Below are 232,274 nucleotides of genomic sequence, written 5' to 3' on the forward strand. Positions count from 1 at the left end.
TGTCAAAACGATAGGGTGAGAATTGTAATGCTAATTGTGTCCAGGAGGTGTCAGACAAATACCGTTTTATTGAATGGCAGAAGGGGAGGAAGACAGACAGTACTGCGTGTGTGTGTGTGTGTGTGTGTGTGTGTGTGTGTGTGTGTGTGTGTGTGTGTCACTGTGTGTGTGTGTGTGTGTGTGTGTGTGTGTGTGTGTGTGTGTGTGTGTTTGTGTGTGTGTGTGTGTGCGTGTGTGCGGCGTGCGTGCGTGTGTGCGCGCGCGAAAGGGTCCGAAATTGAGCCCCGGACCCATTGATTGGGAAACACTGACTGGAGAGGGCGTGCCACCTGTGTGACGGTGAGGATCCGAGAGAGAGAGAGAGAGAGAGAGAGAGAGAGAGAGTGTGTGTTTGTGAGTCAGTCACACAGTCAGAGACAGAGACTGTAGTGTAGATATCTGGGTCTGTCTGTAGGTATCGGGTTCGGTACGGGGGGTTTAAAGTCCACCGGGATTATTATCTGGACTGGACTGGAGCTGATCTCTCACCAGACCACGCACCGTTGTGTCAACTGCAGCTGTGTGTGCTTCTAAAGCTAAAGGAATCCCTCCAAAACATCACAATCCAGGTATTGTCAAATGTGTCATATCACCTGTCTTTATGTTGTTTATCGTGTCTTAAAGACAACGGAATATATAGCCAGTCAGTGGCAGCAGTATAGCCACTGTCACTGATCAGTGACTTGACTTAAAACAAATTTGAAACTCTATACGATACGATCATGATACCGTATCTCTGCTGTGGATAGGTCTGTCGCTAATGATGTCCTTTATTATGCACATAAGAATATTTGCACAGTAATTATATAAGCTTATATCATGCACTATGTAGTAGCCTAGTCAATGTAGTCATACTGACTGTACTGTGTGTGCTGCCTGTCACACAACCTACCAGCCTATTCACTTATTGTCTTGGATAAGACGAAAACTGTCGAAAGACGAGACAGTTTTCGTCTTATTCAAGCGTGTCGTTAGGTGGCTTATCTTATTCTTAATAATCATAATCAGTGCTTTGATGTTTCACGTGCGTGTTGCTTCATTGTAACGTTTCCTACGCAGGAGGGTTCATTGTCTATGATGATCGCCTGCATGGCTTTTATTCCCTCCTCCCATGTTGCAAACTGAGCTACTATAGTTCTGACGTTCTGTCGTGCACACTGTAGCCTACTACTAGACTGTTACTGTACTTTGTGCGGGGTAAGTTGGGTAACTGTAGGCTATTGTATTGCAACACACCGAATTTAAGTTCCAACTGCCATTTCAAGTGGCAACTGTCATTTCTAGACGAGTTTTTTTGACGGGTATATTCATTAGTAGGAGGGTGGTCGACGACATTTTTGATGAATTGAACAAGGTGGACCCTCTTGTAAACTAGTGTAATGCTTAATTGGGTCGTCCACTGCAGTTAACAGTCTTTGCATTGAGTTTGTGCTTGAAATGTACTGTATCTCTGCAAACTGTTAATAAATATTTAAATCAATCAATCAAACATGAAAAGGTTTGAGAACCACTGCTCTATTCTATTTCTATCCTATCCTATTCTGTGCTGGTCAGCCCTATCATTTCATATGGATAACCCCCCCCCTCCGTGGATGTAAATGTATGAATACACTCAGTCAGCTAAGTACCTCATTAGTTAACTTGAGTTAATGTTTTCTATTGAAAACATATTAAAACTGTGGGGCCTATTAGAACATAGACCTGTAGGGTCTATTTGGCTCCATTTGTAGGCCTATTAAACTAAATTGTTCAGGGGGCCGCATTGTCAGAAACTCAACGGGCCGGGGGCCCCTTGTTTTTATTTTAGAACTCTTCCGTGGGCCGGTCCAACTTCATTGGCGGGCCGGATTTGGCCATGACTTGAATAGCCCTGGCCTACACTCTCAAGAGTTACATACCCCCATAAGGGTCCACCTGTGTTCAGTGTTGGTCACTTTCATGTTGTAGCCCCTTTCCTTTCGGGACCATTGGTTACCTTTTATAAATACAGAAAAGGTAACTAAGGGTCCCGAAAGGGCCTGCACTTTCATGGACCCTTCATGCATGCTGAAATCCTCATTGTTCTCTTCTCATTCTAAAGAGCATTTGAACCACCACCACCACTATACTACTGACAATTCATCTTTTACTTTCACCAGTTTCCCTTTAACGATCCATCGGAGGAGTCGTTTATTGTTTGTTGTTTGCTTGGATGCCCATTAGCCACAGTATACTCCCTTAGCAGCGAGCGGCTACTCTCCCTGGGGTCCACTGAGGTGAAGGGTCAGTTTAAATTAAAACACAGTCCCCAAAATGATTATTTCTTTCAATCAATTACAGAGACTTGACTTGAATTCAGAGATTCCTGAATCCCCTGAATTCCCATTCAGCAGGTCGCTCTTAATCCAGACTGACCTATAGTAAGCAACACAAGGTAATGCATCAAATGCATAGAAATGGTCATTTAGGATCATAAGTAGACTAAGAACAGTAACATTATGTAACTTTGCCTTGTGTTTCTGCTCACATAGCAGAACAATACACGATTGTTTTGTCTCTCTGTATGTTTCACTCTTGAGTCTTGACCCATCATTTCCCTCTATAGACGAATCCACAGAGGGGTACGTGCCCTGGGCCGCCATAGCTGATATTTGAACTGGTGACCCCCCCCAAAATAATCATATTTGAGCTGGGGACCCCCCAAAATAATTATACTTGAACTGGGGTCCCCCCAAAAAAATCATATTTGAGCTGGGGACCCTCCAAAATAATTAAACTTAAACTGAATTATACTCTCACCCTGACAAGCACTTGGAATTGCACATTGGAATGGAGGTGTTGCCGTTTTGTAGGCGACATTTACGCAGTTTGTCGTTTGTAGTTAAATCGGCACAATTGTTTACCTCTTTCTATCTGTCTATTGTCTATTTGACAATTTGGCCAATGTTTGACCAGGTTTTATAGTAGGCTGCCTATACTAGTGTGTTGTTGCTAGAGATGTTGTTACTTTTCCGATACTGTATCGGTATCGGAAAAGTATCTGATCTGCCCTTATTTGGTCATATTGGGTCATATTGGTATCGGCAAATATGCCAGTCTAACCACAGATCCGACACAGGGGTAAAGGGTTGACACTATGGAAGGTAAATAAAATGTTGGGGCATGTGGAGTTTGCTTTCGAGTTGCCCAAACTGCTTGTGCACATTTGAGTGAGGAGTCTGCTATAAACACAACACAAGATATATAGCTATAAACACAATTCCCGGTTAGTGGACTTCAAAATAAGATATTTTTTCTTTTTGTATTATTATAAATATTATTCTCTGGTATCGGTATCCGGTATCGGCTAACACAGAAATTGTGGGATCGGAAAGGAAAAACTAGGGACATCCCTAGTTGTTACTTTTGATGCAGTAATGCGCTCAGTCAATAGTATTATGGTGCGACAGTGTCAGAATATGACAGTGGTCTTTTTATATAACACAGATGCGGTTCATTCAGGCTCTGTTTGTCCGTCATACACAGTGTGTGTGTGTCAATGGAAGCACAGTTCAATGCCTTCGACTGGCCCCTTTTCTACCATTTATTGTTAGTTTCTCTCTCACACGCGCACTCTTTGTCTCCTTTCAGCTTGAATGGATTTTTTTATTTCATATCTTCTCAGGGGGTCTCAAGCAGGACTACCGTACCGTGATATGCTGTCAAGCCTATAGGCAGCTGACCAACATTCATTGATTGATTGACAGACTGACATCTGTGACTGATGACTGACTCTGACTGACTTGCTGATTGAAAGTGTAGTCTGACTGACTGACTGACTGACTGATTCATTGACTGCTGGACTGACAGGGTCTACTGGTGGCCCGCGGGCATGCTTCACTTAATGTGGCCCTCGGGTTAATTTCGCAATATTGATATGTTATTGATTTCAGCTGTTACAATTCCAAACATGCAAACATGACCCGCTTTAATTACTTAGTCTAAATTAGTAGCTTGCTGAGTAGTATTACAAATAATTTGTAATACAGGCGGGAAACTCAGTCCGCTGCCCCAGAAAGAAAACCTTATATTTTGAAGACAAAGCAATACTGCCTCATCAAAGTTGGTGTTGTGATAGTAAGAGGTGAGAGGAATTATGTCTAAATCTACGGCTGTCTGTCTGTGTACTGCTGTTGTGCGGGTTGCAAGGGTAGGCAGTAAGTAAGTACAAGTACTTAAGTACAATTTTGAGGTATTACTGGAGTATTTCCAATATCCAATTATTAGTGTGGTTGCCTATAGGCAAGCAGATTGTTTTTGCACTCTCATCGTTGTTTAAAAAACGTTTAAATCGTGCAATAACTCTCTATTCTCCCCTCCGATTGGCCAGCGATTCGGTTCTCTTCCCAAGGCTTTTGTGCACTTTGCCCTCATCTGATTGGACAGTATACAGTGACATACCCAAATCAGTGAAACTCTTCTCACTTTTGCCTCTAATAGTGCGATTTCCTATAGAGATAAGCAAGCACAGTCGCAATTCCGCAGGATACAGAATTTTCTGAATGCGTATATGCCATATCACAATATTCCAAATCACAGACAATATCCAGTGTAATATTAACCCATTCAGGCCTAAATCCGCCTAGAAAAAAGCCTTAAGATGGATATAATATTGATACTTTGGATGTCCCGATCGGGATTTTTTGCTCCTTCCGATTCAGGTCGTTTAAAAATGACGTGATCATTCTGCCCCGATCACGTGCTCGGGACAACCCTAGTACTCGAGGTACCGGTAATTGTTTTCCCCCCAAAACCACGAAGGCTAATTTGACCTTTGGGAGATACACAAATAAGTTGGTGTGTTACTGCACGTTGGCCTTTTAGGGCAGCATAGTCTGCTATTGGATTTGTGTTAACATGGTAAACATTGTGACTCTACTGGCTCGCAGACTGATACTGTTGAATTGGAAGCAACTCACACTACACTTATGAAAGATGTTATGCACTATTTGCAATTGGAAAAGATAAAGTTTGAATTGAGAGGGAGTGAAGATATAGATTTCTTTACTTTTTTTTTCATTTAAAAAGAAAAATGTCTGTAATTCAGTTGATTTACAACAACTTGTTGGGGAAGTTTGAGAGCAAGAGTGTCTGTCCTGTTGTCTTTGTTTTGTTTGTTTGATAAATGAGTACTTCTACCAGCACAGCTGTTGTCATGGTCCTACAGCTGTGACTCTGTGTGCCAGCGCAGGGCCCTGGGCCACTCTGTGTGCCATGGCAGGGCCCTGGGCCACACAGGGCCCTGGGCCACACAGGGCCCTGCAGGGTCACACAGGCTTATGTTACATTAGGACACTTTCACCCAGAAATAGCCGATCTGCAGAGATTGGTTCTTTTTTAAATAGCTGAGTTATGAAGTATCATATCATGGCTTAAGTGCTTAATGGCCTCATTCGTCTTAGACACGCATGCAACCAACCACACGTAACGGGCACACACGTTGGCATCAGCATGCGTGTATATGTGTAGTATGCACTGTGTGTGTGTGTGTGTGTGTGTGTGTGTGTGTGTGTGTGTGTGTTCGGGGTGTGTGGAGCAGGCTGTCTTCTCTCTTGGTTTGTTTAACTCGGAGAGAGAGAGAGCACCAACTGTGTTTACACTGAGAGAGAGAAACAGAGAGAGAGAGAGACAGGCAGGCAGGCAGACAGACAGACAGACAGACAGACAGACAGACAGACAGACAGACAAAGCACCAAATGTGTTTACACAGAGAGAGAGAGACAGAGAGAGAGAGAGTCAGGTAGACAGACAGTGAGAGAGAGAGCACCAAATGTGTTTACACTGTGAGAGAGAGACAGACAGCAGACGTCAACATCTGCATTAGGAGGGACAAGGTCAATGATATTCAACGTGTGTGTGTGTGTGTGTGTGTGTGTGTGTGTGTGTGCGCGCCCAAGCGTGCGCGCATGCATGCGTGGGCACTGATGCAAGTGATGACCGTCTCTGTCTTTGTCTCATATTAGCTTTCTGTCTCTCTTTCTATTTCACACACACGTACACACGCGCGCACACACACACACACACGTCAAGTTCAACTCCGTCTTCTCTTGCTGGAACACTATTAGTATTCAAAGCACCATATTGCACCACGCAGATCCCAAATACCATTCCGTACACCCCCCCAAACACCCCCCCACACACACACACTCGCCCCTGTGTGTGTGTGTGTGTGTGTGTGTGTGTGTGTGTTCGGAGTGTGTGTGGCTCCTTATTGTTATGTGATGTTTGAAGTGAGTGCGTGTCATGTTTGACATTCATGTCAAACAGTGGTGGAAAGTAACTTAAGTACATTTACTAAAATAATAAATACTGTACTTGAGTGCAATTTTGACTGGAGTATTAACAGTTTTAACAATACTTTTACTTTATCTACTCCACTACATCTTCTGTTTAGTAAAGAGATGGAGAGACGGTTAGACGAAAGTATAGCCTTGGTACCCACAGGCTTTTAGGTAGATGGTAGGGCTCGGTACACAGGCTTTTAGGTAGACAGTAGAACTCGGTACACAGGCTTTTAGGTAGACAGTAGAACTCGGTACACAGGCTTTTAAGTAGACGGTAGGGCTCAGTACCCAGGCTTTATGGTAGACAGGACTCGGTACACAGGCTTTTAGGTAGACTGTAGGGCTCAGTACCCAGGCTTTTAGGTAGACTGTAGGGCTCAGTACCCAGGCTTTTAGGTAGACTGTAGGGCTCAGTACACAGGCTTTTAGGTAGACTGTAGGGCTCAGTACACAGGCTTTTAGGTAGACTGTAGGGCTCAGTACCCAGGCTTTTAGGTAGACTGTAGGGCTCAGTACCCAGGCTTTTAGGTAGACAGTAGGGCTCAGTACCCAGGCTTTTAGGTAGACTGTAGGGCTCAGTACCCAGGCTTTTAGGTAGACGGTAGGGCTCAGTACCCAGGCTTTATGGTAGACTGTAGGGCTCAGTACCCAGGCTTTTAGGTAGACAGTAGGGCTCAGTACCCAGGCTTTTAGGTAGACTGTAGGGCTCAGTACCCAGGCTTTTAGGTAGACGGTAGGGCTCAGTACCCAGGCTTTATGGTAGACAGGACTCGGTACACAGGCTTTTAGGTAGACAGTAGGGCTCAGTACCCAGGCTTTTAGGTAGACGGTAGGGCTCAGTACCCAGGCTTTTAGGTAGACTGTAGGGCTCAGTACCCAGGCTTTTAGGTAGATTGTAAGGCTCAGTACCCAGGCTTTTAGGTAGACGGTAGGGCTCATTACACAGGCTTTTAGGTAGACGGTAGGACTCGGTACACAGGCTTTTAGGTAGACGGTAGGGATCGGTACACAGGCTTTTAGGTAGACGACTAGACTCTCTAGATACTCTAGCAATGATCTTCTCACACACACAAAAGAAGAAAAAACCTTTTCAACCAAATAAGTTCACAAACTAAACCTTTACTTGGACTAGAAGTGTTGTCTTCATTCGCTCTTCCATGCCTGTTTTCTCTGTGTGATATCTCTCTGCATATCAATCAGCTGGTCTCTCTTCAGTCAGCTGATTCTCTGTGATATCCTGCATATCAATCAGCTGGTCTCTCTTCAGTCAGCTGATTCTCTGTGATATCCTGCATATCAATCAGCTGGTCTCTCTTCAGTCAGCTGATTCTCTGTGCAATAGATCTCTGTGATATCCTGCATATCAATCAGCGGATCTCTCTTCAGTCAGCTGATTTGCTGTAGGTCTCTCCCTCTCTGAGCCCCAGGGGACCCAGAGGACCTGGGGAGCCCCAGGGGACCCAGAGGACCTGGGGAGCCCCAGGGGACCCAGAGGACCTGGGGAGCCCCAGGGGACCCAGAGGGAAACTTTATGGGTCTGTAACTCTTAGAGTGTACAAATGGAACTCACGGGTCCATTTGGTTCCATTTGTACACTCTCTGTGTTAAATAACATGCTGAGGATTTTACAGTGTAGCTTGAAGTGAGGGGTGCTAATATATTAAAGTCTAACTCATGTTGATTTGGTGATGTAATGGTGATGTAAAACAAATGGTGCCAACACAAACATTAAATGCCAACAATAATGAGGGACACTATGATGTAAAGTTTCCTTTCATTGTCAATGGTGTTTTTAAAACAAACATTGAACCTGTATAATTTATAGGAGGGGCTAGCGCCCCTCAAAAATAAATTGTATCAAATAGGGGTCCATGGCCTTAGAAGGCATAATTATCAAACTGGGGGTCTTTGAAATGAAAAAGATAATTGGTGGGTGCACGTTTTCTGAAATAGAATAGAATAGAATACTTTATTGGCAGCAATTAAAAGAACGGTGTCACCAATTACAAGCGCCAAATGCATTAAACACCAATAATAGAAGAAAAGTATGATTTATTGGTTCGTGCACATACAGTACTACTGTATAGGACAAGCAATGAGGCATGGGCTAGTCAGTCCAGCCAGGTACGTTTGTATACAGTAAGTCCAATTAGTTCCACCACATAATCCCCACTGCTGTCCCTCACTGTTGCTGCGTTATGTGAATGCATTTTATATAGTATTATAACCCATTTAGACCTGAGGACGATTCTACAAAAATGTCTTCTAAATCCTGACAGTTTTCTGAAAAACCCATGTTTCCATGTCAGTGGTTCTCAATCATTTTCTTGTCAAGGACCCCCAAAACTATCTGTAATTTGCCGCTGACAATATGTTGTCACAGGGACCCCCCCAGAGGCAAAGATTTGAGTTAAAAACGTTTGCTCTGAAAGAATATATATTCAAAGATTTGCAACACTTTTTCACAATTTTTCAAAAATAGCAGAAACTATACAAGCTCGTAGCGCGGCACCGAGATCTGCTATTTTAGTAATCCTGGTCTCTAAACTGCCTCCCCCTGGCCAGCTGGGGCGCCTGATGGAGGAACTGGTTGGAAAAACGTGTTCCTTCCACAATCCACACGCTCCAACCAGGAAAACTCCCCCATGTCAGGTGTAAAGGAGCGACTTGGACACTCATGCATGAAGGAAGCATGAGTTCAAGTCCGTTGCTCTCCCCAGGTTGGCGGAGGATGATTAGATAATTGACACAGGGGTGAAAAATGGGTTACATCGTGGGATAAAAAATATATTAAAGAAAAATAAACACCAAAAGGGGTTCCCGTCCAGAATGGGTTAATGCATCTGTGTATTTATATAATGTTTTATTGTTGTGAACTGACTGCCGGTGTGCTAAAGACCATTTAATGGACAATAAAGTTTTCTTTATCTTAATTAAGATTTCAATTAAGCCATGGGGTGTTTTTTATTGGCGTTACCTTGTTGTGACAGTCTTCCGCAACAGTGGTTCTCAAACATTTTGTCATATTAACGGTACGCAAATATGTAAATCTTTCCCCCAAAGTTAGTTTGTCACGAGGAATAACTGGATAGAATATTTCGTTTTCATTAGGACAGACTGAAAATAACTTTTATATTGGTGTTTTGCATTCCTCTTCGGGGGAGAACATTCACCAAAAATAGCCGATCTACTGTACAACGCGTTGTGAGGTTGTAGATCAGCTATTTCTGTTTAAGACTTGGTGTACTGTAGGCTGATAAAGAACGCACCAAGTACAGTTTAACTCTGGCCCGTTTTAAAATATCGGGTCTACTCTGAAGTGATATTGACAAATTATAAAAGTATTCTGAGGCATCCGTGCCGTGACTTGCGTCAAGACAGCCTAAGGTGCCATGAGAAGTCCTAGCTGGACTACGAGACTTAACTGTGTTGTGTTTGTGTTTCTCTTGCAGACCTCAGCAGCCCTCCATCCGTGTGTGTGTGTGTGTGTGTGCGTGTGCGTAAACATGATTGCGTGAACATGTTTGCGTGAACGTCTTCGGACGTGTGTTTGCACCCGGGTGGAGGTGGGCGGGGCGGTGATCGATGCGTGCGGCCAGGCGCCCCCCCGCGAGGGGCGTAGCCTCCTCGCTGTGGACGGTCCTCTGCTGTGTGGGCGTGGCTGGCGGCTATCTGTTCAGAACGCCCCAGGACCTTGACGTCACGCCGCGCATCACCGTGCCTACCACAGGTCTGTACTCTACTGTATGTTAACATCACCGTGCCTACCACAGGTCTGTACTCTACTGTATGTTAACATCACCGTGCCTACCACAGGTCTGTACTCTACTGTATGTTAACATCACCGTGCCTACCACAGGTCTGTACTCTACTGTATGTTAACATCACCGTGCCTACCACAGGTCTGTACTCTACTGTATGTTAACATCACCGTGCCTACCACAGGTCTGTACTCTACTGTATGTTAACATCACCGTGCCTACCACAGGTCTGTACTCTACTGTATGTTAACATCACCGTGCCTACCACAGGTCTGTACTCTACTGTATGTTAACATCACCGTGCCTACCACAGGTCTGTACTCTACTGTATGTTAACATCACCGTGCCTACCACAGGTCTGTACTCTACTGTATGTTAACATCACCGTGCCTACCACAGGTCTGTACTCTACTGTATGTTAACATCACCGTGCCTACCACAGGTCTGTACTCTACTGTATGTTAACATCACCGTGCCTACCACAGGTCTGTACTCTACTGTATGTTAACATCACCGTGCCTACCACAGGTCTGTACTCTACTGTATGTTAACATCACCGTGCCTACCACAGGTCTGTACTCTACTGTATGTTAACATCACCGTGCCTACCACAGGTCTGTACTCTACTGTATGTTAACATCACCGTGCCTACCACAGGTCTGTACTCTACTGTATGTTAACATCACCGTGCCTACCACAGGTCTGTACTCTACTGTATGTTAACATCACCGTGCCTACCACAGGTCTGTACTCTACTGTATGTTAACATCACCGTGCCTACCACAGGTCTGTACTCTACTGTATGTTAACATCACCGTGCCTACCACAGGTCTGTACTCTACTGTATGTTAACATCACCGTGCCTACCACAGGTCTGTACTCTACTGTATGTTAACATCACCGTGCCTACCACAGGTCTGTACTCTACTGTATGTTAACATCACCGTGCCTACCACAGGTCTGTACTCTACTGTATGTTAACATCACCGTGCCGACCACAGGTCTGTACTCTACTGTATGTTAACATCACCGTGCCTACCACAGGTCTGTACTCAAAGTAACGCAAAGGAGTTCATCGCGCTAAGAAAGTTAATCCATCGCGTGTCGTCACACAGCCTAGAATGAGGATGTGGCTCAAATATGGAGGGCTATTACTTCCGGGTCGGGCGGAAGTGGTCTCTTCTCATGCGTTGTTTGCCTTTTTGCCTGGCACTGGCCTCATGATCCCACCTATAGTAATGGGAGGGAATGTGTTAATTAGAATAGACTTAATTTTGCCATTTTCACAAGTGCTTAGGAAGTCTTGGAGCACAGCTCCAAGGATCAGCATTAAAAGAAAGACACATACAATCCTGGAATACTAAATAAGTACTTCACAGTAATTCAGTTCCTCTATGATGATTCAGTTCATCTGATATATTGACTACCGTCCTTAATGTCCTTGGCTACTAATCGCACAGTGGCAGGGAGAAAAGTGTTAGATAAGCGTGTTGTGTGAATGTGTGGGTGGAGAAGAGATGCTCTCCGGCCTGTGGTGTCTCAGGTCGTGTCCTGAGTCCCTCCACACAAACAGGATGGTGTGGAATCCTTAACCCATTCTGACCTGAGATCAGATTCTAAAAATGTCTGTTTGAAAATGACAGTTTTCTGAAAAAGCTATGTTTCTATGTCAGTCGTTCTTAGATTTTTCAAAAATAGCAGACCTACAAGCTCGTAGCGCGCCACTCGGTGGTGCAATTTGAGCTTGTAGATCTGTTATTTTTAAATAACTAAAGCATAACGTAATGCAAACACCAAAAGGGGTTCCCGCCTAAAATTGGTTAAAGATACTCTGGGCTCTCCTCCTACAGCGCTGTGTGTAGATTGTGTCCTATCATTCTTTCTACTATTCTTATTCAAGTTATATATCGTTTGCAGAGGTGGACAGTAACTGAGTAAATGTAGTTGAGTACTGTACTTATGTGCAGATTCTGATGGTCTGTACTTAACTTGAGTATAAGAATTTTTTATACTCTTACTTTAGTACATTTCCAAGACAAATATTTTACTTTTACTCGAGTAGATTTCTAGGAATGCTGTAAAGTACTAAGTACTTTTAGTTTGGTTTTTTTACTTCTGTGCTCACACTATCCATGTCTGTGGCTTCCCCTCCACTCGCCAGTGGCAGCAGGGCTACTCTTGCTCGGTGTTGTTCAAACTGTTGTTGTTAACACCCCGAACGCCCGAGGTTATTTCATTAATAAAATCATAGCAGCACATTTAGCGACGGACCGGATGCTCTCCCGGATGTGGCTGAAGTAGTTTGATGTAGCCAAAAGACTCTCGATGCGATCGACAACAACGGGAGGTATGATTAATTCTACCGCGACTATAGCGACGCGACCGCGGTGGGCTGTCTAATCTTTTCTTAGAATTGGACGGAATGTTTTAAATCAAGCGTTATTAACGTTTTAAGATTTTCGATCTCGTCGGCTAAAATAGGGGGGAACATTATTTATGACGTCCCACCGGGAAAACAACATCGAATGTTGTGCAACAGACGCTGCCATCTGGTGACTAAAATGTGACTAACACTAAAGGAAAGACTATGACTAAAACTAAAATAGAAATGTGCTGCCAAAGACGACACTGATTGTAGCATCACCACCGTATCTACCACTGTCTGCCTACCTTACACTGCTCTCTTTGCCCTTACTAGGATTTCATTTCTGACGGGCGTCCTTGGTCTTATACTGACACTCACACTCACACACACACACACACACACACACACACACACACACACACACACACACACACACACACACTCGGTAGATATTGGGGGGGATCCGTAACCATGACAACTGTTTCGCAAGGCATGCAGTTGTTTTCCTTCTTGCTCTTATCAGTAGATACAGTTCAGTTGTGTGTGTGTGTGTGTGTGTGTGTGTGTGTGTGTGTGTGTGTGCGCGCGCGCGTGTGTGTGCGCATTGATTTACATCAATTCTGAACAAAATGTTCTAATCTTTGCAATTAGGGCTACAACTATCAATAACTTTTTGGACTAATCAATTTTATACTTTATCGCAAAACATTTTGAAACTTTCCTTTAATGACTTATATCTGTGACATATATTTTTATCAGCCCTACATGACACTGGCCAGTGGCCACCACTGACCACCACCAGGGTGGCCCGTTGTCCAGGGTGAATGTGGAAAGTGTGAAGCAATTTGCGTCACAGCAAATTGTTGCGCAATAACAGTGTGGCAAACAAAAGCAATATTTGTACAGTAAATATGACAGTTGCGTGGATGCAAGGTAGTGCGTTATGTCTGGACAGGCATGCAGTACAGTATGTGTTATGCATTGCATGGAGAGATGTGTACAAACGGAGTGGTTTGGTAGGAGAAGGCGGACGGATAAACGCGGACAAATGTTAAGACGCCCTTTCAATTAGTGTGGCAAGATGGCCTATCTCAAGAGTGTGACTTATTAGGCAATTATTTTGTCTATTTGCTATTTTCAAAATAGTATAACATAGTTTTCAAATGTATACATTTGAAAACTTGTGAAATGAGACACCCGCACATTTTAATACCAATACTTTTGTACTTTTACTCAAGTACATTTTGAATTCCAGACTTTTACTTGTAACAGAGTACTTCTATATAGCAGTAATGAAGTAAAAAAAATATATATATGCGTATATATGAGTACCTTTTCCTTTTTCTACCCATCTGTTCCTCCCCAGTCAACAGCACCTGCTGGTACCTTTATCTCTGCATGTCTACATCAACACTTTGTCCTGCTGTCAACGTACCAGTCCTATCAGCACGCATTCACCTCCTCCACTGTTCCTCATGATCACTCACGCCCCTCTCACACTCCCCCCACTAACCTCACTCACACCCTGTCACACTCCCCCCACTAACCTCACTCACGCCCCTGTCACACTCCCCCCACTAACCTCACTCACGCCCCTTTCACACTCCCCCCACTAACCTCACTCACGCCCCTGTCACACTCCCCCCACTAACCTCACTCACGCCCCTGTCACACTCCCCCCACTAACCTCACTCACGCACCTGTCACACTCCCCCCACTAACCTCACTCACGCCCCTTTCACACTCCCCCCACTAACCTCACTCACGCCCCTGTCACACTCCCCCCACTAACCTCACTCACGCCCCTGTCACACTCCCCCCACTAACCTCACTCACGCCCCTGTCACACTCCCCCCACTAACCTCACTCACACCCCTGTCACACTCCCCCCACTAACCTCACTCACGCCCCTGTCACACTCCCCCCACTAACCTCACTCACGCCCTGTCACACTCCCCCACTAACCTCACTCACGCCCCTGTCACACTCCCCCACTAACCTCACTCACGCCCCTGTCACACTCCCCCCACTAACCTCACTCACGCCCCTGTCACACTCCCCCCACTAACCTCACTCACACCCCTGTCACACTCCCCCCACTAACCTCACTCACGCCCCTGTCACACTCCCCCCACAAACCTCACTCATGCCCCTGTCACACTCCCCCACTAACCTCACTCACGCCCCTGTCACACTCCCCCCACTAACCTCACTCACACCCCTGTCACACTCCCCCCACTAACCTCACTCACGCACCTGTCAAACTCCCCCCACTAACCTCACTCACGCCCCTGTCACACTCCCCCCACTAACCTCACTCACGCCCCTGTCACACTCCCCCCACTAACCTCACTCACGCACCTGTCAAACTCCCCCCACTAACCTCACTCACGCCCCTGTCACACTCCCCCCACTAACCTCACTCACGCCCCTGTCACACTCCCCCCACTAACCTCACTCACGCACCTGTCACACTCCCCCCACTAACCTCACTCACGCCCCTGTCACACTCCCCCCACTAACCTCACTCACGCCCCTGTCACACTCCCCCACTAACTGCGTTATGTGCTCTCCCGGATGTGGCTGAAGTACCTTGATGTAGCCAAAACACTCTCGATGCGATTGACAACAACGGGAGGTATGATTAATTCTACCGCGACTAGCGACGGGACCGCGGTGGGTCGAATGTTGCGCTAAACCTATAACCTCACAGGAAGCCACGCCCACAGGTTAGTTTGAACCTGTCACACATGTCGGGAGCCATGGGTTAGTTTCAACCCGTCCCACGGGCAATGCGACACACTGTGAGCTTGTAGATCGGCTATTTTCAAAAGGTCTTTCGAATTTTGGAAACTTGTGAAATATGGGACATTTATGCACAATGAGTACTGGCACTTTAACAATAGCATGTCTGAGAGGTCATTTTGACAGGTTCTTTTTTAGATTGTATTGATTATTTGGCCCATGAAGCTTTCAGAAGGTTCCCCTTCCATGACTATCAGCATCCATCATCATTCCATCATCTCAGACATTTTTTACATCTGAAACATTTCTCACACATTTTGATATCAATACTTTTGTACTTTATTTAATCAAGCACATTTTGAATTCCGGACTTTTACTTATAACAGACATTGATACTTTTACTTAAGTAAAACATGTGAGTACTTTTTCCCCCCCACTGCTGATGATTAGTCATAGTCCTCTATACTCTCCCCACCTTCCTCCTCCTCCTCCTCCTCCTCCTCCTCCTCCTCCTCCTCTTCCTCCTCCTCTTCCTCTTCCTCTTCCTCTTCCTCTTCCTCCTCCTCCTCCTCCTCCTCCTCCTCTTCCTCTTCCTCTTCCTCTTCCTCCTCCTCCTCCTCCTCCTCCTCCTCCTCCTCCTCTCAAACTACACACTAATCCCTTTAATCTCAGTGTTTCACTTCACACACATCATCCTACGAACCTGCATGAGCTGCACTGCACCACTGTTGATTTTGACAGCACATTTTGATTTAGTTTTAGTCATAGTCATTTTGAATACATTTTCATGTAGTTTTAGTCACATACTATGGTCAACTGAAATATTGTAGTGTTGGTCTAGTTTTAGTCCACTAAATATAAATTTAATAAATATTTTATTTGACTAAATCTACAGTTGATTTAGTCGACTACAACCGTGAACATTCAGCCAAAATGGCAGATCTGCGTGCTCGGATCACATGCTTGTAGATCTGCTATTTGGGCACCATTTGACAAAGGTGCTACAGTTTAAAACCGCTGTGGCGATCAAGGCAGGGTCCGTCCGTCATCCGTCCACCCTCACGAGGCGGTCCAAATCACTAACCCATTTAGGCCTGACTTCGAAATTTATAAAATGTCTTCAAAATCCTGAAAGTTTTCTGAAATACCTATGTTTCTATATCAGTGGTTCTCAATATTTCATGTCAAGGACCCCAATATGTAATACGCCTCGAAATGTGAATATTTTGGAAACATTTTAATGACACAAATCTTGTGTGTGGGGGGTCCCTGGTGGCACAACATATTTTCCAATATAGGTCCGCGTCCAAATATTACGTATTTTCATTTGGGAATCCTTTCATTTGGGCATCATTCCTTGAAGAAGACCTGCTAGGTCGAAACGTTGGATAGTAATAAATATACAGCATCGTGGCTACGTGTGTGCAGCCCTTTTCTCATTTTTACTTATTTACTGCCTTAGGCCAGCACCTCACCAACACTGGTGTGCGCCCTTTCCTGTTTTGTCCATTTGGGCATCCTTGACATGATAAACACTGAGAACCACTGCTATATGTGGCACGTTTTTAAATCCATTTCCACGTGCGCACATGCACACACATACACATATACTGTAGTACACACACACACCGGTACATACACGCACACAGAGGTTTCTTTGCACCAGCCGTTGTGTGTGTGATGGTTCTGCTCTTGACTCTGCTCCCATTCCCAAGGTCCCAATTATAAGTGCGTGTGCGTGCGTGCGTGTGTGCATGTGTGTATGTGTGCATATGACGTGTGTTAAGGGGTCTTTAAGCTTGTAGATTTCAGCTCTCCGTTTTGAGCAGCTAAAGAGATTAAACATTCAGACAGGCAGAGGAGAGAGAGGAAGTTCATCCTACTAACAGTACATCCAAAACGGGGTGGGGGAAAAAGAAACTGTACCCGCTGGATCCAATGTAGTTATTCTTTTACGCAGTGTGAGCTTGTAGATCTGCTATTTTCTGATGCTTGTGTGCGACACTGTAATGTGACTGACCAAAGCAGGGGCCAGGGCATTAATTTATGGTAACAACATATAAGTTTAAATATTACAAGGTATATCTGCACCGACAGCAACAGCAGTTGTGTGACGAATAGCCCATCTACAGTCAGGCTCACAAGGTGTCATGTTCACTACTTTTGAAATGTTTTGACGTTTTCTTTTTGTGTGCGACAGTTTGTGCCTGCTGTAAATTGATATGGTTGAACGTGTTGAGTGAAATGGCATGGCCAGTGTTGTATAATGGAACTCTTCTATGCAACGCGGTAGAGTCTGTCCTCCTGTACGCCAGTGAATGCTGGACCCGGCCTGAAGCCAACCCTGCAGAAGTCCCTCTAGACGGGGTGCTACACCAGGATGCTGGTACTTAACGTCAGCAAGAGTACACATGTTACCAACGACTGTCTGTATGATGGAATGCCAAGGGTGAGCCCGGAAATAGCAGCCAGGAGCATGAGACTATATAGCAGGACACTAGTGCCAAATTATATGAATGATGACACCAAGAGCTGCCAGCCAGCAAATTAGTGCTGTGGGATCAAACAACACACAGTCAGGCATCATCGGTCACAAGGACGACCCCACACTAACATACGTGTCCTCAAGGAAGACACAGGAGCACAAAGCAACGGACTGGCCACAAGTACTGTATTGAGAACCGGGATGACTGTCTGAGGACAACCTATAGAGATTTAAGAGCCACAATGGCTTCCTTTTAATCACGAATCTCAGAGGAAACCTAAACAAACACCTCATTAAGAAATGTCTTTGATATCTCTGTGACACAGAGATATAAAAGATACTGTATATGTCTCTCGTCAGTATGGTTGGTTGGTGTGTTTTATTTCTCTCTTTGATCAGGAAAATATCTTTGTTTTCTTCTACTCCAGTTCATCTCACATCAGCCTTCTGTTGTTGGAACCGGGCTTTCTGATTAACCACCAGTGGTGGAAACTAACTAACCAAGTACATTTACTTAACGTATTGTACTTAAAATGTGAAAATAGCCGATCTACAATCACACTAGAGTATGTGCGTGTGTGTGTGTGTGTGTGTGTGTGCGTGCGTGCATGACTGGAAGATGCTGTTGATTTTAGCTCATGTGGTTGGCGCCGCTGTCATCTGGAAACCTTGTATGTCCGTTGTAACTGTAATTTATAAAACCCACAAACACGCTATGTTGAGCTTTCAAGTTAAGAATAATTATTATTTTGTCTCTCTCTCTCAATGGTCACTCTGGGGCTTCATCCTTAATCACTTTCTCTTTGACTTAAAACTCATTTAACCCATTTAGACCTAAGTTCGATTCTACAAATATCTTCTAAAACATGACTGAAAAACCCATGTTTCTATGTCAGTTGTGCTCAAACTATTTCATTTCAATGTTATCTGTATTTGGTCGACGACCCCCATCTGAGAATATGTTGTTCCAGGAATCCCCCCAGAAGCAAGTTAAAGAAACGTTCGCTCTGAAAATATATATTTAAAGATTTGAATTACATTTTCACGATTTAAAAGAAATAGCAGACCTAAACAAGCTAGTAGGACAGCACTCGGTGCCGCGCTATGAGCTTGTAGATCTGTTATTTTTCAACAGCTAAAGCATAACATAATGCTTAAAACACCAAAAGGGGTTCCCGCCAAAAATGGATTAAATAGCAGATCTACAGTAACGTGTACAAGCTCACAACGCTCCGCGATGCTTTTGAGAGAGCTTGTAGATTGGCTGTTTTTTGGGCTATACTGCTGTTGTGTGTTGTGTGGTGTGATGGAGAGAGGAGTATAGCTGGGCATTCATTTACAAAATCAATCAAAAATACATAAACAAGTAGAAATAATGGATGTGCCAGCCTGCCAGGTTTCTGCCCGACCGCAACGATTTGTCAGTCCTCCGCAGAGCAAACACACCTGACATCTGTGAAGCTGAACAAACACACACACACACACACACACACACACACACACACACGTACACACGCACACACACGCACACAGTTGGAGAGCATCCAAGCACTCTGCTCCAGAGTGCGTGTGTGCGTGTGTGTGTCTAACGGCGTGTTCTGCCCTGCGGTGCTACAGTCTAAGGCCAAGTTGACAACGACAGGCAGTGACACTAGTCACACCCAGCGGTGGCAGAAGTACTGCTGTTTTGTCTTTAAGGTTAGGGTCACCAGGAAGTGCAAAATGATTATAGAAATAACTGACACTGTCCCCACCCGGTCTGGTGACTCAGGTCCATCCCTGGGGGGGGCCTGTCAGTCAGTCCCCCATGGCATGCACACACACACACACACACAAACATCCTCCTCCTCATTCGATTGACCTGTCCATAATACCTCATTATTTAAACCGTCAGGAGAGTCAATAATAACCTCAGGCTTTCTGCGTCTCCTTCGCAAACAAACAAAACAAACATAATTAATGGGACCCATAGAAATGTGTCCGCGGCCCACCGATGGGTCCCGAGCCACTGTTTGGGAAGCAGCAGCGGTGGAAGTGGTGAAGTGGTTAATGGAATGTTCTTTTTTTCTAGAAGCACTGAGGCGTTTATCAGCAGGAGTGTTATTTAATCGCATAATCCTATCCTCACCTGCTGTTCCCCTCTGTCCAAAGTTACACCCCCCTGCCCCCCCCCCTACACACACACACGCACACACACACACACATTGAAACATTGAGAAATGTACACTGTACTTCCACCACTGCTCATCCCCTCACTTCACTTCACTGTGCGTGCGTGCGTGCGTGCGTGCGTGCGTGCGTGCGTGCGTGCGTGCGTGCGTGCGTGCGTGCGTGCGTGGATCACAGGCCGGGGGCACCGACAGGAAGCGCAGGGGGCCATTGTCTTCGCCCCGGAAGCCTTTTGTTCTTCAGACACAAACCCATTGTCCTGACTCAACAATGCAGAGCTCCTGGTGCCGGGATGGGCGTGCGCTCACCCCGCGCACCGCCAAGGAGCTTTTCCTCCCCGAAATTACACGAGGTAGGGGTGGGGGTCGAGTAGTGCCTTGAAGGGCTACTTCAACCCTATTCCAACCATATCTTATTTTAAAGATGTTTAGGACACAAACACTTTCCTTGGTTTTTTTTTAATGTTTTCTATGTGTGTACTTTGTGTTTTTAGATATTTGAGTTGTGGCGTTCATGACAAAAAATTGTCATGAAAATATAAGTAACCGTGCCATGAGGCGCAGGAGCGGAGGAGCCTATCTCCTGTTTCTGTAGCGTGAGTCACTGTCAGCTTGATGTACAAGTACACCCCCTGCCTGCAGGACATGACGCTAGTACGTTGCAGGGATTTACCCCTAATCCAAACCTTGATGCTGAGTGCCAAGCAGGGAGGCATTGGGTCCCGTTTTGGTATGACCCGTCCGGGGATCGAACCCCGACCTCCCAGTCTCAGACACTCCAACCACAAGGCCACCGAGCTGGTGTGAAAAGGTGGCCTCAATTAATTCCTAGTAGTAGTAGTAGTACAATTTACAATTCAGGCATTTAGCAGATGCTCTTAATCCAGAGCGATTTACAGTAGGCAACGACATCACAAGGTAATACATGTACTAGTAGTAGTAGTAGTTGTGAATTAGCAAACTGGACATTTGGACTGAATGTTTCCTTTATCCTCATGTTTATCCTCATGTTATCCTCATGTCAGGGAGGAAAAGCTACACTCAACCGCTATGGTTGTGTGTCTGCTAAACCGCAGAGAGGGAGGGGACAGGTGGACACCTGATCTCATGGAAAGGGCAGACGGGAGGGGTTTGTTGTGGGAAGGAACGGAACGGGCTCATCCAGGTGGAACGATGCCAGTGGGATTAGATGGGGTGGTTGTATTTTGGGTAGGAATCCAATAACACCCTGCAATATATATGCTTTGAGAAAGCCGTACGACAAATACTGTGTAGCACATCTGCAAGTTCTATATCCGTTACACCTATAATGGCGGAAAATAGCGATGCATGGTTGAAAGTTAAATGGATAACATTCGTGTGTGTGTGTGTGTGTGTGTGTGTGTGTGTGTGTGTGTGTGTGTGTGTGTGTGTGAGAAGGTACTATTAAATATTTGTAATGGTTTGTACTGACAGTGGCGGCATGTTTATATAAGCTAAGTGGAGTCTTGGTGCTCAGAGCTTGTATAATCCTAGTAAAGGTGTGTGTGTGTGTGTGTGTGTGTGTGTGTGTGTGTGTGTGTGTGTGTGTGTGTGTGTCTGCGCGCGCGCGCATGTGCATGCGTGTGTGAGAGTAGAAGTCGTCATTATCTCAGCCTGTCAAACAGCTGCATCCCAATATAGCCTGGACACATAAACAGTCATCCAACCGAACATCCAACACAGATCCATGGACACCTTACTAAACACAACCACATCCAACCACATCCAACCGCATCCAACTATAAGCTGTTCTGTTCTTCATGTTTCGTCCTGATACTGCCTACGGTTGCTGTCGGGCAGAAGTCCTGATACTGCCGCTGGTTGCTGTCAGTCAGAAGCCTCTATTTTAACATTTTATGCTTGTTCTTTTTTCTCGTAAATGTATGCACTACTTTGTCACACTACAGTGTCCTGCAATAGAAGCTAAAACAGCTGATCTATACAAGATTGTCTATTTATTTTTGCTATTAATTTGAATCCTGAAAAGCTAACCTTTAACAGTTTTGGACAACAATGTCCAGTCTGTCGACCTTGAATATGATAAACAAATAATTGTTTTTCTCAAATGTTGGGTTAGTTAACGCTCAGGTTCTGTGCAGCAGGATTGAGTCTAATTGGAGGAAAGTGGCCAGGATGGACTTTTTATGTCTTAAAAGGAAGATAGTTAGTACAGATGTTCAAATCTGATCAGCATAAACATATGCAAAACAATTCTGCATAGACTAGACATAAAATAGACCAAGGTTGGAGGAATCACATCGACTCGCCTCGGGATCCCCCAGGAGGAAGTTACTAATGTTGCTCTGGAGAGGGAAGTTTGGAGCTCTCTGGTGGAGCTGTTGCCCCTATTACCAGACTACGGATAAGCGGTTGAAGATGGATGGATGGATGGATGGAAGTGGATAGCCTAGATGCAAAGACAAAAAAAGCCCCCACTACAGATCTAAGATATAGGAGATGGTGGAGGTAAGATTGTGGCTTTATCCAATCCAAGGCTTTCAATCGGTTGAAGAGAATGTCAAGATGGATGGTGCCAAATGTCACGCTTTAATCCTGTGAGCACAGACACATGACCAGCGGTGGCATTTTGATAGTAGGCCACTGACAACTATCTGGGACCAGGACTGTCTCTGCAGTACCGCATAAATAGCCCAGCGTCCACGCGCGAAAATCGTGCACTTTACGATAAAAGCGTGACATGTGGCACGGCATGGCATAAGGAAGATCTTTGGCTATAGGGCCATTACAAATTTGTCCCGTGGTAACCATGGCAGCCATTTTCTAAAATGGCCGCCACCTGCTGCTATTTTACCAATTCAGTGTCTACACCACCCGGATTTTGATTCTGGTGACTAATGCTACATTTTCAAGGAATTTTATTCAAAAGACTATGACTAAAACGAAAAGAAAAAAATCAGCACCTCCAATGTGTGGCCTTTTCATCAAGTCTATGGATGGGATTTGTAATGTTTATTTAGAGCACTTATGTCGTAAATCGTTTGCCAGCCATATGGACTTTAAGGATTTCACGATGTTCGTTTAGACTAGAGCACCTTAGCGAGCACTTTATAGAGCCAGCCAAGTCTATAGACCTTAATGTTTGTTGAGAACACTAAATGACGACGTATAAGATGTCATGTGGTCGGTAATAAACACAGTGGGCGCCCCTCACTTCACACAAGTGTGATTCTTAATCTGCGGAAAAATATACTATGAATTCCTGTCACCTTTTAGCCCATGGCTGCTCCAGTGAAGGTAGACCATGCTGTCAATCAGATAACCATGGTCTCTCCTCTCCTCTAGGTCTGCTGGGCTGTAAGCGCTTCCAGTCCTTGGCAGTGAACTACGGCCCCCTGCTGCTGTCAGCTGACGGCGCCCGTCTCCATGTCGGGGCCCGCGGGGCTGCGTTCAGCCTCAACGCCTCCGACATCTCTCACAGCTCCGCCTTGACGGTGAGTGGCTTTTGTGTGTGTGTGTGTGTGCGTGTGTGCGTGCGTGTGTGTGTACGTGTGCGACTGTACACACCTATTTGTAAGCCAGTCACAGTGCAATTACAGTAGCATGTTTACAATGCATGCGGTGGTGCGTGAGTACAATTGTCTTATGCCCATTATACAGCAGCAGTGGCAACATTCAGTGGTGGAAAGTAACTGCCGGTATGTTCTCTAAGGAGGCCTACTTAAGTACAGTTTTGAGGTATTTTTGAGGGGCACCAGCCCCTCCTATGCCCAGCTTTGTGTGTGCGATGATGATTTGGTTGACTGAGGACATATAATGCGAGGATAAAAATGGAGGACAGAAAAGTGAGGATTTGCCGTAGTGTGATGATGTAATAATATTATAAATCATGACATGCAATTTCTGGTTTTCTTTCCTTTTTCTTTCCTTTTTTACTGTAGTAAAACAGTAGAATGATATATTTACAGCGAAAAAAGGAGCGGTGGGGGCGTGGGTCAGAGGAGTTGTTCATCTTCCATTCTTGAGTATTGCTCCAGGTCATCAATGCTCCGCTCCAAGCCCACCATCTTTTCATCCTTCTCTTTAACCATCAGGTCCAGCAGCACGGTTTGCATGCTTAGCTACACCGCGCTGAGCTCGCCTGACATGAAGTTTAGAGATTTCTGGATCTCCTCCAACAACGCTTTCTCCACTCCAGTTTTCTTTGACATTTTCACTTCTTTATCTTCGTTTGACTCTGTAGTATTTCTCAGTTTCCAGACTTTTGTTTCTTTCTGTTTTGCATCCGCTCACACAGGCACCTCCGATGAATATTGACATGCATTTTGAGAGGTACTTTTGAACTATGGTGACATGCATTTTGAGGACAGGGATTCTTTTAAACTATGGTGACATGCATTTTGAGGACAGGGATTCTTTTGAACTATGGTGACATGCATTTTGAGAGGGACAGGGATTCTTTTGGGTTAGTGTTGCCTTTGGGTAGGCAGGTCAGATGATGTTCTGGTGGTATGCCCATGGGCGTCACAAGTTAACACATGATAAGAATAAGTATATAACTAGAAAAACGCAATTCTGGGAAATTGCAAGTGGTTGCACCGACACTTTCAGGCTCTTGAGTCTTGCATAAGTACAGCACTGGAACATATGGAACAATGTTGTACTTTTGCTCCACTGCATTTATTATTTGTCACTATTTACTTTATTTCTATTATTAATACAAAACATGCATTAACCACTTAAGTGTGTGTGTGTGTGTGTGTGTGTGTGTGTGTGTGTGTGTGTGTGTGTGTGTGTTCATTAGATTGAGTGGGATGCCTCCGTGGAGCAGAAGCAGCTGTGTCTTAGTAAAGGGAGAGACAACAAGGTAAACACAATGACTGCGTGCGTGCGCCGTGCGTGAGTGAGTGAGTGTGCGTGCTTGCGTGCGTGAGTGAGTGTGCGTGCTTGCGTGCGTGAGTGCGTGAGTGAGTGTGCGTGCTTGCGTGAGTGAGTGTGCGTGCTTGCGTGCGTGAGTGAGTGAGTGTGCGTGCTTGCGTGTGTGAGTGAGTGAGTGTGCGTGCTTGCGTGCGTGCGTGAGTGAGTGTGCGTGCTTGCGTGAGTGAGTGTGCGTGCTTGCGTGCACCAGCATTTCGATGCTCCTGGTATAGCAGGCATTGGCAATTGTACTTAAGTACTGTGCTTAAGTACAATTTTGAGGTATTTAATACTTTACTAGTATTTCCAATGTCCAGTACTGTTACTTCTACTCTAGTTATTTTGTAGATTTTTGATTATTAATACAAAACATGCATTAACCCTATACCTCTACATTTTGCCCATTTGTTTATACATTTGAAAACTTGAAATGGGCCATTCAGCCTAATAAGTACTACTACTTTTGTACATTTACTCAAGTAAAATTTTAATTCTGGGACTTTTACTTCTTGTAACTTGTATTTGTCTGTCTCTCTCTCTCTGTGTCTCTCTCTCTCTGTCTCTCTCTCTCTCTCTCTCTCTCTCTCTCTCTCTCTCTCTCTCTCTCTCTCTCTCTCTCTCTCTGTGTCTCTCTCTCTCTCTCTCTCGCTCGCTCAGACCGAGTGTTTCAACCACATCCGCTTCCTCCAGAGATACAACTCCACGCACCTCTACATGTGTGGAACACACGCCTTCAGACCGCTCTGCACATACATAGTAAGACACTGTACTGTACTGTACTGTACTGTACTGTACTGTACTGTACTGTACTGTACTGTACTGTACTGTACTGTACTGTACTGTACTGTACTGTACTGTACTGTACTGTACTGTACTGTACTGTACTGTACTGTACTGTACTGTACTGGTTGCCCATCAAGGCCATAGTAGATTTTAAATCCTGTTAACCACTTTTAAGGCACTTCATGGACTGGCCCCACTTTATATCCTCGACCTTTTAACCCCTAAGGAGATGATGATGTATGATGATGTACGATGATAAGAGCGCCCCTCACTTCACACGGGTGTGATTTCTTTTAGAAATATTTGGGAAGATCCGCCGATCCGAAGTCAGTTGGAAAGTGCTCGACATTAGGAGATACGTGAACTAATGACACAGACACGCGTACACATGTCTGTCTGTGTGCCTGCTTTGGCCCATATATGGAGATCCCTGATCAAATTCCCGGATTAAATGTGTCGCTTGTGTGTCCTCCTTTACGTTGCCGCTTCCCTTACCTGTCCCGTTGTTTGGTAGGACGAGGAGCGGTTTGTGATGTCCCCTCGGACCGAAGAAGGTCGAGACAAATGTCCATACAGCCCGGCAACTGGCTACACCGGCCTCATCGTTGGTAAGACACACCACAACTTAAAACTCACCTTTTCTGTTTGGCTTTTAATAACATCCCATGATAATGTTTTTCTGCTTGCAGTGAACCTACACGCTGCTCAATGCATTACCATAGTTGTAATACATCATAATACTTTACAGTATATTGTATTATAATTACAGTTATGTGGGGTACTTTATTTGAATGGAAACAGTAGATATTTTGATGCGGTGTGGTGTAGTGTGGTGTGGTGTAGTGTGGTGTGGTGTGGTGCTAAAGCTGCAGTCGGAACTCGGGCTAAAGTTAATCCTTGTACTAAAAAGCGTATAGCAACATACGTTTTTTTTTCAGAAAGTCCCACCTATAGTGATATGCTCTAAATTTAGCCCTTGACCCAAATCTACAAGCTCACGGCGTGGCGCGTATTGTCACTACTTCTCATCATAAACATTTTGTTCTAATTTACGGAATATCTTAGATTTTTGGAAAATTGAAAAAATTACTGGGAAAAATCTTTGAATTAATGGGAAAAATTCTTTTTTGGGAATGTTTTCTTTGTAATGTTTTTTGACACTGGGGGCTTGTTCCCTCCTCTGCGTCATCAACCCGAGGTGGGTTTGGTGAAAGGGCCTTTCTGTGTGGAGTTTGCATGTTCTCCCCGTGTCCCCTAGGGTAGGTACCCTCACAAAAAACATGCAGTAATGCTGGTCTCTAAAACCTCCCCCTGGCCAGCCGGGGTGCCTGATGGAGGGGAAAGGAACTGGTCGGAATAACGTGTTCCTTCCACCCGCTACGTCCGGCCGGGGAAACTCCCCCCTGTCAGGTGAAAAGAATCAGCTTGGACTCCTCATGCATAGAAGGAAGCATGACGTCCGTCCACTGCCCCCCCCAGGTTGGCAGAGGAAGTGTAGCGCCCAGGATTACATTAGATAATTGACACTGGGTGAACAAATGTATTGTTGTCATCTCAGACCCAGCAGATGTACTGTTTTTCCTCTCAGACCAGCAGATGTACTGTTTTTTCCTCTCAGACCAGCAGATGTTCTGTTTTTCCTCTCAGACCCAGCAGATGTACTGTTTTTCCTCTCAGACCAGCAGATGTACTGTTTTTTCCTCTCAGACCAGCAGATGTACTGTTTTTTCCTCTCAGACCCAGCAGATGTACTGTTTTTTCCTCTCAGACCCAGCAGATGTACTGTTTTTTCCTCTCAGACCAGCAGATGTTCTGTTTTTCCTCTCAGACCCAGCAGATGTACTGTTTTTTCCTCTCAGACCAGCAGATGTACTGTTTTTCCTCTCAGACCAGCAGATGTACTGTTTTTTCCTCTCAGACCAGCAGATGTACACGGCCTCTCAGTACGAGTTCCGGAGCTTCCCAGACATCCGCCGCCACTCGCCGCCTCCCGCGCTGAAGACGGAGGACGCGCCCACGCGCTGGCTGACCGGTGAGCAACGCTGTCAAGTACATTTACTCAAGTACTGTAACTTATAGGGCCACTTCATCGCTTTTGCAACCAGATCTTATTGTAATGATGTTTGGCAGACAAGAAGACTTTCCTGGGTTTCTATGTGGGTAATATGTGTTTTTACTAATATTTTAGTATTTCAAAGTTCTGTGTGATGTCACTTCCTTCCTGGACTACATGTTGTCTCCGTAAAACAGCCCTCTCCCTCTCCACAAGGTGGGGAGAGTGCAGCAAAGCAACACAGACTACATAATGTTTCTGGCCATAGAGTGCAACATTTCAAATTGTGCTACTGTTATCTACTACAAATACAAATATAAATATAGGCCTAAGGTTTTCTGCAATTGTCCTGAAAATGTAATATTTTAAATATCCTGAAAAACATTTTGGAGTTGGCTGGTTTCTGCCCGACAGAAGAGATATATATGATTCGGGGCCGATCACGTCATTTTAAAATGATCAAAACCGGTTCGGGAGAACAAAAACGTGATAAGGACATCCCTAGTATCAATATATCATGATATTAGTGTTCTATAAAAATATAAATATCGGATCGGGAGAAATCGGTATTGGCAGATACTCAAAAACGTGATCGGACCAGTCTGGCTTTCGGGCATTTCATTTCATTAGTCAAATGGCAACCAAATCTATGGACATTTTTGTTTAGAGAACGATGTTTGTTTAAAGGAGTGTGTGTGTGTGTGTGTGTGTGTGTGTGTGTGTTTTTTCTGTGTCCAGAGGCAGACTTTGTGGGCTCGGCGCTGCTGGAGGCCAGCGGCTCCGGAGACGACGACAAGATCTACTGGTTCTTCACCGAGAGGAGCCAAGAGCAGACGCCCGGTGCCACCCTGACACGGGTGGCACGGGTGGCACGCATCTGCAGGGTGAGAGAGAGAAAGAGAGACAGAAACACCCACCTACACTCTGAGTAGGGTGGCATGGGTCTGAAGGGTGAGAGAGAGAGAGAGAGAGAGAAAGACACCCAGCTACACTCGGAGTAGGGTGGCACAGGTCTGAAGGGTAAGAGAGAGAGAGAGACATGTGTCTGAAGGGTGAGAGAGAGAGACACCCAGCAACACTCTGAGTAGGGTGGCATGGGTCTGAAGGGTGAGAGAGAGAGAGAGAGAGAGACATGGGTCTGAAGGGTGAGAGAGAGAGAGAGAGAGAGAGAAAGACACCCAGCTACACTCGGAGTAGGGTGGCACAGGTCTGAAGGGTAAGAGAGAGAGAGAGACATGTGTCTGAAGGGTGAGAGAGAGAGACACCCAGCAACACTCTGAGTAGGGTGGCATGGGTCTGAAGGGTGAGAGAGAGAGAGAGAGAGAGAGAGAGAAAGACACCCAGCTACACTCTGAGTAGGGTGGCACAGGTCTGAAGGGTGAGAGAGAGAGAGAAAGACACCCAGCTACACTCTGAGTAGGGTGGCACAGGTCTGAAGGGTGAGAGAGAGAGAGAGAGAGAGACACAGGTCTGAAGGGTGAGAGAGAGAGAGAGATCAGTGTGTCCTACAGGCATCACCCCACGGCCGCTGTGTTGGCCTGCTGCATGCTTTGTGACCGCATGACAATCCACTGACATTTTGCACAGAGGCAGAGTCTGCGTGTGTGTGTACGTTGTGTAATGTGCGTGCTTGCGTTCTAAAGGCACTTGGACAATAAATGTGACAGTCATGTCTTTGATTCCCAATCTCTCTCCTCTCCTCACCTCTCCTCACCTCTCCTCTCCTCTCCTCTCCTCTCCTCTCCTCTCCTCTCCTCTCCTCTCCTCTCCTCTCCTCTCCTCTCCTCTCCTCTCCTCTCCTCTCCTCTCCTCTCCTCCAGGGGGACAGAGGAGGTCGCCTGACCCTCCAGAAGAGGTGGACATCGTTCCTGAAGGCCAGGCTGCTGTGTTCTCTGCCTGAGTACGACTTCCACTTCAACATGCTGCGCAGCGCCTTCGTCCTGCACGGACGCACGCCCGCCGACACACTCTTCTACGGCGTCTTCGGCCTGGAGTGGTGAGCATGCATAGCGTTGTTTTCGTCGACTAAAACTAAGACCAAAAATGTTCGTCGACTACCTTTTTTCACTGAGGAAAACTAAATGGAAACTAAATGAAAACTATATGCTCTGGTGACTAAAACTAAGACTAAGAAATAAGAAATATATTGACACTTTCGTCAACAAATAAAAACTAGACAAAAATGTTTCCACTATAGTGGACAAGAGATCCAGTATAAGTCATTTTACACTTGGTTTGCGTGACGCGTTGTGTGCTTGTAGATCTGCTATTTTCAGCAAGTGTAAAATCTGTCATTACAATGGCATCAAGGCCCGCCAAAATACATTTTAGTCGACTAAATCAACTGTAGATTTAGTCGACTAAAATCGCATGACACTTAGTGGACTAAAACTAGACTAACGCTAAGACATTCCAGATGACTAAAACTAAATTAAGTTTCAGTCCAAAGACTATGACTAAACTAAAATTGAAATTTGCTGCCAAAAACAACACTGGTTGGACAAAAAAGTGAAATCAGCCCTCAACGGCTTCTGCCAGAAATATCGGGAAGGGATACGTGCAGGCTTCTGGCAGGGTTCCGTTCTTTTTACATGAGTTGTCATATTCTAAAAACAGCCAGCTCGGTATCATGGCAAAATTATTCTGGGCGACGGTGGCTCAGGGGTAGAGTGGCTGGATGGTAACCGCAAGGTTGCCAGTTCGATCCCGGGCTCCCCCAGAGCTAGTGTCGAAGTCTCCTTGAGCAAGACACTGAACCCCAAATTGCTCCTGATGTGCAGGTCGGTGCCTTGCATCGGTGTGTGAATGTGTGTGTGTGAATGTGTGTGTGTGTGTGTGTGTGTGAATGGGTGAATGCAATGCACAATCTATGTAAAGCGACCTTGGATAAAGGCTCTACTGTATACAAATGCACCATTTACCATTTAGCGAAACTTCTGGAAAATAATTGATCTTTCATCATTGTATCGTAGTAAATACACAATTTATAATAATAACACGCACAACTCAGCTTTTATGTTCCCCTCTGAAGGTTCTTTGAGGGTGTGAATTTAAATCAGCCAAGAGAGATCGATGGAGTCCACATTATTCAGAAAAGACTAGAGGAGATGAAAGACAGGAGGAGATAGAGAGGAACGTTTTACACATCCCTCCCCCCAAAACAAACATTTCGGGGAAGGGCGGAGAGTGAATACAAATTGACAATTTAGATTCCGTTGCACGTGTTTGAGTCTAAAGGGCTTTTGAGTTTCTCAATAGGGTTCATGGCCTGAATGTTAAACAGTGTCACCCAGTCCGCTTATTAAGCAACTTTGGGCTTGCATGGTTTTTTCTGTAGCCTAAAAGTACATGCGGTCATGTGTGTGTGACTCTTCCACTAGGCTCATAGCTTCTTCTCTGTTTGCATTCTGCAGTGCTCGGCCTGAACCGCACACGCACACGCGCACACACACACACACACACACACACACACACACACACACATACCCACACACACCCACACACACATCATAGATATGTGAGCTGTGACTAATTTAGCATCCTTCGCTCCTTACCTCCCATCTCTCGTCCTTTGCTTCCTTTCCTCTCTCCTCCTGTGTTGCCGCTCCACTTCCATCCCTGTCCTTCCTTTAAACCCACGTGTGTGCATGTGTGTGTGTGTGTGTGTGCGTGTGTGTGTGTGTGCGCGTGTGCACATCACCACCACCGTCTCTATGGAAACTGGAGGTGTACTGTTGTGTTACCAGGCTTGTGATCTGCTCTTTCTCACTGTGTGTGTGTGTGTGTGTGTGTGTGTGTGTGTGTGTGTGTGTGTGTGTGTGTGTGTGTGTGTGTGTGTGTGTGTGTGTGTGTGTGTGTGTGTGTGTGTGTGTGTGTGTGTGTGTGTGTGTGTGTGTGTGTGTGTGTGTGTGTGTGTGTGTGTGTGTGTGTGTGTGTGTGTGTGTGTGTGTTTTCAGGAAGAATGTGAAGGCGTCTGCAGTGTGTCGGTTCTCTCTGCCTGAGGTGGAGCAGGTCTTCCAGGGTCCCTACATGGAGAGCCACAACTCTGGCTCCAAATGGCAGGAATACACAGGCAAGATCCCTGAGCCACGGCCTGGGATGGTGAGACACACACACACACACACACACACACACATACATCCCACACACATCGACAGACGTATAGACCAATGGTTTTAAACCAGTGGTCCGGGGACCACCAGTGGATTGAGGGGGTTCCAGGTGGTCCCCAGCTAAAGGTGTTTGAGAGTTGGTTACCAAATGGACCCTTATTGTCTCCACCAGGCCGAAGGCATGGGGAGAGAGTATGTTTTGCACTCCGTGCGTGCGTGCGTCCGTCTGTGTACAGCTAATCTTCTTGGCTGATGCCAAACTTTGCACACACACTCCCTGGATGCCAACTGAACCTCTGACCCAATTTCTTTAACAGCCTGTTATAGCGCCACCATGAGGCTGACTTTTGCAAAACACATTTCTTCATATTACTCGTACACATTTTCTCCATACACCATGCAACTCGGTATACACCATCTCTATAGTCATGTGATCACCACGGACCACTCCGCATCCCCATATTCCATCCCCACTGGCTCAGATTGCCTTCTAAAGTTCTGCAGATGTGTCTGTTTTGAACAAAATACTTAAAATCATGAACACAGTGTGCGATTTCCGTGACATTATGCACACACATTACCACTCGGCAGAGGAAAAAATGGCACTTGAAAAAAAGCGGACTCATGGTGGCGCTATAACAGGAAAATTCATGTTCTTACCTATACTTTCACCGATCTGTGTACAACTTTGCATGCTCACTCCCCCTAGAGGCCAAGACAAAACCTTTGCCCTGCATTCTCCACATTGCGCCACCATGGCGCCAATTTCTGCAGAACTTAAACGCTTACTGTAAATCGCTCAGGATTAAGAGCGTCTGCTAAATTGTAAATTGCTATTATCCTGGTGGAGACCTGTCCCACTGGGCACTTTTTCTAGTTAGATCTTTAACTCTCGAGACTTGAGTGGAAAACTATGTAAAAATAATGTTTAATGTTGCGCCCTCAAGAGTTAAATTATTGTTAAACATCTCCATTACTTAATTTCTACACAATTAGAGAATGTAGAAAGATTGATTGTTCTCCAAAGGAAGCTACACAGACGCACACACAGATATCGGAGATATCCACACAAACACATTTCGATTTCTTTATTTGAGTCCACATTTATAAAATACATTATCAAGGACACAAATATTTTCAGTTGCTTCTGATATACTGCGCACTCGAAACATCACATGTCTCAGTGCTTGAGTCCAAACAAGCCCTAAATGTACAGAATATAGGCAGCACATGAACTTATTCACAGCCAACATTGGTCACTTCAGTCTGTCATATTACCAACACCGAAAGTAAATCATGGGTACAAAAAGCACCTTCTCCTCCAAATAGACCGACTGCCTATAATGGAGAATATTGAACAGTATGTTGCAAGCTGCTTTGCCTTACACTTGGACAACCCTATAATCCTCAAGCCTCTGACCACTAGCCTGTGGACATGGCCCAGGCTGCCAAATATAATGCACACACAGAGACAGACGTATACATACAGACAGTATACACACCCACACACGTTGGTATGTCTATAATAACATACAGTAGGATAGCAGTTTTATAAATGCCATTTTTATAATTTTTCTTTTGCCATTTGTAATGCTAGCTTACCTATGTAGTTGCATAGGTAAGCTAGCATTATAAATCAAGCATATTAACTCCAAACCCAACCCGTGAAACTGACTTAACAACTCATTCTAACCCTAACCTGAAAAACAACCATTTATCTTGTGAGGCGCAGAAAAGGTTTGCGCTTGTGCACGCACGCACGCACAAACGCGCACGCACGCACGCACACACGTTTGGTATTAATGTCCTCTCTAATAGCAATAGGCAAGCGCAGCCACAGTCAGCGCTTGTGAGATGAAGCACAAGAAGAATTGCTTCTAAATCTTCCTGTCCAGTCCTATCTGCTCCGGAGCGCACGGAGCGGCACAGAGAAGGAGTGAGAGAGAGAGAGAGAGAGAGAGAGAGAGAGAGAGAGAGAGAGAGAGAACAACCTTACGACAGCAGCTCTTATCGGAATCGTGTATGCCATTTGAAACCCATTTCCGTTGTGATAAAAACGCCAGGCTACTTTACTGTATAGAAGCTACTTGTGATGATAGCAGACAGCAGCCGCCATCCAGCCTCAACACTTCATAGAGCTTAAGTTAAACTCGGTGGGCAGCTGGAAGGGTATTTAAACGTGGGGAGTGTGGAAGCCTCTTAAGAGAGGGTGTGTGGTAAAGTCTAAGTTTAAAAGGAAAACGTATTCCCTTCTCCGGGCTCATACAGAGCCCCTCGACATGTCAGCACTCAGTGGGGCCGCTGGACTGGTCTCCCCTGAGGTGCAGACAGTAACACGGGAGAATAATCACCTTTTCGCCACGGATGTACAGTTGCAATTTTTATGTTTAGTTGAGCTTGGGTGTTGCACTGTGAAAATAGCAGAGTGAGCGAGCTTGTAGATTTTTCAGCCACAACCAAATGGCTGTAAAATCAGGCATTACAACAATGCTATCAAGGCCTGCCAAAATACATGAAGTCAACTAATGACGTTTAGACATCTAAAACTAGACTAAAACTAAAATATTTCAGATGACTAAAATATGACAAAAACTAATTTAAGTTGTATTCAAAAGAAAGACTAAAACAAAATAAAAAAAATTGCTGTCAAAATCAACACTGAATGGAACGCACACGCTCGCAAATTCACACGCACGTTGAATAACCTTTTTACTTACGGTTTGGTAGGCCTATTTACCCCATATATGAATAACCTTTTTACTTACTGTTTGGTAGGCCTATTTACCCAATATATCCATATGTCAATAATGTTTTTCTTACTTACTCCGATCGCCTCGGCTACTTTATATTGTTGTCACCTACAATTTTATGCCAATGTGTGTACTGCAGAGCTGCAAACGCTCATATCTGTGGACTGCTTCAGAAAATGGGGGACCACTATGCCGGGAACCCCTTTTGGCGTTTTAAGCGTTGCGTTACACTTTCGCTATTGAAAAATAGCAGATCTACAAGCTCGTAAGCGGGGCACTCGAGCTTGTAGATCTGCTATTTTTGAAAAATCGTGACAATGTGGCGCAAATCTTTGAATATATATTCTTTCAGAGCGAACGTTCTTAACTCAAATCTTTGCTTCCTGGAACAACATATTTTCAGATGGCCAAATTCATATAATTTTTGGGATGCTTGACATGAAAAACCTTGAAAACCACTGACATAGAAACATGGGTTTCTCAGAAAACTATCAGGATTTAGAAGGCATTTGTAGAATCATCCTCACGTCCGGTCTAAATGGGTTAAAAGTCCATGGCCTACACCTCAGTACTTTAGGTCACACAATGGATCACTGAAATACATGCAGCCTTTAGCGAGTCATTCCTCAGTCTCTCTCTGTGTCTCTCTCTCTCTCTCTCTGCAGTGCATAACAGACGCGTTGAGGTCACGGGGCATCAACTTCTCCACCTCGCTGCCGGACGACGTGCTGGACTTCGTCAGGAGGCACCCGCAGATGTCCCAGCAGGTCCGTCCCGCAGACAGACGCCCCCTGCTGTTCAGGAGGACCACGGACTACACCCAGATGGCGGTGCACGCGGTCCAGGCCCTGGACGGACACACGTACCATGTTTTGTTCCTGGGTACAGGTGCGCTCTTCTGACTATAAGTACATTTACTTAACACGCAGCCCGACCAGAACCGTTGAAAACGGTGTTAAATTAATCGTCTAAGCCTGCCAGACACGTTATCCAGGGGTTTATATTCTTTAATCCATGTTTTGATCCGATCGTATCGTTAGCCATCGTTCGTTAGCACACAGTTACTAAAATCTGAGTACTTTTTCAACCACTATGGCCCCTGGTTCCGGAACTTTAAAAAAAAAAAGGGAAAGCAGCAATAAGGTTCCAATAATCTAGAAGGGAACCAGTTCCTAGAACCAAAGTTATTTTGGTGGAACAGGGGCCAGAGAACCAGAAATGTTGTTTTTGTGGATATAGTTCCCATTGTGTTATTTTTCCAAAGAAAGGGAAGAAGAGAGGGGGCTGGGTTTAGGATATGAAGGCAAGAAAGAAACATTTGAAATTTGAAACGCATGCACGCGTCACACACACACAGCACACTCGTAGGGTCTCTCTCAGCTATACTTTACAAACGGCTCAGACGTCGTCTCTTCTCTTATTTACGATACAAATAAGGGGTTTTAAAGTAAATGTACTTTCCTTGGCTGCGCACGCACAGATGAGGGCTGGCTGCACCGGGCCGTGGCGCTGGAGGGCCAGCTGCACATCGTGGAGGAGCTGCAGCTGTTTGAGGACGCTCAGCCCGTCACCGGCCTGCTCATCTCCCCCACACAGGTAAGATCCCTTATGTGTGTCTGTGTACACTCTCAGAGTTAAATTAACATTGATTTTTACAATATAAATTGAGGTCCCAGAGATATAAATCTCCACCACACAGGTAAGATAGCCTGCTCATCACAGGCAACCAACCCATTAAGACCTGGAACCCATCTGCGTCACGATATAGCTTTCAACCACTTTAACCATAATTTTAAACTTTAGCTGTTGAAAAATAGCAGATCTACAAGCTTGTGTAGATCTGCTATTTTGGAAAAAATCATGAAAATGTGGCTCAAATCTTTGAATGTTCATATCCTTTCACAGCAAACATTTTGAACTCTTATCTTTGATTCTTGGGTGGGTCCCTGGAAGAACATATTTTCAGGGTTAACAGCCAAATATATATATAATTTTGGGGGTCCTTGACATAAAATGGTTTTGATCACGACTGATATAGAAAGATACATAAGGTAGACAGGGCATGCGCCCAGCAGGCAATGTGTCAAGTTACCTATTTAGGTTTTAAAGGAAAAAACAAATAGCGTGTGTGTGTGTGTGTGTGTGTGTGTGTGTGTGTGTGTGTGTGTGTGTGTGTGTGTGTAGATGAGCGTGTACGTGGCCTCTCCAGTGGGACTGGTACAGCTTCCACTGTCCACCTGCCACAGGTACGCCTCCTGCCATGAGTGTGTGTTCGCCAGGGACCCTTACTGTGGCTGGAGCGGAGCCCAGTGTGTGGACGTGACCTCACACGCAGACAGGTGGGTGGGTGTGTGTGTGTGTGTGTGTGTGTGTGTGTGTGTTCGTGTATAGCCAGACAACTATTCCACAATCTCCGAATGCTATATATAAAGTCTGGAACTACCTATGTCTCCCAAAATTCGAGCTGTTTGTCATTTCCGTTCACAAACCTATATTTTATGTTTTTATATCCATTTCTGCTAAGCAGCAAGATATATACGCTTGGATCATTTATATTTATATTAGGATACATTTGTGCGACTGTAAAGACGAAACGGAAGTGGGGAGGAGGCTTCACTTCTTCTTTATATTTTACTCATGATCAGAGCTAGATCACCCAGCGGTATTGCAGCTGTTCGTGCGACAGACAGACAGACAGACAGACAGACAGGGCCAGTTATTGGAGCGGTTAGGCACCACTCAAAAATCTGAAATAATAAAAACTGTATAAAACAATAAAAAAGTTAATACATTAATAAATACATATAAAGACAGGCTACAAAACATGTGACAATTTTAATATACAATGTATATATCCAAAGAGATAAAATAAGTGCAAGAATAGCATATTAAGGCACGTTGGCTATCCGAAACTATCAGGGTGGATTAAAAGTCACGTGAGCAGGCCTGGGCTGTGGCTCAGCGGTCCAGGCACCTTGGACCCTGCCAGACTTAGTCCAAGTCTGGCAGTGTGCCGTGGGAACAGGAGTTGAGGCATTCAATTTATAGTTTGTTCCACAGATAAATATTGTGAAAATAGCAGGTCTGATCTACAAGCTCACTAAGTGTATTCCAGTAGTCGAGGCTGGGTTGACATAAAAGCGCGTGCGTGTGTGTGTGTGCGTGCGTGCGTGCGTGTGGGTGGCCGCTTGTCCAATCAACCATGCATGATTGGATCAGCTGATTGTGTGCTGGTGCCCGTGTGTCTGTGTGGTGTGATGCGATGCGATGTGACTCACCTTCTGAGGTGTGTGTGTGTGTGTGTGTGTGTGTGTGTGTGTGTGTGTGTGTGTGTGTGTGTGTGTGTGTGTGTGTGTGTGTGTGTGTGTGTGTGTGTGTGTGTGTGTGTGTGTGTGTGTGTGTGTGTGTGTGTGTGTGTGTGTGTGTGTGTGTGTGTGTGTGTGTGTGTGTGTGTGTGTGTGTGTGTGTGTGTGTGTGTGTGTGTGTGTGTGTGTGTGTGTGTGTGTGTGTGTGCGCGCGCGCGCGTGTGACTCACCTCCTGGGTTGTGCGTGTCACTGCCCCCTGTGACTGTCACACTGTCATGACAACTGTTGCATAATGAGGAGCCGAAAACAGGACGCCTGTCGACTGGAACCATAAACCATGGTTATGCAAATATGTACACTGAAATATCAACAAGCAGGTCCCTAATGGAAACGGTGCCATACATTTAAAGATATCTCCATACAGTACATACAACATTATGTAATATTCTACTGAATAAAATAGGATAGAATGCACTACAGCAGTGAGCAGTGTTTCCCAAACGTTTGAGCTCAACACCCTAAAGAGAAATTAGACGTTGGCCTGGCCGTGACCCAAACTACCGAAAATAGCAGATCTACAAGCTGCTATTTTTTAGTACTTCTTAAGTTGGGTGGTCATAATTTATTTAAAAAAACAACAATCAAAACCCTTAAAGGGACATTTCACCGCAGGAAGAAAATACATTCACTCAATGTTAATAGTATTTGTAGTAGATAAAAGTAACACAATTTGAAACTTGCATCGTTGCATGCTTGTAGACCGGCTATCTCCGAATAGCTTTGTAGTGATCTAAATATGCAAAGTAACTAGTAACGGAAGCTGTTAAAGGATTGTAGTGAAATAAAAAGTACAATGTTTGCCACTGAGATGTTGTGGAGCATTATAAAGTCTTATTATAAAGTATTATATAGTGTTGAACAAAGGTGTAGACTAGAGTAAAGTAAAAGTACCTCAAAATCGTACTCCAGTTACAGTACTTGAGTGAATGTACTTGCAGGCTAGGGCTTCAAGATCGCTTGTTCCTGTATAGGACGCATGAACAAGCAGGCCCCATCTCAGTTCTGTGCATAAAATGTAATGCAATGCTATGCTTCTTGGAACTATGACTGCATGGTAGCCTTTCGTTAGCATTTTGTTTCATTTTTTATTGTCAATGTATTGTGTGATCTGTTTGTATTGTGTATGTCAGGGGTGCCCAAAAGGTAGATTGTGATCTACCAGCAGTAGATCATAAAGACCACATGACATGCCCCTAAAAATATCTTATTTAAATTAATTATCTGCCACTGTGTTAAGGTGACTTGATTGACATCAAAAAGGGCCTGTTATACATGCAAGAAAAGCATACCAATGCTAAATGTTCCCTCTGTATTTCCCATTCCAAGTGCGTTAGTCTTATACAGTATGTAACACCATCGCTATCACTATTCCAAAGCCCACTCAAGGACATTGTTTAACTATTTTCAGCAATTGGATAACTGGTATAACTGATAATTGATATTTTCTGCATATCTTCACAGAGCCAGTTTGATCCAGGACGTTCAGCATGGGAACAGAGGATGTGAGAACAGCACCGCAGACGGTAGGCACACCACACACTGTCACACATCATAGAATCCTCACTTAATAAATACCAAGTATCAAGCATAAGCTTGATACTTATGCTTTCATCCAAGTGTTTTCAAACTAAAGAGCTCATCCTTCTTTCCTTTGGGACCAACCAAATAAGTGGTCTGTCTTGCCTCATTACAATTTTAGAACGGTATAAGCGAAGCGTACTCAAGTTCCCTCAACCCATTTTATGTCCTTAATTATTCCATTGTTTCAGACCTGCTATGTAGTCTCATGTCGGGTGTTGCCATGTTGTTTCAGAGCTAGCCTCTTGTCTGGTATTGCCTTGTTGCTTCAGAGTTAATGTCCTTTCAGATGAGCAGCGATTAACGTGGCCAGTAATTCATTTTCAATGAGACCTGCGTTTTGCAAGCGTATTTACGTGGGCGCGGTCCTGTAAAATTGTTGTGCTCTTTTCATGCACACGCCCGCGACTGACTAGACCTGGATTCTGAGATAGTCTCATGTCTGGTAGTGTTATCATGTTGCTTCAGAGTTGAGGTACTTGTAGATGGGCAACGCATCGATTAACGCAGACGTTGTCGCGTGGATGAACAACAGGTGTGCTCCTGAGGGGGCGCGACAATGCAAGCATAAGAAAAAAGTTATTCGCGGGCACGTGCACGAAATGAGCACCCACACTGCAATTTCACGCTTGCGTACACGCCCCTCGACTTCTCTGTGCGTATTTTTTTTTTAAAAGGCAGGTCTCATTGAAAATGAATTACTTTGCGTAATGGGGCGGGAACCCCTTTTGGGATTTTAAGCATTATGTCATGCTTTAGCTGTTGAAAAATTGCAGATGGCACCGGGTGAGCTTGTAGATCTGCTATTTTTGAAAAAGCAAATCTTTGAATATATTCTTTCAGAGCGAACGTTTTCTCAAATCTTTGCTTCTGAGGGGTTCCTGGAATAACATATTTTCAGATGGGAGTCGGCCGCCAATTACATATAATTCTGGGGCTCCTTGACATAAAACATGAGGTTTTTCATGTGTGGTGTTGCCATGATGATGATGTTGTTGTTGTTTCAGAGCCGGCGGCCCAGCGGAGCCGCTCTGTGATGGCGGGCGATGACGTTCTGCTGCAGTGCGAGCTCAGCTCCAACCTGGCAACCCCCGTGTGGACGCTGGACGGCGTTGAGCTGCAGGGCTACGGCCTGGACTCGGGCTTCAGGACGGGCACGGACGGCCTTCTGCTCATCGGCGCCCGGCCCGACCAGGCCGGACGCTACACCTGCTACGCCCTGGAGAACAGCGTCAAGGTACCAAGAAGACTCTAGGCACGCACCTCAGGTCAACGGACCTGGAGCTATTGGATGTCCCAACAACCAAATTGAGGCTTAGAGGGGAACCGTGCCTTCTCTGTCGCAGCCCCTAGGCTGTGGAACATCATCCCCTACTCCATTAGAACTCCCCACCTCGATTTAAGTTTTAAAATCCAGGCTAAAAAACTTGCAAGTGTTTAAATGCTCCGGATATGTTGTTGTTGCTGTTGTTGCTCTTACTCCATTGTTTTTATGATGACTTTAGTATGCTCTTACTGTTTTTGTTTGAAATGAAAATGATGCAATGTTCTGTAACGGCACTTTTGCTACAATGATTGTGATTGTTTTTTTAAATGTGCTTTATAAAACAAACGTGATTTGATTTGATTTGAAGGTGGCCATAGTGGTCTACGACGTGAGCGTGCGCCTGGACGCTCCCGGCCCGCCGCCACCCCCTCCCCGTCCCCCGCAGCAAGTCCACCCCACCCAAGGTCACGTCGACCCCACCCAAGGTCTCGGGGTCAGCAGCGGCCCTTCTTCCTCGCCGCCTCAGAACACCAACGCCACCGCCGCCACCACCACTGAGACCACGGAGCCCCCCCTCCTCGCCACCTCCTCCTCGGAGAGACCGCCCCCACCACCGTGGTCGCCGGCTCCTCTCCTGCCCCGGTCGGAGTTCCTCTCGCCAAGGTTGTTATAGTTTTTGCGTTTTTTTTTTTTCATTCTTTTCTTTTTGACCTTTTGTCCTCAATTAATTTGATTGATTTGTTCCCTGGCATATAAGCCGTATATGCCTTAATACATTATAATTGCCCTCTATAACTAAAATATTAAATGGAAGCGCTCCCTAGGAAATTGTCTCCTACGGACACAGTATTAGCGTAGCTGACCCTCATAACCCTGCCTCTCTCTCTCTCTCTCTCTCAGGAACATGGAGGCCATGTACCTGTCTCTCATCACCATCCTGGGCGGGCTGTGCGTGGTGCTGACGGTGGTGCTGCTGTACGTGGGGTTCTGCCTGCAGGCGGGCAACCGCGGGAAGTACTCTCTGCGCGCCGCTGCGGCCGCCGCGTACCCAGCGGACCACCGCAGGAAACACAACAGGAAGAAGGCGATGCACCGCAGCTCCTCCTCCTCCAACATGGAGCTGAAGACCATCTCCAACGGCAGCGTCTGCTGTAACGGAGGGTCCAAGCAGCACCACGACGACGACGCGCAGGTACGTACGGCAGAGTACCACGGGTGTCCCAGTTAGGTACGCACGGCAGAGTACCGCGGGTGTCCCAGTTAGGTACGTACAGCAGAGTACCACGGGTGTCCCAGTTAGGTACGTACAGCAGAGTACCACGGGTGTCCCAGTTAGGTACGTACAGCAGAGTACCACGGGTGTCCCAGTTAGGTACATACGGCAGAGTACCACGGGTGTCCCAGTTAGGTACGTACAGCAGAGTACCACGGGTGTCCCAGTTAGGTACATACGGCAGAGTACCACGGGTGTCCCAGTTAGGTACATACAGCAGAGTACCACGGGTGTCCCAGTTAGGTACGTACAGCAGAGTACCACGGGTGTCCCAGTTAGGTACGTACAGCAGAGTACCACGGGTGTCCCAGTTAGGTACATACAGCAGAGTACCACGGGTGTCCCAGTTAGGTACATACAGCAGAGTACCACGGGTGTCCCAGTTAGGTACATACAGCAGAGTACGTGGGTGTCCCAGTTAGGTACGTACAGCAGAGTACCACGGGTGTCCCAGTTAGGTACATACAGCAGAGTACGTGGGTGTCCCAGTTAGGTACGTACAGCAGAGTACCACGGGTGTCCCAGTTAGGTACGTACAGCAGAGTACCGCGGGTGTCCCAGTTAGGTACGTACAGCAGAGTACCACGGGTGTCCCAGTTAGGTACATACAGCAGAGTACCACGGGTGTCCCAGTTAGGTACGTACAGCAGAGTACCACGGGTGTCCCAGTTAGGTACGTACAGCAGAGTACCACGGGTGTCCCAGTTAGGTACATACAGCAGAGTACGTGGGTGTCCCAGTTAGGTACGTACAGCAGAGTACCACGGGTGTCCCAGTTAGGTACATACAGCAGAGTACGTGGGTGTCCCAGTTAGGTACGTACAGCAGAGTACCACGGGTGTCCCAGTTAGGTACGTACAGCAGAGTACCGCGGGTGTCCCAGTTCGACGGGTGAAAAATATACTTTATAAGTTCACGGTTACGGTCGGGGACAGGCGGTACTGAACTAAACGCGGGCGGGTAACACTTTATTATGAAAAGCAGAGCGCACTGCAGGAGGTTATAAACTAGCAGACTATTGCAGCAATAGAGCGTCACCAGGAAATTATCCCACATTAATTTTCACCATAGAGGTTTCAAAAAGTATTTTGGTTCGGCCCAAAAATGTGTTTATTCTCATGATTTGTCAACTCGGCTGTTGGCTTTGTTCGAGGCTTTTAACTCTTTTATTGCGGCTAGCTGTTAGCATAAATCCCAGTTCCAGGTGCCACCATACGCGTTCACTTTAAGAGTCGGAGTTTGACCGCCCTCCCGCCCCCCACACACACTTGCCACACACGTTAGTATCATTGGCACAAGCACACACTGTTTACCTTTCGTCAGAAGCTTTAACATGGCGGGAGCGTCACGGTACAAAGGCACAAATTAAATCAGAAATTTGGATGGCAGAAGATCCACCCAGCATATGGACCTGGGATATGGCGTCCCCTGGTGTCGGGGTCTGGACATGGGAAAGAAAGAATTACGGTCTTTAAATAAATACTTTTTGAAATGTCTATGGGGAACATGAATGGGTAATTATTTCCTGGTGCCCTCGTCGTTCTGAAAGGGGGCGGGACTTGCGACGCTCTATAAACTGCAGCTGGGTGCTTCTCAACAGTGAAGTTAAGTCCGTCACATGCCCAAGGAATCGCCAGTGATGTCACATCACTGACGAACGTTCTTTCTGCTGCTGTACTAGGCTATACTTCCGTGTTGCACAGCATTTGCATAACGGCCGAATCCTTGCATCCTTCTGGTTATTGACGGGCGCCGTGGGTTGTCAAAATATAATTACGTATGGTCATTTTAGGCCTGTCAGGATTGTTACGTAATCGTCTGATCGCAATTATTTTCACGATTTAAAAAAAATAGCTAAAAGTATAACATAAATTATGCTTAAAAAACCAACAGGGGTTCCCGCCCAAAATGGGTTAAAGACCTGAGGCCGATTCTACAAAATGCCTCCTTTCAAACATAAATAAACACTCTAGCCCATCTTATTATGGCCTGTTTTGGCCTAAAAAAACCATTATGTAATATAAATACATTCCAGTATCCCCCCCCAACAAAAACGAACAAATTAAATCGTTAAGCCCTTTGTTTGTCGCTGCAGGACGGAGGCTTACTGCAGATCGTGCCGGGCGAGGGACACGTGGACACGCCTCCTCCCCCGGCCCCGCCTCTCCCTCCGCCCCAACAACAACAAGAGCTCCTCCTCCTCTCCGGCTCCTCCTCCCCGTCGGAGTGTGATTCCTTCTTCCCCAACGGCCTGACGACGACGCCTAGGGCGCCGCCCAGCGGCCTGTCGGCCACGCTGCCCAGCGTCCTGCGCCGAATGCACGGCAACAGCTACGTGCTTCTGAGGCAGTGCGACGCGGACGTCACCGCCGCCGACGGCGGCAGCCCCACCGACACCGGTACCGCCGTCCCTCTCGGACACTCGTTCACCGACGAACTCAACCGCATCCTGGAGAAGAGGAAAACCACCACGCAGCTGCTGCTCCCCCGGCCCGACGAGAGCTCTGTGTAGGAGCATGATGGAGGAGGTTCTAAGCTGGCCAGATCCATCGCCCCCCTGTGGTGGGAGGACTAAAACATTGTGCCTGTCAGGGCGGGGGGGAGGACAATCTATTAATTGATGACAAAAACAAAAGTCCAGCGATTGAGTTTCGTCCTGTTAACATCATTGACTGAACTTTTGAAAAAGAGGGATTCGATTCCATATTTTGCCAATCCTTTAATAGCGTTTAAATTAGATTTATGGACCCATGCAGGCTTCAATTCTCAAAACTTTTCCATTCCAAAAAAATAAAACGCACGAGTGCCCTCACAGTGAAGAGAATGGAATGGCAATGTGGATCAACCTCAGCTCAGCAGAGCTTAGCACGCCATCTCCCCCCCTCGCCCACGGACGTGCAGAGAATGTTAAAGTTGGCAGGGGGCTGAAATTGATAAAAAGGGCACTTTGGGCCTTAAATAGCAAATCTACGAGCTTGTAGATTGCCTGTTTTTGGTATGCGACACCACGTTCAACTAAGTAAGCCTTTTTCCGGAGACGTGGCATATGCCATGGATTTAAACACAGAGCGCAATTCTTTCGACATAAAACGCTGCATTCAACATCAGGAGAGTTCGGAAAAGGCAATTGGAGGCGATGGAAAGGACAGGGCCGTTTGCATTTCTTTCACCATGATTAAATGCTGCATTCATGGATCTGGAGAGGGCCCTTTTTTACAGACGGGTAAAAGGGCAGGGGCGCCCTTTGTTGTCAATGTGTGCCCGCGCTGAGTGACCCCGCCAAACCCACTTTCTGATTCAACCGTCCACATGTCAGCCGGGCCCGGACAGGGTGCCTGGGCGGGCCGGGCCCAGACAGGGTGCCTGGGCGGGCCGGGCCCAGACAGGGTGCCTGCCTGGGCGGGCCCGGACAGGGTGCCTGCCTGGGCGGGCCCGGACAGGGTGCCTGGCCGGGCCCAGACAGGGTCCCTGGGCGGGCCGGGCCCGGACAGGGTGCCTGGGCGGGCCGGGCCCCACGCCCCGGGCCTACTGCACCCCAGAGACCGGTGCGGGGGGCTGACAGGGGCTGACAGGAACATGAGTTCAACATGTGAACATGGCCGCTGTGAGGACAAGCCGTGTTTTGGCTCCTTTCAAAACGCAACGGGCAGCTAGCCACTATTTTGTTTGCATTTGTAAGTGGTGCACAGATGGCTGGTGCTTTATTTAAAAAAACATATTTCCTATGAACATACCGAGAGAAGTGGCGCTGGTGTTAAGGTCGGAGATGACGGTGATGATTAGCCTTTTATTTTAATTTATTTTTCAGGTTTTTTTTACAATATAACGGGACTAACCAACAGCAAGATAACACGTGAACTCAAAGCAACAAAAGGAAATCTTAACAGTATTAATGATTCTGAAAGCACTTTAAAATGTGAATGAGACTTTTGGGGACACTGCAAGAAATGAGAAGCACAAGGGAAACCTTCAAGACACTTGAAACCCGGCGGCATTAGGCCCCCGAAAATAGCAGATCTACAAGCTCACTTGAGCTTGTAGATCAGCCATTTTTGGGGGGTAGACTGTGTAAATAAGCGGTCCATGTACAGTTGCAACTCAGGTCGGCTTCTCTAAGACTAGATGGGTTTAGTTTAGAAGAGTTAAGACGTGGCATGGTGTTCAGAACCTACGTACCAGAAGCAGGGAGTCTTCGTTTGACCGAAAGCTGCTCTGCCTGAATGGAGAGTGGCAGCAGGTGTGATGGTACAGCACACCTACATGGTACTGTACTGTACTGTACTGTACTGTACTGTACTGTACTGTACTGTACTGTACTGTACTGTACTGTACACTGAAGACAAGCAAGGAGAAATAACCCAAACACCATGACACATGCGGGTCCAAATGTGCTGCTCGCTTCCCATCCGGATAACCTGCCAAGGTGTCCAAGGTACGTAGTAGTGATTGAATGATTGACTGATTGATTGAATACTTTATTAGCAAGTTTGGAAATGGCAGCACAGACCCGGGTAAAAGCCCCCCGGGAGCGTGCTTCCATCCGTTGTGGTCCATTATACTCAATTCATCAACACAATACTTTACATATCAGCACTAAAAGCAGAACTAGATATATTCAAAGAAAAAGAGGACGTGGCAGAGAATGAGTACTTTGCTAGTGCACAGAGTACTACACTCAACAAAGTACTCAACTCCAGTAGTCCAGTAGTCAAAGTTAAAGTGTAACGGGCCTGCTGCCAAACAAGCACTTAATGAAATGGACCTAGATACTGTAGGGGCTGGGATGCAGCCATTATTTTTAGGAAGCGACAGTATTCTTCGATTTTTGCGAAGGCAAGTGAAAGCACCATTATTATTTTATTGCTCATCTGTGTTTCGCTGTTCAGCTCTTTTTTTTCCTAAGCTGAACTGATTTTTTTTAGCACTTGTAGAAAGGTAGAGTTTGAATGATGCAAAAAGCTACAGCACAATTTACGATTTACATTTTACTAATTAATCCAGAGTGAGAAAAAAAATAATATTTTTAGTTACTCCACTGCGCTACCGATATTGCCAAGAGAATAGAGACATTTTTTCTTCGGGTGAAAATAAATCCCCTTTCTAGCCAAAAAGTGCATTTATACGTGTGGTGGGGGGCTCAAAAACTTGCGACTGAGGTGTACAACAGACCTTATGTTAGAGCAAAAAATAAATAAACACTACAATTTGCCGTCTTCATTTTCCTGCACCGATGCCAGAATAAAGCTCCAAAGAGAGCACAAATGTGAGGCGACCTCAGAAGACATCACAACACTGATTGGATCTATAAACCTGTCAGGACGCGCCTGTGATGTCGAAGCCTGCCGCGGCTGCACTTCTGAAAGCGAGAACCAAAGCATTATGGGAAGTGGCGCTGATCAAAGGCATGAAAAGGGATGGAGGCAGCCAGGCAACGCAGCCTTGTATGTCCGTAAAACTAAACTAAACTTTTATAATGGTAAAAAAATTGCAGATACGTGTGCACAATGAGGCACACCGTGACACATTGTGCACTTGTAGATCTGCTATTTTCACTGGATTTGTGCAGCACTCATTGTATGATGGAAACATGGGAGATAGGAGGTTTCTGCCTGGGCAGCGATGACAAGCGGCCTCATTAAGGCCCATTCAAACCACCTCCAAAGCATGGCATGACAGCAAATGACAAGTTTACTTTGACATCTTTCTCCTTGTTATTATCCCCATGGTGACATTTTAGAAATCAATGTCTATAAATGATTCAGACACATTATATAAAAAATTAAAAAACGAACAAGAAAACAACAACCAGCACCGCATGGAAGATGGGTTGCTGCTGGCTCTGATGCTAACTATAGCATCACCATCATCACTCCTTTTGATCTCGGTGCTGCTGTCTTGCCCTAGGAAAGAGAAATATATATAACCAGAATGGGGGAGGAGAGTCCAAGACAGTTTGATGAATTAATGTTCTCTCCTCGCTTTTGTTTCCAGGGTTGATGAGGATGACGATCGCATCATATCGGAGTGGATCTGTTCTTCTTAACTGCGGTTTCCATCTTGATCCGTCCATCGATTCCCGCGCAACGTTGACAGGCCCGGTTGGCTGTAAGGATCTTCCCCTAACGAGGGAGTGAAATGGAATTTCAACAAAAAAAATTTAAACAAAAAAAAACACTTAAAACCAAGCATTCCTATTCGGGTCGGGGAACATTCACCCCAAAATAGCATTTCTTCACAGATGCAACTCATGTCCAGTTTACTATAGAGTGGTTAAGTGGACACACTGAAGCTGACAGACAGAACTGGGATGAACACGGCAGAATAACAGCTGCTGTGTTCCACAGGAGCACAGTTACAACTGTTAGTTGTTCACATACTGTACTATATGATACAGTATAGTAATATAATATAGCCTACTACACCCCCTGTGTAGTCTGCGCCTGAGCCTGTCAGAAATTACATGAGCACAACATAAGATATAAGGCATGCAGCTCCCATGTGGATCAGGACCCACTCGAAAATGCGTTTGCATCTTCCTCGCCACCTCTGTCGTTCCACAGACAAACAAACAAGACCAAAAACCAAGTCGATCATTAACACCCCCTCTGGATGAATTATGCTGCAACACTGCTCTTTTTAATTAACGACAACTACCACTAAATCGAGTGACTCTTCAACAATGACTAATGTTGACAAAAAGAAATGCCATGGTTGCCAACTTGAAAAAAACAAATGCTGTGTGCTTTTGTATTGCAACACCTGTTCTCTCTAAACAAAGCAACAGGGAGATGAGACATATTTATTTTTGAATTGTTTTGTATATTATTAAGAGTTCTGTGATTGATGTTGTCATTTCAATGCCACTTGTCGTGAGTCTAATGATCACGAATAAAATCACTTAAAACCCCGTATGCATCCGTATGCTGGGGGGGGGGGGGGAGCTTCACAGAAAATAGCAGATCTCCAAGCTCACAATACGTCGCAGTGTGACAGTACGAGCTAACAGCGGGCGACAGCCCGGTGTATTTCCTCATTTTTCTGGAAGTGCGTTATTTGTCTATGGGACCTGGCAACTACTGGTGATAGCAGGCGAAGAGGCGATAGTCGAAAAGTGGGCGGAGGAACCTTGTTCAAAAACACTTTTTGACGGCATCGTCCGTTGATAGCCAATCAAATGTATGTGTTGCTTTGTTTACCCTCCATGCAGAACGGTGATACGTTTACATTACATACAGTGATGACAGCAGGCACGCCACGCCCACTAGGAGAGTTCTATCGCCCAGAGTCGCCGCTGTTCGCTCGCTGTTAAAACGTAGGATGACACGTTTATATTTTGGTGCTCAGTTAAGTGTAATACAGGCAATTATGGACGAAGAGAGAGGAGTATTGGAGTCAATTCACCTCTCCTCTCCTAGCCTTTTAATTAAGATCATAGCTTAGCTGAGCATTTCTGTCAGCTTGTTTGGTAAATTCCACAGTGTCACGTTCGATTCAATCTCTATATGCATGTGACATCAAGCTTGTTTGTGCACACACAGCAAATTAACATGTTTTATCACGCTAACAGAACGAATAGAATTACAACAGGTTCCTTCACATTTCTAATAAAGCTTTATACTTCAACCCATACCTTTATTGTTGCTTGTCTGTGTATTTACAGTTTTTGAGTGGTGCAACCACTCCAAGGAACAGCAATGTCCCTATATGTCCCAACCTACTTTATGTCCTAATGTGACTATGTCCGTTTAGAGTACCAGTAGGGGCAAAAGTGGCGCTGTTGTGCCAGAAACAGATTGAGAGATAGTGTTGCACTGTTGCCTACTCATTACACAGAGAGAGAGAGAGAGAGAGAGACAGGGGGAGAGGGGAGTTGCACCACTCAGTTCACACAGGTGTGATTTTTTACAAAATTGCAGACATTGCATTACATCTCATCAGTGAGATAAGGCAGAGGGAAGAATAATGAATCAAAGCAACTTGTCAAAGTGCTGGAACAGAGCCATGTGGGTGTAATCTGGAGCAGAGCCATGTGTTGTAATCTATTCTAGATAAACCAGACAGCTCACAATGACAGATTAGCAGGGAAGGAAGCATCTTGGAACCATGCCTGAGTTGCTGAAATATGGCCTTAGGAAAAGATGCGTAATTCAGCAAGATATCCCTGGCCAACCCCGTATGCTTTGCCACCATGTAAGAAATGGTACACAAATGGTCTGCTAAGTGTCTGACGGCAGATCTCACGTATGTCCTATGAGGACGTACGTTAATGAGGACAATTTGTTGCTGGGACAAACAAAGGTGAGAAAGGTCGACAACAACGTTGATTTTTCTCCCGATTTGTCTCTGTGGAGAAAATAAAGCATTTTCAGAGGGAAAACATTCTGAATATTGTGTGACAGTGACGTGTGCGATTTTGGCTCGTGAACATCGATGGGGCTGAAGAATCGTTCCGAAGCTGTGCTGTGCTGTGCATGTCACAATCACTTCTGTCATTGGAATGATAGACACCTACTGTATGTCGCGCAGTAACGCAAAGGAAAAGCAATTGGGCTGTCATGGCCTTAGGATATCTGTCTACTCTATTCCATCCATCCATCTTATTTATCTGCTGCTCGCATTCTCTTGTGCTTGGTTGGCTCACTTGGCTGGTGGAAGGGGTTTACTTTAACAAAGTGATGCACATCATTGGAAGCACCTGTTCACCCACTGCCTATCTCTGACAAGCAGAAGAAGACTGTAATGTAGCTTTTCCTCATTTGGAGTTTTCTTTCACTTTGATAAATTGCCACAAATCGGTGGACCTTTTCGCAGCCCTGTCGTTCTAAATGGTCAGATGGGTGGGCTGCTGCATGGATTTTCAGAGCATGTTTTTGAGCGGTGGCACACCATCTCCAATGTGTCTGTGTGTGTCTGTCTGTCTGGGGATAGGACCTAGACCAGTGATACTCAACCTCAGGCCCGCGGGCCACATCAGGCCCGCGGGACCATTATGACTGGCCCACCAATGAAAATCTAAAAAAAAGAAGAAAAAAAAATCTGGAAAATGAAATAAAAATAAATAAATTTGAATGAAGTTATCTTTAATTACATTATTATAAGTAATACTATTAGAGTTTTACTATTACTCGAACGAAAATAAAATGGGGAGATGCAATGCAAATGAAAGACATATACTGTGTATCCCTATTCCCTGACATAATTTTATAGCTAAACAGACAGAATTCTATTTTATTTGAATGATGAAACCCAGCTGCCATTAATAGTTGGAAATGGAAATGGAAATTGCGGAAATTGCGGAAATGGAAATTGCGGAAATTGTAATTGCGGAAATTGCGGAAATGGTGGAAATGGAAATTGCGGAAATGGTAATTGCGGAAATGGTGGAAATGTAAATTGCGGAAATTGCGGAAATGGAAATTGAGGAAATTGCGGAAATGGAAATTGCGGAAATGGTATTGCGGAAATTGCTCTTCAGTTATAGCTATCTATTTTCAGGTAGATTGTTTTATTTTACTCAGTCAGCCATATCACTACTCATTTTTTTTCATGAAAAAGGTCATAGCTGGGTAATCTATTTTCAGGCAAATTGTGTTTATTGTATTTTATTTTACTCAGCCATAACAATTTATTTTCTGTTTAAACTTGCTGGCTGGCAGGCAGGCAGACAGCTACTCATAGACAGACAGACAGACAGCTACTCATGGAGAATTGGACAGGCAGGCAGTCAGACAGCTACTCATAGACAGGCATTGTTCTCCACAATTTAGTCCTTCCTCCTGCCTACACACATGTGTTCTCACTGCTGTTGTATCCTATTGGCTCAAGTCAACGACAGGTGAGGACAGCCTCTGTCCTAATCCTCTGGGCCAACACTCCCTGCTGACAGCTGCCGCCACCAGCCCAAAGCTATGTATGTATGCAGTGACAATTATCAACCTCCCCGGCCGGCTTCCCTCACCAAAACACAGGACAATTGTGTTCATATAGAGGCCGTCTGCACCCCGTCCCCCAGCTAAGACTATGCTTTCTAAGATGTAAATATACGTTAAAAAAGAAACAAGAGGAATAATTATTATTAAAGGTGCTGCTGAAGTGCAGCACCTTCAATACTTTAGTACATACAGAGCCATCTAATAGAAGAGTTACGAAGAGTTATATTGTGCGTTCAATTCTTATTTTAAACTTGGTCTCAGTAAAAAGGAACAACACAGATGCAGCATGGTGACAGGGCATATCATGTTTTTTTTTGTTTTTCTTTTCAAAAAAGATGTTTTAGCAAATTCAACATAAACAAGGCAGAAGAGCCTGCTGTTTTTAAAGTATTGTACAGTTACAATTAAAGTCTCTGTAATGTTTATGTTGTACGAATACTACAAAACAATCTAAAATAATGGGATTTAAGATCATTAAAGCTGGGCTGTTGCCTGGGTCCAATGCCTTTCTGCCTACTTCCGGTAGTGAACAGAGTTTTCGTAACTCTGTCTTACTCTAATGGCTCTGATGCACACATACAGTTACTTTCCACCATTGTGCGGCCACTTGCTTGGCAGTGACAGAAACACCTACACAGCTGTTGGCACTTGAACAATAAGTCATTTGTCTGAAATTAGTGTATAGAAGACATGTAGCGGGATAATAATGCCAGGACGGCAAGCAGACAGAAGCACAGGCAATGTATGAATGTGTCAGTGTTTAGTGATTGTTTATTATGTAGTATTACAGTTATGTAGTATTACAGTCATTCAAGTGTGTTTTTTGCAGCCAACAGGAATAGCCTGTTTTTCACTTGGGCTACATATTAGGCATGTACACAGCAGGAGTGGACCTTGTATCCTGGATGGCGCGTTGCGAGGCGTGTGCTTGTACTGTAGATCTGCTATTTTCAAAAAAATTGCCACTTTCTTATATTATTTGTCAATTTGGCCAATGTTTGACCAGTTTTTAGAATATAGTTTGTTGATTACTGTTTAAGCAGTAATGGTCTTATTCTTTTCTTTGCAAATAATTGTGGGTCCACTAACTATATCGTTATGGTTAATCTATATTATTCCCAGCCGGGGCCAAAGTCAAAGTCGTACACGTTAGTCACACAGCGGCATTAGTTGATTTGACCCCCCCAATCCAACCCATTGATGCTGAGTGCCAAGCAGGGAGGCATTGGGTCCCATTTTTCACAGTCTTTGGTATGACCCAGCCAGGGATGGGATGGAACCCCCGACCTCCCAGTTTCAGACACTCTAACCACAAGGCCACTGTCTGGTTTGCCCCCTGCAGGGCTGTGATGTCATGTGGGTCAACCAATAGGAAGACCCACTTTGAGAACCCCTGCAGCAGCCTATAGTATCAGGGTATCAAATGTGTTTTCATAAGCAGAGACCAATGACTTAATGAGATGAGATGGTAAGAAGGAGGCCCTCCCTCTCCTCTCACTGGTGTGTGTGTGTGTGTGTGTGTGTGTGTGTGTGTGTGCATGTGTGCGTGCGTGCGTGCGTGGGTGCGTGGGTGTGTTTTAATCTCCTCAGTTTTAATGTATTGTTCTGAACTCTCATCCAGGGTCATCAGGCCCAGAAAACTCAGCAATGTTGTTCCTTGGAGAGGACTTAATTGGTAAACAGCACGCATGTACTTTCACCACCACTGCTTTTGTTGTTGTGGTGGTGGTGGTGAGGACCAATGGACCGTCCAAATCGTTCTCGCATGTCTTTTCCCTCACGTTCTAATCTACTGTACATGCACGCATGCACACACACACACACACACACACACACACACACACACACACACACACACACACACACACACACACACACACACACACAGAGATCATCATTAATGCACAGTCACACAGATGGCTGATCCTCAGCCCGTTATCATTAGAGCTTCTCTGAGCCAGAGGACTTTTGTGGGGTAACAGTGGGGTTCTGTTTACATGTGAGCCTGCTTCTCCATCCCATTCTGCCCATTATTCCCATCTGCACGTCTGTGTTCAGCATGTCTTGGCGCTGCAGTATTCCAGCACACGCACGCGAACACGCACGCACACGCACACTGCACGTCACTCACTGTTTGGTGTCTAAATCTGGTTTGTGACTCATTTGTCCATGAGGCACTAAGCAGCGTGTGTGTGTGTGTGTGTGTGTGTGTGTGTGTGTGTGTGTGTGTGTGTGTGCGCGTGTGCGTGCGCAAATTACTATTTCTGTGAGGGCCAAATGTATGCACCAGTATACAGTATCATTTGAGACAAAGACAATGTGAGGAAAATGTTCAGCTTCACCCAGCTGGTGGCTGCTCATGTACAGTCGTTGTATACTTGTAGTGAGTGCTCGGGGGGTTAAGAAGAGTCTTGCTCATGGATACCTCGACACACAACCAGGGCCGGGACTTAAACCTGGGGCTTTCTGTGGCCTCTTTATGGCCGCTCTCCTGCATGGTGCCACACCAGAAAGGAGACAAACGGACATTCATTCAGATCCCTAATTGAATTAAACAGAATATATTCTGATTCTGTTTCTGTACTGCACTGTGTCTGTAATCTCTTTGTAGAGTTAACGAAGGCTCTTTATAAACAGAATACTTGTTGCTCATCTCAGACAACGATCAGTGTTGCTGTCACAATGACCACAGTAGGAAGTGTCCTCCTATTGAACTGAATCTGTGGCTGCGACAAAAAGGGGGATGCACGCGTGTCACATTGCAACCATATCTCCTCTCAAAACAAACACGTCGCTGTTGCTGTTGTTTCTGCATGCAAACAGGCAGCTCCCTCTTGTCTTCCCGGACCGGTTTTTGACGCCGAAAAAGCCACGCGTTGCTGCTGTCACACGTGCCATATACTCCTATCAATCAGCCCCTTGTGTGTGTTTCCATCACTGACTGGCTGACTGACTGACTTAACCACGCTGCCTCTGCAGACAACACACACAATGCCGATTATTACCCAGACAGACAGACACTGTGTAGACCAAGAAAGGAATCCTGCCAGGGAGCATTTCGGTTCTGTCCAACTGGAAGCGATCACTTTGACAAATTAGGCTCTTACAATGTGCAAGATCACAGTACGAGACAGGATATCGGCCTAAATGGAGTCTAGGATCAGTGATCCTCTGATCTGTAAGTGAAGGGAAAGTACACAGGTGTCATGACCTTGATTGACCTTGTAGGTCATCACCATGTTTGGAATTGGCTGCAGCCAGCAACCAGAAGCCATGATGTGACCGGAATGCTGAACGATTGTACACCTTGAGGTCCATCTGAAGTGCCTCAGTTTCTAATCCTCATCAACATCATCAACATCATCATTCATTATTAACAAACCCTGTGGGGTTGGTTACAGAGAAGAAATGGGAGGATTTGTCCTTTGAATATGGACTTGCGGCTGAAATAAGGCCTGTACATATAATCAGTGTCTGTCACAACACAAACTTTCTTTAGAGACTGCAGTTTTCCCCAGACACGGAAAAACACGGCAACAACCCTGTGTTGTTCCGAGTATGAAATCAACACGGAGCCCCGCATTCTCTTCTCCCTCAGAGACGACAGACACACCTGTAGGGAACGTCTCCTAGAGACGTGTCACCTAGACAAGTCATCCTGACAACCGCAGTGACAACACACACACATACACGCACACACACACGGCACGCACGTACGCGCACACACACATGACACACACGTACGCACTTGCTTCGCCAGATTAGGTGTTTTGATAGAGGCCCTACTGCAGTTTCAGTCGAAACTCACTTATAGCACTGAAACATGCTGTAGTGTTGAAACTTAACATGACTCCCACATGTGGATTGTTCTGAGCTCATTACCATGAATACGTTCTACAGCAGCTTGGTTCCCAAACTTGGCCCGTGACCCATAAGAGAAATTAGATGTTTTCAGTGGAAACACTAGTCTGAACTGGTTCAATATTAATAGGGAAAAAGTAGTAAACGGAACTGAACCGGTTGAACCAGTTCGGTTCTTTTCTCCCGCCTAATATTGAACCAGTTCAGACTAGTGTTTCCACTGAAAATAAATTGGTTCAGATTGGTTTGGAACTGGAACCAAAAAAATGTCCACCGGTTCCATGAAAGCACCAGGTTCCAAGAATCTAGAACTGAACCAGTTCTAGTAGTGAGTATACAAGTGGATCATTGAACACTGTATAGCAGTGGTTCCCAAACGTTCTCATGTCAAGGACCTCCCAAATTACTGAAATTAGCCCGCAGACCCCCATTGGAAAAGATATGCCAGGGACCCCCATAAGAGAAGATTTTTACGGCTCTAGCAGAGATTCTCAACCCGTTTAATTTCAAGGACCCCCAGTTTGACATGCATTAGTCTACGGACCCCCATTTAATGGCATTTCTATCTCTGGGACCAGCTCAGTGGCTTTGTGGTTAGAGTGTCCGCCCTGAGTCTGGTAGGTCGGGGTTCGATCCCCGGCCGGGTCATACCAAAGACTATAAAAATGGGACCCAATGCATCCCTGCTTGGCACTAAGCATCAAGGGTTGGATTGGGGGTAAGTCCCTGTGACATATAGCGTCATGTCCAGGGGGTGTACTTGTACATCAAGCTGCCTCACGCTAAAGAAACAGGAGATAAGCTCCTGCCCTATGGGCCTCATTGCTCTGCAAGGCTTACTTATCTCTGGGACCCCCCTCTGAGAGTGTACATTTGTACACTCTCAGAGTTACAGAACCATAATCCATAAGGGTCCATTTGTCATCATTTAGCTGGGGACCCCCTGGAACTCCCTCAAGGACCCCTGGGGGTCACCGGACCCCACTTTGTTAACCACTGCTGTATAGGATCTGACTGTGTAATACACTGTTTCCTGGAAGCAGCAGAGACACGGACAACCTTATTATTGTGACCTTTGGATCTTAAACATTTCTACAGAGTAAACATGAACTGATGAACAACCCCCGGCCTGCTGCTGAGGAGGACGACCTTTGAAGTGTGGAACTGCAGACAGTATAACTGGCTCAGTGGATCACAAGTTTGAAAGTTTGAAACCAACCTGGTGCATTCCCATGGTGCAGTTCTGGCGCCACCTACTGCATATAATTATATAATGCTTCTGTTTATTTTCAGATTATGACAGTAAAACGTAATTTTGCAATTTTGCACATCTATAGAGGTCAAATAACCGCGTGAAGGAGAGACACCACAATAATGCCATAATTTAATTTCCAAATAGTTTTCTACTGGCACAAGCCGCACAACGACAAACGCAACTGAATTTGTATTTTATTTTATTGTATTATTTTCCGACTTTGCCTCAACTTCAAGGATTTCAACCAAGATTTCATCCGAAGGAAGGAACCACATAACTTTGTAAATGTTTTGTCGGACTGTGATTGGTGTTACACCGCTACAAATCAACAGCCCTGTCTGTAGCGTAAAATTCTTGATAGATTCAGTCAACAACTTTAAAAAGATGTAAATGAATGAATGAACGCCTCGATCTAATGGTTCTATGATCAGCAGCCCAGTCTTGCCCTGAGTCCAGAGTGCAGCATCATGGCTGCCGCAGACACTGCAGTGTTCCTGGGGTTGGATTTCAGCACCCAGCAGGTATAACGCTTCAATATTATGATTACGGTATTATTATTGTCATAAACGCGTCGCTAATTAATCACAGATGGGTTATTTTTTTTAGAAGGCGCGTCACGCGCGTAAAGGCGCGCGCACGACGCACACCAAGGGTGAAGAAAGGTCCTGCAACGTGAAGAAGAGTTTGATTGATTGATTGATTAGAATTTTTTATTCACAGTATGTAGAATGGGTACATTTCAATTTTCAACGAAAATACAGGTCATTATAAACTTGTGAAGAAAACACAAGTTTATAATGTTGACATACACGTTCATAATGTTTATTACTGTTGTAATGTTAACATGTTGGTTACAATCAATTTGTTGTTTACAAGCTGCAGCTTTAACAGCTTTGTGTGAATCAATAGGGCCTATAATAACACTTTCACTTTTTCATGTATACCACGTTCAACTGTTGTTGTGTGAAGGTTATATTTTGTGTTGTGTAGATGGTTTATTGTATTGTGTTGTTTAACAAAGGTTTGTGTGTGTGTGTGTGTGTGTGTGTGTGTGTGTGTGTGTGTGTGTGTGTGTGTGTGTGTGTGTGCGATGTGCGTGTGTGACATGCTTGTGTGACATGCTTGTGTGTGTGTGTGTGTGTGTGTGTGTGTGTGTGTGTGTGTGTGTGTGTGTGCGCGCGTACATGTTGCAGTTAAAGGTGGTGGCCATGGATGGAAACCTCAATGTGATTCATCAGAACAATGTCCACTTTGACAGCGAACTGCCCGAGTTCAGGTAACATACTAGTATCTTATCTTATCTTATTATTATTATTATATGGGCCCAAGCAGGATGTGGGTAGACACCCTATTATATTTGTTTTTGTTTTGTATTCTTCTTTTGAGGTTTTGTCGTTCTGGCATAACTGTCTGTCTGTCTCTCTAGGACTGAGGGAGGAGTTCATATTCATGATGACAGACTAACAGTCACCTCTCCTGTACTGATGTGGGTTAAGGTAACACACGCGCGCACAAACACAGTGCTATAGTCACAGTGAATCAGTAGACAGACAGTTTAACCTTTTGACCTCCACGTCCTGTTTGTCTGATCTCTGATTGGTCTGCTTGTGTGTGTCGTCAGGCCCTGGACCTGCTATTGGACAAGATGAAGGGGGTGGGGTTTGACTTCTCACGTGTCAGGGCTCTCTCAGGAAGTGGACAGGTGGGAGACACCCCCCCCCCCCCCCCTTCAAGCACATAATTTTAATAAGCCATTAGCTACAACTTTATTTCTTTATTTCACTGTGTGTGCGTGCGTGTGTGCGTGCTTGCGTGTGTGTGTGTGTGTGTGTGTGTGCGTGCAGCAACACGGTAGTGTGTATTGGAGGAGAGGCGCTTGTGAGACCCTCAGACAACTGGATCCAGAGAAACCCCTGCATGAAATACTACAGGTAGTTATACTGTTGTTGGTTCCTTCCTTTAATGTAAAGCAACCTTGGCTATACAGGCTGAGGGGCCATTCTGAAAATTCCTCCTGACATAAGTTTTCTGGAAAAACTTCAAATATGTATTAAAACATTTCCTCACAAGTATAGTAATACAAACTGTGTGTGTGTGTGTGTGTGTGTGTGTGTGTGTGTGTGTGTGTGTGTGTGTGTGTGTGTGTGTGTGTGTGTGTGTGTGTGTGTTAGTCTAGCTTCTCTGTCTCTGACAGTCCAGTATGGATGGACTCCAGTACAACTCAGCAGTGTCAGTACTTAGAGTCGTCAGTAGGAGGAGCTCAGAGACTCGCTGACGTCACAGGATCCAGAGCTTATGAGGTGACATGTCATTCTCTATCTCTCTCTCTCTCTCTCTCTATCTATGAAGATGGTGCTGGCTGGCGTTTAGCTTTTACTCCCTCAAATTCTGCCCAAACCCGACCTGACCTGACGTTTTAGGGCTGGGCCAGGCCTAAAATGTATGCTAATTAGTCGGGCCGTACAACTTTGGGCCGGGCCTTCATTTTCAGGCCCGTTGAGAACTCTGTATGACTCTCTCTCTTTCTCTCTCTCTCTCTCTCTCTCTCTCTCTCTCTCTCTCTCCAGCGTTTTACAGGGAACCAGATCTCTAAGTTCTACCAGACCAGACCACAGCAGTATGAAGACACTGAGGTGTGTGTGTGTGTGTGTGTGTGTGTGTGTGTGTGTGTGTGTGTGTGTGTGTGTATGTGCTGTGTACTGTAAAGTGTAAAGTACATGCATACAGACACTGTCACCATGCAGTCTCATCTCACACGCAAGTATAGTAGAATGTGAGAAGTAGACATTGCGAGAACAATAATTTCCTGTTCCTCACAGGAGAAATTGCCCTGTGATCCATTCAATCATTCTTTCTCAAAATTAGTCACTGCGTCCGTCTAAAAGGTGATTTGTCTTAGTCAGCGTTAATGTTGTAACCTCGACACAGCATGACATCAGAAATGACCCCAGAACGGCTGCGTTGTGTTCAATTACTGCGGACGCCGCCTCGATTCAGAGAAAACAGCCTTTTAAAACGGCCCAGAAGCAGGAACTCGTGTCGACGCAGTGCAAGGCCTGCTGGGTCACAGGTGCATATGATTGGAAGCCGTTTTTTTTTAATACAAACGTGTGTTTGTGTTTTCAGAGGATTTCATTGGTCAGCAGTTTTGCTGCATCTCTCTTCCTGGGTGAATATGCGGCTATCGACTACAGTGATGGTAAAGTCTGTCTTGTCTGGTCTTGTCTGTCTGTCTGACACTCTATCAGACAATCTGTTTTTGGTCGTTAAATTGTGAAAATAGTGACAAATGTTAGTTAATTAACTAACTAATCAGCTAACAAGTCATCTTTCTATAATGGATAATTATCAATATTTACACTCTGACTTGTGACTTGGCAACAGTATATAGACGTGTGTGTGTGTGTGTGTGTGTGTGTGTGTGTGTGTGTGTGTGTGTGTGTGTGTGTGTGTGTGTGTGTGTGTGTGTGTGTGTGTGTGTGTGTGTGTGCGTGCGTGCGTGTGTTCAGGTTCAGGCATGAATCTGTTGGACATTCACAGTCTGAGCTGGTCTGAAGTGTGTATGGAGAACACGTCTCCTCACCTCCAAACACTGCTGGGAAAGCCTCAGCCATCCACTGCAGTGCTCGTAAGTACTGTGTGTGTGCGTGCACCTCTCAAAAAAGAAATCTTATCACACAAAGATTTGGATCCCCTGTTGAAGACCCCTGATATAGAAAATGCAATGGCTTAATAAACTGTGATGCAGTGTGTTGTTTTGTCCACAGGGTGGAGTCTCATCCTATTTGGTTTCTCGGTATGGTTTCCATGAAGACTGTCAGGTTGTGGCCTTCACTGGAGACAATCCAGGTAAGGAACAACAGGGGGTCGCTGTGTGTGTATTTTCTTTTCTTTTAATGATTTGGTACCATTTATCTGTGTGTGTGTGTGTGTGCGCGCGCGTGTGTGTGTGTGTGTGTGTGTGTGTGCGCGTGTGTGTGTGTCAGCATCTCTAGCAGGTATGAGACTACAGGAAGGAGACATTGCCGTGAGTGAAAACTCTCAAGTCTACCTCGTGATGTTTACATTTCTGACTCATATTCAATTCAATATTCAAGTGTGTGTGTGTGTGTGTGTGTGTGTGTGTGTGTGTGTGTGTGCGCGTGCAGGTGTCTCTAGGAACCAGTGACACAGTCTTCCTGTGGGTTGAGGATCCGTGTCCGTCTCTTGAAGGACACGTCTTCACCAACCCAGTGGACTGTCACAAATACATGGCTTTACTGTGGTATGCGCACGCATGCACGCACCTATGCACGCACGCACGCATGCACGCACACCCAGTGGACTGTCAGTCTGTCACAAATACATGGCTTTAGTGTGGCACGTGCACACACACACACACACACACACACAGTGGACTGTCACAAATACATGCCGCACACACACAGATAATAGGAATAGACCGGCAACCACCGATTATCGGCCTCGTTATTCATGTTTTTTATAATGATGGATTATCAGTGTTTTGACAGACGAAAACAACAAATGTGTTGCTTCATCTACGTTGCTTTTTGGATAAATATTCTTAAATGCATTCAAAGGTCATTTTGTTTTGGAGTTTGTGTTACTGTTAATCTTAGATATTTTGACTGAAAATGCGTATCGGCTCCTGCACTGATCAATTTGTGTGTGTGTGTGTGTGTGTGTGTGCTATCTTCCAGTTTTAAGAACGGCTCGTTGACCAGAGAACGAATCAGGAACGAGTGTGCCGAAGGATCATGGGAAGTATTCTCCGCCTCCCTGAGAGATACGCCCCTCGGAAACTATGGCAACACAGGTCGGTCGCATGAGTACATAATATAATAATTGACATGTCACAATTTGTCGATGTTGGGCAGAAACCTTGTATCTCCATATTTTATTTTTATTATTTTCCTAAATGAATGCCCTATTCATCAAACAAGTAGCCTCGGTACCCAGACTTTTTCCTTCGCATTCGGCTCAAAAATGAAAGCCTGGGGGAACCTGGTCTAGGAGTGGAAGTGAACTACAGTACAGTAGCAGAGGGGCGTAGCTCGAAATATCGTGACGTCAGTGTTGTGCGCAAATTTCTACCAGGGAAGGCAGGGGAGGGGCGGGCGGTCAGATCGGTGAACCAATATTATCCAGTGCAAGCTCCATGCGCTACCCTTCCCCCTAGACCAGAAAGCACGCTGGCTGGGCCAGGCTATCAAAAACAAAAGTGTCGCACAAAGGAAATTGGACAAGTCGTGTGCTAGGAGTTGGAATAAACTTTGTACAACATTTGCTGATTTTGCTTCCGGGTTCATTGGGGTGAATTTTGGGGTCTTCAAAATAAAACTTGTGCCGTGGGAGGGAAGAGACTACAGACTGACAGTAAATTAGTTAATAATCAATTAACATTGCATGAACGCGACAGTGCTACTGAAGCAGGAAGTGCGGTGTAAATGCTTGAATGTTGATTGTTGCAGGCTTTTATGGTTGATTGTGATTGGTTGATATGTTTGCAGGGTTTTATTATGACGTGGTGGAGATAACGCCCGCCGCTGTTGGTCTGCACAGGTTCGATGCCCACGACAACCAGGTGTGTACTGCTAAAGAACTGACGTGAACTCTGGAGAATGTCCGTGGAATGTCCCGTGTTGGTGTTGGCCTTTCACACATGTAGCACCCACCAGGAGTTTTCATTGATTGATTGAGTACTTTATTAATTCACCCAGTGCCAGTGGTTTTTTTCATACCTTTTAATGTCTGTCGGTCTATCTATCTATCTATCTCTCTGTCTGTCGGTTTGTCTGTCTGTCAGGTGTCATGTTTCAGCTCCCAGCAGGAGGTCAGGGCGTTGGTGGAGGGACAGTTTCTGTCTAAGAGACTTCATGCTGAGAGCCTGGGATACAAGATACGTAAGACAACTGTACACACACACACACACACACACACACACACACACACACACACACACACACACACACACACACACACAGGGCAGATATGTACTGTACACTAAGACCTGGCTATAGTCACACACGCACGCATGCGCCAAAACGATTATTGTGTGTGTGTGTGTGTGTGTGTGTGTGTGTGTGTGTGTGTGTGTGTGTGTGTGTGTGTGTGTGTGTGTGTGTGTGTGTGTGTGTTTAGTTCCTGGTACAAGAGTTCTGGCGACGGGAGGGGCTTCATCCAACAAAGAAATTCTGCAGGTGAGTGTGCGTGCGTGCGTGCATTAGTAGAAGGGCATCAACTGCTTTTAACACAGATAGTCAGAGGTTTCCCTGAGCAGGCAAAGTCATACCATTGGACACGACCTGAAATTATGACAAGAAATGGCTACATTCAAATAACATGATCGTTACAGAGTTATTAGGAGTATAGTTTGTTGATCAGGCATACTTTTGATGCAGTAATGCCACCAAGGTTATAAAACGGGTGCAGTACTTACTTTAGACAGTTTTTGGTTTAGACTAGTCATTGGTTAGACCAGTCATTAGTCCTACAACTAGAACCTATCTCAAACCCTCACCCTAAACCTAACCTCCCACGGAGCAGCACACCTAAACCTAACCTTAACCCATGTCTAACCAATGACTAGTCTAAACTAAGTATGCACCCCTATAAAACGACTCAAGCATACCAAAGTGGTTAATCTCAATGTAGTCTGCAGGTCATTCCAGGTGTTGGGGCCACTGAAGCTAAACGCAGATCGATCTACCAAGTTCAGATTTGACTTTTGGCACCTTGGATTTGGGGAAATGACTTGAGTGTGTTCCAGAAAGGTGTCACCCTCGCTCATCTGCTTCATCTGGCTCTCTCTGCTACTTCATCATGCCTGAACACACTCATACATGGAACACTGCCTACAGCTATGAGATGGTAAATCTCCTTTCTCTCTCCAGGTTCTATCAGACGTGTTCAACGCTCCAGTCTACTGTATAGACGTCTCCAACTCTGCCTGTCTGGGCTGTGCCTACAGAGCCATGCACGGTAAGATCTGAACTCAGATCACCCTTTCTGTGCTGTGCCTACGGAGTCATGCACGGTAAGATCTGAACTCAGATCACACTTTCTGTGCTGTGCCTACGGAGCCATGCGCACGGTAAGATCTGAACTCAGATCAGCCTGTCTGGGCTGTGCCATGCACGTAGGGATGGCACAATTATTACATACTCGTCTAATCGCAATTATTTGAGATAATCACAATTATCTTTTCAGAATCGTCAACATTTTAAATGCAGAAATCGCAGATGAGGCCTATTTCCGCTATTTGTTTGTATAGAATTCTTAAATATAATATATAATAATATTTATAATATTACCGGTAATTTCTTAGTAAATTAAGGCAATCAGAAATGTATTCTTTATTCATATGTTGTCCAATGTTCAACGGCAAAAACACAATTATTAAGTGTGTGTGTGTGTGTGTGTGTGTGTGTGTGTGTGTGTGTGTGTGTGTGTGTGTGTGTGTGTGTGTGTGTGTGTGTGTGTGTGTGTGTGTGTGTGTGTGTGTGTGTGTGTGCGTGTGTGAAGGTGTGCGTGCACAGTCAGGTGCGTCATTCTCTGATGTCGTACGGAACGCTGCAGAACCACAACTTGCTGCCACCCCAAAGCCTGGCGCACAACAGGTACACACGCACGTGCGCGCAGTGCACACACACACACACACACACACACACACGCACACGCACACACACACACACACATACAAAGTGTCACATTAACCGCATGTCACAATGCACGGACAATTCAGCAATAACAGCAGATCTCTGTGTGTGCGTGTGTTCCAGGTGGTTGATGGGATGTTGAAACGCTACGCCCGATTGGAGGAGAGAGTTCTCCAAATGTCCCGCCCCTAGACCACATCCACCAATCGGTGCTCTTAGAACAAGTCTATAACGACCTGATTGGACAGTAGAAGAAGGCTTCGCCTAGAAACACGTCGACAATCTCACGATAATGATTAATAAACATTCATTATAATAGAAACTATTCATATACTAGTATACCTTCATACTTGTACTGTTTGTAAATTGCCAACTGACTAAAATCATTGCATTAGTTGAATGTTGTTTATCCCATTTAGGATGGGGAAACCTTTAGGTGTTATTACCTTTCAAGACAGGAAACCCCTTGGGGTAGCTGTTCTATGTACACTATATAGCAATATATATTTTTTGTAATCTTTGAATTCATATTTGACGTTTTTCTGAAAACTTACAGTAGGTCAGGATTTATAAGGTATTTTTAGAATCGGCCTCAGGTGATTATACTGGATCTCAGTAACAATAATCTCAGTAAAATAAAGTGAAGGATGAGTTTCTGTGAACGGAGACTGACCTGGGTTCAGCATATCACCCTGTGAATGAATGAAAGAACAAACAAACAAACAAATTAATTGATTGAATCAATGAATGAATTCATTCATCATTCATTCATTCATAAATATAATGTCAGTATTTAGTTAACTCCAACTGACCCTGCATGGTAATGCCAATATTTTGTTATTAAATTTTGAAACAATTGCACATAACTTGAATGTGTGAGTTCAGTTTTTATTTTATGTTATAAATGCAGTGATTCAACATGCTCTGTCCTCGCTCCTCTAGTCTAAACTAACTTGAACTGGAAGTGGAAGTCTGTCCCCCATCAAGTCCAAGACAAAAACAAAGACAGCCCAATTGGCGTTCACTTCCCATTTCTGCATGACTGGAAGCAGGTTGGAGTCTATTGTTCCCTGTTTAATTCCAATGGAAAGGTGAACGTGAAGTGAACTTAAGAACGATTATTTTCCCCAACATTCTGATACTAAAATGGCCTTTTTCAGAGTGACAAATCAGGAGAAATTTTACTTTGTTATCGACCTTTCCTGTTAACACACTCAACAGGACGTCCGCAAGATCTTGCCGCCAGACAGCGCCCACCTATTAGGAGACTGTTGGAAGGAAATAAGGCAAGTGAACTCAATACTCATAATGATATGAAATATCAATATTAAATGTTATCTCTGTCGTCTGTGGACACTATAATCAACTCCTTAGATCAGCCTATCAATAACAGGTGCATTATTTGTTTTTACTGTGATCCCAGTGTATCTGTAGCTGAATGAGAGAAGGGTAATGCTTTCCTTAAGCCCCTGCCATGCAGGGCTTCGCGAGTAACCGAGAGACTTCGGCCTTGTAAGGAAAACAAGTGCTCCCATATCCCTCGCAAACCATCTGCTGCATTCTCGGCTGCAAGGTTAGCAGTTTGCAGGGGAAGTTCACAGGTGTATAGTAGCTACATCTGGCTAATAACACATTTTTAGGGCCCTGTTGCTCTCTGTTGCTGCCCCTTCCCGTTCTTCAAAACCTACCTCTTAAGGCTATTTCTTCTCAGCTGAGGTCGAGACGAGTTAAGATGTCTCTGCTATTTCCCCTACCATAAGGCCCCTCAATGAATTAAATTTAATTAAATTTGGGGTTTTGTGCTAATTCGCTTATTTCCATCGCTCAAAAATCAGTAATGTAAATAATAATAATATTTTGATGGAAATAAGCGAATTAGCACAAAAACCCAACCCCCATTGAGTGCTTATGGTAGGGGAAATAGGCAATAATGCACTTTTGCACAAAATAACACGTGGACCTCTTTGGTGGGGACGTAACAACTACAAATAAAGGTAAGAAAGCCTTCTAGTCCGAAATTCTCCTTTAACCTGTTATTTCTTTTAAAATAGCACTTATCTTTGTATTGTTGTTTTTTCATAATACAATAATGCATGGCATTCATAATGCCATCTCAGTGGCCTTGTGGTTTGAGTGTCTGGGTCCGGGTCATACCAAAGACTCTGAAAAATGGGACCTAATGCAATGCCTCCCTGCTTGGCACTCAAGGGTTGGATTGGGGTTAAGTCCCTGCGACGACACTGTCATGTCCAGGGGGTGGACAAGCTTCCCTATGGGCCTCATGGCTTGGCAATGGCTTACTTACAGTCATAATGCTGACCTGTCTTCCCGTGACGTATGAATCATACGTCACTGCGGCTGTGCATATATAGCAAGCCAGCAGAACAGCACAGCAAAATTAACAGTCGATGTTCGTTAGTCAGACATTCATTAGTCATAGGTACGCTACAACAGAGAGCAGACGAGAGTAAGATCATTTCCTCGGATTTCCTCGATAATGAGGAAATCTGAAGACTTGAAACAAATACCGGTATCTGCATGGGAATTAGCATGGAAGCCTCACACGGGACAGACCTTCAGGGAGCACATGGAGGATCAGCCCATTCCCAGGTTCTCTCCGAAACAGCGTCTGTACTCCGACCCCTACGCTGTCGGAGAGATCGGTAACCGGCCTGCCCGGCCGGCTCAGAGCCACAATGTGCACGCAGCCTCGCAGGATTGTCCAGAGCTGGCGGCCAAAGTGGAAGGCATGGGGACGGAGAAACAGGATAGCAAAGTACAGGAGGAGAAAGCAGAGGAGGAAAAGCAGATAGAGTACGTTAAGAAGCAGATTAGGGTGAAAAAATACAACGCAGAAGATTTTAATCAACCACCTGTACAATGCTCACATCGATTACACGAGCACTATAGAAGTCACGCGGGCAAACACTGTGTTGCTAATAGTTTGGCAGCAATTATGATGAGTAAGATGAAGAATATTCTCACATGGACAACAAATGATATTGATAATGTTTTAGATGAGGGAACAACATTCTATAATGAAATGCTCAGTAAACATAAGATAAAGAGCAATACTGGATACATTGTGATATCTGAATTGCCAGATACGTATAAGACCAGGAAAGGTACATTTTCAGTCCACATAGGAAATTCCTTTCTTGGAAAGATTAAGGTCGAGCATCATGATGAAGAAATATCATCGATGCCTTTCGATGAGGCACTTCAGAACGCTTTGTTGAATTTCGAAGCTTGTCTTGTAACATTTGGTGAAAATACATGTGTTGTCATTCAGAAAGACAATTGGTTTGCTGTATTTGATCCAAACCCATGTAACAAACAGGCCACTGAAGATGCTAATGGCAAAGCCGTGGTACTTTACTATTCTACTTTAGAGAAATTACTTGCACACTTAGGGAACCTTTCTAACTCACTGTACAATGGCAATGCTCATACACAATCTTTTGAGATAACTGGCATTACAACTCAGATGATACCTGGCACAGAGGATAACTTTAACAACACAGGCAGTTCCCAAACAACCATGCATATGGAATCTGAAGCCCCGCCAGCTCAGGCCCACAATGTGCATACAGCTCCACTGGATTGTCCCGAGCTGTTATCCAAGATGGGAGTGGAGAACCGGAAGGAGAGAAAAGTACACCATGATAGAAAAGAGGAGGAAAAGCAGATGAAGGGTGATTATTGTAACGGGGGGCCGGAGAGAAAAGCGACTGCGCTACAGGAAGGGAACAAAGAGAAAGAGCAGGTGGCAGACAAAAGGGACAAGCAGAGAGAGCAGGAGAGGAATGTGGATGATAAAATGGAGGTGCAGAAGGCGAGGATCAAAGTAAAAGAAAAGCCAGAGGAGGAAAAACGGATATCAACAATGAGAACGCATGAAAACATGAAACAGAAATCTACGTGGCACACAGGGCAGACCTTTAGGGGATGCACGGAGGGTCAGGACATCCCCAGGTTTTCTCCGAAGCAGCGTCCATCCCCGGAAGCCGATGCTGCCGGAGAGATTGGAAACCGCCCCGTCCGGCCACCACCTCAGGGCCACTACGTGCATACGGCTCCGCGGGATTGGCCCGGCCTTGCAACCAAGGTGGAAGTGATGGGGACGGAGAAACTAGAGGAGCAGGATTGCAAAGTACAGGAGGAGAAAACGGAGGTTGAAAAGATGATAGAAGAGTATTATAAGAACAAGAAGAAGAAGAGAAGGGTTAAGAGAGAGCAGGACGTGGTGCCGGATGGGTCCAAAGAAGAGAAGGAGACGCAGAAGGAACATGAGAGGAAAGTAGAGGAGGTGAAAACTGGAAAGCAGAATGAGCAGGACTGGAGAGTATATGAGAAGACAGAAGAGGAAAAGCAGATAGAGAATTCAACAGCGAGAACTCCTGAAGATATGCACACATCTGCATGGAAGCCACACATGGGACAAACCTCCAGACGACACATGGAAGATCTGGACATTCCCAGGTTTTCTCCAAAGCAGCGTATGTCCCCTGACATCTACGCTGCCAGCAAGATTGGCAACCACCCCGTCAACCCAGCTCTGGGCCACAACGTTTATAAAGCTCCACAGGGTTGTCCAGAGCAAGTGGTCAAAGAGGTTGTGGGGACAGAGGTAAAGCACCAGAAGAGGGTAGAGGATACAAAGCAGTCAAATACGAAGGAGAAAGAGAGGGAGCCAGAGGAGAATATGGTGGAGGACGGTAAGAAGGAGTTGGTAAAGGAGATGAAGGTGGAAGGCAGAGGCCTGTCCGCGTGGGAGCCCCACTTAGCAGATCCTCACTTAGCAGAGCCCATTAATGTGTCCTTCTGCTTGTCTGATGAGCAGCTGGAAGCCAAACCAGAGAAGAACAGGGAGTTAGAGCAGAAATGGAGGACGGGAGTGGAGAAAGAGAATAAAGAGAATAAAAACCTGCCCGCATGGGAGCCCCGCTTTACAGAGCCCATGAATAATTTCTTCCAGTCTTCCAAGGAACTGGAAGCGAAACCTGAGAAGAATAAGGAGGCGGAGGAACATAATATGGTGATGGAGGGGAAGGAGAAGGAAAGCCTGTCAGCTTGGGAGCCCCACTTATCAGAGCCAATCAATATGTTCTCCTTCTTCTTCCAGCCTCCTGAGGAGTTGGAGACAGAACCGGAGGAAGAGAATGAGAAGGCAGATGAGGAACGGGAGATCATAGTGCAGAGGAAAAGCCTGCCTGCATGGGAGCCCCACTTAGCCGAGCCCATCAGTATGTTTGCCTTTTTCTTGTCTCCTGGGGAGCTGGATCATAAACCAGAGGAGCAGTGTTCTCTGGTTCCTCCAGGGGAGGACCACAAGGCTGTGGCGGAGGAAGAGAAGAAAAGCCCCTCCATATGGGAGCCCCATTTAGCAAAGCCCATCAATATGTTCTCCATGTTATTCATGTCTACTGATGAGCAGCTGGAAGCAAAGCCAAAGGAGATGAATGAGGAGGAACTGGAGGCTGTGGCAGCGGAGAAGGAAAGTCTGCCCATGAAGGAGCTCCATGTAGAAGAGCCTATTGACATGTTCACCTCCTTGTCCACGGAGGAGCTGGAATCAAAACCATATGAAGAGAATAAGGAGGTGGAACAGAAGATGGTGGAGGAGGAGAAGAAAAGCCTATCCACATGGGATCCACAAATCGCAGAACCCATGAATATGTTCTCCCTGTCTCCGGAGGAGCTGGAAGCGAAACCACAAGATCAGAATAAGGAGGAGGTGGAGGAGAACAAAAGCCTGCCCTTGTGGGAGCCTCAACCCATCGATATGTTCTCCCCGTCTCCTGAAGATCTGGAAGCTAGTCCGGAGGAAGAGAAGATGGTGGAGGAGATGGAGGAGGGGGAAAGCCTGGACATAGGGGAGGCCCAGGGGGAGCAGAATCTAATGAAGGTGCCCCTGGGCATAGGGGAGGCCCAGGGGGAGCAGGATCTAATGAAGGTGGAGGAGGGGGAAAGCCTGGGCATAGCGGAGGCCCAGGGGGAGCAGAATCTAATGGAGGTGCCAGAGCTGGAAAGGAAGGTGGTGAGGAGGAAGGTAGACGAGTGTAAAAAGGTGAAGGTGAGGAAGGTCACCGAATGGGGGAGGGAGATCAAGCAGAAGGTAGAAAGGACAGAGCAGGAGAGGAAGAAGGAGGTAGAGGTGAGGAAGAAAGAGGTAGAGGAGAGGAAGAAGACGGTGGAAGACAAGAAGATGAAGCTGGAGCTGTGGGAGAAGGTGCTTCGCGACAGGGAGAAGCAGGTTCACCAGTGGGAGACCATGGCAAGTGAGTGGCTGAAGGCCGTGGAGGAGTTGGAGAAGAAGGTGAAGGAAGCGATGATGGACGTGGAGGACAGGGAGAGGGCAGTGGAAGAGAGAAGGGAGAGTCGGGGTAAACAGTCCCTGCGCTGTGGACATGACCGGGGCTGGCCGCCCTCCAGGAGATCCTCCAGCTGTATCGGGCAGTCCTCTTGACGCTCCGGTGTGGTTTTCATCGAGCAGTTTAAAGACTCGCCACCTGAACATCCTCGAGAGGCATCATAATGTTTCTGTGGTGAGGTTTGCCTCAACATGGAAAAAGATGAAAGACAAGTGCAGGTCCAAATGCCTGTCAGTGAGTTATTTTTGCAGTTCCCTTTTTATTTTCGTCTCAATTTTACTTGTTATAGGCTCATATATATATATGAGGCCATTCTACACCTACACACGCATGCATACGTTTTTTTCATGTTTTTCTATGCCCGGCTTTGTGTGTTTGTGTGAATCATATCGTATTAGCAATGATTTGATTGGCTGATTGGTTGAGCAAAGCATATTGAGGATAGAAAGTGAGGGCAGAAAACTAAAGATGCCAATTGTGATTGGCCGGAATGACAGAAAAGTGAGGATGCCAATTGTGATTGGCCGGCATACACATGATGTAAGAGCGCCGCTCACTTCACACGTGCAATTTTTTTATTTTCCCTCCCAATTCATAATACCATTTCTCAATTCCTTCATTTGCTGTATTCAAGGAATGACGTCACAGCAAGCCAATGCTGCTTCCTGAGAAACTATACCAGTCTAGTTTATTTGTTAAAGATGGAGTGCCGTGATTTTGGTACTTTTTCTAGAATATTCAAATATGTCCTCCCTGTGTATTTTTGGTTTTCTCGAAAGACTTTGAGTTATTATCATTCAACACAGCTGTGGGCGAGGCTTCAAGTTATGGTGGTTGATGCTACGGTGAAAACCAGGTATACTTAATGAACTGGTGGTGGGTGTGGCCACATAATAACATAATTTTTAACACTTCCTGTACACTTTTTTGAAATAAGTCTTACTAGTATAATCATAGTAGCCTACCCGATGATCATGTTTTAGGGGGGAAACACCCCAGTGTCTGTCTTTGGCTATAGGAGGGACCTTCAGTGCCCGTCCTTGGGTATAGGGGGACCTTCAGTGCCCGTCCTTGGGTATAGGGGGACCTTCAGTGCCCGTCCTTGGGTATAGGGGGACCTTCAGTGCCTGTCTTTGGGTATAGGGGGACCTTCAGTGTCTGTCTTTGGGTATAGGGGGACCTTCAGTGTCTGTCTTTGGGTATAGGGGGACCTTCAGTGTCCGTCTTTGGGTATATAGGAGGGATGTTCAGTGTCCGTCTTTGTGTATAGGAGACCCTTTGAAGCTTTTTTGACTGCAACTTTGGTTGACTTTCTTGATCACCTTTACAATTTACAATTTAGGCATTTAGCAGACGCTCTTAATCCAGAGCGACTTACATTAAGCAAGAACAAAAGCATGGGAATACATCACATAAAAACATTCATCATGAAACATGCGTAAGCTAAGAAAGTAACAGTGGAATATCTATATAATGAAACTTATACGTATAAACTATACATATATACTACTATGCTATACATATGTACTATGGCGTGCTATGACTATATACAATGCAATTCTAGTGCTGTCTACATAACATGCTATAAGTTTTAAATGCTATCTAAGTCTACAGAAGTGCTATCTAGGGTAGAGTAAGTGCTATGGGCCATTGGTGCCATTGTACTCAATTAATCAGCTATACATAATAATAATAATAATACAGTATATTTGGAAGAAAACTCAGTGGGTCTGGAGGATGCTACTACTATCAAGGTGCTCAATTAGTTAAACAATGCTCAATTTAATTGTAAGATTTTTCAGTTTTGGTAGGGATGTTTAATGGGTTTTGGTAGGTCATTCCACATTCTTGTGACAGCATAGCAGATTTCTCTCTTTGGTTCCATATCAACTTCACAAAAAAGAACATTTTAAATGGACTTTTTCACTGACGTAGCTTTTTCTATTCAAGCATTACAATCATTAGGCTAAATAATTAATAAACGTGTAATTTAAATTTAGCCTCAAACTATGATTTCATGGTTTACACACACGCACACACACACACACACACACACACACACACACACACACACCAGTGTCACTGTCAAGTAATCTCTCAAGACATATTCTTAGTGGGTTCCCATATTGGTGTAGTAGAGTGACTGGATAGAGTACAATTTGAGAGTGTAGGAAGTTCCCAGCTAGTCATGAAATGACCCTTCCATGTGATTCTTGTGTGTGTGTGCAGGTATCTTCACAGATATGTGTGGGCTGGGCTCAGAGCCACAAAATGGCAGTTTTCCACCAATGAAACCAGGTCATGTGACCCAGCAACTGGTTTGTCAACATTCTTTTCTGTGGTGAGGAGGGCTTTCTCTCTCTCTGTCATATAACTATAAGTCGTCCATGAAGATCCTTAGAAAGAAGCAGTGAGGAGGATATAACAGCTGTTGAGTTGATCAGTGTGTACCTACAGAAAGGAGGATCAATCGAGTCAGAATACAATTAGGACAGAGATAATCCTCCTATCCTTGTGAGGAGGGCAGAGTCTTGCCATGGGCATTTTCTTCTCTAAGTCCTTCAAACATCCTCCACAGGTGAGACTATCAGACTAATAACTATCCGTACTTAGCTTGATTATTTGTATTGTCTGGATACTATACTATGAATATTGTACTTTTGAATAGTGAACATAGCCAGGACAGGCTTTAAAAGGGGTGTGAGGCTCACATTTTTCTGCACCCGGGCCCAGGTGCTCCTCACTTTCACTGATAGCCATCACACTGCAAACCAAGTCAGTCAGTCAATCAATCAATCAATGACACGTCTTACAAATTCAAACAGCTTATGCATAATACTATAATGCAGGTTGTTAACCGCTTAAAAAACCCTTGTTGGCTGCTCTTTTTGGCCAATGATTCCCTCAGAATACAAGGGCTCAAGTGTGGATAATATTAATCTAATATAGCTAGGCTCATGTTAGCTGCAATTTGCAAAACTAGATTTTTATAATACTAGAGCGGTGCCTGTTGGACACTGGCCTTCTTGGAACACTGCAATGCAACTCATTATAATGAATCTATTGTTGTAAAATTGCGGCTAGACTCATGTGTGTCTGGACTCTGGAGGCAAAGGCTGTTTTAGATGATTGTGAAGCCACTGTGATGATGGTCGCATCATCGCATGTTATGAGGAAGGAGACAATTACATAGACATGTACAGTATAATGAATGTAACTGTAACATCATCACACATCCTAAGACATGACATGCATTACTTTAACTTCTGCAATTAAACAATCGTGCGTGTGTGCGTGCCTCTCCAGGTGATCCTGATGGGTTTAGACTCGTCTGGGAAGTCCACCTTGCTGGCCCGACTCCTGACGGGGAAGGTGAGCATTCATTCTTAAGACTTTAATTACAGGGAAGAAGAACAAGCTGAAAAAAACAAACTTTGAATTTGAATTGACGTAAATTCACATGTCATCACATTTGAAAAGTTGAAAAGAAAGCACATTATCATAAACATTTGAAAATAATAAAAGTTCTTCTGTGTGATAAACATTTGAAAATAATACATTTTCATTGTGTGTGTGTGTGTGTGTGTGTGTGTGTGTGTGTGTGTGTGTGTGTGTGTGTGTGTGTGTGTGTGTGTGTGTGTGTGTGTGTGTGTGTGTGTGTGTGTGTGTGTGTGTGTGTGTGTGTGTGTGTGTGTGTGTGTGTGTGTGTGTGTGTGTGTGTGCGTGCGTAGGTGATGGATACATCTCCTACCATAGGGTTCAACGTAGGGACTCTGGACCTGGACAAGAAAACGTCTCTGACCATCTGGGATGTTGGAGGACAAGACCGGATGAGAGCCAACTGGAGGTTTGTCTGGTTTCCAGACTAGTGTTAGTGAGGTGTCTGGTTTCCTGACTAGTGTTAGTGAGGTGTCTGGTTTCCTGACTAGTGTTAGTGAGGTGTCTGGTTTCCTGACTAGTGTTAGTGAGGTGTCTGGTTTCCTGACTAGTGTTAGTGAGGTGTCTGGTTTCCTGACTAGTGTTAGTGAGGTGTCTGGTTTCCTGACTAGTGTTAGTGAGGTGTCTGGTTTCCAGACTATAGTGTTAGTGAGGTGTCTGGTTTCCTGACTAGTGTTAGTGAGGTGTCTGGTTTCCAGACTAGTGTTAGTGAGGTGTCTGGTTTCCTGACTAGTGTTAGTGAGGTGTCTGGTTTCCAGACTATAGTGTTAGTGAGGTGTCTGGTTTCCTGACTAGTGTTAGTGAGGTGTCTGGTTTACAGACTAGTGTTAGTGAGGTGTCTGGTTTCCAGACTAGTGTTAGTGAGGTGTCCGACCTGAGCTTCACGGATAGTGTTCCTAAAGTGAAAATATTTGTATAACACACAACTTATTATAATGTGTGAAACACGGTGCATAACATAGGCACATTAATTTTGAGGCCACGCTTAGCTGAAGAAAATTATCAACTCGTGTCATATCCAGATATTATTAATTTGGATGTATATATATATATAGGTTCTACCTGGAAGGCTGCAAGGCCCTGGTGTTTGTGGTGGACTGCAGCGACGCAGGCAGGATGCCTGAAGCTCACAGAGCTCTGAAGAAAGTCCTGAACGACGAGAACCTCAAAGGAGTTCCACTGATGGTCCTGGCCAACAAGAAAGACCTGCCCAACTCCATGACCATACGAGAGGTGAACCACAGCATGCGCACACACACACACACACACACACACACACACACACACACACACACACACACACACACACACACAGTAACGGGGGTATCCCCTATCCCTGTCCCTTCAGGCTCAGCTTGTTTATACTCTCTCCTGACTTGGATACAATTATTATTCCGACCTAAGGAGCTGGAGAGATGGGAATAAGACCTCCATTACTGAACAAACACTCCATATACAGGTAGAGCTATTTAACAGCACCCATTTTAACAACAACACATTAAAGGTGTCTGCTGCGTGTTTTTTATTTTTTGCAGCATTTTTTCGAGAAACGCGTCAAGTCTGCAAGGACCTTCCTTTACTGTACTTTATTTTTTTTTCTTTTTTTTATCACACTCGTGTGAAGTCATCATACATCACATTCCGTGCTCAGCCAATCAAATCATCACTATGGGGTACACACAAAGCTGGGCATACAGTAGGAGGGCTGTCAGATAAAGCACAGAAACTGTTTAACAGGACAAAACAAACACACTACCAGAAAAGAGTTTTGTTTTTTCGGTTGGTAGTTTGCTAATGAACCCCCGTACCCGTAAAGGTATGTGACTACGTGCATGACAACATGACCACTTGGGAAGGGAAATTTCAGTGGACAGTGGGTGCATATACTGCATAATATATATTTTGCCAAAATGCCAGTGGGTTCATTTGCGCCTCTGAACCCACGGAGTTTCCGCCCCTGCACACTACAGAATGAAACTGTTTAACAGGACAAAACAAACGCATTACAGAATGAAAATGGCAGATCTACAAGCTCACAATGTGTTGCGAATCGCGATGCGACGCATTGTGAGCTTGTAGAATCAACTGATTTGTATACATGTTGAACTTGTGAAATGGGACATTCGGCTTAATAAGTACTTTTATGCTTGTACTTTAAGTATGTTTAGATACCAATACTTTTGTACTTTTTATTGACATTGCGGTATTGATACTTTTACTTATCGGTATGTAAAACATGTGAGTGGTGCTTTTTCCACCACTGGCCTAAATGCCTACATTGTGAATTGTAGGTGTCGAAACAGCTAGATCTGCCGAGCTACAAAAACCGCCACTGGGAGATCCAAGCGTGTAGCGCTCTGAAGGGCCTGGGCCTCACACAGGCCTTCCTCTCCGTCAGCAAGCTCATCAAGAAGAGCAATACTTTTATTGCATTGCATTGAATTGAATGGGGCATTGGGGTGTTATGCTAATTCGCTTATTTCCATCACTCAAAAATCTTTTTTTTTCTATATATACTTTTATTGCATTGCATTGAATTGAATGGGGCATTGGGGTGTTGTGCTAATTTGCTTATTTCCATCACTCAAAAATCTTTTTTTTTGTATATATCCTCTCTTCATAATGTAAATAGTATCCCAAGCGGCACACTTTACTACTTATTTCGATGGAAATAAGCGCATTAACACAAAAACCCAACCCCCATTAAGGGCTTATATTAGGGGAAATAGCCAATAATGCACTTTTGCGCAAAATAATACCTGGACCGCTTTGGTGGGGACGTAACTACAAATACTTTTTTAATTTCTGTAATGATGGTTTATATCACATAGACTGCATCTTCCAAGGAGCTGAACTAATTAATTTGGTTGGGAAGAAAGAACAGAACTGTTTCAACCCCGATGGAAAAGGGGCCAGAGGTCAAAGATTTAGGTTACCTTTTTTCTTACGTTTTTTTGCCTTTTAATTTTATTTATTTTTGATAATTGGTAAACTGGTTTTAACATCTTAAACCCTATACAGGCCTATTCTTATTTCAAATCCATAAATGACAGCTATACTATATTTAATGTTCGTGAATCATTTACATCAGCTATTTTCTGTGAAGAGATTTGGTGTAGAGGGAGTGAAAAGAGTAGACCACGTACAGAGCTGTTACATTCCGTGGCACAAATTATTCTTGAATTCTCATATTCTTGATGAATATCATCTCCCAGCTCTGTTTCGCATGTGATCATCGGTTGATGAGGAAAGGTTCCTGGTTTGATCCCCAGGCCAGTCCTGGCATTGTGCCGGAGTGCCCTTGAGCAAGGGTCAACACATACACACTGTATAGATACACGCACACACTTAAAACACACTTTGAATGAATTGACAAATCAATGAATCAGTTTAGTGTTAAACACTTTGTCACACCATGGTTTCAAGCAAAATCAGAACTGCTATTTTCAATATTCTCTTTTGAAAATAACGATTCAGTCAATATTTCACATTATTATTAGACAATTCATGAATTGTCATCTCACAACAAACACACGCCAAACACACACTTGCCATTGTAAATATCATGTACATCATTTGAACTGTTATATTTTAATGTATGCTCTGTGTGTGTATAAAGCTAGTTGATGTATCATGTCACTGCCATTGTGTGCGAGTTTAAAAAGCAGTCAAATGAGCAGGTTTCTTTTTTTACTTAGGGTTGTGTTACGTAGTAACATAATAACGATGTGTTGATGTTTGGAATGGGACCAGTTGGGTACCTGCCAGAATAAAACTTTAGCTTTAGCTATGTCTCCTCCTTCCATTCTGTGAAAACAAGCCTCAACAAAATAGGACACATGAAAATATTAGATGTGTCACGGCGTGTTGAGAGCAGATTTGATGGATTAGATTTACTAAGATTAAAGATCTATGTTATTTGAAGTGGTCAAACTAGCATAAAGCATATTCAATCATTCCAGAAAGCCCTAATGATCTTGGATATTTCATAATCGGCAAAGGGTAAAGCCTCAATCTGCAAGTTGGCTGTATGACAATATTTATCATAATTTGTACATACATACATGTGTGTGTGTGTGTGTGTGTGTACGTGCGCACGCTCCTTTCATGCTGGCAACATTTTTTTGTGATTTTATTTTGCATGGACATTTACCAGACAGTATTGGTAAGTGTACCGTAAGCATCTGTACAACAGACTACATTATGTAGATAATTTCACTTATACAGCACAAAAAAAAGATGCATTCTAAACAAATATATATATATCAAGCATCAACGTTAACCACTTGCATGTAAACTCTAGCAATTCAATAAAAGTGAGCTTCATTGGCATGACAACATGCCAACGCAAGTGTCACATAAAACACACTGGCTCAGTGGAGGGAGTTCCAGGGGGTACCCAGCTAAATGATACCAAATGGACCCTTATGGGTCAGAGTAAAATTAACATTGATTTTACAATATAAATTGGGGGTCCTAGAGATAGAAATGCCATGGGCGTCTGTAGACTAATGCATGTCAACCTGGGGGGTCCTTGAAATTAATCGGTTTGAGAATCACTGCTAGAGCCATACAAATCTTCTCTCATGGGGGTCCCTGGCATATATTTTCAAATGGGGGCCCGTGGGCTAATTGGTGTCAATTTGGGGGTCCTTGAAATGAAAAAGTTTGGGAACCACTGCTTTAATCCACGCGATCACAATTATGAGTGTTTTGCGTGCGATGCGCTGGTCGGTCCGCCATGCGCGGCATGGTGCGTTCGTCTCAGCGCCGCCCAGGACTGGTGCAGCAGCAGGAGTGGCACCACTACCCAGACCCCGTTGAAGAACAGCAGGTAAACCCACATGTAGAGCCAGCGGGACGTGTCCAGGCTGGGGCTGCCCGCCAGCCAGTCCGGCACGAACGTCATCCAGCCTCCGTACAGCTCACACACACACAGGCTGACCTGTACAAAATGTCTGGACGATGGCAGGCACAGCAGAAAATACTAATTAATTATCTTTTATTTACCATTAGGAATTATTTCAGTGTGTGTATGTCTTTCTTGCAGTTAGTCTCGCGTGGTTCGTCATACAGTCTGGAGCACGGAAACTGATCATGAGTAAAATATAAAGCGGAATAGCCTCCTCCCGAATTCCGTTTCTTTCACTTTCCTAATATAAATAGAAATCATCCAAGCATAATATATAGCGTGTTGCTTAGCAGAAATGGCAATAAAAAATAAATAAAATGTAAAGATATTTTTTACATAAAATTTTGTGAACAGAAATGGCAGCTTCCTTACTCGGATTTGGTGTAGGTGTAGTTCCAGACTATTGGAGTTGTCTGGCTAAGTGAGACTATGCAGTTAGTAAAAAAAGATTTAGGTTGGGATTAGAGTGACATAGGTTAGGTTTAGGTGTCTGCACCGCTGTGTGTGTGTGTGTTGTACCTATAGTGTTTGTCTGTGATGATGGCATAGATCAGCACTAGAGCCAGGAAGCTGTCCAGTACCACCGTCAACAACTCCAATGAGACGATGGTGGGATCAGAATGCAGCCATCTGACGTCTGCTTTCCCATACTCCTTCCCTATGACGGGGCAGACAGAAAGAGAGATGTCCCTGATTTAATACTTTATTAGTTAGAAATGTAAACAGCATGGGTGCACGGTGGCGCACTCTGTAGCACTGTTGCCTCACAGCTAGAAGGTCCTGGATTCGATTCCCACTGTGGGCGCTGGTGGCATGCAGTAATCCTGGTCTCTAAACTGCCTCCCTGTTTTGCCAGTTTGGGGGCCCACTTTGAATTACGGGTTAAAATTACCACCGCTGAAGTGCCCTTGAGCAAGGCACTGAACCCCTACCATGAAATGTTCTATGAGCAGGGTGTGGCTGTAAACAAGTCCTTGGCTTAGTCCACTTCCCTGGGTAAACAAAGAACTTTGCTTTGCTTTGCTTCCACTATAGTGGAACTCTTATCATTTTTGAGGATTTGAAAAAAATGACGAAATGAAAAAACGATGGGTTATAGCCCATGTTTTTTGAAATTTTGAAAAAAAAAGTTAGCCTCGTTTCTCATCATTTTGGACCGTGGGCTATAGCCCATATCGTACGGCATACTATGGCACGCCGTTTTTCATCATTTTTAAGGATTTGAAAAAAATTAAAAAATTAAAAAAACGATCGGTTATAGCCAGGCCCATGCCAGGCCCATGAATTAGAGGATAAAGCTCACATGTTACCCAAATAGTTGAATACACAAAAGCTAAGGCACTGGTGTCGTACTTCTGGTTTACCGGAACGGGGTTCAACTCCCTGCAGTGCCCTGCTCAATGTGTTGTATTTACTGGAAAAATTGCGGGAATTGCGGAAATTGAAATTGCGGAAATGGTAATTGCGGAAATTGCGGAAAAATTGTGGAAATTGCGGAAATGGTAATTGCGGAAATCATTATATCATCGACCTATAGCACAGTAGCGATATTAAATTATTGCAATTTGCAATTAAGCGGATCAAAACTCACATAGTTCTGCCAGCATTCCTTCTGACGTGGCCACGGTTCCAACCAAGGACATGTAAACGAATGGACCCTCCTGCAGAAGAATCAATCAATAAACAAGCCATAATTATCCATGCAAAATTACACAAAATGTGCCCACACATCAACATACAAACTGCTAAATCCTGTCATTTGTTTAAAAGATCTTTTACAAGCAGCTATTTCTACAGTTGTGTACTTTTGTAAACTATAGTCTATCTATCTATCTATCTATCGTTTGTAGAATGGGTAGGCCTACTTACTGTTAAAAGTAAAAATTAGTAAACGATCGAAGTTACTTCATTTGGTTTGAACTGTTACTGTACCGTACAGTAACAGTTCAAACCAAATGAAGTAAGTCTGTACCCATTCTACAAACTGTGAATACAAATTTCAATCAATCAATCAATCAATCAATCAATCAAGCTGCTCAAGCATGCAGGTAAGACTCTCACCAGTGTGATGTGGACTATAGCATCGTAGAACAACCAGACCAGAACCCATCTGTCGGTGGACGAACATCTACTGCCCCAGTACCGAGCGAAGCAGTAGCCGGTGACAAGCTGCAGCCCGCACGCCAACAGAGAATACACTGTGACTGCGCTGAACAGGGCTGCTGGTTCACTCTCTGTCACCGCCGGGGACTCCATGAGCAATAATATATAGCCCTATAGCTACAGTTTAATAAAGTAGTTAAGCTATACCATATATATGTGTAGCTATAGTAGCTACACTTTCATTTGAAACTTTGAACTGGGAGAGTGAGAGACACAGGCATGTTGGTCCAACCCACTAAACGTTTCTATTGGTCGAGGGAGGAATCTCTCCACTCTTGGACCACTCCTCATAATTATTGGCTATTGAAATTTATAGTCAGGGGTTCCCCCATGACCCAAAATAGTGAAAATAGCAGATCTACAAGCGCACAACGTGCCGCTTCGCGCCGCGTTGTGAGCTTGCAGATCGGCAATTTTCACTACTTTTTAATTTCTGTACCCATTTATTTTTCTTTATTATTGTTTAATTAATCATTGCATTTGTTTTTAATTCATGAAACATATAGATTAGGGGAATGTTTTATATTTATTTTATTTTATTTATGTAATATTGAAATATTAATTAAAAACAAAATAAAGGGACCCATAACAATGTTTTCCGCGACCCACAAATCGGTCCCGACCCACCCTGTGTGCTGGGAAGAAGCGCTCTACCGACAGATCTCACTTCTATGGTATACTACGCCCTCTTGTGCCTGGGACCGAGGCTACCTATTGTGGCGTGCTATTTATTATTATTAATTGATATTTTGTATTAACAGCTTGCATAATGGATGCAGTTCAAACGAAGGTACAGGTCGATACAAAATCTGCTACAAGGATAAAACCAGAAAAAGCACTAAGACTTGTTTACATCAGTGTCCTCCATTTTCAATTAATCCTATCGGTGCAGAATTAATGCATGGAACTGGGGCACAAGTCACCATTCATACATAGGCCTACATAATGAAAAATAAAAGGTTTAAATATCAAGGTCGTGTGGCTCTGAGCCACTCTGCTACACACGCATCCGCCTGGGTGACAGCAGACTGCTGGGCGAGTGCTGGTGCTCTCTCGCTTTGGCATGGGGGGTCAGATCAACATATGGAATTAATTCTGTACTGGCCATATATGGAGCTAGAGCTAGCGTATCTTAAGTGTACAGGGTTTGATGAGGTCAGATCAACATACAGTATGGAATGTCAGAACAGGTCCGCTGCATATATGGAGATCTAAGGGTGGCAGCGTCTTGAGTGTACAGGGTTTGATGAGGGCCCAGGTAATTTTTGGGCCTATTGAGAACTCTAGTTTTCGCCGGCTGTCGGGCGCGGCTGCATTAATAACTTTGGGGCAGTTCACCTCCAGTTCACAGAATAGAATAGAATAGCAGTGATGGAAAGTACAGTACACTAGCTGACTTAAGTGCTGTAGCCTACAATTTTGAGGTATTTGTACTACTCCACTACATCTCAGCCTCAGAGACAAATAGGCTATTTGTAAAGTTTAGTAGTTATAGTTACTTTGTAGATTTTAGATTATTATTACAAAACACACACTAACCACTTCAGCCCTATATATACACATTTCAGCCATTTTCAAAACATATTAAACTTGACATTATACATTCTGCATAATAATTTTTACTTTTGGTACTTTAAGTACATTTTTGATGCCAATACTTTTTACTCAAGTACATTTTTCGAATTCCGGACTTTTACTTGTAATGTAGACAGTATTTCTATATTGCAGTATATATTGATACTTAGTAAAGTAAAACATATGAGTACTTTTCCCACCACTGTAGAATAGAATAGAATAGAATAGAATAGAATCACTACCAACAACAGATGGAGCTATCCCCATCCGTCAGCGGCGATGCTGTTTGTATTGTATCCGTAGAGGAAGAAGGAAACCAGGAAGTGAGCCAGCCTACAGCTTTTCTTCTTGAGAAGAAGATATTTCTTCCCATTTTTATTTTTAATAGAAAAACAAATTATTTTATGAGGAATAATTCACATCATGGCGTTTATAACAGCCAACTGGAACCCCCTCGGGGAGGCATTTTATCGGTAACTGTCGGGACTTTATTTTAAATGTATATATATGATGATATTATGATGATGTTTAAGCAGCGTCTCTTTTAGGCTAGTAAACAACCATTTAGACCCCCATAGCTCGGAGGGACAGTCGCGCTGTGATTGGTTTAGCTGACGTTGAGTACGAAATTGAATTAGTACTAGTTGTAACTTGTAAATTCTACCTCCAGTAACATACGTGAAAAGTAACTTGAATGGACTTGCAGTATTTATATAAATGGTCATTATTTGGGCCTATGAAGCTGCTATTATTAATGAAGCAGATTTAGCAGAGTGAGATTACCGGTATTATTGAAGCGTCTGCCTCTGTCTCCCTGACGACCAGCTGGCCAATGACTTCGCGTGGTCGTCCTTCCGGGCCATGGGATGTAGACACAGCTGACAGCTCACATGACCACAGTTAGCTTTGTTAGCTGCATGATAATAATAATATGAAGTATACAAGACAAAATGACTTACGAAAAGTGCATGGTTTCACAGCGGCCTATTGGTCACCTAAACTTGCCACCTCAGTGTTAAATTGGCCAACATGTAGCTGTGTTATGTTTGTGTAACTGATGCTGTCATATGGATATGCATACTTTATTTCATTTACAATTACAATGTGTTTCACACCATTGCTTCTCATGACAACATGAGTCTGACCCCCAAATTAATATGTATTTGGCCATGGATGGACGTCCCCATCTGAAAACACCTTGCCCCCCATAAGTCTTGTTGAAATGTAAAAAAATAGTTTAAAATAGCAGATCTGCAAGGTCACAACCACAGTCTATGGTCACAACGTGTCGCATTTCCACACGTTGTGAGCTTGTAGATCAGCTGTATACAATAGGTTAACGGTGGTTGAACCGACTTGGATCATGCCATATTAATTAACCAACTCTCCTGGGGGGACGCCCTGGAAGTTGGAACGAAACCCCCCTCTAGGACCCACTTTGAGAACCACTGATTTACACGGTGTCACTTTGTGTGTGTGTGTGTGTGTGTGTGTGTGTGTGTGTGTGTGTGTGCCCGCGTGTTTAGGAAGATAGAGTTGTATGACATGAGTTGGACTCTGAGGGAGGGCTTCAGAGACTGTCTGGTGGCCGCAGCACCCTACGGTGGACCCATAGGTGAGAGACTCTGCATTTAACCATTCAGGACGGGAACCCCTTTTGGTGTTTTAAGCATTATGTTATACTTTAGCTACTTTAGCTGTTTTTAAATCAAATCTTTGCTTCTGAGGGGGTCACTGGAGTCTGGAACAACATATTTTCAGATTGGGGTCCGCAGCCAAATACAGATATTTCTGGGGGTCCTTGACATGAAAAAGGTTGAGCACCACTGACAAAGAAACATAGGGTTTTCAGAAAACTGTTAAGATTTAGAAGCCAATTTTTTAGTGGTGCTGATCTCATCCTTCTTTGTGAGAGGAGATAGAAAATTCCTGTCTGGTTGTAACTAATGATGACTCATTAATATTGTACCTCTACTACACAGTAAGTGTTAATTTTGACGGCAAATCCAGCGTAGTGACAGTTCGAGTGGGCACTGAAGGCAAGAGGTGTACTAGCCCTGAAACATGACTGTCATAATCTCATGACAGTTAAAGTGCTCACCCAAGTGCCACGGATGTTAGACAATGGGTGCGTTTGAAAATTCACAGTTGCACACCGGGAGCGCACTCGCCTATTAGTTGCAATATCATTGATTGATTGATTGATATTGATTATGATAAAATCGTTTAAATGCATATGTATCATGTGACTTTGTTGCTATGGGCCGAAGGTACATTATGTCAGGAGATGTAGTTGGACCTGGCCCTTGGGTGTTTTAATATTTGTACTAACTAGGTAATCACAGTTAAACATAGCATCACAGCTAAACCACGAACAAAGCCCACGTACATCATGTACGTAACATCATGTTTTATCCTTTTCTGTCTGTCTGTCTCTCTCTCTCTCTCTCTCAGCTCTGTTGAAGGAATGTCAGCGACGTTCTCCCAGCGCCCGTCCTCAGCTGGAGATTTATTCTGCCTCTGGGGTTACCATGGCCAGCTTCCAGGTACGCACGCACACACACACACACACAGTTCCGATCATACCTTTTCCCAATCAGTGGGTCGTGAACCATTTCTTTATGATGAGGTGCATGTGTGATCTTCTCGAACCTTATGTCCCCTAAACAAATAAAAATAAATCTTTAGATTTTTAAATGGTCCATCCATCCATCTTCAACCGCTTATCTGTGGTCGGGTCGTGGGGGCTCCACCAGAGAGCTCCAGACTTTCCCTTTCCAGAGCAACATTAGTAACGTCTTGGGGATCCCAAGGCGACCCAAGGCCAGTGTGGCAATGTAAACCCTCCATCTGGTCCTCGGTCTCCTCAGGGGGTCTCCTAACAGTGGGATGTGCATTGAGGACCTCCCTAGTAGACGCTCGACAGGCATCCTTACCAGATGCCGGAACCACCTAAGTGAAGAAGCAGCGGTTCTACTCTTGCGTGACTGAACTTCTCACCCTAAGGGAGATGCCAGCCACACGCCTGAGAAAACTCATTTTGGCCACTTGTATCCGCGACCTTATTCTTTCAGTCATGATCCACACTTCATGACCATAGGTGAGAGACAGTAGGAACGAAGATTGCCAGACGGAGAGCTTTACCTTCTGGCTCAAGAAAATTAGATTTTTAGTTGAGTCGTTGTGACCCACAATAATTGGTCCGTGACCCACAAATGGATCCCGACCTCGGTGTTTGGGGAAACGGTATTGTATAGAACGTTGCATCATGAAGTGAGCGTGTTGTGTTGCAGTGGAAGAGCGGTCCGGTGCGTCACCTGGGATGGACGGTGTGCGATGACCTGCTGTGTGTCCAGGAGGACGGCACTGTCCTCATCTACGACCTGTTTGGAACCTTCAAGAGACACTTCAGCATGGGACAGGTCAGCGCCTTTGACCTTTTCTTTTTTTTACCTTTTAGTAAAAAGATTGTAAAGAATTTTACATTGGTTGACCTCTCTCTCCTTCCCCTGTAGAGGCCGGTGCCAAACTAACACTTTAATTACACGAGCACGATTCGACATTATACACCTGGGAGCTGAGCAGTCTTCTACTGTTGGTCACCGATAAACTGCACAGGAACATTGTCAGTGGAAAAGTAGAGAGAATGGAAAAATAGATTATCTCTCTCTCTCTCTTTCCACAGGAAGTGGTACAGACTCAGGTGTCGGAAGCCAAAGTTTTCCACTCGCCTTACGGCACCGGCGTCGCCATAGTGACGGGCTCGTCTCGCTTCACCCTGGCCACCAACATCGACGACCTGAAGCTGAGGAGACTTCCTGAGGTCCCAGGTACCCAACAGACACATTTAAGGGACATTTCACATCTACTCAGGCTTCTGTGAGCACCCTAGACACTAGACCGTTTTTATGTTGCTTTATCATTATGCCCCCTTCCTATACAAACCCATTTGTTAGATTGTTAGATTCATTGAAAACACTCGTCCTTGTTTCTGGTGAAGATTCTAAGCGACTTGAAGATTTTGTTAAGTTGTAAGGATCCTGCAATCGTGGACAAGTTAATACCTCGTTGCAAAGCTGACTAATCAACGATAAAATTTATATAAAATGCAATACCAATTGGTATTATTATAGGGGAGAAATAATTGACCGAAAAATGATGCTTCCAAACTTTTTTCTGAGAAGTTTGTATGACTCTCTGTGACATTGGCAGATTGTGGAATAGTTGTCTCTCTTGAGACACTAGTATGAACTGTGTGTTGCGTCTCCTCCAGGCCTGCAGGGGCCTCCCTCATGTTGGGCTGTGCTGACTCAGGACAGACAGACTAAAGTTCTGCTGGCCAATGGACCAGACCTCTACATACTGGACAACACTTCCTGTACCGCAGTGGTGAGACTGTCTCTCTGTCTGTCTGTGTGTCACCTGTGCCAAAATTGTAAAAATGGCATTCATAAACATGTTCTGTGCACATCCCCAGTCTCTTCCAGGTATCTCGTGCCCGTTCAGTAACATCGTGTGCATGGCGGTGTCCTTCAGCTATAAATACCTGTCAGTGTTCACTGACTCTGGACATGTGTGGATGGGCTCGGCCAACCTCAAGGTCCAACACCACACACACACACACACACACACACACACACACACACACACACACACACACACACACAAACAAACCCATTTTTCAACCCTTCCTTCATTGCATGAGGAGTGAACTCCTTTCCCTGGTAGAATGTGCTTGTTCAGAAGTCCTATATGATTTTGAAGCCCTAGCCTGCAGCGAAGGTAGTGTGTAACTGTGTCCCGTTGCCCCTATAGACTAGAGCATCGCAGTCCCTTTCAGAACAACGAGTGGCCCAGGAAATGAATCTCAATGCATTTTCCTCATTGACATTTCAGAAAGTATTTATTTAAAGACCTTTTAAGCGTCGTACAAAGACAACTCTTGTTGTGACAAATCATGACAACACACACAATATTTTGGACCAAACAATTAATTACAAAGAAGAAAAACAACAAAAAAAGTGTTGTAACCTGCCATTTCTTTTCTACTTTCTAATTATTTGTTTGGCCCGAAAATTTGTGCTTGTTGTCATGATTTGTCACGACAAGAGTTGGCTTTTTCCACGGCGTAAAAGGTCTTTAAATAAATTCTTTCTGAAATGTCTATGAGGAAAATGCATTGAAATTCATTTCCTGGGCCACTCGTTGTTCTGAAAGGAGGAGGGACTGCGACGCTCTATTATGGTAAAAGATGGTATTGGCTGCGTTCTGTCCCTACTACAATACTTTAGCTTTCCCCTTCCTGAGTATCCAGGTGTCATACATTGATGGCATGCTCTCAAGTCGTACCCCAGCTATGTTTCTGGATACATTGATGATTCTCTGGAACAATAGAGCCGAGTCCGGTCAATTTATTTTAAAAAGGGCGCATATTCGCATAATTGCGCAAACCTCCCACATATTTCGCAACTTCCTTCCTGCATATTTCACCACATAAAATCCTGCATATTTTGCATATTTCATCGCGACATGAATGATTTTTGTCCGCATAATCAATGATGTTTAGCCGCAGTAAGTGTATAGTGTAAATGAACCCCTGTGTGTGTTGTGTTTTCAGGATAAACTGTGTGAAGTGGACGCCAAAGTGAGGACCCCTCCTAAACAGATGGTTTGGTAAGTCCCCTCTGTCTGTCTGTCTGTCTGTCTGTCTGTCTGTCTGTCTGTCTGTCGTCTGTCTGGTTCTGATCTCTCTCTCTCTCGTCTGTGTTCAGGTGCCGCAGACCAAAGAGCCAGCAAGCTTCTGTGGTTGTGATGTGGGACAGACTCCTCCTAGTGGCCGGCGACTGTAATGACACCATCCAGTATCCTACCCTTACTCACTGCAGGTCTTGTGTCTTACCAGGACCTGTAGTGCTGCTGGTTTTATGTCCTACCAGGACCTCTAGTACTGCTGGTTCAATATGTCCTACCAGGACCTCTAGTACTGCTGGTTCAATATGTCCTACCAGGACTTCTAGTCATACTTCTCTGCAGTGTTGTTGGCTCCACTGTCGCGCTGTAGTGTGTCTTCTCAGGCGTTGCACCTTTTTGTATCCCTACCTTTTCTTCTTGCCACGAGTTCCTGAGTGTGCCTGACAGTGCCTTGTCAGCCTCATCCTTCTCTCTCTCTCTCTCTCTCTCTCTCTCTCTCTGATCTCCACAACCAGATATCATTTTGGGGGTCCTTGGCACGCAAATGTTTGAGAACTACTGATTTAGAATCGGCCTCATGTCTAAATGGGTTGGTTCTAAGCATCACTAGTGTTAACTCGGTGTCAGATACTCTCAGTGTGTTTGTGTTATAATCATCAGTAGTTAGTGTGGTCCATGCCTTAACTCGGGGTCAGATACTCTTTGGATGAGGAGTGTGTTTGTGTTATAATCATCAGTAGTTAGTGTGGTCCATGCCTTAACTCGGGGTCAGATACTCTCTGGATGAGGAGTGTGTTTGTGTTATAATCATCAGTAGTTAGTGTGGTCCATGCCTTAACTCTGGGTCAGATACTCTCTGGATGAGGAGTGTGTTTGTGTTATAATCATCAGTAGTTAGTGTGGTCCATGCCTTAACTCGGGGTCAGATACTCTTTGGATGAGGAATGTGTTTGTGTTATAATCATCAGTAGTTAGTGTGGTCCATGCCTTAACTCAGGGTCAGATACTCTTTGGATGAGGAGTGTGTTTGTGTTATAATCATCAGTAGTTAGTGTGTTCCATGCCTTAACTCGGGGTCAGATACTCTTTGGATGAGGAGTGTGTTTGTGTTATAATCATCAGTAGTTAGTGTGGTCCATGCCTTAACTCGGGGTCAGATACTCTTTGGATGAGGAGTGTGTTTGTGTTATAATCATCAGTAGTTAGTGTGGTCCATGCCTTAACTCAGGGTCAGATACTCTCTGGATGAGGAGTGTGTTTGTGTTATAATCATCAGTAGTTAGTGTGTTCCATGCCTTAACTCGGGGTCAGATACTCTCTGGATGAGGAGTGTGTTTGTGTTATAATCATCAGTAGTTAGTGTGGTCCATGCCTTAACTCGGGGTCAGATACTCTCTGGATGAGGAGTGTGTTTGTGTTATAATCATCAGTAGTTAGTGTGTTCCATGCCTTAACTCGGGGTCAGATACTCTCTGGATGAGGAGTGTGTGTGCGTCGGGGAGCTGGACGGCGTTCGTCTGGTCGGGCCGTCCAGACACGAATTCCTCCAGGAGGTTCCCCTGGTCTGCGAGGAGATCTTTAAGATCGCCTCCATGGCGCCTGGAGCCTTGCTGCTGGAAGCCCACAAAGAATATGAGGTAACAACAGCTGGCACCATTTGTTAGGACATTTTACGCGACGATTATTTGTCACACGAATAATTCGCGATTAACGATTTAACCCATTTAGGCCTGACGTCAACATTTTAAATATGTGTTCTAAATCCTGACAGTTTTCTGAAATACCTATGTTTCTGTATCAGTGATGCTCAATATTTCATGTCGAGGAACCCCAAATAGTAATAATGTAATTGGCCACAGACCCCCACCTGAAAATATGTTGTTCTAGGGTCCAGCAGAATTGAGTTAAAACATTCGCAGTGAAAGAATATTATATTCAAAGATTTGCGCCACATTTTCACGATTAAAAAAAAATAGCAGACCTACAAGCTGAGCTTGTAGATTTGCTATTTTTCAATAGCTAAATTATAACATAATACCAAAAGGAATTCCCGCCCCCAAAATGTATGAATAAGATGAGTTGGGGGTGTCCTTGACATGAAAATCGTTTTGGGAACCACTGCCCTATGTTATACTAGTTTTGGTAACTGACTGTGCATGTCTTCTTAACTCCAGGTCTGTCAGATTATGTCATAGGTTCATTCATTCTCAGAACTTGTACATTTTCTCTATCTATTTTATTTTTATAAAATGCAGAAGTCCAGTCAGAAGGCAGATGAGTACCTGCGAGAGATCAAGGAACAGTGTGTGTTGGGAGAGGCCGTCAGACAATGTGTGGAGGCGGCAGGACACGAGCACGACACACAAACACAGAAGAGTCTGCTGAAGGTGGGCGGACACACACACACACACACACACACAGTGCTGAGGGTGGTCGCGCATGCACACACACACGCACACACGCACACATCATACTGTAGCTTTGGTTCGTGCTCTCAGTCTCGGGAAACCGGAAACTACTTTCTGGTAGTACTAGTTGTGAACTGTTTTATTTGGCTTGTTTTTCTATGATTTTCATGTTGCCATATTTGTAACCGTTTCGAAAAGCGATAAGTCACGCGAGGTCGCGGTTTACCTCAGCTGAGATTGTGCTACTGAAGTAAACTAACATCATGTGACTACGTGTCGCCCTCACTACGCCTCCCAGCTGTGGTGAAATCAGTGGTAAACTAACATCATGTGACTACGTGTCCCCCTCACCACGCCTCCCAGCTGTGGTAAAATCAGTGGTAAACTAACATCATGTGACTACGTGTCCCCCTCACCACGCCTCCCAGCTGTGGTAAAATCAGTGGTAAACTAACATCATGTGACTACGTGTCCCCCTCACCACGCCTCCCAGCTGTGGTAAAATCAGTGGTAAACTAACATCATGTGACTACGTGTCGCCCTCACCACGCCTCCCAGCTGTGGTAAAATCAGTGGTAAACTAACATCATGTGACTACGTGTCCCCCTCACCACGCCTCCCAGCTGTGGTAAAATCAGTGGTAAACTAACATCATGTGACTACGTGTCCCCCTCACCACGCCTCCCAGCTGTGGTAAAATCAGTGGTAAACTAACATCATGTGACTACGTGTCCCCCTCACCACGCCTCCCAGCTGTGGTAAAATCAGTGGTAAACTAACATCATGTGACTACGTGTCGCCCTCACCACGCCTCCCAGCTGTGGTAAAATCAGTGGTAAACTAACATCATGTGACTACGTGTCCCCCTCACCACGCCTCCCAGCTGTGGTAAAATCAGTGGTAAACTAACATCATGTGACTACGTGTCGCCCTCACCACGCCTCTCAGCTGTGGTAAAATCAGTGGTAAACTAAACAATGACCTCTTATGGTTTATAGTTTTAGTAACTACTAGACCTAGTTATATTCATACCATGACCACTGAAAATACTTGTTTCTGTTTTCATGTTTTTCTGTCTCTCTCTCTCTCTCTCTCTCTCTCTCTGTGTCTCTCATCCTCAAGGCGGCGTCATTTGGAAAGTGTTTCCTCACCAACTTCTCTCCGGAATCCTTCGTGTCGGTTTGTCAAGACCTGCGAGTCCTCAACGCTGTCAGAGAGTACACCGTCGGAATCCCTCTGACACACACACAGTATCCTCCTAACACACACACACACACACACACACACACACACACACACACACACACACACACACACACAGACAAAGCTCATATGTGTAGGGCAACTATGTTATTGTTTGTGCTATTTTATTATTATTTTAAGTTTAACCATTGCTGCCATATTATAGTCAGTGTTATCTGACAAATCAATTACCAGATGGCACCAGTAACCACGGTAACAGTACCGGTAATTGTAGTTCCAAAAAAAGATTCTGCCCATATTCCTTAAGCTCCGCCTCCTCAGATACAAACAGATGACGGTCCAGGTCTTGATTGACAGGTGAGTGTTCACATAAGAGACAATCCAATCAGTGCTGTGGACACGAAACCAAATGTAAATATAGCTGCGAGCAGCGATAAGGCGGGACCAAGGAGAGGGAGAGAGAGAGAAGGGTGGAGAGAGAGAGAGAGACAGAGAGAGAGAGAGAGAGAAAGAGAGAGAGAGAGAGGGGGGTGGAGAGAGAGAGAGACAGAGAGAGAGAGAGAGAGAACAATATGCACAAAAATGAATCATGGGCTGAGTTGTCGCTACCCGGATTTGAACCAGTGACCCTGTGGTCCAAAGTTGAGAGCTCTACCGACTGAGCTAAGCAGACACTGTCAGTTGACTCATTCTAAACAGTAACATGCAGTATAGGTATTAGCTGCCAACCGTATTTGGAAGACGTATTAGTTGCATGAGAGGTTTCACAAAACAGCATTTTCGTTGGCTCATAAAAACTTCATTTTTTCACTTAAAAGAAATCTGTTACGATTTTTTGTTCGTTTAAGTCCAAAGTTCAAGTGTAGACGTTTTTGTACATTTTGATCAAAGATTCTGGGAGGAGATAGATTTTAAATGGTTTTCATATAATTCAAAATGGTGGGTAATGTAAAGGTCAGAGGTCAAAAGTCAGAATACGAAAGTTGTTCGCCATGAGGAGACAAATATGTGTATCCAAGTGTCATTGCCAACGGTCAAACGGTTCATGAGATATGCACGTTCAAAGTTTGCATTTTCAGTGCTATAGCGCCACCATTTGGCCAATGGTCATGGGCTTCACATGGTCACCATTTGGCATGGCCCTCTACCAGATTACCGAGTTTCGTAAAAAGCGACTGCACGGTTCAGTCAGAACAGCTATTTTTGGCGGAAGAAGGAGAAGAAGGAGAAGGAGAAGAAGAAAAAAAAACACAAATACAAGAAGTGACCAAAGTCACTGCGTGTCTTCTTGGTCCCTTAAAAATAAAAATCTCTCTCTCTGTCTCTTCCTCTCTATCTCTCTGTGTCTCTCTCTCTCTTGCTCTCTCTGTCTCGCTCGGTCTCTCGCTCTCTCTTTCTTCCTCTCTCTCTCTCTCTCTCTCTCTCTCTCTCTCTCTCCAGGTTAGTGTATCGTAAGTTGTATCCGTTGGCGATAGAGATCTGTCGTTATCTGAAGACACCAGAATACCAGGGAGTGAGTCGTGTCCTCAAACACTGGGCCTGCTGCAAGGTACGCACGCACGCACACGCACGCACACACACACACACACACACACACACACACACACACACACACGCATATCGATATTAACAGTGCTTTAAATAAAGTGTAGTTTTACTGTACATTTAATCTACATTATGTGAATAATTTTAGATAAGGTAATAAATTACAAAATGATAGTAAACTAGAACTGCACTCTGTCGAGTGCATAGGCTACTTGCTTGTTGCACACTAGTAGGCCATAAATGGCCAACTAGTGTGCAAGCAGAGTGCGCAAGTACTTTCGACCGTTATAAACTGTCATTACGTCACCATCGAAAACCAATTACACTCTGGCATTGGGTCCTTTAATCCACATAATTGTATAGTATATGTATATACATGTAATTTGTAAGTTGATTAGCGGTATACTGTGGTTACTTTGCGCCGTACGCACCGTCCCAGCCAACGCGCCACTTTTGATGCGTATGCACCGTCCCAGCAAATTGTGCCTGATACGGCAGTGGTGCCAGATTACATACATGTATACACAGGAGCATTACCTTTAATCCTCCCAACACTAAAACATATCGTCATTACGTCACCATCGAAAACTTTGGGTCCTTTAATCCACATATTTCTTACGTCATCATTGAGAGCTAGTTATACATACCGGTATACACACCATGTAATCTGGTCCCAGCAAATCAGGCACAATTTGCTGGGACTGTGCAATTTGTGCATACGCATCAAAAGTGGCGGGTTGGCTGGGACGGTGCATACGAGTCCCGGGCGAAACTATTACTTGCGCGCTCTGCTTGCACAAGTAATAAAGTCACAGCTTTCCAAAGCGCAAAGAACACTTTCTGTGGACACTTGGATCACTTTTATAATTGTGTCTGCGTGTGCGTGTGTAGGTGCAGCAGAAGGACGAGTCAGATGATGTCATAGCCAGGTCAGTGAGTGTGAAGCTTGGAGAGACAGCGGGGGTGTCCTATTCTGACATCGCCTCCAGAGCCTATGAGTGTGGACGCATCGAGCTGGCTATAAAGGTCTGTCTGTCTGTCTGTCTGTCTGCCGCTGCTGAGCTGGCCTAGAGCACTGTTCAAAACTTGCTGTTATTTATTTGGGATGTTTTTCATCTTCGTTTCAATCATGGAGAACGTACTGAGAAGAAAAGCCATTTGCAGTTCTACACTGCGACCGCATATAGATACCAGTGGTGGGAAAATTTTACAGTCAGGAAATGCTTGCATCACAAAATGAATAAACCACAAAGAGAGGGGTGGGGTTATTGTGCTTACCGTATTTTCTTTAGTTCTTTCTCTCTGTAAAAGTTTGCTGTGTGACCTTAGAATAGACCCAAACCCTGCATTCCACCGAAAATGTCATTTTTGGCTTTTTAAAGTACCCTGATTTCACACAAAATGGGAGGGCCCCTTTTTTTAAATATGTGAGGGCCTATATACAGCTTTTGTCCCCTCACTTCTCATGCCGCCGCCGTGCCTCAAATATGACGTAATTTGTGGCAACACAAACATTAAAGGCCATTGACAATGGAGGGAAAGTTTACGTCATATGTAGACGAGCAAATTGGCCAACCAATCACGTAAATTCAGTTGTTCATGAGATGTTTTATGATTATGTATAATGATAAGAGCGCCCCTCACTTCACACAGGTGTGATTTTTACCTTATGTTGAAGTGTGTGTGTGTGTGTGTGTGTGTGTGTGTGTGTGTGTGTTTGTGTGTGATTACGGTGGCGTGCGTGCGTGTAGCTGTTGGACTATGAGCCTCGCTCAGGTGAACAGGTTCCTCTGTTGTTGAAGATGAAGAGAAGTCAGCTGGCTCTGAGCAAAGCTATAGAGAGTGGAGACACAGACTTGGGTACGCACATGCACGCATGCACACACAACACATGACACGGCAGAAAGTTTGTTTTCTCTGGAATTTTGAAATGTGTGTGTGTGTGTCTGCCTGTGTGTGCATTGCAGTGTACACAGTGGTGACCTACCTGAAGAATGAAATGAACCGAGGAGATTTCTTTATGACTCTGCGGAACCAACCTGTCGCCCTCTCTCTCTACAGACAGGTAGGTACAGACAGACAGACAGTCAGCCACTATTTCAGCACATTCAAATCCACCATCTTGGAACTTCCATTTCCTGAGTGAAAGTCAACCGGAAACAAATGCTATTGTCTGGACGGGACGGGACTGCGAGAGCCCTTCACTCAGTAGAGCCAGCAGAATCCATTTTTATTACATGGCTTGGTTGAATGCTTGATTCTGATTGGTCAATCGCAGAATTCAGCAGTGTTATTTCTGGATAATGACCTCTCCGCTCTATAACCGACCGATGCCTAATCAAACCCTCGGAGCACCTGCTGTGCCCCGCAGATTTACTGCGATTTCCAACATGACAGCCATGTAAACACACAATGTCATTTACAGCTAAACATTGCTCTCAAAAATGTTTTTGAAAACATTTGAGCGAGAAAAAGAAGATGCAGTACCCGAAAATGGATTTGATTTGGTCAACTCACTTCCTTGTTTTCTGACAGTGCTGCAGCTGGGCAGACGCTGGCCAGCGCAGCACTAATGGGATACTTTCATTCGCAAGCAAGGAAATACCTCGTTTGTTTGTGTTTTGGGTCAATTTATTAATTTATATGTAATAAGCGGGATAATGTAACAAGCAAAAAACTTTGATAAAAAAAAGACATACATTATCCCTTACTTAACCCACACTGAGCATTTTTTAGACTATTAGACGTGTAAAATACTGGTACGTCTAAATGGCCATCTAAAAATGGGTTATATTATAAATTAAATAAATTAAAGGTTTTTTTTAATGGTCTAGACTTAGATTAGATGTTGAAGCAACTTTGTTTTCCACGTTTTCATTGACTGTGTGTGTGCGTGCGTGTGTGTGCAGTTTTGTAGGCTTCAGGAGCAGGACACGCTGAAGGATTTGTTCAACCAAGATGACGACCACCAGGAACTGGCTAATTACTACGTCAGAGCTAGTTATAAAGAGAAGGTATTACAATGTTACAACATTAGTACTACTAGTTAGAAAGAGAAGGTACTAGTAGTACCTTTATTACTACTTTACTGTATTAGTACTACTAATTGACTGTATTAGGCAGTCTATATGACAACCCGATAATGTACAACCCCGATGTTGGATCATTATCACAAGCAACCACCAGAAGTCTCTCTGTGGACACATAACCCCTACTGTGTGTGCGTGTGTGTGTGGGTGCGTGCAGAGGTTGGAGGCTCGCCTGTCTCAGTTACAGAGTGCTGTAGATGAATACAACAAGGCCAAGAACGAGTTTGCTGCAAAGGTAAATTAATGTACTTGTTTTTACTCTCATTTGTAATAAAATTACACAACTTGAAGCGTTTGTTCAACCCATAGAGTTAAAAATAATAGAGAGGGTACCGGTAAATCCCCTCCCATTCACTTGTATGGGGTTGCTCACTCTCTTTTCCACCCCTTGGTTGGAAGAATGTGACGGGCCGGGCCTATTTGGGGCCCATGTGACACTCGTGAGTCGAGCCTATTGAACAACATGTTTCTGGCCCCAGCCGCAATACGCTGCAGTACCTACGATCGGCCAGCGTGTCCATTGCAGTTCTGTTCTCCCTGTTCTCAACCTCAGCTCTCTCCTTCCCTCCCCATCTCTCCTCTCCTCTCCTCTATCCTCCTCTTCTCTTCTCTCCCCTCCCCTCCCCTCTCCAGGCTACAGAGGAGGAGATGCGTCTCCTTCGCTTCCAGAAGAAGTTGGATGACGAGAAGGGGGAGGGGCTACTGTTTCTGTCCCTGCAGGTCAGTGTGACAACCGATCACAATTAGCTTTTTCGAATGTAATTGAATATATTTCAATTTACATATATGTAAACTATATACATTATGTATAAATGCGTAGTAGAAATGGCGACAAACATTTCTTATCATCGGTAGCTTTGCAACACGTTTGAAGTGTGTGTGTGTGTGTGTGTGTGTGTGTGTGTGTGTGTGTGTGTGTGTGTGTGTGTGTGTGTGTGTGTGTGTGTGTGTGTGTGTGTGCAGGCTACCATGGAGGCTTTGTTGGCAGCTGGACTTCATAAACAGACTGAACAACTGTACAGAGACTTCAGAGTCCCTGATAAGAGGTAGAGACAACTGTACTGTGTGTGATAGAGAGAGACTGGCAGAGGCATTCCTTACCAAGTACCAACATCTCAAGGATGCTATTATACAGCCTTGGTTACAAATGTCAACTGCTTGTGTTCATATTCGGAAGCCTCGCTAATGTCCATGAATCAGTTGTGAGAGGCCTGCAGATTGCAGGAAATGCCCAAGCTAGCTAAGGTCCATTATATGGAGGAGGCCATGTTCCCTATACCAGTGATCTGTATCCTGAAACACCTGTTGTTGAGTTTCCCAAGTTTGTGCATCTACTATTGTTATTCTGATATATATGGTATAGAATAGGGTTAAAGTGGTTATTGGTTAAACGGATTGTGACGCTATATTAACTAATTTTGCTCGGGACCCCGTGGCATGGAACCACTTCAAGTACCCCTAAGGGACCGCCGTCCCCACTTTGAGAACCATTGATGTACCATAATTACATATCGCATCGTGATGCGTATCCATCGTGAGGTTGTTGGCAATACCCAGCCATGATACTGCTGGTTGTCACGCTAAAGTTTAGGTTCCTTGTGCCTGTAGGTACTGGTGGTTGAAGTTAAAGTCTGTGGCAGATAAAGAGGATTGGGAGGAACTGGAGAAATTTGCCAAGAGCAAGAAGTCCCCTATTGGTTACCTGGTAAGACTGAACTGAACATCGCTCATCACACTTTGTTCACTTTAAACTTTACTATTATTTACTTTGTTTGTAATGTCTCACTAACACTTAAATATTACATCTACGTTTGTACTGGTTACCTGGCAGGACTGAACAGACCAAGCTGTTTTGTCTTTTAGAAGAAACTTTTATCCAGAGGGTCTGGACAATAAGCAAGTTAATCACCTTGCTTGTTGTGTGTGTGTGTGTGTGTGTGTGTGTGTGTGTGTGTGTGTGTGTGTGTGTGTGTGTGTGTGTGTGTGTGTGTGTGTGTGTGTGTGTGTGTGTGTGTGTGTGTGTGTGTGTGTGTGTGTGTGTGTGTGTGTGTGTGTGTGTGTGTGTGTGTGTGTGTGTGTCTGTGTGTCCCTCCCGCCAGCCCTTCGTGGAGGTGTGTGTAAAGAAGCATAATAAATTTGAAGCCAGGAAGTACGTGTCCAAGGTGTCTCCAGAACAGAGGGTAAAAGCTCACCTGGCTGTCGGGTGAGTGTGTGTACACTGTGTGTGTGTGTGTGTGGTAGGGCTTTAAGCAACTAGTCGACTAGTAAATCCACTAATCAACCTTGTTGTTACCAGTTGACTAGTTTCTTTTCCTGTTTTTGTAGACCTCAAGATCAGCTAGTTATAGTCACCAATGTACACAGTTTTTAAATTATATTATATTATATATAAAATAAAATAAAAGAGATTACTCGTTTTAGGTAGGCCTAGTTGGACAACTAGTAAGTCGACTAGTAAACTAGGCAACTAGTAAAAGTCACTTGAAGTGAAAGCCCTAGTGTGTGCGCGTGTGCCATCTTCACCGCGTCTCCTCTCCTCCAGGGATGTGGAAGCGGCAGCAGAAGCAGCCATAGAGAGGAGGAGTGAAGCGGAGATGAACTCCGTCCTGTCCGTCTGCTCTCCCGTCACGGACAGAGTCGTCGTAGACAAACTGAACAGAGCCAAAGCTACTGCTGCCAAAAAGTGACCCGGCTCAAATTCACAGACGGGGCTGTGCTGCTCGCAGAACAGAGACAAACGCTGCTGCCGAAAGGTGGTCTGGCCCGACTCGGACCCACTGAAGCTGCCTTGAAATGGTGTCCCAGTTATTACACATGTAAATAGAGCGATGGTTCTCAAACGGTTGCATTTCAAGGTCTCCCCTTAACTCTGACAGTGTACAAAATGTATTTGACCGTGGTGTGGACCCCTATCTTAAAATATTTGTTTTCTGCCAAGGACCACCTGATAAGGTTTGTGTTGTTAAAATGTTTCAAACATTCCAAATATTTCCTTTTTGAAAATCTTCAAATTGTCACTGGGTTAAGCTAAGTTTGCTGGGGTGAAATTTACAATTTAGGCATTTAGCAGACGCTCTTAATCCAGAGAGATTTACAGTAAAGAAAAACATGGTAATACATCAAGTACATAAAAAATAGTCGTCATGAATCATTCGTTTAAGCTTAAAAACCCAACAGTGGAATATCTATCCAATGAACCCCCTCAAGGACCCCTGCAGGATCCCTGGATGCCACTTTGAGAGCCATCAGAGGTCAGCTGCTGTGTTAATGTCTTCATCCAGTCAGTTCATTCTGCACAATCCGTTTTGTCAATGAGTCTCATCACTTTATTATACAATGATTTTGTGCATAGCAAGATAGCATTAACGTGGAAAATGAGTTCATATTAACAAACTTTACAGTCTATAGTACATGTCCCAGATCATATTAACAATATAAAAGTCTCCTGTACATATTCCATTTCATGTTGACAACATACTGTACAACTCCATTTCCAAATAAATTAATATTGTTGCATTCACAATTGTGATCTTAATTACATATGTGCAAATTGATATTTATCTTTAGTGTGTGTGTGTGTGCATAAACGTAATTGAATTTTTTCACATGACATTTGAGTCTTGTAGATGGAAAGGTAGGCTACTCAGTTTTGGTTACTTTATACACTCTTCTTTACCAACATATATGAATATGTCTGAGGAGAATGTATCGCACAATCTCTCTCTGGACACATCCCTTTGTTTCCACCCACATTAAATACAGATAGACACAGATATTTACATTTCATAGCACAATTCTGGCAGCAGCTGGTTATTAATTCATAATATATGAATACTTTGTTTTGTTTTTTACTTGGAAATAATATACAGTTTTACTCTCCTGTCTTTACAGGAGTTTCCATTAATAACTTCTAAATGGAAGAACTAGTATAAGCAAGCATGCATTTATGGCTGCATTTATTATTCATTCTGTAGTCCTTCATGTGGCTCAGCGGCTGTCAGTGTCTCTGCTCTTTATGCTTTGTGCTGACTGCTGACGGTGTTGAACTGAAATCAGTGACCCAGTAAACTCTGTGTCCAGAGCTTTTTTTTTTTTTACAGTCTATGGTCCAGAGCAGAGGGGATCGACGGATACACCGAAATCTGTGACCTGTGGAATTCCGGGACTCTTGAATGGGATAGGCCTACACTGATTTCTAAACTAATGTGTCAGGAGGACGGACAGGACAAAATTGTAGCAGACTAACATTATTATAACACTATTTTTCGTCCTGTGGCAGTGGCAGATTCGTCTGGTTTGGCCGTTTCCCAAATTCCTAATTCCTACTAATCATCATTTTTGATTCCCCACAGGGTCTTCTAGAGATTGAAAGAGTGACAGTCCCTTTTGTGTGTTGCAACGTGATGATGGATTAATCATGAATGAGTGAACTAATGAAATAAAATGCCATTCTCTTTAACCACAGGTGCGTCACGGAATTCGATAGAGTAACAATTTTGGTGAAACACCGGGAAGTAACCGGTCGGGGGCGTTGTGGGTGGTAACCTCCTTTATAGCTCTATGGTGGTAACGCGTGATCAAGTCAAAATAATAATAACAATAAAGACACTCACCTGACTCAGCCTGAACTTTCATTTCGTTTCCTAAGTTCAAGTAGGCTACTTATATTAGTTGCAACTTGTTGAGCTGACATCTGCGGTTAAGGTAGGACATCATCGAGTCTCATATAAATTAAAGTCCGTAGAACTAACATAAACAATAATGTTGTAAAAATAGCTTCAGACAACACACCAACATCGAACAAGCCAAAGACTTGTAGTTTATTGGCGTTTGCATAGTAGTATTTCAAAGTAATGTATTACTGGAGTTGGATTGTAATAATTAGAACAAAATAGTTTTATACTCCAGTGGTTCTCAAACCTTTTCATGTCAAGGACCCCAAATTAATATGTATTTGCATGGCTGAAAAGATGCTGTGCCAGGGGACCCCCACAGGGGAATATTCGTGTTATTTATTTTATTTTATAGGCCTATTTTGTTTCAATTTTTTTCATTTGTTTTCTTTTTAGTTAAAAAAAATACATTACTCAAAATTGGATAATCTAATGATATTAAAATGTATTATTATTATTGTGATCAAAGGTCGCATTTACTATGAAATCGTGCATTTCCCGTCAGTTGTTTGGTTGATCACGCCCATATGCCTTGTGACATCACATGATCAATATTAAGACCATATATGGAGATCCCGGATGATATCAATATTGGCCAGAAACTCTACATCTGATCTGACCTCAAACCCTTAGATCTCCACATGGAGATGACCTGTTCTGAACTTCTGACATTCCATATGTTGATCCTTCCCCATCCATCCTTACTCTTTGATGTCTCCCTTTTGACTGATACCTGTCCATTTAAAGTAACTGTAGACGGTCACGGGCCTGCCCCAAAGTTATTAGTGCAGCCGCGCCCGAGAATTAAGACCCGGCCCTACCTGGGCCCTCATCAAACCCTGTACACTCAAGACACTGCCCCCGCTGCCACCCTTAGATCTCCATATATGGATCTGACCTGTTCTGACATTCCATATGTTGATCTAACCTCATCAAACCCTGTACACTCATACATAGTGTAACATGCATAGTACATTTGCATGAAATGTGTGCTTGTCTTTCAATCCCCTCTTACACACACACACACAGCATGTCTTCCGTCAAGGTTGAGTGTGTGGTGAAGGAGAGCTGCGAGATAGGGGAGGGGCCAGTGTGGGAGGAATCCGACCAATCGCTGCTCTTTGTGGACATCGTGAAGAAGAAGATCCACCGCTGGAACTCTGCAGCCAATAGCATCCGGTCCATGGACACAGGTCAGCCAATCAGAAAACGCCAATCAAAACGCCACTGAGCAACTTCCATTGAAATGAATAGCGGGGGGTGGGGCTGTCCCTCTATCCTGGCAGCATAACAGTTACAAAGGACAATATAAAGTTATAAAGGACAATAGAGCCTGTTGTCTGTCTGTCTGTCTGTCTGTCTGTAATGTTTTGACACAGATACAGATAACCCGTTGGCTCGTTTAATTTCAACATGAGGTTCAACTGGGGACAATAAAGTGTCACTAATGTCACAAGATCCTCACTTTACACTGTCAATAAACCTGACAGACAGACAGACATAATCTCTCTCTCACTCGCCATCTTCCTCATCAGGTGACATGGTGGGCTGTGTGTTGCCGCGGCGATCGGGCGGTTACGTGGCGGGGGTGGGGCGCCACTTCGTGGCAGTCGATTGGTCGGCTCAGAGTGTGACGTCATCGTTGGCCGAGGTGGACCAGGACAAGCCCACCAACCGTTTCAACGATGGGAAGGTGGACCCCGTCGGTCGCCTGTTCGCAGGTACCTCTGCTACCATGGGCCTCGTTTAGCAGCGTAGCAGTGTTCATTTTGACAGGAACATTTTAATCTAGTTTAATTTAGTCCTACTAGTCTTTTGAATACAGCGTCGCAAGCCCTGAAAACATACCCCTGCTTTTATCATCAAATGTCATTTAAAAGGTTTAGGGCCATAGTTTACAGCGTATTTATTCTTTTGTTTTGTTTTACTCAATCCAAATGTCCTTTTATAATGTGTTTTCTTTGCCTAATGTTTAATTGTGAATGGCCCTGCAGTTGAAATTGTCCATATAGTGGGGGCCCTTAGGGATTTTTTCGTTCACTTTTGTCTAAAAGCGCCAAATTTGGCACAGGTGTAGCTCAGGGCATACTTAAATGATTTGGCTAGGGCGCCCGTGCCGGTGACCTTTGGGGTCGCCACAGCGGCCGATCCAATATGGCCGCCACTTGTAATAGCTTTTGTCTCTAACATTTGAAACAGATGAGCTACAAATGTAAACTTGGTGTCTATTTCATGTGTTTTGACAAATAGAAATGTGTTGGAATGCTCTTCTTTTTTTTTTTGGGTGTCTAGACCCCGATTTTGCATAATTCCAAGTGGCGTTTTGCTATTCTGAAGACATTGGACGTAACTTGGCCATTGTTATGAGTAAAACCTGGTGCAATAGGTCTAATTCAACTAATTCTGACATGCATGATTCTTTTCTGATGTGAAATGTCAGGGGTGGGTGGGGGGGGGCTGTGGTTGTGACATTTTTAAGACATTGGTTTCGCTTAAAGGGCTCTTTGGCTACTTGCGGGGGAGGCCACGTGGAGGCTGTCTTCTTCTCTCCCTTTGTTTTTTTTTTGTTTTTTGGGGGGGGTTGGGGTTGTTGTTGTTTTTGTTCCCCAATAACTAGACAAAAGCTGCACCAAGTGTACGCATCCAGGTTAGTGTGCTGGACCCTCATTGTTGGTGCATGCACCCTCACATCCACACAATGAGGTGCAACAGACCCCAGATTTAAAGCACTTGCAGCGCCCGCTACAAGACTTCTTGCACCCGCAGCGGAGAAGGATGGCACAGGCTGTACTGGCATCTGACAGATGGGTCCAGTATGGTTCCCAAGCCTTTGTTGTCGAGCTGTTCCATCCCCATATTCCAAAATTGGGAATATTCAGTTTGACGGAGGTTGCCTGACTCCAATAAAAAACTGGCCTGCAGCAGTGCCCTTTATACATGCTGAGTCAGTGCAGCTTGGGTGGGAGGAAGGTTCTCAAGGGACTTTGTACCATTTGAGAAAAGCCGCTGTCTGGCCTCATCTACACTACTGCAGCCACAGCTCTTACTGTACATGATGACAACCATACACTCCAGACGTTGCATATGAACAGGATCAGAGTTGATCTTCTCAGGCTCCAAGGTGAGGGCAACCAAGGTGTCTGTGAGATCTGGTGTTGCCTCCCAAGCTGCCCATGCACTGTTTTTCCCATGGCCAAGGAAGGCTGATGTAGTATCACATCCTGTCAGCGCATGGAAGAGAGGCAATGCCAGTGACTTCTGAGGACCCATTGCATTGCGGATTTCATGGACAGGAATGTCTCAGTAGCTTTTTCCACAGCCAAAGCCAATCCAAAGATCTGTGATCTTTAATGCATCAAAAAAGTGGATTGCAAGAATGACAACATCACTGTCAACCGTACGAACAAAAGCCTTTTTATGGCCATTGGCCCCAGCATGGGCCAAGTGCAGAACCATTCTCGTGTCTGCTATAGGATGGTTACAAGGCTTAAGTGTAGACAAATTGAATCCAGGCCTGTTGCAGAGAACATCATCATTAATCGTACACAGCAGTAGTTTACCCTGCATGTCATCCTTCGTGAGCTCGACACTTACAAGTCCAAACAGTTCTTTCTTATTGTCTTCATTTTTCAGGAACTCACTGTTCCAATTACGCTTTGGAATAGGAGTTCTGCCTTCCCCTATTTTAGTTATTTTCCCCATTCCTCTGCGTTGGTGAGTTTGTGCTTTTAGGTTCTCCTCTGGATATGTGTCAAACACAATATCCAAGCGCTCAACAGAGTCATGGCTCATGTATGACCTAACAAACCTGCAATATTGGTGTTTATGTATTCATTGAATGTATTTGCAGCGAGGGGCCGGACCATTTGGGCCATTACTGCTCCATCAAGCACAACTACAGTGGCCTTCTTAGCTGCTGCTATGCGGACTTTTTGGACATTCAAGTATGTCCGCCTTTGTGCCGCAGCGTAAAAGCCCTTAATGCTGGGTGGCTCTCTCTGGTTTTCATACTTGAAGAAGTCTGCCATGTCTGCATCAGGCCTCGATTGAAGGGAAAGGAATAGTTGGGTGATGAGATTCATGTTTTGCTTCTGAATGCTGTTATTGCGTTTGGCTTTTCGGTCTGGTCGATTTGCAAAAGTCAAGATTTTTGTCCATGGAATTATATCCAAAATGGGCTTTGTGGCCTTCTCAAGTCGCTCCTCTACATAAGCTAAATGTAGGGTGTGGGAGGTCGGGTGGGAAATACAACTCAGAGTGCAGTTTCAGGGGTTAGACACACGATGGCGCCCCTTGCTTTATTTCTCCAACAGGTTCAAACAAAGTCAGTTTTCACAAACAGAACTCAGACAGTAATATTCTTTGCATGAGGTCCCGGTTCCGAGGCGGGAGTCGTCACTGCAGAGGATGAGAGGGGATGTTAGCATACGGTCAGAGCACAAGGCAAGTACAAAGTTGGGGCCTGAGACTCCCGGTCTAGGCAGTCTACCAACTAGCCATTTGTATAACTCTTTCTCTTCTTCTTTTCCAGGTTCCAGAGGAGGCCAGGAGGCTCCCCCGGAGGTAGGTAAGGGGGTGCGTATCTTTCTCTATCCACAAGGCACAGAAGAGTACTTTAGAGTAGAAGTACTCGGATACGGGGTGGTGAGTAATTAGAGTACAAGTACTTGGTATGGTACCGGGCGGGGATGGTACGGAGGGCCCCTTAGGCTCGGCCGACAGGAAGATACACAAGCATTTATATTCTTATTTCTCTCTATCTACTGGGTGGCCGTGTCGGTACGACAACGGCAGTCAGAGGGTTAACACAAAGTAAGCGCTCTAGTTTCTAACGGTCTTCTTTCACCGGGCCTGGCGGAGCAAGCCAACTTAAAGTCTCTTCAAAGGGTGAAATAAACATAACACGGGCCTGTCTTCTTTCACAGGGTGGACGTGACACTTTATCTAGAGCCTGCTAGCTTCCATTAGTCTCTACGGGGTTATCTTCATTCAACAATCTTCAGTGTACAACACCACGGTGACACTCTTCATTCACAGTCTTCATTTAGCATCGACAGGGTGACTTCCTTCATTCACAATCTTCGTTATTATCCTTAGCTGCTCATTTGCCACTATGAGTGCCTCTTCTTAATAACACGGGTGATAGATAGTGAACGGTTTGTCTTACTGCGACCTTATGGAGCTGTTGAGCTGCCGTTTCCATACGAGGGTCCCGTCTCCGCACTCGTCCCCGATACGAGTCAGGTGGGTCTCCAGCATGTATGCGGCTCTCCGTGTATACTGGTCTATGGGGGGCACACGCTCCTGCGTGTGCTTCCAGCCCCACTCCTACAAGCCTGGTGATGTGGGAATATAAGAGAGCAATTGAGTGGTGATACAAGCGATCAAACAATAAACATAGTCCATACGTGAGAGGAGTGTGGACTTACCATCCAACGCCGAGTGGACGGCATATGCTGCGCGAGCGTCTGTGTGTAGCAGGGATCTGATACTGCTAGGCGTGCGGTTCGTTTATAAAGGGTGCGGCTGACAGGTTGCGGCTGCCGTTAATTGCTAACAAGGGCGGCGGTCGGCATTAGGCGCAGCTGATTCAAGATTGCTCTGGGGTAGAACACTGCGTCTATGACACGGCCGTGGGTGTGCCGTGTCGCCGCTTGTCTGGTTGTCAGGGGAACGCGCCCCTCCCACTGTGGCGAGACCTGACAGACTCCACAAGGGCTATAGCAACTTTGTGAACAGTTGTGAGTGATTCAGATACTTCTGTTTCCACAATTTCCTGCGTGTCAAGTGCTGTGAGGTCATGATCTACTGAAGGATTCCTGTGACTTTCCATAATGGCTGTGAAGGATTTGACATCTTTCATGAACTTGACCTGCAAGCTATGTGCCTCTTCATGATGAGAAGTTGAGGATGGTGAGCTGATGTTACTTTACACAGCTTCAAACTCTTGCACCAACCTGGCACTGTCTGGCCCTGCAAGCATGAATAGTGTGAGAGCTTCAGGCTTTTCATAGAGTCCAGCTGCTCCACCATAGGACTGCAGAATTTTGTTTGACTGCTCATGTGATTGATCCTTTGCAATCAAGCTGAACTTGTGTTCTAAACGTGCAGCGGGCATAGTTTGTGTGATCCATCACATGAAACCAAGCACACAGTTCATCACAAACTTGAACATACAAATTGAAGTTTCCTTCACGAAGTGACCGAATTAATCGACACAGTAGTAGCTCTAGCTCCATGATGGTGGACCAGTACTTGAACTGTGGAATCTCTGCTTGAGCTTGTTGGTCCCACATCTCAAATGACTCAGGTGGACCAAGAACATCTGCACAATAGGCAGAGTATGCATTTTGTTTGAGAATCTGAAGGGACATGAGAGTGACTTGATGGGCATAGCGTGTCCGTTTTATATGGTGCTCATTGAGGGCAGACTGAGCTCGTCCTGAAGTTAACACCTGGGCCTGGGAGAGGACGGTGGTCCAACCTGAATTATGGAGAAGTTTTCCTACCATAAGATGAGCTTTGTCTTCAATATGCAATGCTCCCATCATCAAAACCAATTTATCCTCACCAAGTGTCATGGGGTATTGCCATTGGAGCTGCTTGGCTATAGCATATAATGGTTGATCAGCACCAAGGACAGCAATCTGGCCAGGGTTCAGAAATGATGTGCCTTTCTGTGCAAGCTCCATTGCATGCTTCATCATGAATGCAGATGCTGCTTTATCTGGAGGTTTCTGATGCTCAAAAAACCTAAAATAGTTTGCCAAAAGTATCAAAAGTTAAGGTACACCTAATTTTTACATGGCCGCCATCTTGGAAATATGCTAATTAGGGGTCCAGACACACCCAATCATAAAGATGATTTTTCCATCATATTTCTAATTGTCAAAAAACATGAAATAGACACCAAGTTTGGATTTGTAGCTCATCTGGTTCAAATGTAGAGGCAAAAGCGTGTTCAGGTGGCGGCCATATTGGATCAGCCGCTGTGGCGACCCCAAAGGTCACCGGCGTGGGCGCCCTAGCCAAATCATTTAAGTATGCCCTGAGCTACACCTGTGCCAAATTTGGCGCTTTTAGACAAAAGTGAACGAACATACCCTAAAATCTCCCTAAGGGCCCCAACTAATACAAATAATCGTGCCTTGCCAATAGGTACGATGGCCATAGAGACGAGTCCTGCTGTTCTGGAGAAGAACCAGGGATCCTTGTTCTCCCTGACCTCTGACCTCAAAGTGGTCAAACACTTTGACCAGGTACACACCTCCTCTTCTCTCCTCTCCTGATTCATGATTATTATTATTATTAGTCAATTTATGAAAAAGATATGACAAAAGTTTAATCAACACTTCTGTTTCAATGACGCTAGCACTGGCAAAGATATGAATGACTACCATGCAGACATTAATAAGTGGTCACTTATTTCTCATTTCATTTGTTACTTAGCATTGTTTTCTTGACCACAATGTTAAGAATAAACAGGTGGTTTATTATTTACCTGTATCCTATAGTTTCAATGTATGGATTGTTTGTTGTTTCCATAATATATTGTTGGCGGATACTGTAGGTTCTTGTTCTTGGTTTACCTGGGTTTCACCAAGAGACACTACAGTAGACTGTCTCTGTGCATTATTGCAAGTCCCTCTGGAAAAGAGTGTCTGTTAAATTTGTCGTTGTAAATTGCTGTGTTGTCATGTTGCAAGGTATCCATTTCCAATGGGTTGGACTGGTCCCCAGACCACACCACATTCTATTACATCGACAGTCTGATGTTCTCTGTGGACGCCTTCCATTACGACATACACACTGGAAGTATAAGTAAGACACGCGCACGCGCGCGAGCACACACACACACACACACACACACACACACACACACACTTCATTTTAAGGGGCTCTAGCCCCTCCTATATTATAGTGTCTGAGCAAATCGGCTTAGTGTCTATTTTTGTCCTACACAAACATTAAATTCCCATTGACAATTAATGGAGAATTTTACGTCATATAGTGTCTGAGCAAATAGGCATAGTGTCTATTTTACGTCATGATCATGTACAATGATAAGAGCGCCCCTCACTTCACACAGGTGTGATTTTTCAATGTAGTTATTTGGACTTACAATCAGCACGGTAAATAATCACATGCAGTGCATAGAATGCTGTGATGTGATACCTGGTCAACCATGAACATTTAGCATCTGGCTAAACAGCATGCTATCTAATCTGTACATTGAAACTGTAGGACGGCAGGTAAACAATGAGGCTAGTCTAAACAATATCTAAATAACAACCTTTCTAAATTACATTATTATAAATGTACCTTATTGGTAAAAAAATCGTAGTAGTAGTAGAGTAGCCATATCTTTGTCAGTTGGTAGCATCAATCGTGAGAGGATTCTTAACTCTCTTATTCAATACTACCACTTTGTGTGTGGGCGTGCGTGTGCGTGCATGTGTGTGTGTGTGTGAGTGTGTGTGTGTGTGTGTGTGTGTGTGTGTGTATGTGCGTGCAGGTGAGCGCCGTGTGGTATACAAGCTTCAGGAGGATGAAGGCATCCCAGATGGAATGTGTGTGGACGTGAAGGGCAACCTGTGGGTGGCCTGCTACAACGGAGGACGGGTTCTGAACATTGACCCCAACACTGGTCAGTATCCTGATCTATTTACTGAACATGACATGGCATGCCACATATACCGGCATACAGCGTATTATGGTATACATTATGTGGCATGCCATACAGACAGGCGATTGTCTGTGTGTCCGTGATGGACGAGTGTTCAATGGACTGCAGCCCAGCTATTGTTGTCGGGGGAGACGTTACGTTCATTCCATTTCTTTGACGGCACACTTGGGCATTTCAGACGGCACGCTAAAGTGCCGCGGCACACAGGTCGGGGGAAACACTGCCATACGCCATGCCATATGTCATGCAATTATACTATGCCATGTCATGCCTTGCTTCCTTTCGTTATGAATGCACCACGTCTCTGCACGTGTGTATGTACGTATGTTCGTCTGTAATCCACGTAAACTCGTAACCGCTCACCCCACCAACTTCATATTTGACGCATGCGTTCCACACCACCACAGGGAGTGCAGTGCCCGGCCTTGAGTCGGTTGGATACATGGTTGTCCAGAATCACCACAAAAGGCTCTGGTCAGCCCCTGCCACTGGACCTAATGAGCCGTGCCCCCTCACCTGTGGAATTCCCAGCCTCTGTCTCGGCCAATTGATTTCCATGGCAACTCCACACCTGCCATTTGATTGGCAGTATTTTATGTCCTCCACAAGGCGTTCTAGTACCTGTTTATGTGGATAACGCACTTACTCCTAAAAAACTGATTGAAGCTGAAGATCCTCAATTCACATTGTGAATTGAGGATTGAGACAATGAAGGAGAGATAATCTCATTTCTCACTGTAGTTCACCTCGATCACTACAATGTCAGTCTAGCCTTAAAACCTATATTTATATGTTATTCAATATATTACTTTAGTGCAATTAAAATATAGGCTTGTACTGTAATTCTGCAAACTGTTAAACTGTGTAGGCTAGTAAGGCTACAAATGGTAGGCCTATAAATGCTCACATCATATAGACATCATAATGCATGCATACTGTCTTGTATTAATCATAAGGCCTGTCACTTCTCAGCCAGGGCTAACCTTTTTTTTCAATCAGTATGTCAATGCATTGTTTTGTTGACTCATTTAAGCCTGTTGTTTATGTACACACCATTTCGTCAACATTTATTCCTCTACATGTGTTCAAATAGCTATAATACTGAATAATAATGGTTATGCTTTTTATTGTTTATGTAACTGCCTCTATAGCCTACAGTTTATCAAAAGTAATGCCACTGTTATTCTATAGGTTTGAATAAGCCATAACATGACATGAGCGTAATGTACAAAGTACGCTCATCATATAATTATGTTGCTCAGCAGTTTTCAAGTTGCGCTCAGAAGGTTGGAGTGTTTGCTCAGACCGATGAACAATTAGAGGGAACATTGACTACTGTAGGTTCCCAACTGTGGCCGACGGGCACAGGTCTAGATCTTTGTCGCACCTCAACCTTAGTCTATATTAGTGGTTCTCAAACATGTTGTCAATGTCAAGACCCACAAATTGATGTTTGATGATGATTTGTGTTCGTCTCTCCAGGTGTGTGTCTCAGTACAGTCCTGCTTCCCGTAACGAAGACCACTTCCTGTTGCTTTGGGGGCGCGTCCTACAGTGACCTCTATGTGACCTCTGCCTCCCTGGGTCTCACCGATGCCGAGAAAGGCCAACAACCCCAGGCTGGCTGTGTGTTTAAGGTGAGGCGGGGGGTGTGTGTGTGTGTGTGTGTGTGTGTGTGTGTGTGTGTGTGTGTGTGTGTTTGCAAGGGGGGCAAAATTCATTAGCCCCAGCTCTAAATAGCCAGCCCCCCCCCCATTGCATCCTCAGTTTCTGGAACCGTCGCTGCGTCTGCCTGGCTACATTGATTGATTGATTGAAATATTTATTAACAGTTTGCAGAATTACAGTACATTTCAAGCACAAACTCAATACAAAGACTGTTAACTGTGAGTGGACGACCCAATTAAGCATTACACTTGTTTACAACAGGGTCCACATTGTTCAATTCACCAAAACATTTAGAGACATACAAATAGACACTTCTATGTAGCTAAAGAACAGAACAGGAATTCATCATATAGGAAGCATTGGCAGTGTTTTATGTCCTCCACAAGACGTTCTTGTACCTTTGTTTACGTGGATAATATTTTCCACATAAACGATATGGTTTAATAAATAAAACATGTTACTGACATGACATGCGTGTGCTTTCTCTACAGGTGACAGGTTTGGGTGTTAACGGATTTCCTCCAAACTCATTCGCTGGTTAGCCCACAGGAGGCGGGGACCTCAGCCTGCCAATCATTCCACAACCAGTAAATGGAGTACAATTTAGGCATTTAGCAGACGCTCTCATCCCAAGAATAAGAATAATTTTTATACAATCACATACTGTACATAATTATAGCATAGCAGATAAACCAAGAACCTCAACCTAGCATCTGTCTAAACAGCACATAATCTAAGTCAGTGGTTCCCAAACCTTCTCATGTCAACGACCCCCAAAATAATACTCATTAGCCTACAGACCCCCCATTTGAAAATATAAGCCAAGGACCCCCATAAGAGAGGATTTTCAACCATTTTCATTTCAAGGGCTGCCGGTTTGACTTGAATTAGGCTACGGTCCCCTATATTTAATGGCGTTTCTATCTCTGGGATCCCAATGTATATTGTAAAATCAAATCATTTTAACTCTGAGTGTACAAATGGTTCAATTTGTACATGGTGATATCTGATCAGAGCATAGTACTCTTTCTACTCTGAAAATGCTGTTTAATTTGTGATGTTTTGGGTTATTTAGTCAAATGAAACTGAACTGTTTATGTTTTTACCAAACTTTTATAATGAAAAAATAATTAAAAATGCACAATTTGCCACAACCTTTTTAATGTGTATTTTATTTAATTGCATTTCTTATAGTTGTCACTGACTGCATTGAAAAGATGATGTGTCACCACGACTCACCAGCAGGGGTCAGCAGTGTTTTGTGTCTACATCAACATTGTGAGGACGTGAATTGTGATTGGCCGGAATGAGATGGAGAATTGTGATTGACCGGAATGGGATGATGTTTGATGATAAGACACACAGGTGAGATTTTTTTTTCAGGGCTGGTATGGCTGATTTTTACCAATTTAGACAAGAGGGCAGAGGCCAATTCTAAAAATGCCTTCCTTATCCTTACCAGTTACGGTTTTGAAAAACTTCAAATATTCATCATACTGTACATCAGCCAATTAAATCATCACATTCCATGCTACAAACACAATGCTGTGCATAGCGCTCCTCAAAAATGTAAAAGAAAAAAACATACGTTGCTATTGTACATGGTAAAAACAAGCCAAACATGAGTTCCCGTCTTGAAAGGTATAGTTTCTTAATAACTAATAACAATCATGTAAGCTGAGGCCCTGAACAGCATGACCAGTGTATGGAACTCCAACCACCCCCGTCAAGTCAAACTCAGCTTCTTCTATACAACGGTAGGGTAACGGTACAGATTTCTATATGGCATGTTGGACCTGGAAGCTACACCAGAATTTTGCGTGCAGTACTTAACATTGGCACATCGGCACATTGTCATGTGCCGATGCTTCTTCTACGCAACGGTAGAGTCTGTTCTCCTATACGGCAGTGAGTGCTGTACCCTGAAGCCAACCCTGCAGAAGTCTCTAGACGGGTGCTACACCAGAATGCTGCATGCGGCACTCAACATCAGTAAGAACACATATGTTACTAACACAACTCAGTATGATGGAATGCCAGGGGTGAGCCAGAAAATAGCAGCCAGGAGAATGAGACTATAGCAGGACACTGCCAAAGACACCAAGAGCTGCCAGCCAGCAAAGTGGTGCTGTGGGAACCAACACATGTTCACGAGGACGTCCCACACTAACATATGTGGATGTACTCAAGAACGACGCAGGAGCGCAAATCACCAACGAGCTGGCCAGATGTATGGAGAACCGGGATGACTGGAAACAACGATGGAGGGCTCGTCTGAGGACGACCTAGAGAGATGGCCTACATGGGGCCTGGTTCCCATCAGGATAGCATTATGTTCCATCGTAGGATATAATAATGGTGATTGACTGACCAGTGTATGGTCAGTCTTTGTACTGATTTGCAGTCACCCCATTGCAGGTGGACCCAAACCATCCTAGAAAGATTGTGCGAAGTGAGCGGTGCCGTTTATGATGTATGATGGTGATGCATTGACCCACATGACATCACAGGGGGTGGAATAATAATGAGTAGACACACAAAGCCACATGGAGCCACCAGTGGCCCTCGCTGGCTGTGGGAGTCAGGCTCTTCAGGCCTGTGGTGGCGTATGCCATGCGGGTAGGATGGCTCATCTGACGAGATTACTTTCTTCCACGTCTCTGTAGTTGTCATTGCCTATGGTTTGCGCACCACTGAACTCTCAAAGTCTCCATGTGCGTGCCTCCGGCCCCATCACCTCCACCTTGGCGGCCACCTTTGGCCAATCCTGTGAGGCTGCGTGCACGCCGTGGCCCTGAGCCGGGTGGACGGGACGGTTTCCGATCTCTCCGGCGGCGTACGGGTCAGAGTACAGACGCTGCTTCTGGGAGAACCTGGGGATGGGTTGATCCTCCATGTGTTCTCTGAAGGTCTGCCCTGTGTGAGGCTTCCATGCTAATTCCCACGCAGATATTTGCTTTGTGTATTCAGGTTTCCTCATTGTTGGAAGTCTGAGAAAATGGATCTGCTCTTAACTACTCTCTGTCCGACCTGTTTCCTGAATGAACTCTCAGAAACGTACAGTTTTCTTTATATGCACCGCCACAGTGACGTATCGTGACGTATGTGTCATACGTCACTATGGTCTACCTCCTGCGCGGAGGAGGACAACTCAGGAACATGCAGAAAAGTAAAAGAATGATATACAACAATTAGCTCCTCTATATTACATCCTCTTTATAACGTCTATATTACGTGGCTGCGTGCCTGTGTGTGTATGTCAGAACCAAAAATCTCTAGGATATATGTCTGTCTGTGTCCCATTTAATGGGACACAGGCAGAGCCTCCAAGTGCAATGATAATGGCTAGTATAATTAATAAGCAACGTCAAGTGAATTAGTGGGCATTTCGTGTTTGCATTTCAGAGAAAATCAGATCAAACAATCAGATATTTCTGCTCACTTGGACCTAGCCAAGTCTATGGGATTTTTAATGTTTGTTTAGTGCACTTATACATAAATAATTTGCCGGCCAAGTCTATGGACTTTGAGGCTATTACGTTTGTTTAGTGCATGCACTTATGACGTAAATCGTCATAAGTGCAAATGTTTGCTTAGGGCGCAAAATGATGAGTAAGACATCATGTGGCCGATATAAATACAGTGGGCGCCCCTCACTTCACATGAGTGTGATATTTTTTAATTCATGACGCATCTATTCATACAGTATAAATTAATTCATGATTGTATTGTTTCTGTGATGAATAAAGACAATAACAAAAACAAATCTGACATTTTGTGGGAGATTTTGAAGAACGTATCGACACAAAAATAAATCCCATGGATAAGTGATAGTCTCTCTCACACACACAGACAGACACACACACACACACACACACACACACACACACACACACACACACACACACACACACACACACACACACACACACACACACACACCCTTTGCGTTGGGTAAAGTAAAAGTAAAGGTTTGGGTACCAGTTGGCTGGCCACTGGGCCAGCTGAGCTTTCATTTTTTGCGTTCGCGTTTTTTTGTGTGTGTGTGAACTTTGGAGTTTCCGTAGATGTGTGAGTGGCTGGCTGGTGACGCAGCAGGCCAGGCAGCGCACTGAGCGACGCGCAGGCGAGCGAACACACCAGAACCACACAGAGAAGAGAGGATCTCTTAACAGTCAAGATGGCGACATCGGAGCCGGTAAGAGAGCCATCCGCTGCTCACACCTCACATATCGGCCAACAACACACACGGAGAGAACAAAAAAATTCCACATTTGACCAGTTCGGTAGATAAACGCCGCGTGACTGACTGGAGTCATATATGTGATATTCGGGGGCGAATTGTCGCGCGTTTTGGCTGCTGTTGTGTGTCACTTTAATGTGGATGGGTTAGCTTAGCTACCGTTAGCACAGCAATGTGATGGATGGGGGGGGGGGGGGTGGATGGATTTTTATTGCTTGACTTTGTTGGAAGGGAGGGACTGCCGGGCATCGTCTGAGAGTATCTCCATTCATTGATTTTTACTCTTATCTCTCGCTTTGTGTGTGAACCCTTTGATGTTGATTTTACAAAACACACCCCGCCCGGTGGCTTAAAAAAATGTACGATTGATATCGATATCACGAAATCAAATAAATTGTGATACCTGGGAGGACACGTGTGTGTGTGTGTGTGTCTGTCTCTCTGCGCTAGCTAGCGTCAGCTAGCACAGCTATGTATTTTCTTAGTGTGGTTGCCGGTTGGTTAGCTTACATTATAAATGTAATGTATTGCCATCCTTCGTGATCTATCTAATCGGGGGGGCGCCGAAACGTTACGTGGATGAATTTAGTAACTGGAGAAGCCACTGCCTTAACAGTTGACTTAACTGACTGACACTGCACTTTTTGGGCGAATCCTTAAAAGCAGTGAGACTGAAATAGGTGACTGTTAGTCATCAACAGGAGACGAGATGGATGGGTTACTCTATAATTCAGTGGTTTTCATTTCAACCAGTGGTCCTTGAGGGGGTTCCAGGTGGTCCCGACTCCCCAGTTCAATTCAAATTAAATGATGGAGAGTTGGTAACCAAATCGACCCTTAACTCTACATGGGTCCATTTGGTGGGTCCACTCTTGTTTTCCTTTGATAACGGGCAAACGTTGATCAAAATATCAATGGAATGTTGCATGACCCCCCCCCCCACACACACACACACACACAATTGTGTTGGGTGGGTCCCTGGGTCAAAATCTGTTGAAAACCACTGCTCTATATCCATTTGAATGGCTGCTGTTAACATTTAATTTTCACCCCAACAGAAAGCAGCAGCTGACACTGAAGAAGCCCCAACCATAGAGGACACCCCTGACACCCCTGGCCCTGATCCCGTGGCCCCCCCACCTGTGGTCGCTAGTTCTGAGGATTATGTTAAACACCCGTTGCAAAACAGGTACAGATCTGGGATTCACAACCTTTTTGTTGTTGTTGTTTTTGTTTCAAGTACCCCGGGTCTGTTTGGTTCCATTTTGTAGAGTTAGAGACCCATACGAGTCCATTTAGACCCCTGTTGGTCCCCAGACTCGGTAAGGTGTCATTGTTCCGACCGCTCATTAGCCCGACCCATACTAGCCCTATCCCTAACTAACCACGGGGGGAGTCTTAACCGTGACCGGTTAAGAATCACCCGTGGCTCCCCACATGCATGGCTGGTTCAAGACATGCGTGGCTGGTTAAGATTCATTCATGGCCGGTTAAGACTCACCCATGGCTCCCGAAATGCGTGGCTGGTTAAGACACTTACGTGGCCGGTTAAGGATCACCTGTGACGTGCGGTTAGGTTAGGGTTTGGGTAGTGTGTCGGACTAATGCCTATTGAGGCGAGTCGGAATGGCGATGCATTGGAATAGCGGGCTTCGGAATGCCGGTGTGTAACCGTTTTTTGGGTTCTTAACTTCTTTGCCTCGCACATTTTTACATAACTTTGTAATGGTACTGAGGTTTGCGCGCAAAACACTCTTGATTGCACTCAGGGTTTGCCTACTTAAAAAGCTGTAAAGGGAGCTTAAGGCCCTTCTTGATGTCAATCAAGTCACCTTAATTCAAGTGGCAGATGCCAAAAAGATAGATTTGTGTTTTTTTTCCTAATTTATTTAATATTTTAATTACAAACTTTGTGTGGAATGTTCTACCTGCACAGCCGTTGTGATCTACTGGTAGATTGCGATCTACCTTTTAGCCTGTGTTGCTGCTTGCATACATACAGGCAGATCAGTTTGCCATACTAGTATTGTTATAGTATTGCCACCGGAACTTAATTAACATAGTATTGGGGGGAACTGCTGGCTTTGCTAGTCGGTTAGTTGCCACACCTGATAGTTGGCATGTTGACATAGACTGTTGGCATAAAATTCATCCTCATTGTCACTGAAAAAGGACTTTGTCATGCTAACGTAGTGGCTCTTTACATATGCGCTGTGGAGCACACCTCTCTAACGGCCGTGCTGCACCAGGCCTTTCAAAGTGTGTGTGTGTGCGCGTATATTATACGCACACACATACTTTTAGATTCCAAATGTAAAGTCTGCATATGCACTATTGCTCGCGTATTGTGTACACACACACTTGGCGTAGCTCAGCTGTAAAGTAGCAATGGTCAGTAAACGGGTTTTATTTGATTTACGACTTCCTGTGATTATTTAAGCTTAAAGCTCCAATCCGGTATTTCTACACGCCTCCTCAACGGACCTGGTGATGTGACCCTGTATATATTATTTACCGAAGTAATGAAATTATTAGACACTAAAATAGCATATTGTAATGTGACAACAGGCTAACGGTCATGTAGACTTCTAGCTGTGTATATAATGTGCGATTGGATAGCCTGATCCAACATTTACCAATAGCAGAGTATGGAGACAACTACAGCAAATGGGCCTGTTTTTTATCATATTACCACACGCCATGACACAGATAAAATGCACTGTTAAATAAATTCCAGATTGGGGCTTTAAAATGCTACTTACAAGCAATTGATTATTTTCCACGTGGTGGATATTATTTTGTGTCTTGTTGAAATGTGGCACAGAAAAGACTGACGGGCGACAGCTACTAAAAAAAAAAAGATGCATATGCTGATCTGAGAGAACGTTGCATTTCTGGTGGTAACATTTCAAAGAGGGGTCAGTATAAAAGTTCATGGCCTACTGATCGATTTGCACACTGTTGCCGTTCACAGGAGTCCTTTAAAGTAATGTTAACTATAATCCTGTGTTGGTGACAACTGACAACCAATTCAGCAGTACTGTAGTGGAGCTGGAAGGGAAATGCTGAGTGGACGGAGCCCTGCTTCAGTGGGACACTTCTGGGCCTTTCTGCTTGTTCAGCTCAGCCTCTCAGATGAAGGTTGTCCTCAACTGTTCTATTCTCACAGTGTAATCCTAGCATTAGAGCTTCTGGTCTTTCAGTTTCTTTTTTGGGGGGGGGGGGGGGGGGGGGGTCATATTTGGTGTTAGTGTGTGTTAGTGGAGGAGGTTGCACCATGAAACTTGTCTCTCAGGCTGAGGGGGGATGTTGAATCCACTCTTGTGTGTGCCTTTTGTCTGCATTGTGGTTTCACCTGAAGGAAGTCTCGTGGGAGGGGGTTCCAGATGGCCTAGAATTGCCTTGAGTCGCAGTGTTTTGCGAAACTGGTTTACAAATGTGTCATAACTAATCTCGTGTCAGTGTTTCCTTTTGGCATCTCCAAATAGTAGTGATTAATCCCAAAATGGGTCTCATTCATTGGCTTTACGTCGGCTGACATATATGTTTACACGCATGGCTGTCTGTGTGTCTGCCCTCCGGCTGGGTTCATCGGAGGAGTCACGCCGCTCTGCACCACCGTTGTGTAATATCTTGTGTCACACACTGGTGGCAGCAGACCCCCGCCCTGTGCTTGGCTATGATGTGCTGCTCATATGGTAGTGGTGATAAGTACGCGAGTCTTTTTAGGGCATTATGCACTGGCTAAATGAGGGAGTCAGTTCATGCCCCCTTATGCCCTCATAATCCCTCCCCTTTTAGCCCATTAAGACCTGAGGCCAATTCTACAAATGCCTTCTGAAAATCGGTAGTTGGAAAAACATTTTTGTGCCAAGGAAGGACTCCCAAAATGCATTTGGCCACAGATCCCCTCCATCTGAAAATGAAGAAGAGAAGAATTGTGTGATTAAAGAAAAGAAAAGACAAAGCAAAATTATTTAAAATAAATTAAAATGCTTTCAAGATTTTTTATTTGGTTTTAATGTTCTAGACATACCCTTTCTGAGAACTGAAGACAAATGGCACCCCTCCTAAAGTGTGTGTGTGTGTGTGTGTGTGTGTGTGTGTGTGTGTGTGTGTGTGTGTGTGTGTGTGTGTGTGTGTGTGTGGGGCAGATGGCTCCTACTGATATGCACGCCACTCTGACTAGATGTTGTACTGTGGTGAAACATGATTCATGACCTCGCTTATTTGGTGTATTTATGTTTTATGGTCTCAACTCTAAATGTGTTCTGTTGTTTTTTTTGGTGGGCGCTCAAAATACATGGCTTTCCGAAATTACATCATAGGCCAGCCTAGTCTATGGACTTTTAATGTTTGCTTAGAGTCTAGTCTAATTATAAATTTCCCATCCCAGCCAATGTCTATGGGCTTGTATGTTTGTTTAGGGTAAATATAATGTTTAGGGTAAATTATGGTAAGGCATCGCTGATTATACATGACTATACGCTGATTATATCCAATCCAATGGCAATTTTATTTATAGAGCACATTTAAAACAACAAAGTTGACCAAAGTGCTGTACAATTAGGCAATTTTGAAAACAGGTAGTGTTGGAGCCAGCCTGACACGGCTAGGAAGCTGGTTCCACAGCAATGACTGAAAAGGCTCGGTGCCCTCTTCTCTCACACCTTGCCTTATTAGGGATGACAAGGAGATTATAAATACATCTTGTAATAAATATATTTAATTTTGATCTGCGCACCCCTCACCTGACCTAAGCGTATATTTATTATTCACATCTCCTGCTCTTGTAACATTATTTATTTAAATGAGAGATTATTTTCTAAAACAGAATACATTTGTTATTCTGACTTTTGTATTTAACAAATGCTTTAAAAGAATTGTATTAACTGTTCTTTTTATTTATTTATTTCTTAGATGGGCCCTTTGGTATTTCAAAAATGACAAGAGCAAAAGCTGGACGGAGAACTTGCGTCTCATCTCCAAGTTTGACACAGTAGAAGACTTCTGGGCGTAAGTGTTTCTCAACAACTCTGTAATGATCGGTACAATGTTGTAATTGTGGCTTTATTATCAATATGCTGAATGGAAAAGCAAAGACCATGGACGGTCCCTAACTGCCCTCCCATTCAAACGCAGGGGAGGGCAGATGGAAACAGAACAGACCCCCCTTGGGCTCCTCCAGCAGCTGAGTCTGCAAGCGCGTTTATACTCTGGTAGTAGACCACGAGAGAACATAGGCGTTGACCATGGCCACACGACTCAGAATGTCTGTGTGAACGTCTGTGACTACAGTGGAGGGTGGGCTTCACCAGAGCGTGAATGGGAGTAATTGGTACTGTACACCTACCTCATATTATATCACATTAACAAGGTTACAGCCAGGTCACCGAAGTAGGTCCTGAAGTAGGGTAATAATCACACATAGCATTTTCATATTTCCCCCACAATTGGAGCTTGGCGCTTTCAGAATGGGTAAATGGTGCATCGCGAGGTTCAGATGTAATGCAGTTTACAATGTGCATTACATTGTAAACTGCATTACATCTGAATTACATCTGAACTGGAAAAGCTCCTTTTCCCAGCAGTTTACAATGTGCATTACATTCACCCATTCACACACCGACGGGTTCAGTGTCTTGCTTAAGGACACTTCGACAGTAACACAGGGGGAGCCCGGGATGGAACCAGGAACCTCGCGATTCCTAATCAGCCGATATACTCCCTGAGCCACTGTCGCCCCTTCATAGGCCAATATACTACAAACGGAAATGGGTCACTTCTCAATAACTGAATAACACACTGGTACACACCATTTACATTGTTTTATAAATTAGGTGCAAATGATTTTGGCTGCCAACCAGCACTGTATCTGTGAATGTCAATAATCTAATTGTTGTGGTGTAATAACATGGCAACTTGGCTGGGGCAAATTCCACTATGCTTTAGTTGTCATTTAATTATCTCCGCCAGGGATAGACATTGCTATTATAAAATAATCTTTATTGATCCCTGGTGGGAAATGTAGATGTCAACAGTAGGATTGAAACACAGGACGGCTTCCCACAGATTAAAAATGTCTATACACTAGTAGTGAGTAACATAATCTTTCTCCTTCTTCTTCCAGGTTATACAACCACATACAGCAACCAAGTAAACTTGGCTTTGGCTGTGACTATTGCTTATTTAAGGTAAGGGCCTTCCACCAACCTGAGCCCAGTATACTATGTCCTTGTGTTCACTGGTGTTGAGCTAAAGCTTGGGACCCTTTAGGATTTGAATGATTCCGGTTCCTCAAAAGGAACCCTGGGTGATAAGACTTGACCCCCGCTGGTCAAGTAAGACAGAAAAGCAACTCGTTTTTCCGTTAGTGACGACGTCGTGCATATGAAGAGACGAGTTGAATTCATAACGTTTCCACCAAAACTTTAGTGCCTTATTTGACCAGCGGGGGTCTCCTTTTTCATTATAAACTGTAGTAGCTATACAACTTTGTATATGTTGCAATGCACTACTGGGTAATTTGGGTGTTTGTTTCTCTGAACAAATAGCATAGCGATAGCGTGTCTGTTCAGCTTTTTTAGATTAGGGTTTGAGTGGTTTGGCCGAGCGCAGCGCAGACAGAGACATTGCTGCTACATGGTGGTAAAACGACCTAAAACGAGAACTTACTAGGACAGCGAGTGAGAACCGCAAGCACTGCAGACGAAAGATGCTCTCCTCAGTTTCCTGGCTGGTAGCCTACTACTAGTCAACCCTCAGGCTCCTGGCTGGTAGTCTACTGCTGGTCAACCCTCAGGCTCCTGGCTGGTAGCCTACTGCTGGTCAACCCTCATGCTCCTGGCTGGTAGCCTACTGCTGGTCAACCCTCAGGCTCCTGGCTGGTAGCCTACTGCTGGTCAACCCGCAGGCAGCCGGTGTCTTCCTTCTAGGTTCTCACTCGCTGTCCAGTGTCCACCACCAAGCTCAGTCTTGTCCTAGTCCACCACCATGCAGCAGCAATTAAACTCTGTCTGCACTCGGCCAAACCACTCAAACATTAATCTAAAGGCTGAACAGACAGACACACTATCGCTATGCTATTTGTTGACAACAAGTCAACGAGACGAGTGACGTCATGCGCCAGACACTGTAAAATGGCGACCCTCTTAGGATTAAAATATTAACTATTTTTACAGTGAAGAAGATGTCACATGTGTTTAACATTTTAAATTTTAGTTATAGAGGGCAAGTATAATGTTTTAAGTCTTATCACCACGATTCCCTCTTAAAGGTCTGATTCCTTAGCAGCTCCCTTCTAACGATTCCTGTGTGTTCCTTTATATATTCCTCGCTGGTTACAGTGGGGTACAGGGGACCCTCTGGGTTACTTCTGGGGGTTCAGCTCTGTAACTCTTGAAAGTGTACACATGGAACCAAATGGATCCCTCACGGGCCCATTTGTTTCCATTTGTACACTCAGAGTTATGGTGGTCCTTGAAATTTAAATGTTTAAGTAGAAGGGGTTGGACACGCTAGTATATACTTATTTTTGACAAGACATTTATGATTTGACCTATGGGAAAACTGGCAGAAAAAGACTTGCTTGCTGCATGCCATTTTTTGTTTTAGACTCCTTCGACCAGGGGTTCTCAACGTTTTTGGCTGGAGACCCCTGGAAATGCTGTCATGCAGCGAGCAAGTCTTTTTCTGCCAGTTTTCTTTTGTTTTAGACTAGAAACCTGCCGTTTCTAGTCAGTCCGTCACTGACTCCAACGTTAGCTGAAATCTTCCCACCCTTTTATCTCTGAATCTAATCCCAGATTCAGATTCGAATCAAAACGACCTTTATTGACGACTGGTCACGTCACTAGTTAGTCTCGGTAAAATAACTCATGCCTCGGGGGCGTCCGTGACCTGAAAAGTGTTAAGTGGTGCTTGTGTGTGTGCGTTGTGCTTCAGGATGGGATCAAGCCCATGTGGGAGGACGACAGGAACAAGCTGGGAGGACGATGGCTGATGACCCTCAGTAAACAGCAGAGACACAACGACCTCGACCGCTACTGGATGGAGACGGTAAGGCTACCATGCACACATCACAATGGCACTCGCTCGCCTATTATTATAGTCCGTTTTGGGCGGCACGCAACGCCAAATCGCCAATGCCACCTGGTGTGTTTTCGTAGCTGCTGTGTTTAGTCGGAGAGTCGTTTGACGAGGCCAGTGAAGACGTGTGCGGCGCCGTGGTCAACGTTCGACCTAAAGGCGATAAAATATCAATCTGGACCAGCCAGTGCCAAAACAGGGACTCCATCATGACGATAGGGTAGGTACCTCATGTTTTTAACGTTGTTTATCATCTAAAAATGTTATCTGACTTTCTGCATGTCAATGTTTTTTATTGTTTTATATTGTTCACTCACTGTACAGCACTTTGTAACTTTGTTTCGAAAGGTGCTTTATAAATAAAAATTTACTTTTTATAAATACAAATAGTGCTCTGTGGGTTTCCTGTTCAAATTGATTTTCCTGCAGCTTTGTTGTGATTGGCTCAGAAGCAGATTTGAACACATGACATGTGAAGTTGTCACGTGTGTCTGTGGTTCAAGCCGAGCCAATCAGACAAAGCTATCGGAAAATGAACCGGAACAGAAACTTCTAGAAACCTGGGACTACAGTTATGTATAGAAGGCTGTTATAAGTTGTGCTGTTACATCATTTTGACCACTGGATGGTGCCACAAAGTCACTTTGAAAAATGTCATTTAGCACTTGAAGCATTCTGAAGTTTGAACCAGAATCTCTCTCTCTCTCTCTCTCTCTCTCTCTCGCGCCAATTAATGAATTGGCAACAAAACATAAATTAATTGAAACACCTAAATCCTGACCCAAGTTTTCTGGAATAAAATAAAGTAAAGTACATCTTCCTCTTCCTACAGGACACAGTATAAAGAGCGCCTGAGCCTGAATATCAAAGCCTTGCTCGGCTACCAGTCACATGACGACACGTCCAGCAAGAGCGGATCCACCACCAAGAACATGTACACCGTTTGAACAGTGTCCCCCCCGGCCCCCCCTACTTAATATCTTATAGATTTCAACAATTACCCACCTGGATTTCTTTTCTTTTTTTGGCTACTGTAGAGTCTTTTTCTTTTTTATTGAAAAGAGAATTGTTACTTAAAGTGTATAAAGTTGGGGTTTAAACGCTTAAAAATCACACGATGGCGTCACTTGGCTGAAAATAATGGATTTTCCGGGTTAACTTAATAACTTGAAAATCTGGTTGTTTTAGTTTTTAGTTTTTAGTTTTTATTTCCTTTTGGCAAGTGACGACACCCGTCGTGCAGTCGAGTACAAACGAGGCTTCCCGCTCTGAACCATGGAGCGTCTTCAGTTACTAACGGGGGGGAAATAGGGGGGTAACATGGAGAAGTGACCATGGAGCGTCTTCAGTTACTAACGGGGGGAAATAGGGGGGTACCATGGAGAAGTGACCATGGAGCGTCTTCAGTTACTAACGGGGGGAAAGAGGGGGGGAAACCATGGAGAAGAGACCATGGAGCGACTTCAGTTACTAACAGGGCGGGGGGGGTACAATGGGAGAGAACAGCGTTAGCTGAAGCTGTTGCATCCGAGATAGACATGATTTATTTTAGAATTTGAAGAGTTTCTGTGATTAATACCAGTTACTGCCCCTAGCTTAGCTGAGGAGGACCGTTTTGCATTACGTAAGGCTTGGATATATAATTTTAAAAAAAGTAAATAAATACAAATAAAATAACGTTTTCTTGCAAAGTTGTCACTCCATATGAAAAGTGTTAGTAGCCTCATGGCAAAAAGATGATAGGCAATTTAATTAATTCACAGAGCAAGATTTTAAGGGCAATTTTTTAACTTGCTGGATCCAGGTTAGGTGAGCTAACTCTGAAGCATCTTAAATGGCTTGTAAAGGATTAGGCGTGGCCACACTCCACAAAAATATGGGATCTGGGGTGGGGGGGAGAAATGCCACTTATTGTTTCAGCTATGCTGGAATTGTGGAATATTGCTTGTAGTACTATTTTTTTTTAAATTATCCCCCCCTACCACCTTTCTCACTCTCTCTGCCCCCTTTACTTTTATTTATAATGTATGCATTGCAGTTGAACTACTACCATGAGACACGTTTCTTCACATTTTGTTTATCTGAACTTTTTCCCTTTTTAAAAATAAATAAATGTGGAGAATAATGTGGACTACTGCTTAATATAGAACATTTGTTTTATTTTCCTCTTTCTTTCTTTTCTTTTTTTTTATTATTATATATATATTTTTTACAGTTTAATGCATTAAAGATGCCCGAACAGACCCTTTTATACAGCAGATATTTTGGTAGAACACAGCTGAAGGTAAAGGGGTTTAATTGTGGGTGTGTTTTCATTTAGTTGTTTCTGTGTACCCATATATGAAGTTAAGTGTCCACACCCAGCAATTGAATATGACCACCTTCTGCTGTGTTTTCGCCTCTGCTGTGATTGGGGGTTTCCATTAGGTGTTCTCACCGTTTTCACCCTAACAAAAACTGTAGATATTGTCGCACCACTCTTCCGGGTGGCCGCGAAAAAGAGATGATATTCATTGTGAAATGATTTTTTTTTCTCTCATAATGTATCTTTATTATCTGTAATTCCAGGATGTATATTACCTTCTTTCAAGTAAAGGGTAAGTGCTTTGCATTAAAACCTGCGGCAACGTATTCTTCTGTTTGCATCTACATGCATGTACAATTGTACATGGCCGACTTCACCACTTTTCAACCCATCATTCATATAATTGGTCATGGTCCTAATGTTCACGATTAATAGTTGGCCAAATTTGTGACCTCTGTGGTCTTTAATCCTGTCGGGTTTTTTTCTTTTTCAGTCTGCAGAGTATGCCCACAATTGTACTGAACCTAAGTGATCACTTTGTTCCAACCCAACTCCCTTGGAAAACTTTGACAGCTGCTGAAAGTTGGCCTACCATAACATATATGCAGGCAAAATCAAACACAATTTTCATGATTCTGAATCCATTGTAAGCATTTGTTTTGCACAAAAAGCTATGGATATCTGTACGTTAGTGTGGTAACATGGTTTTAAATATTCAGTCCTTTACTCAACCACCCTGCTCGGTGGGGGGCAGTTAGGTTGCAATTAATCTATATAGCAAGCCATTAACAGTCATTTCAAGCTTTCTCCCCCACACCACAGGTATTAATTAAAATATACTTCTTTACATTTGAACTTGTAATGTTTAAAAATGTTTAAATACATTTAACAAAGGTCTTATATTTATTTGTATTACATTTCAAAGAATTCCCCCCATTGGCCATCTGCAGGCCTAATTTGACCACAGACCATTGGTTGGGAACAAAAAGTGGGATGCATAAACATAGTATGCATATCAAGAGTTTCCAAAATAACAAATCTTAGCCCATATCCCCAACCAACAGTGGTTCCCAGGTTGATACTTAGACCAGGGGTTTTCAACTGATTGTGACCCAGGCGCCACCACCCTGACTAAGAGAACTTCAAAGACCCCGTGCCATGACAGGCCGAGGTGTTCCATGCTAGAATGCTTTCTTACCTTTTCTTTGTCGTTCGCAAATTTCCATCTAAATAAGTAGTAAAGTGTGCCGCTTGGGATATTATTTCATATATTTATTTTATTTTGAAGAGAAGATATATACAAAAATAATAATTTTGAGCGATGGAAATAAGTGAATTAGCACAACACCCCATAGCCCCATTCAATTCCAATTCAATTCATTTAGAGCTTATGGTAGGGGAAATAGCCAATAAGGAGTTTTTGCACAAAATAACACCTGGACCTCTTTGGTGGGGACTACAAATAAAGGTAAGAAAGCCTTCTAGCATGGAATTATCCTTTTAAAGGACATGTTCCTCCTATTAATACACAATCTAAAGAACCATAGGGCTGACTTGACTCCTAGCAACCTCATAATGGATAACAAAGCCAACACCACCCATGTGTAGTACTGAACTTAGCTGGAACAGTGTTGCTGGTGAGTGAGCGCTTTAGCGTCAAGACATTGTGTTCTTGTAAAACAGGCAGCGAAACAGGATTCTCTGATCCAACAAGTGGGTGGCTGCACACGCCTGGATATTTCAACACGTCAGCCTTCATACATGCAACCGTCATACATGAACGACGGTTGCAAAATCAGAGAAGACGAACATTTCAAGGTGGTTCACGTTCCAGTGAGGTTAAAAGTTGGGGTGAAAATATGTCGTTAATGTGTTTTATGAGAGTGAGGAAGCTGTACATAATGTATCCGTCCAGTTCAACAGAGCTTGAGACAACTATCTGTGACATGTTATGTATCTACCAGAGTAATCTAGTGAGTGAGTAATGACACTCCCGTTGACTCTCATTGTAACAATGGAATGCGGAAGTGCTCATTCTATCTCAATGGAATAGTTCCAGCCATAGGAGCAATGTTTGGAACTATCGCCCATAGGCACCCGCTTTGCGGCGAGATCAAAGCGTGTCACCACTCTCTTACTAGATTACTCTGGTATCTACCATTTGAGGACACTAAAAATCCATTCTATGTTTACTGTTAAACAAAAACCCTGAGCAAGAATATCTAACTTAATTTGAACAAAAGGCATCAAAATTCAAATGACTTTGAATATAATTGTTATACTCTTTGCAGCAAAAAAAAAACCATCTGCATCATGGCTGGCATCTTTGTATGCTCATAAAAATGTAATTAGAAAGTGCAGACGGGAGGTATTTGAGGAAATATAAAAAATATCTAGCCATTCAATAATTTACATATTACATGCAGTTACCATCTAAATTCCCTTGATTTCAGTATCTGTGCTTTCAACGCAGAAAGTAACATGATTTCTCTACATTTCCCAGAACCACCAAAGGAGTGCATTGAACAATTCAAATAATATATTCATTGTCAACGGTATTGGGACTCGTGTCGCATAAATCCATGGATGCCGTTGACGACGCAGGCCCGGCTATATTTCCGGTGTTGAAGACGCAGACATGAACAGAGTCATGGTCCAGCCATTTACTTCTCACATGTCTCAAACCTGCAGCCCACTGTTGTGCTCGTGGCATTTCATGTCAGGACACTCCCATCGGCTGCTGATTCAATATCAAAGGTTTGTCTTCCTCTTGGCTCGCCAAAAGGTTTGCGAGCATGGCCGATGAAAAGACGCAAAACTCCACACTGTAGCTGAGCTCAAACAGCTCCAGGTTGACGCTTAGCATCCATTCGAACACGGCCGACATGTGCTGGTACCAGTATTCATCCTGGGAGAACAGCACAGAGTCTGGGGGAACCAGGTTAAGGATGGAATACGACAGCTGTTGGTACAAACCAAATCTGAAGACATATCCTGAACCGATCATCGACATGGATGACATCAAGTCATCCTAGTACCTGGCTGGATTACCTATTCTGAGAGGAACTTTAGCCAAAAAATAGCAAGCAGATCTACAATACCATGTGAGCTCGTACATCTGCTATTTTCGGTTAAAGTGGTTTGGAGTGTAGAGGGGAAAAGGAGCAGACCAAGTACAGAGCCAAATGTCAATTTACTCAGTATTGAGGGGTTTACGTGGTTAAATGTATGAAATAAACATTACACAAACACTGATGATAGATAGTGCTGTCAAGTCTATGCAGCCATCTATGAAAATCCAATTCAAGTTTTATGCTCCAATACAATTACTGGCGGTCTCTGCTTCATCCGTTCTCTCAGCTAAAAGGTCCTTGGCCTGAAAAACGTTAAAGACCCCCAGTCTAGAATATACCTTTCCTGTACAAGTCATGCCTTCAAAAGAATGCAAATGTGCAACTTATTTAATGGCAGTAGGTGGTGGCCAGCCTTGATGTTTTCTAGCCACTGACCCCATTGCACAATATTGATAATTGATCATTAATTGTATGGTGTGTAGGGGTGTCTTACTTGACTAGCCCTAGACCTTTCTACAAATGCCTTCTAAATCCTGACAGTTTTCTGAAAAACCCATGTTTCTATGTTAGTTGTTCTCAAACATTTTCATGTCAAGGACCCCCAGAATTGTATGTATTTGGCCGCCGACCCCCATCTGAAAATATGTTGTTCCAGGGACACCCCCAGTAGCAAAGATTTTAGTTAAAAACGTTCTCTCTGAAACAATATATATTCAAACATTTGCGCCACATTTTCAAGACTTTTCAAAAATAGCAAGCTTGGTGCCGCGCTACAAGCTTGTAGATCTGCTATTTTTCCAACAGCTAAAGTACAACATAATGCTTAGAACACCAAAATGGGTTAATAGGCTTGTTATAGGAAGGATACAGCAGGAGGTAACGATGACCTGGAGGATGGTGGAAATTATGCGTAACGGGTAGAGGTACTTCTCGTATCCCGTGAGCACACACTTGCCGGTCAGGGCGGTGAGCAGGGTGGTGTAGAAACAGACGCACGTGAAGCTGAGAGCAGCTCCCATGTAGTGCAGGAGGGCTAGGTAGCCTGGCTGTGGAGGACAGGAGGCAAAGACCATCTCATTAGCCAAAGCAGTGGTGTTAAGTAAATACTTTTACTTAAGTATACTGTACTTTAGTACAACTAGACCGGTAACGATGGAAGTTGGAGATCCATGCCCCACCCCGGCTATGCAATACCCGTTGTACCTGTGTCAGTGTACCCGTTCCACCCATCTGTCTGTGTCCCTTTAATGCCCATATATGGAGATTTCTGTGTCTGTCTCTCTGTGTCCCTTTATTCCTATATACAAGTTCTGTGTCAGGCATGCCTAAATATGAAGTGTTGTGATGTCAGAACAGGCCAGCTCCATATATGGAGATATAGGGGTGAACAGGTCCAGAGCCCGGGCAGAGGCTTTTGTGCTGGTTCTGGACAGTGGTGTTCCGACGGACTCGACACCGAGCACTGCACTCCCTGTGGGGGTGTGGAACGGGTGTGCCAAATTTGAAGTCGGTTCTTGAGTAACGTGGATTACAATACGACTACACACGTATGTACAGACTTGGTGCGAGGTATTTGTGTACTTTACTTGAGTGTAAAATGTTAAGTACTTTTATTTCTACTCCACTACATTTCAGGGTCAAATATTGTACTTTTTCTCAGAGACGTGCTGGCCATTGGGAAATTCGGGACAACTCCCGAACGGCCGGTCCAGTCTAGGCCAGTCTGGGCCAGCCGTTAAAAAATAATATATATATATATATATATATATATATATATATATATATAATCATATATTTTATTTCGAAGATACACAATTATCTTTTATCAAGGTAACAGCCTATATAATCATGTTGCTTTGTGACATAATAATGCCTCAGCCATCCTGGCTGCAGCCTGTCAGTGTCACACTCCACACGGCCGGCCGACTAATTACAGCTGTGGGTAGATACCTAGGCTTAGAGTATGGTAGATGCACGTGTTTAGGCTTCGTAGTAGCCTACTGTGGTGTCAGCCGTGCATGTGACGTCACGTCGCGCAACATGCAGAGAGACAGCGCGCTGCTGACCTCACATTGGCCTTTTCCCATGGTTGTCTCATCACTTGGTTTGATCAAGCTAGAATTTCTGGAATTTGTTTCCTGAGCTACAAAAAAAATCCCTTTTGTGTAAAACAATGCAGCACTGTCTTCTGTGGCAGGTATAAACATGACATCCATGGACAATGATTTTAGGTCACTGTAGGACCTAAAGTTACCTTGACCCTTGATTCGTCTGTGTTTCGTTTCGCCTAGAGGGCCTCCGCACCTTCACTTCCCGGGCTGAATTATGGGCCTAGCACATCCCACTACAATTATTTGACAACTTTAGTTACTATGTAGATTTTGATTATTTAAACATACATTAAGATTAACCACATCAGCCACATTTGGGGCATTTAAAAATAGCCGATCTAGCTCACAATGCATCGCATTGTGAGATCTTGTAGATTTTAAAATGAGTACTTTCTACTTTTGGTACTTTAAGTACATTTTGATGCCAATACTTTTACTCAAGCACATTTTGAATTCCGGACTTTTACTTGTAACTGTTTCTACATTGCAGTATTGATACTTTTACTTAAAGGACCACTTCACCACTTTTCAACCCATCTTCATATAATAGGTCCTCACTAAAAATCATGGCTTCCATTTTCGCAACCTTTCAGGACTAGAAAGCCTGCAGTTTCTATTAGCTTGTATTCCCCATCGATGATGTCACTGGTGGACGGGTTTCTGAACTGCCCACAGTCCACACCCTCCTTATCCAAATACCATACATACTGTACTGTATACGTGTGTAATATAATTGCCTTTGCTGGGGAAATTCTAAAGGTATTCTAAAAGTCATTGAGTGTGTCAGGTGTCTGCTCAACTTGTTAAGCATGTGACGACGAGACAAGATGTGGCGTTTTATCATGAACATTAGTGAGGACCAATTATATGAAGTGGTGAGTACCAAATTCTTAGGCGATACCGATGTTTAAAATAACAATTTTAGCCGATAGCTGATTATTATTTATGTCCCCCTTCTGTGCCAGGAAAACAAATACATCTTCATTATAGAAATAACTTTTCAGAATCTAAAGCTTGGTAGCCACTAGATGAGATAACCAACACACCAACATAGCCAGTGCAAAATTGATGCTTGCAGATAAATATCGGCTACTGCCACCGGTTAATTTCGGCTTCATTTACAGACATATCATAGCATCCCTGGTTAAAATTAACGTACAAAATTATACAAACTCCCTGTTTGTGCCTTCACTGAAAATGCATTTCTTAACTTGACTTTATTAATTAAAAAATATTTCTGACTATAGGCCTTGGCCAGTAATAAGGTTAACAAGCAGATAATTTACTAGGGCTTTAATTGCAGCACTCCTAACAATGGTAACTCTTCAGTCCCTCCTGTTTGAACATGGGCATATGCCTAAACAATGGCATACCTTTATCTTCCTAAGGTGAAATCGCTGACACGATGACAGTGTCAGGCGCTCACAGTGACGCGTTCAGGGTGCCAGGTGGCCTGCTGCAGTGTCTGTCTCTTTGTGTTGCAAACTGTCATTATTTGGTAGCAAAGCAAATATGCAGCCAGATTGACTTCAACAATCATGGACCTCCCAAATAGTATATGACGTTGTTTCATTGTATTGACAATTCCTACTTACTACGTACTGCTGAGACTATAGCACCCCAGGTGTGTCCTAAAGAGTGTGTGAACACAAGTATACAGTATTATATACAGTATATACTATTTTTTTATCATTTATTTTTAAAGGTTCAGCAAATTGAGTTTTGTATCGTGTGCCCAGAACCATCTTTAATTATTTATTGTTACCACACCCTCCTTATCCAAATACCATACATACTGTACTACTGTATACGTGTGTAATATAATTGCCTTTGCTGGGGAATTTCTAAAGGTATTAAGTCAGTGTGTCAGGTGTCTGCTCAACTTGTTAAGCATGTACGTCATGTGATGACGAGACAAGTTGACTGAACTGGAATATCACGTTAATACGACATAATGACCAAATCAGTGGATCTCACTTGAACTTGAACATGACATGGGATGTGTGTGTTGATGAGAATCTACATGTAGCCTTCTCGTTCTTTAGCCCATTTAGGCAAAACGCAGCATTTCAAACTTATATATCTGCTACTTTAGGTATGTTTGTGTGACGCTGTATATATATAACTAGGTCAACAATTTATGAAAAAACACAAAAAGTTAGGATTTAGAAGGCATGTCATTACTGTCAGGCAGAAACCTCTTATCTCCATTTTCTAACTGTTTTGTTGAAATCCTATGTTATATAGGCCTACCTAAAATCTACACTAAAATCTAGACAGATGCTTTCCAGGTCTAAATTGGTTCAAATTAAATCTGATCTAAGCTTTCTGTGCATAACTCTGAAACGAGGTCTTGCTTTCTTCGGTCATGCTATCGGCCTCTACAGACACATAAAGCAAACAGTCTCCACCTTTGTTTGCTTTTCAGACATGTACTGTACAAATGGAGGCCTCTTAACTTTATTGCTTATCGTACAGGATATATTACGTACCCTTGATAGCAGAAATTGCTTGCAGTTTCGCAACTGCAATTATGATTTCCCATATCCTTTAAAATGCTTCTTATTATTTGATTGATTCATTCACACTTTTTAATTGACAGAGCGTCCATGTACATGACCACGTATATGTACATATACTGTATCGAAAAGGATAAAACACAAAAAAGAACCATTTGAAATATAAGCTATACTCACGTTGCAGTTTCCAGCTACAAATGCCCCAAAAGATGACACCACTCCGAAGGCCAGCGCAAACTTGCTCAGCATTGCATGTGCAGCATTTCGCTCCATGATGTGGGCATGGTGGAAAATACTGAACACCAGAACTAACACATAGAATCAGAGTTAGCTTTAATGCACATCATTCATATAATGGAGTATAGCCTAGTGGCTCCATCTTGCGCCACCCTTAACCCTAAACGTATTTGACATTTTTTACTATTTTGAAAATCATTTTAAAATAGTTCAACTAGCCAATCTACATCTACATGTTGTGAGCTTGTAGATCAGCTATTTGAACTATTTTAAAATGTTTTTTAAAATAGTAAAAAATGGCAAATAAGTTTAGGGATAAGGGTTAAGGGGTGGTGCAAGATATAGCCCATATATGTCTTTGTTTTTTGTACATTATCTTTAGTCTTTTACTCACAAAGGAAGGAGCTAGCACTGATGGAAGTAGTAAAGAGGGAATTCTCTGGTGCTTTTTCTCCACTTGAGCTGAAACCAGTAATTTGATAATGTATTAAAACAATTATATTCACGTTACAGTGATCAATTCCAAGAGGAAGTGAGGTGGCAGGTGAAATGTTTAGGTGCTTATTTACTTCTAATTTACAGTCTAATTACCTTATCGTGGGGACTCTGCAACATCCCACAGATGCATTTGTTTTGCAGTCATATGCAGAAAGGTCCCTAAAACAGAAAAATGTTCATTTTTTTTTTTTTTACAGTATAGCTCCCAACCCCATCATTAGTCCATTGAAAGTCAACTAATTATCCACTAGATTTCCCATGAAAGGAGTTGGAACTCACCAGCTACCAAGGGAGCACACATGATTGTTTTGGAAGGCCAGGCCATATCTATACGAGAGAAACAGAAGTACAAATCCAGCAAATTAAAAAGCTAATATTTCAACCGTGTTTTTCATTGGGATATTTATTATAATGCAGAAACAGATTATTGAAAAACAAAACAAAAAACATCATCTTCCCTATAATTAAACAATGGAGCAATTTAAAAAAGAAAGTGGGACCTCAGAACTGAACTGGAATTTCCATTGACTTTCTGTGGACTCTTAAAAGTCTTGTAGCCTATATGGTATACATACAGTATAGTGCACTGGTTCCCAAACACTGGGTCGGGAGCCATGTGTGGACCGCGGACGGATTTTTATGGATCCCTTTATTTTGTGTTTTCCTACATTTAGTTTTAATTATTATCATTTCAAAACATTTGACAAAAACATTCCCAGAAAAAGCAAAAGAAATAAGAAATTTCATGCGAAAATAGCCGATCTACAAGATCACAACGCGGTGCGAAGCTGACAGGGCAAACGTATGTCTAGTTTATTTTTGGGGTCTTGAGCTGAGAAGTTGAGGAACCATAACTAGAGTACTATGGAGCAATAGTGGAGTGTGCCAGTGATTTAATCACAACAAATTATCTTCCCCAGTCATGGAAAACATTATGCAGCAGCAGCTTGAGGCACACAATACCCCAACAACACAACACGGGACCTGCGTGTAAAAACAAGCAACTGCATGGGTGTGGTTGACAAGCAAGAGAACACAATTGCAGAACTATGAAGAAAAGTACCACCTAACTACCTATACTTTATCATCATAGTAAACCAGGATCTGTCTTTACAAGCAACCAACCGGAGGCAATAAGGAAGGAATTCGTTTATTGGGCAGTCATTCAATAATAATCACAAACTGGTTCATGATTTATTGTCTGTATAATTATTATAATTGTCTATGCAGATTATGTGTTGAAATAAGAGCCAGGTTTCAAAGAAATCTGTAGAGTTGATTCTAGAAGGCTGTGTCATCATTCGCACACCCTTCTGTGCAATGTGCATCATGCCAAACATGTTTTGTTATGCAAGAGCATATTTTTACATGGACCTAATTTACAGGTAAAATAACTCAAATGAATCAAAACTTTACAATTATGGTTACAGTTCCCAAAATTGTGGAGTACTGCACATGGCTTACACATTTCCACATTCATTCCAAAACCTGTGAGATTGGAATGATTTCATTCCAATCAAATTGTTCAAATTGAGTTCAAGTTGAATTTGTCGATGGTTCTCTGAATTCCCAGGATTTTTCCTCTCACATTTGTTTTGAGAAAAGAAAAGAAGAAATATATTCTGTATAGTCATAATTGTGAGAAACAAATTCCCAAGCCAGGTCTTTATGTTTGTAGGCTATTCAGCGGTGGAAATTGGCTTTCAAAGTTCTTATTGGAATGTAGACAGTAAACTTCCCCTGTGTATTCAGTTACAGGCGTTGGCAGATTGCTCTATCCTGTCAGACCCATGACGGAAAATATTATGATTAAAATAGAACCCCAAAACAAGAAAGAAAGTCAGCTTCTGATGCTCTGAATTCAACAATAATAAATGAATAGAATTCAGACACCACTTTACGCTGTATGTTTGTCAAGATAAAAGTATGAACATTATACATTGGTGGGAGCGTACCTATGTTCCCCAGGTACTATGTTCCCCACCATGCAAAAAAGGTTCTTTGTTCCACACTTAGAATAAACCTAAACCTAAACCAGAAACCTAACCTAGTAATTTTAGTAATTCTAGTAAGACTAAAAGTATTTTAGCTTAGTCTTAGTGTTACTTTTAGTAGCAAATTCTGATTTAAGCTCAGTCTTTGAACAATCCATTGAACTTTAAGCCTGCCTATAGGCTACTTAAACTATCTAATTAGCATACAATACACATATAAAGCATAATTGCTCAGACTCTTCAACAAAGATGGCAAAAACAAACATTCTTTGTTCTGTACTTATACAATTGTATAGTACAAAACACTGAAGTCCTTAAACCAGAAACCTAACGCTAACCCTAAACCCTAAGGTAAGTGGGGAACATAGAACCTGGGGAACATAGGGATGACCCCAAATCGGTCATGACCGATTTTATTCTACCAATTTATAATGTTTTATCGAGCAAAACTTTTCATCATGCCCCGATTGATGAATCCCACTGATTCATGCCAAGTCTCTGTCTGTCAAGTCTCTGCAGTCCAAAAACCATTGTTTGTATATGAAGGCTTTCAATAAGTAAACGTATTTATTGAACATCTGTTGGACATTTCCTACATTTTGTATTGTAGTTAGTTATTACAATGTAGAAGGACGATGCCATGTGATTAATCTTTTATAAAGCTGCTGTTATGCACTGTTCTTATTTGTACTACTCCATAATTATGACAAACATACAGCCACACACACACACACACACACACACACACACATTAACACACACACACACACACACACACACACACACAGCACACACAGCACACGTGTGCACGCGTGCACACACACAGCACACACAGTCTTAGTACTTACACGGTCCACGTTCCAATGAAGGAAATCAGGGACAGAGAGATGGGGATGAGAATCCAGACGACCATGTCCTGCTGGAGAATGTAAAACAGCAACAAACAAAAGTCAAATATCCACACGTTGACACTTGACAGTGTGTTTCTGAAGTCTCTGCTCTGGGAGACACCTTCAGATGTAGTCTCTGATCAGTCACGGGAGCAGTCTCTGCTCTGGGAGACTTCTTCAGACGTAGTCTCTGTGATCAGTCACGAGAGCAGCAGCACAATAGAAGAAAGTTACATAGTTCATAGAGTCTTCTCCCTCCCACACACTGAATACATTTCATCTGAGGTTAGGCACACTGTAGGCATTCCTCCTCCTCGCACTGTCTTCCTTCTCAGCCACTCATAATGAAGCCGTCAGCACCACCTTGTTTTGTTAAGTGACAAGTGAGGAAACACACTGCACAGGGTGGACCGTATGTTTTTCTTGACTCACTGTTTGCTTAATATATGCTCCACAGATTGACTCTAAAGCAGCTTAAGTCCACGCTTGCAAATTGCGCCACACCACTTCTTGTGCTTGTTTTGACGACTGGAATTTGGGCAAACAAAATGTGCATCTGTATGCTTAGTTTGAGTTTGAGAAAAAGTCTGCAGTAAAGGTTTATGTGTGGAAGTGAGCAAGGTTTTTAGTTTGGAAAACTGAAATGGTAAAAGAGAGAGTGGCAGAATAGCAGTTCTATATGGCCATAACGTGAAATTCTGTCTTCCAGTGTCAGCCTGTAACTGCAAATTGTTCCTGTTCGCGGATGACTCTGCTGCTGGTCACAGACAGGAACAAACTGCAGGTTGAAAAGGCCCTCAGCTCTGAACTCAGTAGAATCTGCACCCGGCTCGCTTATAACAAACTGTCTATACACCTGGGATCAATTGAATCCATTCTCTTTGGATCAAATAGCCATCTTAGCAAGGCAGACAGCTTCTCAGTTAAAAAGAGAGAGTGGCAGAATAGCAGTTCTGTATGGCCATAACGTGAAATTCTGTCTTCCAGTGTCAGCCTGTAACTGCAACTTGTTCCTGTTCGCGGATGACTCTGCTGCTGCACAGACAGGAACAAACTGCAGGTTGAAAAGGCCCTCAGCTCTGAACTCAGTAGAATCTGCACCTGGCTCGCTTATAACAAACTGTCGATACACCTGGGATAAATTGAATCCATTCTCTTTGGATCAAATAGCCATCTTAGCAAGGCAGACAGCTTCTCAGTTAAAAAGAGAGAGTGGCAGAATAGCAGTTCTGTATGGCCATAACGTGAAATTCTGTCTTCCAGTGTCAGCCTGTAACTGCAACTTGTTCCTGTTCGCGGATGACTCTGCTGCTGGTCACAGACAGGAACTAACTGCAGGTTGAAAAGGCCCTCAGCTCTGAACTCAGTAGAATCTGCACCTGGCTCGCTTATAACAAACTGTCTATACACCTGGGATAAATTGAATCCATTCTCTTTGGATCAAATAGCCATCTTAGCAAGGCAGACAGCTTCTCAGTTAAAGTGGGTGACAATATTATCACACGAAAAGATGAAATTACCTACCTAGGTTCCCTCCTGGAGGCAAATCTTTCCGGTGATAAAATGGCTACCAACGTAATAAAAAAAATCAACCAAAGAACAAGATTATTGTACAGGATCTCCTCACTGGTCAACAAAAACACCTTGAAGACCCTAACAGGAGCCCTTGTACAAGGTTCTTTGACCATCCATGCACCATCTTGGTACCACAGCACCTCAAAGGCCCTAAAAACAAGGCTCCAGACTTCCCAAAACAAACTGGTCAGGCTACTTACTTTACCTCACTCCCCGAACCCACCTCACCCCTGCCCACTTTGACAGGCTGGAATGGCTTAGGGTTGACGACATACAGCATCTTGCAATGGGTCTGGTCCACAAGATTCGCTACACCACCAAGATAGATAGGCCTACCCATGTACCTGTCTAAATACTTTCTTAATGTCAAAGAAATCGACACTCACAACACCAGAGGGAGTTCAACAAACCATGTGCAACCCAGATTCCGCTCAAACAAGGAATTCAATAAAGTTTTCTCCTATGCTACTAAAATGTGGAACGCCCTACCAACAGCTATTATATGTGAATTTAATTTGTAGTTTTGTACGTCTCTAAAGGTTCTGATGAATTGAAAATGGTGGACCCTGTTGTAAACAAGTGTAATGCTTAATCCATAGTAACAGTTTTTGAATTGGCTTTCGTTTGAAATGTACCCATTCTGCATATACTGTGAAATACAAATTCCAATCAAACAATCAATCAGTGTCTCAAATGTTGATGACATTTCAAAAAAAATCTAATTTAATTTACCTATAACTGTTCATGTAATGTAACTCCTATATATTTGTAATTTATCTTTTACGTTATTAACAAAAGGGGATAGTAACTTGTACGAGAACTCAATCACACACACACACACACACACACACACACACACACACACACACACACACACACACACACACACACACGTCACACAGTCAACAAATCTGGCAAGGAAAAGACCCAGGTTAACAAGGTAAGCAGAGATCTAAAACACCAAAAGAAGATAGAGGGATATATGGAAACAGGCTGGAACGATTGACACTGCACACAAAGACAAACTGCCATTGGAAGGGAACACAGACTAGGAAGGGAAGGATAATGAGACACAGGTCGACAGGTGATGAGGTGAAACTAATCGGGTGAGGTAGACAATAACACAGGTGGGAAACGCACAAAGTCAGAAAAGCATCCAAAACGGGATAAGGAGGAGAGTATGTCAAAAATAATGTTTTGGTAGTCGGTAGAAGTCCCAGATGATGAACCACGTAGACCAGGGCCCTAGAGGCAGGAACCAAGAGACTCTCCCTCACAGGTTTGGAACGTGAGGTGAATCCTCATGGATCTGGGGCCACATGGCCACCAGATGAATCACCTTAGAGCTTAGAGACTGGGACAGGCGCCACAAACCACAGAGCCAGCTTGCAGGATTCCTCATGCATGCAGCGGGAGGAGTTCATTGGCCAATCTCTCTGACTATATGCCATGCAGCATCCTCTTGTAACCGGCCAAGCTTCTGATCGGCCCGGAAAAAGAAAGCCTATCGTAAATGGTGCATTTATATAGCGCCTTTATCCCAGGCGCTTTACAGAGATTGTGCATTACATTCACCCATTCACACACCGATGCCGGAGGAAACCATGCAAGCACCAACCTGAACATCGGGAGCAATTAATTCAGAGTCTTGCTCAAGAACACTAACTCTGGGGGAGCCCAGGTTCGAACATCCGGTCACTCTACCCCTGAGCCACCGCTCAGCTATGGGAAAAGGGTGATCTCCAGTTTAGGTGGCTGGTATAGGTGCACTGAAAGAGAGACACACTAGTGGCACTAGTGGCTCCTCCTGTCTATACATGTCGAAGTGTCCTTGGGCAAGACACTGAACCCCACATTGCCTCCAGTGGTTGCCACCATTGGTATGTGAATGTGGGAAGTGAGGACGCTGGCATTGACTGTTTGCCGCTTCACCTCCCAATGTATGAATGAATGGACCATTGTAAAGTGCTTTGAGTAGGCACGTAGTGCATCGAAAAGCGCTATAAAGCAATCCATTATTATTATTATAGATAATAATCGAGAGCTAGGACATTAACTGTTCGGATTCCCCAAGGAATTTGCCTTCTCTTTGGTGGAGGGAAACTTAGGCTGCAGGCAGAGGAAAGAAGTGAACCATTAATCTGTTCACTATTGTTATTATCTTCGATGTCAGGCCAGGGGCGATGGGGAACAGGGAGCAGGCGCAGGAGATCAGGAGGCGGGTGTACACAAAATGAGAGGAGAAACAGGAGCTGTGAAACAAATGTATGGCCTGGGAAGGATTGGAGACAGGAACAAATAGCTGCGAGAGGGCTGCCACAAAGACAAACGGGTTCAGCATGTCTCAAAGAACGTCATTCACCACGGCCTGAAACACAGCTGCCGGCTGAGTACATAGTCTTGACCGGTTTGTGCTGTGACTGGTAAAACAAATAAATAAGTAATGTATGACTCAGAGACAGAAATCTTGATTTAAAGAAAACAGCCTTAACTGGCTGAGGTTATGTACAAAGGGAGTTAGTCAAACAAAACTGGAAAGGAGAAGACAAAGGCAAGGTCCAATTAAACAAAAAGCATGATATCAAAGACACAGGATAACTAGATATAAGGAAAAAGCTGTAACTAGGAGGTGAATATAAAAAATAAATACATAATAAATAAATCACTTCACTGTCATTCTGGGAATCCCGCTGGGGGTCCCGAACCCACAGGTTTGAGTGTACAGTATGTGGACCTGACATTGATCAATTCTTGATTAAAAAAAGCTTCTAATATATTATTTATGCCCCAAAATCTATAAATCTCACACTATTAAGGCAACCGTCCGGTTCCAAGTGCTGCACAAGGTGCCCTTTTTTCACTTGCACCTGCCCAATAAATGTCTGTGCACGCCACTGCCACTGCGTGTAGCCCACCTGCCTCAAGGTTTGACAGGTTTCAGCCAGGGCTGCTCTTCTGCATACGCAGCATACCTTGGTTGTAACGAGTGTTTTTTTTAGTTACTGTCGCCTCGCCCTCGCTGTCAACTCGAACCTGTCTGGCCTTTCTGCTCTGAGTCTGACCTGGAACTGCCATCCACTGATTGTTTTAAACTGCTTTACTGTAAACATGTCAATAAAATATTAAATCATTGTTATGAGACATAGAATCAAATAATATATAAAATACCATTACTAATAATAATAATAATGCCGGTTTAACAGCTGCAAAAAAAGATGCTGGTAATGAGATGGAAACCGCCCCATAACCTCAGTATTCACTGTTGGAAGCTATCCTACTATGACGTCTTGAGTTTGGAGGCTTCCAGTGCTCGAGCACAGGGAGCAAGGACAGATTCCAACCAAGCCCTACTCACAGCAGCACAGAAGGTTAAATCAGGACTCCGTTAGGTCGAATACTTGTACTCCTGTAACAGGAGTCCACATTGTACAATTCATCAAAACATTTAGAGACATAGGCCTACATACAAATAGACACTTCTATGTATGTAGTTCAAAAACAGAACAGGAATTCATCATATAACAGAACAGGAATTCATCATATGGAGTCATGATGAAGGAGTGTTTAGAACCCTGGGGGGCAGGTAGCTCTGATCCACTATAGAAGGAAGTAGAAGGCTATATGGAGTTATGGACCAGAGCTAGGGGGCAGGCAGGCAGACCGGGGAAGTTGGGGAACCGATTGTGCTATTAGATCAATTAGAAATAGAATGTTGCAGCCAGGAGTCATGCTTTTAGGTCTGCTTTCAACGTTAATGGGGAATTAACCGGGATAACCGGTCTGTAATTGGTAGAGCAGACTCGCAGAGCATTCGAAGCAAGAAGAATGCAGTAATACTTTGCACGCACGCACACACACACACACACACACACACACACACGTTCCATGTTCCCAAACTTCACACACCGGTATGCTAATTTAGCCCAATGTATTTTATTATATGAAACTTTTTAACGCTTGACATTTTTACTTAAAAAAATTCTATCAAAAACATGACTTCTATTTTGGAATTATATTATATAGTTCAGAAGTTCTAAACTATAATTGTTCTAAATAAAGTATAATCATCACATCAGGATATACCGCGTCTACCATATGGGGTCCTCGTTTTCAAAACAAACAAAATGGCGGCGCACATTAGATGGGGTCTTTACCAGTTACTAAGATCAAGAACAAGTCCTTCTCAATTTAGGTTGTAATTTCAGCATCCGTTACATTGCACCTCATTTAACTATCTAGAGTGTTTCGCTCAATATAACAACCCGTTCGACCATGTATGGTGTTAACAATTGCCAAGGTTATCATCATCAGAGCTAGGCTAACGTTTAAAGCTAGCGTTAGGTCCACTCAGTTGTTATGTTAATGTTAATGTTATTATAGTCATATTTTTTTTATTTTAAACGATATTCCCTATACGGAACAATTTCCCATTGGCTGTATTATTTGTAGTGATAATCTTCAATAGATTACTGACTGGTTGCCAGAATTTAGCAGAATGTCAAACTTGAATGAACGAATATTGTGCTAGACTACTCATACTCTATTTAAATATACCCATACATTGAGATAATTTACATGTCTTATCCCCATAATGCTATAAGGTTTGTAGGCAAATCAAGGAACCAATACCACACGCAGTGCGCTGGTACGAAAGATCAACTTCTACATGTGACAGGAGCTACAAACTTCACATGTGAGAAAGTCTGATGAGTCTCAATATGTTATATCTAATGATATCTAATGTTCAATATTGTTGCTGTAACGATGCAGAACATTTGTGCCAGAAACAAAACAAACAAAACAAAACATTACAAATAAATAGTAAATACCTGTTTGTACATGTTGTAATGTTCCAGGGCGGCACTTGTCCATTCAGACACAGGATACTCCAAACCCTAGTAGCTTGAAGTTTCTCCCTGGCAAACCTGTCTTAGGAACTGGAACGCTGGACTTTCCATCTCCAAAGACTGCAGAATGTTCATCTCTAGCCAGGTGCTGTGCCCTTAACGTTGCATTTGAATGTTTTACAACTCAATTTGAATTCTGCCTGAGATAATGTTGCATGCGGGATGGTTGAACTGTGCAGAATCGTAATGACTGTGTGTAAGTGATAGTACTGCACAGTGTGTCATATTGGTGTCTGAAATCTGAATGTAGTATTTTGTACTTACGCAGAAATGTGAAGATATGTGTTACAAATGCGAATAAACAAAATTAACACAGAATTAAAGGACCATACCATTAGACTGGCATGTTTGCTCTTTGACAACAACTCAATGGTATATTTGAGGTGTTTAGTAATGAGTCGCATTGACCATTTTCCAAATCATAGTGTGGTTTTCTAGATTGTCACGGATTCTGTGTGTTAGATTCACACTTTCAGAGACTAACAGGCTTGGTTTGAAAAGCCTAATTTGCTAATGAAATTTAAATATTCCTCCCGGAATTTTCACCAGTGAGGGGGATAACTTTGTAATATGCTATTGGCTGTTTGTATTCTTTTTGGAAAAATATAAAAAGATACTCCTGTGGAAAGGCTATATTATTTTACTTATATTGACCCTATAAACAATTTAGTATTATTTAGTATATGTAAGGTTTTGCACACTCAAATGGTACCTCGTCAGATAATCCCCATATCCTACAACAACTTCTGTGAACAGACTTAAATTATAAATAACAGACTTAAATTATATTTGTACTGTTCTGCTCTCATGAAAGTTTATAGTTATATAGTTAAAAGTCCAGCCGTCTGCTGTCCAGCCTCTCCCACCCCTCACTGGGGGAAATTCTGGGAGGAAAACAAAAACGGGGCGAGTAGTCTTGTTACCAGCACATGCATAAAACCATTAACGGACAAATTGTATACAGTATTTCTTCATGTATGATATATTGAAGTTGAGAAAAGACAGTGATGTATGATGGTGGGCGGTGGCTCTAACATTGCCGTGGAATGTTTTTACTTGTGTCGAACATGATAACTATACGTTTCCCACCCACAGGGACCTCTTTGAAATTGAGGGAGTAAAAAGTGTCTTCTTTGGCCCAGACTTCATTACAGTCACCAAGGTATTTTGTTGCATGTGCATATACAGCATACCTGCACGATTAATTTCATATGCAACATATCTGTCCCAATATTCAAAGCGATGTTTAACTTCTGCCTATAACTGTGATATGAGTCAAAATATTGTTGCTCGTCTTTATGTGTTGCTACTGTGCTCTGGTACAATTTAGGCATTTAGCAGACATCCTTAATCCAGAGAGATTTACAGTAAGCAAGAACAAAAGATGCTAAATGCAAAAGATGAAAAGATTCACAGCATATTTGTCGCTTTGTATCTGAAGTTGAAGCCAGTTAATCTTTTTTGTAGCTTTGTATCTTTTGCAGCAGCTACAAACGTCGGATGCATCTTTGCATCTTCATATCACTGGCTTACATTGACAATTAATGGTAGACTGTATATTTGCATCTGCCCGTGTGAACGGATTGTAAGAACTGTGTATGGTTACACACCATACACATATGAATGTGAACAACGTAGAATCTGCCTTTTTAACTACATAAGCCTCACAGCTAGAAGGTCCTGGGTTCGATTCCCGCTCGGGACGCTGTGGGTGCTGGCGGTGTGTTTCCTCCTCTGCATCATCAGTGCCCATACCCGAAGGCGGGGTTGGCGAAAGGGCCTTTCTGTGTGGAGTTTGCATGTTCTCCCCATGTCCCCTAGGGTAGGGACCCTCACAAAAAACATGCAGTAATCCTGGTCACTAAACTGCCTCCCCCTGGCCAGCCGGGGCGCCTGATGGAGGGGAAAAGGAACTGGTTGGAATAACGTGTTCCTTCCACGTGCTACGTCCAACCAGGGAAACTCCCCCCTGTCAGGTGTAAAGGAGCAACTTGGACACTCAGGCATGAAGGAAGCAAGTCCGTTGCTCTCACCTTGTCCCCCATATTGGGGACTAGGTTGGTGGAGGGTGTGTAGAGCCCAGGATCACATTAGATGATTGACACAGGGGTGAAAAATGGGTTACAAAATCGTGGGATAAAAAATATATATATAATAAATAGCATCCAATTCTGAGCATGTGCAGGTGGGAAATACACAAAGTAGCATTTTTCGAAAACAGACTAAAATAACTGAGTTTGTAGATCGGCTATTTGATGTGATATATCTTAAGTGGTTAAAAATAAATCTGTTTGTTGGAGCTTGTTTACATTATGTGCTTATCATGTCACTCTTAAATAGTTATACCAACTACCAACAACAGCTTGTACTTGTAGTGACAAATACAACCTTCTTGATTCTTCCTTCTACACAGTACACACCCCATGGTTCAAAGTTCAACATTGCGTTTATATTTTAATACATTTTAGGCAGATGAGGATGTGGAATGGACTGACATTAAACGTAATGCTGTGGAGGCCATTTCCAAGTTCTTTGAGAGTGGAGACCCTATAACAACTGGGGTGGCGCACAATGAAAGCAGTGAGTATGAAACATGCCTACTATACCAAGCTTCTCTGAAACCCATGCAGTGGTGGAAAAAGTACCCTGTCCTGTTGCCACCCTCTACTGGACATGTACCTCATTTACCCATCCTGTTAACAGACATATTATTGCATTTTGTCTCAATTGTACTGTAGGTTATTCTGAGGATGATGATGAAGTTGTATCTATGATCAAGGAACTTCTGGATACAAGAATCAGGTACAATATGTACTTGTTGAGATCAGCTATGTATTTGCAATGTGCATTTTGTCAGAGTTTGGGTAGGGACTTGCCTTTGGACCACAAGATTCTGGGTTCGATTTGTTCCGCCGCCAACTCTGCGTTGAGTAGCCTGGTGCTATAAATACTGGGAACCGATGGTTGGTTTTGCGCTTCACCTCAGAATCCATCTCCCAGGTGTCTAGCGAGCTGATAGACGCCCTCACTCTCGGCTGACACCAACAATAAGCCACTCCGACCAGAGCTTACTTAACTGTCAATAAAAAAAGCATATGGAGCCTGTGGAATAATGGATTCAACCGTGAGGTGCTCAGTTCGATCTCGGGTGTCCAAGTGTCCTTGAGCAAGACGCTTTAATTGCTCCCGTGCCTTGCATGGTTTCCTCCTTGCATGGTTCCCTCTCCTCAGTGTATGAATGTGTGAATGGGTGAATGTAATGCACAATCTATGTAAAGCGCTTTGGACAAAAGCACTATATAAATGCACCATTTACCATTTTACCTTACATTCTTTCTGACTTACTCCAACGTTCCCCTCCTCCAGACCCACAGTGCAAGAAGACGGTGGCGATGTCATCTTCAAGGGCTTTGAGGACGGCATCGTCAAGCTGAAGCTGGTGGGCTCCTGCACGGGCTGCCCCAGCTCCACCATCACACTGAAGGGCGGCATCCAGAACATGCTCCAGTTTTACATCCCGGAGGTGGAAGATGTGGAACAGGTGATTTACAACGACACATATCAACACTCTTTATGTCCACAGTCCACACCCAAGTCTTATTGACACATCAAGACCTGAGGTTGATTCTAAAAAGGACTTCTGGAAAAAATCAGTTGTTCTCAAACTTTTTTATTTAATTATATTATATTTGGCTGTGGACCCCATCTCAAAATATGTTGTGCCAGCCAGGGAGTCGGGGACAGCCAGAAGCAAAGTTTGAGTTAAAATGTTCAAATTAAAAAAAATATATATATTCAAAGATGTATATATTATGTATGTATTATATGTATATATATATATATATATATATATATATATTTATTTATTTTTCATTCCATTACCTACCTATTGGAGATTTTTGAGGGGCGATAGACCCTCCTATGTCCAGCTTTTGGTGTATGTGCATTGTGCACAAACTGTCCTACACAAACATTAAATAAATCCCATTAACAATGAATGGACAGTTTTGAGTGTAAACACAAACATTGCGTAACACAAACATTGAAGACGAAGATGAGGACACAAATTCTGATTGAGATGAGGATTTGTTTCTACTATATGGGGTGCAAGATCAGCTACACCTTAATTTGATTTTGGTCTTTATTTTCCTCCAGGTGGAAGATGAATTGGATGAAATCAGTGCAAAGGTGTTTTCTGAGCTGGAGCTCAAATTAAAGGAGTAATACCTGCCTTCACCCACATATCAATACCCACATAATACCCATAATATAGGAAATGCTAAACAAAAAACCTGTCTTGCACTACTTTCCCTTGGTACCATTCTGTAGTGCAGTCATTTCTGTGAGAAGCTAACCTTCTGTGTTCTGTGTACATATTTAGTGTTCAAGCTGTCAATGTATGTACATATTGTATGAAGCTGTTATAGTGGAAGAGAGATATTTGCGAATGCTGGCAACTAGGATATAAGATGGAATATTCTGCCCTGCTGATGACTGTAAATGTTGTATTTAGTATTTACTGCTCTTTTCATATTCCTAATGTATGTTTTGAATTAATAATTTTGTATGGTGGGGAAAGCTTATTAGAAAAAGGTCAATGCACACCTCAACAGGTTGGTGACAGGCGCGTAGGACAAAATTGCATTAAAAGGTTATCTGTGAAAGAGTTGACAGTTACCGTGTGGGGGTCCCTCTACTGTATCCTCTACTGTACTGTACTGGCACACCCGAAATCACCATATATACAGTTAATATGTGTGTTTGTGTGTGTTAGGTTGTGCACAGGTGGTGAAAAACACCCACCCACCCACACACACACCCACACACAGCTCCGTAAGGGAATGACTAATTAGGAATCAATGGAATGCTATTTGTTAATATAACAGAACCAGACTATTAACTGTATGGAAAAAGAGTGTATAGTGTGCACTTTAGTTATACACTATAAGATCATTAGGTTATTTATGGCTGTACTACATCATGTAAACAATAAATTAAGCATATGCGGCTATGCGACCCACTGAAATGTTTTTATTTTTACATAGGCCTACTTGATTTTGTTTTTGCCTGAAAATGTGTGAGAAACTTATTTTTTCTTCAAATTACTATTTTCCTTTAATAACTTGATTTGTGAAGTGGTAAAAATGTACATGATGCCAAAATACAAACTACTAAATAAATCACAAAATATAAGCTTGTAGATGTTTTTGCATTTATGTATTCATTTGTGGATAACAGTGGTGGAAAGTAAGTTAGTTTATGTAAGTATTGTACTTAAGTAAAAGTTTGAGGTATTTGTACACAATTTCCAAATCTTTCACTTCTATACTCCACTACATCTCAGATCCAAATATTGTACTTTTATTCCACTACAATTATTTGATAGACTAGTTACTTTGTGAATTTGGATTATTATTACATACAGTATAACCACTTCAGCCGTAGGCCTATACATAATTCAAAATAAACATTTGAAAACTTGAAATTGGACATCCTTCGGAACCTGCATAATTATTAGGCTACTTTTTACTTTTGGTACTTACTTATGTATATTTTGATACCAACACTTTTGTACATTTTGAATTCTGGACTTTTGCTTGTAATGGAGTATTTCTACATTGCAGTTTTGATACTATACTTATACTCAAACTACAAAATGTGAGTACTTTTGCTACAGACAGTCGACAGACAGGACATTTGGGTGCTTTGAGGTCGTGTGGTGAACTGGTGGTAAATGTATTCCCTCACTGCCTGCCGCGCATGCGCAGTGCATTTCTTCTTCCACCGGTGCACGGGTGCAGAGCAGTAGGGTAAGCAAGCAGAGATGAATGAGGACGTTTTCGTATTTTAATTCATATAAAAGCGAACATCGCTCACTGCGGCGACCATTTTGCATAAATATCACATCTGTCATGTCGTGCCAAATATGTTTCGCAGTGGAGTTCGAAACTCGTGCTGCCAGAACATTCATTTAGGCGTTTTAGAATCGGCTGAGCAGCAGCAGGAACAGCAAGTGAAGTGCTAGCTGGCTAATGCTAACCACTGGGCCTCGTTGTGTTGATCAGCTCGTGCAGCCTTAATCTCGCGCGAGTTTACGTTGAACTTTGAGATAACAAAAAGCCACACTAGCTTGTGTTTATCACGAGAAGCTAAGCTAGCAAGCTAGCTTGCATGGTCAGCCAACCGAGGTGAACTCGACTACTAATGAACGACGTGGTGTTTTTTAAAAGATTGAGCTAACGTCAGTGGCCACGTTAGTATGGTGTTACAGTTCTGGGAATGCTTCTGTCATTGTGTCTAGCTGTAAAACACGTTAGCTAATACTGGCTAAGCTAATACGTAGCTAGCTGCTAGCTGTCCACTAGAGTACTAGACCAAAGTGCTGATAATTAGCTCTGCTGTGTCATCAACGCGTTATTATGGAAGTAACTGCAATACATTTCTATTTGTTTAAAAAAAAGCGTTATACCCTGTGTATAGCATGTATACCGGTAATATAACGACGCAATGTGACATGTCTCTGTTTACAAAATGCTGTACCCCCTTCCAACTGTATATACTTTAACCCGTTTTAAAATTTTATTATATTTTGACAATTGCTTCGGCAATGTAAACGTATGTTTTCTCATGCTAATACATCTCCATTGATTTGCAATTTTGCATTGAATTCCCACCCACCGCAGCTCTAGGCAAACCCCGCTGTGATTGGCCAGTAGTCGCTGTGATTATTGACATTTGACAGTTCTCTTTAACCCTAACCTCACTCAGTAAAACTATGCTTAAACCTAACCTCAGTAAAACTACATAAACCTAACCTCAGTAAAACTATGCCTAAACCTAACTTCAGTAAAACTATACATAATAAAACCTTACCTTAACTTTTTGAGGTGAACAAAAATAAAAGCCTGGGTACTGAGTGACTACCGAGGCTATCCAAACATTGGAACTATCCCATTGAGATAGAATGAGCACTAACGCAATTCCATTGTTACAATAGGAGTCAACTCTAGTATCGTCACTCTCTTAGTAGATTACTCTGCCTAAACCAATCAGATGGGTCTATCCTAGAGCTGTGGTGGGAATCATAATCATGCACATTAATAACTGTTTTTTTTTAACCGTCGCTTTTCGTCGTCAGACCAGACTGAGTGACTGACAACCCACCACCTGCCGAGAGAAGACCTCCCCCCACCACCACCCGACCCCCGGCCCCATTCAGCCAGAGTCATGGCTCAGTTCGGGGGACAGAAGAACCCACCCTGGGCCACCCAGTTCGCTAGCACACCGGTGTCTCAGCCGGGCCACACAGGGCAGTCTGGCCTCGACCTCAACAGCCTACACTGTGAGTAGCAGTTCATTAAGTATTAGTAGCCTTTGCCGAGCCATGAGGCCCATATAATAATAGGGTACACCCCCTGGACATGATGCAGGGACTTACCCCCAACCCATCCCTTGATGCTGAGTGCCAAGCAGGGAGGCACTGGGTCCCATTTTTAGAGTCTTTTGTTAGTTTGGTGTGACCCGGTCGAGGATTGAACCCCGACCTCCCAGTCTCAGGGGACACACTAACCAGAGTTAAAAACTAAATTCAATTTTTTTTTCTTCAGTAATTTCAGGAAGAAATCAAAGCAGAAATCAAAACAATTCAATAAATTAGAAAACAAATGTTTAAGAAGTAGTGAAAATAGCTGATCTACAAGTTCACAACGCGGTGCGGAGCAACGAGTTGTGAGCTTGTATATCCAATACTTTCACTAGTTTGAGTCCTGGGCAAACGTCTAATTAATTTTTTGGGGGTCTTGGGCTAAAACGTTTGAGAACCACCACTGCATTAGATGGAGTCCCAAGTCCATGCTGTGTGTTGAAATTAAATTATTAATTAATGTCCCTACACACATTTGAGGGTCCCTGGAACTACATATTTTCAGATGGGGCTCAGCGGCCTATTACATATATAATTCTGGGGGTTCTTGACATGAAATAGTTTGAGAACCACTGACAGAGAAACATAGGTTTTTCAGAAAACTGTCATGATTTAGAAGACATTTTTAGAATCTGGTCTCAGGTCTAAATGGGTTAAACATATAAGTTGACACCTGATTTTGGTTGATTGTGAGCCTAAATCACATTGTACTGAAAATGCCACCACCTAAAACCCACCTATTCAGACTCCACCTTAGCCCGCCGCACTTCCCCTAGCCTCGACGACCTTGCAGGTGCATGCAAAGGCTAAAATATGTTATTTAGAATATATATATATATATATATATATATATATATATATATATATATATATATATATTATGATGTAGACTTTGCATTCTATAGTGTCACACTGTCACTGTTTACTTATAGTTTCATTGTACAGATATTATACTGTTGGATGGATGTTAGGTTCTTAGTTGTCTTATGATCCTGGGTGACTATTTCTGTGTACCTTGATTATTGCTTACTGTAACTCGCTCTGGATGTAAGAGCGTCTGCTAAATGCCTAAATTGTAAATTCCCAACCCTGGTTAATAAATAATTCCCATTCTACGCCTCTCTTCTCGGCCCTTATAGCTCTAGGAGTGCAGCAGCCGTCCCTGTTGGGATCGCCCTCCATGTACTCCCAGCAGGTGGCCTCGCTCAACAACCAGTCTGCCGCCGCCAACTACCAGCTCTCTCAGCAGCAGACGGCCGCCCTGCAGCAGCAGGCTGCGGCCGCCGCTGCCGCAGCACTGCAACAGGTCGGCTACAGTAAACAGCTGTCTGTCTGTCTGATTTATGGCCATGCGTAATCTTGTCTGATCAAAGCTCACGTCTAATATCATGTTCTATGTGGTGTGTTTAGTCGCAGATCAATTCTGCTCTCCAGCAGTATCAGCAGCAGCAGCAACAGCAGCAGCAGCAACAGCAGCAGCAGCAACAACAGCAGCAGCAACAACAACAACAGCAGCAACAACAACAACAACAACAACAACAACAACAACAGCAGCAACAACAGCAGCAGCAGCAACAGCAGCAACCCCCCCAACAACTGTACAATGTACCTCACCAGGTGACACACAAACTCCTCCATCTGTTGCACAACATGAACCTGCCAATGTCCATTTCTTGGTGCATTTCCATTTTCCAACCACATTTCTATCAATTGACACCCCCATTTCATGTTACGGTATTTCATCTTATTTGTTATTTGTTATCTGTTATCTGTCGTTATCGCAGACTTTTGTCGGTCCATGTTAAGTCAGAATGTTGGCTCGCACAACACATTGTGGCGTGTCAAAAGCAGGAGGTTTGGCAAGGTTGTAGAACAATCATAAACACAAAGTCCTCTGGCAAACCAACATGAGTCCATTTTAAAATGTCCTGTGCTTCAATTTCATTGTCTATTATTATTATTATAAATCCTTAAAAATTATTAACTTTAATTGCATGACCACCAGTTGGATGACTTTTCTTTTCCATTGGTTGACTTCTCAACCAACCTATCTATCCTGTATTGCCATGACATTGTCATTTTCAATAAGTACACAACACAACTGATGAGTTCAAATAGAAAGGAGTATTTCTTTTACAGTATTTAAAAATTGACTGTGTACTACCCTCTTTCTCCACAGCTTCCACAACCACAACAGGCACTGCTTTCCCAGGTAATATGTCAAACCACAGTTAGGGCAGATTCAAACTGTTCCCGAATACGATTGTCTGGTCCCCGCTGGCCATGATTCACATTGGCCTTGATTCTTCTGCACCCGAGTACACTTCGTTCAACTGTATTCAATGCTTTCACATTGCAGCGATCCGTATCCGAGTACACTTCAATCGGTCCCGAGACTACCTCCATGTGGTCCCGAGAACGGTTGGGTGATCCGCTCCCGGGAACGGTACGCAGCATTCACACTAACCACAACATCTGCCAAGTGGTCCCGAGTATACGCACCCCGGGACCATAGTGTGAATCTGCCCTTAGACATCAACAGTATTGGCTGGTTTGATTGGGACAGCCATACTGAACAATAAAGGTCATGCGTGTGTATGTTTTGGGAGAACAATCTGTCTCTTTCTCTCTCATGTGGAGTGTCACACTGACCATGCGGAGTGTCACACACTGACATGTCAGGTCTGACATCTCTTCGTTAAGACCGTTGGCACATATCACCCTTACATGCCTGCCATGACAGTTCACTTTCATGTACTGCTTGTGTAGAGGAAATGCCATTGACATTACAGAGCTTACTACTTCCTCTCGCTAAATAATGTGGCGCGTTGAAAAAGAAAACAAAGCACTGCATGCCAAATCACAGCCTTTTGACTGGCTGTGACCGGCAAACTGTCATAAGGACTGCAGAAAACAGATCACAGGCCTTTTGACTGGCTGTGACCGGCAAACTGTCATAAGGACTGCAGAAAACAGATCACAGGCCTTTTGACTGGCTGTGACCGGCAAACTGTCATAAGGACTGCAGAAAACAGATCACAGCCTTTTGACTGGCTGTGACCGGCAAACTGTCATAAGGACTGCAGAAAACGGATCACAGCCTTTTGACTGGCTGTGACCGGCAAACTGTCATAAGGAATGCAGAAAACGGATCACAGCCTTTTGACTGGCTGTGAGTGGCAAACTGTCATAAGGACTGCAGAAAACAGACGGACATCGGAGAGAAAGATGGATAGCGATTAGACAGTGTGTGTGTGTGTGTGTGTGTGTGTGTGTGTGTGAGAGAGAGAGTGAGCACTCAGCAGATTGTAGTGACCATCATGGGTTTCATGAAAGGCACTATATACATTCAAGTAATATATTATTATTATAGAATTAGTAAACGAATGCTGTGCTTCAACGCTGTATGTAGACATTTCACTGCATACATTGTCATTACTAGAGCATGCCTCCTCCTGACATATTTGTGTTCTACCACACAGTTTTCTGATCAATACTGAGAAAAATGTGTCTCGTTAAAATGACTGGAAATTAGTTATTGGCCTCTTTTTTTTATGTGTCCTCTGTTGAGGTAGTTATTCTGAAACCTCCCCTCGGCTCTGCTCCTTCGTTTTCCTCAGCCGCCCACAAGCATGAGCCTGTCGAACCCCCAGCAGACGGCCCAGATCACGGTCTCCTACCCGACCCCGCGTTCCAGCCACCAGCAGCAGCCCCAGCCCCAGAAGCAGCGTGTCTTCACCGGGGTGGTCAACAAGCTGCACGACACCTTTGGCTTCGTGGATGAGGACGTCTTCTTCCAGCTGAGGTGAGAAGAAAGGCCTCAACAATAGACAAATGGATAGATTGGTCCAGTCGGTGGTTCTCAGCATGGGTTTCAGGGTGTCCCCCAAAGTATTCCAAGGACTTTATAATACCTCACAAAAACTGAAAGAAAAGGAAAAAAAGAGCATTACTGCATCGAAGGTAATCGACGACAAACTACTACAACATTAAGGTGAAACATTGACCAAATTGTCAAATAATATGAAAAAGATCAGCTATAATATTTACCTGTGGAACTGAGTCAAACTAAATTGAAAGCATCACCTCCTACATTCCAAGTGCTTGTCAGGGTTTGGGGGTCCCCAGTTCAAATATGATTATTTTGCGGGGTACATTGATGTGAGCCTGGGAATTACAGTAGCCTGTAACTACCACACTCTGACCAGACCTAGTTACTTAAGGTCCTTCCAGGCGGGGAGTCGGTGACGCAGGTGTTGTCACCTGACTCAACGACAGGTCTGCTCATGAGGGGCACGGGACGCATAGCGTACAAAAAAAGCTCCAGGTCTAGTGCTGTGGGCGTGTGCACGAAACGACCACACGCATGACATTTTCATTCAAACGGCGTAGTTGACAACAGGAAACTGAGCCGGTATGTTTTGTGTTCTGTTGTGTTCAGCGCTGTGAAGGGCAAGACTCCTCAGGTGGGTGACAGGGTCCTAGTGGAGGCTGTGTACAATCCCAACATGCCCTTCAAGTGGAACGCTCAACGCATCCAGACGTTACCTCAGCTATCCAACCCGTCGGTGAGTAGAGAACACTCCCCCAAGCAGTCCCAGCACGGTGTATTCATCGCTAGTTTAACATTGAAGTCTTGCTACCAAATGTTTTACAACACCTCCAGTATGGGCCTTTTTAGATAACTTGATGTCAATGATAAAAGTATTAAACGAGAACGAATTCTGGACCAGAATTACACACTACCTACATAGCGAAGAAATGTATAGACCCTGACATTCAGTCATTAGCCAATACATTTATTCCTGAACATGAGCCTATATTGTCAATTAAGGAGATGTGTCCACCAAGGCGCATGCTGCATTTTAAAATGTTCACAATCGGAGCACCGCATTTTTGGCAACGCCATTGCGTCGACGTGCTGAACGTTGTGAAATGTTTGGCGTTATGGCTTTGGCAACAGAGCAACTTTCATCATGCTCTGATATTTTACATTGGACAATTATTGACACATTCCAATTTCCTGTGGTGGTGTTGTGCGTTTTTTGGTGACGTGTGTGTGAGTGTGATCAAATTTGAAATGATCCTTCCGTGTGTTTTCTTTGTATGTATTGCGCTTTGCTGTTCTTGATTGACGTACTGATCGCTGTGTTCTCAATTCCCCTCCTAGCATCAACAGCAGCCTCAGCCTTTACCTCAAGCTTCTCCACAGATGGGCAGTTTTTACAGTGATCCAGGGATGCAGATGCGCTACTCAGACATGCACTCCTCTGTGGACAACAGACAAAATGTAACCCCCTCCCTCACACCATGGCTCTCACACACAAACACACGCCCCTCTATTCCCTGTTCTTATTTTATATATCCTCTTAGTCTTCCCGGGTTCTTTCTCTCACCCTGTTGCTGCTTTGCTGACAGTGAAGTCTAACCATTAGTAAAGGAGTGAGTGTTCATTTGGTTTGCAGCCCATGCGGACACTGGACAGAGGCATGCCTTAAAGAGTTTGGGGTCAGTTTGAGTTGCAGAAAGAGGCAGGCAGTATATTTGATCCGGTCTTCAGAATGTCGTTGGCATTTCTGAGGCATCACAGTTCTGTTAATGCTTGTAAATTATGGTTCCCTGATCTAGGACTTGTTTGGATTTAGCATGGACATAATTAGATAGATAGACTATCTATTTGTCTTTGCGGAAATTAGTTTTGTGCCAAGCAGTCATCAGGATACGAAAAACACACGGATCACACAATACAAAAAGAAACAAAATAATCCTATTCCTTTTACAATTGTATTTGTAACGCCAATTGTGCCTAATCAATAGATCTAGAACACAATTTCTGGTAATTTATTAGCCTTTTCCTAATGTTATTTTGTATCTTTAATGACTGTTGCCTGATCTGTTGCTTTAATTTCATAGGTTGTTCTTTCAACTTTGAGCTTCAAAACTTTGTGGAAATTGCTAAATGTCTTTATTTTTCAGGGGACATGGCAGTTTACAGTGAAATTTTGAGTTTTCTAATGGTGCTATCCATAAGATTACCTGCACACCTGCACAACACCTTTTTAACTGATGAGTGATGCCAAGAAATATATATACATACAAAATACGGTATAAAGAAAAGGTCATTTTCTTGCCGAAAATAGTTGGAACTTCTGTAAGGCAAGCTATTTATAGGGAATGTTCACCCCCAGAATAGGGACACTAGGGTTCAGGTGGTTAAGTGGAATGTTTTTTTGTCTAAATTATATTTCTGTGGTTTGAGTTGGTTGGCAGAATGATTTCTTGGAGTGCACCTTGAACACACCCTTATTTCACACGTTTAATCTTTACTTTTTATTTTAGTCAATTATACTTAACTTTTCCTTTTTCATCCAAAGAACATCCACTCCACAAACACGTGTAAAGTTTTGCTTTACAAATGAATCAAATTTGTAAATTGGTGACAATGTTTTCTGAGGTGGTGAAAACTAAAGCGTCTTCAATCCCTCCAGATTGATATTGAAGTTTGTCCTATAAGCGAGGGATGGGTGAAAATCAGGCTTTGCAGAGAATGCGCTCACATGCATTCCTTCACTCATGCAGACGTCCAAACGTTTTCCCCCACTTCGTTTCTCTCAAGGAGACAATATTGCAGGTGGAAATATTGTTCAGTTGGAAGTAAAAGGAGTTCCACACTTTTAACACACCACACAGATTAGACAGATCAGCAGCACACAAAGCTAACTTCTGCTACTGTGGCTTTTATTTTTTTTACTGAAGGTATCCTGATCTCGCCCTGTCGGGTTTCTTGCTTTCTTTTCTTTCTTTCTTTTACCAGAATCAGAATCAAGTACCTCCACCCAACATGATGAAGCCCACGGCCGCCATGCTGCAGTCCTTGCCCCCACCCACCTCCTTCAATGTTCAGCCACAGGGCCCTCCACCCTCCTTGCTCCAGGCCCAGCTGTCTGCCGCCTCCCTGGCCCCGCTGCTCCAGAACCCTCCTCAGCCCCTGCTGCCACAACCCAAAGGTGAACTCTCTTTCTTTACACTGCTTGTTTGGATCAGTGTCTTTTAACACTTTTCTTTTACACTTTTTCATGGAGAGAGAGAGAGAGACACCCAGGAAAGTGTTTCTTGTCTCCAAAACATAATTAAAAAAATCTGACCTGTCTGAAGGCAGTGGTGTAACAGCGCCCCCTGTTGGTACCCTAAACATACATAGGGATGGAGGGACCGATAAAGCTGGGCATTGGAGTGACCCTATGGTTGCACCACTCAATAAGATCTGGTTTGAAATGGGGTGAAGTGGCCCTTTAAGTGATATTGTTTGGTTAAAGCGAGATGTTTTTTGTTAAAACGGTAAAGCTCTATCTATATCCTGAGAGTAAACATTGACTTATTTGTTCATTACCAGAGGTCTCCCCATCGCTCCGGCTCTTAAATAAACAGAAAAATCAATTTTCAGGCGGGTCTGACCAGTTGATGTGTTTTCATCCACCCACAAACGGTTGTATTTTGTCTGGGTTCATTTGTGTGTAGATGTGTTCTCCGGCGGTCTTCTCCAGCCCCCGGTGAGAATGATGCCTCAGCCCCAGCCGGTCCGACGGATCGAACCCCCGCCTCGCTTCCCCAACCGCAACAACGACCGCGGCCCGGAGCTCATCCTCAGGACTAAAGAAGAACGAAGGTCAGCAGTCACACCCATGCAGGGTTTCTACTGATCCTAAATCCATTAAGGTTTTCTGAAAAACTTACACCGCATATACTCAGTTCATTATTTTTGTGAATTCATAATTTCTATACTAAATCCATCCAGTGTACCATCTTACAATCTCACAGCGCTTCATGATGCGGCACGTTGTGAGCCTGTAGATCGGCTATTTCTGGGGAAGAATATGGATGCTTAGGGTTCAATTGCTTAACATTTAATTCTCTTATGATAGGCTTGAAAGTCTTAAATCTAGCTTGCCTAAACTGCGATTGTTTACTGTGAAAACTGGAAGCGTCTGGTTCAGAGAGGAGTGTGATGTGCTTTTTCCTCTTCGAGCATCTGTGGCTTTTAAGTTTTAACGTCTTGTCTTCCTCTCCTCACCTGCCATGTAGCCGCGAGAGGGACCGCGAGCGCAGGCGGTCTAGAGAGCGCTCGCCGACTCGCAAGCGTTCCAGAGAGCGCTCTCCGAGGCGCGAGCGCTCCCCCCGCCGGCCCCGTCGAGTGGCTCCCCGCTACACCGTGCAGTTTTCCAAGTTCAGCCTGGACGGGTAGGTAGAAACTATCATACATTAGATTAACCCACTCAGGCCTGACGTCGACATTTAAATGTCTTCAAAATCCTGACGGTTTTCTGAAATCCCTTTTGTCAAGGACCCCAAAAACGATACTGTATGTAATTGGCCACCGACGAAGCATTTGAGTTAAAACGTTCTTCATTTTTGAGCGGTGCACAACGCTCCAATGACTGGCCTAGTTCCTACTTCCTATGTATGTCCGTTTGGAGTAGGAACAGCTGCAATACCGATGGGTGACCTACCTTCAAGTGGCGCTGTTGAGCGTCATTCACACTGTTTACTATAACTATTACAATAGTACAGTACAGGAGTACAGTAATTATCACAATACAATTATAGTTGCACCGCTCAGTTCACACAGGTGTGATATTTCTTTTATTATACTAGAACATTTTAAAACAAAATAAATTTGATATTTGAATTAAGTGAAATCACTTTCACATCACTTGAGATCCCTTTTAAAGTTGATTTTTAAAATGGTGGCATTTAAAAACCACGATACTTGCCCAGCCCTAGTATAACTGTTTTGTTCATACAAGGCTTCCACCTGACGCTGATGTCCAGGTGTGGTGGCAATGTTGCATCATGCTAACGTGTGTAAATATTTATTTTCGTGTCACGCCACTTTGGCCCATCCCATATGGGATTATATGACACATTTGACAGAATGAATTGAAAACTGACATTATAGTCCTTCCCGTTCATATTACATCCTGCATTATTAAATATACAATTATACATGAATACATATTTGTACAGTATTTGAACCAAATAAATGTAAATGGCCCTCCTCCTCATTGACCAGGCGTGTGTGTGTGTCTGTGTGTCCATGTTTTCCGCCGCAGTTCCAACTGCGACATGATGGAGCTGCGGCGGCGCTACCAGAGCCTCTACATCCCCAGCGACTTCTTTGACGCGGTGTTCACCTGGGTGGACGGCTTCCCGCTGCAGCGGCCCTTCCACTTTGGAAACTACTGCAACTTCCACATCCTGCACAAGGAGGTGGACCCGCTGGTGAAGAACACCGCAGTGCTCGACCCACCCGACGCCAATCACACCTACAGTGCCAAGGTAGGCCCACGGCTGATTCAAATCGCTCATATACTGTATAACCCGTTAACACCTGAGAGTGAGACCAGATTCTACAAGATGTCTTCTAAATACTAACCGTTTTCTGGAAAAAACGTTTCTATATGTGGACACTGGTTCCAGATCAGTGGTTCTCAAACTGTTTCATGTCAAGGACCCCAACAATTATCTGTAATTGGCCACCGACCATCTGATTTTTTTTTTGTACCAGGCACTCCCCAGAAGCAAAGATACGAGTTAAAAATGCGCACATTTTTCAAAAATAGTTTCAACAGCTAAAGTTTAAAATAATGGTTAAAGTGGTTAAAAACTAAGGCGACAGACACTGATGCGTTCTCAGGTCTAAATGGGTTAACAGAATTGGCTTATGAAGGATCAGTTCTTTTAAAACTACAAAATGTTGGTTTTTCAGACTACACAGAGGTTCAAGGTTTGTTTCGTATCATGTGCTTACATTACAGCTATGTTAACATCATTAAAACCGGGGAAGCATCTGTGTCATTTTAGATTTGTACATGTACATGGTGCATTTATATGGCGTCTTTATCCTGTGTGTGTGTATGTGTGTGTGTACGTGTAGTCGTGTACACACACTCCCTGGATGCCAACGATGAACCTCTGCCCAAAGTTTTCCAGAACAGCCTGTTATAGCACCACCAGGAGGCCGACTTTTGTATATTACTCCTCCAGATTCTGTCCCGCAAATCGTTACACACTATGTCTTGTCTATAGTCTTGCGTTCAAGACGGATCTGTCCGATTCATATTCCATCCTAATTGGCTAACATTGACTTTCAAAGTTTGCAGGATTGGCCCGCTATGAACAAAAAGCCTCAAATCATGAACGCAGCGTGAAATGTACGTGAAATCTTTCAGACTTTCCTACTAGGCTGAGGAATATATCCCACCACGCACACCCCCCCCCCCCCTCAAACACACACACACAGAGTACCAAATGGACACGATAAACAAGACTTGAGGCTGAACGACCTGCAGGCTACACTCTGTGTCAGTCGTCCAACAGGACAGTGATGTGAATCATTTTGAGCTTTGCTACAGAACGAGTCCAGACCCACTTCATTTGGCCTTTCCTCTGCTATGGGAGTGCTGCTGATCAGTGGACTGGCACAATATTATAAACTGCATTGCTTATTAACAGTTTTCATTTCATAGATCCGAGGAGACTAAGCTCTCTCTCTCTAACGCGTCTCTCTCCCTCTCTCTGTCTCGCAGCCCCCAGATGGTAGCAGATAGCTAGCGTTTATTTTTACATGCTGTGATTGTGAGCTTAGCTTGTTGCTAACGCAACCCCATCCTCTCTCTATCGCGCCTCTCTAACGCGTCTCTCTCTCTCTCTCGCTCTCTCTGTGGCTGTGGTGTAGGTGTGTGTGTGGGGAGGGGGGGATTAGTTGCGCTGCCCGACCAAATGAGTGATGTGATATACTTCTCCAGTAAGCGGTGCAGAACTGAGAGAGTGACACATTAATTTGGATGTAAACTGCGCAGCCATTTTTAGCCATTTTTATCGGATTTGCGGATCTGTGAATTTTAGACCTCCGATATATCGTGTCGGTGATCGGGCCGATGTATATCCGCGACCGATCTATCGGAGTATCAAACCTGACCTACCCTGGTGGAGACCTGCGCCCCGAGGGGCACTTTGTCTAGCTCAAACTGAACCCAAAGATGTGTGTTTATTCAGGTGATGCTGTTGGCCAACCCAAGCCTAGAAGAGCTGTACCACAAGTCCTGTGCTCTGGCCGAGGACGCCCAGGAGACGAGAGACTCCTTCCAGCACCCTGCTAGACTCATCAAGGTACGCCCAACACCCACTGGGACTAGTGTTGATTTTGAGCTTGTCGATGGGCTATTGTCTGGGAGTGACGCCTGCACACAACCAGTTATTCCCTCCCTAACATTTTAGTAGGGATGCACGATTAATCAGTAGCATTATCGGAACCGGCCAGATCGGCTTGAGGCTGAACGACCTGCAGGCTACACTCTGTGTCAGTCGTCCACCAGGACAGTGATGTGACTCATTTTGAGCTTTGCTACAGAACGAGTCCAGACCCACTTCATTTGGCCTTTCCTCTGCTATGGGAGTGCTGCTGATCAGTGGACTGGCACAATATTATAAACTGCATTGCTTATTAACAGTTTTCATTTCATAGACCCGCCTCGTATACCTTTTGCTTACACAATTCGATCCGCATGATTCTATGTTTTTTTTAAGGACTTTTTTTTAAGGCTCCAATGCATGGCTTCCCGAAATTACGTCATACGCCAGCCAAGTCTATGGATTGTTAATGTTTGTTAAGGGAAAATTATGACGAAATTCATGCCAGCCAAGTCTATGGCATACAACATTTTGTCAGTTGTGAGATTTCATTTCATTTAAGCTTTAATCCATGGCATGCGTTCATGTGTCCTTCCTCTCCTTCATCCAGGTTGTTTCTCACTGTGTTGAGAGAGAGATCCCTACATCTCTCTCTCTTTCAGTTCTTGGTGGTTGTTTCTCATTGTGTTTTCCCCTACGTCTCTCTCTTTCAGTTCTTGGTGGGCATGCGAGGTAAAGACGAGGCCATGGCGATCGGCGGTCACTGGTCTCCGTCTCTGGACGGCGCCGACCCAGAGAACGAGCCGTCGGTGCTCATAAAGACAGCCATACGCTGTTGCAAGGCGCTGACTGGCATAGATCTGAGTCTATGTACTCAGTGGTAAGTACTGTACCGCCACCCAGCTCCCCCATCCATCCATCCATCCCGTCTTTTTGCCTCTCTTAAGTCTAAACCGACCCAGTTAAGCCTCGAAAAGAAACGACCCCCCCCCAAAATCCAGACTGTGCCATCTCTGCTGCATGGTTTTACTGCCTCGGCAACAGACTCATGTCTGACTCATTGGACGGGTTCCTTTTTTTTCTTTTTGGTTTTGTTTTGTTCCATATTAATGATTATAAATCTGTGTTTTTAATTTGCTACTTCAATTATTTTGATTGTGCAATGTCCCTTTGGCCTTTGTGCTGTTGTCCTGCCTCTATATATTTATAGGTGTGTGTGCGCGTGTGAATGTGTGTTTGTGTGTGATGACTGCATTGACTTCGGATAACCAGTGGCCTGGACCAGAAGACACCACCATTACTTTATGTCGTTTGATTCTCTTGTTAAATATCTTACATATTTAACTTGCTTTCACTGTCTTGTTGATGCTGTCTCTTTTCTCATGCCCCCCAGTGTAATGGGGTTTTGTAAATGTATCCTAGGTTAAACGCAGAATACTCACCCAATTGGCTGATGGGGAAGGATAATAGGGGCGGGTTTTTTGGTGGGTGCGACATATTGTCTGTCATTGTCTGTCAACGTGTCTCAAAATGGCTGCCGTAACCTGTGACAACTGTTGGAGAGCTGCAGACTGATTCCATTTGTTGTTGTCGGTGTTGTTGTTGTTGTGGGGATGAAGCTCACTGCAATGACTCCTGTGGTCATTCAGCGACCTACTGTGTGGGACTAGTTGTATTGGGGGAGGGGGTGGGGGAGGCTAGCCCTAGCAAAAGGCTCGCCGTTTTTTTTAATGTGTCCTGACGAGAATGTTTCTTTCCAATGCACCTTCTTCCTTTGCGACAGGTATCGTTTTGCAGAGATTCGCTATCACCGGCCGGAGGAGACTCACAAGGGGCGGACAGTCCCCGCACATGTGGAGACAGTGGTTTTGTTTCTCCCGGATGTTTGGCATTGTCTTCCTACCCGCTCAGAGTGGGAGGGGCTGTCGCGACGACTCCGGGAGCAGCTGGCTGAGAAGCTGTCGGCCGAGCGAAAGGAGGCGGATGGAGAACAGGCACTGAACCGCTAATCCCTTCTTCTTCTCATTTCCGCTTCTCACAGGAACAAAAACAAAAGCCCAGATACACACACTGAACACACAAACACCGCACCACTCACACCACTGCACCAGACAGGTCAGGCGCACACACACACACACAGATTATCGCAACACCAGAGCCCTTCCCAAACCCAACCCACCCCACCCTCCCCCACCCCTCCTAAGTCTGTTATGTTTGTTCCTCCACCCTTTACCCGTTCTGCTGTGTTCCAACCGGTCCATTCCTCCATCCATCCATCCACCCACCCCTCCTCCTCCCTCCCTCACATCCAGCCAACACACTCGGTGGAAGCAGTGAGTGTAGGTTTTTAACTGCAGACACTGTTGCAACTGATTCTACAGCTTCCAGCTACTAACCACTAGGGGGTGCCAATCTGGGTGTAAACCACTCAATCTTAATTAGCATTGTGTGCGTGTTTGTTATTATGAACCAAATACAAAAGTTTAATTTGGGTTACTTGCACGCAAGTTCCAGAATTTACTCAAAAGGTATTGTTTTAATTATCGGGCTTGAATCCAATGGGGATTTTAAATGCTGTGCTGGAATCTGTGGTCAGTTGCATTTAATGTCTGTCCTGGCATTGTGTCATTTATTTTCATATGACCTTTCATGACTATTTGATTTCGGCTGACTTCAAAAAGGCAACCCCCCTCCCCTCCCCTCCCCAACCACCTAAAGTCTTGTTTATCTGTTTCTGTTATTTGACTTCTATACTCTGATTTGGGGGCAGTTGGTTGGACAGATGTCTTCTTTATGACGTAGATCCTTAAATACAAAAATATGTATATTTGGCAAGAAAAGCCCAGTTTCAGGCCACGCTAGGGCTGCCCAGTTCGTGCTCCATTTGGAGACCAGCTTGAGTTCACCTGATGTACCTGGCTACACACACCTTTTGGACGCACCTGTCATTGATTTTTACCTTTTTTGTGTTCCACAGAACTGCATTGATTGGCCGCTGGGTTTGGGGCTATTCCGTGGGTTTTTGTAAAGAGCTAGAGAGCATTTCCCTGTGTACACCATCCCCCCCCCCTCCCCCTCAGTCGCAGTGGACTATAAACCCTGCCGTGAGCTCACTAGGACAAGGCTATGAAAGGCAGATGTGACCTTGCTTCTTGCACGGATCAACTTTTGTTTCTCACAAGCTGCACCGGTTCCAGAGCAGAGCGTCTAATTGTCTGCTGTCCTGCCTCTGTCTTTCTCTCTTCTTTTCTCTTCTCTCTCTCTCTCTGAATAATTCCCTTTTTTGAAGGAGGAAGAGGAGAAGGATGAAGACGACTCAAAGGAGGTCACCACTCCCACTCACTGGGCTAAACTTGATCCGAAGTCAATGAAGGTAAAGCTCCGATGCAGACCTCCCTCCCCTGCATGTGGGAATGTATTTGTTCAAATTGATTGAAGTGACCTCAAGCGTTAATAATGATCCACACACCCATATTGTAAAGCTCCTTAACGGATGATTTTCTGTGAAAGCCCATTTCTGCCACTGAATAAAATGATAAATGTACATTTAAATAGTGCCTTATATTCACACACACACACACACACACACACACACACATGGTAGGAACACAAGAACACTTCCGATGTGCAGGTTGGTGCCTTGCATAGTTTTTCTGGTAAAGCGATTTGGAATGAAAGCGCTATATAAATGCACCATTTACCAGTTAACCCATTTTGGGCAGGAACCCCTTTTGGTGTTTTAACTAAGCATTATGTTATACTTTAGCTATTGAAAAATAGCAGATCTACAAGCTCATAGGTCTGCTATTTTTGAAAAATCGTAAAAATGTCAGGCCTAAATGGATTAAAAATGAAAGTGTCCCTTTTGTGCTCGTCCCATTCCAAGGTGAATGACCTGCGTAAGGAGCTGGACTGCCGCTCGCTGAGCTCCAAGGGGCTGAAATCGCAGCTCATCGCTCGCCTCACCAAGCAGCTGAAAGTGGAGGAGCAGGTGGAGGAGGCCAAGGAGCCCGAGAAACCGGAGACCAAGGCTGCGGAGGAGGAGGAGCCCCGTAGCGCCGAGGAGGACCGAGAGGTAAAAGCAACAAGAGAGACCTATATGCAGAACGGTGTTGATTTCGTCGACTAAAACTAAGATGAAAAATGTTCGTCGACTACCTTTTTTCACTGAATAAAAAAATAATAAAAATAAAGCTATGGTGACTAAAACTAAGACTAAATATACTGACAATTTCGTCAACAAATAAAAACTAGACTAAAATGTTAAGAAGGGACTAGTGGACGAGATCCAGTATAAGCTCACAACGCATCACAGCGCGACGTGTTGTGAGCTTATACTGGATCTCTTGTAGATCGGCTATTTTCAGCAAGTGTAAAAACTGTCATTAGGACGGCATCAAGGCCCGTCAAAATACAAAAAAAAAAACTAGACTAACACTAAGACATTCCTGGTGACAAAAATGTGCCAAAAACGAAATAAACTATTCAAGAGACTATGACTAAAACTAAAATCAAAATGTGCTGGCAAAAAAACAACACTGATGCAGAATCTCCCATTTCTCTACGTCTAATGTACGTTGTGTGGCGTGTGCTCTGGTTCAGGAGGAGGACAGGAAGCGCCTGGAGGAGCAGGAGCGCCAGCGGAGAGAGCGGCGCTACGTCCTCCCTGACGAGCCCACCATCATCGTGCATCCCAACTGGGCCGCCAAGAACGGCAAGTTTGACTGCAGCGTCATGTCCCTGAGCGTGCTGCTGGACTACAGGCTGGAGGACAACAAGGAGCACTCCTTTGAGGTGACACTGACACACACACACACACACACACTCTGTATACAGGCCTGGTTGTTGTCTTCACAGCTACTTATCTGCCTTTCTGTCGAGATGAAAGCAGCGTACAATGTTATATTTCTGACTGAACTTTGTCTTCCCTTATTCTTTCTTTGCTTCTTTCTTATTTTCATTTAGTTCTTTCTCGTTTATTTGAATCTTTCTTTTTCATTCTCACCTTTATTGCACTTTAATTTTTGCATCCGTTTTCCTCTATTTTGCTTTCTCTTTGATCCTTTATTTTTTTCATTCTTTATCTTTCGTTCTCTCTGTTTCTCTAATTTATTTCTGTTCTCTTTTGGTCTTTTCTGTTTCCTTTCTCTCTTTCTCTGGGAACTGCACAAAAACGGATTTCACCCACTTTTTTACTTGTAAAACTGTGATTTGACAATAAAGTTGATTCTGATTCTCTGTCTGTCCAGGTGTCCCTGTTTGCGGAGCTGTTCAACGAGATGCTGCAAAGGGACTTTGGCTTCCGCATCTACAAGGCACTGGCCTCCATCCCCGCCAAGGACGAGAAGAAGGAGAAGGAGAAGAAGGCCAAGAAGGAGGCGGAGAAGAAGGAGGCGGCGGAGAAGCAGCCCGAGGTGAAGGTGAAGAAGGAGAAGACAGACGAGGGAGAGGTTGGAGACGACCCACCGGCAGCCAAGAAACCCAAAGAGGACGCCGAGGAGGAGAAGAAGAAGGTAAGGACGGCAGCTAGACTACACTAGAGGATGATTTTTTTTCGGGATTCCCGTGAGATTGCCGCAGGATGGGATTAAGTTCTTTATTAATCCCATGATTGGGGTGGGAGTTCTTTATTAATCCCATGATTGGGTCGGGAGCAGGGTCCGGCTCCTATGACCCTGCAAATAATCGTAGATCGGATATCGGTCATAATTTCATAATCGTGCACCCCTACTAGTCTAGTTTTTATATTTGTTTGAAATTGTCATGTCACGTTTTTTTTCAGTGGAACCCCCCCCTGCAGGCTACACTCTGTGTCAGTCGTCCACCAGGACAGTGATGTGACTCATTTTGAGCTTTGCTAGAGAACGAGTCCAGACCCACTTCATTTGGCCTTTCCTCTGCTATGGGAGTGCTGCTGATCAGTGGACTGGCACATATTATAAACTGCATTGCTTATTAACACATTTTGTGCCGAAGACAGACGAAGGATGGGATTAAATTCTTTATTAATCCCATGATTGGGGTGGGAGCGGGAATGACATGTATGTATGTAGTATATACCCATGTGAGAACCAGGGTATTTTCTCACATGGGTACATACATACATCATGCATGTATGTGACCAGATTTTGGGAAGAAGATATATATGAACCCAAATACTTGTAGTCATCAACCTGTTTCAGACTTTAGTGTAGTTAATTGTCACAGGCCTACCGAGTGGCACATCTTCATCATCGTGCCGTGTTTTGTTTTGTTTTCCTCCAGGATGAAACCGAGAAGGTTCTGAAGAAGGAGGAGTCTCGGGAGGAGGATGAGAACGAGGACGAGGGAGGCAGTACGGCCAACGCAGAGGAGTACGACCCCATGGAGGCAGAGGAGGCAGAGGACGATGACGACCACGGTACCAACCCATTTAGACCTGAGATCGCTTTCTATAAAATGTCTTCTAAATCCTGACCGTTTCCTAAAAAACCTATGTTTCTATATCTGTGATTCTCAAACCTTTTCATGTCAAGGACCCCCAGAATGATACGTATTCGGCCGCCGACCCCCAACAGAAAATGTTTTGTGCCAGGGACCCCCCCCCCCCCCCCCCCCCAGAAGCAAAGATCTGAGTTAAAAAACCGTTCGCTGTGAAATCACAGATAATATCCAGTCTAATTTCATGATGTTTTTTGGCTCCCGATCCGATTCCCCGATTTATTTGAAAATGACGTGATCGGCCCCGATTTCCGACCACCCAATCCGAACCCTAGTTCCAGGTCTTAACTGTATTTGAAGGACCTAGTAAAAGATTTTAAAAAAAATTGTCGTCTCCCGTCTTTCCGTGAAATAAAAGAAAATGCACGATAGTGGGCTCGTTAAGAACCCGGCTCGATAAGCCTGATCAATAAGGAAGGGGATGTTCTCTGGAGAATAGGCATGCTGGGGTTCAAGTGGTTAACCAAGCGTTACCTACTGTAAACTGTATTTGTGTGAAATATGTTATCAGAAAGAATGTACTTCACATTAGGACTTGAAAGGATTTGACTGCCCTTAACATGTGGATTAGTGTACCGTATCTCTGTCTCACTCTGTCCTGTAATCCGTCCCTCAGATAAAGATGACGACGATTCCAACGACAAGAAAGAGGAACGCAAAGATGACCGCAAGTCCTCCAAAGAGAGATCCTCCAAAGACAAGGTTGGTTCAAGTTGTCCAAAAACGTGCTTTTAGTTGTCGCTAATTATTAACCGAAATACCACTATGGTATATTGTACATCATTATTTTTGCTGTGTCCGTTGTAGAAGGAAAGCACTGGAGTAGACTCGGACAGGTGAAGCCTTATTTATTTAGCAGGGTGCAAGTCAAAAGAGACAACATCTGGATGTAACTGTAACATCCTCGTCAGGTCATGAACGTGTCTGATATCAGCTTGTTAACTCCACAGGTTTTCCTTCAGAGGAAAGGAAACGTAGTCTAGGTGCTACTGGAGGGGAATGCACATGTCTGGAGATGCACTATATGGACACAATTCCATACCTATCAATAGTGATCAATATATACTAACAATGGGTTCACACTGACTAATCTTATATCTTAAGTGTAGCAGAAGTGAAAACTAAACATCTGTCAAAAGATTTTCGGGTCAATTACAAACGATGATCTTATTTTAAATTCCACCGACGATAAGTCAAACGCAACTAAATCGCTAGCCTATTCTGATTCTGGTGTCGCGCGTCACAAATGGCAGACCTACAAGATCACATTGTGTTGCGTTGTGATCTTGTAGGTTTTCCGTTTTAAACTACCGGTATGCATTTGGATTGAGGCTGAAAGACCTGCAGGCTACACTCTGTGTCAGTCGTCCACCAGGACAGTGATGTGACTCATTTTGAGCTTTGCTACAGAACGAGTCCAGACCCACTTCATCTGGCCTTTCCTCTGCTATGGGAGTGCTGCTGATCAGTGGACTGGCACAATATTTATAAACTGCATTGCTTTATAAGTTTTTTTATTTCACTGGCCCACTTTTTATACCTTCTGACATTTCGGTGCTGTCAGGCAAAAATCTCTTTATTGCCATATTTTAACTTTTTGTGTTTTTTCTGTAAATGAATGCCCTACTTGATCATCATACAACTACAGCATCACACAAAAGCATTTAAAGTAGCAGATCCACAAGATCGAAACGCGTCACAAAGCATTTTGAGAGCTTGTGGATCTGTTACTTTTGCTGTTTTTTAACTTTAATCCGGAGAAGATATGAGGTTTCCACCCGACAGCGACGATTTTATACCTTTTAGTCTGAAAGACAGTCTTGTGTGCGTCTGTCCAGGAGAAGGAGAAGAAGCTGATGGTCACGTACAACAGGGAGCTCCTCATGGCGTTTGTCTACTTTGACCAGAGCCACTGTGGCTACCTGATGGAGAGAGACCTGGAGGAGATCATGTACACGCTGGGACTGCACCTGTCTCGCGCTCAGGTACACATGCATCGCAAAACATTTCACCCAAGCCTTGAATTAATTGAGATTTGTGTGTTTTTGAGCCATTCCTGAGCCAATCATTAATGACCGGGTCATCGTTCAATGGGTGACATCAAATTAATCTCCATGAATTCAAGGGGTGTGTAATTGATTAGAAAATAAGTGATTTTTTTTGGGTGAACTACTCTACTCATTAATACACTTACAATTCACTCATCGGCTTATCAGCTCTCCACAGATTACACCAAGTCTCTCTCTCGACAAGTCAGTAAAAAGTCCTGTGAGACATCGTTCATCTCGTGTTGATTCCTGCTCCTTTTGTTCCAGGTAAAGAAGCTGTTGAACAAACCTGTGATCAGAGAGTCGACGTGTCACTACCGTAAACTGACCGACAAGGGGAAAGACGAGACGGCGCCTTCTGTCACCGAGCCCCACATAGACACCCTGCTTGGTGAGCCAGCGTGCCTCTTCACTCTCTTTTGGCAAAATGAGTGGACTCAAAATGAGAGCCACAATTCTACAAACATGTCTTATTATACAATGTATTTTGAATGTTTTAGCTATTAACATTAAATGATGCCCAGGACGTGTCCACACGTCTTCATAATTACACCCGTAGGAGGCCCAGGGTGTGTGGACGCATCTTTAGGTCCTTTTTTATAATTATATAAATATATATTTTTGACAGCGGCGTTTTGCTCTGCAACGCCTTGCTCGTCCGTCCCGGAGCTGTTTGGCTGCGCACGCAGCCATTCACTTCCTGGTTTACGGGCCAGCAATCTTCCTTATTTACTCTGAATCTACGGTGCCCGTGATTTGATCAGAACACCCAACCTGTCCTAATTTCTAGTAATGGAAGATTTCACCTTCCGGTTTTGGGGAAATGGAAGGATGGGGCTTTTCAGAGTAAAATCTGCCTCATGTGCTTGGCACTCCAGCGCCATGTCTTAAAACATTCCCCGGCATAAAAAGTATTAAAACCACAGTTACACATTGCACTAGAAAAAGAAAATGCACCACAGCTTTAGTCCCTCCTTCCTGTGTCTTCCAGGTAACCGAGCGCTGCTCTCGTCTTCGAAGGGCAGCGGCGGTGCCACCGAGTCGGAGGCCTCCGAGTCCGGCAGCCTGATCGTGTACAACGGCGCCATGGTGGACATCGGCAGCATGATGCAGAAGCTGGAGAAGAGTGAGAAAGCACGAGAGGACATCGAACAGAAGCTCATCATTCAGGATGCCAAAATAGGTACGACCTTGTTGTCATAGTTTAAGTTAGCATATTGTTGCCGGGTAGAAACGCCTTATCTCCAGTGGGGCACATAGCTGGTGCCTCATACTACAAGTGTCACTATCTACGTCCTGTAAGTACACTTGGAATTAAAACTAGTGTTGACTAGTGGCTCTTATTTTGAAGAGGAAGTCTGTTTTTCGGTTGTTCGAAGCGCAAGTCTAAGTAAGCAGGAGCCCACGTGGATTAAAGACAAGATTTTAGCCAAAGTTCATATATTTGTGATATGAAAACCACGCATCTGTGAGTTAAACGATGTATACCCTTTGGAAGTATGTTAAACATGGAAGCTCCGCGTCACTAGGTGAGTAGTTCATTTTGCTGGATAATGTAACGTTGTGGCAGAGTGTAGAGACGTCCGCCTGCAGTGACCACCAAACAACGTCTCAAGGTGCTCCCCTGAGAACTAGCCCCAAAAGGTCGTGTGCATCCCTGCTTATCTTTTTTTCCCGTAAATGCCTTACTCTTATCATCCGGCACTCTGTGGACAAAGAAGCAACGAAAGACAGAGAAGTGTAATGTCGCTCAACGTCACATTGTTACATTGTCTTAACACTGAAATCGCTTTGCTCCAACAAATAATGTCTCGTCCAGTGTGAAGTCAATGCTTCTCTAAGCCCCAATTCATACTTTGTGGATCATAAACTAGACTTGAGGCTGAACGACCTGCAGGCGACACTCTGTGTCAGTCGTCCTCCAGGACAGTGATGTGACTCATTTTGAGCTTTGCTACAGAACGAGTCCAGACCCACTTCATTTGGCCTTTCCTCTGCTATGGGAGTGCTGCTGATCAGTGGACTGGCACAATATTATAAACTGCATTGGTTCTTTTTAAAGTAATGTCCCCCATGTGCGACCCACCCCAATGTACAAGTCAGAGTTTGAAAATGCAACCAAATGGACCCGTAAGGTTCCATTTGCACAGTCTCAGAGTTGTAGTCCCATAAGCGTCCACTTGGACCTGAACCCCGGACCACACGTAGAGAACCGCATCATCTGACCACGTTGCTTTATCCGTGGTTGCTTTAGCACTCGGTGCCGTGCTATGAGCTTGTAGAGCTTAAAACACCAAACCGGGTTCCCGTCCAGAATGGGTTAATACTGACCAACATAAATAACACAGAATATCAGTGAGCCAACAAGCAGCTCCATAACTGTGTTTGACCAGAATGGAACAGAGCCTTCATTAGTGTCATCGGTAACACCTGTGAAGGAAGTGGGGAAGGGGCCAAAGTCCTTTCCAAAATGGCATGTGTGTGTGTAGCCCATTGGTTTGATCTCAATCTCCAGGATCATCCACTAGGATGCCCCTAGATGAGCAAAGGATCATTTGCAGATCTGGTTCCTACATTTAACGAGGCGAAGATTAGCAATGCTGCCACGAGTGAAAATGCCATGGGCCTCTCTGACCGGCGAAAAAAAAAACACACCTGTATGAACCGAGTGGTACAACTCCCCTCTCTCTCTCTCTTTCTCTCTCTCTCTCTCTCTCTCTCTCTCTCATTAGCAGGCAGCAGGCACAGCACTACCCCTCTCTCTGTTTCTGGCGCCCCCTACTGGTATTAATAAGTCACATACTCGTGCTCATGACCACTGATACATACATAGGTGTTGTACATACACGGACATTGGTTGTAGGAGTGGTTGCACCACTCAAAAAATAAATCAATGGAGCTTGCACAACGAATTTCACCCAGCCAAGGTGAAAGCTGTTCTAAAAGCCCTGCTGTGCTTGTTGTTCTCCCCAGATGAAGACGTGAAGCAGATGAGCCAGCTGGAGCAGACCAACAAGACTCAGAGCAGGGAGCTGGTGGAAGTGAAGACCCACCTGGGCCAGACGGAGGAGACCCTCAAGGCCACGGAGGAGCAGAAGACGGCCTACCACCAGCAACTGACCCGGACGGTCGACACGCTCAACAGCACCGTCAAGGACATGCTGGAGGTCCTCAAGAAGGTAATGCACAAACCACGCTTCAGAAGTAGGCCTGTCACCATTACAGATTTAAGTTGGCGATTAATTGTCGCACAAATTATTGTGTTGTAAGCTTTCAGATCTGCTATTTCTAGTCTTTAAAATGTAGTGACATTTTTCAACATGGACAATTATGCAAAGATGATTGCGATTATCTCAAGTAATTGCGATTTGGCAATTCTGTAATAATTGTGACAGGCCTACTTAAAAGTGAGAATGGCCAATTATCCCAATTGTTCTAATGTGGTTGTTGTCATCAGTTTTTATTTTACATTCAAATTCAATATTTTTTTCCCCACCTAGAACCAAGAACCAGAACCAGAGGCTCCATCTGAAACACTACCTGACGACCAAACTCCCACATCTCAAACAAACGGAGCAGAGACGAATGAATGATGCAAGTAGATGAAGTCCCATCTGTGACATTTTCTTTTGAAAAACAGACAAACATGTAAATATGCACTAAATGGGTATAATTTGATTCCGTTTTTGCTTTCTTTGGACCTATTGTCTCACAAGGACATGTATAGATCTTAACCATTTATGAGTTTGATTTCACTTTTTGTTTGACCTTGCCTAGGTTTGTTTATAAACATCGTAGATGTACCATGTATGTAGGCAGTGATGACGCTCTCATTTCGAGCATTTCACAAATTTTTCATTACTTCGGTCGGTTGAATACCTTTCTCTTTTCTCTCATTTTGTTTTGCCCTGTCATTTTGCCATCAAAGAACCACGTGTAGATTTATGCCAGTATGTGTGTGCAAACTGTGCTTCTCAGAGTTCACTTTTTTTTTGTCTAGCAATAATAATGCTATTTATGTGCAAGATAATTAAAAACGTATATATAAAATAAATCAAAATTAATTTTGGACAACTATGGGTGGGGTGGGATCCAGCTGATTCCATTCATTGTAAACATGTTCTTCATGTTCAATTTAACTGACGGCTGTGTTCGCTGGCTTCCATTCTCATCTACAGTACAGCTCATGGCTGTGCATGTCATGATTCTTCCTGTGATCTCGTGGAACATTTACTGTTTGCACCTCTTGGCTGAATCCTCGCTCTGCCACTCATGACTGTACGTTGCGTTGGTTCTCAAAGTGGTGTCTGCGGACCCCCAGGGGTCCTTGAGGGGGTTTCCAAAGGACCCCACCAGCAAAATGAGTTGATATAGCCTCAAAGTCATACGAAACGTTGTATAAATATTTTCACAACGCAAATAGTTGAATGGTGGTCACTTGCGCATTGGCGCAAATGAAATTTTTATTGGGGTGTGTGACCAAATGCATACATTTGAGGGTCCTTGACATGAAAACCCTTTGAAAAACCAGTGTTGCTGCCCAGTCATGTGTTTTCTGTTTCACTATCTGAAGAATAGCATCCACCTTTTGTTTTTGAACAAGGGGAAAACATGTTCCCAAGGTTTAGCTGTATTACGGCTGGGCATATGTCCATATTATTTTGATATGGTGATGTGAGAAGACTAGATATTGTCTAGGTTTATGGATGTGGGTTTTTTTTCTGGGTTTTAATCGCTTAAGCCCTATTTTATACTTTTCAAATTCTGTTGACATTTTCCCAAATGGCAAAATTATTCGATCTACAAGCTATCGATGGGATGGGAGTAGAAAAAGAAAAATATCGTCACCATATCCCAGCCTGAAGCTGAATGAATGTCTGTAATGGTGAAGGAATCAAAATTAGTTTTGGGTTGTTTTCCCCCCCAAGTCCAGGTCAGAATTCTGAGCATCGGTTGTTTTGGGTTGTTCCAGAAAAGAGCCTAAACTAAAACTCAAACTCCAAAGCAGCCAGTTTTATTTTTCTATGGACAGTAAACTCTATGGGTGTCTTGTGCAAAAATAAAAGTGGTTCATTTTAACACTATGTGCTCTCATTTTCATTCCTTATGGCGCTACGAGCTTGTATGTCTGCTATTTTTGAAAAATCGTTAAAATGTGGCACAAATCATTGAATATATATATTTCAGAGCGAACATTTTTAACTAAAATATTTGCTTCTGGGGGGTCCCTGGAACTACATATTTTGAGATGGGTCCTTGACATGAAAAGGGTTGAGCACCACTGACATAGAAACATAGGTTTTTCAGAAAAATGTTGGCTATAGATATTAAGATTAAAGAGTATTTGAAGTGGTCAAACTAGCAATAGATGCATGTTCAGAAGCATTTTTCATAAACATGAATGGTCTCAGATATTTCATAGAAGCAAAAGGATAAAGCCTCAATTAGTGATTTCCTCAAATGATTGATTGTACAGTATGTAGGAACATCAACATGGGTTTAGATTAGAATCATATTACTTAAAGCATATTATATTCTGTGTTAATTGTAACTTTAGGAAACTGGCTCCTTTCACGTGGTTTTGCAAATCCCAGATTTGGACTTGGCCTAACAATATTGGGTAAGTAGTGAGTTTTTACTTTGCTTTATTCAGTTCAATTTGCTGAACCCCTAATTGCTCCCGATGTGCAGGTTGGTGCCTTGCATGGTTTCCTCCTGCATCGGTGTGTGACTGTAATGCACAATCTATGTAAAGCGCCTTGGATAAAGGCACTATATAAATGCACTATTTACCATTTTATTCCATGAACTTTCTCAATTTCGATGGCATTGCCATAAACAACATTCTTTTCATTTGTATCAGTTGGACCACAAGAACCCAGACTCTGCCTGCCTGTGGTGGTGTGGTGCCCCATCCCGTTCCCCCCCCTCCACTCCTCCACCTCACCACTAGCACACCCATCCCACCACCAGGACACCCACCCCACCACCAGGACACCCACCCCACCACCACCAGTACATGCAGTAAGTACAATTTTTGAAGTATGTTTTTACTTCACTTGAGTATTTCCAGTTTCCAATATACTTTTAGTTCTACTCCACTACATCTCAGAGGCAACTATTGCACTTTTACTCCACTACAATAATTTGCAATCTTTAGTTACTTACTACAGTTACTTATGTACCGGTAGATTTTTATTATTATTACAAAACATACAGTAACCACTTCAGCCCTATATACAATGCGTTGCGATGCGACACATTGTGAGCTTGTAGAGGTCATTATACATTCGAAAACTGATTTTGAAATGGGATATTCTGCACAATACAATAGTACTTTTACTTTTGGTGCTTTAAGTACATTTTGAAGCCAATACTTTGGCTCAAGTAAATGTTGAATTCCGGACATTTACCTGTAATGGAGTAGTTCTGCATTGCAGTATTGATACTTTTACTTACAGTAAGTAAAACATTTGAGTACTTTTCACACCACTGACAGTATATAGCTGGAGTCTTATGCAATACTATATTTATACCAGAAGGGGGCAGCAGTCTTACACACAATGTATCACAATGATATTGGAACAGGTTGATATAATACACTATTTCTACCAGACACATTGAAGGAGGTGAAGTTATTTTTATTCTGTTAATGTAAGCATTAAAATGCTCTATGTTGTGATGATAGTAATTACTGCTATTGAGTAAAAATGCTCTGTTGTGATAGTAATTACTGCTATAGAGTTAAAATGCTCTATGTTGTGATGATAGTAATTACTGCTATAGAGTCAAAATGCTCTGTTGTGATAGTAGTTACTGCTATAGAGTTAAAATGCTCTGTTGTGATAGTAATTACTGCTATAGAGTTAAAATGCTCTATGTTGTGATGATAGTAATTACTGCTATAGAGTTAAAATGCTCTGTTGTGATAGTAGTTACTGCTATAGAGTTAAAATGCTCTGTTGTGATAGTAGTTACTGCTATAGAGTTAAAATGCTCTGTTGTGATAGTAGTTACTGCTATAGAGTGTTTGTTCAGTAACAGGGCTCTTCCCGTCTCTTCAACCCTTTAGTAAACACTGAATACATTTTCTGGTCAGGATACCAATTTCATCCAATCAGGAGAGAGAACTCATACAGGAGACATAGGGTGCGTTCGGAAATACCGCAACGGAGTGCACTCGCCTATTAGTTTGCGTTGCACAGTGTGCTCAGTCCGAACGTGCCCATAGTAAACAAGTGAAATTGGAAGTTGGGAATTGGAACTGAGGGATTCAGACAAGATGTATTTGATCAAAAATAATTATAAAGGGCTATAGGTTCCCCTGATTGGATTGGACACCTGATTGGTTACAAAAACTCTTTTTATGTCACAATCCCTTTAATAAGCTTGTAAGTCGCATATAACTTGATAAGGATGTTCGGTTCGCCTGACTCCATTTTTCAATCAACTGCAGCTGGCCCTGTTCTTTCTGTTCTTTCCACCCAGACAGAGACTTTCATTAAGATTAATTACAGTCTCCTAGTCGTCCCTCTGACTCATCTCTCAGTACGACACACATTGTTCAATGTCTTTTAAATTGTCCAGCTGTTTATGTTTGGATATTTTTGCACGGCCTCTTGATCGAAGGACGGATCTGAGCGAAGACCCTGACATTAAAGGCACAATCAGTGATAGGCCTACTGTAGTCTATATACTAAACACAATGGTAGCCCCATCATCAAATACATACATTATAAAAAATAACAGTGCAGACACTTTTGTCATTCTGTAAGTGACTGTGTTTTGGGCAGTAATTGGGTTCTTTGCACGTAAACATGGGAGTAAAAAGGTTTTCAAATAAATATATCTGCCAGACAGTAGGATACAAAGGCTGAAAGGCATGCATTTGCATTCCAATGGGTGATTGAGGGTCGCGCTCTATACGTGCAACAGCCAATCCGCTGTCCACTAATAGTTATCAGGTCTGGTTTTTGGCCAGGCAGACATGGATTTGGATTTATTGTAGATATGCCACTGCTGCCCAGGGCGTTTTTCTCCTGTAGCAAATTCGTCTGGTTTCACCAACTTAAAAACTGACTGGGATGTTCACATAAGCCTGAGTAGACGATGAAATGACCAAAACGTTTTTTTGAAAGTGAAATATCCCTTTAAGTTGTCTAGGAAAATAAAGGATGAATGATAAAAAAGGATGATATCACAATTGAGATATAGAGCGTTGCAGTCCCGCCCCCTACCAGGGCCCAGGAAATTATTCCCCGTTCATTTTCCTCATAGACATTTTAAAAAGTATTTATTTAAAGACCTTTTAAGCGTCGTACAAAGCCAACTTGAGTTGTGAGAAATCATGACAGTAAACACAATGTTTTGGGCCAAACAAAGAATTAGAAAGAAGAAAAACACGGCAGGTTACAACACTTTTTTTTTTTTTCATGATTTGTCACAACTCGAGTTGGCTTTATAAGGTCTTTAAATAAATATTTGTTGAAATGTCTATGGGGAATATGCATTGGGAATTATTTTCTGGGCCTGGCGTCGTCATGAAAGGGGGGGGGGGGGACTGCGACGCTCTATAGTATCCCTCTGACTCAAGCTGAATATCATCTTAGTCATAGCTAACTCCCACGTGTAACATCATTGTGAAACACATAACACATATATTTTTTTAATTACAAGCTCACAACGCATCGCATTCTCAATGCGTTGTGAGCTTGTATAGGTCATCTATGTTTGCTATCTGCTGTTCAGGTACAGTATATAGGGGCTGAACTGAAGTGGTTAATGTGTGCGTGCGTGCACACGTGTGGAGGTTTTTGGGTAGTAAGTAAGTACGCTCATCCTCACATTATAGAGTGGTTTAAGAGGGTGATTGCTTCATAAAGTATTTCTGTAGGTTTAGGTCCCCTACTCCACTCCTCCCGGGGGTCTTTGGGGTCTGGGAAGCATCGCTTCAGGAGCTTCCTGGCTCTCAGCTACTTGTGGCTCTTGAACTTTGAAGCTATTGTTGTGTGTGAAAACTTTCATGTCTGAAAGCCTGCAGGGGTGTTCAAAATGTTACTCTAGGAAAAAGTACAAAGGTATTTGTATCAGAATATGCTTGAAAGTACCAACAGTTTAAATAAATAGAAGTACGGTACTCACTACCTATGCAGAATGTCCCATTTTTAGCTTCAAGTTCTTTCAAACATAAATAATTACCTTAATAATCCAAATATTTAGACAAATTATAAAATAGGGTTTAGTTAGTATTGTATTGAAAAAAGAAAAATGACACACTCAAGTAAAGCAAAAGTACCTGAAGATTGTAGCTACAAATACAGTACTTGAGTAATGAGTACATGTGCTTAGTTACTTCCCACCACCGCTCTTTGACCTTTGAAGCTATTGTTGTGCGAGACATGTCATGTCTGATGGTGTGCGCGTTGCGTGCGTGTGTGTGCGTGTGCATTGCATTGCGTGCAGTGTAGTGTAGTGCCCCTGGCTTGTGTTTCCTCTCCCACCACACCCTTCACTTATAAACACACATACATAATCGTCGCTGTCAGAACGCGTTTGACCTTTACCGACCCTAATGTGCCACCCTCAGGGTGTCGTCATCCAACACATATTACTGAACAGATCATACTCGTTCATATATTGTATTAATGTATTGATAAAGTTGGCCCGGGGCGGCTGGCGTAGCCGTCTGGGGCTGGGCATCTTGGCTGGTAATCCAGTCTGGCAGTGTGCCGAGGGTTCGACTCCTGATCCTAAAGGCCTTTACTGCGTGTCTCAGCCTACTGTATACCTATCCCTCTATAACATTAAAATAAAGATGAAAGCCACAAAAAATATCTTTAAAAAAAGAAAGAAGGAAAGAAAGAAAGTGAGAATTTATTGATAGTTATATCAATCTGGCTTAATCGATTTTAACACATTTGAACCTCTCCAAAGTCTTTCCCGTTTTCCTCAGAAAACAGAATGACTTGATAAGGTCCTTTGCCGCAGCGTGTGAATTGTTTTCGTCTCACAATTGTGAACGCAGGTCAGAGGAAAACGTGTGACAGTTTACAACACTGACAGCGACAACGGAAGAATCCTGCAACGACTTGCAGGAAACTTTCCAATAGCCTGTTCATGTCATTTCCTTGTGAGACCGCTGGTGAACAATGGCCTTCTGGCACCATGCACAGCTGTGGTGGCATTATCACTTACTGTAAGTGACTGACTGTCAGGTCACTGTTATTATCCCTCACTGTATGTGGCTGACTGTCAGGTCATTATCACATACGGTATGTGGCTGACTGTCAGGTCATTATCACATACGGTATGTGACTGACTGTCAGGTCATTATCACATACGGTATGTGACTGACTGTCAGGTCATTATCACATTATGGTATGTGACTGACTGTCAGGTCACTGTCATTATCACATACTGTATGTGTCCTGCTGTGTCTATGATTATGAATGGATGACATACAAACCTCATTCCTCTATGGTCGCTCACTCGCTCACTCACTTACTCACTCACTCACCAACTGACTCACTCACTCACCAACTGACTCACTCACTCACCAACTGACTCACTCACTCACCAACTGATTCACTACAACTCAATACTTACAGAACAGAGCTGCTATGGGATGCTGATGAAAGTGTGCACTTCCGATCATACTCATTCGCCACTCACTGCACTGGTTTCCTAACTCCTCACGGACAGAATTCACAATCTCCCTCTTGAGCCAAAATCTCATGTTTTAACCCCTAGGTTTGCATTGACCCCCCCCCCTTGTTTTTTTTAGTGCAATGTCCGTGTTCACCTATGTGTTCACCTATGTACAGTATGTATTAATGAGCACGAGTATGACTGAGTACCAGTAGGGGCGCTGTTTGCCAGAAACAGAGAGAGAGCGATAGTATTAGAGCTGCACTGTTGCCTGAGAGAGAGAGAGAGAGAGAGAGAGAGGAGAGGGGGGGGGGGAGGGGAGTTGCACCACTCGGTTCACACAAGTGTGTTTTTGAGTGGTGCAACCACTCCTACAACCAGCAATGTCCGTGTACCTGTTTGTGTACCTGGATGAGCACGAGTGGTGTGAGCATGCGTGAAATTGGAAAGTATGTGACATGGCTGCCACCTGCTGGACGCAAATCCAACTTCTGACTGTCTAGGTTCGCTAAAGAAGGAAAGGCCGAGCCAAAATCCAACTTCTGACTGTCTAGGTTCGCTAAAGAAGGAAAGGCCGAGCCAAAATAATAATGCAAAAATAGTTCTCAGTGACGCGGATTGATATCCATAATAAAGCTAATCTGACGGAGCAGAGAGAGAGAGAGAGAGAGAGAGAGAGAGAGGAGGGGGGGAGGAGAGAGGGGAGTTGCACCACTCGGTTCACACAGGTGTGATTTTTTTATTATATATATATATATTATTATTTTTAATTGTTTTTATGCAAATGTTTTTTATTCTGTACTGTGTGTCGCTACAGTGTAGAACTTTGAGGTTTGTTTCAAATGTAAAGTTCAATATAAATAATATTATTATTCACTCACTCACTAGCTGTGTGCGGCGCTGGTGCCTACATAATTGTGTGCGTGTGTGTGTGTGTGTGTGTGTGTGTGTGTGCGCGCGCGTTTGTGTGTGTGTGTGTGTGTGTGTGTGTGTGTGTGTATGCATGCACATGTGATGTGTGAAATTGGACCCTTGTGCAGAGAGTGGAGCAGGTAACCCCACTCCCCTGCTGCAACAGAGGGCCTTTTGTGGCCCTCCTCTGCCCCTCCCCTTGAAAAGCCCCCGCTATCAAAGAGCTCGGGCAAAAGTTGCCCTTCGGTCTGTGGACAATCAAGCCATTTCAATGCACGGCTGATGTTTTCAAGGGCTGGGGGGCAGTCAAGGTTAGTAACCAGTGAGTTGGGTTTTAGTAAACCGATCACGTTGATGCTTTGCTTTCCATGAAAATAAGGCGGCGACTCCTGGAGTCTTGGGGTGGGGTTATGAGGCTCGGAAAGCATGTGCAGATGTTGGTGTAGCGTTACACTGCTGTCATTGTTTAGGTTGAGATAATCAGAAAAATGATCTTGTAAAGTGTCTCTCATATTCCATTATGCATTAGCACAAAACGACGGAAGCACTTATTTTATTGTGTGCCGGTAGGTGTACATGTGTTTGGCTTGTCATTGTAGAGGCTTTTGCCTGCTTATCTCTGCTAAATATCTCGGCACATTTTCAGTTTCATGGGGACTGCCTGCTGGTTGGGAGCATCCGTCCTATAAGCCGAGGACCGGGATCCCGAACGGTTTCATCTTAATGACCTCCGATTCGCGCAAATTGGAGTCACTATTGCCGACATCTGTTTTTGTAGCGCATGCCGACAAAAGTATGCTGAAGCCTACTTATGCCTAACAGAATGTTTGAAAGTAATGTCCAAACAAAGACACACGTGCATGGATGGATGCCTGCGCTGTAGCGTCTCATGCTGTGTAGCTTCAATTTGTCCACACATGTGCAGTATAGCCCCTATACCGGCTGCGGGACAACGGTGACATCCTTGGTATCTGCAACCAGGTCAACTAGTCTATAACACTGGGCAGGCGCCTTGGTGGTCGTGCACCTTCTGGGGGCAAAGTCTGACTTTTATCAAAGTTTAAAAATTATATTACATTAAAAAACATGAATAGCCTGTTCAATGTCCCAACCCATGACGTACACCTCTGGTTTGCCATGTTGACGCAAACACTAAAATAGTCATCTATGGTTCATCCCGCCTCCTCATTGTGACAACTTAAGTAATGTCACATTCAGCAAATCAGCCTTTTATCCATTATGTCCTAAATTCCTGGCATTCTATATGGATGTAAAAAGTTCAGCAATTTAATTATCATGACAAAAACCTGGCCCCCTTCCCCCAGCCCACTGGCCTGGTGGTCAGGAGGAGTCACTGTTTGCTTGCTCTCTGCATTGTCTGTTGACCTTCTTGGCACTAATGGTGACATGACTTGGCAGTGACATACTATGCTGCTGCTGGTATCAAAAGGGCATGGCCAAGCCAAAGAAAATGTCCTATTTGAGTGCTTACAGTGCACTGAAAAAAAAAGTACCCAACTGAACCTCTGCAGTGTGGTTACACATGCCGACTCTTGGGGTATAGAGCAGTGCTTGTCAAAGTGGGGTCTGGGGACCCCTGGCAGTCCTTGAAAGGGTTCCAGGGGGACCCCAGCAAAATGAGGAATGTGTTGCAAGTTATGACAGAAATGGTTGCTATCTTATGAGAATTAGTGAGGACCAATCATATGAAGAAGAACGTATGAAAATGGTGGAAGTAAGTGACTTTGATCGATTGATTGAAGAATTTATTAACAGTTTGCGGAATTGCAGTAGATTTCAAGCACAACTCAATGCAACTGTGGGACGACACCATAAAGCATTACACTTGTTTACAATAGGGTCCACCATTTTCAATTCATCAGACCGGTGGAAGTTGACTGGCAGCATAATACCACACAGAACTGTATTGCCAACGAGCTTGTACAGCAAACGACCCAGGCAGCTTTGATGTCATCTCTCTCTCTCTCTCTCTCTCTCTCTCTCTCTCTCTCTCTCTCTCTCTCTCTCTCTCTCTCTCTCTCTCTGTGTGTGTTTGTGTGGACCTTCCTCTCCCATCGTCTCTTCTGAGTTTGGCCAGAAGATCTCCGTCCACCACAGTCAAACAAACAGAGCCGACCAGCCTCTTACATGTTGTTTGATACTTTAAGTAACTGATACATGAGAGGCTCCATTGAGTGGCTCTGCCCGGGCTCACGCCCGTCTCCCTGAGATCCTGGGCCCCTGCTGGAAGAGAGGGGCCCTGTTTTCGGGCTGCAGGAGCCCGCTGGCTGGCTGCAGAAAGCCCTGTTTCCTCAGGAGCCAGGCCGGGTGAAGAAGCAAAGTGGTGCAGTTGTTGAGGAAATGATCCTCTCTCCAGGCCTTTCCCTGGGAATACTGGGTTACAGTGTGAGAAAGTTCCACGCTTGTTTTCAACAACACGCCTCTCGTCTGGACGTTCCCAAATGCAGGAGCGCCTCACCCCTGCGCTGCCTGTCTGGAGCAATGGTTCCTCAACCTTAGTTTAGTCCATGGGGGGGCCTTTAATCCACAAATTACAATACATTTGACAAGGAAACAAATATAACGGGGTTGACAGTTCATGTTCACTTAAGGATACACATGGCACCTCCTCCTCCACACAGACAAACAGCCTATAACAGCCTAAACAGAACAGTATTTGGCACGTTGTTTGGCTTTGCTCTTTGTCATGCCAGCTATTCTTAGGCCACTCATGGTTAGTTTATGCACATGGCCCAGGCTTCCGAATATCAGTATGGCAAATCTACAGCGATACCCCAGGTTTGTTATACTTCCAAGTAATGGTTGGTACTTAAAATGTTTATCTTGAAATGCCTGGTCCATGTACAAAGCCCACCTCCAGAATCAGGACATCCTTGTGACTGGTGTCAACAAAGACAACATCAGGTGTATTTGGGATGTTAGCAAAGACATCGCATGCACTGCTAAACCAATCTGGTACACACACACACACACACACACACACACACACACACACACACACACACACACACTCTTTCTCTCTCTCCTGTGATTCTCATACATGTTAACCAAGCCCAATATACTTCCCGTTTTATTGTTCCACGGTTTATTATTACGACTGACACCTCAGAGGAAGAGTGCAGGATGCCTGTAGGTTAAAGCGAAAAATGTCTTAGACTTGCAAAATCAGATGGCTATAATTCCTGAACATCCTCCGTGGAACTGGACACCACAACAATTTGAAACGAGGATCGCATTCCGCTGGTTAACAATAGTTACGCAAAGCATGAAATTCTTCTTGGCTTAGCGTCAACAACTTTGGTGCAAAGGCACATTTTCCCTGATTGCCTTTGCATGTTGCCCCGGAGGAAAGCATGTCACTCAATAGGATAATCATACAGTGGGAGCCAATGATTGCCAGTACCAGCCTGCAATTTACAAAAACAAACATTTCCATTGTGAAATTGCATAGCTAGCTTTCGCGTGAGGCACACAACACGGGTCAAAACATCTACCCAGCAACAATAGAGGGTACAAACGGGGATGATTTCTATTCAAGCCAGTTGGCACAAAGATTATCTTCCATTCATAACTTTGCAGACTTTATGCTGATGGAGCCACCAGCAGTGAGTTTTTCCATGTCTGTCTCATATAGGGCTGTTGAAGGCTGATCTCCATTCTGTATTTCCTTCCGGTGCATTGTGTTTAGTCCTAACACGGCACAACAGAAAAGAGACATTCTGAGGCTTCGTACACACATAAAGAACAACTGTTCTGTGCTCTGCCTGTGTTTCATGGCCGCCTCAATGCTTTTCCAATGGAAGTCACGTGGATTGACCAAACACTTCTCAATGTGTGGGCTGGTGACCGAATGGACATTTACAGGTCTGTCACTGCAAGAGTTCATTAACACTGGAGATTTTACAGTCAAGATTGGAGACCCAGAGATTTGGCCTAGTCCTGTAGTCCATATCAAAGATCTTTCAAATTAAAAGTTTGAGAATCACTGTGTTGTAATCCAAAATGGTGTATAAGCCTAGCTGGAGGTGGAGAGAGGTCTCTTTGACAAAAAAACTCTCCTGCCTCACACCCCCTCCGCCCACAGTTCCTCTATTTCCTGCCTGCCTCTCTTGAAGTGCAAAGCTCTAAAACAGTCCAGGAAGTCACCTTGAGGCATATCCTGCCTGCTTTAGAGGTCACCTTGGAGCAGGGAGGTCACTGGGAACACCATAGGAGGCAAGTCCTCCTAACAAGTGTCCTCTGTGCACACACTAAAGACACGTACATATGTGCACATGTGAGTGTGTACGTGCGCATGCGGCGTGCAACGTGCGTGTTATTTTGTGGGCCCTCCCCTGACTCAAGAGCAGTTATGCCATTTTATTTCTCCCTCCGGCCCCTTTTCGTGTACTGCGCTAATGAAGCTCATATGCTATGTCTTTGATGTCACATTGACTGTAGCCGTTTTCAGGCCCTGCGTCTTCAGTTCAAAGCCGTGGCCAGTTAGATCTCTGGTTTAATATGGTTAGTGCGGCTGTCTGGATGTTAATTTGGTGACAGGTGATACATCACAGACCCACAACAGCCTTCATGTCGGTGAAGCCGGCCAATCAGTCTTAAGATATTGGCCTCCGGTTGCAAAGAGAAAACACGGGGCACGCGGTTAAGTAGACCAGGACGTTGTCCACCTCCACAAAGAGCTGGAAGACAAACACGGTGTCTTTCTGGCCCAAACACTGTCACTTTTTCGACGTTTCCTGGATCAGCAGACAAGGACATACAATATCTGCCTTTGATATTGTGAGTTGATTTAGTATCTCGATCTGCAACCGCCCCCATACACATAAATGTTATGAATATTACTCATTGGTTAAAGGCCATCATCATTAGGCAGATTTTTACAAAAATGTTTAGATTTTCATTATCGTGAGAACGATGGCTTTCATTTTCGCATTGCAACTTTTCAGGACTAGAAAGCCTGCAGTTTCTATTAGCTTGTATTTCCCATCGATGATGTCACTGGAGGACGGTTTCTGAACTGCCCACAGCCCTCCTATGAGACACAGACCGAGTAGAAAGAAATTGCGCCATTTTTTCATGATTATTAGTGAGGACCTATTATATGAAGATAGGTTGAAAAGTGGTGAAGTGGTCCTTTAAGATTTGTCTAGCATCTGACATCACCTGCCTTCTAAGGATGTTTGTCAATAATCAGGGACCCCTCTCATCCAGCCAGTGCACTCTTTGCCCCCGCTTCCTTCAGAAAAAAAAAAAAAAGTATTAGCACAAGGAGTAGGCTACTGACAGTACTTGTTTCGCATAATCCTCATCAGTTCAGGACATGAGCTGATGACGATTTGAAATTTGTTATGCACCGTTGACTTATTTCTTATATATTTATGCGGGTGTGTATTTGTATTGGTTTGTCTGTATACTCACACCAAGACCATTTCCAATCAGTATTTCATTGATATGGTAATACATGATTGAATCTTGAATCTTTGTCTTCTGGGCCCAAGAAAATGGTTAGAGAGTAGTGTGTTAGAGTGGGGGGGCACTGGGAGGGACACTGGTTAGAGTAGTGTGTTAGAGTGGGGGGGGGGCACTGGTTAGAGTGGGGGGCACTGGTTAGAGTAGTGTGTTAGAGTGGGGGTCTCCCTTCCTTCCCACATTAAAACTCCTTTAAAACCGGGTAGAGCATCCGTGTCATTTTATATTTTTGCGCTGGCAATTCAAAAATAACAAATCTACAAGCTCAAGCTTGTACATCTGCTATTGTTGAGTGTGAGAACTACTGATGTTGAGAATTTAATTTGTAGAATCAAATCGGTCTTTAACAGTATACATCCCACTGAGCAATAGTCGGCTATTAAAGTCTATTTTTAAGTCTATATATAGATAGCTGTTTTTTTAAGCGTCTATGTATAGCTGTTTATAGACCGCTATAAAAACCTTCACTTTTAGACCAGTTATAACCCATATAAGATATGGCTATTAGATGTCTAATAGCCTGAAGAATGCTCAGTGGGGTAATAGTAAAGGTCAAGAACCAAAGCAAACGATGAATGAAGAATAAATTCCCAGTGTAATCCTGTTATAATTCCCATGGAAAGTTTCCACCTTGGAAGAGCCTTTGTCTCTATTGTAATGTCTACTGAGCAGTGAGAAGAAGCAGGTCGCACGGGAACAAGGACGGTGCCTCTTGATAGGAGAAAGTAAAACTGTTATGGCTTTATGGAGGTCTATGTTTGTTGAGAACAGGTTGCACCTGTGTGAGCTCAGTACATGTATGAATGGGGCTTCCACAGTGAACGGTGCAAGGACAGGACGGGGTAGAATAAATGCCTGAGCCTCATCGCACTCTCACGCTGCCTCAAAGTGCAGCTGTAGACACCTCTCACATGACTGTGACCCACAGCGGCTGCAAGGGGCTCTGAGAGAGGTGCGTGCGTGCGTGCGTGCGTGCGTGCGTGCGTGCTCGCGCGCATGCACATGCACTGTGGGTCAGCACAATGATAGTTAAAGAAACTTTCCATTTGTCTCAGGGATAGGCAGGGATTATACCTTACGAAACGGAATGAAGACTGTGCCCTGGATACCTCCTCCACTCCACCGTTATTAAAACAAGATGACCCAATTAAGGTTTTGACTTGAGCAATCAAGTTTTATGGCAAAACCACTCTCATTATGCTTGTCTGGAAGCCTGTTCACTCTGCGAAATGGACGTCTCCTGCAGGTTTGAGTTAGGAAGCCCATTGATTCCTGCTCCTTAAGCACTGGAGCATGCATCTGTTACTGTCTTAAATGTCAATACACACCACTGAGATTGAACACAAACCAGCCTCCTCTTCCTTTGATCTCAGCTGCAATGGCAGAGGAGCTGAAATAATTGAAATTGAAATAACAGAGTAGCAGCGCTGGCGCGCAGACGTGTTCTCTCATGCATATATCTAGATTGAACCTTCTTGAGATGCATGAAAAGAAAAATAGAATTTAAGCAAGTATGACTGATGAAGGAATGACAGAAATGTTGATCAAAGAGGACTGACTTTCACATGGAACATTTTGTTAACAACTCACACATTATTTACAAATTGGATTCACTTGGTTGAGACTGCAGGGACTCACTTCTTTTTTAGATTTTTCTCGGGGCTTTTCAGTCTACGATCGTCTTGTCCATCCGCTGAAATAAGATGAAAGGATGCTTTGAGTTCCCACTGCCCATCCTCATGTGCAAGGCGGCATTCTTTGAGAAGATTTAAGCATTCTAAGAATTGTTTCTCAATGTGTGGTCCAGGGACCCCCAGGAGTCCTTGACGTGTCACCCAGTGAAATTAATAATGGTTTAATTTCACTATCATTTCACGGTCTAGCTATACTTTAACCCAGTGAGACAATAAGGATGATTACCGTATTCAGATAATTTCACTCTCTCCACTGTTACTGTATCTCCGCGCCAATAGTATACTGTAGAGACAAACAATGCATTCTGAAGTTGTGTTTATATATTAATGCATGTGTAAAATGTTCTTTTGTTCTACTGCCTTAAAGTAACTGTCATAACACCACAGTAAATAAGTACATTTACTCAAGTACTGTACATGTGTGTACGCGTGCATGCGTACATGCATGTACTGAGATTATGGTTTGGGGATGATTTGGGTCATATTTTCTCTTGGCAGGGTAGGTACTGTGTAGAGGGGAAACCCTCTGGGGGTTCTAGTCAGAATTTGTCCCAAGAGCCAAGATTTTGTAGCAGTAACAGATGTAACGGTACATGCACTGTACAGTATGTATAGATTCAGACGTCTGGGGCAGTGTTGTGGTTCACTGACATTATCTTGTGTAAAATCCACCGCATGATACAAATCATGGATAGTTGTGCTTGAGAGACAGCAGATACTATCTTGAAATTGCTTCAGTGCAGATTTTCTTGGCACGTGAAGATGCACGCACACATACAATGTAGGCTACGCGTGCGCACAGACGCGCACACTCAATCACATGTGCGTGCGCACACACACACACACACACACACACACACACACACACACATATGTAGAAAGAGCGAGAAGAATGAGCGAGAACGATGATGATGTACCAAACCTTGTGGGGCGACAGTGCACTATTTCATATAATTACGGTAACTTGGTGAACTTTGCTTCATTATAATCAGTTCCACCCGTACATAAAATGAGTCCTATTGTGCTCTGCAATCTACAGAGTGTCTGCCAAGTAGCCTTTATCTCTTACAGGAAGTTAACTTCATGTAACAATGAGGGGAGGATACAGTATAGCAAAAATGCACAAAACAACACCATCACAATCACCTTTTCTTTTTTTTTTGTAATGCTCAGGTCTTGGGGTTTGTACAGTATAGGTGTCTCACAAATAAGTGTGGGTTCGTTTTACTGAAAGGAATGTGCAAGCATGAAGAAGAAAGAAGCCAAAAAGTAATTAAGAAAACTTTTGTTTGTAATTAGATTTCAGCGTTTGAGCACAAGTGAGATGTGTTCTGAATTACCCGTGTTTTATAGAGGCTTTAAATTTTTAGCACCGCACAGAATCTGTTGCCACTCCTCGGCTCGCCCTGCCTTGAAACACAATTACCGCTCTACTCAACTCTTTTTAATTATTTTTTAGCATGTATATTTTTAAAACAACATAATACATCAAACACAGCACACAATAGATTGTTTATTTTGTTTTATATAAATGCTGCATACATAAATTAATACTTCATAATCTTGAGAATAATGATAAAGCATATGTACGCTTGAATCATTTAACATAAATAAATGGTGGATTTATATAGCGCCTTTATCCAAGGTGCTTCACATAGATTGTGCATTACATTCACCCATTCATACACCGATGGCAGCGGAAACCATGCAAGGCACCAACCAGCACATCAGGAGCAATTATGGGTTCAGAGTCTTGCTCAAGGACAACGTCTGGGTTTCCGAGGATACTTATTACTTAGACATCAACTCTGGGGGAGCCCGGGTTAGAACTGGCAACCTTGCAGTTACCTTCCGGCCACTCTACCCCTGAGCCACCGCCGCCCCCCCACCCCTGCATTTGTGTTACTTTCTGAAAAAACAGGTACATGTGGTTGTATATGTACAGCTCACATTTTTTGAAAAACATAATAGCCAATATGTCACAAAGATACACAAATTTAAGATGCACAATGAAACAAATCAGAAACATGGTTTAAATGGTTGCTTAATAAAAAAAAAGTATATGCCCCGTGGATCAGCTGTTTTCGACTAAGAGATTTAGTGTATTGGGAAAAAAGAGGGGGCCATGTTCAGACCCCTGGGGTCAACAAAATCAAGTATATATGGTATAAGTGGTTAAATGGTGCTGTCGTGTTCATTTCAAGTGGTACTCGTTTCACCAAAAATGCCATTTTATTGAGTCCTAGGCCCCTAATTTCTTTCAGGGTCTGACATTTTTCAAAACAGACTTCTAGCCATTTCCCCATTCCCACAGAAAATCTTTAATAAGCTCAATATGTTCTTAAAAAACATATTTAGGAGCATAGCGTAGACATAATAGTTAAATGTCTTACCAATCCTCATCTTAACGTCATTGACTTCCCCCCTTTTAAGCTTAATTTTCATACTACTGGGCCCTGCTTCCCCCGCGCATGTCTGTGCATAATTCATCCTGTGTTGAGACCAAGGTGATGTATTCTTTTCATGTACAGAGGAAGCGCAATATCCTGTTCCCGCACCAGGGGCCTAATACCACAGCGAGGCGCGCTGGGGCCCCAGGGTGGGCCCCCCTCTCAAGGGCCTGGCTGAGTGCTCCTGAAACCAAAGACACAGGTCATTTTGACTGTGTGATATATGACGTGTCTGTCTGTCTCAGTTAAACCCTGGGTAACAACATACAGCACACCCCTTCTTTGGGTCCATTTGTACAAGCTAAGCCCTAAGGTCTCCATCTTGCGCCACCCTTATCCCTTATCCCTAAACGTATATATTTTTTACTATTTCGAAAAACATTTAAAAATAGTTCAACTAGCCGATCTACATCGAGACATTGTGAGCTTGTAGATCGGCTATTTGAACTATTTTAAAACGTTTTTTTTAAATAGTAAAATAAATGGCGAATTTGTTTAGGGATAAGGGCTAAGGGTAAGATATAGCCCTTAGAGTCAAATCAACACTCAGGTTTTTTACTGTGTGTAGCCTAATAGGGAGCTTTGCTTTGATAGGGGCGGGAATGGTTTTCATTTGAGCAGCAATATGTTCTCTGTGGCAAGACTTCCCAAAACAGTTATTAAACCAACATTTTCTTTTAGCATGTCACATGCTCTCTCACATGGAATCTTTCAAGTTTTGTCTCATGTTAACATTAATCCAAGCAGCGAAACACATTAATTCTCATTAGAGAAAAAGAAAGGGGTTCAGCGGCATCCTTTATGCCAAATAGTTGAGCTATATGGGAAGCAAATAACCATGAAGAATGGCTAGGCACGGAAATAATTGGTTCTTATTATTATGGGTCAGTACAATTCAACAAAGTCTGTTTTCAAGCTTTGTTGGAACCTCCTTCAAAAGGGCTCTTTTTCGGACGGAGGGCCATTTATACCCCCCCCCCCCCCCCCTTAAACAGAAACCAGCTTTTACGAGGCATTCATGATTCTGGTCTGAATCCAGACCTTTGCTATATTGCTTGTGAGGGCTGAGCAGACTGCATGTGCTTGTGCACACACACTACCTTGTTAGTAGCTATACATACAGTATATATTTTGACTGTCTTTATGTCATGAGATCAAATTAATGTGTCTTTCTTTGATGAGCTGGGTATAGTCTGTCTGTTCCCCTCTGACAGTTAGTTCAGTTAGTTAGTCTGAGATGTCAACTCATCTCAGACTCAAATATGATATGTAAACAAGTTAACAACATCTAACATTCAAAATCAACACAATGCTTGTTGATACCTGAACTATCCTTCGTTAATATTCTGTTTATTAAATCAATAATAAAAGCACCTGCTTGGGAATCAAAACACACACCAATCAAAACACACACACACACACACACACACACACACACACACACACACACACACACACACACACACACACACACACACACACACACACACACACACACACACACACACACACACACACACACACACAGTCACACACACCTGTGAAGAAGTGTCGTCTGGTCTGTCACAGCTGCCTGCTGAGCCCGCCTCTTTTCTGCTGTTACATGGAATCCGGTACCATATTTAATTATGTGACACCAGGATCTGCTGTTTTGCATTTTTGTCAAGTGGTGTGAGGATGGCGATGGTGGGTCACAGGTCACTTGATATGTGGCACAGTGGCAGAGTTTGTTTGTCTGTTGTTTTTGCGACGGCAGGTTGCATTTACTATGAAATCGTATGTTTTTGTCCATCAGTCAAACAGTCAGTGTATCACTCCAAATCCCCATACATGGGGAAAGCCCCCATTAGGCCCATATATGGTGCCCAGGTCATGTAACATAATCAGTGAATGTACCATTCTACATACTGACTGTGAAAGTGTGAAATAAAAAAATAAAAATGTCAACCTTTTAGATGTATCGCTAAACGGCGACCCCTGGCGTTACCAGATTCAACAGGTCCCCCCATGTCTGTGTAACACCACCGTCGTCACTCACTGTTACCTTGGAAGCAGAGAGACTGTGCTCCTGCTTCACTATCATTCACACGCTGCTGGAATGTGCGGCAGCAACAAGCAGCAGCAGCGGCGAGCGAATACCTATCTTATCTATCACCCTTTCTCCTGGAGTTTAAAAAAGAAGAGCTAATTTTAAACACCTTCAACGTGTTTCCATTTGTTTTTATTTTTTTAATGTATATTATGCGGGCAATGGCACTGTCTGCTACTATAGTAGCATGACAGGTTTTTATTGAAGTCGTAAAAAACGGAGATTGCAGCCAGCAGTGCAGCAGCAGGCAGCACCGTAGGCATGTCTCAACAGCAGCGGCTCGTTCAGCTCTCCGCCGCGTCTCTAGCGCTGGTCTTCAGCCGAGACGAGGAGGAGGAGAGCCCCGGTGGTGGTGGTGGTGGTGGTGGAGGTCCAACGTTCAGCCACAACAACAACCACCACCACGCCAACAACACGGCGGACGCGACGGCGGCGAGCGGCGGCAGTGGCAGCAGCAGCAGCGGACACGACATCTTCTTGGACTTCAGGGCGCAGAACCTGCGCAGCTTCTGGAACAAGCGGCTGGTGAGAGCCGTGGCCGAGGTGTCCTTCCAGGGCTGGATGCTTGACAACCTGGTGCTGTTCGTGCAGGGCAACGCCAACCACCTGGAGGTGCTCAGAGAGGCGTGGATGCGCCGGGCGCTCCGCTCGCCCCGGGGATATGTCATCAAGGCAGTGGGTAGGTTCATCGTTCATGTCATATCTCACAGCCTGCCATCTGTTCTATGGCTCTGGTGGCTGGTTCATGTTAATGTGACTTTCAAACAGTGCTCTGAAATGACAATCATTGTATCATGTTGTATTGTACACAGAAACCAGGGATATGTCATCAAGGCAGTGGGTAGGCTGAGTTCATGTTAATGTGACGTTCAGTACTCTGAAATGACAATCATTGTATCATGTTGTATTGTACACAGAAACCATGGGGATATGTCATCAAGGCAGTGGGTAGGGTAGGTGATAATTTTGGATAGGCCTACTAGGAAGAATATTGTGGTCTGGAAGGATACCTTAAATGACAGTTGTGGTGGATATGGATTATGGATATACATATCCAGTCTAGCTATTAAATCATAATTGCCATAATGAATTCAGAATGACACTTAAACAGTGGTGGAAAAAGTAGCTACTCACATTTTTAAGTAAATAATTTCAAGTAAAAGTACTGTCAAATATAAATACGTTATAAGTAAATGTCCGGAATGCAAAATGCACTTAAAAGTACAAAAGTATTGGCATCAAAATGTACCAAAAGTTCACATGAAGCTGTTATTTTCAAATGGCCAAAATGTATATGAGCTCTGAAGTGGTTACTGTATGTTTTGTAATAATAATAATAATCAAAATCTAAAGTGTAGTGTAGTAAAAATACTGGAAATTGGAAATACTCATATACTTAAGTAAATGTACTTAAATGTACGTAAACTCCGCCACTGCAATTAATGACAATCATGTTGAGAGAGAGAGAGAGAGAGAGAGACAGACAGACACTCGGTAGGCTACACACATAGTATCTATCTATCTATCTATCTATCTATCTATCTATCTATCTATCTATCTATCTATCTATCTATCTATCTATCTATCTATCTAATATTTATTCACACACACACACACACACACACACACACACACACACACACACACACACACACACACACACACACACACACACACACACACACACACTGTTTATTATACCACATGTTCCTGTAGAAGGAGAACGGGGACAGCTTGGGTTTACTGTGTTCCTCTGAGAAAGTGTAGTAGACCAATAAACCCTCGAATGAGAAGGAAAATAAACATCAAAGACACTAGTTGACAGGAGGACATAGATTTAAACCATCCTCTGGGGTGCTTCTTAGGTTATGATTCCATGTTTTATCATTGGTTGTTACTTGTTTGTAATAGTATCATGATGTTCCGACTAGGCTGTTTAGAGTTTGAGTCCACCATTGGCCTCTATGTCAAGCTTGTCTTCTTGTCTGTTTATTCTTTGTCCAAAAGTGGGTGAAGCGCCACAAAAGAGACAAAAAACATCTTTTGTCTCTCTGAGAAAACTCCCCTGATCTCTCTCACACACACACACACACACACACACACACACGCACGTACGCACGCGAACGCGAACGCGAACACACACACGCACACACTCATTTAAGTCCTCTTCTTGACTGCCCAGCTCCCTCCTACGTTTTATTGCAGCTTGGCCCTAATGAGCAGTGCACAGGCATTCCATTACACATGTACCTAGAAATTAGTTGAGCCATAAAGCCATCTGTCCATGTCATGAAATGTTGAGTGTTGACTGGTCCTTTTAGAGTGGAGAGAGAGAGAGCAGCCCTGAGCCCAGCGCAGCCACTCAGTCAGAGCACCGAGTTGTCTGGAATGGAATGGATGTGTCCGGTCTTAATGCGTTCACACGTGATCCTGTCTGTTAAAGCTTGTTTACAAACTTCTGCTTTGTAACGCCTGTCTGTCTGTCTGTCAGTTCAATTGCATCCAAATCCAAGGTGTTTGTATTTGGATGCAGCTTAGAAACCTTTTCCATACCTTCCTGTAGCATCATGATCTCAAACCTTTTCCATACCTTCCTGTAGCATCATGATCTCAAACCTTTTCCATACCTTCCTGTAGCATCATGAATGATCTCAAACCTTTTCCATACCTTCCTGTAGCATCATGATCTCATGGACTGTAAATGTGTGACAACGACCTGCTTGCTGCTAGTAAATAACAGCCTGCATTTCAGAGCCCATCATGATGATGATGACAGTATTGTTGATGACATCCTGGTACGACCGGCCATTTACTCACAGGTGTTTTGTTCTTCGTGTGTGTGTGTGTGTGTGTGTGTGTGTGTGTGAGTGAAACATTGGAAATGCCACCTTTTCCACCGGAAGCAGCCAGTTTCCTTCCAGTTGCAAGTATATGATGAAATTCTGAAATCATATGATGTAACAGCGCTATACCGTGATGTGCACGGATTTCTGCGTTAATAATGCTCTTGCGTGTGCACACACACACACATGGCATGCACCGCATGCATGCGCACGTACTTGGAGGATCTTCCAAAACCAGATGTTGAGATGGCTAAACCATTGCTGAGGCTGTAAAGTTGTTGTGACAGATTGTTATATTTTTATTATCATTAATATTGACAGTCATAGAGACACACGTGTTGGTTGCGTCCAACCTCTTTGTGTCTTTTTGTTTTACGTGTCTGTCTGACTATTGTTTGGCATTGCCGTGGTCTCTCGGTGCTAGGAGAGACCCCCCCCCCCCCCCCCAGATTGAAGGAATGTTTAGGGTGAGGAGGAGAGACCACACAGGGAGGGGAGGGGTGGGGGGTGCAGAGGAGGGGGTGGTGGTGACTGTCTGACACGTTGTCCCTCTGTGTTGTTACTACAACAACAAGCCCCGGGCTGGACAATTAACAGAAAATATTTTGAAAAACCGATATTTGGAACTGATAACCCACTTAATTTATAACGGACTAAATGGATCATTCATCAATGATTCTGTAATCGTTTGATCCACTTAACGCCACGGGTGATTGGCCCATGACTTTTATCGTTTCCCTATTGGCCAGCTTTACACGTTTTCCACCTCTCACGACGGGGGCGTTAGGTTTGGATTTTGAGAGGAGTTTACTATTCTGATGAACCATTTAACAATTTACAATTTAGGCATTTAGCTCTCTTAATCCAGAGCGACACAGTAAGCAACAGTCTGTGTTATACTTCGTTGTACAGAATGGTGGTGTACAAAAGTAGCGAAAGTAGCCGATCTACAAGGTCACAGTGTGAGTCACATTTATGCGCCTCCCTGTGTCACAGCGAGTCGGCCGTGAGCTTGTGGATCGCTAATTTTATAGTTAATTTATCGAGGCAAACATTTGAAATAATTCTGATAATGAATTCATGAAGTCATATTAATCGCCCGGCCTGACTGCATGCAACCCTACACTACAGTAAAATCCTCAGTATCAAATGAATTTAACCACATGAGGCGTCGCCTATTCTGGGACGAACAAGGCAAAGAGTTTTGCCGTAGAAGGAAAAAATTAGATGGGGCAAAGATAGACCCCTGAGGGCCTCCGGTCAATGCAGTACACTGTATATGGTGCTATAGTCTCTGATGGTGGGAGTCGGACTAGGCCGAAACTTTTGCATTCTTGTCTGACCAAGTTCAATCTGGCCAAGTTCAATTGGTGAAATTGAGGCAGTATACCTGTCCTTGTCTTTTTTTTCACTTAATTTTTATTGAAGGAAGAAAAGACACAAACACAAAATCGTACCTGTCCTATTCTAAGTGGGTGAGTGCTACCATACATCCTTGGATGTGTTTTTGGAGTTAAGAACCATTTCTTTCTGAGTTTCATTCTTATCTGGGAAGACAAGGCACACATCACACGTGTCCAACCCCTCCATAAGAAATACAGTATACCGTTTTTTTACTTCGCCTCGCATTTTGAGCTTGTAGATCTGATACTGTTTTTTTTGTGTGACTATGAAGTACAAGCAGGGCATGAATTTACAAAATAAACCCACAAAAAGTTAATAATGCGGAGAAAAGAAAAGACGTCTCTGACAGCAACGCTATTATGTTCATTCCGCTTGTGCGGAAGGGAACAGCTTCACACTGAGGGATGCGTGCACACCAGAATCGTGCAAGGTGAAACACGTCTGTGACTGTGGAGACACAAGTCACCTTGTCTCATCATCACTAACAAACTGGCCGTCCCCTCACACCACCCAGCCATTTGTATGGAGAGGAGTCCCCCGGCAGGTTGTCTGCATGGTTTACGGCCCTCTCAGTCAGCAGTGAATCACTGCTCAACTGGCCTGTACTGCCCAGGCCGTCACTTTTAATGTCCCCCCATTTCATGGCCAGTCGAGGCCTATAGGACACTTCCTCCCAACACTGGATTTCACACGGGGACAAAAAGGCCTTGACTTTGTCCCCATATAAATTTGTCGGCACTTTGTGAATTTAAAGCGAGGGCGTTTCAGGCCTCAAACTTGGAAAACGATTTGGAAGGTGACAGTTCCGGCGTAACAACTGAAAGCACTTTCATATGGACCAAATGCGTGAGCAAATCTCTTTGTGGAAAACAGGTGATTTACCATTTATCACAGGCAGAGTTTATTTTGGACATGCCCAGAGTTGGGGACGCTTAGGGTTCAAAATCTTCAAATGGTTTTTTGTGTGTTTTTTTAAACGAAAATGTTTTCGTAAATAGCACATCTGCACACTACAAAACATGCCTTGATAAACTCCAGCAGGTGTGGGTTCAGGGACTCAACTATATTTGTTATTAGCAAAGACAAAGAGAGACGGTGAAAGCGGAGAGGAGGTGACGTTGCGTCATTCTGCTGCCCTGGTTATCATAGCTAATGGGGTGAGAGGAGACGGACTGGGCCAGTGGGCCACCGTCGGGCCCCATTTTAGAGACGGAATATACCTAGGAGGAGGAGGTTTGTGGGGGCTGATGGAGGAAGGCCGGGCGGGGATTGTGGTGAGGTTAGAGAGAGGTAAACAGAGCAGGGCGAGGAGTTAGCATGAACAGGCTCCGTTGTTATCCTTATGGGAATGGGCCCCGCTGGTACTGGGCTTGACCTCTGGGCTCCAAGTCACTCACTGGAACATCTCTGACTTCTCCTCTTCTCCCACAGTCCTCGGGAACAACTTCACCCATTAATACGCAGATTACGCACTGTGAGCTTGTAGATCCACCATTTCTTTTTTTAATATCCACCATATATATGAAAACTGATTGCATCGCTCCACAGCCTAGGAGCGCCTGTTGCGCAATACTCGATGTTGCGCAACAGTGAGACTTCATCGGGAAAATGTTCCCCCCCTGTTTAGCCTATGAGAACGAAAATCTTAAAACCTTAATAACTCGCGATCTAAATCATCCCGTCCAATTCTAAGAAAATATCCTGTGTTAGACGGCCCTCCGCGGTCCAGTCGCTAGTCGCGGTAGTTTTACCTCCCGTTGTTGTCGATCGGCTCTAGTGTTTTGGCTACATTTAGTCCCTGGAACAACATCTTTTTAGATGGGGGTTGGCGGCCAATTACATGTATTTTTGGGGGTCCTTGACATGAACATGTTTGAGAACGACTGATATAGAAACATAGGTTTTTCAGAATAACTTCATGATTTTGAAGACATTTGTAGAATCGTCGTCAGGCCTAAATGGTAATGTGGGAAAATGAGCACTCATGTTGTTGTCCCGCTCTTCTGTTGAAACCAGAGGCGTCTCTCTCTCTCTCTCTCTCTCTCTCTCTCTCTCTCATGGTCATGGAGCACGTTAGTTAGCTGCTCCTGCATTATTCACCACCTATAGCGGCGTTTCTTTCTGCTATAGCAAGCCGAGCACGGATCACCCAAATATAAAACATTTATAGTGAAGACAGCCAATGAGGTGTCCTGTATCGTATCCTGCGTCGTCCTCACATCGCCCTCTTGTTTGTCTTCAAGGGGCGTCTGAGGCGTTGACCTTGAATGTGAACGAAGAAGAGCTCCCCCAGATTTTCATTTTCCATTTTTTTGTTTTCTTTAAAAAAAGATGTATGCCTCCTGCTGTGTACTCTATGGTCAAGCTAACGTACCACCGACCGCTCTGTACATTCTAGGCCAAGTTTCCTTTTTGAAATGGTATGTTTTATTTAACTCATCGTAAAGGCCGCGGTGGAGCATTCCCCGAATGCTTCATTTACCCCTGAGATCATTTCCTGTGCACATGCAGGTTTTTTTGCCCTTCACTTTTCACTTGAAAGTGTCGTATTATTTATTTTACACAAGGGCTCTCATTTCACGATGGGTGTTTTGTCAGAGTCTCAGAGCTCAGCGCTAATGGTCATAAGTCTCCCAGATGTGGGCTTATTACCCGTGACACCCCCCCCCACACACACGCTGGCCGTTACGTTACTGCACGGGGGTCAACGGCCCACCCTGTGCTGACTAAGCAGCAAAGGTCAAAGGTCATAACCTCTTTGCTAACTAGCCCCCTTGAGGTCTTTTTTTTTACTTGTCTAAATTTGAATGCAGTAATGCATTCATTGGTATATCCGTGCTGGCATGCATTTGTATTCCTTTATATTTGTGACAAATGTCACTGAGCAACTTAGATTTTCACTAATATTTGACCAGGAGTACTCAAAGTACTGGAGTTGAGTACTGATCTCCAGCCAGGTGTTCCTCGCTCGGAAGCAGCTGTGTGTGTGTGTGTGTGTGTGTGTGTGTCTGTGTGTGTGCGTGCGTGCGTCCTCTGAGGATGAGGGTAAAAACCCCATAACTTTTATATGTGCCCACAGTGTCATAACTGAGCTGCCAAGCAGTATATTCTGTTACCACATGGAGACGGTCTCCCGACCCGGCTTCTCTTAAATCATACTTTGCTAAAGAACACATTTCTCTCTGCGCCTTTCGCTACTTCTGGTACGACGTCTAACGTGTTACACATTTGAACCCGAAGCGGCGCTGTGGTTTTGGTTGAGGTCAAAGTTGTACCCTGAGCCTTGTCTGGAGACGAGGCCCGGGTCCTCCTAGTTCTGGTTTCTCACAAAAACAACACAGGAATGTTTTGGGAGAAAACCATACCCTGTCCGTCACTCCACTCCACCGCTGTGTGTGCGTGTGTGCGTGTGCGTGCGTGCGTGTAGCTTCTATCGCCCTTGACTTTATCACAAAATTCCTTTGACCAGAGTTTCCCCTTAATGTAATTTAGCCCAAATAAATAGACCATGTGAATTATTGTTCTACTGTAACATAAAATGCTTTTGTGCTTGCTTTTATGATTTATACGTAGCATGGTGGAATTATTAAATTGCTCAAGCGTGTTATTGTTTGGGCCTCACTGTAAATCAGCTGTGTGACAAGCTGTGGTTTTTAGGGTAATCTAGGTTGTACGGTCTTATTTCCCAAGCTTCAACGTTCTCCGTATGTCATTGTCCCAGGAGGTCAGAGGTCAGGGTTGTGTGTCTTGAAAGCTGTATCCTGGTAATTATTTTCCGGCAGTAGATTGCTGTCGGGCGGCAGAAACCTCCTATCTCCATATTTTAACTTTAGATCCTCAAGCTCACCTCAAAGCTTCTTGAGCTTGTAGATGTGCTACTTTAGCTATTGTTTTGTTGTTGGCGGTAACCCCAGACTATGTCCAGCTTTGAGGGTCTGTGTAAGCACAAACATGGAAGACAAAAGTGTGTAAACACAAACATTGAAGACAAAAGTGAGGACGCAATTTTGATTGGCTGGAATGAGATGATGTATGATAAGAGCGCGCCTCACTTCACACGGGTGTGATTTGAACAAAAATGCATCCTGAAAAGTAATCGTTTTGGATATGTGACCGAGGCTAAGCGAGACAAGAGACGGCATGCACTGCTGCAGCGGGAAACTGAAGTGAAAGCAGGGAATCATATCTTCAAATTGACATTGGTTGTTCAGTTTGACCACCAGTTTTGGAGATATTGGCTTATTGCAGAAAACAGCGATTTGAGAAAACAGGCTTGAAAGGTTCACTTCTGTGGTATTTACGATTACGCCTAGCTACACAAGCATTTATTTCATATTTACATCGTCATTTCAGCTCTGACATTTATTTCAGACATGCTCTAGTATGTGAAGAGTCTGCCTGCAGCTATTAACTCATTTTGGATAAAAACAATAAATCAGTTGTTCTCCTCTCCTGAACAGTTAGTTAGTCTTGCCGCCATGACTGTCTCTGTATCAAAAGGAGTCCCATATGAGGTTTCCACCCGACAGAGACGGCGGCATATTAATAGACACAGGTACAATAAAGAAACCTTGCCCTCTGGTCTCAGACATGACCTTTTTGCAGCGTCGCCGTGTCGGTATGCGTGTGAGAGACTGAGAGTCTGAGGTGTGTGTGTGTGTGTGTGTGTGTGTGAGCGAGCGCGTGAGCGTGCATGTGGGTGCGTGCGTGCCTCTCAGCACATCATTTGTTAGCCACATCCTCTTCCCATTGGCCAGGAAGCTAACCCCCAATGCGAATCAGGCAGGCCGGCCCATTTATTGACCCACACATTGAGCTCACCCATAGCAATGGCTCGCTGCCAACAATAACAGATGAGGAGGTTCCTCTGCACACAGAAATCCCCCCCCCCCCCACCCCCCCTCTGTGTTCGTTTAACTCTAGAGGGTGTGCGAGGGTCCGTTCCGATCCCCGCGCCCTTGGTGAAGTTGTATGAGCGCTGAGGATTTTAGGGTGTGTATTCCTCAGCTTACTCAAGCCGTGTGCAGTGTGTGTGGACCTTCCCTTATTGGATTTAGCCCTCTAGACTCCTGTGGTCAACACAGAGGTCATCCGATATCACATTAATTCTGGCATTTTTTAATAATATTCTCTTCAGTTTCCCGCGGCAGCAGTGCATGCTGTCTCTTTTCTCGCTGCAGCGGTACGATAACCACAGATCTGTGTGGTGAGGAGGAGCTCGTCTGGCCTCATTCCCCCCAGAATTCAAAACAAAAAGGAGGAGGAGATGTCCTGCTAATGCTACCACCAAAATGTGGAATGGCTTACCGATGGCTTACCAATTGCTTGCCGTTGAAGGACAGTTGCGCCATTGTGGGGGCAGAAATCAGTGCCAGTCACGTGGTTCATGTAACTCAAAATAGTGACAAATGCCCCTAGACTCCAGTCCATTCCGTGAACTTCCGTTTCAGGGAATTGTCACTTTTCGCCAATACGTGTGTTGTGTGAGAGAGACCTTGCCCGATGCAGTGAACAGAGATTGCCAAAAGACATTAAAGATCTGGACTCAATGTTAAACCTAAAACCCCTCAAAATACAATTGGGTTTAGTAGAACACCCTAGGCTTACTGCGAGAGGGAGGTCTATAGCCAACGCCAACTCGGGACTCCTGTATCGATGCCCTCCACATTTTCCTATCTAACATCAGCTTCTTGAGCGCTACAGTGTTTGTTAGCTAAGCTGTCGTACATATAGGTGGTGGTGCGCTTCTTTCCCCTCCTGGCTGTGCCCTGGGTTGGCTACCATAGAGTCAGTTTACTTGCCTCTAGTTCTGAGTGCCTGATGCATCCTTCTCTAGGAACACCCCTAGGGATAAGAACACCTTAGGAGCACCCCCCCACCCCACCCCTTTTCTGTACACATACCTTTTCTTGCTACTGGAGCTTTTAACGTTAAGTATTGTAATATTGTACGGTATATCATCTTACTGATGAATTATTGAGGTCAATGGACCGCCCTGGGGCTTGTGCTATACATTTTCCCGTCATGGTTTTAGTCGACCAAAACTAACACAGCTGAGACTGCTCCACATGTTTTCTTGAATACTTTTAATAGTCAGAAACGTAAACGGCACTGAGGTACAGTAAACGCCAGCAAAGGATATGGCACAAAAAAGTCCTGGGGGCTTGTTTCCATTGTGGTCCTATGTTAATGTATTCAATGGACGGAACAACTCAACACGGATGCAGCTGTAGGACCTTTTTTAGAAAGCTACGGTTCATATACAGCTGTAGGACCTTTTTTAGAAGGCTACGGTTCATGGGGCAGACGACGTGCAGGGGAGCGCCTGTCCGCTGCTGGGATAACAAACCCAGGAATCTGCCTGCTGCAGCTCTGGCTGTGTTAAACAGGAGGAAATGGGTTTCATCTGGGCCCAATGACTGCCATCATTCTTGATTAAGGGGTGTGGAACTGCTGCAAAGCATGCACCCGCTCTGCTCTCTCTTGTGTGTGTGTGTGTGTGTGTGTGTGTGTGTGTGTGTGTGTGTGTGTGTGTGTGTGTGTGTGTGTAAAAGTGACTGGAGGGTGGAGTGTGTCTAACACCTGGAATCTCTAAACATCCCCAGAAAAGGAAAACTTTGTAAAAATGAGTTTAAATAAAACCACTTGAGTTCTTGGTGGTGGTCAGTGCAAGAGAATGCTTGCCTTTAGCAACGACTTTTTGAACCCACACATAAGCACAAGCACAAAAGCATTCCTCCTGTAGTGTAGACACAAAGGGATGGATGGATAGGATATATATATGATTGATTGGTTGATTGATTATACAGATTTATGTTGATTTATATAGAGAATTATTTACATTTGCCATGTAAACCCTGTCATCTCTGATGTGATTGTGGTGATGGCACCCCAGATAATTAGAGTGGTAGGATGTTTTGTCGAGCTGAAAGCCACTGGCACAAAGTCTGTGTTTGTTTTTAACTTCATGTCTTTGGGTACACACAATGATGCTGGCACCACCAGGGCCACATGTACTTTTAATATCATATTGCACAGAGCACGCTTGATAACACTTTATATAAAATATGGGTTTGTCTTCCTCTCTGCATTGTCATCACCTGGTCAGCTGTTTCCTACTTGATAACAGGGACATTTTAATGTCGGGTACTGACTCGGGTTGAACTCTGTATGAATAGCTCTTACTCATGTGTGAGCTTGATGGTAAAGTATTCTTCGACTTAAGGCGCCATTTAGTCCTCAGAGTCAGACCTATAATCAGATATATCAGCTAATATTTCAAATGGCCTATGCATATTGGTTTAAATTAGTTAGTGATTGCTGATGCGGTGCCTATATGGCATGCTATAGAGTCAGACGATAGTTTTTTTGTGACTTGGGCATAGTGGCTTGGCTACTGTCATGGTTTCAGCCTGCTTGTGCACAAAGAGCCATTTCAAATAAAGTGCATAAGTAATGGAAGGAGTGAAGAAGTGAAAGCCGCCCTGGCTACACTTCCAGCCTCGTTACTCTCTGTATATTCAGTTCATATTCGTTGGAGTCAGTTTTACTGCACTGGGTGAGGCAATTCCAACAACACTAGTGGTTTCTAGGGTGACGCAAGACGACACAAACACCCCCCATCTGTGTCCCCGCGTGCTGTGCTGTTTGTGAGTCCACACACAGTGTGACACCCATTAATGGGTTTCTTACGGGAAATCGATTTTCCTCCCAGAAAGTCGGATTAGCGTCCTCTGCTCCTCATCTTTCGACCGTTCACTCTAAAGTCCCCCCGAGAAGAACTCGGCCTCGTCGTGAATCATTGTCTTCTTTTAAAGTTAGTAAAGCGTTTAAATGTCAAATTTAATACGCTACTAATGTGGCCACATTTAGCTGCGACGTACATAACTCAGTGGTGACAAGAAAAACATTCCATGAGTTAATGTGGGCTGTTCCTCCTTCCAGGGATTAGCTGATCTCACCACGTTGCCAACAAAGCAGGCCGTGACGCAACGAGGACATAGTGTCATGTATACTGTTGTACTGTTGATCTCTGCCTCCGACACACTGTACCTCTCTGCGTAATAATGTTTAAACACAGGCGTTAAGAGATAGTAAAAATATTTATGTAATGCCCCCCGGAAGACAAGGTATTTTTTTTACAGTTTAAGAATCAATAAAACTGTTTTATATCTGTTAATTTTCTTTATTGCACAGTAATGTGTTTTCAAGTGATTCCAGTTGGCAGTCATTTTGAAGGCTGTTCACCGCCCATGTTTAGGCCACGCGTTAACGTGAAACCCAATGATGTGTTTGTTCATCATTACACACCCACAAATACATGATCACACACACACACACACACACACACACACACACACACACACACACACACACACACACACACACATTACTACTATCATGTTTTACTAGGGGGGGTCCTTGAGCCCAGCAAAATCAGCTATTATAGCATCAACATGCTAGTTTAACTTTATTTTTACACTTTTTGTAGAAGTTGCACAGCTACAAGCTTCATGCGTTGTGAGCATCAGTAGAAATATAATGTTGCAGGTAAACCAAAGTCTCTTGCACACCTAGTGATCTGCTCAGGTAGAGCAGACATTAACCCATTTAGACCTGAGGACGATTCTACAAATGTCTTCTAAATCCTGACAGTTTTCTGAAAAACCTATGATTCTATGTCAGTTGTTCTCAAACATTTTCATGTCAAGGACCACCAAAAATATACATGTAATTGGCCGCTGACCCCAATCTGAAAATATGTTGTCCCAGGGACGCTCCAAGAAGCAAAACATTTAGTTAAAAACGTTCGCTCTGAAAGAATATATATTCAAAGATTTGCGCCACATTATCACGATTAAAAGAAAATAGCAGATCTACAAGCTCGTAGCGGTGCCACGCTATTAACAATGTTTTAAACACCAAAAGGGTGAATGGTTTAAGATATAACACTGAAGAACCCGTACACCGAAACGTTACCTTTATTAAAAGTGTTCTCTATTGAATGTTAAGTTAAGATTGTGTGCAGTGCAGGTTCTTCAGTTTTATATTATAAAAAAAAGTTTAGTAAGCATTTTTTCTCTTATGGGGGGGGGGGGGGGGGGGCTCTGTAGCTTAATGATAATATAATGCATCATAAAGTAGTTTGAGAGGCTGGCGTTACAGGTCAGGAGGACTGTGAGTTGTGAACTACGTGAAGGGATCTGCTCACATCTATCACAACATGGTCAAATCTCCATATTCAGACCGCAGCCATTTGGCCAGCAAGGTGATACCTAGGTGACACTTATATTAAACAACGTCAAAATAACCAACATTGCAGCTGTAGGGAACGCTTGAATTATCCTCTTTTAATCCGTTTTTGTTTAAAAATAAATAAAAATCCACCGTAGACTACTTCCTGTCAAGAAATTCCTTGCAGATGATTATTTTCTAAGTATCAGAGTATGGAAGCACTCGATATCAGTAAAGCAACCTCCTGCTGCCTCCTGCATTATATCATTATATGCACATTAAAAACAGGTGGTACTCATGGGCTGTTGGAGTGATAGTCAACGAGAACTTCCAAACTCCAGCACTTACAAAAAAATCATCTGCAAGGAATTTCTTGACAGGAAGTAGCTCATAAAATGTCTACGGTGAATTTTTATGAAACAAACACTTACAGATTGAAAGAGGATAATTCAAGCTTTCCCTACAGCTGCAATGTTGTTGATTTTGACGTTGTTTAATATAATTAGAGAGGACTTTGGGAAGTGTCACCTAGGTATCACCTTGCTGGCAAGATGGCTGCGGTCTGAATATGGAGAATTGAGCTGTTTTACTGCAGGCAGCAATTCACATAACGTGTGTGTGTGCTCTATGCAAGTCAAAGACGCAGGGGTGTGTGTGTGTGTGATGCAGACAAAGGGGAAAGGCTGAAGGTGTGGCGTCATTAAAACCACAGCACAGAGCCTCTCTCTCCCGTTTCACTCGGTGTGAATGAATGAGTGAATGTGTCGCTGCTGGTCGGGTGGAAACCTCATATCTCCATATTTAATATAAAACGTATTATTCACTGTGGCTGGCAATCCAGTCTGGCAGTGTGCCACGGGTTCGACTCCCGATCCTGACGGCTTTTACTGCATGTCACCCCCCCCCCATCTCTCTCCCCATTTCCTGTCAGCCTACTGTCAATCCCTCTATAAAAAAAATATATATAATACAGTATATATAAAATAAAGGCGAAAGCCAAAAAAAACCGCATTATTCAAGCACATTTCAGCCACCTCTTTTGACCATTAGGACATAGACATTAGACACTTGCCCAAATGTGCTGACCTCATCACATTTGTGATGACGTCTATGGCCTTTTTAAGCCCAAGGAGTGTTTTTCGTGCAAAACTAATGCTTGGAATGGATTCAGAATAATGAAATCCCCCTAGTTTGGCCATAGACCCCCTAGTTTGGCCATAGCACAAATGTGCTGACTTCATCACATTTGTGATGACGGCTATGGCCATTTTTTGCCCAAGGCTGAATAGGCTTGTGTTATTTGTTGTATCTTCCCTCTGTGTATTTTGTATTTACAAAGCTTAAAAGGCCAACATGAATGTCATTTTTATTTATATCTTTCAATGTCCAATGCCAAGACGCAGAATTGAATAATTAATTGCAATCATTTGTATGGCAACTAATCAACAACTAAGATGTTCATGATGGCAGTGGCAGTTGACAGTGACAGCCTATACTCAGTGGGTGGTTCGGAAAATAAACATTAAGGTTTGTTTTTCTTTTCTTTCGTTCTTCAGTTCATGTTGAATGGCACGCAGTGTGTCTTTAATAATATGAGAGGCTGAAGATTAGTCTGTTTGCTTATTAAAGCCTAAAAGATTAAAGGGACAAGATAAGGCGTGTGTGCGTGCGACGTGCGTGCATGCGTGTGTGCGTGTCTGTGCGCCTTTTCAGAATCTCAGACTGTGGGACCACCAGCTTGATGTTTAAATTAGAGATCTAACCGGTGATATGGAGGTGACAGAAGGTCAAGGGCAGTTAGATTTCCATCTGTATTGATTTTGTACCTGTAAGCTTTGTTTGTCCTCGCCAATGAGATTGATCATGTGTGTGTGTATGTGTATTAGGGCTGCGAATCTTTAGGTGTCCCACGATTCGATTCGATTCCGATTCTTGGGGTGACGATTCGATTCAAAAACGATCTTTTCGATTTTTCCGATTCTCGATTCAAAAAAGATTTTTTTCGATTCTAAAGCAGTTTATTTTATTAAAAACAATTAAATAGAATTTTAGCATGATCTACTCCAGTCTTCTGGCATGAAAGCAGAGTACATTTAGTAAAAAGCTTGTATAATTGTAAAGGTTTTATCAACTGAATGATTTAAACACACAAAGGTTAAATCCAAGAGTAAGAGAACATGTCTCATTTATTTAGCTTGCACAAATTTGAACCAGTACAAAAGTTACAAAATCTGTTCTCACTCAATACCAGAACAATACATTAGTATTAAAACAGGTGTAAAATAAATACAATTGGCAGGCTTAGCTTAGCTGGTAGTAAATGCACTATGCAGAAACCCAGGCCATAATGCATTGCATGCACAGGTACATTTGTGAAAAAAACCCCAAAAAAACCCCCATTTTTTTTCTTCTTTTTTTTTAATCGATTTTTGGAAAATGAGAATCGATTCTGAATCGGACAGCATTAGAATCGCGATTCTAACTCGAATCGATTTTTTTTGACAGGCCTAATGTGTATGTATATATAATATATCCAGAAGTGCTTGGAAACAAACCACTAGTGTTCGCTGTTGCCGTGGTGAGTTTTTTAGTTTTATGAAGATGTACTCATCTTTACCTGACAAACATTACCGGGATGCGTCGGTCCCTTCAGTCCAAGTGCTAAGAAATGTCAATGCAAATGTCTGGAAAACAGGGTTTGGTCATCTGTTGTGTCACAGGACTTAAAATGTCCCTTGTCAGTGTTACTTTGACAGTAGAGTCGGGGCCGTCATTTTGGGTCCCAGAGAATGGCTGAATACCTCCACTTTTATGCATATTTTCTGTAACTTTATTTTGCAGATGAATCTGATTTTAGATTGGCATCTTCCACCGGGTTGGGCTTCTTGTCTGCAACCATACATTCAATAACCACCTTCAATCTTCCCTTAAATACAGTGAAAATAGCCCGATCTACAGGCTCACAACATGGCTCATTGTGACGTGTTGTGGGCTTGTAAATAAACAGTGTTTGCTAAGTACCAGTAGTCTTTTCTTTTGCCACCCCTCTAGTTTTCAATGAAATTACGCCTCGAGTCGTCGGGCAGATTCTTGTTTTTTTAGCCACTTAAAAGATGAGACTTGGAAATGACTTCACTTTCAGATGAATATACAACGCTGGCAGTGTCTTTACCCTGAAGCAGAGCCGTTGAAAGAGAGTTATGTCACTCTTAGATCTCACCGCAACGAACACCATCATGTGGTTCATGTGTCGTGTGTGTCGCACTGTACTAGACCCATATATATATATATGAGGATCCAACGTTGGAACTATACATTACTGTTTGGAACTATTGGTAGCACGGTGGCAATAAAGCGTTAATGTCTGCATTCTCGTTGTTCTTCTTGTCTCTAAACACGCCAAAACGGATTCCAAACAAGTTGGTTTTACCAATAAATTACAGAATATTGAATGTGATATGAATATCCTATTAGCTTACAATGAAAGGCTATGGAAGAGTCGTCATAACTCTCTCTCTCAATAGCCCTGCTCTGAATCTGTGTGTGTGTGTGAGTGTGTGCGTGTGTGTGTGCGTGCATATTCATTCCCCTCGGAGAAAATGAAGGTAATGCAATCACATGTGAAATGGGACTCATGTGGCCCATCGGGCCAGCGGAGCCAACCACACAGTCAGCCATGTGAGCACATGTGGCATTGATCAGACTCGGGAGCCACGAACATCTCTTTGGAGAGCATCTGTCTGCCAATCCTTCTCAACAATTTGTGGAGTGTGATTTCAATCTCTTCAGTCAGCATTTTCAATCATGACCAGCTGTTTATTCCAACCCGGGGACTGACACCTTATGACTTGACAGGATGTGAAACAGTGAAAGTGATTCCGCTCTAGATTGGAAGGGTTTCCGCGGCATTACTCGGCTGTATGCTGGGATGTGTATAATAATAATGTATACAACGAATCAGGATCATCACTGCGATGCCAAGTATGGGGGTTCGTGCAAAGGAAATGTATCGGTGGAACAAAAACATTTAGCCACTTAACGCATTAAAACCGGGAAAGCTGTGTCATTCGTTGGCTATTTAAAAAATAGCAGAGATACAAGCTCACAGTGCGGCACTTTGTGCCATGCTGTGAGCTTGTACATCTGCTATTTTGGAACATATTTGAAACATTGAACTTGTTTGACTGCCACCTAGTGTGCATTGGAGGTAGTTAGCTTCCGCCACCCATTTACATCCTGTCTCCCAGCCTCGCAGAGTGAGCGAAGAAGCGGCTTATGTTAGCAGTAACTTACGATGTTTATCTGTCGCCAGAAACGGCAATATGTCGATCGCGATGCGCTGGAAAATCACAAATCACATCCGTAACTCATGATGGATCATCATCACCGTGGACAGCGCCATATTCTTCCGAGATAACAGCCAAAAAATATTTCTACTTTATATGGGATCCTTCTATGGAATGCGCACGCACGTTTCCTTGTGCTGGGGGTGACGAAGGTATTGCCTGGCAACCGGGACAGGACTAAAGGTTGGTTTTCAGCGTAGCCGTTTCATATTGATACAAACGTTATAAAGCTGTGATATCGCGGTTTCGGCAGACAATGGGTCTCGATTACAAAGACGCAACATTGCGGCTTCGGCAGTAAAAATATATATGGATTAAATTTTAGCCCAATATACTTTTATGAATCACGATTTATTTACCTTCAATGACATCCAAAAAAGGAGCACCAGGGTTAAAGTGCTTACCGTAACAGTTGACACACAACACTACCGTATTCGTATTATAGTATAAACCGACTCGTATTGGTGCAAAGTTATCGTCGCAGAACATAGTGGGCTGTGTCTACATACAAAGAGAACACTGACAAAATGGTCAGTTCAGAGTTATAATAAGTTATGTAATCAACAAAACTCCAGTCAAATGGAACCCAAAAGCTGGGACTTACTGCGATGACAATGTGCATACCGGTAATTTAGTAGAATGGCATACAGACATTTTAGAGATGACGAGTTGAATTACTGGACTAAACGACACATTGATTGTGTGTATTTTTTGTGTGTACCTTTCCTTCATCTGGGCCTATCTGTTTGGTCTCCCCCCTCTCTCTCTCCATTGCATTGTGCAGCAGGGTTGTGTTGGTTGCCATGGCATTCGGCAGGGCATTCATTGCTCTGTGTGTGTGTGTGTGACAAAGGGCGTAATGTCTGCGGGCCAGTCTTGGATTACAGGAACACAGTTCCGTTTTCCCCAGGAGAGAAGAGGGTTACCGCCAGCCTGACGGTCACGCCTGCTAATGTTAGACTCAATAAACACTAATCCGTCCGTCCTTCCAGTTCACTCACTCACGGGGCACCACCTGGGTTTGTTCAGGAGTTTATTCACAAATAAACTGCTGTGGATATATTTCTGTTCTGTGTCGAACACCTGTGTTGTTTGTCCCATGCACCCCCCTTCTTACTTTCCTTGTCTAGCTGCCAGAGTTGCCTAAACCACTTACTATAATTGACTTCGGGCCTTTTCTCTTTTTATAAAGTAGTTTCCGAATCTTGGTAGTTGAACCAAATTGACCCGTAAGGGTAAACTCAGAGTTACAGACCTGTAATGCTCCATTTGGAGCATCAAGAAACCCAGAGGGTCCCTGGCCTGGTGCCCCACTTGTTATCGGACCGGTACTCAGTATCGATCGAAACTTCTGCCAATATTCAACATCACTTTAAAGTAACGTAAAGTCGACTAAATAATCCCAAGATTTTAGTCGACTAAATCTACAGTTGATTTAGTTGACTAAAATTGTTGTTTTGGCAGGCCTTGATGTCGTCGTAATGGCAGGTTTTACACTTTGGTTGCATGCTGAAAATGGCCGAATGCGTTGTGATCTTGTAGATCTGCTATTTTCAGCGTGCAACCAAACGTAAAATGACTTGTCTTTTAGTTCTACTGGATCTCTTATCCACTAGTTTTTATTTGTTCACGAAATTGTCAGTATATTTAGTCTTAGTTTTAGTCATCATAGCTTGTCTTCCTCAGTGAAAGTACTAGTCGACGAACCTTTTTCGTCATAGATTTAGTCTACGAAATCAACACTACTTGGCTCCTAGGTAGCAGAGCCATAGAGTAAGACAGAGTTACGACAACTCCGTTCAATTCATGGGGCCAGTCCAATGGCGGCTCTTCTACATAGACTTCTGTTGAATGGGGACAACAAATGGGGACAAGTCCTGGACCGAAAGTTGGCAGAAATGCATTGGACTCGGGCAACAGCCCAGCTTTAATGATCTTAAATCCCTTTATTTTAGATTGTTTTTTAGTAATAGTACAGCTTAAACATTAAAGAGACTTTAGTTGTCACTGTACAATACTTAACCCATTCTGGGCGGGAACCCCTTTTGGTGTTAGCATTATGTTATGCCTTAGCTATTGAAAAATAGCAGATCTACAAGCTCATAGCCCGCCACCGAGTGGCGCGCTACGAGCTTGTAGGTCTGCTATTTTTGAAATATCGAAGAACGACTGACATAGAAACATAAATTTATTTATTTGCGCCGCCCTCGTTGAAAACGATGTATTTCCAGCTTGTTCAGGCTGCATGAACAGCGTACGAGTGCTCAGTTTTCTGCCCTCTCAATATCCTAACTCTGTCTTACTCTATGGCTCTGCTAGGTAGGTACCCTGATGCAAAATAGGCCCGTAGTGTCTTTACAAACATGGTCAGTGTTTTCCCCACCATCAGCTGCTCACCTCTGTGGTCAGTTACTACAGTTCTTCACAACAACAACAACTAGCCCCCCTCTGACCTTACTACGGTCTACTTACTCTACTAACTCGCTGTCCTAGCTCCTCTGTCAGGGGGGTTAACAAACAATGCTCGTGGGTTGCTATGCAGGATGGGCTGGCAGCCAGGGCTCTTCTATAGGAAGTTATCAACAACAATGGAGCGCAAAAGGCAAGCGGGCGGTAATTCACTGCCCAGGGAGACAGACTATTGAGACATCCTCTCTGAGGTTTAAAGTCAGATTAAAGCCTTGTGTGCAGAGAAGGCTGCCGGGGAAGGCAGTTTATTTCCCCTCCACAATCTGCCCCTCTGTGTCATCGGATCAGGTGCACAAAGAAAGAGCCAGCAAGCGCCATGGGCTTCGGGAGCTTAATTTGAGCCACTGGAGTTTACTGACGGTGCAATTGATGTTTTTGTGGATTTAATAACTTCACTTTAAAGCTATTCCTCCTCGCTCCTCCTCACACTAGATAAGACACGTCCGTCGTCCGCCCTCGAACATATCTTCTGAAAACATTGTTCCAAATAAATATAAGAGTGAATAATTATTTATAAGATGCACTAATTAACGCACAAATCTCCACCAGGAGGCATACCTTACCTGCCTCCCTCCATCTTTTTGTGAGTCTGGGGCGTGTCAGCTGAGGACAATGTTTTGGGGTTGTGCGCATGCAGTGGTGGAAAAAGTACTCAAATATTTTACTCAGGTTAAAGACGAGTATCAATACAACATTTATAAAATAATACTCTGTTACAGGTTCACTTGAGTTCACGTGAGTAAAAGTACGAAGATTGCACCAAATGCACCAAAAGTAAAAAGTATTCATAATACAGAATGTCCCATTTTCCCAAGTTGTCCCAAGTTTTCAAAATGCATGCAAATCTTTTGAAAATAGCCAAAAGTATAGGGCTGAAATGGCTAATGTATGTTTTGTAATAATGATGATTATCTCAAATAATTACAATTAGGCAAGTATAGTAATAATGATGTAATGTCTTCTGCTAACTAAGTGTGATTGTTAATTCATTGTGAAAGATGTTTGTATGGGGCACGGTGGCGTAGTTGGTAGTGCTGTCGCCTCAGCTAGAAGGTCCTGTGTTCGATTCCCGCTGGGGACGCTGTGGGCGCTGGTGGCGTGTTCTCTCCTCCGCGTCATCTGTACCCGACCTGATGGAGGGGAAAGGAACTGGTTGGAATAATGTCTTCCTTCCACGTGCTACATCCAACCAGGGAAACTCGTGCATGAAGGAAGCATGAGTTCAAGTCTGTTGCTCTCCCCAGGTTGGCGGAGGGTGTGTAGAGCCCAGGATCACATTAGATAATTGACACAGGGGTGAAAAATGGGTTACAAAATCGTGGGATAAAAATTATAAAAAAAGAAAAGACTGATGTTTGTATGACCACGGGTCAAGGAAAGGTTTCAATGTTACAGTATGTGCTGGGTTTTCACTCACCCACATTGGCTGTGGTGTAAAAAGTATGACGGAATTGAAAATGTACAAAAGTATCGGCATCAAAATATACTTAAAAAAAGTAAAAGTACTCATATTGCAGAATGTTCAAAATGTGTAGAAAATCTATTTTCAAATGGCCGAAATGTATAGGGTTGAAGTGGTTAATTCGAATAAGAAAGAAAATCTAGCAATTATTCACTAAAGTTTTCAAATAATTGTAGTGAAGTAAAAGTAAAACTTTTGGTTCTGAAATGTAGTGGGGTAAAAGTAAAAGTACTGGAAATTGGAAATACTCAAGTAATGTACAAATACCTCAAAATTGTACTTAAGTAAAAGTCCTTGGCAACAAGACGATAGGCAACGAAAGGCCGTGAGCGGTTTGTTTACAGTAGGCTTATCTGTAAACAGACATACTGTAGCAATCTCATAATCTTCACCCATAAGAAAAATATCCCTTAACAAGAACAATGTTGGTGTGGCTAGAGTTTAGCTGAACAATATATATTTGTTTACGTGCATAGAATATCTGAGACTGGACTGCAACTTTGACAAGATGCTATTTGGGTCTGGAGCCTTGACTCCACGTGATGATTGGCTAGTCCCAGCAGTCCATGAGGCAGACAAACGTATTCAGGAACTGAGGAGGTCCAACGATACTGATCGGCTGAGTAGTTTATGACGTTTAGCTGTGGACAGACGCACATACGGACGGGATTGAGTGGCTATAAAAAAACAATAACGATTAATTCAAAAAAGAATCTGCACTGGATGATGAAGATGATGATGAGTGATGATACATTTTTGAGCAGTACCTCCGCTCCAATGCGCACCTATGTCTGTCTGTCTGTCTCTGTGTCTGTATGTCGGAGCACAGAAAGCTGCAACACCTAAAGTGGCCAGTAGAGTACAGCACAGAGTAAAGTGTCACAGAGGACACTACAGTACGAGCCCTGGGCCGTTCCTGGGGCTCTGGATGTTTGCCGGAGACCCCCCACACGGACACCCCCCCCCCCCGGGGTACCCCCACATGGTAACTTTGTCATTTCTCGACCGTTGATGAAATCTCATCATGTGATAAATGTCATGGCATCGGAACGGCACAGTCATTCTAGGCATCGCCAGCTTTTCCCATACAGGCAGGCCTATCGGAACAACTACATATTATAGGTGGGTTTGTTTCTGCGCAGCAAAGTTATGGGTCGTAACGTAATGCAGCACTCAGTCATTCAGCAAATCTGCAGTGCATCTCTCTAGTCTGAGACAGAGGTCACATGATCACAGACTGCAGCTCTGACTGACTGACTGACTGTAATCACGCACAGCTGATTAGAAAGTGGTTTTGCTCCCTGAATGTGCACACACGCACACACACGCACACACACACACACACACACACACACACACACACACACACACACACACACACACACACCCAGTGATGTTTGTAAACTAGAAACCCATCTATTGTTAATATTCACAATAGACCTAGACAGTATATACAGTCCATATACACAATGTGGAGAGATTTGTTTGTGTGTGTGTGTTAGGGCTGCACGATATGGACAAAAAATCATATCACGATATATATGGCAGATATCTCGATATCGATAGGATGACGATATATCGTGCAGCCCTAGCTGACACCGTCGTCGGGAGACTCCAGACCTGAATCGCCAGAACATATTTTCTTAATGGACCTGGCTAGCGATGCAGGGCTGGAGCCAGGCTACAACAGGACAGAGGGACAAACGAGTGATGCTTTATTTTCCGAGGGGCACAGGCTAAAATAGAGGGCTGGCTTTAGAAGTGGACGATATATTGTCGATATAGACGATATATCGATATGTCGACGATATATCTATATTGCGATACCGTTGCCTTTTTGCGATACTGATATTGTGCATGTTCATACCTCGATATCGATACGATAACGATATATTGTGCAGCCCTAGTGTGTGTGTGTGTGTGTGTGTGTGTGTGTGTGTGTGTGTGTGTGTGAATCTGGACATTTTTTGCACTTTGGGTTCTACTGTGTATAATCTGTGTGTGTGTGTGTGTGTGTGTGTGCGTGCACGCACCTTGTGCATGCTGTACTGAGGCAGCTATCTGATTAGTGGTTTATTTTCTCTGCCTTCACCTTAAGTGGTTCAAGTGTTAGGGTTGTAAATGTTTACTTTCCAGCGAGTGTGAGCCTGTCGCTGTTCTTACTGAATGCCCAGGGGTGCGTCGGAGAATCACGCACGCACACGCACGCACACACACTGAATTCACACATTTAATACATAACTGATTGTTGAAATTTGAAAACATAATGGTTCATAGGTAAATATAAATTAAATCATATGGCGTGAACTAATAATTTAGTAAAAATGGCAGCACTGCCGGTTGTTAAATTCAGGCTAGGCCAAATTGGCCATATAGTACTATATAAGGGTTGGGGTCAGGAGTCGGGACCAAAGAAGGACCCCCAAAATTATCTGTATCTGGCCCTATAGCTGGACCCTCATCTGAAAATATGCTGTGTCATACAAGATACAAGATGTATGTAAAAAAACTAATAATAATCCATCCGTTGTGAGGTTGTAGCTGATTAACTACAAACTCACTTTCCAATCCTGTGCTGCGTATAGAGATCACTGCCCTTCCTGTCTGCAGCTGATAGGTCTGTTACACTTGAACTATCTTAAAGACTGCGTCTCTCTCTCTCTCTCTCTCTCTCTCTCCCAGGCAGCTCTGTTGCTAATCATTCACCAGCATCGCTAAATGGCTTTGTTTGTTTTGGTGCTTTACATTTGGACCAGAAGGGAGGGATCACAGTTTTCTGTTTTTATAGATATTGAACCAATGAAAAGTGTTAACAGAGTAAAAACTCACAGCCCCAGCGTACAATTGCAGACTGTCACTGTAACCCGACGAGGGAAATAACTAAATATGGAGACGGACACAGGACTAGCTTCACACAGCTCCTTCTCAGACGCTGTCCTCACGCCAAGTGAGGCTCTTTATTTAGAACACACCCAAATCATAGTACACGGCCATCACAGGTGGCGTACGTACATGTTCAATCAATTATTCAATCAAAGCATCACATCAAACAGCATAAATAATAATAATATTAGTTTGCCTCTTCTTCTTCAAAAAAAAGTTTTTACTTAAGTAAAAGTATCAATACTGCAATGTAGAACTACTCTGTAAACGTCCGGAATTCAAAGTACAAAAGTATTGGTACCAAAAGTACTAAGTATTCACTATGCAGAATGTCTAATTTCAAGTTTTAAAATGTCTAAAAATCTTTTGAAAATATCTGATTGTGTTTTGTAATAATAATCCAAGTAACTAGTAATAGTAGTATGTATGTTTTCAAATAAATTAATTTGAGTAAAAGTACAATATTTGGATCTGTAGATGTAGTGGAGTAGTATTGGATAATGGAAAAACCAGAGTAAAGTACAAATTCCTCAAAACTGTACTTAAGTACAGTACTTAAGTAAATGTACTTTACTGCTCAACAAAACGTATTAACAGGAGCCTGTGACCAAACGGTGACTACAGTGCTCCCGTTGGAACACAGGTTCTGTTTTCCATTTTCCTGAAAACTAAAACACTTTTGGACATACTGTAAGTGTCCCCAGTGCGATGATTTGACAATGTTTTGATCTCACGGTTTACGAATGGTAGAGCACACCATAAAAGGTATACAAATGTCTTTATTTGGCTGACAACTTTTCAATCCTCTTGTGGATCTTCATCAGGTCAGGACCTGATGGAGAAAGAAGCTTTTTCCACCTTTTATGGAAACCGTTTCCCAAACAGTGGGTCGGGACCCATTTGTGGGTCGCGGACACATTTTTCTCATAGGGACAATAAGGCCATGACACGGTTAGCACTTTCAATATCAAATGACACTGATCATCCCCTGGATTTCCTTTTTCAACTATCTAACAGCCATCTGGACAAAGATGCAGAACCTTAGCATGGAAAAAGATCTGTTTGAGGGGGCAGTTTTGCCCCCTCAGCCATCGCAGCATGAAAAAACTGCCCTGCCGATAGGGTGGTTCTGTGCACAGTGGGGACCACATGTTTATGTACTGTCTTTATATTGTTTTTCTGTGCTATATGTTGTTTTGATTTCGGTGTTTGCTTTGATCAGACTATGAAGATGAATATCCTTCGGGACAATAAAGATTATTATTAAGGTTGACTGAAGCAGACAACCTGGAGGGTTGTGAATGTTGTGTCAAGCAGGGAGGCAGCACACAATGGAAAGGTCTAATTGTTTCAAAGTCCACAGTCGGTCGTGACATGCTGCAGTCCGGTTCCCGGGCGTGGGACAGTTTTATGGCGCTGCTACTATCTCTCTCTCTCTCTCTCTCTCTCTCTCTCTCTCTTCTCACTTGATGTGAAACAGCCCACTAAAGGTAGCCCGTAAAAATAACAAAACAAAAAAGAAAACGATTTGCCCGAGGGAGCATGATCACTGTAGTGTGTCCCATTTCAGCAACTGGTGTATGAGATGAATTCGTGTGCAGTTACTTGTCTTGGGCCTGAGAAGATTAAAATGCCTCTAAAATGTCTGTGTTGTGTTTTGAGATTAGCTCGTTTTATGATTTCAATTTTCAAAGCCCTGGAGGAGCTTCTCTCTCCCTAAAGTTTGTTAACATATCATTGGAATTCCATCAACCTCCCTCTTTCTTCCCCCCCCTGACACTTTTTGTTGTTCTAAGACTTTTGGAATAACATGTGTTGGTGCCTTTTATAATCTAAGGGCACCTCTTGGCTGAGTAGAACCTTATGATATATAGAAAGATATCTGATCTCACCCCAGCAGGCAGACCTGTGGTCACTTCTGTGAGAGTAATGGAATTCTGTGGTCTGCCCCAGTATAAATGGAATTTCAATTGCAGTCAGGCACGGTTCACAGAACTTGCATAAACGGACCACCCTGATCATGGCTTTAGAAGGTATAGGTAGAAGTGGAATATATAAACGTCACGTGATTATGAATGTTTGCTCTGGCCAGATAAGAATAGTGGCATATCTAGCCCCCGTGTGTTGGCGTGCATTATTACAGAAGGCACACCTGTCTCACTTAGGTGATTTGGTGATGTCATTTGTCGAAATGCTGCCCCTACCACTCTTTTACCCCTATAGAGATAAGTTCATCACTCAGCACATACATTTATTAAAATAAATGTAGTTTTCGTTTTTGGCTAGGTGGCCAAGCCTTCATCCAATCAGGATAGAGAGGGGCCTTCCGCCAATCATGATCGAGCGGGGGCGGGGCTTGGTGTGCGTGCTGTTGGCCTGTCGCGTGGACCGGGAGGTTTTCCAAATCTCCCAATTCACTGAATGCTCCTTTTAAGGCCATTGATGGGAAATGACCACCACACATTACATTGCTGTTACGTTTGAACTACGGCACTTACCTTCTCAAACCACTGGCTAAAGGCTCCACATGTTCATCCTGAACTGGGAAGATCTACCGCCGGTTTTGATGCTCTAGTTCCATGGAATAATCCGCTAAAGATTAATGTGGCGACATATATAACAAAGTAATAACCTGCTCTCAACTCTCCCTACCTCACTATGTAACTGTTTTTAACCTACTAGTTTTCTGTTTGGGTTTTATTCAGTTGTTTCTGTGTATGTGTCTTCATTGTTGGTGTGTGTGGCGTGCGTAATCTCGTGACGAGGGCAAACCTCAGTGCTCCTTTCGAGAATAAATAAAGGTTAAAGATGGAGTGCCATCAGGTACTATGATTATACTAGGAGGAAGATTTTTTCTGTTTTTCTGTGGCCAAACCCACCAGTTCATTTAAGTATAGTTTTCACCTTAGCCTGGTTTTCGCCCACCTGAACCCACCCACCTGCCTTGCCCACAGCTGTAGTGTGTTGTAGGGGGCAATCCAATGAGGCATCTATTTTTTTCATATCTATTATTATAACCACACCTGGGGGTCTATTAGAGTAATGTTAACTCCATAGACACATACTAAACAGACGCATCACAGCACTCCATCTCTAATCAATCAATGGTGTCTTATCTGTTTCAGGTGACCTGTCCCCAGTGCAGATGTGCCCAGTCCCCCAGTCCCAGTTCATCCCCCTGGCCGAGGTACTGTGCTCCGTCATCTCCGACATGAACTCCTCCCACGTCACTGTCACCCAGGAAGCACTCATCAACCACATGAGCAAAGCCCATCCAGGTAACACTGACATGATATATACATGATCAACCACATGAGCAAAGCCCATCCAGGTAACACTGACATGATTTATATATATATATATATATATATAATGTATATATCAACCACATGAGCAAAGCCCATCCAGGTAACATATTATTGTTGCTGTCGGGAGGAAACCTCATAACTCTATTTTTGAGATTTTTGATTATATTGTTTATTGAACAATTGTTATGGAAAGTAGTAGAAGGTGCTTTGGACAAAACCTCTTAACTCCATTGGACCCTCAAAATGTCTACTAAAGCATCCAACTCCACCACCTCTCCCCCTCTCATGGAAGTAATTGACAATATATATAAAGTTACAACACCAACTTTGATGAGGCTGTATTGCTTTGTTTTAAAAATATAAGGTATTCTTAATTTCCTGTAAAATGTATATTTTTCATTTTGGAGTTTCCTCCCGACAGATGTATACATCCATGTATCATCCCTCGTCACTGTCAGGTGGAAACCTCCTATCTCCGCATTTTAGGGGGAAAACGAGAAATGAAATGTCATATACTGTAGGTAGGTGGCCGCTTACTAAGTGCTTAGAGGCTTAGATTAACCCATTTAAGACCTGAGGCCATTTCTACAAATGCCTTCTAAACTTAACCAGTATTTCTTTTGACATTTTTCAAAAATATCAGATGTGCAAGCTCACAAGACGTGACACGCACACGCTGTGAGCTCTAAAGTGACACAGATGCCTTACAATACAATACAGTTAATGCTATTTAGTAACAATAACTATAATAGATTATATTAGATTGTTAATACTTTTCATTGGTTCAATATTTATAAAACCCCACAGACAGACTGAACCACTTTGTATTGTTCTTATTGAACTTTTAAAGTTTATTAAATTAGCTCTTCTATTAAGCAAAGGATTACAATTGGCTTCTTCTTCCTTTTCATGCACAATGCCTCTTTTTCAAACTAAACATTTGAAACTAACTAAATTGTTGGACGGACCCTGATGTAAACACCGCTTTTTCTGGTTTTATCCTCGTATAGCACCCAACATTCCCAATCAATCAATTAACTTTAATTGCCAAAATAGCGTGGCAGGGTGTGTACTAGATCGGCCATTTTTTGCTACTTTTGTGTGACTCCGCAGTATGACGAAGTAAGGCATATTACATGAAGAGGTTGAAATATGCTGTCTTCGTAACCGTTTTCTTCTCGTCTCTTGTACTCCGTCTCAGGGATGACCATTCCCACCCAGGACATCCTCTACAACGCTCTGGGCGCTCTGATCAAGGAGAGGAAGATCTACCACACGGGGGAGGGCTACTTCATCGTCACGCCGCAGACCTACTTCATCACCAACAGCGTGGTCCGGGACAAGAGCTGGTGGACGTCGCCGTCGGGGGACGAGCCCCCCTCGCCTCCCCCCATCACCTACCTGCTGAGCAACGAGGCCTGCGTGGAGAGCCACGCCCAGACGCCCCCGGTGGCCCACTGCAAGTCCTGCAGCTGCTTCTCGCCACCGCAGCAGACGTCCTCCGCTAACGTCGCCGCAGCGGCAGTCCCGCCGTCCTCCGTCCCGGACCAGCACTCCGTCTCGGCGACCCTGAGCGAGTGCACGGGCAAGAGCCTGAAGTGGCCCAGCCGGCCCTCGGACCACAAGCCCGCCGTGCAGCATCAGTCCACGTCCACGGCGGCCGACGGCCAGGCTAGCGAGGTGAGCAAGACCACGGCCACGACCACGGCCGCCAGCCGCGGCAAGGACAAGGACCACGGCAAGGACAAGCCGGGGAGGAAGTTTGGCCTGAGCCTGTTCTGGAGGAATGGAGCGAAGAAGGAAAAGCCAAAGAAAGAGTACGCCTCGTTTTCAGGCCAGTTCCCCCCGGAGGAGTGGCCGGTGAGGGACGAGGATGACCTGAATAACCTGCCCCGTGACCTGGAGCACGCCATCATCAAGCGCATCAACCCTGAACTCACCGTGGACAACCTGACGCGCCACACGGTCCTCATGAAGAAGCTGGAGGAGAGAGGGGACCGGGTGGACCGGGTGCTGGAGAGGGGTCTGGATCGAGGCGACAGGGGAGTAGACAAGGGTATGTCCACTGAGATCCTCTCCAAACCCAGGCACCATCAGTCCTCCAGGGCAGGCGGCGCGGGAAGGAAGTCCGCCCACAAGACGTCTCGCAGCAAGAGGAAGGCCCACTCCTCCAGGGAGAAGCAGCGAGAAAGGGACAAGGAGAGGGAGCGGGTCAAGAGTAAGGGCCCCGTGTGTGGGAACGACTACCCAGAGGAAGAGGACTTGGTCCCTTCTCGCCTCAGACCAGAAGTGCCTGTCGATGAGCCGGAGCATCTCGACGACATCGGAGCCACGGACGCCAAGTGTCTCTACAAGAAACGCATCGACAACCCTTTCCACCTGCCAGTCAAAGAGCCGGCGCAGGGACCTGTTGCCACTACTGCCAACAGAGAACAGAGGAGACGGGAAGGGAAGGACGTCAAGGCGCCAGGGGCAGCAGGGAAGAAGGACAGAGCGGGGCACCGCTCCAAGTCGTGGGACCCGCATCGTGCTAAAGCCGCGGTTGCCGAAGCAGAGCGTGCATTGAAATCTCGCACGTCGGATGACCGATACGACTGCCCTCGCGAGAGGGTGGACTTGACTCGGCTCCACCGCGCCGACCTCAGCAGGGAGCGGCTGTCAGACTACGGCTCTGCATACCCCCAGAGCAGCACCCTGAGGATAGACGACAAGGTCCGACACCAGAGGGAGGCCAAGAGCTGGGAGACAGAATGCAAACACAGGCCCTTGCCGGAGCCCGACTACAAGACTGCAACGGACCAAAGGCTTCACGTAGGTCAGACCTCGGAAGATGACGTCCCTCACATGGGGCTGCACGATGAAAGCCTCCACAGCCGTAGCGACGACCCCGTGACAAGCTACCCGTACGACCCGGCCTTACCCTGGTCTAACTTGCCTAAGCTGTCTCTGCAGCGGAAGCACACTCTCAGACACGCAGAAACGCAGGGGGACGATGTCCACAGGCCTGATCTGCTCTCCTCACACCAGCAGGTATGTAGCACGTCGGCAGCCAGCCAGGAACAGCAAGGAACGGGAATCGGTATCGGCGTCAGAGACCTGGAAGAGGAGGAGGAGCCTGAGGCCGATGTCGTCGCAACGATTACCAACGCCGACGGCTTCTTAGAGGACGACCACAGGCTCTACCAGAAAGTAGACGAGGACGACGAAGAGGACGAGGACGCCTGCAGCTCCTTGTTCCTGAACGAGGAGGACATTGTAGACTCCGCGGCGGCCTACCGGGCCCGTGTGGAACGCTACCACGAGCAGCAGTTCTTGGCCTACCGTGACCGAGGATCTGATATACAGTATCAAGAACCCCATCACGGCATCTATCGTGATTGTCCTCCTCCTCACTCGCTCCTGGCTCACACAGACAGTGTCATCGCCCAGAAGGAGTCCTCGCTCAGCCCCGCCACCCATCACCATCTGAGGAACAACAACATATCCCCGGGGACCCCCCAGCGTGAGCCTAGCCCCCGGCGAGGAGCACCCATTCAGGGGGAGAGACAAGACGCCAGCCCCGGCTCTGTGACCCAGAGCCTGGACGCCGCCGAGGCTGCGGACAGCAGCATTTTCGACTACACGCCGACGAGCGAAGTGGAATCGGACGCCGAGACCCTGCAGAAGTCTTTCGACGAGGGAGACAGGGAGTCTCGTGTGCGGTGTGCGGTGCAGGAGGTGAAGGACGGAGGATTTGAGAGCCACGGGGACAAAAGGGTCCCTCGGAGCCATAGAGCCGGCCTGGGCCTCCCCACCGGAGCCAGAGGGGAGGGCGAGATGGGAGAGAGCCAGAGCATCACAGGAGACAGTGGGATAGACTCCCCTCGGTGAGTCAAACATCACACATTTAGGACATAAATAAATGTAAACAAAGCAGATTCTGCCAATATAAAGAAAATCTCACCATGTCAACGAATTGACACAAATATATTTGGGCTTGTTTTCAAAGTGTAGTTGCTTATTCGGGCTTTCTAATGTTGTTATTACTAGTGCTTCTCAAAAAAGATTATGTCAAGCACCCCCAAACTAATATGTATTTGTCTGTGAACCCCCATCTGAAAAGCTCCCCCATACACAATTTGTGTAGTTAAAATGTTTCAAAAATATTCCAAATATTTATATACTGTACACATTTTTCAAGAATTCTTGAAAATACCCCATGTACAATCTACTTGAAGATTGGCTTTTTTCAAAAACGTCTACTGTATGTTTTTTGGGGCCCCATGAAAAACCTTCGATGCTATCTATATGAAGAAATTCCTTCAGGAATTAGGAAAGTGGCCCAAGTTCTTTCCAAAATGGCGTGTGTGCATATAGCCCATTGGGTCTTGTCTCTCTCAATTTGGCAACATGGGGAGGGACTCACACACACACACACACACACACACACACACACACACACACACACACACAGCGGGCCTCTGGAGAGGGATTGGACGGAGGGTTAACCTCTCAGTTGGATGACGCTGATTGAACCCACTCCAGAAGAACAGAGTTTTTCCCTTTTAATGTAAATGGCAATAAAGCTGAACAAACACCTCGAGGCCAATTACAACATGCAGTGTTTTGACAGAAGGGAATGATTACGATAATTAGCGTAATTACTCTGCAGCCACTTTTATTCTCATATTATAATGGAAGAGAAGAGAACGGTTTTGGTGTTGCCGTGTATTCATTTATATTCTCTCATTTTGTTGCTTTTGTTATTAAATGTATCTTTACTAAAGCAGAAACAACATGCACCCCCCCCCCCCACACACACACACACACACACTGAGAGAAAATAACAAAATTAAGAAAAGAGCTAAACAAACAGAAAGAAATAACCATAAATGAGTTCAAACTGATCCCAAAGCCAAACGTACCATCTAACAAGGGCTGCAAGTGCAACAGAGGTCCACATGCATGTGTAGCAAATTTTTAGTAAAGTAAAAGTAACTAAAGTAGCTTGTGAATTATCGGATACGGAAGGGCGGCCCTTAAACTGTCCATAACAAACTGGGTAGTGTGAGACTTTTGGGGCAAAAAGATGCAATTACTGGCAGCGAGGGGGGGAAAAAAGTAAAGTAATAATTAACTTCTTCTTAGAGTAATATTTATATACATTTACAGTATACTCCCTATTTAAAGTAACGACTAAGGTTATATATTACCATTTTTGAGTAACTTTTTCCAGCACTGATCAAGTTGAACCTTTTTTTATCGTGTCCGTCTTCCTCCGTAGAACCCGCGTCAGCCTGGCCTCCAACAACACTGTGATCCTGGAGGGGCTGAAGAGACGGGGCTTCCTACAGAACCTGGAGAAACTGCATTCCAAGGGCACCGCCATCCGACCACAGAGCTCTCTGCTACAGCTCACCCCTGTCATGAACGTATAGCGGGGGGCCGGAGTCCCCTGCCGAAACTCTGTGGCTTCTAATGTAGCTCAATGAGCGGAGCCAAAAAAACAACAACCAAATGGCAGAACCTCTCTATTCAACCTCTGTTTATACCGTGGGACTCATGGAACATGTCCAGAGCCTGTGTGTGTGTGTGTGTGAGTGGAGGGGAGGGGAGGGAGTTGAACTTGGGTGCTATCTTCAGACCTATTGTAATGGTAGTCTGTGTATAGATGTATAATTATGTCGCTGTAAATAACACTTTTTTTTAAACTGGAATATCCTCAGATGTATCCTTTGATGGTGAGCCCGTGGTGTCGAATGCATAGTTGTTCCCTAACTGTTCATCAACTGTGACGGTGCCGTTTTTTTCTCCCCCCCCCCCCCCCCCCCTCTCTAAATTCCTTTATGGCTTCAACGGCCACGGTAACAAGACTCTGTCCGACATTTGTCCATATTTTCTGGTAGTGATATACTCCAAATAAATCTGTGTACATCAAAAATGTGTCTTTGCTGTCGTATGTTACATGGAAAGAAATGGGTTCCTTGAGGGTGGGGGGGAGGGGGGTTCTAAAGTAACCCTTGTTACAGCCAGCCAGGTCTGTAACTCTTGAGTGTACACTCTCGTGGTTATGCGGGTCCTTGAAATTAAAAGGTTTGACAATCGGTCTCAACCTCGGCCCGGAGCACTTGACCGATTTGGCCGATACCGGGGAGGAGCCGTGAGTGAATCCACGCTATCAGTTTGGCCAAAGCCAGGCTACTTCTCATGTGTTTGTTACTTGGGGCGCGTTCGGAAATACCGCACCGGAGCGCACTCGCCTATTAGTCTGAATTGCACAGTGCGCTATTTCCGAACGCACCCTAAGGGCCGATTCATAGTCCTATTTTAGAGCCGAATAAAAGTCGGTTTGGCTCTGTAGTGCCTACAATGTGACGTCATTTGAGGTTCGGGGGGGGCGGGTACCGTCCTAAAGTCGTCTCTTCGGTGCTACTGAAAATTTCTGACGAACCGAAATCATTTCGGCAGTACAGCGCCGAAACAGCGTTAAAATAGGAGTATGAATCGGCCCTTAGGCTTGACCACAATGTCGCTAGTCTTGATAAAGGTCCGGACGGGAAAAGCAGAGGCTGCTCAGCAAGAGCAGTGTGCAGGATTTTTTTAGGTGAAAATATAGTTTGTTTCAGTTTTCGGTTTTCGGTAACGCACCTGCATCCGTGGATGTGCGAATGTCCAAATGCAAATTAGATGGCATGTTATTTAGACAGATGCTGGGTTCATTGTTTAGTGATCCTATAGTTTACTGAGTTTACTGTGGTTCGATGTATATGTGATTACCTTACTTATTGTAAGTGGCTCTGGATTAGAGGGTCTGCTAAATGCCTCGATTGTAAATTGTAACCACAATTGGTGAGGCAGCCCAGACGTGTCTCCGCACCTGGGAGGTTGATAAGTCCTGTTTGTTTTTGGTGGTGGTGTGTGTGTGGGGGTTATGGTGACAGGGTGAAGACCGCAGGAAAATCAAGCCGGGAGCACCCACCTCTGCCGGGAAGCCAGGTCACAGCACTGGAGGAATGTGTGGCAAGCAGAGTTTTTTTTCCCCAAGTCATAATATCCCAGTATAAAAGTACCAGTACAAAAGTCCTGTATTCAATTTTGACTTGAGTAAAAGTACAAAAATATTGACATAAAAATATACTTAAACATATTATACTATATATACTTTTTTCGAGATGTTTTGAAAATGGCAGACCTACAAGCTCACAACACGTGGCATCGTGTTTCGTGACGTGCTGTGAGCTTGTAGATCAGCTATTTTTGAATACCATAGTATATGTTTTGTAATATACTGTAGTAAGAGGCTAATAATTTGTATATCTCTGCTGTCGGGAGGAAACCTCATAACTCCGAAATGTTCATTTTTCAGGAAATGAAAAATATACATTTTTCAGGAAATGAAAAATACACATTTTTCAGGAAATTAAGAAAACCATATATTTTTAAAACAAAGCAATACAGCCTCATCGAAGTTGGTGATGTAACTTTATAAATTGTCAATTACTTCCATGAGGGGGTGGAGTTAGTTGCTTTCCATTGGTTCAATATTTTCGAAACAACACACAGACGTAACGGGTGTTCAATAGCACTGATGTATGCCAAAAACCTCAAATTGAGTAAAAGTATAAAGTATATTGAAAATATATTACTCAAAACACTCAAAAGTACAATACTCATCAACATGTACTTAGTTACTTTCGGCCACTGGGTGCAGTATATTGCCTTATGTGTGTAAAACAACATTATGTGTGCCTTACAATGTAAGGAACCTAACCAGCGGAGTGGTGCGTGAGAGAATGAACGTTTGTGGTTGCCATGGTACCTGAATCTGCAAAGTTGCTCTTTCATATTTGCTGAATGGGGATGGTAACCCCCTACCATCCCCATTCAGCAAATATTGTCCAGCTCCATTGCTACAAGGTCGTGAGCTTGTAGGTCGGCTATTTTCAAGCCTGGACTGGCCACTTAACGTACCAGACATAATGTCCGGTATACGTGGATCATTTATGTTGTTCTGTAAAAGTGGTGGTATTCCAGGCTTCTGTTGTCTTAGTATTTGTATGTGTGCGCTGGTTGTTGTGGGCTAGTCTGGGCCAAATTCTGCGAAAATGTCCCGCCCTGATTTTCAGAGAAGATATTTAGTGTAGAGGAGACAAAAGGCATGGCGCTAACATAAAGCCCTGGGCCTGGGGGGGCCCGGTCAACTATAGTATAGGGCTTAAACTCACTGCATCTCTGACAGTTGTTCTCTCCTGTGCATGCAGGCTGTAAACAAATAATGTGGGCCTACTTTTACGTTAAGCATGAACACACGACCTGAGCATCTTCAGCCATGTACTGTACACCTGTTTGTCATCCTGTGTAACGCATGTTGACTTTGACCTGATGACAGGCTATATAGGCTATATATAACCTCCTTTGCTAGTTCTAAATGGCCAGCCTATACCTGCCTAGTCCTAATTGGGATGTGAGTGCATGTGAACATGATCTCACTGTAGCTTTTCTGTTTGTTTACCAAAGTAAATAGTGATCAAAGTCCTTATAGGATATTCAGATCATCTGAGGAAAGAGCAGTGGTTTGACAGGGTTCATCCATGCTCATCACTGAAATGTTGATTGTTAACAATACACCAGCATTGTAGCATTCCAACAAACATGACATGTTTCTAAGATGATCCACTCACACACACACGTGCGTGCCAATACAATCCTTCTGTCTCTCCAGATGTCTCACAGATGCCTGAGAACTATTTTAGGATCCAGTGAGTCAGTGCTCTGCATGTTTACTTTATATGCAGGTGCATCATTCATTGCATAAGCAAGCCTCTCATTGTCCATGCTCGATCTAACCAGGTCTCCGGCCACCTCAATGCAGGGAACTACCGCTCTCTCACATGAACACTGGTAGTGTGTGAGGTAGATGGATACAGCGGATTGTTGGAGTAGCATGGTAGCATGCGTGTCATCCAATGCTTATTTTGCTGTTGATGCCAGCGTTGTTTGTCTTGGCATATTTCTTTCTTTCTTTTAAAACTTGGCTGGTTCAAATTTGTGGAAATGTAGTAGGCTATTTGACTGACTTCAGCTCTCTCCCCTCCTGTGCTGTGACCTGTCCAGTTGTGTCTCCTCCAGTATCATTCTGCCTGTCAGGTTTCTCTCTTTTCCTCTTGTCTCTCCTGTTACTACTGTCTCCTTTTCTCCCGTCCTCTCTATTCACTGCCTGTCCCTTTCTCTGCGACACCTCACTTTTCTCTCCTGTCCAAAAAAGGATTAAAAATAATTTGGTCAAACTATATATGTAACTCATCGTGTTTGAGTTGGCATCATTTTGGATTTGAATGAAATGCGTCTCAAGCAGTATATAAACATAAGCTAAATGTGTGGTATAAAATAATGTATTTGTATGACACA

The 232,274-nt window shown here is 43.9% G+C and overlaps 11 protein-coding genes across 17 annotated transcripts; 9 read left to right on the forward strand and 2 right to left on the reverse strand.

Annotated features, from left to right (window-relative positions):
- Positions 1-455: 455 nt before the first annotated feature.
- On the forward strand, positions 456-44,739 carry LOC308328736 (semaphorin-4G-like). The gene is made up of 18 exons (XM_080782844.1): positions 456-608; positions 9,794-10,071; positions 23,190-23,338; positions 24,649-24,711; positions 25,419-25,517; positions 26,059-26,152; positions 27,463-27,576; positions 28,336-28,481; positions 29,418-29,593; positions 31,554-31,698; positions 35,125-35,347; positions 35,940-36,055; positions 36,644-36,798; positions 39,287-39,348; positions 40,411-40,640; positions 41,038-41,333; positions 41,571-41,862; positions 44,039-44,739. Exons 2-18 carry the CDS (start codon positions 9,927-9,929, stop codon positions 44,453-44,455), a joined length of 2,922 nt encoding a protein of 973 aa, XP_080638970.1. The 5' UTR covers positions 456-608; positions 9,794-9,926; the 3' UTR covers positions 44,456-44,739.
- Positions 44,740-57,320: 12,581 nt separating this feature from the next.
- Positions 57,321-65,493, forward strand: xylb (xylulokinase homolog (H. influenzae)). 3 transcript variants are annotated; one of them, XR_013965240.1, is made up of 20 exons: positions 57,321-57,512; positions 58,185-58,267; positions 58,418-58,487; positions 58,613-58,693; positions 58,836-58,922; positions 59,163-59,291; positions 59,559-59,624; positions 60,118-60,190; positions 60,501-60,619; positions 60,759-60,840; positions 60,978-61,018; positions 61,140-61,255; positions 61,692-61,807; positions 62,502-62,575; positions 62,798-62,894; positions 63,133-63,191; positions 63,885-63,972; positions 64,516-64,610; positions 64,773-65,185; positions 65,302-65,493. XR_013965240.1 is itself a non-coding variant. In XM_080781662.1 (19 exons), exons 1-19 carry the CDS (start codon positions 57,459-57,461, stop codon positions 64,839-64,841), a joined length of 1,599 nt encoding a protein of 532 aa, XP_080637788.1. In that variant the 5' UTR covers positions 57,321-57,458; the 3' UTR covers positions 64,842-65,493. The 3 variants fall into 3 exon arrangements, 2 of the variants coding, with proteins under 2 accessions (XP_080637788.1, XP_080637789.1); XM_080781662.1 differs by having other exon boundaries at positions 64,773-65,493; XM_080781663.1 differs by lacking the exon at positions 58,418-58,487 and having other exon boundaries at positions 57,459-57,512; positions 64,773-65,493.
- Positions 65,494-73,417: 7,924 nt separating this feature from the next.
- arl11 (ADP-ribosylation factor-like 11) lies at positions 73,418-78,247 on the forward strand. The gene is made up of 5 exons (XM_080781713.1): positions 73,418-73,601; positions 74,330-74,395; positions 74,755-74,870; positions 75,517-75,694; positions 76,753-78,247. The coding sequence occupies exons 1-5, from the start codon at positions 73,560-73,562 to the stop codon at positions 76,900-76,902; spliced, it is 552 nt and encodes a 183-aa protein (XP_080637839.1). The 5' UTR covers positions 73,418-73,559; the 3' UTR covers positions 76,903-78,247.
- Positions 78,248-78,633: 386 nt separating this feature from the next.
- On the reverse strand, positions 78,634-81,680 carry ebpl (EBP like). Its single transcript, XM_080782355.1, has 4 exons — positions 81,435-81,680; positions 80,965-81,034; positions 79,893-80,031; positions 78,634-79,419 (listed from the first exon to the last, which is right to left on the reverse strand). Exons 1-4 carry the CDS (start codon positions 81,627-81,629, stop codon positions 79,164-79,166), a joined length of 660 nt encoding a protein of 219 aa, XP_080638481.1. The 5' UTR covers positions 81,630-81,680; the 3' UTR covers positions 78,634-79,163.
- Positions 81,681-83,438: 1,758 nt separating this feature from the next.
- vps16 (VPS16 core subunit of CORVET and HOPS complexes) lies at positions 83,439-100,555 on the forward strand. The gene is made up of 24 exons (XM_080781557.1): positions 83,439-83,584; positions 84,638-84,726; positions 85,566-85,657; positions 86,405-86,533; positions 86,797-86,941; positions 87,385-87,500; positions 87,589-87,711; positions 88,729-88,784; positions 88,883-88,972; positions 90,268-90,439; positions 91,058-91,189; positions 92,333-92,460; positions 92,735-92,770; positions 93,854-93,962; positions 94,850-94,984; positions 95,710-95,818; positions 95,926-96,023; positions 96,868-96,972; positions 97,205-97,282; positions 97,681-97,767; positions 98,011-98,093; positions 98,656-98,752; positions 99,147-99,250; positions 99,590-100,555. The coding sequence occupies exons 1-24, from the start codon at positions 83,535-83,537 to the stop codon at positions 99,732-99,734; spliced, it is 2,508 nt and encodes an 835-aa protein (XP_080637683.1). The 5' UTR covers positions 83,439-83,534; the 3' UTR covers positions 99,735-100,555.
- A 1,055-nt stretch (positions 100,556-101,610) lies between these two features.
- rgn (regucalcin) lies at positions 101,611-113,177 on the forward strand. Its single transcript, XM_080781895.1, has 8 exons — positions 101,611-101,751; positions 102,750-102,913; positions 103,256-103,441; positions 108,879-108,979; positions 109,427-109,541; positions 110,236-110,367; positions 111,889-112,043; positions 112,566-113,177. The coding sequence occupies exons 2-8, from the start codon at positions 102,751-102,753 to the stop codon at positions 112,614-112,616; spliced, it is 903 nt and encodes a 300-aa protein (XP_080638021.1). The 5' UTR covers positions 101,611-101,751; position 102,750; the 3' UTR covers positions 112,617-113,177.
- A 2,998-nt stretch (positions 113,178-116,175) lies between these two features.
- On the forward strand, positions 116,176-127,022 carry eif4e1c (eukaryotic translation initiation factor 4E family member 1c). The gene is made up of 7 exons (XM_080782411.1): positions 116,176-116,272; positions 117,376-117,506; positions 121,238-121,333; positions 122,448-122,511; positions 124,262-124,375; positions 124,486-124,625; positions 125,238-127,022. The coding sequence occupies exons 1-7, from the start codon at positions 116,255-116,257 to the stop codon at positions 125,350-125,352; spliced, it is 678 nt and encodes a 225-aa protein (XP_080638537.1). The 5' UTR covers positions 116,176-116,254; the 3' UTR covers positions 125,353-127,022.
- A 1,602-nt stretch (positions 127,023-128,624) lies between these two features.
- On the reverse strand, positions 128,625-138,291 carry LOC308328527 (transmembrane protein 150A). The gene is made up of 7 exons (XM_080782410.1): positions 137,992-138,291; positions 135,429-135,476; positions 135,243-135,308; positions 135,046-135,113; positions 134,592-134,722; positions 130,653-130,830; positions 128,625-129,638 (listed from the first exon to the last, which is right to left on the reverse strand). The coding sequence occupies exons 1-7, from the start codon at positions 138,054-138,056 to the stop codon at positions 129,430-129,432; spliced, it is 765 nt and encodes a 254-aa protein (XP_080638536.1). The 5' UTR covers positions 138,057-138,291; the 3' UTR covers positions 128,625-129,429.
- A 5,420-nt stretch (positions 138,292-143,711) lies between these two features.
- Positions 143,712-149,713, forward strand: LOC308327950 (NFU1 iron-sulfur cluster scaffold homolog, mitochondrial). The gene is made up of 8 exons (XM_080781599.1): positions 143,712-143,800; positions 144,210-144,301; positions 144,465-144,600; positions 145,611-145,677; positions 146,984-147,095; positions 147,254-147,317; positions 147,882-148,056; positions 148,671-149,713. Exons 1-8 carry the CDS (start codon positions 143,733-143,735, stop codon positions 148,737-148,739), a joined length of 783 nt encoding a protein of 260 aa, XP_080637725.1. The 5' UTR covers positions 143,712-143,732; the 3' UTR covers positions 148,740-149,713.
- A 589-nt stretch (positions 149,714-150,302) lies between these two features.
- ccar1 (cell division cycle and apoptosis regulator 1) lies at positions 150,303-176,740 on the forward strand. Of its 4 annotated transcripts, none has more exons than XM_080782506.1 (27): positions 150,303-150,325; positions 151,654-151,857; positions 153,078-153,244; positions 153,349-153,555; positions 154,118-154,150; positions 154,298-154,384; positions 155,559-155,743; positions 156,380-156,506; positions 157,109-157,228; positions 158,753-158,945; positions 159,457-159,604; positions 160,021-160,176; positions 161,049-161,274; positions 162,994-163,107; positions 163,842-164,008; positions 164,912-165,122; positions 166,418-166,501; positions 167,015-167,203; positions 167,731-167,922; positions 168,378-168,641; positions 169,393-169,528; positions 170,225-170,310; positions 171,447-171,593; positions 171,924-172,047; positions 172,648-172,839; positions 174,630-174,835; positions 175,157-176,740. In XM_080782506.1, exons 2-27 carry the CDS (start codon positions 151,743-151,745, stop codon positions 175,247-175,249), a joined length of 3,969 nt encoding a protein of 1,322 aa, XP_080638632.1. In that variant the 5' UTR covers positions 150,303-150,325; positions 151,654-151,742; the 3' UTR covers positions 175,250-176,740. The 4 variants fall into 4 exon arrangements, with proteins under 4 accessions (XP_080638632.1, XP_080638635.1, XP_080638634.1 ...); XM_080782507.1 differs by lacking the exon at positions 150,303-150,325 and adding an exon at positions 150,404-150,703; XM_080782509.1 differs by lacking the exon at positions 157,109-157,228.
- Positions 176,741-194,914: 18,174 nt separating this feature from the next.
- On the forward strand, positions 194,915-228,807 carry stox1 (storkhead box 1). 2 transcript variants are annotated; one of them, XM_080781409.1, is made up of 4 exons: positions 194,915-195,617; positions 222,705-222,857; positions 224,089-226,753; positions 228,151-228,807. In XM_080781409.1, exons 1-4 carry the CDS (start codon positions 195,200-195,202, stop codon positions 228,302-228,304), a joined length of 3,390 nt encoding a protein of 1,129 aa, XP_080637535.1. In that variant the 5' UTR covers positions 194,915-195,199; the 3' UTR covers positions 228,305-228,807. The 2 variants fall into 2 exon arrangements, with proteins under 2 accessions (XP_080637535.1, XP_080637536.1); XM_080781410.1 differs by lacking the exons at positions 194,915-195,617; positions 222,705-222,857 and adding an exon at positions 222,966-222,987.
- Positions 228,808-232,274: the final 3,467 nt, after the last annotated feature.

The sequence above is a fragment of the Protomyctophum bolini genome, assembly GCF_963924005.1.
Source record: "Protomyctophum bolini genome assembly, chromosome: 14".
Classification (NCBI taxonomy): Eukaryota; Metazoa; Chordata; class Actinopteri; order Myctophiformes; family Myctophidae; genus Protomyctophum; species Protomyctophum bolini.

What these genes read in the sequence shown, in the direction of transcription:
- LOC308328736 (XM_080782844.1), top strand. Translation starts at nt 9,927, where the DNA reads ATGCGTGCGGCCAGGCGCCCCCCCGCGAGGGGCGTAGCCTCCTCGCTG. An exon ending in GACCGCTCTGCACATACATA is followed by an intron (nt 25,518 to 26,058) that starts GTAAGACACTGT and finishes GTTGTTTGGTAG; the next exon opens with GACGAGGAGCGGTTTGTGAT. An exon ending in CTGAGCCACGGCCTGGGATG is followed by an intron (nt 31,699 to 35,124) that starts GTGAGACACACA and finishes CTCTCTCTGCAG; the next exon opens with TGCATAACAGACGCGTTGAG.
- xylb (XM_080781662.1), top strand. Translation starts at nt 57,459, where the DNA reads ATGGCTGCCGCAGACACTGCAGTGTTCCTGGGGTTGGATTTCAGCACC. An exon ending in GAGCCTGGGATACAAGATAC is followed by an intron (nt 62,895 to 63,132) that starts GTAAGACAACTG and finishes GTGTGTGTTTAG; the next exon opens with TTCCTGGTACAAGAGTTCTG. An exon ending in CAAAGCCTGGCGCACAACAG is followed by an intron (nt 64,611 to 64,772) that starts GTACACACGCAC and finishes CGTGTGTTCCAG; the next exon opens with GTGGTTGATGGGATGTTGAA.
- arl11 (XM_080781713.1), top strand. Translation starts at nt 73,560, where the DNA reads ATGGGCATTTTCTTCTCTAAGTCCTTCAAACATCCTCCACAG. An exon ending in CCTTCAAACATCCTCCACAG is followed by an intron (nt 73,602 to 74,329) that starts GTGAGACTATCA and finishes GTGCCTCTCCAG; the next exon opens with GTGATCCTGATGGGTTTAGA. An exon ending in CCCGACTCCTGACGGGGAAG is followed by an intron (nt 74,396 to 74,754) that starts GTGAGCATTCAT and finishes GTGCGTGCGTAG; the next exon opens with GTGATGGATACATCTCCTAC.
- ebpl (XM_080782355.1), bottom strand. Translation starts at nt 81,629, where the DNA reads ATGGAGTCCCCGGCGGTGACAGAGAGTGAACCAGCAGCCCTGTTCAGC. An exon ending in CTATAGTCCACATCACACTG is followed by an intron (nt 81,035 to 81,434) that starts GTGAGAGTCTTA and finishes ATTCTTCTGCAG; the next exon opens with GAGGGTCCATTCGTTTACAT. An exon ending in AGGAATGCTGGCAGAACTAT is followed by an intron (nt 80,032 to 80,964) that starts GTGAGTTTTGAT and finishes GCCCCGTCATAG; the next exon opens with GGAAGGAGTATGGGAAAGCA.
- vps16 (XM_080781557.1), top strand. Translation starts at nt 83,535, where the DNA reads ATGGCGTTTATAACAGCCAACTGGAACCCCCTCGGGGAGGCATTTTAT. An exon ending in CACAGAAGAGTCTGCTGAAG is followed by an intron (nt 91,190 to 92,332) that starts GTGGGCGGACAC and finishes CTCATCCTCAAG; the next exon opens with GCGGCGTCATTTGGAAAGTG. An exon ending in GAGTGGAGACACAGACTTGG is followed by an intron (nt 95,819 to 95,925) that starts GTACGCACATGC and finishes TGTGCATTGCAG; the next exon opens with TGTACACAGTGGTGACCTAC.
- rgn (XM_080781895.1), top strand. Translation starts at nt 102,751, where the DNA reads ATGTCTTCCGTCAAGGTTGAGTGTGTGGTGAAGGAGAGCTGCGAGATA. An exon ending in CATCCGGTCCATGGACACAG is followed by an intron (nt 102,914 to 103,255) that starts GTCAGCCAATCA and finishes CTTCCTCATCAG; the next exon opens with GTGACATGGTGGGCTGTGTG. An exon ending in AGGCTGGCTGTGTGTTTAAG is followed by an intron (nt 112,044 to 112,565) that starts GTGAGGCGGGGG and finishes CTTTCTCTACAG; the next exon opens with GTGACAGGTTTGGGTGTTAA.
- eif4e1c (XM_080782411.1), top strand. An exon ending in AAACACCCGTTGCAAAACAG is followed by an intron (nt 117,507 to 121,237) that starts GTACAGATCTGG and finishes TTTATTTCTTAG; the next exon opens with ATGGGCCCTTTGGTATTTCA. An exon ending in ACAGTAGAAGACTTCTGGGC is followed by an intron (nt 121,334 to 122,447) that starts GTAAGTGTTTCT and finishes TTCTTCTTCCAG; the next exon opens with GTTATACAACCACATACAGC.
- LOC308328527 (XM_080782410.1), bottom strand. Translation starts at nt 138,056, where the DNA reads ATGGTCGTCTGGATTCTCATCCCCATCTCTCTGTCCCTGATTTCCTTC. An exon ending in TTCATTGGAACGTGGACCGT is followed by an intron (nt 135,477 to 137,991) that starts GTAAGTACTAAG and finishes TCTCTCGTATAG; the next exon opens with ATATGGCCTGGCCTTCCAAA. An exon ending in CAGTGCTAGCTCCTTCCTTT is followed by an intron (nt 134,723 to 135,045) that starts GTGAGTAAAAGA and finishes TCTATGTGTTAG; the next exon opens with TTCTGGTGTTCAGTATTTTC.
- LOC308327950 (XM_080781599.1), top strand. Translation starts at nt 143,733, where the DNA reads ATGGCGGCGCACATTAGATGGGGTCTTTACCAGTTACTAAGATCAAGA. An exon ending in AGGAGCTACAAACTTCACAT is followed by an intron (nt 144,302 to 144,464) that starts GTGAGAAAGTCT and finishes GTAATGTTCCAG; the next exon opens with GGCGGCACTTGTCCATTCAG. An exon ending in GAATGTTCATCTCTAGCCAG is followed by an intron (nt 144,601 to 145,610) that starts GTGCTGTGCCCT and finishes TCCCACCCACAG; the next exon opens with GGACCTCTTTGAAATTGAGG.
- ccar1 (XM_080782506.1), top strand. Translation starts at nt 151,743, where the DNA reads ATGGCTCAGTTCGGGGGACAGAAGAACCCACCCTGGGCCACCCAGTTC. An exon ending in CGACCTCAACAGCCTACACT is followed by an intron (nt 151,858 to 153,077) that starts GTGAGTAGCAGT and finishes CGGCCCTTATAG; the next exon opens with CTCTAGGAGTGCAGCAGCCG. An exon ending in AGGAGGCGGATGGAGAACAG is followed by an intron (nt 165,123 to 166,417) that starts GCACTGAACCGC and finishes CCTTTTTTGAAG; the next exon opens with GAGGAAGAGGAGAAGGATGA.
- stox1 (XM_080781409.1), top strand. Translation starts at nt 195,200, where the DNA reads ATGTCTCAACAGCAGCGGCTCGTTCAGCTCTCCGCCGCGTCTCTAGCG. An exon ending in ATATGTCATCAAGGCAGTGG is followed by an intron (nt 195,618 to 222,704) that starts GTAGGTTCATCG and finishes TATCTGTTTCAG; the next exon opens with GTGACCTGTCCCCAGTGCAG. An exon ending in AGTGGGATAGACTCCCCTCG is followed by an intron (nt 226,754 to 228,150) that starts GTGAGTCAAACA and finishes CTTCCTCCGTAG; the next exon opens with AACCCGCGTCAGCCTGGCCT.